The sequence below is a fragment of the Meles meles genome, chromosome 12 (assembly GCF_922984935.1).
Source record: "Meles meles chromosome 12, mMelMel3.1 paternal haplotype, whole genome shotgun sequence".
Taxonomy (NCBI): Eukaryota; Metazoa; Chordata; class Mammalia; order Carnivora; family Mustelidae; genus Meles; species Meles meles.
Genome location: NC_060077.1, coordinates 68,247,015 through 68,533,806, shown reverse-complemented (window position 1 = coordinate 68,533,806; position 286,792 = coordinate 68,247,015). Strand labels below are relative to the sequence as shown.

Sequence of the window (286,792 nt, the reverse complement as noted above, 5' to 3'; positions counted from 1 at the left end):
GATGCCGCCAGTTTTGTTTTTGTTTTTCAACATTTCCTTAACAATTCGGGGTCTCTCCTGATTCCATACAAATTTTAGGATTATTTGCTCCAGCTCTTCGAAAAATACCGGTGGAATTTTGATCGGAATGGCATTAAAAGTATAGATTGCTCTAGGCAGTATAGACATTTTAACAATGTTTATTCTTCCAATCCAAGAGCATGGAACGGTCTTCCATCTTTTTGTGTCTTCTTCAATTTCTTTCATGAGTGTTCTGTAGTTCCTCGAGTACAGGTCCTTTACCTCTTTGGTTAGGTTTATTCCCAGGTATCTTATGGTTCTTGGAGCTATAGTAAATGGAATCGATTCTCTAATTTCCCTTTCTGTATTTTCATTGGTAGTGTATAAGAAAGCCACTGATTTCTGTACATTGACTTTGTATCCTGCCACGTTACTGAATTGCTGTATGAGTTCTAGTAGTTTGGGGGTGGAGTCTTTGGGGTTTTCCATATAAAGAATCATGTCCAGGGGGGTGGGAGGTTGAGAAATCAGGTGGTGGGTAATAGGGAAGGCACATACTGCATGGAGCACTGAGTGTGATGCCAAAACAATGAACACTGTTATGCTGTAAATAAACAAACAAACAAAAAAGAATCATGTCATCTGCGAAGAGAGAGAGTTTGACTTCTTCCTTGCCAATTTGGATACCTTTTATTTCTCTTTGTTGTCTGATTGCCGTTGCTAGGACTTCTAATACTATGTTGACCAAGAGTGGTGAGAGTGGGCATCCTTGTCGTGTTCCTGATCTCAATGGGAAGGCTGCAGGCTTTTTCCCATTGAGGATGATATTTGCTGTGGGTCTTTCATAAATAGATTTTATGAAGTTCAGGAATGTTCCCTCTATCCCTATACTTTGAAGCGTTTTCATCAGGAATGGATGCTGGATTTTGTCAAATGCTTTTTCTGCATCAATTGAGAGGACCATGTGGTTCTTCTCTCTTCTCTTATTGATTTGTTCTATCACATTGATTGATTTGCGAATGTTGAACCAACCTTGCAACCCAGGGATGAATCCCACCTGGTCATGGTGGATAATCTTTTTAATGTGCTGCTGGATCCTGTTTGCTAGGATCTTGTTGAGAATCTTAGCATCCATATTCATCAGTGATATTGGTCTGAAATTCTCCTTTTTGGTAGGGTCTTTGTGAGACAGGAATCCATCAGAATACTAGAGGAGAACATAGGCAGTAACCTCTTCGATATCAGCCACAGCAACTTCTTTCAAGATATGTCTCCAAAGGCCAAGGAAACAAAAGCGAAAATGAACTTTTGGGACTTCATCAAGATCAAAAGCTTCTGCACAGCAAAGGAAACAGTCAACAAAACAAAGAGGCAACCCACGGAATGGGAGAAGATATTTGCAAATGACAGTACAGACAAAAGGTTGATATCCAGGATCTATAAAGAACTCCTCAAATTCAACACACACAAAACAGATAATCATATCAAAAAATGGGCAGAAGATATGAACAGACACTTCTCCAATGAAGACATACAAATGGCTATCAGACACATGAAAAAATGTTCATCATCACTAGCCATCAGGGAGATTCAAATTAAAACTACATTGAGATACCACCTGACACCAGTTAGAATGGCCAAAATCAGCAAGACAGGTAACAACGTGTGTTGGAGAGGATGTGGGGAAAGGGGAACCCTCTTACACTGTTGGTGGGAATGCAAGTTGGTGCAGCCACTTTGGAGAACAGTGTGGAGATTCCTCAAGAAATTAAGAATAGAGCTTCCCTATGACCCTGCAATTGCACTGCTGGGTATTTACCCCAAAGATACAGATGTAGTGAAAAGAAGAGCCATCTGTACTCCAATGTTTATTGCAGCAATGGCCACGGTCGCCAAACTGTGGAAAGAACCAAGATGCCCTTCAACGGATGAATGGATAAGGAAGATGTGGTACATATACACAATGGAGTATTATGCCTCCATCAGAAAGGATGAATACCCAACTTTTGTAGCAACATGGACGGGACTGGAAGAGATTATGCTGAGCGAAATAAGTCAAGCAGAGAGAGAGTCAAGTATCATATGGTCTCACTTATTTGTGGAGCATAACAAATAACATGGAGGACATGGGGAGATGGAGAGGAGAAGGGAGTTGAGGGAAACTGGAAGGGGAGATGAACCATGAGAGACTATGGACTCTGAAAAACAACCAGAGGGTTTTGAAGGGGCAGGGAGGGGGTGGGAGGTTGAGGAACCAGGTGGTGGGTAATAGGGAGGTCACGTACTGCATGGAGCACTGGGTGTGATGCCAAAACAATGAACACTGTTAACGCTGAAAATAAACAAATAAAAAAAATAAAAAGAAGATACTTATGAAATGTTGTTAAGTTAAAAAAGCAAGATTCAAAATTTTATGTACAACAGATGTGTTTTATTTTTTGTTTTTAAAAATATTTTATTTATTTGACAGAGAGAAATCACAACTAGGCAGAGAGGCAGAGAGAGAGGAGGAAGCAGGCTCCCTGCGGAGCAGAGAGCCCGATGCAGGGCTCGATCCCAGGACCCTGAGATCATGACCTGAGCCGAAGTCAGAGGCTTTAACCCACTGAGCCACCCAGGAGCCCCAACAGATGTGTTTTATTGGAAGAGATTATGCCAAAATATTAACAGTGGTTATCTTAAAAGTATTGATCATTTAATGTCATTATTTCAAAATTGCTACAGGAAAGCTGCTATTGCTATTTAACTTTGTTAGTAAAATCTCTTCAGTTGGTTGTAGACCCTTAGATATAGTACACATTTTATTTTTCTTTTTACTCACAACACCTTGCTCAGGAATGAATGCATAGTATTTTCCATCAGCCATGGACAAGCATTTGTAATTTTCAGTTTTGCCACCAGGTGGTGGAAGAGAGTTAAAAGTCAGGGATTTTTGGACCCAAAATTGTGAAAATCAATCATTATATGCATTGTGAACATTTGGAAGGCTTCCAAATATGTATGTATGTATGTATATGTATATATATGTGTGTGTATATATATATAAAGTTAAAACTTAGACAATTAGAATTGTGTCTAAAATATCTGCCCCCCAAATATTAAAACCTTCCAGGAAAAATCTTGGTGCTGTCTTCCTTCAACTTCTTTCAACTTCCAGTTCATTCTATTTTTTTTTAAGATTTTTATTTATTTATTTGAGAGAGAGAATAAGCAGAAGGGAGAAGCACAGTGAGAGGGAGAAAGCAGGCTCCAAGGGACTCAATCCCAGCACCCTAAGATCATGACCTGAGCTGAAGTCAGACACTTAGCTGACTGAACCACCCCGCCCTATATATATATATATTTTTTTTTAAGATTTTATTTATTTATTTTGAGAGAGGTAAGAGAGACATCACGAGAGGGGAAAGGGGTAGAGGGAGAAGCGGACTCTCCGCTGAGTAGGGAGCCCACCACAGCACACGATCGCAGGACCCTGGGATCACAACCTGAGCTGAAGACAAGACCCTCAATTGAAGTATTTCTTACCTCTCCTGCAGTTCATCCTTCCTCCTCGTGCCCACCATAGCCTCTCCTGCCTCCAGATGGTGCTGCCAGGCTTCCCCTCCTCCTAACCTCACTGCTTTCCAAAGGGATGGACACCCAGATGGCTGGGCACATGCCCCTTGCAGTGTCATCCAGGGCTGGAGTCACTTCATCTTCTTAGTTGTGGATGACTCTGTGGGTGGGATTTCATCCTAGGGCGACTGGGTGTGGTATTTTCAGGCAGGATCTTTTAGCTATCCTTCAGATCACCCCAATAATTGCCCTCCACTATGTCTGGGCAGAGGTAGAACCAACCCAAGGGGCAAATGCTTGCCTCTCCAGGCCTGTGGTTGCAGGCGGCCATGAGCACTCAGTCTTGGTACCCTTATATTCGTCTTCCCTTCCTTGAGCAACTGCTCTTTGCCCAGGGTGGATTTGCCCTAGGGGTGACATCTGTCTTTGGCCCTGGCCCTGTTGAGAAGGGCAGAACTCTAATCCAGCTCTTCACCTGGTTAATACCCTGGCATCTTGGGCAAGTCATTCAGCTTCTCTGAGCCACAGTTTTGGCTCAGGGCAGGTAGGTGAGGGCAGTCCTTTGTCCCAGAGCACCACAGTACTTCAAAGCAGGGAAAGGTCTGCCTTGCCCTGGGGTTATGTGTGTCCTAAGGGTGGAAGAGTGCAGGGGGAGGCAGAAGGCTCTGGGCTCCTACTGGAGTGGGATTGGTGGAAAAGGGTCTTGGGTCTTGAGAAATGGGAGGAGGTCGGGAGGAGCTGAGCTCTTGGAGGCCTTGGAAGGACGCTTTAAGGGACCTAGAGTCAAGGGCTAATAGTATCGATGACCTTTCCTTGACTTTTTACACGAAAACCTGGCCAGGGGCTGATCTGTAGCGAAAGCCTCTGGGGTAGTACGCAGGATTGGCTGAAACGTCCGCTGGTATGGTCAGTCTTCAAGTTTTGCAGAGCTGACACCTGGTCCACGCGACCTCTGATCAGGCTGAACCCGGATTTCTCCTCGAGGATTTCGGTCGGGGGAGGGGGGAGCAAGTCGGCGGGAAGGGAGTCAAGTTCGGGAAGTCGGCAGGCCCAGTTCCTCGCAATCCTTGAAGGCTTCCTGAACGAGGGGACAATTCCAGGGTCACAGAGGTCGCGGGGCTTTCCGTGGGCGTGGGCATGGGCGTCGGCGCTGGACTCCAGAGCGGCGGTCCGGGAGGAGCTGTGCGCCCTGGGCGGGCGCTATCGGGCGTGGTTTAGGACCCGGAGCAGCCTCCGGGCGGCCGGGCGACTCCCTAGTCCGGCTGTGGGACAGCTGACAGCCACAGTCCCGTCACCCCGCGCCCGCCAGCAGCTCCGCTCGGCTCGCCCCCAGCGACGCGCACCGGCCATGACGGGCGCACTGTTCAAGGCGAACTTCTGGGTAAGTCGGCGCCGTCCGGGGACCTGTCCGCTGCCGTGTGCCCTCTCTGCCCGGCCCCCAGCCCGCCGCGCGCCCCTGAATCCCCGGGTCGGGTCTCCGGGTCCCCTGCCCCCTGGGCCCCAGCGGCGCGGGGCCCCTATCTCCCGGCCGAGGATCCCGAGACCCAGGCGTGGAGCGGACGGTCCGGGGAGAGCCGCCGATGTCCCCGAGGCTGCGCCAGGTGCGGATCTGGGGGACCTGGGTGAGCCTCGCCCGCTGACAGCGGCAGGCACCCCCCACCCCCGACTCCGGGGACTGCCTTCTCCAGGTCCGCGGACACGAACGGTCTGTCCCAGCCCCGTTCGCGCCCGCTTTTCCCCTGGAGACCCTAGAGGGTTTTCCCTGCGAGAAGCTTCGCCTGTTTCTGGAGTCCGCTCCGCAGGTCTTTGTCCCGGCGCAGAGCTGCTGGCGGCATCCAGCGTCCGCCTGCCCCAGTCCTCTTCCCCTAGTCCTGTCGCTCCCCAGGTGCCCCTCAAGAGTCTGTATCCCCTCATTAGGAGCAACCGCCCTCATCCCTTTAAGGCAGGAGCAGGAAGTCAGCACATCTCAAAGTCTCTTATCCGGGACCCTGCTGCCTTGCATTTGGCTTCACAGCTGCCTGGCACAACCCCCGCCCCAAAGTGCATGAAGCCTGGTGCTGTGGCCTCACTGACCAGGTTCAGAACCTGCCCTGGCAGGCCCCGTTTCCTGAAATTTTTGAAGTTCCCCGGGGGCTCTGCCCACTTTTAGGTCCCACTGCAGGCATTGTCATGGTGGGAAAAATTAGGGCAGAGACCTGCCTTCCCCATGCCTCAAAGTGTGACATCCATTTTCAGATATCAGCCTAAATGTCACCTCTTCAGGGAAGCCTTTCCTGATTGCGCCCAGGGGGCTCTATTGCTTGCTCACGTGCCACAGGTTCTATTCCTTCCTAAATTTGTCAGTTTATGGTTTTGAACTGGGGGACTGCAAGCCCACCACTGCCCCCCATCAAGCTGGGGGAGGACGGATCCTCAGCAAAGAGTTGTTGGTTGAGCAAGTGTGTCTGTAAAGCAGAAGGGCCAGAGACAGGGTGAGACCAGGAGCCTCCCGGCTCAGAGGGCTCCCAGCCACTGACACCAGCTTGCAGGAGTGGGTGGGTGGGGCATGCAGAAAGGAAGTCTGGGTTTGGAGTTAGAGGTGAAGGTCAGGGGGGAGAGAACTTTCTGTTTATACTCCTTTTCCCTGCTGGCCTAATACTTTCAGAAGGTATCTGAGATCCTGAGAGAGATTTTGCAAAGATGTCCTTCATCTCTAATTTCCTGTAACACTTTATATCAAATAATAGCTGACTTTACTGTGCACAGCCTGTGACTAACACCGTTCTTTTTTTTTTTTTTTTTAAGATTTATTTTTAGGGGCGCCTGAGTGGCTTAGTCAGTTAAGCATCTGCCTTCAGCTCAGGTCATGATCCCAGGGTCCTGGGATCGAGTTCCACATCAGGATCCTTGCTCAGTAGGGGGCCTGCTTCTCCCTCTGCCTGCCGCTCCCCCTGCTTGTGCTCTTTCTCTCTCCCTCTGACAAATAAATTACATCTTTTAATAAAAAAGATCTATTTTTTAACATTTATTTGAGGGAGAGAGAGAGAGAGAGGGAAAGAAAGAGAGAGGGTGCTCCGGTGGGGAGAGGAAGAGGGAAAGACCCTCCAGCAGACTCCATGCTGAGCTGGGAGCCGCCTGGGGAGTTCAGTCTCAAGGCCGGGAGGTCATGACCTGAGCCAAAATCAAGAGTCAGATGCTTAACCAACCGACTGAGCCAACTGACTGCCCAGCTAACACCATTTTAAAGGCTTTACACATGCTCCTCATTTAAGCCTCACAACTACCCTAAGAGGTAGCTGGCTTACCATCATCTTACAGATGAGGAAATGGTGTGGCAGGGAGGTTAAGCAACATTGCCATGCTGCGGGGGCTGGTAAACAGTGGAGCAGGACTCTGTGTGGACCAAGGGCTCCGTGAATATCTTGGTGAGGCTGGCGCTCAGCTAGATGGTCCCAGCATTGCGGTCTGAAGGGCTCCTTCGGTATTGCCAGAGATAGGTGGTGGGTCACCTTTTGACCCTTTGTGTGAATATCTCTCTCCTGCAGCTGCAGTCAGGAGCTCCCAGAGGGCAGGCACTGGGCGTCACTGTCAGTGGAGCCCCCCCGGGCTGCCGCAGGGCCTTGCATATGAATGCTCAGGAATCAGGCAGATGGGACAGTTGTCCGGGCTTGGGGACAGAGGGGCAGAAAGGAACATGCTGGAGACCTCAGAAGCATCTGTGAGGCCTCCACCCACTCGGGGTAGGCCAGGCCAGGCTGTGGTTAGCACAGAGTGGAATCACTTGCATGTTTCAAGGGCAAGAAGGTTGTGATTGGATATGGTAGAAAACTTTGGAAACACAAGTGGGTATCAGTTGACTGGATTTATTAAATATTTAAGAAATACCTTTTCTGTGTAAGGATTTCTTTTTTTTTTTTATGATTTTATTCATTTGAGAGAGAGAGCACGAGCAGGGGGAGTGGGAGAGGGAGATGCAGACACCCCAGCCAGCGGGGAGCCCAGATCGGGAACTGGATCCCAGGACCCTGAGATCATGACCTGAGCCGAAGCTAAACGCATAACCGACTGAGCCACCCAAGCGCCCCTATATGAGGATTTCTAACTGAGGCGGCTTTTGCAAACGTAAGGGTTACCACCTTGGTTAGAAGGTGTATTTCCATGAGGAAGCAAGGTAGGGAGGGTAGGCTTTGGCCTCAAGTTTGTGGAAGAGGAAGGGGTAGGGGTAAGGAGTGTCCAGCAGAGGCCAAGGAAACTGGGCTGGGAGTAGGGGTCTGTTCCTGCGTGGAGGCCATAGGGAGAGGAAAGGAGGAGATCAGGGAGAACTAGTCAAGGGCGGAGGAGATCAAAGCCACAGGGCAAGACAACCAGTTGAAGGTGAGCACTAGAGAGGAGAGGAAGGCTCAGAGGAGGCTCCCTGTAATGTGAAGTGGAGAATGAGGTAAGGGCTGCAGAAAGTAGGAAGTCAGGAGGAGGAACTTGTTTGTGGGGACAGAGGGAGGAGGAGGAGGCAGAGGCAGTATTAACAATAGCTAACCACAGGTGTAGCCATGGTGAGGACCAAGGCCAGCAGCATTCTGAAGCCCCAAGCCCAGCCCTTGCCCCAGCCCCATGCCAGGATTGGTGGTCTGGGAAGGTCATGGGAAGGAGAGAATATAGAGAACTGTGTGAAGTATGGAAAGGCGTCAGTTACCAGTGGGGGCTCCGAGGTTCACTGGCCAGTTTTGAATCCCGGTTGTGCTCCTTAGGGTGACTGGGTCTCTGTGACTTTGGGTGGCTGCTTACTTCAACCTCCCTCCTCCCACCCCACCACCAAGCCTCTGTCCTTCTTCCTCATTTCCATAAAAATGGGACATTAGCAGCGTCTACTCCCTCAGAGTTTAGTACGGTGCCAGGCATGGGCATGGCACATCGTGAACACCTGTGTTCTCAGCTACTATTACCTTACCATCAGCACAGAGGTGACAATTAAAGGCAGTGGGTGACAGTCCCTCAAAGAGAAAGAATGAAAAGATATGAGGTCCCCAAGAAAGGCCTCCGGAAAGATACCTTTGTGAACGCAGGAGGAGAGAGGGGACAGACAAATCAAGGCAGTGATAGGGGTACAAGCAGGAAGGGGCCGGCACACGCCCAAGAGAGGAATGTTCCATGGAAGTGGAAAAGCCCTTGGCCAAATTAAGTAGATGCTCCAGAAAAGGTATGAGTCAGCACATTCTTTTTTTTTTTTTAAGATTTTATTTATTTATTTGACAGACAGAGATCACAAGTAGGCAGACAGAGAAAGGGAAGCAGGCTGCCTGTTGAGCAGAGAGCCCGATGCGGGGCTCGATCCCAGGACCCTGAGATCCATGACCTGAGCCGAAGGCAGAGGCTTAGCCTACTGAGCCACCCAGGCACCGAGTCAACACATTCTTTATACATACTCTTACTCAAATGCCCCATGGAAATATTTATTTATGTATATATATATATATATATATATTTTTTTTTTAAAGAGATTTTTATTTATTTATTTGACACAGAGAGAAAGAACAAGGGAAGGAGGAGCAGAGGGAGAAGTGGGCTCCCCACTGAGCAGAGAGCCTGATGCGGGGCTCCACCCCAGGACCTTGGGATCATGACCTGACCCCAAGGCCAGTGCTTAACTCACTGAGCCACCAGGTGCCCCGGAAATACTTATTTAAAGAAAACTTTCTGTTTGAGAGGGGAGAGTCAGCGTTCCTTAGAACCAGGATGGTCCCTGAGTGGGCCTGATGGGAAGCGCGGCTGTGTGGCTTCTTTCCCACCCTTCCCTGTGCATGCCGGGTTTGGGGCCACGTGGTAAGGTGCTGCTGTGTAATTTAGCATGTGAACATCGGTGCTACATTGTCAGGATAGGACAGTGACCATGGTTGTGGTTTCCAACACTCCAGGGAAGCAGCTCGGACACATTAGGACACCTGCCAGTCTCTGGCGTGATCAGACAATGTCTTCCAGATGTGGACACGCACAGGTGATGTAGAGCCTGTTTCTGAAGAGGTAGCTGACCTCCAGCACCCCAGGAGATTCTCATGCTCCTCACTGGGATGTGAGGCCCAGCCTGTCCGTATGCTTTGTCTAGATCCTTATTTTAACAAGGGCTTCCTGATTCTTGAGGATCTTGGTCTAGACCAGCTTCCTAGTCTCTGTCCTGCCCCTCCCCTGCACCGTCCTGTACCCACAGGAGGTGGGGCCTCTCTGTTCTGCCAGTGGAGTGACCAGGGGAAGTCTCCGGGGTGTTCGAACTTGCTCAGTGCCCTGCTCTGCACCCAGGGCTGTCCCTCTGCTCCATGTCTTTGGCTAGTGTGGAATCTTGTCATTCCCGGGCCCTACCAGAATGAAGCAGGTGCCATATTGGGCTTTGCTTGATGACTTTTCTTTGTAGAGTGACCTACAGCTGTATGATAAGCTGCTTTTTTTTCTCTCTTAAATAAACAGAAGAAGGCACGTTATCACATAGACCCTTCATGCTGATGCCATGTGCTAGTTTATACAATGTTTAGGCAGCGCTCAAGTCTTTAATACTCTCTCTTGGAAACTGGTCCCTAGAAGCACATCACAGGGCTATTTTGTATTGTTTTGCCGTGTGGCCAGAGGCAAGGTAAAATTATTGACAGTCACTCTTTTTCAATTTGTTCTTCCTAGAGCAGCGAGTGGGACCCATTTTTAAAAATAATTATCAAAACCCTTTTTCCTTGTTTTATTTTCTTACAAATTTAATGAGAGGCATGGGACCTATGCTTAAGAAAAATTAAAAAATTCCTGCTTTTCTCAACATCATTATACAGAAACTCATACCCTCCTGCTAGTTACCACCACTTTAAAAAAAGAATATGATTATACTGCCTTTTCTTGTAAAATTATCTATTGACCTACTGCTCTATTCGAGGATTTAGCTCTTTCATCTTTTAAACAATTAAAAAAAAAGGTTTTATTTATTTAGGGGCACCTGGGTGGCTCAGTCGGTTAAGCGTCTGCCTTCGGCTCAGGTCATGATGCTAGGATCCTGGGATGGAGCCCCCTGCTCAGCGGGGAGTCTGCTTCTCTCTCTGTCCATCCTCTGTTTGTGCTTACTCTCTCTTTCTCTCAAATAAAAAAATATTTTATTTATTTATTTGAGCAAGAGAGAGAGCGCGCGAGCGAGCACAGGCTAAGGGAAAGGCAGAGAGAGAAGCAGACTTCCTGCCAAGCAGGAAGCCTTCCAGGACCCTGGGATCATTACCTGAGCTGAAGGCAGACACTTAACTGACTGAGCCATCCAAGCGCCCCAATACGGGATATTTTCAATACCAGTGTTCATAAAGCTGCCGTGAACCTTACAACCTCCCAACAGCGGCTTCATCATTTGCCTCAGAGTCACGGGCTGTTTCCCAAACAGTATGTGTGTGAGCAAAGCAGGAAAATCAGACTTCTCAAAGATACCGTAGACTGGTAGCTGTTTGTTTAAACCAGCTTTCTGGGATTAGCTCTACCTTACATTGCATTTTGGGCTGTAGATTAGCCAAGGGTCAGTAAGAGGTTTCAAAATATCTGGTAGAGGTTTTTCTTCATGAGAACAGGAAAATGTTTCCCCAGCGGGCCCTAATACCCCTGTCTTAAACTGTTTGTACTACTTGTATGTGTAAGGAGGCTCAGGACAGCACAGGGCTCTTAAGGCCCAGTGCACAAATCCATAATATTCTTCGTTTTCTATCTTTGGGAACTTTGACCTAGCCTCAAAACTCACTGTTCAAATATGGCTGTTTCATTAGCCTTGACCAGGTCACATGGGATTGTAATGGGATTGTAATAATAGATCAGAAACCAGTTGAAGACTTTTTTTAAACAAATGATCACAGCTAACTATTTTTGAAAGTAAAACAAAAGAGTATTCTTAGATATTTAAATGCTCTAGTTATTCACTATTCTTAAAAAAAGGCTATAAGGATCATAAATTTTTTTTTCACAGATGACTGTTCATTCTTCATACATATTACTATTTATGGAAGTGGATTAAGGTTTCAAGCACTTTTATAAACTCTCAAGGATGATACTAAAATTTCCACCTGCCTCAATGACATCACCATTTTTACAACTATATTTTAGCAGTGAGAGAAAAAAAAAAACATGAAAAGTTGTAATGGCAGCAGAAGGCTGGCCCCTGCCTCACACCCACAAAGTTCACAAAATGAACCACATTCACACAAAACTACTTGTTATACCCCGGGGGCTTGAGGAGGTGGGTGGGGTGATGTGCCCTTGAGCCCACCCCGGGACTTTGTATTGATCTCTGCTTCTGCTTCTAGATCTTGGTTAGGAGACTTTCTGAAAGTCAATTGCAGGTTTCTAGCAGTATACTTATCACTCTGTTTTTTTTTTTAACAGATTTTTTAAAAAGATTTTTTTTTTAAGATTTTATTTATTTATTTGACAGATCACAAGTAGGCAGAGAGGCAGGCAGAGAGAGAGGGGGAAGCAGGCTCCCTGCTGAGCAGAGAGCCCGATGCAGGGCTCGATCCCAGGACCCCGAGATCATGACCCGAGCCGAAGGCAGAAGCTTAACCCATTGAGCCACCCAGGTGCCCCTTTAAAAAAGATGTTATTTATTTATTTGAGAGAGAGAGAATGAAAGAGAGTGAGCATGAGAAGGGGAGGGTCAGAGGGAGAAGCTGACTCCCCGCGGAGCCCTGGGACTCCAGGATCATGACCTGAGCGGAAGGTGACAGTTAACCTACTGTCCACCCAGGAGCCCATAAGTACCTCAGATAAATGGAATCATACAGTATTTGCCTTTTTATGACTGGCTTATTTCACTTAGCCTAACTTAGTCCTCAAGGTTTATCCGTGTTGTAACATATATCAGAATCTCCTAACTTTTGAAGGCAGAATAATATTCTGTTATGTGTATAGAGCATATGTTGCTTATCTTTGCATCTGTAGACCGATACTTGTGTTTCTTCCACATTTTAGTACTTGGGAATAATGCTGGCATGAACACAGGGTTACAAATATTTCTTCAAGACTGGGGAGCCTGAGGGCGCCCGAACGGCTCAGTTGTTAAGTGTCTGCCTTCAGCTCAGGTCATGAGTCCACAGTCCTGGGATGGAGTCCCACATCAGGCTCCCTGCTCTGCAGGAAGACTGCTTCCCTCTCTTACATTCCCCCTGCTTGTGTTCCCTCTCCTCCTGTGTCTCTCTTTGTCAAATAAATAAAAAAATAAAAATCTTAAAAACAAAACAAAACAAATAGACTGGGAAACCTGGGTGACTCAGTTAAGCGATTGACTTTATTTCTACTCAGGTCATGAAGTCATGATCTCAAAGTCATGAAATCAAGCCTAGTGTCCTGCTCCACACCGAGCACAGAGTCTGCTTGAGATTCTCTCCGCCTCTCTCTTGTCCCCTCTCCCCACTGATGCTCACATGTTCTCTCTCTCTCTCTCTCTCAAATAAATAAATAAATAAAATCTTTAAAAAATATGTTTTTTCAAGATCCTGCTTTCAGTTCTTTTGGGAATGTGCTCAGAAGTTTAATTGCTAGATCATATGGTAACTCTATTTTTAATTTTGAGGAGCTGCCATATATTGCTGCTAGTGGCTGCGTTCCTGCAAGCGGTGTAGAAGGGTTCCAGTTTCTCCACATTCTCATCAACACTTTGCTGCTTTCTAGTTTTTTGTTTTTCTTTGTTTGTTTTAGTAATAGCCATCCTAAGGGTACCAGATGGTATTGTAGTTTCTTTTGTATTTCCCTAGTGGTTAGTGAAATCGAACATCTTTTTGTTTGCTTGTTGGCCGTTCATGTGTATTTAGAGAAATGTCTATTCAAGTCCTCTGCTCACTTTTGAATCAGACTGTTTATTTTTTTGCTGTTAAGAGTTATCTCTAGGGAGCGCCTGGGTGGCTCAGTGGGTTAAAGCCTCTGCCTTCAGCTCAGGTCATGATCCCGGCCTCCTGGGATCGAGCCCCGCATCGGGCTCTCTGCTCTGTGGAGAGCCTGCTTCCTCCTCTCTCTCTGCCTGCCTCTCTGCCTACTTGTAATCTCTGTCTGTCAAATAAATAAATAAAATCTTAAAAAAAAAAGAGTTATCTCTATATATTCTGGCTATGAACACTTTATCAGATATATAATTTGCAACTATTTCTCCCATTCTGTGGTTGCTTTTTTCTTTGCTCTTAGTGTCTTTTGACACACACAATTTTTAAGTATTCATGAAGTTCTGTTTGTCTGTGTTCCCTTTTGTTACCTTTGCTTTTGGTGTCATATCCAAGAAGTTATTGCCAAATCTGGTGTTGTGAAGTTTTTGCCCTATGTTTTCTCCTAAGAGTTTCATTGGTTTAGGTCTTACATTTAGGTCCTTGGTCCGTATTGAGTTAATTTTTGTATTTGGTGTTAAGGAAATATCCAACTTCATTCTTTTGCATGTGGATATCCAGTTTTCCCAGCACCATTTGTTGGAAAGACTGTCCTTTTCCCATTGAATGGTCTGGGCACCCTTGTCAAAAGTAATTTGTGTAAGCAACAGTTTATTTCTGGGCTTTCCACTCTATCCCATGGTCCGTCTTTATGCCAGTACTGCACTGTTTTGATTACTGTGGTTCTGTAGTAAGTTTTGAATTCAAGAAGTGTGAGTCCTCTAGTTTTGTTCTTGGTTTTCAAGATGGTGTTAGCTATTCAGGGTCCTTTGAGATTCCATATGAATTTTAGGCTGAGTTTTTTCTGTTTCTGCAAATTACTCACCTTTATCAGAGACTCTTTTTAAAAAATGCTCCAGCATTCTAGGTATTTTTAAAAATCCTCTTCCCGCCCATCCTCCTCTGGAGACCCCCTTTTTGGAGCCCTCTGTCCTCCATTTCAGTCAGGCCTGCTGCACAGCTATCATCTTGGGCTTCCCTTCAATGCCCTCTTGAGTTGGAGCCACTGTTTTCCAGAGCCTAGTCACTTAGAGAGCTCTCGAAAACATATATGAGTTCGCATCCTTCCCCTGCTTGAACACCTCCAGTGGTCTCTCGTGGCACTTGGAGCCTAAAAGTCTGACCATGGCTTACATGGTTCTGCCAGACCCAGCCCAGCCTGCCTCTCTGCTCTGATCACCTGCCTTCCCCTGCTTCCCTACTCTAGTGTGGCACTCGTAGGTCAGTTACCAAATGATGATTACGGTTTCCAACGAGCCAACTCACTCGACACTAACTGACCGTTCCTATGGTGTTCTGCATCCATAAGGCAATTCACAATACTGTACTTAGCTCTTTAGTGTCTAATTCCCATGACTGTAAGCCCCATGAGGTGCGTCTAACTTGTTCATACCTAGGATGGTGCCTGGCTTGTAGCAGACACTCATCAAATATCAGAGTGAGCAAATGAACAAAGGAAATGAGCAGAGAAACATACGTGGCAGGAAATGGAGGGTACTTACCCAAGCCAGTGAAGTGTTCTGTCTTCACATTCCCGTTAGGGGGAAGTGTCCTTCTGGGCTTCTGCAGAGCTTGTTCCACTGTGAGCGGCTGGTCGTCTTGTGCTTGAGAGAGTGAGCTCGTCGTCAAGGATGGGCTCTGGCCCTGCTGGGAGCCGCATGTCCAGGGAGAGGCACAAGACCCACATACAGAGCAGGGTCCACACTCTGGGTGCTGACCACCTGATCAGAGTCCCTGTGATCAGGAGAGAAAATCCAGCACTGGTTAGAGAGAGGAACGTTCTTCCCGAGTCATCATGCTGTCTCAGGCCGCTCAACTCAGGAACTGTTTTCAAAGTCTTCAGTAGCAATACTGTGGCATCTGTGGGTCACAGAGAGACATGAGACATCTTACTTTTTCGAGACTATTCTCTACTCAATGAGATGAGTCTTACATGCTATTTAAAAATAATAGATTTTAATACTAACATAATAAAGTCAAGGAAATTAAAAATATATTGTTAGTAATTTGGTACTTCTCCCAATTTTTTTCTTCCACACGTAATTGTGATCCTAGTGTATGTACTATTTTGTATTCTACTGTTTCTATATAATAAATAAAATATAAATACGATAGTAAAGTATATGTTATCTATTGCTATCTACTCTTCCTCACAATCATTTAAAAATACTATAAGTGATGTAAGCCTCTTGCTGTTTGACATTTATATAATTTCCAAAGTTTTCTATAATAAATAATGTCATGCTGTACATCTTCATTCATTTAGGGCATTTAAAAATTGGCTTCTTTAAATACCTGTTTCTGGAGACTCAAGAAGGAACTTGTCACTGCCCAGCTGTTTTACTATGTTTCTTTGATGAGATCACTCTCTGTCTTTCCATGGTGATGACATCATACCTTTTCCACGCTGCTTAGACCTCCACTTCCTTCCTGTACGTTTACTCTGCTTTGATGATCTTGCTTCCTGTTCCATTATGAAGCCCCACACCAGGGTCGCCTGGGGGGCTCAGATAGTTAAGCATCTGCCTTCGGCCCAGGTCATGATCCCAAGGTTCTGGGATCGAGTCCCACATCGGGCTCACTACTCAGTGTGGAGCCTGCTTCTCCCTCTGCCTGCCGCTCCTCCTGCTTGTGCTCTCTCTCTCTCTAGCTCTCTGACAATAAGTAAAATAAAATCTTAAAAGAAAAAGCCAGACACCAGCTGGTGAAAGCTCATTTATCTTCAGTCTAAAAAAGATTGGACTTGGTCATAAGTAACAGAAAACCCAGAACAACAGTGGCCTCGACAGGGATAGTGTTTATTACTACGTCACATATATGGAGTCCCCAGCCGGTCATTCCAGAGCTGGCATGGTCACTGATGTGTCAGGACCCACACTCCTGCCTGCTTGGTCCAGCAGTACCTGGTTCAGTGCCAGGTACATAATGGCTTTGATGTAGGCAGGCCCGATCCGACAATCCAGAGAGGGTCACTGGCTTTGAGCAGGATAGAAATGAAACACAAGGGGCGCCTGGCTGGCTCTGTCAGAAGGGCAGGCAACTCTTGATCTCAGGGTTGAGGCTTTGAGCCCCATGTGGTGTGCAGAGATTACTAAATAAATAAATAAAAATAAACTTTAGAACAACGAAATAAAAAGAAATCAAACACGAGCCAGGAGGAAGTGAAAGCAGAGTTTATTGAATAGCGTTAAGTGATGCCGTATCACAGATGGAACGTCTGGGAGACTCGGACAGGGAAGGAGAGGGAGTCTCTCTGTTGCTTGGGGTCAGGGGTTTACACTGGCAAGGGGTCCAGGGTGTGTGTTCCTTCAGGAGTCCAGGGAAGGGTCCACTTCAAGGCGATGTCAGGTGAATAAGAGGTGTCATTTCGCAGATCGCTGAAGGTGGGGTATTGGTATCAGCACCGGCCGAGGTTTGTTTGAGTCTAGTGTCCAGCAACATGTTGGGGATTCGGTTCTTTTTAGACGTTGTCAGGGTTTGGAGGCTCCGAGAATGATTCACTCTCCTGCTTCGCTCTTGGAGTGGGGACAGAGCTCCTTGATTCAGATGTAAGGTGAAATACAGAGTGTGAGTGAACGGGACCTCGCAGACAAACAGCGAAGAGGGAACCTTTCTAAAAACGGGGCTCCCCAGTTTCCCTAGCTCAGATTCACAGGCCTGTGTGTTGAGTGACTGAGAAAAGCATTCATTTAAAAACTTTTGGCATATGTATATAGGGATTTCCTAGAAGGCAGACGTAGTCTCAGGGTTCCCAGCACTATCCGAAGGGACCGGTTTCATACATCCGAATGGCGGGTGTGGTTTCTTCGCGGCCCATTAAATAAGCAAAAACAGGTGCCTCATTAAACTTACATTTGTGTTTTTATCACCAGGGAGTGGGAACATTTGTTTATTTTCTTGTTCTGTTTCCTCTTTTACACATGGTTTTGTTTCTTCCCATGTGCTACTTATGAATCCACGTGAGTCTGAAGAAAGGTAAGGATATTTGCCATTTACTACGAATATTTGGATGCACGTTCTCGTGTCTGCATATGGACGTACACATACATGTGTTGTGTATGTAATTCGCAAGTTCTAGCATCCAGTAATTACAGCGTGTGGTAGGGATGGGCAGTCCTCAGGCCCTTGAGCTTCTGTGTTGGGCGTTCCTGGGCTGCACTCCCAGCTCTGCTCCCTTTAAGCTGAGGGATGTGCCCTTGTTCAAATCACTCCACTTAATGTCCTCATCTGTGAAATGATTAATTATACTTAAAATGTGTATGCATCTTGCAGACGCCGTATACAGTCTGGTGTGTTGAGCTAATCTTTGGTGATTCCATCTATTACACACCAAGTTTACACACTTCTCCTGGTGACCTCGAAAGTCAGGAGGAGAATGAGCCCTGCCCTCGGTGGGCTTGTGCTCTCCTTGAGGGGCAAACATACATCTATGACCCTGATTGGAAATAGGCTGGAAATACTCAGGCTTTGCTCAGGCTAATGGGTGTAGGTAGCAGGAGAGGATTATGGGGCCCCCCAGCTGAGTAGTGGGTGCTGTGGGGCACCAGTCCCTAAAAAGTGCTAAGCTAGCATTGGGCATGCGATAAGATGGGGAAATTTGTTTCCAGAACGCCTCAAGGGAGGGTGAGGCTTGGAAGGAGGCTGGAAGGAATACTTGAATAACGTGCTTAGGGGACGGGACTCAGACTCCACATCTACTGCAGGTCCTGTCTTGAGTGAGAAGAGTTAATAGTCTGGTCCCCTTGGAGGGGCTAGAGCCTGGTTTTGGGCTTAGTTGTGTTGGGTGAGGGATACACGCTGAAACACTGGGGTCTTTTCCTCACCACAGTCAAATGAGGTCTTTCCTCTCCGCTCTCGTCCTGCAGTACTGATTTGATTCTACCCCAATGTGAACTGAAGTGACACATTATAAAGGGCTACAGATGTCAGAAAACTCTAGAACTATGATAGTTCTTTACTGCTCCAAGCCTTGGTTTCCCTGCCTCTTGGAATCTGCTCTGAGGATATATTCCTATTTATCAAATACGGACACTAAGCTTTCTCCCTTCTGAGACAGTCAGGTCCTGAACAAGGGCTCTGAAAAGACCTTAGCTCTCTGGAAGAAAAAGTATTTCCTTAGGCCTTTGTTGGCTCTTTTGCTAATGGCCAGATCTGGAGATCTAGACAGTTGACCAGTCCTATGGGTTGTCCCCAGCTCCAGGCTTCTTTGTCCACCTGTCCTATGTTCGTACCTCCTGACCGGTTTCATCAGGATTTCCATGGTGTTCCTGCCAGAAGAGTTGTTGGCTTTGATTCTGACCAGCCATTGCTCAGGGTCACTGTCTTGGCCAGCAGGTTACTCCCTGGCTGACCCCTGCCGGTATGGCCCTTTTCCTGGACAACGTAGGTGGAGAGTGTGTGTACGAGAGTTGATGGTGTTCCTCCCAGGAGCCAAAAGGAGCCAACATGATGCCAGTCAAGGCACCTGCCATTGAGCCACATGGCTCTTTCTGCAGAAACTAACCTGCAAGACCCCAGGGCCCAAGGATTTAGCAAGCTAGAACCTGTCTGCTCTCCAGGGCAAAGAAATGAGTCCTGTGGACAAGGTTTCACATGGGGAACCCGGAAGCCTAGGAAAAGCAGGAGTCCAAGAGAGGCTGAGCGTACAAGACTGCAGCTATTCAGATGGAATTGTGGTTGGCTTGGGTGAGAACAGGAAGTGGGGAGATGCAGGCCACCAGCTAAGGGCAGCCGCAGTCCTCCCACCCATGGCTGTGTATCACTTGCAATCCACACCCCACTTTGCCTCGGTCGAAGTGGGGGACTTGCCCAAAGCCACCCAGCTAACCACTCTGGGCTTGAGCTTCCTGTTTTGCAGGGAGGACAGTACTATCTGGCTGACCTAGAACTGGGACCATGCTGTGTTTCAGATGATAAAATAGAGTAGAGCGGTGTTAAAGAGTTGTAGCTGTCAGTAATAACACTCGTATGCCAGGACTGTGGTGGTTTTTGTGTGGTTCGGTTAATTTTTAAAACTGAGATAATGACTGAAAAAGATGAGTGGAAGTAACTTTAAAAAATAAAAAGAATTGTTAGAATAAGTGAAATGCAGTCCCTAATCCCTAATAATTGGCATTAAAAACAAGCAGCAGGAAAAGTATTTATAATATACTAAATTTAAAAAAAAGTTACTTCCGATTTGTAAAATAAGACCTCCTCATTTTTTTTTGAAAGACTTTATTTGACACAGAGACAGATCTCAAGGAGGCAGAGAGGCAGGCAGATGGGGGCGGGAAGCAGGCTCCCGCCAAGCAGAGATCTGTCTTGGGGGCTCGATCCCAGGACCCTAGGATCATGACCTGAGCCAAAGGCAGGGGCTTTAACCCACTGAGCCACCCAGGCTCCCCCTCCTCATTTGTATTTTATTTCATAAAGATTTTATTTATTTGAGAGCGAGAATGAGAGAGAGAGCGCAAGCCAGCAGAGTGGCAGGCAGAGACGGAGAGAGAAGCAGGCTCCCTGCCTGATGCGGAACTCGATTCTGGGACTCCAGGATCAAGACCTGAGCCAAAGGCGGTGGCTCAACCAACCGCGCCACCCAGACGCCCTCCTCATTTGCATTTAAAAAACAATATGAAGACTTTATCACATGTGTATAGGAAAGTGCCTGGGGGGTGTGTGGCAAAATGTCAGCTGTTCTTTTTTTCTGGGATTTCATATGGTATGAAAAGCATAATTATTTTCTTTTTGCTTATCTGTACTTTCCCATTTTTCTACCATAAAATAAGTGTAACTTTTAAAATAACTGAAAGGGTTTAAAAAAAGTATTTAAAGGAAAACAAGTACAGGTCATCTGGGTGGCTCAGTAAGTTAAAGCCTTTGCCTTCCGCACGAGTCCGTGATCCCAGGGTCCTGGGATCAAGACCTGCAGTGGGCTCTCCACTCATCGGGGAGTCTGCTTCCTCCTCTCTCTCTGCCTGCCTCTCTGCCTACTTGTGATCTCTGTCAAATAAATAAATAAAATCTTAAAAACAAACAAACAAACAAGTACAGCTGTTCAGATCACAGGATCAAAGTGCCAGGGACACCTGGGCAGGTCAGTCAGTTAAGCATCTGACTCTTGATTTTGGCTCAGGTCTTGATCTCGGGGTTGGGAGTTCAAGCCCCATGTTGGGCTCCACGCTGGGCATGGAGTCTACTTACAAAAAAAAAAAAAAAATTTAAAAACTCAGAGATACATGACCAGCTTGTGGGGAGGGAACCTGGCCACCTATTTGTGCCAAAGCTGAGGCTTTTCCCTTAGGGCATGAGGGGCCCCTCCAGCTGGGTGGGAATTAGAGTACCTACTCCCATATATACTGGCGAAAGGACCAGCCTCTTCACAGTGACCTCTCCATCTAGACCTCTCCTTACCACCTGGCCTGTAAGCAGAGAGAACCACTTATGGGTATGATGGGCCATTTATTTTTCATTTTTATTGGTACTTTAAAGAATTAGGAATGTAACACATGCTCATTGCGAGATAGGAAAACCATTACAGGTCTGTGTCTGTTGACCCTTAAACAACAAGTGTTTCCACTCTGCTGGTCCCTTTATACACAGATTTTTCATAGTGCAGTACTGTAAATGTATTTTCTCTTCCTTATGATTTTCTTTTTCTTCCTTATGACTTTCTTTTTTTTTAAGATTTTTATTTATTTATTTGAGAGACAGAGATCACAAGTAGGCAGAGAGGCAGACAGAGAGAGGGAGAAGCAGGCTCCCTGCTGAGCAGAGAGCCCGACTCGGGGCTCTATCCCAGGACCCTGGGATCATGACCTGAGCCGAAGGCAGAGGCTTTAACCCACTGAGCCACCCAGGCACCCCAATCCTTATGACTTTCTTTAATAACATTTTCTTTTCTCCAGCTTACTTTATGGTAAGAATACAGTCCATATAATACATATAGAAAATATGTGTTAATTGACTGTTTATATTGTTGGTGAGACTTCTGGTCAACAGTAGTCTATTAGATGTTAAAATTGGGGGGAATCAAAAGTGATATTTGGATTTTCAACTATATGGGGTGGGGAATGGGGCAGTTAGGAGGTTGGGGGGTGTCATCACTCCTGACACCCTTGTTGTTCAAGGTCAACTGCGTAGTTAAAAAAAAAACAAAACGAGACTATCAAAGTCCCTCCTTCAGCATCTCAGATCCCAACTTCCAGGGGTAAATTGTTGAGTTACTTTCTAGAGGATTTTCCAGTTGTACCTGATCCCATACATGTGTACTCATATAGCTTGTCCACATTCCTGTTGAAGAAGGTTGTTAATGATTATGATCGGGAACAGTGAACATAAATCTGTCCCTCTCCCCAACTCAACATTGAAAGCATATAAATGGAAGTGATCTCTGTTCTTCAAGGTTATCTCTGGTTTGGTTTTCTTTCTTGCTAATATGTTCATTGTAGAATAACCAGATATTCTGTAAATCAAAAAGTTTTAAGTGCCCCTTCCCACGATAGGTAGTGGTTAAGTCATTGGGACCTTAATGTGACCAGTGGAGGTCCTTCATGGAGGGAGGGAGGAAGGCAAGGCCAGCACTTGATTAAGATGCTTGCCTTGGGAATCAAATTTGAAAGAATGCACCCCAAAGGTCCAGAAAACCTTCAGTAATTAAGATAAATAATACTTCAAAGTAGTGTGTGTGTGTGTGTGTGTGTGTGTGTGTGTGTGTACATACACATACATACATATATATTTTAAGACTTTATTTACTGGGGTGCCTTGGTGGCCCAGTCAGTTAAGTGTCCAACTTGTGATTTCAGTCATGATCTCATGGGTTGTAAGATTGAGAGGGCTCAATCTTACATGGGGCTGTGCACTCAGGGAGAAGTCTCCTTAGGATTCCCTGCTTCTCCATCTCCCTCTGCCTCTACCGCCGCAACCCCACTGCATCCTTGCGCTTTCTCTCTCTCTGTCTCTCAACTAAATAAGATCTTCCTCTCTCTCTCTCTCTCTCTCTCTCTCTCTATATATATATATATATATATATATTTAACTAATTCATTTTTTAGAGGGGAGGAGGGACAGAGGGAGAGAGAGAATCCCAAGCAGGCTCCACGCCCAGCTTGGAGCCTGATGTGAGGCCTGGTCTCATGACCCTGAGCTCATGACCTGAGCCTAAATCAAGACATGGACACTTAACCAACTGAGCCACACAGGTGCCCCTTAAGATTTTATTTTTAAATAATTTCCACACCCAACATGGGGCTCAAACCCATAACTCTGAGATCAAGAGTTGCATGCGTCACTGACTGAGCCAGTCAGGTGCTCCCTTTAAAGTAATATTTTACTTTAATAAAAGTATTTTATTAAATACTTTTATTATACCTTCGGGGAGGGTCATCATTCTGCCTATAACATAGGATGATTGGATGGTCACTCCATGTGCTTGGGGCACGGGCAGAGCGATCACTGGGGGCTTCTCTGACAAGAAGACATTTGAGCTGAGATGTGAAGGGTAAGGTCTAGCCAGCCTTCCAGAGGGCTGGGGGAGGAAGAGAGAAAACAGCAAGCCTGGAAAGGGCCTGGCGTCTTTGAGGAACAGAAAGATCAGTGTGGCTTCAGCAGGAAGCAGGCTAGATTGCTGAGAATCAGTTTGACGAAAGCCAGTTTGCTGCGATGATCAAGTCACTAAAATCTTTCTAATAATTACCTAGAAAGCTAAAGCATGCTGTGTTACTGAGGAGAGTTTCAAGAATTTTAAAAATTAATAGGTTTTATTATTTAAGGCAGTTTTAGGTTTACAGAAAAACTGAATGGAAGTACAGGATTCCCATATTATTCCCCCAAGCCCCAGTTTGCCCCATTATTAACATCTTGCATTAGTGTGGTACATACTCTTGCTGCATGACTAGGAATACATTATTATTAACTAAAGCCCGTAGTGTATATTAAGGTTCACTGTGCTCTATGCGTTTGGACTAATGCATAATGTCATAGGTCCACCACTATAGTATCATACAGAATGGTTTCACTGGGCTGAAAAATCCCCTATTCATTCTTCTTTCCTTCCTTCTGAACCACTGACCTCTTTATTGTCTTCTGTTTTGCTTTTTCCAGAATGTCACATAGTTGGAATCATAGCCTTTTCAGATTGGCTTCTTTCACTTAGCAATATAGAGTTAAGATGCTCCCATACGTCATTTCATCCTATTGCTGAATAATATTGTCTAGTATGGATATACCACAGTTTGTTTGTTTCAACCATTTACCTACTGAAGGACATCTTGGTTGCTTCCAGTTTGGGGGCAGTTAAAAATAAAGCTGCTCTAAATATTCGTGTGTAGGTTTGTATAGACACATGTTTCAACGCACTTGAGTTAAAATGTAGCATTGGTGAATCACATTTATTGGTCTAGTTCAGTCAAAGTCATCTTAACACGTTTCACATCTAAAATACCTGAATGTCCTCTGTGCTCAAAATTCATGCAAAAATGCTCCTTGGATCAGGCTGGCCAAGAAATCCGTATGTTAGAGGAGAAAAGTCAATGGACTTAGGAGGACATGTACTGGAAGAAATTTCCTATCTCTTCTAGAGTTCTGACATTTGAGACATAAATAAGTCTGAAATTTGAATATGGAAGACATTCTCATTCCCAAAAGTCGTGGGCCCAACGTACGGGAAATCCAAAATACAGTGAACTTGGGCTGGCCTCGGCGACATGGCAGCGGTGGAGCCAAAAATAAATTAACATTAAAACTTAACTAAACCTCAAAAAAACTTTGAAAAAAAAAAAAAAAAAAGCTCTTCAAAGACAACACAAATTGTCATCAGTTTTACAGAGCCACTAGAAACAAGTGGAAACAAGAGTCAGATATTTCAGGGGTCAGGGAAGGCTGAATCACTGAGACCCAACGGATGAGTAATTTCTGAAGAAAAAATGTATTACTTGGTCTTATTCCTCAGAACCAAAGTTAGTCATCTTGAGGAGCACATTTGGTGAGTGCTGCATGTATTTGACTATTGTTGGTTGAGTAACACTTTTTGCATTATGTATTTCTAGTCATGTTGAGAATATAATGACCAGGGGCACCTGGGTGGCTCAGTGGGTTAAAGCCTCTGCCTTTGGTTCAGGTCATGATCCCAGGTTCCTGGGATCAAGCCCGCATCAGGCTCTCTGCTCAGCAGGGAGCCTGCATCCCTTCCTCTCTCTCTGCCTGCCTCTCTGCCTACTTGTGATCTCTGTCTGTCAAATAAATAAATTAAAAAAATAAAATCTTACAAAAAAAAAAGAAGGAACTTCTAAAAAAAAAAGAGAGAGAATACAATGACCAGTCAAGCTGCAACCTAGGCCTGTGTGCTTTCATTTGTAAAAGGATGGAAAACAGATACATGATTGAGCTCTAAGGTGTTCTCTAGTACAGTAGTGCTCCGAGGCTAGAATACTGTGGAAAAGTCAATAGACTCTTTGATTACCTTGAATGTTTAGGACATGGGATTGTCTGCTCAATTCCAGTTAAAAAAATGTATTTGTTTATTTTAGAGAGAGAGAGAATGAGCAAGTATGAGTTGGGGGAGGGGCAAGGGAGAAGGTGAGAGTGTCCTTAAGCAGATTCCCCGCCTAGCAGAGTTCAATGTGTAACTTAATCCCAGGACCCTGAGATCATGACTTGAGCCAAAATCAAGAATCAAATGCTTAACTGACTGAGTCACCCAGGAGCCCCCAGGTTCACTTTCTGATTAATTGATAATTAACCCTGATTCATTTTTGGTTTGGAATGTGTTAGAAATTATAAACCTGCTTTTGTCTTAGCGAATCCAAATCCAGAGAACATAGGGAAATTTTTTGAGGATTCTTCTGGTTTAGGCACTGGGGTTTCAGAAATTGAGACAGAGATGGAAGATATGGAGGAGGAATGAATGGAAGATATGGAGGAGGAATGAATGTGCTGAGGTCAGGTTCTACCTTAGAAAAATTATTGTCATTACATATGTTCAATTAATTTGAAAATTCTTGGCTTCTGCTAAATTGTCATGAAAAAAATCCGGTTGACCCAATATTGGGGTTATTGGAATATGGGATAAGGTGTGCAGTTGGGGTTTCCCAGTTAGCAGCTGTGGAAGTACCTCCCAGACATTGTTTCTGCAGGGATGGGGCGTTCATGCATCTTCACAGTTACATATTGTCCCAGGACTTGGAGATTTCTTCTCCTTTGAGTATCTGGTTTGCCTAGTGGGTGACCAGAGGGATAATCGATAGAGATTAAAGGCTCCAAAATGGTATTTCAGTGGGGATGTGACATGAAGGGGGTCGGAGGCTGGTGGGAATTTTTATGGATTGGGCTCAAACTTCCCACCCATGTGGAGCAAGAGGAACTACAAGTCAGCCAGGGCAGTGACTTTGGACATTTCCCTGCGCTTAACCTACTTTGGATTCCTGGCCCAGTTTTGCTATTTGCTTTGACAGTTGTGGTAGTCCTTGGGGTGTTTGATCTGGCTGGCGTTCCTGGCTTTGCTGGCTGGACTGCGGGGTTTGGAGAACCACTCTCTTGCTCCCTTGCTCCTCAATCTGGGGACTGACTTCCAGTTTTAGGTGGAACCACTTCCTGGTGCTGGTTCTCTCTAGGCCTGTGCTGTGACTCCGGCACGCCATGCGCCAGGAGGAGGACTTTTGAGTCTGAATTTCAAGACGCTGATTTGTACTTGCTTTGGCAGCACACATGCTAAAATGGACTGATGCTCCACGGATTTTATCCTGTGATATACGCACTCATGCCCTTCTCAAGGGTAAACTATAGAACTTCAACTCATTTTTAGTTACTGGAAAAGTGTGAGCAATAACATTAGCAGGGCCTTGGGGGTGATCTAGTGTTCCTTGTGGCTTAAAACACCCACCTTCAGTTCTTTTTTTTTTTTTTTTTTTTAAGATTTTATTTATTTATTTGTCAGAGAGAGAGAGAGAACACAAGCAGGCAGAGCGGTAGGCAGAGGCAGAGAGAGAAGCAGGCTCCCCCCTGAGCAAGGAACCCGATGTGGGACTCCATCCCAGGACCCTGGGATCATGCCCTGAGTCGAAGGCAGCGGCTTAACCAACTGAGCCACCCAGGCATCCCCCCACCTTCAGTTCTTAAGATTTTTCTTTCCCAGTGGATTTGTAAATCAAATTTCTCTTGTCTCTGAGGGTGTATGTGGGGAGGGGGGAGGGGATAGGGAGAAGGTGGGAGAGAGAGAGAGATTTGGATCACGTTGAAGGTTAGATAGGTAATAATTGAAACTCAGCCAACTTTCTGAACATTAATATCTCCTAAATCTTATGCCTTCTATGTCAAATTTAGAGGGATAACCGTCTTTCACAAAGTCTTGGTCTCACTGCACATAATAGAGAGTAATCTGTAATAAAATGTGAAGTTTTTTTTTATATGTTCAGCTTTGTTATATTGCACTTTATGGACATATCACAGTGTGTTTATCCATTGATCTGTTGATGGATATTTGAGTCGTTTACAGTTTTCAGCTAAAGACTAAAACTAGGGTACCTGGGTGGCTCATTCGTTAAGCATCTGCCTTTGGCTCAGGTCATGATCCCAGCATCCTGGGATCCAGCCCTGCATCGGGTCCCTGCTCAGTGGGAAGCCTGCTTCCCTCTCCAACTCCCCCTACTTGTGTTCCCTCTCTCGCTGTGTCTCTTTCTGTCAAATAAATAAGTGAAATCTTTTTAAAAATTAAAAAAAAAAAAGACTAGAACTAAAGCAGCTATGAACATTCATGTCCAAGTCTTATATGGTGATTTTCAGATTCCATCTATACAATGAAAGAGCTCCCCTTCATTAGTATGCACACGTGGATTCTTATTTTATTCGATGGGTTATAAATATGCTATCACCATGATTTACCTTGATGCTGCAATTTTTCTAGATTTGGATAGCAAGGAGCCTCTCTAAACCAGATCGTGTGTCCTAGATCTTGTGTCCTTTGGATATATTCCCATCATTCTTTGAACACTCTTTGCTTTCTGGGACAAGGATGTTACAGGTTTATTGGCTAATTTCTCTGCCCCAGTCCTGGAATCTGCCATTTCTCCAAAGAGCCCTGGTTCCTTTTAGTAGAGAATAGGACTGAGAAACCAGTCTCTGTGTTCTGGGTGTGCTCATTGCTACCTGTGGAATCGCTTGTTTCTAGGCTCTCTCAACTGAGTGGGGAAACATACATATGCATATGATACCTCCCGTTCCATTCCCCCACTTGCTGTATTTTATCCAGTGGATAAAAATTTTGCTTTGCAGCATTTGCCAATTTCCATGGTGTAAGAACTCCCTCCAAGGGCAGTTTCAAACCACCAATGTGACATTACTGGGCGGGGAGCTGGGACGAGGTATGCAGAACTGGTCCTCACTGGGGTGAACCAGTTCTGTCTACTGTGTTCCTGCTCCCTTACCTAAGGGATATAGGCTCCCGTTATTCATAGTGTATTTACTCATTTACTTAGGACCGAAGACACTAGAAAGTAGTTTCAGAATTGCTAACCAATACCACTGCGGGAAGCAAGCTAGAGTTTAATGTGTCTCCTTCTTTTGGCCTTAGGCTGAGTGTGCATTGTCAGAATAGGATATACAAAAGTTATTTGGGTTGGTTGTACCTCCCTCTCCTTCAGTGTGGTGATTTTATTCATTCAAACAAGGTTAGGTTTGTTTCTTTCTCTTCGTGTTCCCCTCTAGAGGTTTCTCCCTTATTCTCATGTTTCGAGCATTTCTCACTGTATAAAATGTTAACAGCTTTTGAAAGTAAGAACAACTTAAAAAGGGGCGCCCGGAGAAGCATCACCTTCTCCATTCCTTCTGCCCCAATTCCACTCCTCTCTTGTCCACTCTGATCCCTCTGACCCCTTGTAAGTGACTACTTTCATTAATTTCCGGTTTATTTTTTCTGTGTTTCTTTTTGTACAAATGAGCAGATAAAATATATTTTCTCATTCTTTTTTCTTTTCTTTCTTTTTTTTTTTAAAGATTTTATTTATTTATTTGACGGACAGAGATCACAAGTAGGCAGAGAGACAGGCAGAGAGAGAGGAGGAAGCAGGCTTCCTGCTGAGCAGAGAGCCCGATGCGGGGCTCCATCCCAGGACTCTGAGATCATGACCTGAGCCGAAGGCAGAGGCTTTAACCCACTGAGCAACCCAGGCGCCCCTCTCATTTTCTTTTCCTAATGCAAAAGGCAGAATGACCACAGAATCTGGAAATGGGTGTTATTGTTTTATTTTTTATTTTTATTTTTTAGATTTTATTTATTTGACAGAGAGAAAGAGAGAGAGAGAGAGAAACCACAAGCAGGGAGAGTGGCAGGCTGAGAGAGAAACAGACTCCCTGCTGAGCCGGGAGCCCGATTCGGGACTCGATCCCCCCACCCTGGGATCATGACCTGAGCTGAAGGCAGACGTTTAAACAACTGAGCCACTCAGGCACCCCTGTTTTATTTTTTTATAACTGAGCATCCTTGATTACTTCTGGGGCATGTTCATGACAGGTTTATTCCAGAAAATCAGAATGGCGAGTCCCTTGAAACAGTCAGAAACCGTGAGTCCCTTGTGCAAGGGTTGACAGAAATACTGTATTAATAAGCCAGCTACACTCTTGCCCTTTGCTTTCTTCACTATGAAAAGTATACACTGGGAGCCAACCTGTATCAGTTCTTAGTGATATTTCTCATTCTTTTTTTTTTTTTTAAGATTTTATCTATTTCTTTGAGAGAGAGAGAATGAGTGAGAGAAAGAGAGCACGAACGGAGGGAGAGGGCAGAGGGAGAAGGAGAAGCGGACTTCCCACTGAGCAGGGAGCCCAAGGCAGGGCTTGATGTGGGATCCATGTGGGACTCGATTCCAGGACCCCGGGATCATGACCTGAGCTGAAGGCAGAAACTTAATCTACTGAGCCACCCAGGTGCTGCGGTTCTCATTCTTTATTATAGCTGCAAAGAACTGCATTGTGTGAATGTACCAGGGTTTATCAGCCACTCTCCTGTGGGTGAACATTTAGACGGTTTATAGAATTTTGTCATTTCAGACGGCACTTCAGTGAATAACCTGTGCATACGTGCTTTCTTTGTTTTTGTTGGAGGTGTAACTTGCTGGTCAATTCCTACAAGTGGGATAACTGGATTAAAAGGTCAACGCACACATAGTTTGGTTAGATATTGCTGAATTCCCTCTTTTCGAGTTTAAACCGATTTTTGTTCTCACCAGCAATGTGTGAGAGCGGCTCTTCTCACAGTCTTGTCACCTAAATGTGTTTCCTGTTTGTTAATTTTGCCTTTCTTTTTTTTAAGATTTTTTTTTAATTTATTTATTTGACAGGCAGAGATCACAAGTAGGCAGAGAAGCAGGCAGAGAGAGAGGAGGAAGCAGGCTCCCTGCAGAGCAGAGAGCCCGATGCGGGGCTCGATCCCAGGACCCTTTCTTTTTTTAAAAAGATTTTATTTATTCATTTGACCAAGAGAGGGGATACAATAAGAGGAAGTGGGAAAGGGAGAGGCAGTCTCCCTGTTGAGGAGGGGGCTTGATGCGGGGCTCAGTCCCAGGACCCTGGGATCATGACCTGAGCTGAAGGTAGACGCTTAATGACTAAGCCACATAAGCACCCCTGATTTTGCCATTCTGATGGGTGAGGTTGTTTTCATTTGCCTTTCTCTTCTCAATAGCTGAGGTTGTATATTTTTCTAAATATTTAAGGAATGTGTACACACAGAGTAAATCATCCATTCTTTATTTCTTGCCCATTGTCTGGTTCCTTTTCCCTTCATTTTTCCTTCTTTTCTTTTAAAAGTTTTATTTATTTATTTTAGACAGAAAAAGCACACAAGAGGGAGGAGCAGAGGGAGAGGGAGAGAAGACATCAAGCAGACTCCACACCGAGTGTGGAGCCCCATGCAGGGTTCAATCCCACAACCCTGAGATCATGACCTGGGCTGAAGCCAAGAGTCAGACACTTAACTGACTGTACCATCTAGTCATCCTATCCTTTTCCCTCAATTTTAAAGAATTATTTTATGTTAGGTATAATAACCCTTCAGCTGTGATTTCATTATAACTATTTTCCCTTACTTTGTCCTTTTTATGTTGTCTATTATTATTTTTTTGGTATGAAGAAGTTTATTTTTAGGTGGTCAGATGTATGAATTTTTTTCTTTCCGTGCACTTGGATATATTTTTTTAAGGATTTTGTTTATTTATTTGTCAGAGAGAGAGAGAGAGAGAGATTGAGCAAACAAGCAGGGGGAAGAGCAGGCAGAAGGAGAAGCAGGCTCCCTGCTGGGCAAGGAGCCTGATGTGGGACTCAATCTGAGGACCCTGGGATCATGACCTGAGCTGTAGGTGGACACCTAACTGACTGAGCCACCCAGGTGTCCTAGTGTACTTGGATTTTAAGTCACAGTTAGAAAAACTTTTGGAATGTTTACTTCTTTTTTCTTTTTTTAAGATTTTATTTCTTTATTTGACAGAGAGAGAGCACAGGCAGGGGGAGCAGCAGTCAGAGGGAGAAGCACACACCCTACTGATCAGGGAGCCTGATGTGGGGCTAGATCCCAGGATCCTGATACACTTAAGCCAGCTGAGCCAACCAGGTGCCCATAAATGTTTACTTCTAGTATTGCCAGGTCTCTCTCTCTTTCTTTTTCTTTTTTTACCTTGAGACCTCTGATGTGATCTTGAATTTATTGTTGTGTACGGTATGGGGCTTGAATCTGTTTTTACCATTTCCTACATGGCTGACTGTTGTCCCAGCACCACTTATGAAAAAGTCCATTTTTGCCCCAGTGATGTGAGATGCAACCTTTAGCATAAATTTCCATGTGTACTTGCATCTATTTCTGGACTTTATATTCTGTTGCGCTGGTCTGTTTGACTATTTCTGCCCCAGCCTCACAGTGTGTTAATTATGGAGGCTTTATACTATGTGTAAATGTCTGGTAGGACAGGCTTTCCTTCAGAACTTTTCCTGCTCAGTATTTTTCTGGTCATCTCTACAGTTTTATGATTTCCATATGAACTTTGTTTAACCACATAAGAAAAAACTTGTTGGTATTTTCATTGGGATTGCAGTACGATTATAAATTAACTCAGAACTGACATTTTTAGGACAGTGAGTCATCCTATCCAGGAGCAAAAACAGCTTTCCATGTGTATCATATCATCTGCTAGTAGGGATGCATTCGTTCCCAGTTCTGGAGGTCAGAAGTCCAAAATCCGCATCACTGACGTGTAATCCAGGTGTCAGCAGGGCTGTACTCCCTTGGGATGTTGTAGGGAAGAATCTGTTCTTTTTCCTTCCCAGTCTCTGGCAGCTGATGGCATTTCTTGGCCTGTGACACATCACTCCAGTCTTGCTTCTGTGGTCACATGGCTTTTCCTCCCTGGTGTCAAATCTCCCTCTACTCCTTCTCATAAGAACATCTGTGATTGCATTTAGGACCCACCCAAATAATCCAGGATAATGTCCCTATTTCAATAGTTCTAATGTAATCGTACCAACAAAGACTTGTTTTCTGTATAAGATGAAGTTCATGGAGTCCAGGAATTAAGACCTAGGAATCTTTGGAGTCTATTCAGCTACCATAGGCACGTCTGGAGAAAATCCCGATTTTTCTGTTTAGATTTATTACGATGTTTTATTAGGTTAATAAATTTCCTAATATTAAATCACTTTTGCATTCTTGGAATAAATCCCACTTGGTCATGTTACATTCTCTTCTGAATGTGGCATTGGATTATTTTTGCTAATATTTTTTTTATTTTTTATTTTTTTAAAGAATTTATTTATTTATTTGACAGAGAGAGAGATCACAAGTAGGCAGAGAGGCAGGCAGAGAGAGAGGGGGAAGCAGAGAGCCCGACACGGGGCTCGATCCCAGGACCCTGAGATCATGACCTGAGCTGAAGGCAGAGGCTTAAACCACTGAGCCACCCAGGCGCCCCTATTTTTGCTAATATTTTATAAAGACTTATTTATTTATGAGACAGCAAGAGACTGTGGGGGGAAGGGGTGAGGCAGAGGGAGAGAGAATCTCAAGCAGATTCCCTACTGAGCACAGAGCCCAGTGACAGGGGCCTGACCCCACGACCTTGAGACCTTGACCTGAGCCAAAACCAAGAATTGGATTCTCAACCGACTGAGCCACCTAGGCGCCCCGAATCTTGCTAATATTTTATTTAGAACATTTTGATTAACATTTATAAGTTATATTGATTTGTAACTTTTTTTTATGTACTCCATTAAGTTTAAGTACTGTGTTATATTTGCTTTACAAGGTGAATTCAGACATTTTCTTTAATTTCCAATCAATTTTGGACCTTAGGAATACTTTTTTCCCCTGAGGATTTGGTGGAATTCCATTCTCCTGTGAAAACATCCAGTTCTGTTGCTTTTTCTGCTCCTTGATTACTTTCCATTTCTTCTACGGAAATCAGACTGTTTAAACTTTCTATCCCAAGTGTGGTCCACTTTGCTAAACTGTATTTTCAGAATAGGCTAACTTAGCCTTTTTTTTTTTAATGCTCTTAAGTTTGCAGTCTAGAAAAATATCTTACCTCAGTATTTAAAAATATATATATTCTGTATTTCCTTCTTATGTGTGTATGATTTCCATGCCTAGACCTTCACTTAATCAGGTATTTATTTTAGAGTATGATGTTAGGAAGGACTCTATATTTATTTTTTGGCAAAATGGGCAGTCATTGTCGCAATAACATTTATTGAATAAGCCATCATTTGCTTTCTGGTTTCAAATGCTTCTTTATCATATATTAAATCCTCTGTGTGCATAAAACCATTTCTGGACTGTTGTTTGTATTTTATTAACCTGATTATCAATTCTGCAAGTCAGTATCACAATTTTAAAAATCAAATTTTTCTTACTTTATACTATTTTTGTATGGTAGGTAAGTCATTACATATCTCTTTGACATTTTATGGGCTATTTTCATTCACCTACTCTGATAGTGCCTAGGGTCATTTGGCTGTTGCTGTTCTGGACTCCATGTCCTTGCTAGGAGCCTGTTGGCCCGCGGAGTCCTTGCCAATGGTGGCTTTGGCATGAAAGTCAGCATCAGCTGCTCTGCCTGCCCTGAGAGCAGGGCGGGGCACTGGCCAGGTGCCCGTGGCCTTCACACACCCTGCCGATTTTCCATGGTTGCTTCAGGTCCAGCCTTTGCCGATTTGAGCTTGAAGGTTTCTAGGGCTTTGCTGGGAAAGTTTGTGGAACTTCTGTTTTGCATGGGTGGGAATACTGGCTTCTGTCCTCTGTCCATCTAGCTCCATTCGCTTTTTACATAACAGAAATTCCTACAAATCTGCAGCTTCCTCATTGGGCCCTACTTCTCCATTGTGGTTATGGATCATTTGTTATTTTAGTGGGACCAGCAAACACATGAGAGAGAAACAAAAGACCTCAAAAAAAAAAAAAGCCAAAGATTTTATTTTATTATTTAAGAAAAAGAGAGGGGGAAAGGGGAAAGGGAGAGTAGAGAGAGACTCTCAAGCAGACCCCCCACTGAGTGCAGAGCCCACAGTCCTGAGATTATGACCTGGGTCGAAACCAAGAGTCGGATGCTTAACTGACTGAGCCACCCAAGCGCCCCAGAAGAGAATTGCTTTGAACATTTTGGTCCCCATCCTTCTCATCATTTAAAAAAAAAAATTCTGGGGCGCCTGGGTGGCTCAGTGGATTAAGCCACTGCCTTCGGCTCGGGTCATGATTTCAGGGTCCTGGGATCGAGCCCCGCATCGGGTTCTCTGCTCCGCGGGGAGCCTGCTTCCTCCTCTCTCTCTGCCTGCCTCTCTGCCTACTTGTGATCTCTCTCTCTGTCAAATAAATAAATAAAAAAAAATCTTTAAAAAAAATAAAAATAAAAAAAAAATTCTGATGCAGAGGTTTGGTATCGCACGGTTACGTTCAAATGTATTTTCAGTTGAGTGGAGTTGCCTTTTCAATTGAACTGATGACCTGACAGGAGGGACATTTCTGCATGTGAAAATGGATCCAGGCCAGACGGAGCTGGGGATGTGTGACTGAAGGTTGGAGGCGGTGAGGGAGGCATGCTGTGGGCTTGCAGAGCACAGCCGGGGTGGGAACTGGGGTGGGTTCATTCTTGCCTCAGATGGCTTAAGAGAGGGCTTAATGACACAACCATGACAGAATTCTGACTTTGGTTTTAGGAACACATGGCTGAAAACAGCAGTTTCTGTAGCCTCTGACACCTTTCCAGCTGCTTCCTCTGATGATGGCATAGTTATTGTGAAATAGCTCACAGGCTACATTTATTTCACTGTGGTCCACTTTCAAGGAAAAAGTTCACACAGGTTTAAATCCATATACTTTTTATTCACGTGGCCTGGTCTTGAGAAATTTGAATGTGTCTCCCTTCATTCCTTTAGTTTATGAAGCACTTGACAAACTCAAGGCACAGTATCTCGTTTGAGCCTTACAATACTCCCCAATTTTACAGCCTTGTAAATTCACACGAAGGGAGACTGAGCGTCAGTCCAAGGTCACACAGCTGGCGCAGTAGAATTTGGACTCCAACCCAAGTGTGGCGTGAAAGCCTGGGTGTGCCCACGGAGATTTGCTGGGTGGGGGCGGGGTGCCTGGCCGGCTCAGACTCTGGATCTGTTTTAAGTTGGAGCCCCACATTGGGTGTAGAGATTACTTAAAAATAAAATCTTTAGACTTGCTGGGAAGTGGACTGACAGAAAGTTAGCTATGCTCCTTGTCCTCCAGGAAGAGAAGCTGTGTGGTTGAGTGGTTTACGAATATAGACTTCGATCCTCAGTTTCTTGTCCTGTAAATGAAGATAACAATGATACCCATGCCATAGGGCTGTTACAAGGATTACACAGGACATTCCATGCGTAATAGCTGGTAAGCTCTTAGGAATACAACAAGCATGCAATGTATATTGGATTAATTAACAATAATTAATCCACATTTGCTGATAAGGTGAGTTTGAACCATCTGGTTTTACCTCTTTGGGTGTAAGAGATGGGAAAGTAAGTAGGAAAGCAAGGTCCAGGCAGAGAGCCTAGGGAGGTAACAGGAATGCCTTGGTCTGTATCCAATGTCTACTGTTGCTGTATAGCTCTTCAGGAATGACAGAGATTTGGATAATATTTTCGGTTAAGGGTTAAAATTTTTCATTGTCATTGGAGACAGTGATCAGGAGACCATCACTTCCCAGTGCCCTATTTTCTCCAGCTGTAAAACATGGAAATAGCTCTCGTTTCACTGTGTTTATGGAACGTGCAGTGGACCAATAATGCAAAGTGTGGCAAGCGGCTGTGTCACAGGCCCCGGTGGCAGAGAAATGCAGCCTTTGTACTGAACCAAGGTCAGCAGCCCCACCCCCTCCGAGAGGTATCAGCACTGATTCACAGTTTTTACTCAAAGACGTTTCAAAATGAAGCTCAAATCGTGGAGTCTTTCCCTGCCCTCTTCTCCATGCCTGTTTCTGGCCGTGGTTCTCCTGCCTCCCGCGTCTGCCTGCGTCCTGCTTTCCTCCGTGCTCGGCTCCTCTGCACAGGATCCCTGATTTTCTCTCATTTTTCATCATTTTCTGTGGCCGCAGTTCTCCAGCGGCAGAAAGTTGCTTGGAAGGAATGCAAAAAATGGAGATTCCCAAGCTCAGAACCTTGAGGTCTGGGTGGGACCTGGGGGTCTGCTGGGAGGATTCTGGCACAGGGTGGCCTTGGAACCCCCGTGTAGAGAAACTGTGTAGCAGACACCATGAGAGAGAGAGACGCAGCACAGAACCAGATATGGGACACCCTGGCCGCAGTGCCTGTAACCTGGATGGCAGCTTGGGAGGCCACAGGTACTCTTTGCTTCCCTTCTGCCTTTATACCTTCTGCCTGTAGGCCCCACAGTGGGAAAGGAGTCTGGGAAGAAATTCTCAGAGGCCCCTGCAGCTGGGGGCTCAGCTCTGGGCAGGAAGGAGACCTGGATGTGCCGGGACTGAGTGAGCAGAATCAGACCTGAGTGTTAGATCTGGGGCGGAGAGCTGGTGGGCAGTGGAGTTACCTTCCACCTGGCAGCCCACAGACACGTCCTCCTTCCAGAACCCAGAGCCCCACCTGGTCCGGACTGCCTGCTGCCGTGCTCATGAGACTGTTAGTACTATTCTTTGGTTCCCATGTCTGCTGATGTGGCACCCATGAGCTCACTGCTGGATCGGACAAATTTTCTGTCTTAAGGAAATAGAAATGTCTTTGTGGTTCAAGTACTAACCCATTGACTGAAACTTGAATGCTGTTTACCTCTCTGTGATTTGAGTATCATGAAACCTCACGTTCTGGGGCTCGGGGAGGTTTGTTGGGTGCTTGGATCCACTCTCCTTCTTTTTCATCTCCCTGCCTCACCCAGGACTCCAAGGCCAGGTCCACATCTAAGGCTGAGCTGCCTCTACTCGTTCCACTGATTTCCTCCTGCCCATTCTCCCTCTGAATCCTAATGCTTTTTTTTGTTTGTTTTTTTGCCTTTTAATTTTATTGAGGCATAATTTACATAAGATAAATGCATAGGTCAGTGAGTTTCGAAAACTGCCTACACCTATACAGCCCACACTTCTCTATGGAATGCTTGATAGGAATGTGGGTCACTTGGGTGTATGCTTTTCCATCGTTCCAGGGAATTCCCAGAGGGGCCCTTCCCACTCCAGCCTCATTTTCTCCCCTGGCTCAGGCAAACACTGTTATCTCTTTTACCAAGAAATATGTCCTAGTAGTGCCTGTTCTAGAATGTCCTGTGAGTAACATTACACAGTAAATACTTGTGTTGCATCTTTCACTGGCATGATGTTGCGATCCATCCATGTGGTTTCATGGGTCAGTAGTTCTGTCTTTCTATCACTGAGTATTATTCCATTGTATAGACTTAACACACATCATTTGCCATCCATTAGTTGTTAGACATTTGGGTTGTTTCCGGTTTGGGGTTATTGGGTCTAACACTCCTACAACAATTCTTGTGCAAGTCTTTTTGTGGACATATGTTTTCATTTCGCTTGGGTAAATGCAAAATGGGTGGAACTTTGGGTCATGGGGTATGTATATATTTATCTTTTTGAGAATTTACTACTTTTAAAAATGTACCATTTTTACATCCCATCAGCAAGGGGTAAGAGTTCAGCATTCCTGCCTACATTCAATGTTGACTTTTTAATTTTAGCTATTTTAGTGGGCATGGACATGAAGTAGATATTACTGTGACTTTAATTTGAATTTCCAGGTGAAGGTAAATAATTTTTCACGAACATTTTTTATTTGTCCATTTCTGTGTCATTGTGTTCCACTATTTTTATTTTTTATTTTATTTGTGTTCCACTATTTTTATTTCCTTCCTTCTACTTACTATAGATTTCATTCATTCTTTATTCCTACTTCCATTAAGTGAAGGCTTAGGTCATTACTTTTTTTATTTTTTTTTTAAGATTTTATTTATTTATTTGACAGAGATCACAAGTAGGCAGAGAGGCAGGCAGAGAGGGGGTGGGAAGCAGGCTTCCCGCTGAGCAGAGAGCCCGACGCAGGGCTCGATCCCAGGACCCCAAGATCATGACCTGAGCCGAAGGCAGAGGCCTTAACCTACTGAGCCACCCAGGTGCCTCAGATCATTACTTCTAAAAACTTCTTTTCTCTTTAAGCATTTAGAGCTCTAAGTTTCCCTTTAAGCACTATTTTGCTGCATCTCACAAATGTTGATGTATCATTTTCTTCATTATCAGTTGGTTTGAAATATTTTCTGATTTCTTGTGTGAATTCCAGTCATTCTAAAAGACTCAGTTTAAATCTTATATCTTCTCTTTGCTGATGAGCCAAGCCTAATTTTTCTTCTCTACCTCATTCATTATATATTTTCTCTTTATCGTCTTGTATATTGTTTTAGTCTCTAATTTTCCTTGTGCGTGCACGTTTATTTTATGTGTCTTTTACTTACTCTCTAAATGAACAATAGGATCCTTGATGGCAAGAACTCTAATGAGGGCTTTGGATCCTTGTTAGTATCTTGTCTGTAGTTGGCATAGAGTTAACAGGCATTTCTCAAGCACCGTTAATGTGGAAGTTGCTTTGGGAGATAAAAGTTGGGTGTAATCCAGAAATCTTTTAAGGAATTAGCTAGTTTTTAAAAAGATGTTAACTAATGACATAAAATAATATAGAATAAGAGCCAAATAGAGGAATGGGCATTAAACACTCCAGGTGTTCAGAAGAGGAAGAGAGGACTATAGTGGGAATTACTTGAGGAAGACTCCAGAGAGAAAATGGAATTTGAACTGGCTCTGAAGCAGAGGAGAGACTTAAGTGAAGAGGAGGAAATGCCATTCCCACCATGGGGCTGGGGGAGCATGTGTAGAAGTCCTGGGATAGAAACATAAACTGTTCATTTGGAGGTCAGGGGAAGAGACCCAGTATAGGAAAAGCTCAGGGAGAGAAGTCAGGAATACTGTTGAGGGAGCTCAGTTTACCAAGCTGAGGATACTGGATTTATGGGGTTATCACTTCTGATGGCAGACCTGTGATGCCAGTTTCGTGCTCATGCAGTCTTCTAGCCTACTTGGCCCTCCAGATCCTTGGGGATTTCCATTCTTGGTCACCTCTCTAGCCCAGTCACTGCTCTGAAGCTGCAGTTCTGGTTTTTTTTTTTAAAGATTTTATTTATTTATTTGACAGAGAGAAATCACAAGAGAGGCAGGCAGAGAGAGGAAGGGAAGCAAGGCTCTCAGCTGAGCAGAGAGCCCGATGCGGGACTCGATCCCAGGACCCTGAGATCATGACCTGAGCCGAAGGCAGCGGCTTAACCCACTGAGCCCTCCAGGTGCCCCAGTTCTGGTTTTTTTAAGGCTGAGATCCAGGAGGCCTAATGATCTGGTTTGTTTCCACGAAACCCTGGTCTAGCTCCCATCCTTCCTGCCTGGTCCGAGAGTGTCTACACCTTTCATTAAGAAAAAGGGAACTACCTTTTTCAAATGAATATCATAACACGGGGAACCCAAGGGCTTTTCTCTGGGAAAGGCAAAGCACTTCTGTCTACAAACTACCATTGACCATAGATAGCCCCGTGTAACCATTCATTCACTCATTCACTCCAGAGTCCATTTTCATCCTCATCCCCAGATGCACCTGGCTGGAACACAAGAGGCGTTTCTACCCTACAGAATTTTACTGTAGACCTTCGGTGTGCATCATATGAAGCTAGAGGGTTTGGTGGTGTGTATGTGGGATGGGGGGGCAGACTGGGCAGAAGCTGCAGGGAACTTGCCAAAGAGTTGGGATAGCAAGGTTCTCCATGCGGTGGATACTGAGCAGCGAATTCAGAAGCTGGGCGCTCTGAGAGCCCAGGGGAGGGGGCGTCAGGGCTACTCAGAGGGGGCTTCCAGAGAACTTGGGGACTGAGGGACTGGATTTGGATTCAGGAGGGGATAATGTGAACATTGTCTTAGAGTTGCCATGGAACGCTTCATTGTGGGAAATCATAAGACGCCTACCCGGCTGAGAGAGAAGTGTGTACAGAGGGGTGGTGGGAGGACCGAGGCTTTGGAGAGGCTATTTCCTTAGGCTTCTCGAGGCCTAAATCTATGCTGAAACAGCCGGAATTCATAGAATTAAAGGCATTTCTTACTTAGATTTAATTATATGTGTAAAATTGACTATTCTGATAATAACCCATCTTTATTTCACTTATTTATTTATTTTTAAAAAGATTTCATTTATTTACCTGACAGAGAGAGAGAGAGTACAAGTAGGCAGAGAGGCAGGCAGAGGCAGAGGGAGAACCAGGCTCCCCGCTGAGCAGGGAGCCCAGTGCAGGGCTCCAGGCCAAGACCCTGGGATCATGACCTGAGCCAAAGTCAGATGCTTAACGACTGAGCCACCCAGGTGCCCCAATAATTTATCTTTAAAAATGCAGTGTGAGTTATGGCCAGTGAGGTTTCTGAATGCCACATTAAAATCGACCCTCAAGCCTGGGTCCTGCTGGATCTCTCTGGGACGCTGTCTGCGAGGCCGGGCCGTGTAAGTGGCAGCAAACGGAAGAGAGAAATTCTGCTTCTCTGGTGCCTGGGGCTGAGTAGAGGGGTGTCTTCAGGAGTCCCTCAGTCACCACCAATGGCAGAGTGGTACCCCCTTCTGCTGACTGGGCCTGGCAAGGGGTGGTCATTTGGGCTGGGCTAGGGGTGGGTGAGTTCAGAGCTCCTCAAGGCACATCCAGGCCCTCCCCCTAAGGGCCTGGAGCCTGAATCAGGCAGCTTGTTGTATGCATGTGGAGGGAGCAGCCAGGGAACCAGCCTCATTAGGGGATACTTCAGAGGGTATTCTTGAGCCCCTGACTGGCTGGTTAGAGGGGCTGAGGGACTTTGATTTTAAAAAATATACTGCCTCTGGGGCTGCTGCTCTGGGGACTTAGGTAGCTTCCTCCAACCTTCCAGTGCAGAGTAGACTCAAATAGGTATAAATTGCTAATTAAAAAAAAAAAAAATCCGCCCGCCCCCATCATTAGATGGGGCCAGTAGTGACCCTGTGATGGATCGTGCTGGTTCCCTTCATGTTTCCCAGTGGCCAGCGGGCCCCCTCTCTGCTCCTGGGGCCTGACTCCTGGCTCAGAGCTGCTTGCCCTTTGCAGGGATACCCTCAACCCTCGCCGGGCACACCAGGCTTATTGTTTGTGGGAAGGGGCGTCCGTGTCAAGCTCTGTGACAAGTTTAAGGACAAAGGGAAAACTGTGTAGCCCTGGTCCCGGTTCTGGATGGGGGCCCAGAGAGGGACAGAGCCCGGCCAGCCCTCTCGTCCATGTGCTCTCTCTGTCCCGTCACTTTCTGTTCCGTGGCCCTTCCCCTTCCTAACTTTGACAATTCTCCCATAGCTGCAAACATGCTTACGTCTTCTATTTCGTCCTCTTTGGTCACATCTGTCTTGGAGGTCAAGTGCGTCGAAACTACCCACTGCTGGTCTCCCCCCTGCGCTCGGCCCCTGTGCTCTTCAGGCCTGGGGCTGCCGTCCTCACGGACCCCGCTCTGACGCTATGTTGTTTCTCTCCAGAGCACAGACATCCTCAGCACCGCGGGCTACGACTGCCTCATCCAGCACCTCAACAATGGCCGCAAGAACTGCAAAGAGTTTGAAGACTTCCTGAAAGAGAGGTACCTGCTCTTCTTCCTCGAAGACGGAGCGGGAGACAAAACCCTCCCATTCAAAGGAACCATTTACACTTTCTGTTTGTCTTTGGGTCCACAGGCCCTCTGCTGTAGCTTGTGAAATGGTTCCCAAGAAGTAAATGGTTATTTCTGTCCTAGAGCTCTTAGAAATCCGTGACAGAGGAGATTTTGGAACGAAGCAGCGCACAAAATATCATAAAATGTGAAGTGAAGTTAAATGGTAGGGGTGGCACTAAAAACCTCATGGGAGAAGGAGATGGTGAAAGACTGGTCAGTCCAGGGGGGGACAGACAGGACCTTTGAGGGCCCTCTGAGGGCAGCGTGGATTTCATAGGTGGAGGAGTAGCCTCGTGTCTGTGGGAGAAGAGCAAGACTGAGCTGATTCAGAGGCTGGGGTGGGCTGGCGGGGCCACAGAACCGTGAGAAAGATGGTGGCGGGTTGCAGCATCCCGGTGGGCAGGGGGGCTTGGTGTTCAGGGCGGTCCATGCCAGTTTAGAGGACTTTTCCTTTCCTTTTCTTTTTTTAATGGATAGGACTTAAAAAAAAATTCCATACTTAGTGGGGTAAGTTAGTTTTGTGGAAAATCTTATCCCAGCAGAATACTCAGTTTCCCAGTGATTCTGTTTGAAGGAGCACCTAGGAGGGATTTTTGGCCCAAGATTGGGGTCATTGCTGGGACCCAAACTAGTGAACAGATTCTGTTTGTATCACACTGAGTAAGAGGTGATAACTTGGAGATCCAGATGTCAATGTGTTTTTCCATTAAGTGTTTTTATTTTCTTCTCAAGAGAACATTGGGTAATGTCACACTTTTATGGTTGTCTGACCCTTGAATGTCCCCAGGGAACTGGAGCCCTGGCTGGAGGGTTGTGTGGAAAGAGGTCCACCAACCCTCAGGCTTCAGGGAGCTGGTACCCCCTCCTTTGTGGGACCAGCCTCCCTCTCCTACTCAAGCTGGTTGATAATGGTGACACCAACTTACAGTGTTCCTTTCTCCTGATGGGCACAGGAGGTGGGCTTCCTCCTCTCTCCAGCAGAGCTCTGACAAGGTAGCACCAAACAGGCATTTCACAACAATAAGATACACAGATTCCAGAACGTCCCTGGATTTTTGAGCTCCTCCTCCAGGAAGGGTTTTTATCCATTTTCTCGGGAAGGAACCAGCATGAGGAGGCATTGGATACTGACCGAAGCTTCTGTTGTCCAGGCAGGACCACTCAAGAGACCCCTGACACAATGGGGATGGTGATGGAAATCAGGGATGTCCACCTGTTTTTTTTAAAATGAAACCCTCAAGAAATAAAATAAAAAAGAGAAAAAAAGTTTCTTAAAGAAGAAATAATAAAAAAATTTTACACTGCCACCTAGTACACACATGCATAAAAGAAAAGTTTTTCAAATATCACTGCCCTATTATTTTATTCAACTTTATTTAGTTATTTTTTTTTTTAAGAGAGCACGAGAGAATGCACAAGTTGGTGAGGGCAAGAGAAAGAGAGAGAGAATCTTTTTTTTTAAAAGATTTTATTTATTTATTTGAGAGAGAATGTGCATGAGAGAGAGAGAGAGCATGGTGCACAAGCAGGGGGAAGGGGGAGAGGGAGAACAGACACCCTGCTGGGCAAGGAGCCCGATTCAGGGCTCCATCCCAGGACTCTGAGATCATGACCTGAGACGAAACCAAGAGTCAGCGCTTAACCAACTGAACCACCCAGGCACCCCAGAAGAGTAGCTTTCTGAATGAAGTTGGGTAATTAACTTACCATGGGAACTTACAAACTGGCAGCTCCAGAGGCCTCACACACAGAGACCGTGAGCTTATGACTCATCAGCTCTGGGCAGAAGGGCAGGTGACCTTCCGGGAGGCTGTGCTTGTTCCTTGTGCAGAACTGTTCTTTCCCTTCCTTTTCTTTCTGTTTCATACATTCTCACTCAGTACAGCCACTCTCTCTATGCCAGCCAGAGTTGATTAGTATGTTTTGGAGTTCTCTGCCTGTACATATTTACTCCATTATTTTCCACCTGGATGTCCTCCCTTCTCCCTGATGCCTAAGTGAATTCTCCCCATCCTTCAAAGTCCAGGTCAAATTCCCCGCACCTTCTCTTCTTCTCCCCCAACCATCATCCCCCCTTCCTCCTCCCCTCCCTCCTTCTTCCTTTTAGGAAGCATTCTATAGAACATTCCAGTCTGAGGTCTTCCACTGGTTAACAAAGAAATGAACGTATTTTGTCCCTTGTACCTCTCGTCTGTGGACTCTCTCACCCGTAGAACCCCGGATGGGGTCAGCTTATATACCAAGCTCCTGATATGAGCAGGAAACGAAGAATATAAAAATGAGGATCATCACCCTGCAGCCAGTAGCTAGGGGCAATTAAATGAGACTATGTTACTAGCTGCCACTTAGTGAAGGCTTGCCAGATACACATATAAACTACCATATATTTTGCATACATTATCTCATTCATTCTCCTACTAACCCAGTGTGGTGAGTTTTATCATCCTTATTTTACAGCTGAAGAAACTGAGGCTCGGAGGGGTTTTGTAACTTGTCTAAGGTCACACAATGAAGAAAGGATAGATCTGGTTTCAAACCTAGGAAAATCGGGTCCTGGAATCTGGTACAGTGTACCTGCTATGGTCCCTCGGACACCATAATGGATGGGGAATGGGGATATTTGGCACATTAGACAGACCATGCTGCACCAAGTAACAATCAGTTGTTCTTGTGAGACCTGCCAACTGCAGAGCCTGTATTCTGAAATTTCCCTCGCATTGCTGCAGTTTAGCTACGTCTTTGAATTAACTATGAATGAGGAACTCTATAGGATGGTTAAAAGGATACTCTTTGAGAACATGGGAGGAGCGGTGAGCCTCAGGAGCACAGCATTTGGTGGAAATATCTTATTCCACTTAAGTGTATGTATATAAATATAAATAAAAATCAATTTTTGTCAAATAAATCCTTGGGTCATAGTTTTAAAGAATTAGTCTGTAATGCCCTAGCCTGTGCTGGTCAGGCTGTGATGTCCATGCTGGCGACTTAGAGATGAAGGCCTACTGGTCTTCTCACAGTTCTTCCGGTTGGGTAGAGGGAGTTCTGCCTTTTAGAGACTGGTTTGTATCTGAGTTTCTCCCATCACAGGTGCAGTGTTGTCCTCGAGGGGAGGGCCATGTGTTTTAACTAAGAATCAACCCCAAGAAGGACTCAGAGCTCTCTCCTGTTCCCCTCAGGGCATCGATTGAAGAGAAGTATGGCAAAGACCTTCTCAACCTCTCCAGGAAGAAGCCGTGTGGACAGTCGGAGATCAAGTAGGTGCCACGCTTTGTTCTGGGCTCCTGGTTGCCCAGTACTGCTGGGAGCCCCCATCACTTCAGCAGACAGAGCTGGCCCATGGGGTGACGTGTGTTGGGTGAAAACAATTTATAAGTGTTCCCCCCCTTATTTCCAGTTGTGAAAAATACAGAAAAATAGAAAGAAGGCTCAAATGAACTATGAAGCCACGACCCATTAGTAAAACCTTCTAGACTTAATTTGAAGTCTTTTTCTATGTATACTGTTTCATAGGGAGGATTATATTAATTTTATACTAGACGTTTAATAGAGGGGCTTAGGCACCACGCACATGCTGTTTGTGACAACTGTGAGAGATGGTCTTTGTGCCATTTTATAGTTCTCACCACTGATGGGAGGTTTCTGTACGGGGATTTATTTTTCCTCACTCACTGAATACAGATAGGGCTTTAGGACACACTGCCTCTCATCTACAGGGCTGGTGGCTTCATGGGCAGTCATACGGGCTCCTGCATTGATATTTATTGAGCTCTTCAATGTTTAGCAGAATGAGTCTAATCCAAATTGATATATATTTTTAAAAATATTTACATATTTATTTGAGAGAGAGGAAGTGAGAGAACGAGCATTGGGGGAAGAGGCAGAGAGAGAATCTCAGGCAGACTCCCTGCTGAGCAGGGAGCCTGGTGCGGGGCTCAATTCCAGGACCCTGAGATGAGGCCCTGAGCCAAAACCAGGAGTCAGATGCTTAAGGAACTGAGCCACCCAGGCGCCCTGATCCAAAATGATATTTATTATATTCATACACATTTGACCTCTAACTTAGCAGATTCATAGAGAGCCTCTGCATTGTTCTCTCTGTTCTGTGAAAAATGGCAGTCAGTGTTCCTCCTAAGAGTGTAGCTCGGAGAGAAAGATGCAATAGGGAATGATTCCTGGCAATGGTGTCTCTATGGTTGACATGAAAGGTTATTTAGGTGACATCTGTTTCTGGTACCTCAAGGATGATCTTTAGGAAGGGGCCCTGGATAAGAGTGCAGACTCTGTTTCTGTGTGGACTAGTTAGACTTTTCCATCTCCCGGACCACACAGAGAAACTCGGGTCTCTAAGGGGCTGCGTTAGGGTTTAAGGCCAAAGCGCTTATTTAAAGGGTGGTAGGATATTTTCTCTTCCCACAATGAAGAACCCTAGGGAAGAGAGGAGACGGCATTGCTAGGCCACCATTCCCAAGGTTCCGATTCTGTCTCTGGATTGTCATCATGCCCTGAACAAGGGAAATAGGAATTAAGTGATCATATGAGGCAACAATGTTAATGACAAATGAAAGAGCTATTTGGACTGCCCTTTTAGTGGCCCTTCAAGTGGGAGAAAAATTTACACCTGAACGATTTATGGGTAAGGCAGGGTTTCAGCTCCACGACTCCCCATTGAGAAAGACTTCTGGTTGTACCTGCTGCCATATCCCTCTGTGTATCTCACTAATTCCAGTAGTAAGTCTGTGCTTCGTGAAGCTCATTCATACTTCTGGACCACTGGCACATTTGTCCGATGGGATACTTTCTAGTACATTGTGTTCGTATCATTAGATGGGTAAAGTGAACGAAGAATGTGCAGTTATGTTTTTCTGCTCGATGTCTTTGTAATAGTTGGGAATATTTGTGTGAGAAAGGCATGGAGAAAAGGCATTTGTCATGTGCATTTGACTCCCTTAGAGCAACGGTTCTCACACTTGCTTTTGGGATAAATGAACAGAGCAGCAAAAGCGAAAGAGCTAGAAGATGTGGTCAGCTGCAAAAGACAAGGGTTTTTACTTTGCAAAGTAACAAAACTTGCTGCACACATATATACATATAGGAAGTGATCCATGATCTTATGCTGTGGGGGCTGGGGGACAGTGAATTCACAAAGTTCCATTCCTACTTGGGGGGCCTGACTGAGCCCACTGCTTGATATCTGCTTCTATGAAGGCAGCATGAGTATGAACATTCCCGGGGCTAAGTGACCTCAGAGGGTTTATTTAAAAAGTGTAGGATGGGGGAAAACTCAAACAACAGGCAAGGGGGGTCTCCCCAGGTGGAGGGGCCATGGGCTATAAGAGGATGGGGGAGATCAAGAAAAGGTGTGAAAAATGAGTCAGGGTCTTTCCCCACCAAAACCGTGAGGTAATAAATGTCTGTTGTTTTAAGCTGCTAAATTTGTGGTACTTTGTTATTCAGCAATGGAACACTAATGCAATGTGTTTAGTGTCTCCCCCATTAGAGCCTGAGGTCTGGGACCATGTCTGTCTTGTACCATTGAACCTTTGACATCTGCCACAACATATGGCCCATAGTTTATGTTCAAGGAGCACATGGTTGATGAATGAATGAAACAGGGGGCGATAAGGAGCCAGAGTTTGAACGCTTCCTTTACTGGCTTGTATCTATATTTCTAATGATCATACCTTAGAGAAGGACCGGTATTCTTATGAGAAAGGGACCATAACTCCTATCATACCATTGGGGGAAAGGAAGCATAAGGAATTTTGGCATCTTGCTCTACCCAGGTGGACAGTGGAGAAGCTTATGCCTGGGATTGAGAGAGTGAGAAAGAGCAAAGTGAACAGCCAATGTCTTGATCCTTTGTGGTCTTCCCAAGCTCACAGGCAGTGAGTTGGCAGGCCGTGAGATTCAGGCAGAGAGAAGCATGCGGTGGCATTATGAAATTGCACAGCCAGTTTCCAGAACTGAAACTATACATGTGCTTGCTTTTTAGCACCCTGAAGCGGGCCCTGGAGGTCTTCAAGCAGCGTAAGTGATTCTCTAAACTGTGTTTGCTGGCCCTGGCAATGCTGAGTCTGTCTGTCCCAGACGTGGGTTTGAATTTGAACAGCGATCTCATATTGGGTGAAAAAAAAGTTAGAGCAGCTCCCAAGGTGAGAAGGAGGTCTGCAGAGTTGAAACGAGCAGGAGAACCCACCCTCCACACCCCTGCGTTGTCATGTGCATTTGACTCCCTTAGAGAAGCGGTTCTCACACTTGAAATCCAGGGCAAGACCCTGGCACTTTGGCCTTCAAGGGGTCCTGTCCAGTTCTATTTATTTATTTATTTGAGAAAGAGAGAACACAGCAGGGGAGGAGGAGCAGAGGGAGAGGAGGAAGCGGACACCCCGCTGAGCAGGGAGGCCCATCTCAGGACTCTGGGATCAGGACCTGACCTCCAGGACATGACTTCCAGACGCTTAACCTACTGAGCCACCCGGGCGTCCCCACTTCTTTTTTTTCTTTTTCTTCTTCCTTTTCTTTTTTCTTTCTTTCTTTTTTTCTTTTAAAGTAATCTCTACACCCAACATGGGGTTTGAGTTCATGGTCGTGGATCAAGATCAAGAGTTGTACTCTCTACCAACTGACCAGCCAGGCGCCCCCTACTTCAGTTCTAATAGTCCCCAGGCCAATTCCCAGAAAGTGCCTTTAAGGCTTTCTGTTCTTCCCAATACCTGGTGCTTCCAAGCTAGCGATTTTAACATGACACTGTAGATGTGATATGTGCTTAAATGTTTCTGTAGCTAGTTGACTGGTTCTAGATGTTTGTAAATATTAGCTAAATAGATATTCATCCTAACTTTTCCATAGAAGGTGTCTTCTTCCCTCTTTAACCACTAATAATTACATTTCTCCACGTGGAAGTATTTTTTATGTTTCATGTTTCTTAGATACCCACAAGCCTGAACATGTGGGCCAAGGGAGCTTCAGCCTAGACTGGGTCTCCTAAGCCTATAAACTTGTTCATACTTGACTTATTTTCTTTTTCCCCCCAAAATAGTTTTATTTCCTTTTTATTAAAAAAACCACACATTTATATATATTTATCTTAAAAATTCAAACAAACAACTAACTAGTTAGACAACTCTTGAGAAGATAGTGAACATTTGAACTTCACTTCCTAGCGATAAGCAGTTATTGGTGAATGTGACTCCAGATGTTTTTATGCAATTAAAATTATACACAAAGATGTCTATTCATATAAATAAATAGGATGATACTGTTTCAGTGGTACAGAATCTAAGAGGTGAGGACAGATCCTATGTTTTAAAATCAATTCTGAAAGGAAAATATCAATTTTTTTGAAGATTTTATTTATTTGACAGACAGAGATCACAGGTAGGCAGAGAGGCAGGCAGAGAGAGAGGAGGAAGCAGGCTCCCCACTGAGCAGAGAGCCAGATGCAGGGCTTGATTCCAGGACCCTGGGATCATGACCTGAGCTGAAGGCAGAGGCTTAACCCACTGAGTCACTCAGGTGCCCCTGTCTCTTCCATTCTTAAGCTCACCCACTGAGTTTTTTTTTTTTTTTAATCTCCATTAGTGTGTTTTTTTAGTTCTAAAATTTCTGTTCAGTTCTTCTTTTTTTATCTTTTTAAAATTTTATTTATTTATTTGAGAGAGAAAGCAGAAGCAGGAGGAGGGGCAGAGGGAGAGGGACAAGCAGACTCTCTGCTGAGCAGGGAGCCCGATGGACCTCAGCACCCAAGATCATGACCTGAGACAAAGTCAGATGCTTAACTGACTGAGCCACCCAGGTGCCCCTGAAAATTTCAATGTTTTAATCATGCTAGAAGTTTAGTAGGTTATCTCTCTAGACCTTTCTCAATGCATTTATAATTCTCCTTCTCTTTCTTAAATTGCAGACAGACACACACACATAGACATGAGTTTTTGTATGAATGGGATCATACTATACCCAGCTCTCTACAATTTGTTTTTCTGAATATTATCTAAGCATCTTCCCATTTCAATTCATATAGGTCTGCATAGATCTTTCATATTAGAAAGTTCTGAGGGGCACCTGGCTGGCTTGGTCAGTGGAGAATGTGACTCTTGATCTCACAGGATTTTGAGTTGAAGCTCCATACTGAGTACAGAGATTACTTAAAAATGAGATCTTCAAGGGGCGCCTGGGTGGCTCAGTGGGTTAAAGCCTCTGCCTTCGGCTCAGGTCATGATCTCAGGGTTCTGGGATCGAGCCCCGCATCGGGCTCTCCGCTCAGCAGGGAGCCTGCTTCCTCCTCTCTCTCTGCCTGCTTGTGATCTCTCTCTCTCTGTCAAATAAATAAATAAAATCTTAAAAAAAAAATGAGATCTTCAAAAAAAAAAAAAAAGAAAGAAAGAAAATTTTGATCTTACAAAATGCCAGACTTCCTCCAGAAAGGTTGTACTGATTTTTCCCTCCACCAAAGGTGCTGTTTTTTCCCATGCTTGCCAAAATGAAGAATTTTCACACTTCAAAAAATTTCCCCAACTTAAAAGCAAAAAATTATATATTCTGGGGTTTCAAGTTTTACATTTCCTTCAATAGCGTTAAGGCTGAATACATTTTCAAATGTTTATTGGCCATTTAGCCAATCTTTAAGAAAAAATCATGTTCTTTAAGCAGTTTTAAAATTTTTATTTATTTATTTTTTTTAAAAAAGATTTTGTTTATTTATTTGTCAGAGATTACAAGTAGGCAGAGAGGCAGGCAGAGAGAGAGGAAGGAAAGCAGGCTCCCTGCTGAGCAGAGAGCCCGATGAGGGGCTCGATTCCAGGACCCTGGGATCATGACCTGAGCCGAAGGCAGAGGCTTTAACCCACTGAGCCACCCAGGTGCCCCAAGAAGTTTTTTTATAATGGAATGTATATATATATATATATATATATATATATATATATATATGGATATATATGGATATATATACATATATATATATTTCTTTTGAGTCATAAAATTCTTTTATATAGCTATTTACTCTTTTTAATATAAGTTCCTAATATTTTTTTCCAATTTGTCATGTATCTTCAAACCTTGTTCAAGGTTGTTCTGACACACACAAGTTTAAAATTTTTTCTTAGGTCAGATCTGTCAGTCTTTCTAGCTTCAATTAGTTTTCTTAGAACAAGTAAAATAAGAATTTTGTTGTTGTTGTTATAAAGATAGGCCATGCTCATTGCAAAGATCTTAGAAAATAAGGGGAAGAAATCACCAGTCATTTTTCTACCTAGAAGTAACTACTGATAGCCAAAATTTTCGTGTATGACCTTTCTCACAAATGCTCAGGGTCATGTTAGAGATAGAAAGACTATTAGAGTCATCTAATGTGAAATAAGTATTGAATTTGAAATTGTAGTGAGTTTTGTGATATCTTCTAAGCTAAAGGATTTCCTAGCTTTGGTCTTGGTGGCCAAGGCAAAGCTGGGCACATGGAAACACTCAATAAATGCTGACCAATTGAAGTGTGTTCTTTTTACCGCTTGCTCCAGTATTTTGTGTATATGTTTTATGCGGTTTTGTATATTTGAATTCAGACATATGTAGATCTTGTGTATTGTTTTTTGTTTTGTCTTTTTTTTTTTAATTCTTTTTGCAGAAGTAGACAGTGTGGCCCAATGTCACATTCAGCTTGCCCAGACTCTAAGAGAAGAGGCCAGGAAGATGGAAGAATTCAGGGAAAAGCAAAAGCTACAACGGAAAAAGGTTGGATTTGTGTATGTGTGAAGAGGTTGCTTCTCCTGTGACATAAAACTCCAAGCTTGTTTGTTCATCAGGCTCCTTGGCTTTTTCCTGCCTTCATGCAGCCATGCTCTTCTTTTAACCAACCTATGAGATTATTTATTGGGAAACCACATGGAGACCCAATCTAGATGGTTATGTCACCGTGCCCATTTGCATCTGGGTCAGTTCTCTTTGAATTCTTGGAGAATTTAGGGTACTGGCCTGCCTGCCTCTTCTTTTCATATCTGCTGCCACTATTCCGACTGTGGCTGGCAAGGGGGAGCCCTCTGTCTTCAGTAGAATCTAGGGAATTGAACCCAGAGGGTTCCCAGATCATACTCCTCCTCTGGATGAGGCAGTAAGGGAAGGGTAAGACATGGAAAAGACTTACATTCTCCCAGAGACCATGCAATCCAAACGCCTTATTTTATAATAGGGAAACTGAGGCCCTGAGAAATGCAAGTCCTGTTTGTCTTCAAAGCAGGTGTGCATAGGCTCTTCTCCATTGATGGGATTTACTCTGTTGGATTACACGGAAGGACACAGGAGTAAGCAGAGCTAATAAAACTGGCAAACTTTTGAGAAGTTATAAGGATCAGGAAAGAAATCCAGTTTTATAATCATAAAGTGTTCCTTAGACTAGACTAGCCACTATCCTGACTCTCTTCTATTTTGTTCCTAAATGACTTATATATCCATGTTGGCCTGGCTGCCAAGAGGGGACCTTCAACATTTCTTTTTTATATCTGGCCTACAAGGTTGGAACCTCAGCTTCTCATGGGGGGACATGCTCTTTCCTATTCGGCATCCAAAGATTTCTAGCCTGGTCTCCCAGACAGCTCTGCATGGACTTTTTGGAAAGCCATCCTCATCCTGGCTCCTGGCCATCTGAAGGTCATTGTCTGTAGTGTGTGTATATAATGAAACATCCAGCGGTTCAGGCTGACTCTACCGTACATCAACCTCAGCAACGTTGCCTACGGCTCTAGGTCAGATTCTAATTCCAGCTTCTTTGGTGACTACTTGGCATTTGGACTGGGTAACAGCATCTTAGGAGCCTGGCTGCCTTCATCTACGGTCATCCCCGAGCTGCTCTTACAGCTGTGCCTCTTGTGGGGGAAGGAAGTGTGGACACTAACTTGTAGGGAACACCACGTCCTGTGGCTTCATACATACTCCCGCTTCATGTGTCAGGTTTGAGAGGTGCATCTGGCCTCCTCTTTTATTTTTTCTCAGAGCAGAAATAATATGCATATTATACGCACCCATGGGAGAGTCACACTGTTTTTGGCTGACATTGCCAGCCCTCCCACCTACCTAGAGGAATAACCATTTTTCAGAGGCAAAAATGCCTTAGGCAGTCAGAGTCTATGCATGCATGATTTCCAGGAAGAGGAGCAGAGGGCCATTTCCTCATCGTTCCGAGTGCCTTCGGTGGCCTCGGTCACTTCAGGGAGTCTTCTGTTCATTTTGCAAGGCTTCTGAAACTTCCCTTCCTAACAAGTTACAAAGACCAAATTCTTGTAGCTCGAAGAATATGGTCTGAATTCTGTTACGTAATAGAGGAGCCAGTGTTCAAGCCACTGCTGGCATCCCCGTTCCCTCTATCCTGTGTGCTCTCTTGTGCAGAAGAGTGCCTTCGGAGCTTTCTTGGGGAAGTCCAAAGTTTATTAATAAATTTGCAGTTACTTGTGTCACGATGGACTCTGTCTGGGTTGTACCACTTCTGTATTTAGACACATTTGTTTTTTCAAATCAAACTTTGAGAGAAAATATATCAGTGCTAACTTCTCATTTTCACTGGCCCAACCCTGCATGCTTTGGTTTTCCACTTTTTGGAAATTAAGCCATTTCCACTTATCAAGGAAAGCCATCAGTTGGTTTCTTTCTTTTTTTTTTTTTTTTGTAGATTTTATTTATTTATTTGTCAGACAGGGAGAAAGAGTGAGTGAGCACAAGCAGGGAGAGCACCAAGCAGAGGGAGAAGCAGGCTCCCCGCTGAGTTGGGAGCCCTATGCGGGACCCTGACTGACTGAGCCACCCAGCATCCTCATCAGTTGGTTTCTTTTTGAAACTTGGGGGGAAGGGGAAGTGTAGGCCGAAGGGCTGATCAGAAGTTAATGGTGTACTCGCTTAGACAACTAGATTTCTGTGGTGGTGAACAGTACAGACACGGTCAGCCTTCCCTCCGTGAGTGTAGAGCATGGCTAGAGACTGATGTGACATAGTCATCATGATAAAGCACGATGAACCTTAACTAGTAGGGAAGGTGCAGAGGCCACATGAACGTACAGTGGGACACCTGACCTCATCAGTGAGGCTGGGGAGGCTTCCTGGGGGGAGACCTTGAAGCTTGTCTCTTGAAGGGACAGCACATGGTCAGGGGCTCTCCTCTGATGCCCATATTCTGTTCTACGTCTCAGCTAAGACTGGGATGATCATGGTGCCATGTTGTTCTGCCTGTGTAACAAGCCATCTCTGAAGAAAGGAACCGCCTGGGTTGTACAGAGTGACCTGCTTTCTGAATACAGTCTGAATGTAGACAGACAGACACACAGACCACTGAACAGCTCTTTCAATAATTTACCATAGGGTCATTTAGGTCATTTATATATCTCTTCTTTCTTTCCCCTGCCCTCTCGCTTTTCCCTACCTTAGAACAGGAGTGATAGTTCTCGCACTACTTTGTGTTATCAATAACACAGCAATTTGATTTCCACTGGTTTTGGCCTTAGAAGACTTGCCGTGACTAGGTCCCTCTGTAAGTGAATACAGACCTGAGGAGGCTTTAATCAAAGAGCTGGACTCGGTGTCACTGAATGACCTTAAGCAATATCACCTCTTGGGCCCTAGGGTCGCACCTGTCAGGTGAGAGCCAGACTGCCTCTCTAGGGTCCTGTTCAGATACAGATGCCAGGCATCCTCGAAGGCAGAGAAGAAGAGAAACGGAAATGTTCTGGCTAATTAATAAGACTTCGTGGCCATCTTAGTGGTGCCTGAAGCACGTGTTATGTGCAAACTGGACACAAGAAGGCCTGGCTGGGGCCATAAACTATAACATAGTTATATTCAGCTCCCAAACTGAAAGAATGGCAATGTGTATATCTGGTCTGGAAAAGACGGCAGACTAGACCATCATCGCTAACTGATCTGCTCCAGGGAGAATTAGAAACCATTAACAAATAAACCCAGTTCCTCCTCCTGGCAGAGGTACATAGACAGTCATGTGAACCACACAGCTTCCTGTCTGTGATGGCAAGGACCTTCCCATGAGTTTTTGCATGCGGGGCTCATGTCTGTTCTCTGGGCCTTCAGCGTCTTCACTCTTAGTAGATGCATAGCTACTTCTTGGTCCCTTGATTTCTGCTGGGCTAGAAGATGACTCCTCTGTTCTCTGACGATCCCTTGTCCACCCCTGACCCCCCAGCCTGGTGAATTTCATGTATTACATGAAATTTATGTTTGAAATGAGACCATGCCAGACATTCCATTCAGATATCTTGAAATTTGTGTTGGTAACAGACAAAAATTCAACTTTCCAGAAGAAAGAGATATCACATTTGAATATCATTTTCAATATTACTGTTTTGCATGGCTCCATTTTGCACAAGAGCAATGCCATAGCTCATTTGGAATGATTGCATCTCTTAGTCTTTTATATACCCATTTGGCTTTATAGAGCTATCATAAGGGATCGTGGTAGTTAGGGTAATGATTAGGAACAAGGGCACAGGAGTCAGTTTGTGCCCAAGTCCCAACTGCACTACTTGCATGGGTAAGTTAATACACCTCCGTTTACTGTCAAGAAAACGGAGACAAGAGAATTCACAATCGCTGGGATGCATGGAAACTGCTTAGCACATGATACTCCCTGGTAAATGGGAGCTTCGGTTATGTCTGACATACATTTTTATTATTTGCTGCATTGTTTTGAGTAATGAAAGTGTTAACATCACAGCCACAACAAAGAAATTGCTCCCAGTTGAACTCAGCAGAGTACTTTACCTTTCCTGGATTAGATGAGGGTAAAGAAAACACCTTCTTTAGCTGTCCTACAGACTTATCTTCTCTTCATCCTGCCTGGGTTCCTTGCTGGTTAAGGGTGTGCCATTGATGAAGCTGACATAGGTTTACAGACCAAAGACCTCTTTTAAAAAATGAATGATGCCTTAACAAGAGTTTTAAAATCCTTTTTGAAACCTAAGGTCCTTGATTCCGGATTTACTGAGCAGCCCTCTCCAGGGATCAGCGATGTTCTAAGGCAGCTGGTGGCTGCCCACGTTCAAAGGCGGCCGCACCATTACCCAGCCATAAGACCAGGCGCAGGTGCTTCAGCCTCTGCTGCAGTTTCCTCGCTTGGGCAATGGGGGGAATAAATAGCGTGTCGACCTTCCAGTGTGTGTGAGGACTAAATGAGATGGTCCACATTGAACCCTTAGTCCTCAAGTAAACTGGTATTAACAGTAATTTGTTTTTGTATTAATAGTGCTTGTCCTCTTTTCACAGACAGAGATTTTAATGGATGCTGCCCATAAACAAAAAAGCCTACAGTTCAAGAAAACTATGGATGTGAGTCTCACTTTATTTTTTATTTCTGTATTTATTTTTAAAAGATTTTATTTATTTATTTGAAAGAGAGAGAAAATGTGCACAAGTGAGGGGAGGGGCAGAGGGAGAGGGACCAGCAGACTCCCTGCTGAGTACGGAGTGCGAGGATGACCTAGGGCTTGATCCCAGAAACCTGAGATCATGACCTGAGCCAAAACCTGGAGCTGGACGCCAAACGGACTATGCCACCCAGGCAACCCTGAGGCTCGCTTTATTGCCTCCTTTTCAGCATGGTGACATTTCGTGAAATCCTGTCCTGTGTATAAGCATATTCCTGAAAAGAACATTTCAATAATATTAATTAGTACAGTGGTTTGGGAAAACAACCTTTAGAAGTTTGACTTTCCTTCTTTTTCAGGCGTTGGAAAGACTGAGGATGAAACTAGATAGAGGAAGCAAAATAATAGTGCCTTTCTGGTAACCTGGGAAGGTCAATTTAAATATTTCAGGCCAAGACACAAAAGCATCTATACCCCATGATACCATTTATCTTGTTGGATTTGAGCCTTTTCTCTGTGACTGTTTTGAATATGGATTTCTTACCTATTTTACTGAGTGACTCCTTCCTGTTTCAAGATCTGAGAACTGTAAAAGCCTTCCTTAAATAATTTATTTTAAAAAATACTTAACGAGACAGAGCTAAGACAGATTGCTAGCACCCTTCCTCTAGCTTTTGTGAGTCTGTTCAATTGGGACAGTAAACTCTGGTTTTGAAACATCTGTGATGCCTTTGAAACATCATTATATTCTCAGACGGTGACATGCTATCTTGTAACCCAGTTACAAAAGAAAATGTCACCAATGTTGGTGGCATGTGTGGTTTGTTCTGCGTCATTCTTTTTTTTTTTTTTTTAAGATTTTATCTATTTGAGGGCACCTGGGTGGCTCAGTGGGTTAAAGCCTCTGCCTTCGCTCAGGTCATGATCCCAGGGTCCTGGGATTGAGCCCCACATCGGGCTCTCTCTGCTCAGTGGGGAGCCTGCTTCCTCCTCTCTCTGCCTGCCTCTCTGCCTACTTGTGATCTCTGTCTGTTAAATAAATAAATAAATAAAATCTTAAAAAAAAAGATTTCATCTATTTGAGAAAGAGAGAGATCACAAGCAAGGAGAAGGGCAGAAGGAGAGAGTGAGAGAGAAGCAGGCTCCCCACTGAGCAGGGAGCCTGACTTTGGGCTGAATCCCAGGACCCTGGGAGCTGAAGGCAGACGCTTAAGTGACTGAGCCATCTAGGTACCGTGTTCTGCAACAGTCTTACCTGTGATGCACGACACCTCAAAAGCCACTGATGAATAAGAAGTGATGTTAGTGTAATTCCAGAGATGGCGATGGACAATAAATCATCGTTCCCAGCACTTTTATGTTTTGAGTGGTCTGGGGTGAGCTTTCTCACAATTGAAGAGAAAGCCTTAGTGAAATACACGTTTCTCAACTCTGTCTTCTACCTAAACGGAGAGCCATATCAGTGTTAAAACTTTTGCTTCGACTGTCAAAAATGATTTAGAAAACTCAAGAAAAAGGAAGACTATTGTATTTACTCTTTTTTTTTTTTTTGCTGAGTGTGTCCTTTTTTCCTCTTGATGTTCCAAGGTTTCTTCTTTTATAGTTTCCTTTTGCTTAGAGAACTTCTTTTTTAAGTAGGCTCCATGCCCAGTGTGGGACTTGAACTCACGACCCTGAGATCAAGCAGCACATGCTCTGCCAACTGAGCCAGCCAAGCGCCCCCAGAGAACTTCCTTTAGCCATTCTACGGAACAGTCTGCTAGCAACAAATACTCTGAGTTTTTCTTCATCTGAAAATGTCTTTTTTTTTTTTTTAAGATTTTATTTATTTATTTGACAGAGAGAGAGAGAGATCACAAGTAGGCGAAGAGGCAGGCAGAGAGAGGGCGGAAAGCGGGCTCCCCGCTGAGCAGAGAACCTGATGTGGGGCTTGATCCTAGGACCCCGAGATCATGACCTGAGCTGAAGGCAGAGGCTTAACCCACTGAGCCACCCAGGCGCCCCATTGAGAATGTCTTGATTCCCCCTTCAGTGTTAAAGGCTATTTTCACTGGATATATAGGATTGTGTGTTGATGGTTCTTTTCTATCAATATTTGAAAATGGGCCAGTTTCTTGTGGCCTCTGTGGTTTCTGATAAGAAAGCTGCTGTAATTCAAATTGGTTTTCCCTTATAGATAAGGTATCTTTCTTTCTTTCTTTCTTTTTTTTAAGTTTTCAAAAGTTCACCTATGTGTTTTTGACATGGATTTCTTTGGGCTTATTTTGTTTGGGGTTTGATCAACTTCTTGAATCCAAGGGTTTACATCTTCTGCCAAATTTCAGAAGTTTTCAGCTATTTATTTCTCCAAGTGCTTTCACAGCCCCCCTTCCTCTTCTCGGGCTGCAAGGACATGAGCGTTAGATCCTCTGTTATGGTGCCAAAGGTCCATGAGGCTCTATTTTTCTGTTGTTCAGATTAGGTAATTTCTATTGTTCTATCCTCCACTTTACTGACTCCTAGATATTTTATTTTTTATTTGACAGAGAGAGAGATCACAAGTAGGCAGAGGGGCAGATGGGTCGGGGGGAGGGGAAGCAGGCTCCCTGATGAGCAGAGAGCCCGATGCGGGGCTCGATCCAGAACTCTGAGATCATGACCTGAGCCAAAGGCAGAGGCTTAACCCACTGAGCCACCCAGGCGCCCCAGTTTTTTTTTATTTATCTTTTTAAAATTGTATTTATTTATTTGAGAGAGAAAGCAGAAGTAGGAGGAGGGGCAGGGGAAGAGGGACAATCAGACTCTCTGCTGAGCAGGGAGTCCAATGGGCCTCAGAACCCAAGATCATGACCTGAGACAAAGTCAGATGCTTAACTGACTGAGCCACCCAGGCGCCCCACCATTTTGATCTTCTCTGCCTTTGCTGCGCTGTTCTCTTTCTTTGCCAAGACCGTCTATTTTTTTCATTTATTTTAAATGTGTTTGTCATTCTCCCTCTCGTATTAGAAAAGATCAGGCATATTGTCTAAGCTTGGTGTTGGTGAGAGTGAGGAAATTTACTCCATGTGCTGCTGGTGGGAGTTTCAGTTGGTGTGGTCATTTTGGAAGGAAGTTGAAGTTGGTCATATGCATACCCTTTTACCAAACAATGACACTTCTAGGAATTTGACCTGTGTAGATAAATTCATACCACCCAAAATAAAATCAGTGTATTTTTATGTTATAAAAACATGATAAAGAAGATAAATGTCCACCAATAGAGAGATAGTTAAATTATGGCGTGTGTATGTGTGTATGTGTGTGTGTGTGTGTGTGTGTGTGTGTGTGTGTTTACAATCATTTAAGTGTTCAGCTCCAGGGCTTGTGCTTGATAATGGAGAAATGTCTCACATATTGTTACAAAGGAAAATTATTGCATGAATATCTCATGTGCTTGTAATTATGAAAGATTAGGACATTTCTATGTGTGTGTAGCACGTACAGGGAGTTATATGGCTGTTTACTGAAAGGTCATCCCCAACCGAATTGCAGAGGCTGCCAAGAAATGCAAGAAGACACGTGCAATATTTGATGAGCACAAACCATCCCTGCAAAGGAGTCTTCGTTCTTAGTCAAGCAGTTTTCGGGGGTCAACATTTTTATTAATTAGCTGATTTGCAGCTTTTTTTGTTCAAACAAAGTTAAGACTTTGGTTTAGGAGTTGAAACAGAAAATGCTCTGATTCACTAGCTATAGTTTGAGAAATGTTTTTACACTCATGGTAGTAATCATGGCCCACGATAGACCATAGCCTACTTTCAGACTAGCTAAAATAGTTCTTTAAATCAGAAAGGAACATGGCTATGCCTACGTGCCAGAATCGATGGGATTGGTGCCCTCCCCACTGTCACTTGCTAGGGAGGGCACCTTGGGATACTGAGGCATAATTATGATTACCCCAGCCAAGTGATTGCATCTAAGTTCCAAGGCTTGGGTTACATACTTGCTCGATTTCACACCTTATGGTTACATACCTACCTTGATTTTGCATATTTCAAATCCCACCTTTGGTTTCTGTCAGTTTTTGAAGCTCCCACACTTTGTGTTTGCCAAATAGGAGTGATTACTTCGTTGATCAGGTTGCCACCCCATGCAGAATTTAGAAAAGGGCTGGAGAGACCTTCCAAAAAGAGATCAGAAAGAGTGTTTGCCCTCAGAGTGCCCACCATCGAGTGGTGACCTCAGTGCTGATCCGAGACCCTGTGCTTTGCTGGGTCCAGTGGGCTGGTGTGGCTGCTTTGCAGGGTTCCATTCTGCTCACCTGTTTTGGTCCTCTTTTGGCTTCTAACAACAAAGGCAAAGAAGATCTACGAGCAGAAGTGCCGAGACAAAGATGAGGCAGAGCAGGCTGTCCACCGGAGCGCCAACCTGGTAAACCCGAAGCAACAAGAAAAGGTACCTGGGAGAGCCAGCGGCCTGAAAAAGCTGAGATTTATGCATCTGAAACTGAATCCAGTTAATAATCTTCATTAAAAATGGAGCTGCTTCCTAAGTCCCTGACAATATCTTCCTCCGAGCCGCTAGGATCCTCTGACCCAGAAAATCCCTTGTCACAATTTTTGGGTTCGGCAATAGCTAGAGAAGTGTGGCCGGGGGAAAGGAGTGGGGTGATAAGAAGTTGGGGAGGGAGGTTTTGGGTTTGTTTTGTTTTTTTTTTTTCATCTTTCTTCAAAACTCAAGTATTCTTTATAACCCGGCCGCCTCTTGATTCAGTGTATTATCTATTTTTCGTAATCTGAATAGAAGATTTTCAGGAACCAGAGGCCGGGGGTATGTCTTTAGGAAAACAGAGGGCAAGATGCTCTGTGGCTGTTGCCCAATGGTGATAAGATTAGGGGGCAGGTTGACTGATTTGCTGAGAGAAACACAGGTAAGACGTGGGCTACACTGTTCTCTTCGCAGTCATTGTAAGTCTGGTTGGCCTAGGGAAGTCTGGCCCAGCATTTCTCCTCTGTCCTTTGTCCTCACAGCTTTTTGTGAAACTGGCAACTTCGAAGACTGCAGTAGAAGACTCGGGTGAGGGGCTGCTCCCGGGGATGGGGGAGGGTTTTTGTGGGGCTGATTCCACGGACTCTGTCTGGAAAGGTAGTGTTATAGACCGCACAATCATTTATAGACAGACAGTGGGATTACCGAGCTATCTGGAGGGAAGGAGAGGAAGAGGGAGAGAGGGCGTATCAGAACCTGGGAAAGTGAGAGGAAGCAACTGCGACAGCAGTTTCTGTCCCAACACCCCAACTTAGGTCTTGGGCCTGACTTGTAACTGAATGGTGGAGAAGGTGGTGTTGGGCACAGGGCGGGAGTAGGGGGGAGTGTGATGGGGCAGCTTCTTTGAAATCAGGTGCTCACTCATTGGGGGAACATCTCTCTTAAAAGCAATTTCGGCCTTACTAACTTTTGCTATGAAGGGAATAGGGAAGTTGGGAGGCCTTGTCATGGCTGAAACCTGAGATCCAAACCAGGTGTTTGCAAAGCTCTCTAATCCCAGAGTACCCTGCAGGAGACAAGACACTCATGACTGTGGCCACTTAGGAAGCATCTAAATCCGAAACCAAAGTAACTCAACAGTTCTCTCCCCCGCACCTCTCCCTGGATCATGAAAATGATCATTTTTCATTTTCTGAAAATGGGAAGGAAGCTATTGAGGCTGAATTAGCCAAAGAGAACCCTGACTGAGGTTCCTGCCAGGCTTCTCTCTCCTCTCTTAAACCCTTTCTTGCTACTTGCTTGGTTTAATGTCTAAAAAGAAAGTACTTGGTTCACAAAGATATTACGAGAGTGAGAGATGGACGTGGCGTTCCAGGGTTCAGAGCTCCGGGGTCCTTGAGAGCTCAGTGCTACTCCACTGGGGCAGGTGGGGCAGTGGGTCTGCGCGGCCCAGTCCCATCCATTTTCTGAAGCCAGGCCCCTCCCCTGCATTGCAGACAAGACATACATGATGCACGTCAGCACCCTGGACAAGATCCGCGAAGACTGGCAGAGCGAGCACATCAAGGCCTGCGAGGTACCAAACTGACAGCTGCTTGGGAGGGGGTGGGTTTTCCTCCCAGATCCTGGGGAGTCCGCCCTGGCAGAAACGCACCCTCCGTTTATTGGAGGACCCCAAGTCTCATAGAATTGCTTGAGGGCAAATTAGAAATTAGGAAATTTCAGTGGAGGAGGGAAGGAACCGGAGGGTTTTCCCCCAGACCTCATCTTTCTCCCGCATCCCAGCCCTGACTGTTGTGTCCGATGCTGCCCCAGGACCTCCTCCCGTGTTCGGTTAGCCCAGACGCGCCATAGCTGAATCAGGGGAGAGGTGATGAAGTTGTTTTCTTTCCAGAGCCTCACCTGAACCTGCTGTCGGATAAAGAGAACGCAGGCAGGAGGGGAGCAGGCTTTAGAAGTTTCTACTCTCCTTACACCTTTGATTTCATCATTACCCCTGCTTTGTTTTTAGCACATGACCCACAATTTCCTGGAGAAAATAAAGACATAATCTTTTTCTTACCAGTAGTTCTCGAAGTGAAGTCCCAGGACCCGTAGCATCAGCATCCCCTGGGAATCTGTTAGAGATGCAGATTCTCAGACCTACTGACCAGAAATGGTTGGAGTGGGTTCAGCTTTGTGTTACTGAGTCCTCAGGTGATTCTTATGCAAATTCGAGCTTGAGAGCTACTGAGCTCCACCCTCCTCCCTTCCTTTTCTCCCGTTAGTTGAAAAGGGGCTACCTCCGCCCTATCAAGAGCCTGTCCTGCCAGCTGGGCTCAAGATGCCATCACCCCGCTGTCCTTCCCTCGTGCCTGTGCACAGCCTTTCGTGTGAACTTCTGCTCTTGTCATCTGAATAACTCCGCTCATTCTTGGTTTTAGGACCTGCTCGCTGTAGTGTCCCATCTGCTACCTTCTCCTCTCTTCATAGCCAGGCTTCTTGAAGGAGTTGTCTTCACATCCTCATTGCCCTTTGCCTTTCCCAGCCTGCTGTGTCTGGGGATGCCCCCTGCCCACCCCTACCCGCTCAGGGTTGCTCGCTTGAGGAACTGGAGGTCTCCATGGTGTGAGGTCCAGCAGGCCTTTGCACTTCCTGATCTTATTTGATTTATATCTACTCTCTAGTACTGTGGGTCACTATCCCCCTTCCAAAACACTCTTTTCCGTTTTACGTCCTTGATTCTGCACTCTCATGGAAAAGCCTAGACTAAGGCCCCCTTTTTAAGGTTTAAAAAAATGCAAAGCAATATCGTATACATTTTATGGACACAAACATATTTTAAAAAGCCTGCATGGGAATGATAACATTTAGGAGAATGGTTATCTGTGGGGAAGGAGAAGGTGATGGAGATTGGGGAAAGCACACAAGGGCCTTCAACAGAATTGGAGGCAAATATGGCCAAAATTGTTGACCAAGCTAGGTGGTTGATATGTGGGTATTCATTACAGGGCTCCCTATGATTCTTTCTAAGCGCAATATTCTAAAATAAAAATAATAAGAAATTTTCGTATTTATATACTACATAAATACAAAATATACTAAGTATACTAAATAAATACTAAATAATAAATAAAACCTAAAATATACACTACATATAAATCCTAAAAGGTTTGCAGGTGAAATAATGTATTTGCTTCAAAATACTCTGAGGAGTGATTGAGTTGGTAGGCATATAATAAAACAGAATTGGGTGTGAGTTGATAAATGTTTAAGCTGGTGATGGGTACATGGGCATTCATTAGACCATTCTCTCTTGTGGATGTATGAAGCTTTACATTATAAAAACTTTCAAAATGTAAAAGTGTTGCATTCAACATTAAAAAATACATTAATATAGAATAGTCCCTGATGAATCGAATAGCATCCGCTTTCTAGAATAATAGCTTTTTCCAAAAGTTGGTATTTGTTTATATCCAAAAAACCCCACTATTGTTCAGAGAGGGAATTTTCGAAAAAACTTTTTTGTTAAAGAAATTTTCAAAAATACGGGGAGATAGAAGGCAAGTGCAGGTTCTTTCATGTTCTCATGAACCGGCTTCAACAACTGTGACCGTCTTGCCATGTGAATTCCATCATAGGGGCAGGGCAAAGGTTTGAATTGGAGGCTCTGGCAAGCTGCCAGGTGGAGATACCCATTAGGCAGTTGGAAATGTGAGCTGGAATTCAGGTTAGAACCTTGCTCTCTGGGTTCCTCATTAGCTCTTACCTTCAGAACTATATCCGATCCTGCTTGTGTGAATACCATATGAGAATACCATTTGCGTTGTTTGCCTGCGATAAGAGTTGATGAGTTTCCTCGGTGGTGAGGGTAATATCCTAAATGGGGCAATAATCTCACAGATAATGAGGGTTGATACTGTTTCTTAAGTCATAGCCAGTCTAGACAAATGTCCTCTCTCTCTGCCTATGTATGGACATGTAGTTATGTTTCTGTAGATGTTTGAAGTTCAAGAATGTGAACGAATAAACTTCTTTCGGAACGCGTTGTGGTTACACATGAATCAGCTGTCGCAACAGTGTGTCACAAGCGATGACGTAAGTCAAAGGTGTCCACAGAGGAGTCATTAGAGTGGAAGGGACCATAGATATTTATTAGTCTACCCTCTCATTTGAGAGAGGTACAGTGACTTGCCCAAGGCCACACAGTGAGCTGATAGGCCCAAATAAACACCAAACTGTCTGACCCCTTTGCTTTGCTACCATGACTTTCTCTTGAAGGAATTCAGAGTTAGGGCAGGGAGCAGAGAAGGGAGAACCAAATGCAGTTTTTTTGTTTTTTTTTTTTAAGATTTTTATTTATTTATTTGAGAGAAAGAGAGGCAGACAGAGTGTGCACAAGCCGGAAGAGGGGTAGAGAGCTGGGGAGAAGTGGCTCCCTGCCAGGACCCTGAGGTCATGACATGAGCCAAAGGCACTTAACCAACTGAACCACCCAGGCGCCCCCCAAATGTGGTTTAATTTATGGATGACAGAGAAGTCACAGCATGACTGTGAGTCCCAGAGTGTCACTCCAGGACAGGTCCAAGTGCTAGCAGACTGACCCTTGCCCAGGCTAAGGATCACACCAGGGCTCAAGATTTACTTCAACAGTATTCCCAGGGTCAATGCCCAGGTTTACCTTGGGCACGGCAATCCTTATGGGATTCTCAGACCTCGGAGGGATTAGAATTCAAATTATCACGACCTTCTTTGCTAAGAAACAGCCACCCTCACTTAGATGGGACAGTCACTTTAGAAGAACAGCTAAACACCTAGAAGACCTATAGAATTGACTAGAACTTCTTCCAGCTTAATGCATTGTCTTTGCATTTGTGTGTGGCATTAGTTTTGGTATCTATTTCCTTTGGCCATTGGTATTTTTTTTTTAAAAACCCTCTTCCTGGCAGGGTCTTTACGCTGCCACAGAGATACATTTCTCACCATCTTTAAAACAATTTTAACACTGGATATGCATCAGAGAAATCCCTATATATGAGTGATATAAAAAGAGACTTGGGGATGTCTCTTTTTCTTTTTTAAAACAAAATTTGGGAGATTCAGCCATTAATCAAACCTGTTTTAATAAACTGTGTCATAATTATCACTGACCTACCTCCAGATTGATTTATCTTTTTTTTTTAAAAGATTTTGTTTAATTATTTGTCAGAGAAAGAGAGAGTGCACAGCAGGGAGAAGGGGTAGATGGAGAGGGAGCAGACTCCCCACTGAGCAGGGAGCCCGATGTGGGACTCCATCCCAGAACTTTGGGATCATGACCCCACAGACAGACACTTAACTGCAGATACTTAACTGATTGAGCCACCCAGGTGTCCTGATTTATCTTCTTTTTGTTAGATGTATGAAGAAGTCCGTAAGAGCTTGGAAGCATGCAGCATTGAGAAGGACATTGCATTTTTTGTGAACCACCGAAAAACTGGACAGACCCCACCAGGTGACTGAAGCGGTCGGGCTGTGGGGTTATTTCAGCATTTCTATGCGTCTTCTGCATCACGTGTTGAGAATGGAAGACACCAGCATCTTAACATTTTGTTTCTTGGTTCCCCTAGCACCCATCATGTATGAGAATTTCTACTGGCCCCAGAAGAATACAGCCTCACAGGGAAAGGCCTTGGGGCCTAACTTAGCAAGGTAATAAGCAGCTACCTTTCACACAAAGAAAAATACTTTTAATAAATGTTGTTATTGTCAGTTTCTAAGAGGTATTAGAACTGGGACACATCTACCACTGCATTTGCTTAGTGAGGTTGCTAGATTTGGGCAGGTAGCATTTTTAGGACAAATGCTCAGTGGATTTTACCAGTCATAGTTTAAGGGGGGCTATATTACACTTGAGTGTGATTATTGTTACTCATATACAAATCCTATCTTTTTTATAGCTAGTGGAAGGCAAGAGTCAGCAGGCTCTGGCCCCCTGTGAGTCAGCTTTGACTAACCTCTATTGGTAGGGCCCAAGAATAAAGAGTAGTTTTTACATTTTTAAATGGCTGAAAAAGGAGAAAAGGATACTGTTTTGTGACATGTGAAAATTACATGAAGTATGGATGTCAGTGCTCATATAAAGTTTTATTGAAACCCAACCATGCACATTTGTTTACATTTGGTCCACAACTGGTTTTGCATTTGAGTTGACAGAGTTCTAACAAGGTTGTCCTCGTGGCCAACAAAGCCTAAATCATTTACTGTCTGGCTCTTTGCAAAACGAGTCTGCTGCCCCAGCTATAAAGGATCCTGACAGAAGAGAAACTTCTGTTTCACACAGTCAGTTTCACGTCGAAGCTGCTAATTTTCCATTTCAGTTTTTAAAAAGCGAAGGGAATATTTGAGGGAGCATTGCCAGGCACTCATCAATACTTACGCATGCCAGGCTCTGTTCAGAACAGTTCATGGGAATTAGCTCATTTCATCCTCACGGTGAGTGGGGAGCTGCTTGTATTTTCCATCTTACATGTGCACATGCTACGGTACCCAGAGGTCAGGAAACCACACGCTCACAGCAGAGATTTTCCTCCTGTTGGTCCGGGGTGTGGGGGCAGGGCCCTGCACATCCTGCCCGTAGCATAATAGAATGTTGGCCGCCTAGATTCCAGTGAGTCAGCGGTGGTGTAGGCCTTTTCCTTCATCTGAACTCTCCTTGACTCTCCAGAACAGAAACCAGATCTGACTAGAGGGCTGTGTGCTTGTGGTGTGAAGTCAAGAATTAAAAAAATAATAAGAACTCAGCTGAAAGACTTTGGTTTTCATTTCCTACAGGAGAGGACCGCTCCCAGTTCCTAGAAGTACACCAGGTATGACACCAAGAAAGATCTTTTGAAATGCTTATGTCATGTATTTTTTTTCTCTCTCTCTCTTTTTTTTCCCTAAAGATTTTATTTATTTATTTGAGAGAGAGCATGCATGAGCAGGGGGGAGGGGCAAAGGGAGAAGCAGACTCTCCGCTGAGTATAGAGTTCCATATAGGGCTTGATTCCAGGATCCTGAGATCATGACTTGAGCTGAAGTCAGTTGCTTAACCGACTGAGCCACCCAGGTGCCCCATCATGTTCTCTCTAACGTTGAGTAGTTAGAATGCTGAAATAAAGGGAAAGATGGGAATAAATAGAATAAAATTCTCAAGAGAATGAACCTATATCAGGATCTTAATATAATACTATTTGTCACAGAGTGGACTTCGGTAATTGGTGGTCTACTTTACAGCTTATTGAAGAGAAGTCCACTCTTGGGAGTATCAAAAAAAAAAAAAAAGTAAGGCAGTCATATGTAAGAGATTATTTCAACTTGAACCATAAAAACAGCAAAGTGAGATATAGTTTCCTTTGGATTACCCAGAAACATACTTGATAGAAGGCATAGATGTCTAGAAACATATAACCTGATATTATATATTTGGGTACTGACTGTAACTGGGTCTTTCACTGATCACTCTGGTCTCTTTTTCATTCAGAACTTCTATGATAATTCTGGGACAACCACACATGATAAGCATTTTTTTGGGTTAGTTTTATTCCTTGGATAATTATAAGACCCTTGAGGGTGGCACTTGATTTTTCTCCTGTATCGCTCATAGCACCTAACCGTGCTATGGGCACATAGTAGGTGCTCAACAAATATCTATTATTTTTTTTTTCTAATTTTTATTTTTATTTTTTTTCAGTATTTAAATTTATTTATTTTTTCAGCGTAAGAGTATTCATTGTTTTTGCACAACACCCAGTGCTCCATGCAATACGTGCCCTCCCTATTACCCACCACCTGTTCCCCCAACCTCCCACCCCCGACCCTTCAAAACCCTCTGGTTGTTTTTCAGAGTCCATAGTCTCTTATGGTTCACCTCCCCTTCCAATTTTTTTTTTATAAACATATAATGTATTTTTATCCCCAGGGGTACAGGTCTGTGAATCACCAGGTTTACACACTTCACAGCACTCACAATAGCACATACCCTCCCCAATGTCCATAACTCCCTCCCCCTCTCCCAACCCCACCTCCCCCCAGCAACCCCCAGTTTGTTTTGTGAGATTAAGAGTCATTTATGGTTTGTCTCCCTCCAAATCCCATCTTGTTTCATTTATTCTTCTCCTGTCCCCCTAACCCCCGATGTTGCATCTCCATGTCCTCATATCAGGGAGATCATATGATAGTTGTCTTTCTCCGATTGACTTATTTCACTAAGCATGATACCCTCTAGTTCCATCCACGTCGTCGCAAATGGCAAGATTTCATTTCTTTTGATGGCTGCATAGTATTCCCAAATATCTATTATTTGAGTAAAAGAAAGATATACCTACCTGTGTTCAAGGGACTGAGGGGAGAGACAACTCCTGCTGTATATGGGAGCCTAGTAGAACTTCAGCGACTGAAAAGAAAACCAGAGCTGAAATGATATCTTTGAAAGATGTAAGGGTTTAGGTTATTTTTGAAAAACAATTACCACTGGATAACATGGCACTTATTTATGCCTATGTTTGAAGATGACTTCACTCTAGGTGCTACTCTCTGCACATGGATGCAAAAGGGCAATGAAATCATAGCCGTGATTTCCAGAATGTGAATGAATCCTTTGGTTTATAGTCACGCCTGCCATTTGTACGATTTGTCACCAGATGTTTTCTTTTTATAAAAGGAGAGTCACTAGGATATTTAACTGGAATGTTTTGATTCCAGAAGGGTTAAGATCTTACAGTGAAACAAGATGAACTTAATGTTGCTCTGTTCTGCCTTCTGCAGATGATCAAGATTATTCTTTGATTAATGACTACAGTCTGATCTACCAGTAACATCAATGGTAAGAACCTTTAATGTTTACATAATCAAGTTGCATTTAGACTGGTAAGTGTGTTTGTGTGTCTTGGAAGCTCCTTTACAACACCACAGCAAGTAGCAAGGCCTTGCCTCAGGCTGGCCCTCTGGTGCATGGGGTTCTGCAGGATGGCCAGTCTGGATTCCATACAGCAAGGGGACTGGAGCCCACGCCATACATATTTGAACGAAGAGATTCTCCCTTCCCTAATTATTCTGTAGCTCATTTTCTGCTCCCGTTAAGCTCTTTGTGGCTATAACACACTTACGCTCAAGGCAAGGATCGCAAACAAAACACATGTGATCTTCACTGTTTAAGTAATAGTGTACGCCCCCATTTCTGAAAGGGGAGAAAGTCAAGTAAAAAGAAGTCAGAGAAAATGAGGCAAACACTGTCACACTCACCATTATATAAGGGCATTAAGAGGGTCATCTTGTCTGAGATTATTACTGCTCCAAACTAGCAAACTACAGATATTCCTAGAGCTGAACTACAGAGTCAGCCGTTGCTGCAAAGATGGCGCACTGTCTTTGTTTCTCAGACACTTGCAACATGTCCCGAGTCAATCTCAGTCTTCACAAATGTGAAGGAATGCCTCTGAAGCCAAAAGAGTACTATATGAAACTCTATAACGTATAACTGTTTTAGCCCAAATGGGCATATCTTGGGGTATGACAACTATGTACGTATGAGCAAAGAAAAGTCTCAAAAAGATATATTCCCAAACTAGTACTAGTTTTTCTTTGTCTTTACTTATGTTTTCCAATTTGTCTGCAATGAAACTTTATTACTTCTTTAATAAAAAACTGTTTTTGAAGAGTTGACCTTCTGGCACATTCCTAATTTAGTGTGTTCCCGGGAGTGCCAGGAGTAGGGGTGGGCTGCAGGAACTGGACCAGCCTCTCTCCCATTCTCCCCGGTTTGGGGCTACTGTCGCTTAGGAAATGGAACAGGTTTCAATAGTGCTCTGTGGTGGCTTTCCTTCAGTGGTTTATAGCACTGAAAAGTTCTTTTAAAATTTTTTTAAAATTTAAATTCAATTAACGTGTAACATAGTATTAGTTTCAGAGGTAGAGGTCAGTGATGCATTAGTCTTCTATAATACCCAGTGTTCATTATATCACATGCCCTCCTTAATGCCCATCACCCAGTCACCCCTCCATCCCCCTCCCTTCCAGCAACCCTCAGCTTGTTTCCCATGATTAAGAGTCTCTTTTGGTTCATCTCCCTCTCTGATTTTGTCTTGCTCTATTTTTTCCTCTCTTCCTCCATGATCCTCTGTTTTGTTTCTTAAATTCCACATGTGAGTGAGATCATATGATAATTGTCTTTCTCTGATTGACTTATTTCACTTAGCATAATACCCTCTAGCTCCATCCACGTTGTTACAAATGGCAAGAGTTCATTTTTTGATGGCTGAGTAATATTCCATTGTATATATATACCACATCGTCTTTATCTATTTATCTGTTGATGGACAGCTGGGCTTTTTCCATAGTTTAGCTATTGTGGCCATTGCTGCTATAAACATTGGGGTGCAGGTGCCCCTTCAGATCCCTACGTTTATATATTTAGGGTAAATACTTAGTAGTCCAATTGCTGGGTCATAGGGTAGCTCTATTTTCAACTTTTTGAGGAACCTCCATGCTGTTTTCCAGAGTGGCTGCACCAGCTTGCATTCCCACCAACAGTGTAGCACTGAAAAATTCGTGAAGCGAGCACGTCAAACATTGCTTGTTGTTAGTTCTCTGAAAACACCTGCTTCGTGACTTACAGCCCATTATCTAGATAGGACAGAAGCCATGTTGTTTTGGTTACATAGAAATAATTAGCTAGTATGTATTTATATTTAAACATGATTCCTTAAATTGCTTAATAAATGTCTTTGATATCTAAGCAACTTTTCTGTGAAAGATGATGGAAATCGAAGACCTAAAATATCCAGGCCTCTGACTATGCATAACTTTCTGACTTACAAACGACTGGAGTCTACACCTGGTCATCATTTCTTCATTTTTTAAGGTTCCTTTTTCTCATAGAAAGAGGCATGGCCCATACTAGAGGTAGAGAGGGACATAGGGAATCAGTGACTTGGGATTCCTGCCTTCTGGAACACCATGTTGATGATGGCTGCCCGTGGTCATTGGCAGCTCCAAGAGTTTGTTTTTGTTGTTGTTTTTTCTTTTTAAAAAATTAATTATTTTTATTAACATATAGTGTATTATTTGCCCTAGATGTACAAGTCTGTGAATCACCAGGCTTACACACTTAGAGTGTTTTTGTTTTCTTAACCTCTTCCTTTCCTACCCTCACCTACTTGCATAAAGCATGTATTCTAGTTGCTTAATGGTAACCTTTGACCCGGGAACTCTAGTTCCTCAGAGCTGAAGAATCTGCTGTTTGGATGCAAGATACTAAGGCCGACACATGTGAGCTCTGTCACTTCCTCGGGTTCATTGGTGTGCGCCAGCTCAACGCGCGGGCGCTCAGCGTAGGTGTGTACGACTGACAGAGTCGAAGAGAATTTTACAGAAGGAAGTCTGTCTTAGTGAATAACTTAGCCGAGCAACTTACCACAACACTTAAAAGGGCTCGAGCCTTTGGAAATGAAATAGAAGGTGTAGGAATTCGTGGTTTGTGTGTTGTCACTGATGCTAGCTACTGTGCCTGTTTTTCGTTGTAACATGTTTAGGTAAAGACCGATTATAACTTTTGTGTATCAAAAAACATAGATACGTGTATTATTCACCAGAAAGCAATGCTGGTGTTGTCACAACCCATTTTTCATTGCTTTCTAAAAAAATTATTTCTTTGAGGGGTGCCTGGGTGGCTTGGTCGGTTAAGCGTTTGCCTTTGGCTCAGGTCATGATCCTGGGGTCCTGGGATCGAGCCCTGCATTGGGGAGACTGCTTCTCCCTCTGCTGCTCCCTCCCCCTGCTTATGCTCTCTCTCAAATAAATAAAAGTTTTTAAAAAAGATTTTATTTATTTATTTGACAGAGAGAGAGATGAGAGGTGGGGAGGAGCAGTGGGAGAGGGAGGGCACCTCCAGCAGACTCCTGTTGAGTGGGGAGCCCAACACCAGGCTCAATCCCAGGACCCTGAGATCATGACCTGAGCCAAAATCAAGAGTTGGCTGCTTAACTGATTGAACCACCCAGTCACCCCAAGTTTTTCATCTCTTTTAATACTGATTCCTCACCATTTGCTTTCTTTGGCTAACCAGACGTGTTCTCAGTAGATAAATATCAAGGTGGGAGTGAGGAGCTGAAGTGAATGGTTCATTCAAATGAAATGTCTCTGTTATTTTCTTTCAGAAAACAACTCCTTTTCCGGCTGGTGTTTCTAGGACGTGGGAGGAAGCACTCAGAGCAGTAGCATCTGTAGCCAAGCTGTGTCAGTCATGAAACTTTGAAGTGAGACCTTGCTGTCATGTTTTGGTATTTTATATTGATTGCAGACATTTAGATCAACTGAGGTTAGGAAAGTTCTGGAATTTTTAAAAGAAGTTTACAGATTGCCCCAGACTGAAGAATTGCCTTTTTCCTGTCAGTTATCATCGTTGTGAATGAATTATGTTATCTCCTGGATCCAGGACACTCTCTGGATTTGGAGCCTTGACTCTTCTTGTTGGGGGAGAGGTGGCTGCAGAGGGGTCCGAGCCATCAGCCTGTAGGAGCATCTTGGCTTTGGGGGCAGCGTGTCTGTGGAACATTCCACAGCCACACACGTCCTGAGTGGCACGGAATTTTAAATCCCTTCCTTTTTGGCTGGGGGACTGAGAGGCCGTCTGATTCTACTTTCTCATTTTACAGATGAGGAAATGAGGCCCAGCAGTGTGAAATCAACTTCCTTACTGATTAGGGACAGAACCCAAACTGGAGTGTAAGCTTTTCCCACGTCATCATTCGAACTAATCCTTCCTGAGGCTATGGTGCTCGTGTTGAAATTTCAGATACCAAATGTTTTTGCCAGTGTCTTTTCCATTGGGAAAATTACCAGGGTTTAAATGTCAGATTTATTTTTGTATGACTCACTGTGTGTGCTGAAGTACAGAGAGCCATACTGAATTAATCTAAGAAGCTGTTGATTGTAAAGCATGCCATTGTTTTATGTACCACTGAGAAAGTTAGGTGGAGGAGTTGACCATTAATTTGTGACAGTTAATGGCCACGCCCATTTGAATTTGATTTGCGAAAGCATTGGGAAAAAAGCACATCCTAGAATCTGTGCAACAGGATATTTTGGCTCCATTCCTAAAAGGAAGTTTAGCGCTCCAATGCCTGTCCTCCATCCTGGGTCTTCTTCACAGAGAATCTTTCCCTTGCTAGATTCTAGAATTTTTAAAAGTGTTGATCTTACCCTTCCACAGGTGTTTGAGTCTTCCTTTTGTTACCCACAAACAGTGGGGAGACTACATCCCTTTTGTGTAATAGCCACGCACCATGAGAAAACAGTACGTTGTAGTCAGTAACAAATTAAACTAGCACTGCTACTTACTCGGTATGTTGTAAAATTCTGTTGTCACCAAGAGCACATATTTTCTTCTCCTGCCCATGCAATAGATTTCTCAGAACTATGCATAAATTGATTGAAACAAGATTGATTATTTCCCCCCATTTAATGTAAGGTGTTACTGAAAGGGGCAGCTTCTTCTCATGACAGGAAACTTGCATCAGTTGGATATCCTTTTGAGAAACTGAAGTTTGCAAAGGGCCATTGACTTCCCCAAATTGAGCAGGCTCAGGAAATTTTCCTTTGAACTCAGAACATTCTGTTTTTAAGTATTTTATTTATTGTTGGCAGTTCCTCAGGGATTTCACTTTTCTCTCTATTGGTCAGTGTCATGGATGTAAACGTTTAATGAATTGAAAATATTTTTATTTTATGGCTTTTTCAGTTGGATATGAAGTAAAATAAATGTTCTTAGTGATTTGGGATTTATTTTGCATTTTTGCGATCCTTCAGGCAAAGTCACTTCCTTGGGGAGGCACCGTCCACCGTCTAGTCTAATCCAGTCTAGAATGGATCCCACTGCCGTGTCCTTTTCCTCTCCCATATTTTCCTTGATATGACAGGATTCATGCTTGAAATTAATTGTTCCAAGTCTGGCTTCTCTCCTGGACAGTAACCTTCATGACAGCATGTCCCTCTCTGTCAGTTTTTTCCTGCTGTGTCCCAGCACCTGACACACTGTAGTGAGTATGAAAGAGAGTGGATCTGGAGAAACAACCAGCTGAGAGAGAACCCAGAGTGTAAAGGCAGTGAAGCCAGTCAAATAAGCATACACGTTAAGTTTAGTAAATATGAGCTACCCTGAAGACCATGGGTGTCTTAATTTGAGTTCCGCCAGAAGCCCACCCTGAGATAAGAATTTGAGTGCAGGTCCTTTTTCTGGGGGGTGATCCCAGAAAGCACCAGTATGGGAGTGGGGAGGTAAAGGAGATGGAAGGAAGGAGGGAAGGGCAGGAAAGCAAAAGGCTGCATTATCCAGCCAGTCAGCAATGCAGGCACTGAGGTTTCAATCTGGGGACTCCTGGGGAAACCATGTGGGACACGCACCTCAGGGATGGCTCACCGGTGGTGGGGGGGAACGGTCATATTCATTCTCCAGCTCCCTTCACTCACTGGTTGAGGACCACCCCTGGGAGGCATGAATTCCCTGGCATTTCTGAGCTGCCCAAAATGCGGAAATGGCCGCAGAGTGGGGTTCAGATGGCCAAGAGAGTCCTTGGGAGGGGCAGTTCCTGGTGGTTGGAATCTGGGCTGCTGTGGGAGGAAATGCTAAGTACTGAGGGGATGTGGATGGTACCCTGACAGTGGCTGACCCCTGCGTGGCTCAGATCCACTGTGCCCACATGAACTGGACTCCACCCTGCCACCACTTCTTCAAGTTCCGGTTTACACACGCACACACACCAACACACACACACACACCCAGGAGATTTAGTAGGACAAGCTATAGTCCCTTGCTATAGATGGTCCTGACTCTAAAACTGCTATTCATCCTCTCCTTCCTCTACCAGCCGGTTATGGAATGACCTGTATTCTGGCCACTGCCCTCAACCCCCAAATTTATGTGTTGAAGTCCCAAACCTCTGTACCTCAGAACATGACTGTGTTTGGAGACAGGGCCTTGAAAGAGGCGATGAAGTTGAAATGAGATCCCTGGGGTGGGGCACTAATCTAGTCTGATCGGTGTCCTTCTAAGAAGTGTAAGAGACACACCACGGCTGAGTGTGTATGAAAGGACGACCTTGTGAAAAATAACCAGAAGACAGCCATTGGCAAGCCGGGGGCAGAGGCCTCAGAGGAAACCAACCAGCACCTTAATTTTGGATTGCCAACTTCCAGAACTGCAAGAAAATGAATTTCTATTGTTTATACCAACAAGTTTGTGGTATTTTGATACGGCAGCCCTAGCAAATTAATACCACACATTCTGGATGCCCTTCCCCCTTGGCAAGTCTACTGTTGTCTAGGTTGTGTGAGTGGTGCGGGTGACCCAAACCCTCATCCCTAAGGGGTCTTAGCCCTTGGTTATCAGGCTCTTGTCAGAAGGAGAGGGAAAAGCAGACACTCCACTGGCAGGGAGCTTGACATGGGACTCGATCTCAAGACCCTGGGATCATGACCTGGCATCTGCTTAACCAATTGAGCAACCCAGACCCCCCCCCACAGTGGAACCTTTTCTGTGTCGCCTGGTTGATGCATCTCCCAGCAACCACATAGAGCCAGATGCTCTAGTCCAGCAGAGCCTGAAGTTGAAGAGATGGGAAGCACCAGTTTCCTGAGTGGGTCAGTGTGATCTCTGGTGGCAGAGGCCACTCTCATCCCTTTGCTCCCAGACCTGTGTTTCTATCTACTGGGGTCAACACATAGTACCATATTATGGCTGTATAAGCACCATATAAGACTTCATCTTTAAGACCAGCACCCCAATCCTGCAACATATTCTCAAGCTGCCACCAACATCCTATCAGGAGAGCAGCTTCTAGGTGACATGGCGTGTAGCAAAGTGGAGCCCATGGACCTTTCCCCATTGTGGCACCAACTTCTATAAAGTGAAGCTCTTGGTGTCAGGTATGCATTCTCAGTGGGGGCAGTATTGCCCATGGAGGGGTGAAAACTGGTTCTTGCTGGGAAAACTAATCTTTTTTTAAAAAAATATTTTATTTATTTATTTGACAGAGATCACAAGTAGGCAGAGAGGCAGGCAGAGAGAGAGGAGGAAGCAGGCTCCCCTCGAAGCAGAGAGCCCGATGTGGGGCTCGATCCCAGGACCCTGAGATCATGACCTGAGCTGAAGGCAGAGGCTTAACCCACTGAGCCACCCAGGTGCCCCGGGAAAACCAATCTTACTCTTCTTATGTTTAAAGCACAGACACACAGTGGTGAGTATACAGACATCCAGTGTATCTGCGGTATTAACATATCATGGGAGCAGCAATTAGAAAAAAATGTCTAAAAAGGCTCCATAGGATAATGAAAAGCAATTTGGCAAATACTGGTCTAAGGTGATGTTGTGTGGGACTTCATAATGATACATGAGACACTCTTTCAGCCTTTGGATAGCATTGTTGGCCAAGACAAGACCAGCAGAAAAGGAGACTCTGTTCTTGGAATCAGTCCCAGCAGAGGTGAATCTGCTCCTTCTAGAGTGGAAGGAGTTCAATGGAATCACGTTTCCACCAAGTGGCTGGTTGGTCTCCTTGGGGGGATGACAACATATTTAGGGGTGGCCTTCAGCTTCAGGGACTAATTGTGCAGACATTTAGCAGCAGTCATGAAGGCAGGCCTGGGGAGCGGGGGCCCTTTTAAGAGTCTTCATCCCTGCCACTCAGCTCTCTGTCCATGAGTCCATGGAGGGGCATGGCCAAGGTCAGAGGCTCGCTGGACGTCCCTGGATGAGTCATCCTACCCACCTGGTTGCTCTGGCCCTCCTTTGATGAGTAGCTTCTTGCGGGTGCTGGTAAGACACACACATTTCACATTTGTTGCCCATTCTTTTGTTTTCAGTCTTCTGATCCCATTCCCTGATCCATCAATCAAGTCATGCACCATTGCCTAGCTGTCCGTGTCTGTGCTTACCTGGGGCTCCTCCTCCTTTCACACCAGGCTGATGACCGACTGTGTTACTTGATGCGCTGCCCACGGGGAGCAGTTCTCTTCATCCCGGGGGGCTGTCATGGAGCAGCAGTAGAGATGAACAACAGTTAACATGCAGACCTGATTTACTCTTAGTCCGGGTGTGAGTGTTTTTGCTCTTCTCACCCACCGGGTTGAAGGAAATGTCCTCTGAGGCCACAGATATGAGCTGGAAGGAGAAACATGGGTGCAACAGAGGAAGTTGGTGGAGGTGTCTGCATTGCCTGTTTGTGTGACGTCCTGGCCTTCTGAATTTGCCCCTGGCCTGTTCCAGAATGTACCAGAATGCCCCCTGGACCCGACTTGGGGAGGGTCTAAATGAAGATAAGCTAGTTTGGAGTAACATTATTTCACGTTCCTGTTCCTGTTTCCTTTGTAACTTTTTGGGTAACTTTTATAAAATGCATTTCTGTCCATGTTACCACAGATGCTTTCTGGCTTTCTTGTTAGTCCTAGTGACCCAAGCTTGTAATTCTCCTTGGTACACCAATGGCAGTCGACAACCAACCCACTCTATTGGTCCTTATAATTACATTTCACCCTGTTTCTCTCAAATGTCAGGAATGTTGTATAAGACCATCCCCTGAATCCTGTCCTGAGTCCCTACAGATGAGGTCTCCAATGATTGTGATGCTTCAACGTGGTGGTCATCGCCACTCCACTTCCACAAGCAGTGAGATCCTTGTGACCGTCTGGCTGGGAAGGGGTCTGATTCCAGAATGCCATCCTGACATCTGAGCACCACTTCTGATACTAACTATCTTAGTCTGGGTTCCTCAAGGAGGCCTGGAGACCAGGAGTTCAAGAGTTTGAGAGTTCGAGAGTTTGAGATCAAGTAGTTTACTTCAGAGGTGAACCCAGAGAACACTAGTAGTGAAATGGGAACTGAAAAAGGGAAGAGAAGGAAGTGAATAAAGACTATGTTATCAAGGATGTCGCCACTGTGGTCAGTTGGCGCTGAATCCCACAGGGGACTCTGGGAAATAGCACAGAACACAGATCACAGTGGTAGTCCCTGACAGGTGTGAGGGAGCGGGGTATATTGCTTTGCTAAAGCTGTTATAATAAGGTACCATACTGACAGGCGTAAACAACAGAAATGTGTTATCTCACAGTTGTGGATTTAGAAGTCCAAAGTCACGTGGTCAGCAGAATTGGTTTCTTCTAAGGGCTGTGTGGAAAGGAGCTGTTCTAGATCCCTCTCCTAGCCTGGTAGATCATTATCTTACTTCTCTGCATGTTCCTGTGTCCCAATTCCACCTTTGTACAAGGACACAGGTCATGGTTAGGGCCCACCTTTATGACCTCCTTTTAACCAGATTCTCTCTCTAATGATCCTATCGTCAAATAAGGTCACATTCTCAAGTATTGGGAGTTAGGACTTCAATATACAAATTTTGAGGGATACAATTCAACCCATCATGGTATTTATATGTCGACCCCCATCTGTCACTGGTTAAGGGCTGATTTCAGTTTAGGGGGATGCAGTATTCCCGTGACACCTTCAGCCTGGTGAACGTGTGCCCAAAGGGGACTCTGAGGCAAAGATGTGACAGTTGGAGTTTGGATCTCATACTCAGAAATCATAAATGCCAAGGAGATATGAGTGGGACACCAGAAGGTATCTGATGTTTGGGATGCAAATAACTCACCATTTCTATGACTCATTTACTTTTTTTTCTTTTTTTTTTTAAGAGGGGAAGATTATGAGACGGGAAGTAATATAAAAAAATGAAAGTTTTATATGTTTGGTTTCCTGTAGAAACAAGTCTGTTAATAAAAGAAACCTCATCTATATAAGAATCTTCAAAAGAGACGTAGTCAGGATATTTTTGGTACTTGCACTTCCAGCTAATTGTCTCAAGAAACTGCAAAAAACTTAGAGGCGCCTGAGCAGCTCATTTGTTAAGCGTCTTCTGCTCAGGTCATGATCCCAGGGTCCTGGGATGGAGCCCCACATCGGGCTCTCTGCTCAGCAGGGAGCCTGCTTCCTCCTCTCTCTCTCTGCCTGCCCCTCTGCCTACTTGTGCTGTCTGTCAAATAAATAAATAAAATCTTTAAAAATAAATAAATAAATAAAATCTTAAAAAAGAAAGAAACTGAAAGAAATTTAGAAGTAAAGTGATTTCCTCATAATTTTTAAAAAATATGTTTAGTAATCATGAATGATGAAATAATTAATGCCTTGTACAGATTGAGGAAGTAATTAACTGTAGAATGAGGGACTTCTCGGAATACTTGAGAGGCGGCCTCCTCAGGGGGAATTGCCGCCAGATGGCAACAGAGCCTGTGGAATCGAATTTTGTAGGGGAGTTTAAGAAAGGTTTACCCAGGGCTCATTGCTGAGTTCAGCAACTTTCACTGAACCTTTGTTAAGGCAAATGCTGTTCCAGACACTGGCTGCCCTAGAAATCAGGCTCATATTAAATTTTGGAATACTGTAATATAGTATGTAAATTCTACTCCTTTTATGAATGCCTGGTAATGATTTTAAATTGGGATTTTTCTCATGAGATTGAAAATATTTTATTTAAAATTTAAAAAAAATTTTTATTTATTTATTTGGCAGAGAGGGGGAGAGAGAGAGAGAGAGAGAGAACAAGCAGGGAGAGTGGCAGGCAGAGGGAAAGGGAAAAGCAGGTTCCCTGCTGAGCAGAGAGCCAGATGTGGGGCTCTATCTCAGGACACTGGGATCATGACCTGAGCTGAAGGCAGAGGCTTAACTGACTGAGCCATCCATGTGCCCTGAAAATTATTTTAAATTCTGAAAGCTGCAGTGAAAATAAATATAACCCATTGGAAGAAAATTTGGTAAATACTTATTAGAATTAAAAATGAGAATGTGTCTTTGATCAGCAATTTTGCAACTAGGCATCTATCTTACAGAAAAACACATGCACAAAAAATATACAAGTATGGTCATTTGTAAGCATTGTTTTTTTTTTTCAAGATTTTTTTTTTAAGTAATCTCTATACCCAATATGGGGCTCAAACTTGTAACCCCAAGATCAAGAATTGCATCCTCTACCCACTGAGCCAGCCCTTAAGCATTGTTTTTAATAGTGAAAAATTAGAAACAATTTAATGACCATCAGAAGTGTGTTTAAATAAAGTTAGGGAATATTTAATTAATTAAGGGAAAAATGAAATAGAGCCTTTTTCCTTACAAGGAAATATCTTCAGAATTTATGAATTAAAAGATTACAGACAATATGTACATAGACATTGAGTATTTAAGAACGTGATATTTGTACATGGGTAGAATGTTTGAAAGGATGCATACTGAACTGTTAATAATGGTTAACTCTAGGGAGAGTAGGGTTAAATTTCTATTACATGTTTTTCTATGTTATACTTCTATGTTGTTTGCAGATACATTTAAGAATATTATAATTTAACACTATTATAGGATTTTTTTGAAGGAAAGAAAAAATATATAAAACCAATACCCAATAGTCAATGCTGTGACTATTCTGAATAACCCAGTATCTTTTTTTTTTTTTTAAAGATTTTATTTATTTATTTGACAGAGAGAAATCACAAGAGAGGCAGGCAGAGAGAGAGGAAGGGAAGCAGGCTCTCCACTGAGCGGAGAGCCCGATGTGGGACTTGATCCCAGGACCCCGAGATCATGACCTGAGCCGAAGGCAGCGGCTTAACCCACTGAGCCACCCAGGCGCCCTAACCCAGTATCTTTTAAATGAAATAATTCTGATACTCATCTTGGCTCCAATGTGTAAGTACAGAGTACTGCAAATACGGAGAGAGTAAGCCTAGATATCTATCTTATAAGTCTATTTGGGGGCCCTGGGTGGCTCAGTCAGTTAAGTGTCTGCCTTCAGTTCAGGTCATGATCCCAGGGTCCTGGGATCAAGCCTGGTATTGGGCTCCATGCTCAGCGGGGAGTCTGCTTCTCCCTCTGCCTGTCGCTCTCCCTGCTTGGGTTCTCTTTCTCTCTCTGTCAAATAAATAAGTAGAATCTTTTCTAAAAAAGTGTATTTATACTGTACAACTTCATTGGTTCAAATCCCAGCTCTCCCATTTACTAGCTCAGGCTAGCTCGCTAGAATGACCATAGGCAAATCATTTAACATCTCTGAGTCTTAGTCCCTTTCTATAAAATGAGAACAATAAAACAACTGACTTTGCAGAATTGTTGTAAGAATCAAATGAATTATGTGAAAAGTAGTCAGAACAGTTCCTGACTGGTAGTAAGAGCTCAGGAAATGGTGATTATTACTGCCCAAGGATCTTAGTAGCAAACCCTCCACTGTTAAATTAGGCCAGTGATTAACCACGCTTGCTGCCCACGTAAATTTTTTAGGGTTTCTGCCGATAGCATTTATGTATAGAATATGCATTTATCATTATTTTCTTTTTTGAAATTAATGTTTTAAATTATTTCAAAATTAATGTTCAATTTATTAGTCATATACATTGTAAAATTCAGTTTTTTCCTTTTTTAATTTAGTTTTTCTTAAGTCTTTATCTTTACAAATCTCAACATTCTATTTATAAATCTAATCAATTTTAATAATCACTTTCGGGGGGCTTAAACATTTGGTCATTCAAATTCAGTAGGCCAAATTTTGTTTAACAATCAGTTCCATTTATGACTTAAATTCCCTCAAGCGTTTTAAACTACAGTATTAAATTTTTTAAAAAAGATTTTATTTATTTATTTGACAGAGAGAGAGAGATCACAAGTAGGCAGAGCAGCAGGCAGAGAGAGAGGGGGAAGCAGGCTCCCTGCCAAGCAGAGAGCCTGATGCGGGGCTCGATCCCAGGACCTTTGAGCAGAAGGCAGAGGCTTAACCCACTGAGCCACCCAAGTGCCCCTAACTACAGTATTAAATTTATATAGATTAATTTATTCTATTGCCTGAACTGACCAGCAAAACTAACTACTTACAGTACTAAGTTCTAACAAATTCAGTTCATATATATATATTTTTTAACACTTTTTTTAAAACAAAATTCAATTTGTACATGTAAAGTATGCCACTTTCCCCCTTATGCTGTGATACATTTATCACAACTTATCTATGCATTGTGTTCACTTTCCAACTAAATTGTAAACCATAGGAAGTGAAGGTAGGGTCACTAACACATACAGAACTTTGAAGGCCAAGAAGGATTTGAATTGGTCTAAACCAGAAAGGGTATTCCAGACCTGAAGAAACACCAGCAAAAGTAATGGGTAGTAAAGGTGGTAAAAAGATTTTGTTCGTATTTGCCAAGTCTTGCCCATTATAAATAAATACACACAGACACACACAGACACACACACACACACACACACACACAGAGGTATACAAAGTGCATGTGTGTTCTGAGTGGCTTGATAATATTTTTGTTGTTGAGGATTTCAAAATACGTGAAACTTTCTTTGTATAACCAAATAGCTCATAAACAAGTCACTATGCAGTGTATATCTCTGAAATGGTTCCCATTTCTCATATATTCCCGGATTTTTCATTCTAGGATATGCTACCAGCGTGTGGATAGTCTTATTTTCCTCCCACATAAGCCATCTCATCTATCTTACCCCGCCACCAGACAAAACAACTCACATTCATTTGTTCCATCTATCAAATATTTATTGAGCATCTACTCTACACTGGCTCGTGTTGTAAAGGCCATGGGGAAGCAAGAGGGAACAAAACAAAGAACACTTGCCCTTTAAAAGCTTACATTCTGGAGCAGCTGACAGACACAAACATTAAAGCAAATTATGTAGCATTTTAAGAGGCACTAAGTGCTTTGGAAAGAAGAAATCGAACTGCTGGGGAAGGGAGATGGCGCCAGGTTTTTAACATCTGGAATTTAAAAATGAAGCAAGGTATGGACGATCTATACTAAGAACACTTTAATGTGTCTTATTCTCTGTCCTTCTCGGGACGGGGGTCTATTTTCCGCCTGGCACTTTGTTCAGTAATGATAACTTCCATTTATTGATATGCCTGTCACTCCACAAGTACCTTTCACGATTAGGCCATTTAATCTTTCATCAAATATCATCGTTCCCATTTACAAAAGAGGGAACCAACATGCAAATCTCAAGGGTACATCCCGAGCGCAAAGCAGAGATTGAGGCTAACTGACTGGATCTACTTAACTACAGGTCAAAACGAGACTGAGAGACGTCCGTCCCCGGACTCCTTTAAGCCGGCGAGCGTGAGGTGTGCGCTAGCGTACCCGGCATGCACAATGAGCGCGGGCCGGAGAGACAGATGAGACTCTCCGCCGGGAAAGTCCGCATTGGGGTTCGACACAACCGAACGAACCTGCGTACGGGGCACAAGGAGCACTGGGCCAGGGGTGGGGCCTGGAGAGAAGGGGCGGGGCCGCCATCCTTCAGTGAAAAATACGCCTCCCGGAGTGGTTTGTCCTACGTTGCGGCCCGTAGCGTCCCTGGCTGCCGTCCCTTCTCCGGGAGTGGTGGAGGCCCGATCACGTGATAAGTCCGGAGGCCGGAACAGGGCTGGTTGTGGCAAGCGCAGGGTTTTTACAAAAACAAACAGCGACGGCGCTGCCGCAGGGTCTATGGCCGAGGCGGTGAGGCCTCCGCGCCGGGCCAAGGCCAAGGCCAGCCGGACTAAAACCAAGGTGAGGATCTCCCTGCCAACCTCCCGAGACCGTGGCGGATGCGCCCTGTCTCCTTTTACCTCTCTTGGGCCTCTCCAGCCAGGGCTACCCATCTCCCGAGCCCTCCGCAGTCTCTGCCCGCACCTTCCAGTATCTGGTCCCACCACCCACCGACACCAGCCCTGTTCGTCTCTTCCATCTCCACGTTCCCTTACCATATTTTGTTAGGAGCCCATATTTTCCTTTTCCTTCTCTGACCTCAGGGGGCTCCTTCTTTTCTGCTTTCTTCTTGACTTTTCCACACCTGGGTCTGGATTCCTGCCGTGGAGCACCTTTTCACTTCCCAGCTTCATCTTTGACTCTCGTTTGTCCTTTAAACCTGGGAACATTTTCAGCCCTCTCGTGCACAGAGGGAAGGAACCGCTCCTCCACGCGTAGCATGTGCCTTCTGGCAGAGCTTTATGGATAGCGATAGAAAGTAGATTGTAGCGATGTACCTTTTTACTTTTGAAATTCAAGGTGATAGTGGTGCTGCTTCTGTTTATTTCTCATAATCCTGGTCGTTTATGATGGGGGATGAACGCCCAGAAATTAAACCAGGGCAGGACTCACACAATAGAGATGGATTTGAATTTTCTGGGTTACTTTTGTTGGTTTGGTTTGTTTTCAGGTGCAGCTTGGGTTTTAATTTTCCTCATATGTTTTCTGAAATGACATTTATTTTACAGTGAACAAATTAAATGCTGCCCCTGCATGGCTGGACCTAGATTATTCTGGCTTACCTGGAACTGAGTTTACATTAAGGAAATAATGAGGGTAGTATTACAATTACTGGAAATTTCCTTTCTAACAAGTGGGTGATGTTGCAAAGCAAGTGTAGCTTAAAAGTGGTACCCAAGTCTCATAGGAACAAAGTTTTGAGAGGAGACATGTGTTCAAAGATACTGTATTTAATTAGCCATAAAAGATATGTGTGATTCCGTTTCATTGTGCATTTTTAAAAGGCTGTAATAGAGTTACGCACACCAGTGTACCCAGGCCTGTGAGGAGTTAATCTTTTTGCCATTTTGCTATCTAATTTAAGAGTCATATTTAAGAGAAATAATTTTTCATTGTATTGGGCTGGTAAAGAACTAGCTAGATGGAGGAGGGAAAAAAAAGGCCCTTGGCAAACCCTGCATAAGGTCCCTGAACCTAGCATATGGTAGTGCATAACATGTAAACATCAGTCATGTAGAGGGCAGAACATTAAATCTTAATATGTAGGGCTTCCCCCCTCCCCCCAAAACGAATGATGAAACTGAAGGCCAGAGAGGTTAAATGGTAGGCCCAAAGTCAGTTTGACAACTCAGGTTAAAGCTGAAAATCTCAATCCAGTAGCTTAGTTCATTAATTCATATATCTATATGTCTGTCTATAGATACTTAAAAATAGTTAAGAAGATTCTCTGTCACGTTATTTTGTTTGCAACAGGACTTTTAAAGTAAAAACCTTAAGCTTTTAATCTGTCTTGGAAAACCAGTTGCTCATTTTATTGACACATTTCAGGCAACTTTCCTACACAGACATATGTTAATTTATTTGAAGAGGCCTTCATTCCAGCGGTATTTGGTCAAACCAGAAATCCTGGATGCATGCTTTTTTCTCTCTCCAAATCTAATCAGTCACTAAGTCTTGCCAGTTGTATTTCCTAAATACTCTCTTAATTTTGCTCATTTTTCTCCTTCCTACCACCACCATCCTCCAAGGAAGACTTCTTGGATTTCTGCTAAACTGGCTTTTCCAAATTCATTTTAGCTGCCCACTCTCTAAACTAAAGCCGGTTGGTGGTTTTAAAAACAAAACCCAAAGGGGCGCCTGGGTGGCTCAGTGGATTAAAGCCTCTGCCTTTGGCTCAGGTCATGATCCCAAGGTCCTGGGATCGATCCCCTACATCGGGCTCTCTGCTCAGCAGGGAGCCTGCTCCCCGCCCCCCCGCCTGCCTCTCTGCCTACTTGTGATCTCTCTCTGTCAAATAAATAAATAAAATCTTTTAAAAAATAAAATAAAAACAAAACCCAAAACTGATAACTCTCCTTAAAACCTTGCAAAGGTTCCTCATTACCCCGAGGCTGGAGTCCAGAGTCCTCAGCATTGACTCGGGGCCCTAAATGATCTGACTTCTGTCTTTCTCTTCAGCCTCAGGTTTACTACTACCATCTCTTTGGTTCTCATCTATCTATCTATCTATATATAAATTAATATATAATATATATTGTATATTAAATATTAATATATATATTAATTACATAGTTACATATATCTTCTGCTTCAGGGCCTTTGCACATGCTATTTCTTCTGCCCTCATTCCTCTTCCTACCCCTCTTCACTTACTGCTCAGTCGTGAGGTCTCTACTAAAACAGTACTTCTTGGAAGAGCTTTCCCTCATCACCCTCATGTTACTCCCTCCTGCAGTAATACCCTGCACCTTCTTTGTCCCTTGTCTCATTTGTAGTTATTTTGACAACAACTCTATTCCGGTAGACTGTGTCGTCAGTGAGGCAAGGACTCGTTTGTTTCCAGTACCCTTCACAGCTCTTTAGGCACTTGGTCATGTTTGTTAGATAAAGGAATAGATGTCAGTATTGAAGAATACTTCCAAGCTTTGTCACTTAGAAGAATTTAGTAAATTTCCTCTGAGTAGAATGAAAAAAACAAGTGGAAAAAGTTCACAACACCAGCAAGGCCCTCATACTTGTCATTGTAAAAATTGTTCTTTTAGAGTCAGTAGATTCGTTTTAGTATTGGCATAATTATAAAGTTCTACATTAATGAAATCTTTATTATCTGGTTTCTAATTTAGCAGCTGTTTACGGAGCCATAAAGCAGTTCCAAGACTCAGTTCAGGAAGTGAGTAGTGTCATGTGTTGTTCCCTTCAGATAGTTTGAGTGGCTTGTGGATTTTTTTTACCCAGCAGCTGACCTGCATTCCTCAGTGTTAATCATCTGGTAGATGACTTCATATTGTTAGGCTGTAGTTAATCTCCTCATTCCTAAGAGGTTGTCCTAATAACATTTTCATTCTTTTAGTACATCTTCTACTAGAATATCCCCCACCTCAGAGGACCCTGACTTGGGTGATCTTGGTAGATTTTGAGTTAAGAACGGTAGATTTTTAGATTTGGACTTATTCTACAGATGCAGTGTGTATTTTACAGTCATGGAATATGCACAAACATTAGTTAAATTCTGAATGCCAGCGACTCATTAATTGTAACAGCATATGGTAATTGCTAAGGATAGACTGAGATGTGGCCCAGAAAGCTGATGGAAAGACCCTTATGTTTTTTAATTTTTAAAAGATTTTATTTATTTATTTGAGAGAGAGAGAGAGAGAACATGTAGTGGGGAAGGGCAGAGAGAGAGAGAAGCAGACTCCCTACTGAGCAGGGAGCCTGACTGGGGCTCGATCCCAGGACCCAGAGATCATGACCTGAGCCAGAGGTAGATGCTTAACCGACTGAGCCATCCAGGACCTCTGGAATGACCTTTAAATCCCCATCCCCTATTGCTTCTTAGCCTGGATGATTTCTACCACTTAGCTGCTCCCCCTCATGAATAAGAGTGATGGTAGGGGATGTTATATGTTATTTAGGTCCTTTTGTACTTCCTAAGGTCCATTCATTTGTTGAGCACTCATTGGTCACCAGGAACTGTTATAGGCACCTGGGAAGTAATAAGAAAATGAAAGAACCTGGCCTTAATATACATCACATTCTCGAGGGAGAGGACAAATGAACAACCCCACCTAAGAAAATAAATATATGATATATTAGGAGATGATAAGTGTAAGGAAAAGGGAAAAAGAACAGGACACAGAGTTGGGAAGGAGTGGTGAGAGATAAGGATGGGTTGCAGTTTTCCAAGGTGATGTTTAAGAAAAGACATGAAAGAGATGAGGGAGTTAACCATGTAGATATTGGGGGAGAAACGTTCCAAGGCCCTAAGGGAGTGGCCTGCCTGGCCTGCCCCAAGAACTGCCAGGAGGCAGTCTGGGTAGGGGAGGAGTGAGGGACAGGGGAGTAGTGGTGTGAAGTCAGAAACCCAGCACACAGGCCAGGTCATGCAGGGCTGTGGGGGCCATTGTAGCAACTCCTGCTTTGAAATATGTAAGCACCTCAGAGTTTTGAGCAGAGGAGGGGTGTGATCTGAGTTATGCCTTAAAGGGTCACTGTGCTTGCTGTGATGAGAATCAGCTGTAAAGGAGCAAGAGTAGAGGCAGAGACCTTTTAAGAGTCTGTTGGAATAATCCAGGCAGAGGTGACAGTGGCTCAGACCAGACTTGTACAGCAGAGGTGGTGAGAAGTGTTTGGAGTCTGGAAGTTTCTGCAGGTAGAGCCAAGAGGATTTTCCAATGGCTTGGATCTGGCATGTGAGAGAGAGAAGAGTCACGGATGACTCTGAGACGAGGAGGTGGTAGGTGGAACGGGTTTGGGGGCTGATTAGGAGTTTAGCTTTGATTATGGTAATTTTGAAACAGGTGTCTACTAGATATCCAAATGGAGATATAAAGTAGGGTTGAGTATATGAATCTAGAGCTTGGGAGAGCCAGGTAAGGATTAAGATCTGGGAGTCTTTGGGGTGGCTCAGTCGATTGAATGTCCAACTCCTGGTTTTGGCTCAGGTCACGATCTCCGGGTCATGGCATCGAGCCCTGCATTGGGCTCCATGCTCTCAGCATGGAGTCTGCTTGAGATCCTCTCCCCACACCCCCAATAAATCAATCTTAACAAAAAAAAATCTGAAAGTCTTTGGCATGTAGTCATTAGCATATAGGTAGTTATTTAAAGCCAGAGACTGAATTAGGTTACTTTGGGAATGAGTGTCGTATAGAAAGGTGATAAGAAAAGAACCCAGGGGCACCCCAACTTTAAGAGTTTGGGGAGAAGAGGGAGAAGAAGAAAAGGAAGTGTGAGGAGTGATCAGCGAGGTCGTGAGGGAGTATGTATCCCCAGCGCTCTTAACTGAGAGTATGGGGTCCCAGAAGCTGAGTGAGGGAAGTGTATGATGGAGGAGGAACAGGTCAAGCTTGTCAAGCCTAATACGTGAAGGAAGATTGATAAGAGCAACAGGAAAGAGGTGGCAGCTAAGAGCAGATGATGTATTCAGAGCAAAAGGTAGAGGCCTTACCTTTCCCCCAAGCCTTTTCACTCGTACAGCATCCCTGTATACCCCAAGGAGGGCTGGAACAGTTGCCCAAAGAGCTCTTGACTTAAACAGACTCAGATATCCAAGCCCTTTTTATGTCTTCTGTGCCAGACATTGTTCTAAGTGCTGCGGATACAGAAATTATTGATAAAAAGACCCTGTCTTTAGAATAATCTCATGGAAATGTTCTATGAAATGTGTAAAACTTGAACCTTCATTGTTTGTGAAGAAGCAGCTCATTGTTATTTTTACAGAAGCAAAGGAGTTGTAACTTTTTTTACTTACTCCAGCTCAGAGAGAAAGAATTGTGAGTGAGGAAACTTCCAGTTTGTTTCCCAGAACCTACACTCTTTATTTTTCTTCTAATTATGAAAGTGCTCATTGCTTCAAGAAGTATGTGCATCTGAGCGGGACACACACACACACACACACACTCACACTCACACTCACAGAAATGTACAGCAGAAGTGAAATGCCCTGAATTCTGTCTCCTGGGAAAAACTGTTGGTAGTGGTTTGTGTGAGTTCTTTAGTTTTTGCCCACATGTACACAACACTCCAGAGCATGTTTACTGTGAAGCGTAGTTAAGTTTGTTTTTCCTTGTTTATTGACAAAGAAAATTCTTCCATTTTTCCATTTCTGTATAAGATGCTTGCTTATTTTTCCTTCTGTGGAATTATTTTAATATTTATTCTCTACCTATATATAACTTAGGTGGAGGTTAAAAGTAAAGAAATACATATTACTAACCTGGCCATCTTTAGTTGTGAGAACTGTGTGTTTTGCTTAAAATAAAATTATGTAAGTATGAATTTTTTGCACACCTGACTTGATACACATGGAGTTGTGTTTGAATTTTGTGATCTATAATGATTATTATATATATAATATGTTCTCCTGTATCTTTATCTCTAGTTAACTCAAGTGAGCAAAATAATTGGAAGCTGGCTTTTTAATTTTTAAGTGACATTTTATATTTTTAGTGTAAGAATAGATTCTGATTTTGGCATAAAAGTCAAGTTTCTTCTGACTTATTGGGTACTCCCTTTGCTTTCTGAGAGGTATATAAAAGTAAATTTCTGAATGGGCCAGAGCACATGGTAAGTATAAATATTTGTTGGATAAATGAATAATTTCTTTTTATTTCTTTATTCTAGTACCTAGGACAGGGCCCAGTGTACAGTTGTACTCAGTAAACCCTTGTATTTTACAGATCATCACCATTGTCTCAGGAAACATTTACTGAACATTGTCAAAAATCGGAGGCAGATCAGATCCAAAGACATATAGTGCCTGGCCCTAAGATACTTGTTGTTTATGTCAGGGGAGAGAGAACTTAAAGATAAATTAACCTGTAATCAGGGCTGAATGACAAGTACATACAGCAGGAATTCAGAGTAAACCATGTGTGGAAGGGTTGGTGTGGTCATTAAAGGAAGAATTTGTCTGGAGGCATGGTCATAACTGAGTCATGAAAGGCACTGAGTTAAGAATCAGTCTTTCATTAAGTGGAGAGCTGTGACTGTTTGTGGTGTTCAGAGCAGTGTTTTAGGGGAGCCAAAGTTACAATGGTGTTTGGAACGAATTGGTGGTGGGGCAGAAGCTGCTGGCTTGGAGACCATTCAGGACCTGCTCCCCTGTTCGGTGCTTTGGGAAGGTGAAGTAAGCCACAGGGCGCTCACCACTGCCTTTGAGGCTCTGGCACCAGTGGTGATCTCAGCAAGTCCCCTCTCTCTCTGCATTCATACCTAGAGGTCCTGTCCCCGTCCTGGGATCCTCGAGGGAGCAGCGTCAGGCCTTTGCCATCAGCTCAGATGGTTGTCCATCCTTCCCTCCAGGTTGCTTTCTCTGGTCTGGATAGTCCATTTGAATTGAAGCACCAGCTTCTCCATCCTTCCGTCACTCCGTCCTTGCGCCAGCTCCAGGCTAATTTCTCTTTGGACCCATCTACCCTAACAGGACAGGTAGAGAGTTTTCTTTGGTTCCACTCTGGAAACCCAGAGAAGCTCTGAGTTTTACCCCAGGGGAAATAAAAGCCTAAACAAAGTCTTGTGTGTTCTTTCCAGAGAGGTTAAGAAGTTTTTAAAAAAATTCATTTGGTTCTCTGGCCTTATTATCTGTTCCTACAGCTACTGGGAGTGGGCAGGCAAGTTTGGCAGCTGCACACTTCATTTTGTTTGGTGGAGGGAAAGAATTTGAAATTTCAAGGCAATTCTGGAGTGGGGGGAGAGGGCAGAGTGAGGTGGGGTTGGAGTGGAATGAAATGGGACACAAGGGGGTTAAAAACTGCCCGAGGGTAGGTTGGATAGGAAGGCTGGAGGCGGCGTAGTTGCTTTCTGTGCCCTTGATCCTGTGGCCTGTCTTGTGGCTGCTTCCAGCTCCCGTGTCTTCTCTTCCAGTTAGCATTTAACACCCCTAGAGGGTCTCTTCCAGCTTCAGAAGAGAGAAATAAAAATCTCTGTTCCACATTTCAGTCTCTGCTTCCTTAATCTCACTCATTTTGTCAACTCGCTAAGTTTTAAAAATCTCTCTTAGCTTTTTGAGATGTAATTCACATGCTACACAGTTTACCTATTTATAATGTATAATTTGGTGGTTTTTAGTGTGACCGGAAGGTTGTGTACCTATCACCACGGTTAGGAGCTGCTGAGCTGTTTTCCATAGTGGCTGCATCACGTTACAATCCCACCAGCAGTGTATGAGGTTCGAATTTCTTCACATCCTTACTGTCACTTACTCTCTGACTTTAAATAGTTTTCCTACTGGACATGACATGGTGTCTCATGATTTTGATTGGCTTTTCTGTAATGGCTACTGATGTTAGCATCTTTCTATGGGCCATTTGTATATCCCCCTTGGAGAAATGTCTGTTCACATCCTTTGCCCATTTTTACATTGGGTTATTCATCTTTTTATTATTGGGTTAGAAGAGTTCCTTTTTTTTTTGCTGAGTATAAGTCCCTTATAAGATAATTGATTTGCAACTATTTCCTCCCATACCGTGGGTTAACTTTTCACTTCAAGGTGTCATTTTCAGCACAAGTATTTTTAATTCTTATGAAGTTCAATTTATTTTTTTCTTTTGCTATTTGTACTTTTGATGTCATGTGTAACCCAGAGTCATTAAGATTTACATCTTTGGGGGCGTCTGGGTGGCTCAGCTGTTAAGCATCTGCCTTCCGCTCAGGTCATGATCCCAGGGTCCTGGGATCTAGCAGCACATCAGGCTCCCTGCTCAGCGGGAAGCCTGCTTGTTGCTCTCCCACTCCCCCTGCTTGTGTTCCCTCTCTCGGTCAAATAAATAAAATCTTAAAAAAAAAAAAAAAGATTTATGCCTATTTTTTCTTCTAAGAGTTGTAAAGTTTTAGCTCTTACATTAGGTGTATGATCCTTTTTGAATTAATTTTTGTGTATGATGGAAGGTAAGGGTCCAGTTCACCCTTTGGATATCCTGTTGTTAAGCAGCATCTGGTGAAGACTGCTCATTGTTCATTATATTGTCTTGGCACCATTGTTGAAAATCAGTTGACTGTAAATACAAGGTTTTATTCTGGATTCTCAGTTCTCTTCCATTGATCTACTTGTCTGTATGCTGCAACCACACTGTCTTTATTACTCTAGTTTGTAGTAGGTTTTGAAGTTGCAAAGTATGAGATCTCCTTTGTTCTTCTCTTTTAAGATTGTTTTATCTGCTCTGGGTCCCTTGCATTTTCTTATGAGTTTAAGGATCGAGCTTGTCATTTTCTGCAAAAAAGACAGCTGAACTTTTGATTGAGATTATGTTGAATTTGTGTATCAGTTTGAGGAGGATTGCCGTCTTAACAATATTGTGATCTGATCCATGAACATTGGATGTGTTTCCATTTATTAAGTCTTCAGTTTCTTTTAATGATGTTTGGCAGTTTTCAGAGTACAATTTTTACAATTCTTTTGTTAAAGTTATCTCTATTTTACTCTTTGCCCATTATAAATGAGATTATTTTCTTAATTTTATGTTTTGATTATTCAACTCACTAAAATTTGGCCTTTCTCCCAACAAGTACACCAGCATTTCTCTTGCTGTAGTAACCATAGTACTCCGTCTCCTGGTTTTCTCTTTCTGACCTCCCAGTCTGACAAACCTACTTATTATAGAAGTGTGCTAAACATCACTGCAGTGTAATTAGACCCACTTCATTTTCTTATGAATACTCGTGTAATGCTTTTTGTTCATGATTTTAGGCAGTTAGACAGACTCATTTGTGTGCATTGTGTGGCTCATATCTGAATCTGATGTTCACAGTATAGATTAAAGTAATTTTGGAGGGGCACATGCTTCTTTAGTCGTCACCATTGTAAATGTTTGGTAGCCATTACCAGTGAGTGACCTCAAATTCCATTTCAAAAACATTTATCTTTTCTTCCTATGATTAGGTACATATAAGTGGCTTACGTTTTTGGTTCTTGTCAACTTCTTTTTTTGCTTGACATTTGCTGGACAGCACAATCCAAAATCACTGATAACTTGTGAAACTGTCTGGTTTGTCTTCTTAAAATTTCATAGTGAAAGGGGAATGTTTGAGTGATGCATTGTGTTTTTTTTTTTCAGTTTGTTTGAGTGTAACAATTTTATTTAAAGAATCTTCTATAATTTTTTTCTTCTTTATTAGCATGTTTTCCTGTGTATCTACTTTGTGTGTTAATGCCTGAGCTGTTTGTTTGTTTTTTTAAACCGTAACTCATTTTATTGGACTTTCTTTTAACAGTTAACTTTTCTTTGTCTTTGTGTTTTTGGACATCATTTCAGACTTTGTGAAATGTTGTAAATATAGTACAATGAGAGTTCCATAGACCCTTCATGCAGCATCCTCTGATGTCACCCTCTCACATAATCATAAATTCTGTAGTGTAGAACATTTATCATAACCAAGAAGTTAATGTTGGCAAAATACTATTAACTCAGATATAGAACTTACTTGGATTTCAAGTTTTCCTACTTGTCCTTTCTCTATTCCAGAATCCAATCCAGGGTCCTACAGAGCATTTAGTTGTCCTGTCTTTGTTGTTTCCTCCAGTCTCTTGATAGTTTCTCAGTCTTTTCTTTGATGACCATAACATTCCTGTTATTCTTTTTTTTTTTTTAAGATTTATTTATTTGAGGGAGAGACAGAGAGCGAGCATGTGGAGGGAAAGAGGGAGAGAGATATTTTAGCAGACTCTGCACTGAGTGCGGTGCCTGACGTGGGGCTCTATCTCACGATCCTGAGATCATGATCTGAATTGGAACCAAGAGTCAGGCATTTAACTGTACCACCCAGGGGCTCCATGTTTCTGTTATTTGGTGGACTGTTCCCTAATTTGAGTTTTTCTCTGGTATTTTTTTATACTTAGATTGAGGTTATATGTTATTGGAAAGGACACTTGAAGAGGTGATAGGCCTTTTCAGAACCTCACATGGGGTTATGCTACTGGTCATATTAATCTTTTGCTCATTTATTTATTTATGTCAGTATGGACTTGTGATATTTATTTTATTCTGTAGGTTATAGTCTTAATACTATAGTCATTTTTATTATTCAGGTTATTTGATTCTTTCTGCTTGAGTTTTAAGTGAATATGTTTGTCAAGACGAAGATAAATTGATTGAGGCCTATGCCCCTTGGACACTGTTCTGTTGACCTCTAGGAGAATGGAGAATGACCTAATTAAAACTTTCTTCCTCTGTTCTTGCATCATAATTTGCTGCTGCTTTTTTTTTTTAAAGATTTTATTTATTTATTTGACAGAGAGAGATCACAAGTAGATAGAGAGGCAGGCAGAGAAAGAGAGAGAGGGAAGCAGGCTCCCTGCTGAGCAGAGAGCCCGATGCGGGACTCGATCCCAGGACCCCGAGATCATGACCTGAGCCGAAGGCAGCGGCTTAACCCACTGAGCCACCCAGGCGCCCTGCTGCTGCTTTTGATGTCTTTCTCTGTTGCAATTAGACTAGTGAATCTCCCGCACTTAACATAGTCAAAATTAAGCAATAATGGGAAATACGAAACACATTACTTATGAAATTTATTTAGATTCCATTTGCTAATTATAAAAATTTAGATTTTTATATACAATTTAAGAATTCCTTATGTTGAAAGCATCAGTTATTACTTCAATGTTTTATAAATCGCATTTTTAGGAAAAGAAGAAATCTGAAACCCTTCAGAGGGAAGAATCTGATGAAGTCTCCCTTCCAGAACCCTCCAGAGAGCTGGCAATCCCTCCTCCAGCTTGTGAATTCAGAGGAGACTGTCTGAAGGTGTTAACTGATTCCCAGCTCCAGAATGCTGCCTGTGGACAAAACGAGAGTGAAATGTTTGATGTACCACTCACCTCCTTAACTATAAGCAACGAAGAGCCCCTGACATGGAACACAGAGACCCTAAAGGAAGGGGAGGAGGTCAGAGCCCGCGTTGGGGACGATGCAGTGAATCTAAAGGTCAGCCCTGGAGATAGTGTCGGAACCAAAGTAGAAACCCCCAAGAACTGCACAGAAGGAGAGGAAAATCAGTTGGTACTCTGTGGACCTTCTGAAGGTAGCTTGCAATCTAATTTTTCTTACACTCAGCCAGGAGTGGAAAATTTACAGGCCAGAGAAACTCAGAAAAAGAAAGATGACAAGCAAGCCTTGGGTCTTTCTTCAGAGGTGCTACAAAATGTTGGCTTGCAGAGTTCTTGTGAAGCCAAAGACATTTTTCAGCCACCTAGAGTGAAAAAACTGTATCCTCAGTTGCCAGCCGAAATTACTGGAGAAGTACCAGCGTCGATAGCAGCGAAACCCTTGTTTCGTAACGAGCGACTCTACCCAGAGCTCCCATCTCAACCAGAACTAGTACCATTTACTAAGGAACAGCTGAAGATCTTTGAGCCTGGTTCATGGCTGGAAAATGTTGAGTCGTATTTAGAAGAATTCGACAGCATGGCTCATCAGGATAGGCATGAGTTTTACGAGCTGCTTTTGAACTACTCGCGATGTAGGAAGCAGCTGCTGCTGGCCGAGGCTGAGCTCCTTGCTCTGACGTCTGATTGCCAAAACGCGAAAAGCCGACTGTGGCACTTTAAGGATGAACAGCTGTCCGTGCAGGTATTTTGGTGTTCTGTAAAGCGTTTTGGCACCTGGGGCATTTGCAGTGGAGCTGCTGCTCTTGTGATGCCATCTAGGTCTGGAGGATGCTTGTACTCACCTTGACCCTGTCCTAGCCCAGAGTAGTGTGGTGTAGGAGTCACAAAGTCAGATGCTCGCAGGGGCCCTGCAGGTGACCTGAAGGAGTGAAATGGGCTTAGTGGGATGATGGTCCATGGATAAGCTCCTTCCTGGCCCAGTGGGGGCAGCTCCTCTTGAGTTCTAGCTGATCGTTGCCGTGAGCTTGTGATGGTCCAACATTGCCACATCTTTTCACTTCCTAAGAAGAGCTGGAAGTCAGGATTTCTGTGTGAAGGATCCTGATTTGTGACTGTTGGCAACAAAATAGAGAGTAGAGGCCAAGCAAGTCATGTTTTCAGGTCGGATTCTGTCTGGGGACCATTTAGTTTGTAACCTTGGGCATAATGCCCGGAACATCCAGATGGGTAGAGAGGGTCAAGGAGAGGCTGATCCATGGAGTAAATTTGAGAGCTGAGGAAACAGGAAGGCAATTAGATGTGGCCCTGCGGAGGCCAAGGTGACCCTGTGGAGGCCAAGGGAAGCCACTTCCCAGTGGCCTGGGAAGGTTGGCAAAGAAGAGAAGGCCGCGACTCTTGACAAGTCTGGCAGTGAAGAGAGGCCGGAGGAGTTATCGAGGAGAAACATGTGGTTTCCCCATCCCTGATCCTCATTCACTGGGAGACCTTTGTATCTCTCTGTGTAGACAGAAAAGAGTCTGTGGTCAGGGGAACATTTGAAAACACTGAAAAGAGGATAGATTTAGGAACACAGCTGGGGGTGTTAGTATTGGAAAGGAGAGGGGTTTCTTTTGAGCAGAATCAGAGTGATGAGCGTAGGTACAGAGATATTTTGAAGTCCCTTGAAGTTGTGGGGATATCAGCTTGACTTCCATGTTTGTAAAGTTGAAGGTAAGATTATCAACTGTGAGACACCTAGAGATAAGTTCTATTATTTTCTCCTTAGGTTTCTTTTGTCTTCTTTGACCTTGTGATGCCTTGTGATTGACTTTATCCCTCTTGGCCCCTGATTATAGATTTGACTTATTGTTCCTTGTGTGGTAGTATTGCCCCCTCACTATGATTTATAAGCTCTTTGAAGGTGGTACTGAAGCCAGTAATATATTGTATGCCTGATTATGTCACGTGTAAAGAGTTAACTGGTTTCCTGTTTTACCCTTTTGTCCACTGCTAGGGTATCTGTGCAGATCAAGTGAAAGTTTCAGGCTATCATCGCTACCAAAGAGTAGAGATGAATGAAAACGCACTGGGAGAGCTAAAGAAGCTATTTGATGCCAAATCTGAGCACCTCCACCAGACCCTCGCTCTGCATTCGTACACCTCAGTGCTCTCCAAGTTGCAAGTGGAGTCTTACATTTATGCCTTACTCAATAGTTCGGCTCTTCTGAGATCTTTAGCAATTCAAGGCCGAGGTATGTGAATCGTGAAAAGTCTCTTTTTTGAGATCTTTGATGAAGAAAGAATGGAGGAGTTGGTTGAATGGATTGTGTACTCATTGGTATTATAAGGGAACATTTGTGCTAGCTGTTTTACCTTGCCTTCCCTAAAGCAGGATGGAGATCTGCCTTCATAACATCTGTTGGGAGCAGAGCTAGGCTTCCCTTCCCTAGGGCTGTCAGTCTCTGCTACTCTGGGAAGCCAGAAAGCTTGCTTTTTATCATTGATGTCCCTTAGTCCCAATTTATGTGCTTGTTACCAAGTAGAGTTCAAATAAATTTTGATTGTAAAACCCATACTCAGCCTTCTTTTTATCCTATATCTTTTGTACTTTATTTTTGCTTGTCTAGTTTGTTGGGCTGTTTTATATAACTTTCATCAGAGGATCTATAATGTTCTGCATTTTTCACCATATTTGGGTTTAAAAAATTAGCTTTAATTGTATAATGTGTTAAATTTATGAATTAGCTAACTGAATTATGCAGTTTTTATTTCTTGGGGAGATATTAGGAATATTTAAAGTAAAAAATAATCCTGGGTGCCTGGGAGACTCAGTTGGTTAAGCGTCTGAGTCCTGATTTCAGCGAAGCTCATGATTTCAGGGTTGTGAGATCGAGCCCCACGTTGAACTCTGCATTGGGTGTAGAGCCTGCTTAAGATTCTCTCTCTTCCTCTTTCCCACTCTCTTAAAAAAAAAAAACAAAAACCCTTCCCCCTCATTGTTTTCATAACTAACCAAAGAGCTGGGATTATTAGGTCAGAGATCTGCTGATTTTTAAATTAAAAATGGATTTTGATGAAGTTAATTTTCCCTTACTTTGTAATACTTCACAGAGTTAAATATTTTTTTGGATTACATATTTAGTAGACATTCAGATTTTTGAGAAAAGTTTTATTTATTTAATCTCTACACCTAACATTGGGCTCAAACTCAAAAATCCCAAGATGAAGAGTCATATGCTCTTCCAACTGAGCCGGCCAGGAGCCCCAGGATTCAGATATTTTTGATGCAACTTTTCTTCTTGGATTTTTTTTTTTAAAGATTTTATTTATTTATTTATTTGACAGAGAGATCACAAGTAGGCAGAGAGAGAGAAGGGGGAAGCAGGCTCCCCGCTGAGCAGAGAGCCCAATGCGGGGCTTGATCCCAGGACCCTGAGATCATGACCTGAGCTGAAGGCAGAGGCTTTAACCCACTGAGCCACCCAGGCGCCCCTCTTCTTAGATTTTTATCTGAACTAAATATTTTGAAAAGATTTTATTAATTAATTAATTTATAGATAGAGACACTAAAAATTCTCTCCAAACTCTGTTTATGTGGGGCTCATTTAGTCCTCTTTTTAATTATATTTATATTTAATCCTCCTTTTAATTATAGCTTGTAAACAGACAGAAAGCTTTCCCTCTGACCTCTGTCAACTTAAGGATTGTATCAGTGTCTTATTCATGTTCACCAGAAGGGTTAATGAAGATACGCAGTTCCATGATGATATTCTTCTCTGGCTGCAGAAATTGGTAAGGGAACAAATATTTGAAGAATTATGCCTTCTGGAGTTTTCTTCAACAGCTTCTTCAGCTAATTCATTTAATGTATTAATTAGTGACGTTTTCTTTATTCATGACACATGGTAAGTTATACTTATCTAGTATGTCATTAAGCAAAAGTAGAAGTATTTTTCTTTCTTTTTTTTTTTTTTTAAGATTTTTATTTATTTATTTGACAGACAGAGATCACAAGTAGGCAGAGAGAGGCAGGCAGAGAGAGAGGAGGAAGCAGGCTCCCTGCTGAGCAGAGAGCCCGATGTGGGGCTCGATCCCAGGACCCTGGGATCATGACCTGAGCTGAAGGCAGAGGCTTTAACCCACTGAGCCACCCAGGCACCCAGTATTTTTCTTTCTGATACATTTTAAATAATCTCAGGCCTTCAGCTTCGGAAGAAATGGAAATGTGGGAAGCATGCTAAATTAAAGACGGGATACGTATTTAGAATACAGGTAGCTGATCTAAAACCATCCATATCATTTATTTGTATCATCTTACATTTAGTGTTGTGTTCAGTCATACTTAAAGAACTTAAGAGAGAAAGTCAGAATTTGGGAGATTTAAGAAAGATGTTAAGTGTATTAGAGAAGGAAGCTTGTTTATTTAGTTGTGTTTTCAGTGGGGCCGCCTTGGGTGCTTCTTTTAGGTTAATATTAGAGTTCTTGCATATGTGGTAAAGTCCCAAGCATACTTACTCGGATTTGAGAATCTGTTACAAACTGAGACTAAATTAAACTACTTGGCTTGCATCAATTCCCATGTGGCCAGGAACGTGAGTAAGTTGTATTTTGCCAGATAATGAAAACTGGGTTTGTAGGAAACTACTTATGATGTTTTTATCGTAGTACTCATAGGTTCTTAGGTTTCCATGTGCATCTGTGGTAGAAATTCAACCTGTTAATAGTATATCTTTGGTTATATACTGTATATATACTATGTATATATGTGTGTGTGTGTGTGTGTGTGTGTGTACAGTAGATCTCTGGTTACTCTTCTGAAAGATTCCTGTATTTAAACATTGGCTAAGTGATTTACTAGGCCCATAGGCACATTTTTCTTTTTACTAGATAGTGAAACTGTATGTCCTTCCCTGTGCAGGTGTCAGTGTTACAAAGAGTTGGCTGTCCTGGAGATCACTTCTTCCTTTTAAACCATATTCTCCGATGTCCAGCTGGTGTTAGTAAATGGGCTGTTCCTTTCATCCAGGTATGATGATGGTCTTCTGATTTTGAATGGGATGAGAGAGATTTTGTTAAACATTTTTCCTGAAGAAATTATTTTTTTTCCCTTTAAAAAACTACTTAAAAATATTGATTTTAAAACAAAATTCTTAAACTATTTTAGTGTATATGTATATGTATTCATAGGGGTTTTTATGCTGAAACTTCTTGGGCCACCCATCATTGATGAAATTAAGATAGAACTGCAGAAGTTCCCCTGTCATCTGGCTCGGTAGATTCAGGAGTATGTAGTTCTGTAGAATCTGTGCAAGAAGACGCACTGGGACATTTTTTCCTGGTGATTTTCAACACAGCTTCCTAAATTAGTCCACCGCACAGCACAGTTGATATATTCAAAACAGAAACCACGAGCATCTCAAAGTTCTTTAACGCTAGCAGAGATCAGGCCTTTGTGCTTGGCGTTCATATAATCACCTTCAGTGTTGATTATACGGCTCACAGTTTCTCCTCTCTCCTGCTTGTGTTTGGGTTATTTTGTTACTCACAGCCACCACTCAGATGGGTGGAAGCCAAGTGCATGCCAGGGGCAGCTCTCCATGTGACCTTTTCTTTAGTAGTTCTCATCATGAGAAGTCTGCATCTCTTTAGGTAGGAGGATTTTTGGTTTTGTCCAGTATTGTGGTTCATCCTGTATGGTTACAGTAGTTGAAGTCAGCTGCTCTGCTCGCTGTGCTCTGTGAGTCCAGCTCAATCAGGACTGCCAGGGAACCCATGTGCTCTCACTCTTGGGGATTATGTGCCAGTGCCATCTTTGTTTTCGTAACCACTCCCTCTGTCAGAATGCTGGTGAACTGAGATCATGGATACTTGGGTTGTTGGCTTTCTACAGTATGCCTTTTCCTTTTCTGATTTCAGATCAAAGTGTTGAATAACCCATCAGGGGTCTTTCATTTTATGCAGTCCCTTGCCCTGCTAATGTCTCCTGTCAAGTAAGTGCGGAAGAGCTTTATGAAGTAGAAATTGAAATGCTTCTTTCTACCAAAGGATTGGCTTCCTAAATTGTCCAGATGCAAAGAACCACTAAGGGAAGTGTCAGCATTCCAGAATTTAATATTGTGGATTTTCTTTGGGTCGGATACCCTTTTTCTCCCCACGTGACCCTATTAACTTCTTATGTATAAACAATTAAGCTTTTTTTGGGTCCCCTTTTTAGTGGATTTGCCTCTCGTGTCATATATGTCATTGTGAAAGAAGCTGTGGAGAGACAAGAAAGATATCTTTCCCTTAGAAGAAGAGCTGTAGTAGAGAGGGGAAGAGGGCAGAGATCTAAGTGCCCACTTGGGAAGCTGCGATCGGCACACTAGCCCTGGGGAGCCTGCAGGGGGGAGGTGGAGCAGTGAGAGAAGATTCCAGGTGTATGTATGACTGGGTTGCAAGAATGGGGGCAGATCTCATTAAGAGAGAAGAGCAGGCAGAGCACTGTCGGCGGAGAGAAGAGGCTGTGGCCCAGGGTACAGGTAAGGTGGCGGTGCGGAGGATATGTAGGAGATCAGCTTGGCTGGAGCAGAGACTGCATGGGAGATGGTCATACAGTGGAAGAGCTACAGCGACTTGGATGATAGAAGGTTTTGACGTTAAAACAGAAGAATCTAGATTTGATATAGTCTGGCCCTGTAGCAGATCAGGGCTTTTGAATAATTGTAAAAATCATCCAGGAAGGCTAGGATGGACTGAAGGCAGAAGAAGATGTGTTTCTGCTTAATTGAAGTACAGTTAGAGACTTCTGGCTCTCCTGGCTCTGGATCCCAACCCCTCATCAAGAGGACATTTAGGAGGAGAAGGCACTGTCTTGTCTAGGTGACCTTGAACAGTGGTATTACCACAGGCTCTCAGTCCTGGAAAACCTGTCTGCCTCCGAGCCTGAGTTGGGGTAATGGTGGTGAGAAAGAGAAGGAGGGGAACCTAAAGGCTATCTTCCCAGAAAAGGATTAAGTAGCTGATGAAATAAGGAACTGGTGGGATAGGAGTGGTTCCGAGAGAACTCTGTAGACCTCTGAGCCTGAGTGATTGTGAGGGCATTCATGCCCTAACAGACCAATAGGGACAGAAAGGAGAGCCGATATATAAGGAAGAAAGTCTGAGGTCATTGAGGCATACAAGTGGACACACAGGATTGGAACTCCTTGGGTTGAAAGGGCAGCGGTGTGCTGGAAGTCATGGGAGAAAGTTCCTGTAACAGGAAGGAATGGGTGAATTTTTCAGGGGCAGGCTGAAGGGGAAGGAACAAGGGCCTGAAAACCATGTTGTAGTCTAAGAGAAGAAATTTCTCTGGTTATACCTGCTCATCAGGTTTAGCCAACACCTTGTGAAATCTGGCTGTCAGGAATTCTCTCTAATTCTCTCTGCCTGGATGCAAGGGGATTCTCCAACACATGGTAGATAGGATTTTGATTTCAAAATGGTTTTGCATTTAGAGGTACTCTTTTGCCCTAAACAAACTTCTGAATTACTTGCAGATTATCTTTTTATATTCAGTAAAGCTGATGAGAATAGATACTACATGTTCCTCAAGTCGTGCACCAGTTTGTAAGCCTGGCTGGAGGCGAGGTCCCTCAGCAGTCCCTGTGTATTGAGGTCCTGGCATGTGGGAGCTGGGCCAGCATTATGGCTTCTCTGCAATTACTTGTCACTACTAATCCAGGATCCTCGAGGTCTGCACACCAAAATTAGGTTTTAGCCGCCTTGAGTTCTTGCCAGTTCTTATTTGTTCAGTAGTTTAAACCATGTGATGATTGGGTGGCTGGCTGACTCTTCTGCGGGGTTGCGTAGATGATCCAGAGTGCATGCGTGCCAGCTTTCTGTGTTCATATGATTGGCGTGATCTCCCTTGTCCTTCAGAAATCGAGCGGAATTCCTGTGCCATATGAAGCCCAGTGAGCAGAAGCCATCCTCTTCCGGGCCTGCATCCGGGACGTGGACGCTAGTAGATGAGGGAGGAGAAGAGGTAACTTGTCGTGTCTGCGTCATTTTCATTAATCATTGTCGAGCTCCTCTTATGTGCCACGCATTGTTCTAAGCACTTGTCACATAGTCTCTCCTTGTCTTCTGCCACAGCCCCGTGAGGGCAGGTACTGGTGTGAGAAAACCGAGGTGTAGGGGGTGAAGGAGTTTTCCCAGGGGGTAACGTGAGTCTGTATAGTAAAGAGCTGGAGCTTACCAAGCTCTTCCTTTAACTCTTATGAATACTTCTTATCCAGATCGTCTCATTTGTAAGGTAGAAGATGGTTCTTTATTCTTGGTGAGAACTAAGTGATCCAAATCCAGTTTCTCAAGATAGTGCTTGTTGATTTTCCTTTCTGCTGTACATAGGGTTAGTGTATCCGTCAGGAATTTCCCCTCCAAATAGTTACCTGCCCACGTGCTTTTTTATGGTCCCCATCCTGATTTGATGTGCTGTCAAGGTGGCCAGGGACCAGATTTACTAAGACTTCTTTTTATTTTTTTTAAAAGAATGTCTTTTTTTTTTTTTTTAAAGATTTTATTCATTTGACAGAGAGAGAGATAGGAGAGAGGGAGCACAAGCAGGGGGAGTGGGAGAAGAGAAGCAGGCTTCCTGCCGAGTGGAGAGCCCGATGGAGGGCTCAATCCCTGGACCTAGGGATTGTGACCTGAGCCGAAGGCAGACGCCCAATGACTGAGCCACCCAGGCGTCCCAAGACTCCTTCTTTTTATTTTTATTTTTTTATTTTTTATTTATTTTTTTAAAGATTTTATTTATTTATTTGACAGAGATCACAAGTAGGCAAAGAGACAGGCAGAGAGAGAGAGAAGGAAGCAGGCTCCCCGCTGAGCAGAGAGCCCGATGTAGGGCTCGATCCCAGGACCCTGGGATCATACCTGAGCCGAAGGCAGAGGCTTTAACCCACTGAGCCACCCAGGCGCTCCAAGACTCCTTCTTTTTAAAAGAAGTTGACAGTTTGCAGCAGACAGTTCTCACAATGACAGCCGTGGCAGCCATGGGGATCATGTCTGTATGTTTACCCAAGTGCTCATTCAGGACTGGGGGGCTGCTTTGCACTCATTTTCCTCTTCAGACATCTCTGCTAGAGACTCAGCAGTCACCTTGAAGAGAGTTTCTCAGAAGCTGGTGCTTTAAATTGTATTTAAAGATTGTGGTGAAATGTCCCCCCTCTCCCCGCCAAGAGTGTTATCCCCTGAGAGAGAAGTCTTTTCTCTGGAAGGTTTCCTGCATTTACTCTCAGAGACAGGTGATGGTTGGGGACCCTGCAGTGGTGCCTGGCCCCTGGCTAGTCCTCACTGACTGTTGAGTGAATTCAAGAACCTGGGGAGTAGGTGAAGAATGTTGAGAGTGCTGTTGACTTAGAAGGCTGCAGGAAAAAAAGTGTTCTCAGTTTTTCACATTAGTGGTACCTTGGTACTGGTTCTATATTAGAACCAACTGGGCAGGGCGCCTGGGTGGCTTAATCATTGCGCATCTGCCTTCGGCTCAGGTCATGATTCCGGGTTCCTGGGATCGAGCCCCGCATCGGACTCCCTGTTCAGCGGGAAGCCTGCTTTTCCCTCTCCCACTCCCCCTGCTTGTGTTCCCTCTCTTGCTGTCTCTCTCCCTCTCTGTCAAATAAATAAATAAAAATCTTAAAAAAAAAAAAAAAGGAACCAACAGGGGGCAACTTAGAAATCTTGCCCAGGCCCACACCCAGACATCCAGATGTGTAAAAGCCTCCCAGGTGATTCTGATGTAGAACCAGAGTTGAGAGCTACTGCTCTAAGTAGAGTTTCTGAGGCTTGTTTGTAAGCCATTAAGGACCTAAAATGGGGCGGGGGTAGAAGAGGGGGAAAGAGTGGCTTGGGAGGTTATCAGTGAATTGCATTGGTCCCTTGTTGAAATTGAGGTGGTATATTCTTCAGGATGTATTCTTCAGGATGTCTGGATCTTTTATAGCATTCCCTTTTGAATGTAGCATATTTTAGGACACAAATCAACTTGTTCTCTCTCTTTTTTTTTTTTTAGAGAGACAGAGAGAGAGAGAGATCACAAGTAGGCAGAGAAGCAGGCAGAGGCAGAGGGAGAAGCAGGCTCCCTGCCAAGCAAGGAGCCCGATATGGGACTCGATCCCAAGATGCTGGGATCATGACCTGAGCTGAAGGCAGCTGCTTAACCAACTGAGTCACCCAGGCGTCCCTCCACTTGTTTTCTAAGATGACTTCAGTGCTCGGTATTAAACAAAAAACCCTAAAGGTTTCCCCTATATAATCTCAGGCCATACATAGTTTTTCTTTCCTGCTTTAGCAGCACTCACTGGCAACAGAGCTTCAGTAGCTAGAGCAAATGCAGATTACTTTGCCATAAGGCAGTGTATACTACAGTAGGCCTTGATTTGGGGGCAAGAGACTTGTAGCTAAAGTAACTTGGCCTGAATATGTGGTTCTTAAATTCATGTTGTCAAAGCACTGAGCTTTTATAATAAGATTTTCCACTCTTGAGGAATTTTTAATTTAATCTTCTTTGGAATGGACATTTAATGAGGGCAGTTTCAGCCATGGAAGAATGGGTATGACCCAGATGCACGTAAAATTGTGCTTGCAATTTTGGGGGGTTTACAGTCCATCTGTGGAGGAGAAGTCCATGAAGACACATGGACCGCGATGTAGGACTTGTGTCTGTGATAATTTAGCTCTTGTAACTCTAGACCCTGGTGTGTTCTGATCCAATCAGCTGACATGATTTTGCATCTTTCCTCTTAGGATGAAGATCCTGAGACCAGTTGGCTTCTCCTTAATGAGGATGACTTGGTTATCCTTTTATCCCAGTTTCCGTTCCATGAACTCTTTCAGCATCTTCTTGGGTTTAAAGCAAAAGGTAAACTGATTTCTTTTGTCGTGTGTTAAATGGGATTGTGGCAAGCTCATCCCAGGAGCTCAGCATCCAGCCTTCCAACTTGGGCAGTTTCCTGATCCAGGTTCCTGGGTGCCTGGCCATCCCGTGCAGACATGGTTGCATCATATCTCAGTGCGATTTCCTTCCTTTCTCTTGAGTTTGTAATTTCGCACCTAGTGCTGAGATGCAGAAAGGTCAGCTAGCTTGCACATTGCCCGGCTTTTCTTTTAAGATTGTATTTATTTATTTGAGAGAGAGAGAGAGAGAGAGAGAGAGGGCATGAGCAGGAAGGAGGGAGGGGCAGAGGGAGAAGCAGACTCTCCACTGAGCAGGGAGCCCAATGTGGGGCTCAATCCCAGGACCCAGAGACCATGACCCAAACAGAAGGCAGATGCTTAACTGAGTGAGCCACCCAGATGGCCCCTACGTTGCCAGCTTTAATATATTGTTTTCATTTTGACTTTGTCGCAGGTTCCCCATGTCATGTTGACAGAGAAGCCAGAGCAATGGGATTGTTGAGTTTTCTTACCTTTGGCTTTGTTTCCTCACTGAGGTGTTTACACCTGTGTCCTTCAGTGTTTTTTGATAGTAATTATAATTCCTCCCTTTTCTCCGATTATCTTCTAGGTGATTATTCACCTGAAACAACAAGACCTCAAGAGATGATGAAAGTTTTTGCCTTTGCTAACTCACTAGTGGAGCTTCTGGCTGTGGGGTTAGAAACCTTTAACAGGGCACGCTACAGGCAGTTTGTGAAGCGAATTGGTTACATGATCAGGTAATACTGCTGTCGCTACATCTGTTTCTGTTCATCTTCACCTGGGTCAGGCACACATACTGTGTGAAATTGAGATGATGGACATCTCAGTGTACGATTCGGGTCTGATTTATCATGAAAGTAAGAATTTTTTTTCACCATCTAGCAGATGGGAAATCTGTAAATGCTTCCACTCAGAATATTTGGCTAATTATCTCAAATTTAACTGGTTTGCTAGGTAATTGTTCTTGGAATCAAGGTTCTCAAAGTGGTTGCTGGGTTGAACTTGGCCAGAGAAACTGAACTCGGTCATGGAAAATGAAGCCTCTTTGAAGCCTCTCTCCTTTCCCTTTGCTCCCTGTGTTCTTCACTTCCTCACTTTTACCTGGGAATTGTCACTTAGCTGCGGAGGATTGGCAGTAGCTCTCTCATGTCATTGCTTTCCTTTTACCTCTCTTATTTATTCTTATTCTGATTTTCTGTTAAAGGCCATTTAAAGAAAGTTGCAAAGACTTCTGTCAGTGGCCCCTGTTTTGAACTGAGGAAAGCATTATCATTTATTTGATTGAAAAATGGGTTTATGCTTTTATGATCAAGTATGAATAAATTTTGAGAACATGTACTGCTTTTTATTGAATTGATTTTTGTATCCTCTTTTCTGCATTATTAATTTTTCTGTCTTTACTGTCGTTCCCTATAGCACATTAGTATGCTGTTGTTTATTCCAACTTCCCTTCCCTCCAAAAAAGCCTCTAAAACCTCTCCCCTTCGTCAGTGATGTTTCCCAAACAAAATTGATTATAATTAATTAATTAAAGATTTATTTATTTGACAGACAGAGATCACAAGTAGGCAGAGAGGCAGGCAGAGAGGGGTGGGGGGGAAGCAGACTCCCCGCTGAGCAGAGAGCCGGATGTGGGGCTTGATCCCAGGACCCTGGGATCTTGACCTGAGCTGAAGGCAGAGGTTTTAACCCACTGAGCCACCCAGGTGCCCCATATAATTAATTTATTTTTGATGTGCTTCCATGTGCCTTGTAAAGCCAGGTAAATGGTTGTAGGATGCCCTGCAAAGCTGTGACTTTTTTAAGGTCTTTAAAAGCCTTTAGTAGAGGGTATTGAAAACAAGAGATGGTGGAAGGAAGGCTGGTTGGTGACTTGGAGAGTAATTTCTTTAAATCTAAAAGCCCATGTACTCATTATTAGAAGTCCAGACGTTCATTTTCTGATTGAGCTTGGTGAATAAGGTAAAGCCTGTCCTTGGGTTCGTTTATGTGATGTAGGATTGAGTGCCCACTACATGCCAGCGATACACCTTCTCGTTTTATTCTCCCAATAACTCTGTAGGAAAGACATTGTTATTCCTGCTTTAAGGTCGGTATTCATTCTATAATATTTCTGTGTAAATACTTACAGTTGATTATTATAGTGTATTATGACCTTTCTTTGTCTTCCATCTGCTTATTTTTCTTTGTATCTATCGCAGATTCTTCTCACACCTTCCGGTTGTAGAACTGTTTTTTCTACAAGGTCCCTTTCTTGAGGTCATCTGTTGGTTCCAGGTTTTTCCCTCCATTCTTGCTTGAATTCTCACAGTCAGGCTCTCCCCACACCCCACCCCTGGACTCCCTAGACAGCTCTTAAGAATGAAGGGCACTAATGAACTTTGTTCTACTGAGCCAGTGGCCAGTTCTGAGTCTTCTCCCTTACATCTCTCCCATAGTTGACATAGCTTTCTCAGAGTTGCTCACTTTCTCCTTTAAACATTTTCTTTGGGGCGCCTGGCTGCTCAGTGGGTAAAGCCTCTGCCTTCGGCTCAGGTCATGATCTCAGGGTCCTGGGATCGAGCCCTGCATCAGGCTCTTTGCTCAGCAGGGAGCCTGCTTCCTTTTCTCTCTCTCTGCCTGCCTCTCTGCCTACTTGTGATCTCTCTCCGTCAAATAAATAAATAAAATCTTTAAAAAGAAAACAAACATTTTCTTTGCTTGGTTTCCAGGATCCCATATTCTCCTGGTTTCTCCTCCATTTCCCTAGCTTCTCATTTTCTGCCTCCTTGGTTGTTTCACCCTCACTCTTAAACTTCTTGATGTCGGACTGCCCCAGGACTCTGTTCCCGGACCTCTTCTCTCCATCGAAACTTGCTCTTCGGACCTCATCCATTCTCATGTCTTTAAATGTCATCGAAATACTACGATGGTTCCCAGAGTTCTATTTCTAGCTCATGCCTCTCTCTTAAGCCTGTAAGCCCAGCTGCCAACTCAGCATCTCCCCTTGGATGACTCACAGACATTGTAGTTTAATACACCCAACAACCTCCCCCATCACACCTCCCAAGACGCTCCTCCTTGGCCTTTCTATCTTCAGTAAGTGGCAACTTTATGCTTCTGGTTGCCCAGGCGAGAATACTTGGTGTCATCCCTGTCTTTTTACACCCCACATCCAGTGTAACAGCCGATTCTGTCGTCTCTACCTTCAAAACACTGTCATCAAATCTAAGATGCCACCAGTTCTGAAGACGCATTTTGTGTGCCTCTAAGAAAAAATGCTATAGAAGTATGGCGTTATCAGTTTAGCACACATCCCAGTTTGCGGGGATTATAGTGTGAAAGATGCGCATCCTTTTAAACTAATGAAACCTGCGGTTTCCAGAATCCAGTTGCTTCTCCCCACCTTCACTGCTACTACCCTCGTTCATTCTCAGATATTTCTCCCGAATTATAATTATCATTGTTAATAGCCTCCTGACTCGTCTTCCTGCTTTTGCCCTTGCTCTCCCCTCGGCTTATTCACGCAACACCCCGTGTTCCCTGTAAGTGGTGAGTCAGGAGCTCATGTCACTCGTCTGCTCCCAGTCTCAGTCAGAATAAAAGCCAAAGGGTTCACAGTGGCCTGGTCTCCTGTCACTTTTCTGATTTCGTCTCTAGCCAGTCTCCCGCCCACTTTCCTTGCTTTCACACACTGGCTGGCTGCCTTGCTGTTCCTCCAACATCCTGAATATGCCTTGGAGCCTTCTCACTGATTGTTCCTTCTACCCAGATGCTCTTCCCTTAGATACCCATGTCTTTACTCACACGTCCCTCTTCAGTGAGGCCTTTCCTGCTCCCAGCCAACCCCTTTACTCTGGCCAACTCCAGAGAAACTTTAGTCCCCTCTCCTACTTATTTTTGTCGTCACTTATGACCATTGGACAGATTATACTTTTCCCTTTACTTTGTTGTCTATTTGCCTCCGCTGAGTGTAAGCTGCGTGAGGGTGGGGTTTGCCCTCTCACTGACTGTCTTTAGAGCCTTGAAGATAGCAGGTGTTCCATGAATATGTACTGCGTAAATTAGTGCTTCCAATGTAATATAAAGGTGCCAGGATTGAGTACATGAATGAAAAGTGCTCTTTTACCTTTCCTCCTGCTCAGGATGACCCTTGGTTATGTGAGCGACCATTGGGCACAGTTTGTGAGCCACAGCCGAGACTTGGGTTTGGCCCAGCAGCCCTACTCTGTGGAGAAACTACAGGTTGAATTTGATGAACTGTTCTTGAGAGCTGTCCTGCATGTGCTGAAAGCCAAAAGGTAAGACGTATGATGATTGTTGAGAAATGGCTCCCTGACTCGTGAGGAAGATTGGTGTGAAAGTCATCGACTACAGTTAGATCTCTTATAATAATGTCTAAGTGCATTTCATCTGTTTCCTATCTTGGGCAGATTCATTGTCTTTAAGTTTCCTTACCTGTTGTGGTGGGCTGAAATGCTCTTTTTAAGTTTTTTTTTTTTTTCAATCTTAAAATAACCCGATTCTGCTACCTCAGTGGTGTTATCCCTCAACTTTCGGGAAGCCTTGAACAAGGTGTGAATTCTCTTTCCCACCCATCTCAGTGCCTAAGTGAGGCAGGGCAGGTGCTCAGTGCCCAGAACAAATGATTTGCCCATTTTATTGTTCAAGTTTGTCTTACCGTGAGGATGCTTGCGGGTCCTGGGCCCCTGTGCTTGGCTGTGTAAATGCTGTCTTCTGCTCATGTTGTCTTTGTTGCTGCTTTTAGCCTGGGATACACTTGAGGGAGGGGCTCTCTGCTGGGAGATGTTTGCTGGCCTCCAGTCCACTCATGAGCTGCCCGCTCTTCCCCAGCTTTGCCTTCTTCTGAGTTGTCTGTGCTCCCTCTTGCCATGATCTCTAACTTCAGCTCGTACTCATTGTGTGTTGTGTAGTGGCTTTGAGTCTTGCCTGCTCTTTACTGGCACCTTGGGCAAGTCACCTAGACTTTGTCTTCTCACTTTCCTCATTTATAAGATGGAGATGATGGTAATGATTCTGCTTGTTCCATCAACCTCATAGATATGCGCCCAGGATGAAATGCAGTAGTATATGGAAATACTTTTTAAATCATGAAGACCTTTTGGATGTAGGTGGTGGTGGTTCTTTGTGGCTTCAGATGAAGAATAGAGTAACTGCTCACTTAGAGAAATATCAGAACTCCTTGACTAAGTCTTAAGCACTTTTAGGCACCCAGAAGGCATGGATCTAAGATATATAGAACTTGGGCTTAGATATTTATCTTTACTCGTTACGCATTCTGTATTGTCCATAAATTTGGTGCTCTCGTCGGGTTTACCAGATCCTTGCAGAATCCTGCTGTGTCTGATCTGTCACTTGTCCTTGTGGCCACTTAGCTGAGATGGAAAGCTCTCACCATAGTTACCAATTCCTAGAGTTGGAGCTGTGAACTCTTCTCCTGTAGCATTATACGTGTAATTCACAAAGGCGGTCCTGTCATTTTAAACTTTAAAATATTGAGAACTGTTGTTCTTCAGTATAATTTATTTTAGGAAAGAGATTACACAAGAATCAGATATTTAAAGCCATGATGACATTTAAATGTATTTGGCTTTCCAGTAGAAATTTCTGACAGTGGTTATCCCCCAACCCAAAGCAAAACAAAACCAAAAGACAGCCAAAACCTAAGCCAGACTTACTGCATAGCTGCCATGTGGGAGATTTCATGGCCTGAAATACAGTCTCATGACATTACTTTTAAGGCCTCTGCAAATTCCTCTTACTGTTTTGGGATAAGTTATACAAGAGAGGTCCTATGTGAGGTGTTAGGATAATTATTTAATAAGACAGAAGCTTGGCCCAACTGAACTTAACAGTTTCTTCAACCTTTGCTCAGGAGTCTAGATACTGCTTTTCAGAATCTAGGTCAGTGGTGGTTTGGGCCACTAGTAGTGTTGTGATGGTGCATAGGTGTGGTTCTGGCTTATACTATTTAATTTCTTATTCTTTTTCCTTAATAAGCTTTGTTTGTTTGTAATTGGTCAATTTGTAGGTTTGTCGAAAATACAGCAACGGTTTTGAGAGCTTCCCTGTTTTTAAAAAGATTTTTTCGAGATAAAATTCATATAACCCAATTTTAATGAGCATTTACTGAGTGCTGATTGTTTGCAAGATACTGGTTTAGGTGGGGATAATTTGAATATAAGGCTCTAGGTTACATTTAAGTTTATTCAAAGATGAACAAAACCTGGTTTCTACTCTCAAATTGTTGTGGTTTGTATGTGTATGTAAATTACAGCAACTTGAGGCATTTCTCACTGTGTTGTTTGAGGAACACTTGAGTCTGAGTCACCCGGGATGACTAGAACCTGAAAATTCTTGGGTCAGAGCTGTTACCTACAAAATCAGGATCTGTGTAGGCAGGCCTTGGAATCTGCATTTTCTACAAAGTCTCCTGGTTTTTTTTTGTTGTTGTTGTTGTGTGTGTGTGTGTGTAAAGCAATTGAAGTTTATTAAGTGAACATACAGAAAAAGCTCTCAAGAGTGAGAGGGGTCCCTATAGGATTGCCACTGAGGGCCTTTATAGTTGGTCTTTTCTAGAAAGCTAACCAGGAAACTTATATTCTTTTTAACATCTCTATTGATACCAACATTGAGCAAGGACTAGTGATAACACCTTCAATGGCTTACTGCCTTTTTAGGGTCTGATTATTCTTTGTTGGTCATAGGTGATTATCATAAAAAAGACACCCACCCCACAGGCCTAGGGCAGGTGGTCCAGTTTGTTCCATTATGCCTGGTTTTCCCACGCCTGCACATTTTTGGGATTTCTGTGAGCCCGATCACGTAGCCCCCTATATATCTCTCCCTGCCTAGCCCTGCCTGTCCTTTACTCATTTCTCCCCACTAGAATAGTCTCCCCGTGATTTTTCTGCCCTCTCTGGTGTAAGAACCACCCATAAAGGGTATGATATTGCCAAAGTCAGGTATGGATGGAGTACTGTAATAGTGCCGAGGAGGAAATCAGAGGAGGGCTTCACAGTTGGAGGGATGGCAGCGTGGAGGTACGAGATTCTTGCCGGGCTCATCCAAGAATGGTCTCATACTCTGCACGCAGCGAGGCCTCTGGTTAGAAACATGGATCTGAGCTGTATAGCGGAAGCCTTTGAACGTGGGGCTGAGGAGTGTGAATTTCATTCAGTGATGAGTGGAGAGGCCCTGCAGGAGTTTTGATTCTCCTCCCTCTCATTGCACATGTGTCTGTGTGCACACTCGTACCTGTATGTAGGCTCAGACACATACATCCATATCTAAGCGCCTGTCACCCAGGCCTTAAAAAGATCTTTAGTTCACAACACAGCTCTGCCTCCTATTACCCTTCCTGTGCCTTAGGAGCCTTACGTGTAAAATGGGGAGAGTATCAATAGTAATACTTGCCTTGCTTTTTGTGAGGACAGAGTGAGATGATCTGTATGGCGGGGTGATTAGAACAGGGCCTGACACAGACGAAGTTCCTGTGCAAGTCTTGCTGTTACTGTTACCCGTCCTTGAGGTGTCGGTGGCTGAAGCATGTTAGAAAAATTTTTGCGTTGTGATTTAAGAATTTTTTTCTACCAGAGCAGGTCTGCCTGCTTTCTCAGTGTGGTGAAGTTGACTGATAATGAAACTATTCCTACTCTTTAAAACACGCAGACTTGGCATTTGGCTGTTTATGTCAGAAATGCCCTTTGGGACGCTGTCGGTCCAGATGCTTTGGAAGCTCTTCTACCTCATGCACCAGGTGGAGAGTGGGAATCTGGAGAAGCTCTGCGGCGCTCTCCTGCCTGCTGAGTGCAAGAAGCAGCTCCAAGGTACAGTCTGGCCAGAGTGTGCCACGCAGCTCTTTTCACCCTGTGTGCCTTCATGGCTTTATTTATTTTATTTTTAGAAGCACTAAGAGAACATCTTACTCTGTATGCTCGTATGTAATAATTTTGAAATTCGAAAGACTGCTTTATTGCTTTGACATAATAGAATGATAATTCCAGTTTTCATTATTCTTGAAATGCTCTGGGTAGTAACTTGGTATGATCCCAGCTCGGGGATGAGAAATGAAAATTGGGTTGTAAATGCCCCCATGGAGTTATTTTGAAAATACAGGACATTTGATGGACTACCTTTGATTTCTGAAATGTGTAAACACATGGAAAGAAGTGTAGGCTTATTGCCTTCTTATTGTGCAAATTCCATCAGGGGGATGCATTTTTTTTTTTTTTTTAAGATTTTTTTTATTTATTTGACAGATAGAGATCACAGGTAGGCAGAGAGGCAGGCAGAGAGAGAGGGGGAAGCAGGCTCCCCGCGGGGCAGAGAGCCCGACGTGGGGCTCGATCCCAGGACTCCGGGATCATGACCCGAGCCGAAGGCAGAGGCTTTAACCACTGAGCAACCCAGGCGCCCCCAGGGGAATGTATTTTTTAAACAGACTTTTTTTCAATCTTTCCCCTGTGTCTTTGCCTTTGTAGCATTTAGTTTTCTGTCACGGATCCCAAAACTCTAGTGCCCCCTAGTGACAAAATATAGTATTGCATACACTGCCTCCTGGGAGAAGTTGGTAGAATGAACACACTGTGTACTGTTTATCACATTTAGCAGTATTGCATTCATGGTTGTAACTAATTTTTTGCCCCAGATTTTCATTTATAAGAAAATCTCTTTTGTTTGGAATGAATGCTGTGTTTGCACTGAGTGCCTTGCTAGTCCTAGCAGTTCTCATTAGTAAGGTTGTCATCATTCATTTGGCTGACAGTTAACTAGGTTGTTTCATTCAGATGTGTCTTTGAAGGTGTCTCATCTGGTGACAAAACCCGTCACTAGTCGCTAGTGTCATTTAATCTTCAACAACCTTTTAAGGCAGATGGAGAAACTGAGACTTGGGGATGTTAAGTGTTATCTCTGAGGCTACATTATATGTAGAGTTGGAATTTCGTCTGGTCCCTGCCTTTTCCCCTGAAGCCTGTAGAAATCCATTCTGGAACAAAGAATCTTTTTCTAAATATTATAAATATATTAAAAGATATTTCTAAATGTCTTCTAATTTTATACCTCCTTTCTCTCTGGGAGAGTGATTAAAAGTGATACCTCTTCATTCTTTCCCTGTTCTAATTTTCTTGCTCTGAACTTGCAGACCCAGAACACTTTGTGAACTTTGAGAAGTGTCTTTCTTCCATGAATAGCTCGGAAGAGATTTGCCTTCTGACTACATTTGCTCAGATGGCTCAGGCCAGAAGAACCAATGTGGATGAAGACTTCATAAAAATTATTGTTTTGGAGATATATGAGGTTAGAATATTAAGTTTTAGAAGTCAGCTAAAAAATGTTTTCTTTGGGATTGTCCATGTGTTGATTCTTTTGGGATTGCTTTACAAAAAAAATTGTGACTAACTTGTACTGAGTATGGAAGGAGGTAGAAAATCAAACGAATATCATTTTGCTATAAGGAGTATTGAAAATACGAATCCTGCTCATTCCACTTCCCCTTACTCTCTTGACATTTGATGGCTGAGTTTCAATGAGGAATAGACCATCTGGCACAGCCTCACACTTGCGGTTTTAACACTGTCTGCTGCTGCTCTGCCCCACAACACTGCCAGTAACATGGTGGCCTGGCTTCTGAGCCAGTTTATTTATTTGTAAAAAGATTTTATTTATTTATTTAGAGTGTGCAAGTGGGGGGAGGGGGGGGATAGGGGAATGAGAATATCAGGAGACACCCCAGTGAGCTCGGAGCCCGACACAGGGCTCGATCCCACAATCCTGAGATCATGACCTGAGCTGAAATCAAGAGTCAGGTGCATAACTAGCTGAGCCACCCAGGCGCCCCTGCCGAGGCAGTTTATATGAGATGGTGGAAAGAATACTGACACTCACGTAGAAGACCTGGGCTTGTTTTAACTCTGCTAGCAGCTGCCGATCTCACAGCTAAAAAAGTGCCTGCCCACTCTGGGCTCAGCTTACTCAGCTATAAAATGACGAGCTGGGATGAGATCCTTGCCTTCTTCCACTAAGCCATCACTAAGGGAGGAAGAGGGTAGACTCTGGACCCTGAGTGTCTAGAGGCATAACCCATATATTTAAAAAGATGCGTGTTTTCCATTTAGGGTGTCATTTATTTGTTTATTTTCATTAAAAAGTATTTCTTCCAAACTATTCAAGTAAACTTGAAGTAAAATTATGTTCGAAGAAGATTATCTGAGTTTATTACTTTCTCCCCAGTTCTCTGGTTTGAGAATGATACAACTGGATGATCTAAAGTTCTTTTCCAGGATCAAATATTAGGCTATTCAAACACTAGGCTATTGTACTTCATACTTACGCCTGAAGTTAAGGCCTAAATCAGTCTGGCATGCCAGACTGTCTTCATGATTCGAGAATATTGCAGGGGGTTGGAGAAAGACTGTTTTCATATACAGTAAGTGGCGTTCTCAAGGTCTCTTGTGAAAGTAACATTTGTGTTCTTGAATGTTTCAAGGATGTTGGCCAGTACTTAGAGTAAAAATTACATTGTGTATTACATTCTGATTCTGCTTGTGTGTCTGTGTGTGTGTGTGTACATGTGTGAAATTGAGGCAGTACTTAATCTTACTGAGATGCGCTCTCACCTTTTTCTGTTATTTTTTTGTTCTATTCCTTTGTATTTTTATAAAAAAAATCTGCTTGCCATTGACATCAATGGATTGCAGCCTGTACTTTGGAATATGTTGTTCAAGAGGCGTTGGTGAACACTGCTATTTTAGAAGCTCTTGTCAGTGAGGATCTTATTTTGTAGGAGAAAATAGGTATTTCTATGAAATGCATTCTGATTTTTATCATTTTAGCAGTTTTAAGGAAGTTTTTACAGCAAAGGGTCTATTTTATAGCTACAGACAGACTTTGGGATGTATTTACTACGTGGGGCAGTTGGAGTTGTTGTTTTTTATTTATTTATTTATTTTTTAAAGATTTTATTTTATTTATTTGACAGAGAGAGAGATCACAAGTAGGCAGAGAGGCAGGCAGAGAGAGAGGGGGAAGCAGGCTCCTTCTGAGCAGAGAGCCTGATGCGGGGCTCGATCCCAGGACTCTGGGATCATGACCTGAGCCGAAGGCAGAGGGTTTAACCCACTGAGCTACCCAGGTGCCCCCTGAATTTATTTATTTATTTATTTATTTTTTAAAGATGGAGTTGTTGTTTTATAGTAGCTTCCCTGCCCCTTCTGACTCCCAGCCTCGGGATAGACAGTTTGCCCTCTGAAGGTCTGACATCTTCTTGAACATAGTGTGACCTGAGGCTCAGTGTGAGACTCTTTCTCATTTGCTTGAAGACATCCTAAATGAAGTATGGAACTGTATTTTGACTGACAATTGACTGAAAGTACTATTTCCACCTCCTCCCACCTTTAGGTATCTTATGTCACCCTGTCCACCAGGGAGACTTTTTCAAAGGTTGGTCGAGAGCTCTTAGGGTCCATCACAGCGGTTCACCCTGAGATAATATCTATCCTTTTGGATCGAGTTCAGGACACCATTGACCAGGTGGGAATGGTAAGAGCAATGATTTTGTTTGTTTTGCTTTTTTTGTTCTGTTAAAGCCTACACTCATGGAGCAATGAGAAAAATAGGTTGTTGGGAATGTCTGAGTCACAGGCGAGGCAGGGTGAAGAGAGCATGTACTGTGTCCCAGGCTCTGCCACTCACCAGGCCTGCTTGGGGTTAGTGGCTTTGTACAAAAAGCTGTGATTGTTTCTCTTTAATATCCTCCAAGTGACTGTCCCACCTCCCTCACTAAAAGTTTTTCTTCTAATTGTAGTCTATAGTTAATAACAGTTTGCATTTCAAAGTTTATTTGGCTGTCATAATTTTTATGTTTTATACTTGGAAGAAAACAACCCTGATTAAGAAGAAAGGCCCTATTTACATCAGCCAAAAGCAAAATTAAAAGTGGTGATTTAGGTTGAACACGACACATAGAGTTTATTTCTGTCATTTGTCACAACCACTTTGTAATCTTTGTCCATGTTAAAAACAGCTGTGTTGTGATAGAATTCGTATGCCATACAATTAATCTGCTTAAAGCTTGTAAGCCAGTGGCTTTTAGTATACTCACAAGAGTTGTGCAGATCACCACTCTCAATTTTAGAACATTTTTATCACCTCAGAAAGAAACCACAAAGTCTTTAACTCTTACACTCTGTCTCTCCCTTCCCTGCAGCCCTAAGCCATCACTAATGTGCCTTTTGTCTCTATAGATTTGACTCTTCTGGACATTTTATTTTAATTTTTTAAAAAGATTATTTATTTATTTATTCGACAGAGAGATAGAGAGAGAGGGAACACAAGCAGGGGGAGTGGAGGAGGGAGACGCAGGCTTCCCGCTGAGCAGAGAGCCCAAAGTGGGGCTTGATCCCAGGATTCTGGGATCATGACCTGGGCCAAAGGCAGATGCTTAATGACTTAGCCACCCTGGCGCCCCTCTTCTGGACATGTTATATAAACAGAGTTATATGATATGTGGTCTGTGACTGGCTGCTTTTACTTAGCGGAATGTTTTTCAGGTTCATCCATGTTGTAGCGTGAGTCAGCGCTTTCTGCCTTTTGATGGCCAAATAATGTTCCATTGTAGGCATGTGCCATTTTTAAAAACATGCATTTAACGAAGATCTTCATCATCACCTGTAAGAAGGCTGTAGTGTGTGAGTTTTTCTAATGGCAGGGAGTCATGTATTATAACTTGAAGAGGAACATTTAGAGCACTTTTCTGTATGGTATTTGCAAAGGGCCCTTCTGTCTTGTAGTCACTGCGTTATTCCTGTATGATAGATGACTGATAACTGTCATTGCTTTATCACATTCAAAAGTGGGCAAATTCCCAGTGAAAGATTGGTTCACGAGACACATTTTTTTCTAAATGAAGGATACATGACATACCATGCTTTCCTTGGAAGAGTACATGGTACTTTTTTTTACATTAAAAAATTTAATGGTGGTAAATTATATGCAACATAAAATATACCATTTTAGCCCTTTTAAAGTTCTGTGACATTAAGTACATTCACATTGTTTTGCTGCCTACTGGCACCATCATCCATCTGTAGAACTCTTCATCTTGCAAAACTGGAACTCAGTACCAGTGAAACAGGAAGTCTCCTTTCCCTCCATCCTCCTCCCTCCAGCCCTGGCAGCCGACATTCTACTTTCTCTATGAGTTTGACTGGTCTGGGTACCTCATATAAGTGAAACTATCCAGTATTTCTCCTTTTGTGATTGGCTTAGTTCATTTAACATATTGTGGTCAATGTTTATGCATGTCATAGCATAAATGGTGAACAGGTATGTGTCAGAATTTCCTTCCTTTTTAAGTCAGAATAATATTCTGTTGTAAGTATGGACAACATTTTGTTTGTCTATTCATCTCTTGATGGGCACTCAGATTGCTTCTTCCTTTTGGCTGCTGTGAATAATGCTGCTATGAATAGGAGAATACAGCTTTCTCTTTGAGATCATGCTTTCCATTCTTTTGGGACTATGCCCAGAAGTAGAATTGCTGGCACATAGGGTAATTCTATTTTTCATTTTTTGAGGCACCACCGTACTGTTTTCCATGCGGCAGTAGTACTTTTTAAGGAAAGCATTGTAGCCCACTGTGATATGCTTATGTTGAGATGAAAGGCTTTTTATATGCAACATGGAGGAGCATGTTTTTGGTTGTTCAGTTTCAAGTGATTATCTAATGGTATGAGTCCCAAAGAAATATACATGGGGGGAGGTGTCACAAGATTCTTCCCATTTGATTGAGCTCATCACTATTTTCTCTTAAGTGTTGTTCTGGTTTTGAGTACACCTACATTTTAAATTTAGTCATAATACTTCAAGTAGTAAACTGTGCCCAGAAGTTTATTTAACTGTAAAAATTGGGACCGTAAGGTTTTTAGAGCACATCTTGTTAAAGATGCCTCTACTCTCTGTTTATACCTGTAGTTCCTTTGCGCTCTGTGAACTTGCTGACAGTTTTGGAGGAACTTGTTCAAACCTTCTATACCTTTAGGTGAATAGGATAGCTCTGAAGATTTTTGTTGTCACCTGGGGATAATCAGGAATCAGATCTAGCCTCAGAAACTGGGAATGATCTCTGGGCTCTAAACTGTTCTAGTTTGCAAATGTTGAACCATTATTGTTCCCTGGAATAAAAGCCACTGAATCATGGTGTATTTTTTTTTGACATATGTTGATAGATTCAGTTTGATAATATTTTTTGTTGAGGATTTTTACATGTATATTTATGAGGGTATTGATCTCTAGTTTTATTGTTATGTCTTCGTTAGGTTTTGATTTTAGGATTATGTTGGCCTCATCATGTGAGTTGGGAAGCATTTCTTCTTCTCTGTTTCTTGTAAGAGTTTTTTAAGATTGCTATTAATTCTAACTCGACTGTTTGATGGAGTTAACAGTGAAATCATCTAGCCCTACAGTTTTCTTTGTAGAAAACCCTTTGATAACAATTTACATTTTTTAAACACACAGAGCTGTTCAGATTTTTATTTTTCCTTAGTTAGTTTTGGTAGGTTATGTTTTTAAAGGCATTTTCCAATTTCATCTAACTAGTTGAATTTATTGGCATAGAGTTTTTGGTAATATTCCCTTGTTAACCTTTTAATGTCCCTAGGTCTTTCATGATAGTCACACTTTGATTCCTAATGGACAGATACATGCTAAACCATAATTTTATCTAGCTGGGATAGATGTTTTTCTGGGCAGATTTCATTGCTGTATTAACTGTTCTAGAACCATTATTTTGCCTTTTCTTTCAGATTCTCGGGGTAAAGAGGAATTTTTCCATCTTTAAAATTATTATTTTACCATTTTATTGAGAATATTCAAGACCTTTATTAACAAGTCCTCATGAAAATTTAACTATGTGAGTGCACACATACACACAAAGGAAAGATTTCTTTAAAATTGATTCTTTCTACTGTTCTTTCACATTTTGTTTTGCCTCTCATTGGGAGCAGTGCAGAAACCTGAAAAATACTAGTATGTATGTATGGTCTAGATCATGTGTTGTCCAATACAGTAGCCATTAGGTACGTATAACTAGAGTCCTTAAAACATGGCTAGTCCAAATTGAGGTATATCGTAAGTGTAAACTACTCACTAGGTTTCAAAGACTTCATATGAACAAAAGTATGTAACCTGTCTCAATAGTTTTGTGTAATGATTATATGTTGATAACATACTGGGTGTATGGGATTAAATGAAATATATTATTAAAATTAATTTTACTTGGTTAACTCTTAAAAATGTGGCTGTCAGAAAAATTAAAATTACATATTGACTTGCATTATGTTTCCATTGGCTAGCACTGTTCTAGACATTATAAAATGAATTGTTCTTCTGATCAGTCCCCCTTAAAGCAAACTATTGAGTGAACCTAGGTTTATCTTAATTTGCACACATGGATATGTTGTCCACAAAGTTGATGCTATAGACTTTTTGTAAACAGGGTTTAAAAACTTTTTATTACAGAATCTTTCAAATCTCTGTGAAAGAGAGAATAGGGTAATGGATCCCTTTGTACCCATCATCCAGCTTCAACAGATACCAACTCTTGGTTGATCTTATTTCCTCTTCACCTCCATCGCGTCCTTTTCCTTCTCCCCAGACTGCTTGGAAGCTAACGGAAATACCTTTTTAAATGTCACAGAAGAAATAATCATGTTTTCATAGTTGACATGCAGTATTGTATTCATTTCAGGTGTGCAACATAGTGATTCGACAGTCGCACACACTCTGAGGTGCCCGCCGCGACACTAAATGTAGTCACCCTCTGTCATTATACAGAGTGGTCATAATCTCATTGAGCGGAATCCCTATCTGTACTTCTCATCCGTGTGACTTATTTTATAACTGGAAGTTTGTACCTTTTGGCCCATCCCCTTACTCTCCTCCCCTCTGGCAACTACCAGTTTGTTCTCTGTATCCGAGTCTAGTTCTGTTTTTTGTTCATTTAAATAATTATTTAACATGCTAAATCTTCTTGTAAAATAAATGACTATCTCCTCATTTATCATAGCTTTAAATTTGGGTCTTGGTACTCTTAAATGGTTTTCTGATACGGAAGTAAACCAATTTATATATAATAAAAGATTAATGACCTTTACAAAGGGTAACAAAATGTGCTTTTGGTGTATTATTGGTTTTAATACTTACTTCATTTGGTTGTGCATGATGTCCATTTCATTTGCCTAAAAATCAAACAAAACCTCACTCCTTTTTGGAAAAAAATTTTTCAAGCAGTTTAATAATATAATATTAAAGTAATACAGGACGGTTCTTAATTTCTATCTTAATTATGATCATTTTCTTTCAAATAAGGTTTCTTTATACTTGTTTAAAGAACTGCCTTTGTATCTCTGGCGACCATCTGCCTCTGAGATAGCGGTGATTCGGGATTGGTTATTGAATTATAACCTGACAATGGTGAAGAATAAATTGGCCTGTGTTATTCTGGAAGGACTGAATTGGGGATTTGGTGAACAGGTATGTGTGAAAACCATCCTCTAGAGACTGGAGGTTCTATACACATCAGTTTTAAGGAAACATTTTCTCAAAATCTAAACATTTTCAATGATCATTTGCAAGGTCTGCAAATTCTGTTAGCTGTGTCAGAGTTTAGGGTCTTTAATTCAGTTTTGCAGAGTGACCATCCTTTAAATGAAGATAAATTGTTCCATGGTGAAAATTCTTCACTTTTTACTTAGACCATTTATATCTGTTGTGTTCTCTCTAGCTGTTTACTGAAGTTCCTCCTACTTGCCTCTCCTGCATTTTGTCTCACTTGTCACTGCCACATTTGTTCCCTGAAACACTGTGCATTGGTTAAGAACCTGCACTCACAGCCAGCCTGCATGCCTGGGTTCCGTTCCCAGCTCTGCCACCTCCTGGCTACATGACCCTGAATGCATCCTGAACTCTCAGGGCTTCAGCTGGTCATCCGTCAGCATTGATAAGAGCATGCTTACCTTGTAGGGTGGTTGTAAGCATTCAGCAAGTTAGGACAGGCAGAACATTTAGGACAATTCTTGGTGCACATTAGGTACTCAGCAGTGGTAGTTTTTATTAATAATAGTTTATTAATAGCTTTACTAATAGCTTATTATTATTCAGAGTTTGCTACCTATCCTATGTATCATATGTCTCCAAAGATGCCATGTCAATGTCAATGATTTTAATTGTTAAAACTTGCCTTCCTCTTTACCCTAGACCTTATTAGTTAGCTCCTAGATCAGAATGTTTCAATATGATACAGGGAAAATGGAAGAGAACTCAGCCCTCTCTGCCTGCCAGCTTTTGTTCTGAGCAAATCATTTAGTCCTCATAGCCATCTTGTGAGGTTTGCATGAACTTGACCCTTGTTGTATAGATGAGAAAACAGGAGTCAGGCAGCTTGTCTCCCTGGGTGTCCCTAGCTACCTGGGTCTGCCCCTGGGTCGTTTGGAGCTTCTCCCACTCCAGTGCTGGTGGGTGAGCGCTATAGGGAGTTGTCTTCCATCTTCACGTTCTCTGATTTGTGAGTAGAAACTCCCTCCCCCCAGGCCTTCCTCTCCCATCAAGCTGTGTGAAGACTTCCCTGTGAGAGTCTCTACGATCCTTTGTTAGCTAGGAAAGTCATCTTCCATTAAAGGATTAAGAAATGTATTTCTTGGGACGCCTGGGTGGCTCAGTGGGTTAAGCCGCTGCCTTCAGCTCAGGTCATGATCTCAGGGTCCTGGGATCGAGTCCCGCATCTGGCTCTCTGCTCAGCGGGGAGCCTGCTTCCCTTCCTCTCTCTCTGCCTGCCTCTCTTGTGATTTCTCTCTGTCAAATAAATAAATAAAATCTTTAAAAAAAAAAAAAGAAATGTATTTCTTCAGGTTGCAAGGAAGATTGGATGGGAAATTCGATAGGCAGCTTCAGGCTTCTGAAGGAATATTTCATCTGTGTTGTTGAGTATCTTTCTTTTTTAAAGATTTATTTATTATTTATTTATTTAGAGAACGCACCCGTGTGTGTGTGTGATGGCGGGGGACTGCGGGGTGCAGATGGGGCAGAGGGAGAGGGAGAGAGAATCTCAAGCAGAGACCCTGAGATCATGACTTGAGCTGAAATCAAGACGCTTAAATGACTGAGCCCACCCAGGTGCCCTGTGTTGTTGAGCATCTTACATATTTTCCACTGATGATAGAGTAATGAAAAGAAATGTAGACTTAATTTATTAAATATTTTCCTATTTAATAATAATTGAACAATTTCCTGGTTTGTGGGAATGCCTTTAAACTTGTAACCTAAAGACTTTATAGAGCTTCTAGAGTGGGGATAGGGGAGTTACATTCAAAGATACCTTTGATATGTGGGGTCCGAGATGAGTCAGTTTCAAACCTATCTAAGTACAGTATGATGGTTCTTTAAGATTTCAGTGTCTTTTCTTATCGTCATTTTATAACTTAATTGTTAGGGGTTATAATTTTTGGAAAGTTCAAGTTCTATATCCAAGATCGTTCTTTACTACTTTTCTACTACTAGTAGAAAACTACTAGTCATTTTGTTCAAGGGTATGTTAAAAAAAAAATCAAGATGGCATGTTTGTGATTATTTTTCTCCTTCAAAGGGTACCCTTCATCTGGATCGAGCAGTCCATGCTGAAGTGGCTTTAATGATTCTTGAAGCGTACCAGAAATACCTTGCACAGAAGCCCTATGCTGGGCTTCTTTCTGAAAGTATGAAGCAGGTATTTCCTTTTCTTATATATGGAGAACATCTTTATTTGTAAGTGGCCTGGGTGGATACAGTTACAGTGTTTACCCTTAGATTGCCTAAGAACATCTGGCAATTTAAGAGATTAAAATTGGATTCCGTGGTTGGATAAAGATTTTTCTTTGAGAAGTAGCCTACATATGACCATTTTAGTATTGTGGAAATCCACGTGAGCTAGAGCTGGCAGGTACTGGCTCAGGGGAATGGACTGTTCAATTAGGAACTTTGCAAACCAGGTTGTTAACCTATTGGTAGCTTGAAACTGACCATGGTGGGAGTTTTTACAGGACCAAAATTGGCAAACCCTGTAAAGGATCTCCCAGGCTCCAGCTGGTTGTTAAAACTTACTTATCATCACAGCATTTGTTGTGTACCAACTTTCGTATTATTACTCCTTTGCTTGCACTGACTCAGATCATGTTCACAAAGTGACTAGCAAGTGAGTGGAAGTAGTCAGTTGTGAGAAATTGCTTTAATTGAGTGCTGCAAATACTGAGTACTGGTAAGTAGTATGTCCTCTCTTTTGAGAACGTTGTTGATCACAGAAGGAAATCGGTGGGTGAGCTTACTGATTTAATTTGTATGTGACTAATGTGGTTTAAAATAAATAATTGTTTTAGGTTTCATATTTGGCCAGTATTGTTCGATATGGAGAGACACCTGAGACCTCATTTAACCAGTGGGCCTGGAACTTGATCTTGAGGTTAAAACTGCACAGAAATGACTGTGGAATACAGCAGAATTGTCCAACTGTTCCCTTCTCCAGCACTGTGCCTGACATGACAGAGTCACCCACGTTTCATCCTCTCTTGAAGGCTGTTAAGGCGGGCATGCCCATCGGCTGTTATCTGGCCTTAGCTATGACCGCTGTGGGCCACAGGTACAGTGTGGGCTGAACCCCTAGGGTTGCTGAACCTTAGTGATTCTAGATCTCATTTTGCACATCCCAAGGTCTGAGACCTCCATCAAACGTATCCAAGGGTGATCAGGATCAAATTATAAGCCTTATTAATGGCTTCTCCAGGGAAAATGCTGCCCAAATTCATATAAGACATACTTGTACGAGAGAGTCACCTCAGAGTATGGAGAGGGTATGCCTCTCCACAAGAGTGGAATGTTCATGTCAGCAGTAGGTGTTTTCTCTTCCTTGGACTAGAGAGCACGTAAAAATAATTGGCCATCCATACTGCATTTTGTTTAAAGTGATGGCAGCCCAGCTTCTCTGCTATAGGGCTAACCCTGCCCAGGGGAAGGAAATTCCTGATCAGGTCACATGCCTCTCTGGCCCGAGTCCAGAGTTGTCTCTGTTTCTTCCACTGGAGCATTTGCCACACCACGTTGTAGTCTGTTCAGTCTTCCTGGGATCGTCCATTAGGTCCTAACCTCAGGAACCATGTTCGTCTTGTGTTACCATTTCATCCCTACTACTGACGATGGCTGTAGCTGGTGCCATAAGTAGCTGGTGCAGAGAGTAAGTGAATGAGTTCTTAATTGGTTAAAAATCCTTTTATTTTTTTTTTAAAGATCATTTTCCTACGGTATATTGATTTTTTCTAGCCTACCTGTTTTTCTAAAATCTCTTTCACCTCCACACTCTCTGGTTCACACATTTTAGACTCACTGTGATATCTTGTTAGCATCCCAATTTCAACATCTTGTTTCACATTACATATATTTTTAGTGAGTTGCCGGCTGTCCTACCAGTTCCTTGTGCTCTGAAGTGGGAGAGATTCGGAATTGATAGCTACTGCCTTCAGACTGCTGGCAGTTCAGTGGAGCTGGTGGACAGAAAGCAGTTGGCACTGAAGATGTGACCATGGGCCGGCTGAGGTTGGTGGAGCGAAGCTTCGCCATCCTGGCTGCTCTTTACAGTGCTGTCTGGAATGATTCTAAAGCTGCCTGAATGGGGAAGAGGGTGAGAATCCAAATCTCATTGGCCTGGGAGCCAAATTATTCTAAGGTATGGCCTGGATTGGGAAGGAATTTCAAGGAAGGAGAGATCATGAGGGCAGGATACCTACATGGAGGAGCTAAGCTTTGGAGAGGAGTCTTAAGTAGAGAAGGCATCCGAGGCTGGGGGCAGAGTGGTGACGCTCACCCGCTCCAGGTGATCAGTGCCTGGAAGACTCAGTCATGGGCCTTCCTCGACCCCCCAACTCCCCGCAGCACCTGTGCACTCCGAGCCCCACCCTTACTGTACCGCAGTGAGATAGTGTCTCTCACTCCCCTGCACTCCATGCTCCTTGAGGGCGGGGCATTGTCTTGTCATCTGCGGATCTCCAGAGCTTAGAGCAGGAGGTGCTTGGCTGCATGAACATGGGAGGGAGCAGCGGGTGTCTGAGTGAGGAGGGGGAAGGTGCGGGGTGACGAAGCACCCCTGCCTGAAGCCCATGCTTCACATTAGGGAGCGGAGGTGAGCGGGTGGGTGAGGACGGCCCAGCTGTGATGGACAGATGTGAAAGTCCGGTGAAGGAGGGTAGAACTGATCCGTTGGGATGAGGAGAGATGTTATACAGGTGCTTTGGAAGGTACTCTGTGTTCCAGTAACTGTAGCGTCATTTGCTAGGTCCAGTTTCCTGTACCTCAGGTTCCTCATCTCTAAAACAGGAGTCATGACAGTACTAGACTTGATGAGCCTTGAGTGAGTGGTAATACTTTTAACAGGTCCAGCACATGGCTGGCATGTGGATTCTGAGTGTAGCGCGCTGAACTTAATCTTTCATGATTTCTCTTGTGTCTTGTATTCCTTCTGGGACCGCATCTCCTTGTTCGCTGATGCTGCTGTGGGTCTATTTGCTTGGTGCTGATTACTGAATCCCTAATGGGAGTGAAGATGAGAATAAAGTGTTTCTCTTTGGGCTGAACTCCACCCACTATGGAGGTCAGGGATGTATATATACTAGAACTAACTTAAAACAATCTCACGAATGTGCTTGGGGTTGGAGACAGAGTGTGCAGGGATGTGAGTTGTGCATGAATATAGTATCACGTAGTACAGAGAACAATAGAGAAATCACCCAGAATCTTTCTCACCCTGACGAAACATTGGTTTGTTTTTTTTCTGTTGGTTTTTATCCAGTATTTCTTCCTTTGATCTTTTTTAGAGTTATAATGTATGCATAATTTTGTATATCCTTTGTTTCTCATTCTGATATTATAGACATTTTCCTGTGGCATAATCTTTGCGCTGTTACTTTTATTTTATTTTTTTTGAAAGGACTTTTTACCCTAGAATTAGGGCAGTATAATCAAACTATGGAAGTAGGAAGATGGGAGAAAGAGCCACTTACTTCTGCTTCTCCAGCACAATGACCATTTTGGTGTGACATCATCCCTGTGTTTTTTTCTTTCTATATGATTCTTTATTAGTTGTTATTCACCCCCTGCCCCAGCATCAATGTAGTAGAATTTTTCCATGTTGCCCTTGGATATCATATGCATTCTTTTTGAAGATTTTATTTATTTATTTTATTTTTTAGATAGAGAGAGAGGGAGAGTGCCAGTGCGGGGGAGGAACAAAGGAGCGGGGTGGAAAGAATCTTAAACTGCGCTGAGCATGGAATCCCATTTTGGGGCTCGATCTCACTCTGAGATCATGACCTGAGCTGAAACCAAGAGTCGGATGCTTAACTGACTAAGCCACCCAGGTGCCTCTCATATGCATTATTTTTATGTGATGTAATAATATTTGCATTGAATGGATTTTTCCAAAATTTACATAATCATTTCTGCCTCTTGAGTTTGTTTTTAAATTTTGAAAAGTGCATCTTCACGTGACTCATCTCATTTTTCTCCACCTTTGAGATTATTTCTTAAAGATAGGTTTTCTGAAGTGAGTCAAAGAATAGATAATTTTTATGCAAATTGGTTTCAGAAGAATTTTGCCAGCTTATACTAACAGAGTAAACTCACTTTTGAATCTTCCCTTTGCTCTCATACCTTGTGGAAATATGCAGACAATGAGAGCCCCATGGCTCTTAGAAGAAACACCATTTGGGAAGCAAAATTGGGTAGTGGCCAGTGCTCTGGACGGGAAATTTGCAAACCTGGGTTCTCATTTTGGCCTTGCACTAGGAAATTATGTGAATTTGGGCATGAATACCTCACTATTCTCATCTGTAAAGTGAAAATACAGATGAATTGTTAAATTCCTTTGTACTTCCCGAGTCCCAGTGCTGGTATTTCTGTATGAAGTTTGGCTATGCACAACATGTGTTGGAGACCTGAGATCATCTGGGTGGCAAATGGGTTGATGGCCCATTGGAAGAAAATCATTTCCTGAACTGCTAACCTTGACTGCTCATTGCCTTTGTCTCTTTCCATAGCATCGAGAAGTTCTGTGCAGAAGGCATCTCACTGTTGGGAATTCTGGTCCAGTCGAGGCATTTGAGAACAGTGGTTCATGTCCTGGATAAGATTCTGCCTTTGTTCTACCCTTGCCAGTATTACCTTCTGAAGAACGAGCAGTGAGTATAATACAGCCCAGGGAGGAACGACGACTATGTTTTCAAGTAAAATAGGGAATGGTGTGATTCGGTAGTGTATTTTTTAGGAGGCAGAAAACTTCCTGCCCAGTTTAGAAGACAGGTTGATGAACAGTGACTCTTAATAATGATTCCAGTTTATTTTCATGAGAGATATTTCCCTTTATTTAATTTTAGATTGCTTGTAGCTTATTAGTATTTGAAAGAGCAATTGTTTCCATGAAACCTGCTGACATTGAGCAGCACATGGCTTTGCCATTGTAACAGTAGTGGAACACATTGCTTTTCATTGTCTGCAGTATTATAAACAGATGAGACACATAGGAAGGTTCTCATCACACGAAACATTGATAATCTTGTGGAGAAAACAAGACTTTTGAGGTCATTACAAAGTCGGGAAGCAAGACCAAGCTGTGGTGTATAGGTTGCATTTGCATATGGGTAAAAGTATATGGGATCTGTAGTAAAAGAAATAGCTGGTTGGGGAGGGAGGGAATTAAGGATAGGGTATTCATCAAGATTCTTAATTGTGAACGTGATAAAAATCCAGTGCATACTGGTTTCACCAAGAAGGGCGTATATTGGTTCATGTAATTGGGAAAAAGGCTCATAATAACATCAGGTGATTCTGTTCTAAAGTGGTAGTTCTCAGCCAGGGGTGATTTTGACTTTCAGAGGACATTTGGTAATGTCTAGAGATGATTTTGGTTGTCACATCCTGGTGGGGGGTGGAGTGGGAGGCAGTAGTTGGTTGAGCAAGGGGATATGGTTGATGGGAAGGGAATGGGGAGGCTTAGTGGGTTAGGTGTATTTTAGATGGCAGGGAGGGGTCAGGAAGCATCCTGTGGGGAAAGGACATCGTAGATGAGATACGGGGAATGAGTAGGAGTCTGCCGTGTTAGGTGTTGGGGAGTGTTTCAGGGAGAAAAACAGAAGCAACAAAAGAGAGAGGAGGGACTAAGTACATCCAGGGAACTGAGGGCACTTCCTGACTACTTGTGGTGGGACCCTCCCCGACCAGTGCCCCTTACACCAACCACCTTGTATGAAGTTGACACCCAGTACCAGATTGTGTTGATTTTCTAAACATCTCAGCTTTTGTGAGAGTCGGGAGTGGGGAGGGGATAAAGGGGCCCTTCGGATGTTGTTCCTCTGATGCTCTTTAATTTGTGCGTGTTTTTCTGTCTTGGATCTATCTGTTCACTGTACTTCTGCAGGTAGATAGAATTCCTTTTAACTCACCTTAAATTTGAAAACTTCATTCTTCTGAAATTTTTGAAGATTTATTGAAATCCCTGAGTAGAACTTAGGTCTGTAAATGGGACCAGTTTTAATATTTTTCTGTTTCTTCATAAGTAATTAGCTATTGGAAACTTTACTGACTTCTGATTAGAAGGTCAAATGTGTTGTCCTTCATTCCTGGCAGGTTCCTGTCACACCTTCTCCTGTTCCTGCACTTGGACAGTGGTGTCCCTCAGGGTGTCACACAGCAGGTCACCCACAAGGTGGCACAGCACCTGACAGGAGCCAGCCATGGGGACAACGTGAAGCTTCTCAACAGCATGATCCAGGTCAGGCCCTAGGAAGCCCCTGCATCCACACTGGCCCATCTTCCCCCTCAGGCATGCTGTTGTTAGCACAGCTGAGTGTTGGTCATTTCAAAGCACTTGGCACAGTGCTTTTGGCCAAGAACATCAGCAGACTTGGGCTTTGCAGTAGAAGCAGTTATTTTGTTGGTCTCTTAAAAATGGGAGACTGACTCTTACCTCCATATCACCTAAACCCTTTCTCCGTAGGCCCACATATCCGTAAGCACTCAGCCCAATGAAGTGGGCCCTATTGCCGTATTGGAGTTCTGGGTCCAGGCTCTAATAAGCCAGCATCTTTGGTACCGAGAGCAAGCCATCCTCTTCCTCATGGACCACTTGTGTAAAACAGCTTTTGAGCTGATGCAGGAAGACTGTGTGCAGAAATTGCTCTACCAGCAACATAAGGTAAACCTGTTAGAGAATTTGTCTTTCAATCCTTGACTAGATGGTGGCTTTCCCAGAACATTCCCCAAATGCATATTTCCCAGTACTACTCTGGGGCCAGTGCCTTTTTAAAGCTTGTTCTTGATGGTGCCTTATCTTAGGAACCATAGTCCCTGCTGGTATAGACTCCAGGGAAGCCAAAGGAAAAGACCCCCCAGGAGGAGCCTTGCTCCTTGCATTTGGCTGTAACACGCTGCCTGCGACTCTCATTGCTGAGGGACTAATTAGTGAAATCCACGTCTTACCAGAACCTACCATCGTAGGAGGCTAATTGCTGATATTCTCGATAAGGTTTTTAAAAAAAACTTTCTCTTTGCTGCATATCCTGTCCTGTGTGTAGAATGCTTTGGGTTACCACTGTGATCGGAGTCTGCTCTCTTCTTTGGTGAGCTGGATCGTAGCTGGCAACATCACACCTTCTTTTGTGGAGGGCTTGGCCACACCCACTCAGGTAGGAAAGCCCCTGTGGCCCATTGGTGATCTTTGCAAACTTTTAATGTTGTTACTATCTTTGCTGATATAGGGCTACTAACTTTAAGTAGTGCTCCTTTAGCACTTACTACGTTGCAGAACCCTCCCAGTGGCCTCTGCTGAGGTGGTACAGTTGCTCTTCTGTTTCACGGAGGAGTTAACCGAGGTTTGGTGGGGCCAGGTGGCTGGCTCAGGATCAGACAGCTCGTGATCAGGCCTGGTCTGCCCGACTGCAGAGCCTGCCCAGCAGTGTGGTTAAGAGCGGACACTGGGGGCGCCTGGGTGGCTCAGTCGGTTAAGCATCTGCCTTCAGCTCAGGCCGTGATCTCAGGGTCCTGGGATTGAGCCCCACATCGGGCTTCCAGCTCTGCAGGAGGTCTGCTTCTGCCTCTCCTCCTGCCTGTGCTGTCTCTCTCTGTCTCCAGTGAATTAAAAAAACAAAACCCACACAAAACGGACACTGGAGCCAGACAGCCTGGGGCTCAGTCTGCTCTTTGTCTGTCCTGTGCCTCGGCAGCTTGCTTACCTCTCTGTCCTCAGTTTCCTCCTCTGGGGAATGGGAATAATGATTGCATCTGCATGTAATGCACTCAGACCCGTGCTTAGTCCAGCCCCACTGCACGGACTTGGTGTTGGCTGCTGTTACCATTGTGAGCAGCGGCAGCAGCTTTTTCTTCATTATTACCCCTGTCTGACTCTGCGTGTCTGATTATGTCCCCGATTCATCACTTCCACCACTAGTGACATCCTTCAGCCTCCTGTCGGTCTGGCCTCCTGCTCTTCCTCGTACCTCTTGTGATCAGCTGCAACATACTCCTTGCTGTTGTCCACCCATGTCCCTGGTGTTTCCGCCTCTCTGCCTCTGCCTCACCCGGTCTTCTTGCCAGGCGTCCCTTCACCTCTGTTCTCCGTGCAGAGCCCTCTTTGGTGTGTCCGCCTCTGTGATCCCGCGCTCCTTCCCGTAGCCAGCTTCCTGTAGCCGCTGACACCTGATTCCATGCTCACCACCTCTCACTTCGCATTGTAGTTACTTAGGCATTAGTTTCGTCTTCTCAAAGAGGTGGGAAACTTCAGGAGGGCGGAGCTTAGATCTGGCTCTCTTTCCTGTCCCTCATAAAATAAATAATTATTGTGTGAACAAACATCTTCTTTTACTGAAGGGGTGTTTCTGAAGGAATTTAGCGTTTTTCAATGTTTTGTTTTATCTAAGTTTGTATCTGCGACAAGAACAGTGATAGGTGTAAGAACTCTTAATTTGGGGAACCATAAATATTTGTTGATTGAGATACCTGGTAGAAGAGATGTGCATTTGTAGAATATCGGGATGATTTGGTCTGAGCAGGCTGCTCATTCCGCTCACCCTTACCTGCTGTCCTTGTAGGTTTGGTTCGCCTGGACAGTACTGAACGTGGAATCCATCTTTGAAGAAGACTCCCAGCTCCGAAGAGTTGTCGAAGGGGAATTGGTCATAAACTCTGCTTTTACCCCTGACCAAGCTCTGAAGGTGCAAAAGGCCATTGTGCATTTGAGTGGGAGAAGGTGGTTTGTTGATGGATTCATCTAATAGCTTTTGAACTTGGGCGTTTCCTTTTGTTGTAAATGTTTGGCAAGCACAACATCCAAACCAGTTCTTAAAACTGTATAAATAAAGCGTATACTTCCTTTCCAAGCTTTATTTAGCATAAAGAGTCACAACCTAATGATTGAAGTCTGTGTTCATGCATGAGCGCAGGGGCTTACCCTCGTTTTAAAACAGTTTCCTGTGTGTGTCCTATGCATCAGTCCCCTGAAGAGCTTGTTAAAAATCAGATTCCCGGACCCCAGCTTTTGAAATTCTGAGTTTTGAAGTTTGGAGCGGGACCAGGAATTTGTTTTAAAAACTCCCTAGCTGATCCTTGGGCTCACGGAAGGGAGAAAAAGACTGGGATGAGGCTTTAGAATGAAAGACCTATTTTAGGGTCTCTCCCAATAGAGACTTGGCTTTGGGTTTCAGATCCTGTCAAGGAGTTTATAATTCTTGAAAGTTCTTTTCAAATTAAGTTTTCAAGAGCTTGATAATGTTTGACAGTAAAATTGACTTGATTTCCCTATCATTCTGCTTCCTTGCACTGTGGTGTTTTGTGCACAAAGGCCTGGAAAGGCATGGAAATGAGGTAAAATGTGTAAGACATATTCCAGTCTGGGGGCGGTCTGTGAAATGTTTTGACCAAAAAAACTGCCCCACATGTTTTGCTACCAAGGAGGTTAAAGTATCATCTAGTGAGTTGGAAATAGGATTTTTTTTTTCCCCTCACTGAATTGAAAACAAAATGTTCAGGGTTTTATTTGGATCATTTAGAAAGCGCAGACTATCTGAAACTGTGATCATGTTACGGCTGCTCAAAGCCCCTCTTCTTTTGTAGAAGGCCCAGGCCCAGCTGAAGCTTCCCATCGTCCCGTCCCTCCAGAGGCTGCTGATTTATCGTTGGGCCCACCAGGCCCTTGTCACGCCTTCCGATCACCCTCTTCTGCCTCTCATTTGGCAGAAGTTCTTCCTCCTGTATCTTCATCGCCCAGGACCGCAATATGGGTATGTTAGCCAGTGTTGTTGTGTCTGTGAACCTGTTCTTGACTTTGCACTCTGCTCTCATGCTCTGTGTCCTCACATTGTGGCCTGGGAGTTAGAACCATCCTCCAACCTCTGCTAGGAGTCTGCCTCTCTTCCTGGTTCACATTTATTAGACTAAACAGTTTTTGAGTTTAGGGTATCTTGTGGCAGCTCCCCGGGTGAAGGCAGCACCTGGAGCTGGGCACGGTGTAGCACAGAGCTCCCGGAGCTCAAGGGGAGAGAAACTGCCCCAAAAAGGCTGCTCGTGTGATTGTTGCGGGGGCCATCCAGGCAGACCTGTGAAGGGCAGAGCAGGTGTGGACAAAGGCCAGGCAGTGCCTGGCAGCTCTTGGTTCTGTGCCTGGGGGTGTCTAACATTTCCCCTGAGTATGAAGGGACTCTGGTCAGCTGGACTTGTCCACTGTTTCTGACTATGTTCTCTGGCTGCAACTCAGTTCCTAGCTCACCCTTAGTCCCTTACCTCAGTCCTTCAGAATGGACAGATACTGGTTCTTGGGCTCTTCTGTTTTCTACCAGCTTGCAAGTTCTTCTAGAGTACTGTCTTTATTCTCTACCGCTACGTGGTCATAGTATCTTAAATTTGGGTAGCATTTCATTCTTTTTAAAACTGCTTTCATATGCACCATGCTTGTGGGATCCTCATAGGAACCACTGAGGTAGAAATAACAAGTGTTGATTTAATGTGGTATATTGCTAGCCACTGAATTGTCAATTGGTGGCTATTGTGTGCCACATGGAAAGATCATCTTGGGTTGATTTTGTGATGTGTGCTTGTATTTTTTAAGGTTACCCATTGATGGTTGTATTGGAAGAAGGTTTTTTCAAAGTCCTGCTCATATCAATTTATTGAAAGAAATGAAGAGGCGTCTGACCGAGGTGGCCGACTTCCACCATGCTGCGAGCAAGGCCCTCCGCGTCCCAGCAGAGGGCAGTGAAGGGCCGTCTGCCAGCCAGGCGGGGACCCCGGGCTACCTGACTTCGCCAGAGCTGCACACAGAGCTCGTGAGGTGGGCCATGGTTATTGAGCCATCTCTGCCAGCACTGGGGACACTGCTGGAGCAGCTGTTTGTGCGACAGCCTGCCAGATGCCATTCTGTCAACCCTGTTGGATTTTATAAAGAGGGTGGTTTGCGCTGGGTTTGCATCGGGTAATGCTTCTTTTCTGTGTTCCTCACGAGAAGGGACTCGGCACTTTGGATACAGCTCTGTCAAGCGCCTGGAGTCTGAATGGAAGGTCTTAAACCAGAGGGCTGATGTCCTCTTCTGTCTCTCTATGTAATAACAGAAACCAAAACAGTCAGTCCTAGGAAGTAAACATGTAGTAAAGCCTGCCAGGACAGTTCTCAAAAGGAAATTTCATGAGCAAGGCAGGGTTCTTTAAGCGAAGTTCATACACCTCTTGGAGTCTGCCTGGGGTAGGGTAGCAATCACCCAAAACTGCTTCTAAAATCAGGCACAGTGTAGGTATCCCCCAAAGATTAAGAACTCTGAAGTAAGTGTGGTCCCTTTGACATAGGTCCTTTACTTTTCATTTATGCTTGCCGTAAACCAGGTATTAGTCTTCTAAATAAGACTTAATAAAATGGCTTCTAATCATTAGCCCCGAATGCTGAATGTCTTGGTGAGGAAACCGGGAGTTTTGATCCAGTGCTAAGGCTTCAGGCTTGCCTGACCTGAAAACCCTCCAGGCTCTCTTTCCGCCTCCTGGATGATTTCCTCCCTTATCTTGCTTGCTTAAAGGAAAACCTACTTTTAGCCAGGTTTAAGCAGTGGGGAGGCTTAATCTTTGAACATTTAGATAAGCCAAGAAAGTTTGATGTGTGGTTCTGCCTCTCGTAAACCCCCCTTCCTTTGGCATGTTGGTAAAGTAGCCATCTAAGTGAGTCAGAAGCTGGAAGAGAACGCAGCGCTGGCCGCCTCCTTGTGAGAGCCTCAGGGTCCTGTCCCGGAGCCTCAGGGTCCCTGTCCGTCTTTCTACACGGGCAGCCCTGGAAGTAAGGGAGGTGGTTTGCCACGTTACTGAGCAGAGCCAAGCCATGCGCCTCCCAGACCCCGCCTTGCAGCTTGTGTGCCAGACTCCTCTAGCCTCGCCTTGCTGCAAACAGCTGCTTAAAATACCGGTGATCTTAGCTAAATGGACTGTGTTCCTTGCAGAAACAAAGCAAATAAAGGAAACATCATTAAATTTTTAAAAAAGTTTTTCCTGGAAAATGGAGGGTTTTTTTCTCTTTTTTTAGCCAGGCTTTGTTTTATTCCTTGTTAATGGGAACAAGGTGTACACATGCTTTTGAGCTCTCTTTGTGATTTCTTGCAGCAGGAGGGCATCATTGAGCCTAAAGCTGGCAGGTTCTTCCATTGCAAAAGTTTAAGATGACTTTTAATGTTTTCTCTGAAAGAGAGACAGTGTGTTTTTTGAAATGTTATTTAAACTTTTCCAACCACTGAGGCTCACTGTGACTGGATTGCCAGGATGGAAAAACTCCAAATTCAGATCCTAGATCTGTGTTAAAATACCTCCTCTGGTTATTTTTCTCTCTCTGTTATATTTATGTGGACTTTAATAAAAGAGTTCACAGAGCTCTTTCCTCACAGCCTTGTTGTAGCAATTTCTGCATCATATCATAAGGATTTGTGGCCTTCCTCCCCTGCTGGCCCATGCCTGCGATGGTGGTTGGAAACATTTTCGGTATTACGTGCTTGTTACTTTTATGTAGTGTGACAGTGTTCCTAGAGATGTAAGAAACTTTATTTGTCTGCATGCCATTTTGTATTTTATATACTTCTGTCTTTTTTCTTTCAGGCTCTTCAATGTGTATATTTTGTGGCTGGAAGATGAGAATTTTCAAAAAGGAGATACCTATATCCCTTCTCTACCAAAGCATTACGATATTCACAGGCTAGCCAAAGTGATGCAGAATCAGCAGGTGATACTACGGCAATGTCTCTTTCAGTATACCTGATCGTGATCGAATAGGTCACAGTCATAATCTAATGTTAAAACCACTTACTGATATGGAAGTGGGGCCACAGGCATGTTCAAGAGGTGTAGCTGGGGTATCAACCCTGAGGAGGGCAGAGGGTGCCAGACAGGTGAACGGTGGTCAGATTTCTAAGGGCCATATATATGCCTTTCTAAAGAATTTGGATTTAGTTCTGAAGTGTTTGTTCAAAGAGGCCACGAAATGACACGAGTGATTGGATAAATGGATGAATTTAAAGTACATTGAAGAAGAATCGGTAGGATCAAGGGGATTGTCAGATAAGATACACAAGTGGGATTGATAATAGTAGTAGGATTGATTAGATGCACGAGGACACCCAGATTTCTAGCTTGGGCAGCTAGAGATGCTGTTAACAGAGATCCAGAATACTGGAAGAGGAGGTGCTAGAGGGAGTTCAAGGAGAATGCTCTGTCCAGGATTTGGTAGAGAGGGGATGTGTAGATCTGGAATTCAGAAGTGGGGCAGTGTGGGGATTGTGGCTGTGATGGTAGTATAGCATTTAGATTGAGAAGAGGACTGAACGAAGCCCGAGAGCCCTGAGAAGTAACGGCATTTAGGGCATAGAGAAATAAGGCTGTGAATACAGGGCCAGAGAAACAGGAAAAATAAATAGGCAGTCACGGTACCCTGAAATTCTATGAGTCAGTTCCGTCTTTATCTCTTCTTCATCCTTCACATGCCAAGGCCTTAACCTAAGAATTAGTGTGTAGTTCTGGTCAGTGGTTTTAAAAGTTAATCATAGCTCCTTGGCTCTCTGGAATTTATCTTGGTCCCCCTTTATCGAGAGAATTTATAGCTTTCTTTCTTTCTTTCTTTCTTTCTTTTTTTTTAAGTCTTTGCCATTTGATTTTTTAGCTCCACTTTTTGATCTGTAGTTCACTTGTAGAGTTGTTCTGTGTTATTGTGGTTTCTGAGACATCTCTGCTTGCCTGCCGCTAATTCTTAGTATTCTTAGTCATTAGCCCCTGTCGGCAGTTATTTAGCATAGAGGCAGACAAGGTGACACTAGCGACCCCACTTGAAGAAGGCGCGTATACCCAGTAAGGGGACTGGTACAGCACCCCCCAACAGTTGTTTGGGGCTTCTAGGATTCAGGCTTGTGATCAGTATGACTTGGGAGTTTCTCCTCTGAGTTTGGAATGCCTTGTGTTACGGTGTGGACATGGTTTAGGACTTCATGGCAGTGCGCTCATTGAGAAACCAGAGACATTCGTAGGGTTAGAGGAATCCTCTAAACAGTTAAAATCAGAAAAAAAAATTGTTTACAAAACCATAGTCTGTGTCTGATCACCCATTACTACTATTTGCTATAGTTTTTAATGTTCATGGAGAGCTGGCATTTCTTCTAATTAGAGACCATCTCCCTTTCTGATACGTACTGATCACCAGAGTGAAATGGACATAGTGCGAAATACGCAAGACAGTTCATTGGAGTGTGGGAAGAGAATACTGAAACTTCCGTTTTCTCTCATTTTACCTGTTATTTATTTTACCTTTTATAATAAGAAAAATTTGATCATACAGAAAAATGGAACAGTGCAGCACACATGCCCTTGTCCTCCCTCTGTCTGCCGTGGACCAGGTGTCGGATTTTATCTATGGCCTGGCCACTCCCTTCACCCATGTTATCTCGGAACTAATCCTAGAAAGCATTTGATACATAAAAATTTCAAAGAGGAGGGTTAAAAAAGGAATATAACCCAATAACATTTATGTCTGGAAAATAGTAACAGCAGTTTCTTAATAACAAATACCTAAGTAGTGTTCCAGTTTCTGGTTGCCTCATATAGGTCATAGAAGTTTTATTTTCATTTTTACAGTTTGAGTCAGGATCCTCATTTTGTGGTTGGTTGATAGCTCTTAAAGTTCTGTTTAATCTACTGGTCCTCCCCTTATTCCTCCCCCCCCTCCATTTGTTTGTGGAAGAAACTGGATAGTTTGTTCGTAGAGTTTCCCCACAGTCTGGACTTCACAGATTTTATCTTTGCTAGTGTGATTTAATATGTTTCTCTGTCCTTTGTATATCCTGTAAAGTGGTATTGGGACCAAGGGCTTGATCTAATCCAGATTCAACGATTTTCAATATATTTGTTATTTATCTATTTAAATTTTCTGTTTGTTTTTTTTTTTACCAGTGTTTTATAACTTATTAGCTCAGTTCTATGTGTATGTAATTTATAAATGTACAGTTGATAGGGCTGTTGAAATTATTTTTTCTGATATTGGTGTATAATCAAACACCTGCTCTCTCTCTCTGTGTGTGTGTGTGTGTGTGTGTATATATATATATATATATATATATATATATATATATATGAAATACATATATATATAATTTTAAAGATTTGTATATTTGAGAGAGGGAACATGCATGCACAGGAGTGGAGGGAGGGTCAGAGGGAGAGAATCTTCAAGCAGACTCCCTGCTGAGCACGGACCCTGGTGCAGAGTGAGATCTCATGACCCATGAGATCATCACCAGAGCTGAAACCAAGAGTTGGGCGCTTAACTGACTGAGCCACCCAGGCGCCCCTGTTAGTGTCCATTTTAAATGTGATTCATGCTAATACTGGAGAACTTGATATGCACTGCCCTGTGCTAAACCTTACTGGTGTACTTTTCAATTAAATATATAGTTTTATATGTCAGTATGTGATTTTGTCTGTGAAAGTTAATGTCCTGTGGTTCAATTCTAGGATCTGTGGATGGAATATTTGAACATGGAGCGCATACATTATGAGTTCCAGGAAACCATTGGTCTGTGGATGCAGGCCACTCTGGAATCCCATTCTCCACCCTGCAGCTTGTCAGTGCAGCTGGACGTCACTGATCCTTTGTTGGGTGAGCTGAATGAGCATCAGCCCCCTCGAGTGAATGAATGAATGAGGGAATGAATGAATGAGGGAATGAATGATTGAATCTGAGCCATTGAGGATTAAGGTTTACACAGTGTATCCCTCCAATGAGAATTCTTTTTAGGAGTTCATTGTTAACTTGTCTACAACTTAGGGTTAGGTTCAGCTATGAATGAAAGAAAACTCCAGAACAGTAATGGCTCAAATAGGATACTTGATTTTACTATAAAAGAAGTTGGAGATAGAGAGTTCGGGTAGTAGCTTTAGTTCTGGCCTAAAATGTTGCTTGAGAGAAACTTGAAGGAAGCTAGGAGTCTTTTCCAGTGATGAATATCCAACTTTGTTATGTTCTGTGCAAAGAGTAGTTGTTCCAATGGAAAAACCCCCGGTCTACAGGACAATCCCTCACTTGACCTGTTTGGAATGTTAAATTCCATCTGTTTGGGGTGCAAACAATACAGGTCTTTTTGTGCCAAGTAAAATCCTGGCTATTAAATTGTCTTAAATTTTCTTAAGAATAGAAAATGGAATGCTACATCTGGAATGAAGTTGGAAATTCATAGTAATCCCTTAAGTATTTGTTGACCTGACTTCTGACTTGAGAATTCCTTGACCTCTCGTATCCCCTGTTATCTTAACTTTTGAAAAGAGTCAGGTCTGTGGCAGCATTTTTCTTCGTGTTCCTCAGTCCCCACCTGCTGTATGGTATGTGTTCAGTGCAGTACCGACAGAGGGTGGGAAGGTCGGAATTATTTGATACCTGTGTGTGGTCAGCTCTGTACCAGGTGTAGAAATAGAAACACTGCAGTTGGATTCACCAGCATGGGACCACATGCCGTCAGGTACAAAGTTGGATGGACAGATTAGCTATTCTTACACAGCACCTGATTTCTTATTTAGACTCTATTTATTGAGTGAATGAGTAAGTGAATGAATGAATGCATGACAGTATAACCCAGTATAACACAGTATAACTCTGTGGGAGTTTATGCCCATGTCTTTGTTCATTTTAACTCTGCTAGTCTTACCCCTCCCATTCAAACTTCGGCCCAGTTTAAGATTTTTTCACTCTGCTATATTCCTTAACCTCCATTTTTTTTTTCTCCTCTTGCCATGAGATTTATCTGGGTGATTGCATTAAACTCTTAATGGGACTACCTGCCCCTTCCCCAGTCCATTGTCTAGTGATAGCTACCCTCTTTCTCAGGCTTGTTGAGAGCTGTTCACTAAATCTCCTTCATACTAGTATCAAGTCCAGGCACTTTAGCATGTCACACAAGGCTGTCTAGGGTAATAATTTAAGATCATGAGCTTTAGCTCTTTAACTCTCATTAAGGCTTTTCAGATAGGAATTCTGTTTAATTATACCACATGCTTGTGTGCTCCTAGCTCCTGGTAGAATATTAATAGCTGTGTGAGGGCTCCCTCAAAATTTGTAACAGAAGATAATGATTTTATTCAGGCCTCTGATGGTTTATATAACTATTCTGTAAATCTTCAGCATTCTTCTCGAAGTAATAGGCCAAGGCTTTGCACCCACTTAGTATGTTATTACCTTGTAGTAGCCATTACTCAGTAAGTAGGACTTAATTTTCTTTCAGCTAAAGAAAGGGTTTTAAGTAACTTGCGGAAGCATGAGGCTCCCCAGCCTCCCCTTGATCTGCACCCAATGAGGCCTCCTGTGCCAGTCATTTCCTCAGCCGCGCTCCTGAGTCAGAAGGATGCCACCCAGCTGGTGCGCACGGACCTGAATCTGTTGCAGCAGCAGGCCAGGTAAGACGGTGAGACTCCCAGGGCTGTGCCTCTGTGCTTGCTGCTGTGACAGCTTGGATGAGGGAGTGCCTAGAAGGGCTTCCTCATCAGCCGCCTCTCCATGAGGATCATTTGACCAGACTGGCCCCGTCAGTTACCTCAGATAGCCAAGGTGTGACAAGTCTCTGAATTTGACATTGAGATGATGTGGTGCTTACGTGGATGGTAAATTTTACATTTCCTGTGGTGGCATTTCTGAGTGTCAGCAGTGCCAGCCACGTGTTTCTTAAGCTTCTCCTGAAGAGACTTTCTGATACTGGAAAGAGGTGTTGAAAGGGTATCCAGTGAGATTGGCTTTCTGTTGTCACTGCTGTGCTCCCTAAGTCTTCATATTCTTTAACAAATTGCCACAGTCACTTGATCTGAGTGTGGGCAAGTCATTTAGTGCTCTTGAGTTAAAGTAGATACAGAATGACCAATTCTTGAAGGTTTTGATTCTAGCTTGCTGTCTTGTGAGGAGTGTGTGGAGTGAGTCTGTTTTATAGAGTGAGAGAGTCTTATCTTTGCAAACACCATGGGAATCTGTCTCTTATTGGCATTGTTTCCTTGGCTGTTTTTGGTCCAGGCATTTATTGTGTCTGTGTGTGCAGCCCTGGGCCCACCAGCACATGTGTGCACACACACACCACACACAAATACACACACACGTGCCCGCACAGTAATAGAACAGTATCAACACTCATGTACACCCATGTAAAAAGTTAGCTTCCTCCATCTGACAGTTCAGTTTGAGTTGCTAATACCCAAGAAACAAGTGGTGCTTACAAGTAAGGTTCCCCTTTAAAAATGTTTTAGGGGTGCCTGGGTGGCTCAGTGGGTTAAAACCTCTGCCTTCGGCTCAGGTCATGATCCCAGGGTCCTGGGATCGAGCCCCGCATCGGGCTCTCTGCTCAGCAGGGAGCCTGCTTCCTCTCTTCTCTCTCCCTGCCTGCCTCTCTGCCTACTTGTGATCTGTCTGTCAAATAAGTAAATTAAATCTTTAAAAAAAAAAATGTTTTAATCAGGGGGCATCTGGGTGGCTCAGTCATTAAGTGTCTGCCTTCAGCTCAGGTCATGATCCAGGGTCCTGGGCTCGAGCCCCGCATCAGGCTCCCTGCTTGGCAGGAAGCCTGCTTCTCCCTTTTCCACTGCGCCTGCTTGTGTTCTCTCTCTTGCTGTGTCCCTGTCAAATGAATAAATAAAGTCTTTTTTTTTTTTTTAAAGACTGCTTTAATCAGGATGGGAGTCTCATTTGTTCTTGTGTATTTAAGGGTCTGTGTTAAAAACGTTGTTAATGTAATACAGATTCTAAATGAAGCTTCATTCCTGGCTAAAAAGTCATCCCACTTTCCCTCTATCTCTTAACTTTCTTACTAAGGAAAAGAGAGGGTTTACACACACCTTTGGCCTTTTGTTTCTATGGACTACTAGGTCTTGTTGCTCTCTAGTGTAGGCCGGGGTAAACAGAAGCCTTTATCACTTACCATGAAACCTTTCGTAAGCCTTTCTTCTACCTCCTGATGATGTTTTCCAGAACTGCAGCTCTTCGAGAATCTCAGCAGGTTGCCCTGGATAGTGAGCTGTTGGACACAATGCCGAAACAGTACATTAATAGAGAAGAACAGACCACGCTGCATTTGGAGTGTAGAGGCAGTGGCGGTAAGAAGTGCCAAGGAGCAGCAGTTGTCACCGTTCAGGTGAGATTGCTGAAGCTTCTTCGTGGTTCACAGAAGTTTCCATTTGAGTCCCTAATATTAGTATGTTGTTGATAGAGACAGCAAGAAGTTCATAGCACATGATTCATGTCCCAAAACATTTTAATAGTTTTGGGGGAGTGATTAGCTCCCGCAGGAGCTAACGTGTATTTCCATAAGTGCTGATGTGTCCTGCAAGGCAGAAATTCATAGAAAAGCAGAACTACTGAGAAGATCTTTGAAAGAGGGGGCTCATGCTGACCCCTAGAAGACTGCGATGCTGACGATTTGGAGTCATTGGGAAGGAATGTGGGAAGGGAGCCCTCTGGACTCATTTAGGGGGAGCTGGCTAGGTCAGTCTACTTTAGGTGGTTTCTGGCTGAGGTGGTGGGAATTCACACTGGAAAGGCTGAGATTCACATTGGAAAAGAGGATCACTTGGGAGCTCCTGCTGTGTGCTCAGTGGGGAGCCACTGAAGACAAATGAGAAGGGCCTTGTGGAAAGCAGGTCAGTTGGGTGGAGCTTGCCAGCAGGCAGAGGAAGAGATGCGCAGCTTTAAGATTAGGGTTCGACTGCCTCTTAGAGTCAGCTTCTTGAGTTGGAAAAACCGGCTCAAGTTCCGTCTTTGGGTATTCCTGTTATCTTCAGGAAATAAAGGCACAGAGTAGTTAAGTTACACACCCGAAGTGACAATAGCCACTAAGTGGCAGAAGCAGGAAGGCTGGGGCATTGTGGGTGCAGAGCGCGAGCTCCTGACTCACTGCACCCAGTTCCTTCTCTAAGGGACTTTAGGGTCCCCAGAGCCGGGAAAGGAACGCTCGGAGATAGGCTGCCTGTTGCCTGACTACATTTGCACAAACATAGCTCTTCTTCTTTTGTTAACTTTTAGAAATTTGGGACAATTTATTTTACTGTCTCTTGATTATCTTCCAGGAATGTCTTTTGTGCTAATCCACAAAATGTATTCCTCGTCAGTGTCCTTGGGAGCCTGTTTTCTCTAAAATGTCTTCTCTGAAGTCACTTTTATACTTGTATTTTTCATTACCTTCAAAATTTGTTTCTGATAAAATAACATCTTCATACGCATCTAAAGTTCAGAGATCTGATTTGAGATGAGAGACTTCTAAACCCTGAGTCATGTCTTTGGCCAGCTGGTTTATAAAGTTAATTTTTTTTTTCCGTGTAATTTTTCCCAGTTACTAATACTTTAGTAAGACTAGGTAGGAGCATTTAGGAAGATCACTTGCTGAGTGATAGTGCTGGAAGACAAGTCTGTCAATTTCGGATGGAGTTTGAGTTGGTGTGAGAAAAGCTGAAATGCATCCAATTCTGATTAAAAAGGGTGTCTTCCAATCTGTGCCTTCACAAATATGGTATTTCTCCACATTTTGGAATTATATCTCTTGGCCAGGCAGTTAATTCTATGTAGAGAGGGGAAATCTAGGATGCATTTTTGTAAGTGACTGGGTGAAGTGAGTACAAAAATGTTTCCCCAGCTCTGTGAAGAGTTGTGAATATTTGCTGCTCCAGCCAAAGAACAGATCCCTTTGCCTGACCCTCTCAGGGTCTTGCGGTGGAAAATACCACCAGGCCAACTGGGGAGCTCTAACTCCCAGCCTGCCAGTGACTTGGGGCTTTTCCTTTTCAGAAATAGTCTTGATTTATCTGAGTCCTTGAATTGAAGTTTCTTTACAAACTTTTGCTTTGTTGATTCTGAAATAGAAAGGTGTACCTTTGCTAAAACTCCTTCAGAGTGATTTTGATTAGAGCGAAATTGGGAAGTAGATGCTTTATGAGAAAAAGAATTAAAATGAATATGGCTTAGATTTTATTTTATAGACAACTAAAAATACTTCTGCTTTTATTTTTTTCTTCAAAAGAAAAATTGGTAGATGCTAAGATTGCATGAAGAAAGGAAGGGAAAAAAAGGATAGGGAAGGGAGAAAAGGAGATTTATAGAACTCTAAAGAATTTGAAAATATAGGTGTGTTTTGTGTTCATAATCTCATTAGAAATACGCAAGTTTTCTTAAAGCACGCTCCGATTTTCTGCTGGCCTTACTAGTTTGCCCAGTGCAATGCCTTTTGGTTCCATTTGGGAAGACCTAGAAACTTGGGAACCCCCATGGATGGCTCCTAGAAGTATCAGTATTGACACAGTACAGTATCTGCTTCAGCCATTATTTTGCTGGTAATGCAGATCTGCCTGGGTGGCTCAGTCTTTAAGTGTTTGCCTTCACTGAGGTCATGATCCCAGGGTCCTGGGATTGAGCCCCACACCCGGCTCCCTGCTCAGTGGAAAGCCTGCTTCTCCCTCTCCGACTCCCCCTGCTTGTGTTCCCTCTCTCGCTGTGTCTCTCTCTGTCAAATAAATAATCTTAAATATCTTAAAAAATCTTAAAAAATTAAAAAATAATCTTAAAAAATCTTTAAAAAATATGAGGATAGTGAGCAGCTTTTGTAGTCTTATTCAAGTAAGATTTCTTTAGAAAATTCTATGGCAATTTCTATATTTCTGGTATAGCCTAGGTTGGTTGATACTTCCCGGAATTGAAGATAGTAAATTTTTTTGGCTACTCATTGATAGCTAAGAGCAAGGTAGAAGAAAGGTGAAGCTCCAGCTGTCCTGAAGTAAGGGCGTTACTGAATCACTGCAAGTCAGTCGGATTTACTCTGAGTTTTGGTCAGAGATTGTGCTTGAGTCTATAGCTGTCTCTTGCACAAATGCATGACTTTGGTTTGGATGTTGGGGTAGGGAAGGTGAGTTCTGACTGTTTCGGACTCATCACAGAACTGCCCCTAGGAGAGCACATGCTGTTCAGAAGGTAGGTTGTTATTGTTATACGTAGAATTGTACATCCTCTGTATTCATGGCTATATCCAGTAGTTTTGATCCTGTTGAACATTATTCTGGGATCTGGCGATGCTGAACATCATGAAGTATCTTCTGGTCACTCCAAATCACTAGCCATTTTGCAGTTTCTCTCCGGGATTTCCTCTTTATCAGCTCAACCCTTAGTTTGCTGGTTGTGTGTAGCGCTTCCCCGATCCCCTTTGTCATTGTGACATTAGATGCTTTTGCCTCCTGTTTGTATTGGAGTTCCTAATCTAGGATGGGTGTGTGAATGGTCTCTAGTGGGTCAGTGAAGCCCCTGAAAGTATATGGAAATTTTTTTTTTTCTAGAGAGTTCATAACTTCAGTAGATCCTCAGTAATCCATGATCCCCAAAGGGTTAAGCCAAATACTGATGACTGCCGTTCTGCTTTTCTAGTCAGAATTCTCTAAGTACCAGACCTAGATTTCCACTTGCTTACATAACATTCTGTGAATGTCCATAGATACCTTCAACTCACCAGGTCCCAAACTAATCCCACCTTTACCCTCCAAACCCATTTTCCCTATAATAGGAAATGGGGACCTAGGCTTCAGTATCATCGCCCCATCCTCATACTTCCATCTAGCTACTTTCCAAGTCCTACTGGTTCTGCTTCTGAAATGATTTTACATTTGTTTCTTTCTCTTTGTTCCTGTTACCCCAAGGTAGCCCCACATCACTTCTCCCCTGAATCATTATGTAAGCCTTCCTGTCCATAGACTCTTCTGTTTTCCATTCTGCCACTGTTCATCCTTTTAAACACAATCTTATCATATTTGCAGGCTACCAACCAACATTGGCTCTCCAATATCTAAGAATAGGACTCTTAGCACCCCCCCCCCCAAGTAATCTGTTCTTGATCAGTTTCTAGTCGCATCATTTACCCTTTCCTGATCCCTAAACATTTTCTACCCACTCAGGTTTTTTCCATTCTCCAAACATGACATCAATGTTCCTACCTTCTCTCTTAGGCATGTGCTGTTACTTGTTGTAACAGTAATCATCCTTCCATTCTTGGTTCAGTAAGTACCTCTTGAGGCCTGGCCCCTCCTTGAGGCCTAGCCCCTCTAGTCAAATTGAGGTATTGCGCCCTCTCATAGCAGCTCTTGCATTAATGCTGTTGTCACCTGTTGTCTTTCCTCCCAGTCTCTAAACTCCTCAGGAGCAAAGTCCCCGTCCTTAGTCATCTATGTTCCTGTACCATCTAGCATGGCTCCTGGCACATAATAGGTGCCCTTTCATGGCCCTGCATTTGTCCATGAGAACTACCAGCAGATCATTCATTAGGTTGAGTTACAAGTTGTTTGCATTATGATTACCTCTGTCACTGTGACTAGATTCTGAGTTCTGTGAGGACCAGGACCTTGTCTTACTTGTGTCTCTGTTGTCAGTGGCTCACACAGACATGCCATAGAACTGTGGTGTCTGAAGGAACAAACAACTACAGATTTATACACTTCACAAGTGAGCTCCCTGATTTTAACTACCCTCAAGAATTTTGTAGATATTATTTGGCTGGTAGTTGGAACTTGTTCGTACTAGAAATTAGCAGTCACTCTTTGATTGTGTTTACCTTAGGCCAATTTATTGCTCAGTTGGCCAACTTAATGCTTTCCATAAAAAATCTCAACTTAACCACCACATTCTTTCACTTTTCTCTTGTACTCTAATACAAAGTCTCCTGGCCGTTCGATCTTGGAAAGTGATAAGGATGGTCATACTTCAGTACACTACATTATCTCCTGGCTTTGTTCAGAGTACTTCTTACCACTTGCCGGGATCCTCTCATATCACTTGCTGGGGCACTCTCATGTTCCAGGTAACATGCTGATGACTGCTTACATTATCTCATTTAATCTTCACAAAATGGGGGTGAGGAAACAGGTTCAGAGAGTCTCAAAGACTTGCTGAAGTCACACAGCTAGTAAGTGGCTCAGTTGAAATTTAAGCCCACATCTATTTAAATTCAAGACCCATGCTTTCCCACTCAGTATTGGAAGATGAAGCCATTTGCTTTTAGCTGTTTCTGCTCCAATTTTAGGACTAGCTGTATCATTCTGAGTAAGCTTATCATCATCAAATCTCATTTAAATTAACAGGTGTACCATTTTCTCTCTCTGAGTTGGTGTGATAGGATCACCTTCTCTTTCAGTGATTAGAGAATTCATGGATTGGATCCATTTTAAAAATAAACTTCAGGGGAACGACTTTTTATTTTAAATATAAATTTTAGATTAAAATGCATAAGGATATTTTAAATGGCTCATTTATAAAGGTTTCAAATTTTATCATAAAAATATTTTATTGCTTCATAGAATTTTTCTGTGAGAGGAAAGCCCTGGAAATTTCCAGCCATCTGCAAATGTTTGAACTATGTATAGCTTGTTTGGGATATACAAAAGCCAAATATATTTTATGGGAAGTGAGACGTGCTTCTTCTGCAGTCGTCTCACCCAATAGTAGCCTGATAGTCCCTGAGGAAATGGGGTGATTTATAATATTATAATAGGGTTCCTTTTGTTGTACTGTGGTATTGTGGGGCATGTTTGCCAGACCCAGGATTGATTTATTATCATGTGAAAAATTTGGTCAGTTCTAGAAATGAAAGATGGAAAAGACCCACTGAAGGCTTCACAGTATTGTACCAACTTGCTTGGTTTGTCCAGCTTTTACATCGCTTTGTCTCCTCACAGTGACTCAGGCGGAGGGGCTCCCAGCACACAGCTTTGTTGTGTTGTCTACAACTTCCAGTGATTGTGAGCTGCTAGGCCCTCAGCCCCTCTTCCGTTCTAGTGAGCAAAGAAAACTCTCCGTAGAGTTGGAACAATGAAGTTGGGAACAAAACAAGTAGACTGGGAAATAATGATCATTTTGAGGTGTTTTTGGTGAGAATGTTGCTTTTCCTTTTTCTTGGGCACTAGTAGTTTCCACAGCCTGGGGTGGCAGTTCTGAAGCTCTAGTTACTTGGTCTCGTGTCTGCGTTTCCCAGTCTGGGAACCTCTGTCCTTCTCTCTTATCCATTGTCTTTCCACTTCCTTCATCCTCACTGTCTTCCTTCCTCCCCTTTGATTCTTTCCTTTCCGCCCTGTTTGGCTGCCTTCTGTCCCGGCCAGCCAGCCGTGTTGCTCACTTACATGACTGGGGAAGCCCATGTGAGGAGAATGCAGGGTGTAACATTCCTGCCTTCTGAATGTTCTCATCTCTTCAACCTTCTCTGTTGTGTCTGCAGGATAAGTCCAGATTCCGTAGCCTGCTTCAGAGGACTCCCCCAGGACAGGACCCGGCTCCCTGGACAGACTGCTATGTGCTGTCCATCTCTGCCCCCCCTCCCAGGCTGGGCTTCTCTTTGCTTCTCTTTGTCTCTTTGTCCTCCTGTCCTCCACAGTTGCCACCTTAGTTCTATCTTTGTGTTGCAGCCGGGTGTAGGGTACGCCGTGCATCTATTCATGTCCAGGAGAGGACATTAGAATGTAAAGCAGTTATCACATAGGTCACCATCAGTTAATTAGAGTAAAGGGATAGATATTAGCAATCCCCTCAAATAGGAAAGATGTAATCTTAAATAAAGACTAATCTTTTAAATTGAAATAGATTTAGGTGGGGTTCTTTTGGTTTATTTTTTTTATTTTTATTTTTTTTTTAAGCTCAGTAAATTCTCCTTTGTCACATCTTTACTGAGAACAAGTAAAAATTTTATTAGAGATGATCTTTCAGGGACCACTGAATCAAACAACTACCCTTTCGTAGGCACCCAGCTGATGTGTGCACTTCCTGTATTTTATCTTATTTTGTTGTTTGTTTTATAATTGTCTATCCTGTGATGCCTGGGTGGCTCGGTCAGTTAAGCAGCTGCCTTCGGCTCAGGTCATGATCCCCGAACTCTGGGATCAAGCCCCAGGTCAGGCTCTCTGCTCAGTGGGGAGCCTACTTCTCCCTCTTGTTCTGCCTGCTTTTGCTGTCTCTCTCTCTCTGTCAAAGGCATAAAATCTTAAAAAATAAGTAAATATAATTGTATGTCCTTTCTTCCTTTCAAAATAGCAAGTATTTTTATTAACAGCATCTGTGTCATGGTCTGCACATGAGATGTTCAGCCTTAGTGTTTTGAGTTGAACTGTGTGTGATGTTGGGTGGGGAGAATGGAGAGGGGTCAGGGCTCTGGGGAAGGTGCTCGACAGAGGAGGGGTATTGTGCGCTTCAAGGGAAACCTCAGCGGTAGAAGACATAGGTCTGTTTTTGATGAGAGCTGGGGAGTCCAAACATAAGTGACAGAGAACATATCCTACAAAAGACTGAACCAGTGAAAAACTGACTCAGGCTTGATTCTTCATGAAAAACTGAGGTTCTTAAACAGTTTTTTTTTTTAAATTTTATTTATTTATTTGACAGACAGAGATCACAAGTAGGCGGGGGTGGGGGGTGGGGGGGAAGCAGGCTCCCTGCAGAGCAGAGAGCCTGATGCGGAACTCGATCCCAGGACCCTGGGATTGTGACCTGAGCCGAAGGCAGCGGCTTTAACCCACTGAGCCACCCAGGCGCCCCTTAAATAGTTTTTTGAAATGTTTTTTTTTCCTCACCCCTGTCCCATTCATCTGAGAATTTTGAGTTATATTAGTTGTAGAATTCTTCAGCAAATACTCAGTATATTTGTAGTATTTGTTCTAGAAACATAATAGGAACCAAGAAGTATGTTGACCGTTTAAATTTTTCTTAGTTTGAAGGTATGCATAAGAATGAAGCAGTAAGCCAGCAGCTTCATGTTTTGCGAAAAGAAGTGAAGCAGTTGCAAGCCGAAGCTGCTAAACCACCGTCACTTCATGTTGTGGAAGCTGCGGTCCATGCAGAAAACTTGATTACGTAAGTTTTGAGGGCATTATAATTTAAAATTGTTTTGTTGTTACTGATAGTAATCCCACCTTCTACCACACCCCCAGGCACCCACTAATTAAATTAGTACAGGGATCAGCAAACAATGGCTGTTGGACCAAATCTGGCCTGCCACCTCTTTTTATAAATAAAGTTTTATTGGAACATAGCCATGCCCATTTATTTACTTCATGTGTGTGGCTTTATGCTGTGATGGCAGAATTGAATAATTGTGACAATTTACGGCCCATAAAACATAAAAATATTTACAGTCTGGTCCTCCGTGGAATAAGTTTACTGACCCCTGAATTATGAGATGAGAGAGCATATTGAAATTCAGACATGGAGTTAAGTTTTAGATTAAAGTTATATTTACTCAAGGTCATCGTTGTCAAATCCAATTACTGAGCAGAGTTTGAAGTGGAATTGCTCAGGGGCAATAGGGCTCTCAGCTGTAGTGTTATCTTGAATTTAGCCATTGTGGTTTTTCTCTTGGAGCTTCTAGCTTACACTCAATGTCCTCTTTCTTCTTAAAGACACCAGGGCATGACTTGGGAGAGGGGTTGACTCTGCCTTTGATTTTAAGGTAACTTCACATTCTAGAACCAGCAACTAATCCCCCAGTAGACTGAGGTGGTGGTACAGAGGAGAGCATTGAGTCCCTTTTGTAGGTTGGATTGGGGGACCTGAGAAGAAGGAGATGAGGCGAACAAGGAGTTTCTTTTACTAGCAAAGGAACTGAAAGAGTATGAGACTTAGAAGAGGTATTCTTATTCTAGGGTCTTAACTCTGTACAGAAATCTTTTTCAGTGTTTTGGATTTTAAAATTTAGAGAAATCAGGATTCTTGTTTTTAAAATTATGTGTTATGTAAGGAATACACAAAGTGAAAGAATAAATTATGAATTACATATAAAATATGAAAGGATAATTTTGATAAGGGTAAGAATGTTAATACAGCTGATCCCCACTCCTCCAGGAGGACATAAATCATTTCTGTGTATTAAAAATAAGTGTTGATTGGGTTATGGACATTGGGGAGGGTATGTGCTATGGTGAGTGCTATGAAGTGTGTAAACCTGGTGATTCACAGACCTGTACCCCTGGGGCTAATTTTGGCTAAGATCAAGTGTATATGTTAATAAAAAATAAAAAATTAAAAAAAATAAGTGTTGGGCCAAGTTGAAAGATACTTACCGCATGGAATATTTTAAATATTTATTTATTTGAGAGAGAGAGAGTGTGTGCTCATGAGTGGAGGAAGGGCCAGAAGGAGAAGGAGGCTCCTTGCTGAGCGGGGTCCATCCCAGGACCCCCAGATCATGACCTGAGCCAAAGATAGACTCTTAACTGACTGAGCCACCCAGCTGCCCCAACCCTATGGAATATTTTTTTTTATTTTTAGATTTTATTTATTTATTTATCAGAGAAAGAGCACAAGCAGGGGGGAAACAGCAGGCAGAGGGAGAAACAGACTCCCTGCTTATCAGGGAACCCGATGTGGGACTCGATCCCGGGACCCTGAGATCATGACCTGAACTGAAGGCAGACACTTAACTGACTGAGTCACCCAGGCATCCCCGCCATGGAATATTTTTAAAGTGACATTTGTATGGAGCTCTGAAGGGCTCTTAAGAATATTGCCTGAGAAATGTAGAGTACCAGAGAAACACTTGCGAGTCTGGATTGTCCTACTGTAGACCAGTAGTCTCATCTACATTTTCCCGCAGGGCCTTGGTGAATGCCTACAAGTTGCAGCCTACCCCTGGGGCTCAGAAGGTTGGCATTAGCCTCTTCTTTACGATTGTGGATTATGTCAGTGATGAAACTCAGCGTCATCCTCCCACAAGGCAGTTCTTTACATCATGCATTGAGATCTTGGGCCAGGTAAGGTCACTGTGTGTTTTTAGCCATATTCACGTACATTGTGTTCCTGTAGCGTCCTCATTGGTTACGGTCAGTGTTGACTTCAGGCTTACCTCACAGAGTCAGACTGTTTCATAAGTCAGAAGCCCTTTGAACTGTTAACTTCTCAAGATGTGATTAAAATTGTTGGTATAGAATTTTGCTTCTCAAACAGGAGATACAGAGTTACTCATATTTGAAAATCTCTGGGGAGACATTAAACTCTTTCATATGCTTTTGGTGTTGTTAACCATAACATGATGAGGCTCTATTGTTTATAAAACGCTCTCCAGTCCGTCCTCACAGTGACTATGTGATCGATGCCGTTCTCATTTTAGAGATGAGAAAACTGGTCTCCAGTAGATGAAATGACTTGCCTAAATACAGCGGGTCGGTGCTGGGGCTGAGCCTGGATCCCATGTCTTCTGCCACAGCAATCTGTGTTCGCTCCGCCTCCCCCCTGCTGCCTCCCGCTTGCTGTTCTCGGTCCCCGTTTATTTGTTTACTTATTCGACTTACTGTTAAATATATGGATATTTAAAAAGGCGAGAGCAATGTATCCATGCATATTTATGAAATACGTCCTTGAGGAAAGGAAAGCCACTTGATGGAAAATGTGTAAACAGTAACCAGGTACTCCGAATGAGTACTGAGTTATTGGATACTTACAAGGAGGTGATGCAGAGTAGATATTTAGATTTTTCTAAAAGTTTTCTTCCTGACTTTAAAATTGATGTGTGCTTATCATAAGCAATGCAGACAGTATAAAAAGTATAAATAAGCTGCATGTTAGTGTATGTGGTGTACCTGTGTAGAAATGGTACCGCATTCCTGCATATAACTAAATAGAGGGAGATAGACATATATACCCAGAAATGGGCAAGTGCTGTTTTGTAACCTGTGTTTCATTCAAGCACAACTTTTAGATACTATTGTGTGTTAATAAATACAGACTGATCTCATGGTATTTAATACATGGTGTTCCCTGGTACCCATATGTTGTGATGTATTGAGCCCGAGCTCTCTGGCTGGCTATTCAGGTAGTCTGTTTTGCTGCAGTGAGCCTGAGATAAATATTCGTACATATCTCTGTGAACTGTTGGGACTGTTTTTTCCAGGATGATTTCCTAGAAGTACGGTTGCTATGTCAAAGGGACTAGTGTTTGATGCAGATTGTGACAGTGCCCTCCTGGGAAGTTTTTACCTGTCGCCACTTTCATAGCAGGGTTTGAATTTAGTGTTCTCCAGAACGTAACCAGTGTGAGGAAGGATTATTCTTTTTAAGTCTTTCTAAGCTAATAGGGGAAGTGAACTTTGTTATTATTTTAAGTTACATTTCTTTAAGCACTTGTTCACTTGCATGATTTTCCGTATGTGTATTGGCCATTTAATTATTTTTTGTGATTTGCTGGTTATTGTCCTTTGCATGTTTTCTGTTGTAGAATTTCTGTTTTTGATTGCTTTAAAAGAGCTCCTCCGACTATCACCCTAGTATCTGCAATGTGTTCTCAACTGGTTTTTCTACTTTGTCATTTTCCTTTAATTTTATCATCCTTTTCGCCTTATGGAGGTTAAAAATTTTATATATTCAGATCTCTCAGTCTTGCTTTTTATTATTTCTGCCTATGATCCAGCTTATCAAAGCCTTTTTTTAACATTTTTATTTTTTTCATGTTCCAAGATTCATTGTTTATGCACCACACCCAGTGCTCCATGCAATATACTTGACCCTGAAATTATTTAAAAACTTATATCCAGTACTTAAAATAGTAGAACCAAGTTAAAACAAGGTGAAGTTGTCTTGATTATATATTAATTATTAAAGTTAGCTTTTTGAAAGTACTAAAAGCACATCTCAGTAAACCTATAATGTAGAGGTTTTATTTTCTTGACAAAATGCAGAGTCACTTAGGATGCTTCGTAATCATGGTAGGTACCTTGCAAATTTCTGGATTTGAATTATCCTATTATTTTAATCTTTTAAAAATTCTCTATGCCTTGTCCAAATCAAATTCACAGATAATCCAGAATTTTTAATATCACCATCACTGGAAGTGTTAGGTTTATCTGTGTTGAGTTTAGATTTTTTTTATTGTTTCCCATTTTCATTTAGAAAAAGTTCTGTTTGCCTTCTATATTAGCCCTTAAAGCTTGGTTGCTTAAATAAGAATTTGGAGGGGGGCAGCAGTGCAGAATCTGATGACATTTTCCCTTTCTAATTCTTTCAAGGTGTTTATCAGTGGCACTAGGTCAGAATGCAGGAAAGTACTGGAGACCATTCTGAAGAACAGAAGGCTTTGCTCTCTGCTGTCTCCTTTCTTCACTCCCAACGCTGCGCCCACAGAGTTCATTCAGCTCTATGAGAAAGTGGTGAAGTTTCTAAGTGAGGACAACAGTGATATGATTTTCATGCTGCTGACCAAGGTGAGTTGTGATTCCGTTCTGATGCTACCATGGAAATGTAGGCTGTAGTGTTATTTCCCACTCCATAGAAATGAAGGGCCCCCCTGGAGTTCCTTTTCTTGGTAGACCCTTTCCACATTTTGTATCATCTTCAAGCAGCCTCATCCCCATCTTGTGGGGGCAGTGGCTGTGTTGTGTAGGGCAGTCTCACCCCACATGGTGGAAAAAGGACTTCGCTCCCAAGCCCTCTTTAGAAACAGTACAGCCTTGAAATATTCATAATAGTAATTTAGTGCATCCTTCTTTTGAGTATATCCTGAATTTATGCTGGAAATGTATTTGATAAATGAGATGTCATATATCAAAGTCTCTCATATTTGGAATAAGCCAGATAGAAGCAAATTGCCTTTGTCCTCATTCCAAGTAAAATATTAACTCGGGCCCAGGCGATGAATTTACTTAACCACTTGAGAATTGCAGAGCCTTAGTGATTGTGCCTTCAATTGTATTTCTCTGACATCTATAAATCATAAAACCTCGGCGTTTTTTAGGGCCCAGAGACTGCTCTCAATCGGTAATGGGGAGAAGATGTTATTTTATAGTTGGAAATTCTGGGAGGTGATTGTAACACCCTGAAGTTTTATTAACTGAGATGGGTTACTGCCGCAGACTCAGAAATGTGATTGTATCAGATGGAGATAGACCCGTAAAGTGGCTGCTTGTTTCTGCCACTGTGACCGGTGGGGCAGGACTACAGAGTTGATTCTTGCCTTGCAGGGAAGATGTAACCAAACATTCTTACATTGCAAAAAAGCATGCGGAGCTGAGAATACTCTGCCCATGAAATCCCAGAGGGTGACGTGGAGGTGGCAGCTTACTGACACCTGTAATTATTGACCTGCGTAGACTCCTTTAAGTACTTGTATATACCTTTTAGTTTCAGTCTTTTTTTTTTTTTAAGATTTAATTTATTTATTTGACAGACAGATCACAAGTAGGCAGAGAGGCAGGCAGAGAGAGGGGGGGAAGCAGGCTCCCTGCTGAGCAGAGAGCCTGATGAGGGGCTTGATCCCAGGACCCTGAGATCATGACCTGAGCCCAAGGCAGAGGCTTAACCCACTGAGCCACCCAGGCGCCCCTAGTTTCAGTCTTTATACAAAGCTAATGTTAGGTGATGTTTGACTTTTAAACTAAATTTGCACATAGTTTTCTCTACTTCGGTTAATTTTTCGGTGTCAATAAAACTGCTTCTTGTTTCTTTTTCTTTTTAGTTCGATCTTAAGCAATGGTTAAACGCCACTAAACCTCCTCTGTCTGATCGTACCAGGCTTCTGGAGTCCATTCATTTGGCACTTACTGCCTGGGGCCTTGAACCAGATGAAGATATTCTGATGCCATTTAATCTTTTCTGTAAGCACTGGACTTACCTTCTTCTCTACCAGTTCCCTGACCAGTACAGTGACATTCTCAGGCTGCTGATGCAAAGTAAGTGTCTTTTCATTGTACTGATTAGATTGCAATGAATATTTAATATGACATTTACCATTCTACAGGTATCATCCAAAAATGTAAAAATAAGACAAGTACGTGGAAATTTAGAATCACTCATTTTTACCTAAAGTGCTTGATGAACAGTGCCCAAAAGGGTGCTGCTGTCTGTAGAAGAGGTCAGTTATTGTCCTAAATGTTCAAATGGTCTCTGGTTCAGTCCACAGTCATGCACCCACCTTTTTCCCTTGACTTTGCATCTGTCCTGAGCTGGGCTGGGGTAGGAGTCGGCCTGCTTACTCTGCCAACCACAGATTTGGTAAGAGAAGGAAATTGCTCCTTTGCAGTATGTTTGCTGTGCCAGCTGGTTTCTCTGTAAATCCAAATAGTGGATAAATTTTATTTTTTTCCTCTCCCTTAATTTTTTGACTCCTTTTTTTTTTTTTTGCAAGTATATTTTATCTATATGTAATAGTAGCCTGTATTTATTTTTGCCAAGGGAAAGAGCAGTGTTCAATTTTCTATATTCCCACTATTTATTTTTCCCCCCTGCCCTGCAATTTTCCACTGGAGTACTGGAGATTAGAAGAGGAGTGAAAGGTTGTTAGCTTTTTTGTTTTGGGAATTTCTCTAGGCGGGAATTTTATTGAAATTTGAAGAATGCCATTAGCATTTACTTTTTTTATGTGAACTTGGTACAGTTTATAGATGTAATGGCAAACTAAGTTTTGCTTTATGCCATGTTTTTGTGTTTCTCAATAGAAACCATTTAGTGAATAAGTTAATGATTTTATATATTGAACTACCTGAAGAATACTGAAATGTGTGCTTTGGTTTTCAGAGCATTTCAAGCTTTCATTGTTTCTGTGGAGGCAAGTTGCAGGGTGGGTGGAGAGTGGTGGTAGGGAGATGTATTTGTACAATTTTGATGCATGCTGACATAACAGATTTTTGCTCTTAAATTTTCAGAACTTGATCAAGTATATATCATGATTTTTTTCCCCTGAAGCCTTTTTAGGAGATTGTAAGCAGTGTGTATAGGCAGCCACTGACTTGCGTTTAACAGCAAATTTATACTTACCAGGAAAGTAATTCAGTTAAAGGCTTAAGAATAACAGTACCATCACTGGCCGATTCCATGACCTCCAGCCTCCTGGTTTCCCTTCCCTCCCTGGCCGCCATGTTGGTGTTCTTGGAGCTCTGTCCTTTGCTTGTCCCTTCTCTTCATTCTTCATGGACGAACCCCTTGTTTTCCGGCTTCCCTTCTGTGTTCTAGGTATGCGTGACTCCCGACCTGTAACGTGATTCCAGGGCTGTGTCCTCTAGAGCCGGACTGCAGTAGCCCTTCTGCACAGACTCTTCGCTGTTCTTAGACTTCTCCCACTCGGCAGATTGCAGCTGCCTCGTCCAGTCTCTCCTTAGATCTAGTCCTTCCAGCCTCTGTTATCCTGTGTGATCATGCAAGCTCTGGGTGGAAAGGGCTGGAGGAGGTATTAGTGGAGGCCTCTGGGATGTGTGATTGACCTGGAGCAGAGGGCTGGCAGTAGTGTCTGCTTAGCACGCTGGCTCTGTGTTGCTTTAGGTTTTGCCCCTTGTGTGAGTAGAGTTTCAGGGGCAAGCATGAGAAGAGAGCCTAGACTCTGCACTCGAATTCTGCAGTGCAGTCTCCCTTGTCCTATTACTGTCGTTTCTCTCACAGCTTCAGCCAGAAAAGTGGTATCTTGACTGGACCCCAGTCAGGGGCTGGTAGGTGGGATTCCCACTCATCCCCCCGGATACCAGCCCAGACGGCTCTGGCTGTGCTCACTCCTAGCACGGTTACTAGGAACCAGGAAGGTCAAGTGTCCCGGTGGACAGTCCTTTTCATAGGTTCTCTTGACTGTAGTCTCTTCACCCTAGGTCTTTGTGAATTTGTTTTGGGTTTTAATTTAATTTTCATTCCTTTGTAAAGTACACATGTTATTTGATTCAAGTTGAAAAAATCAGTTTGTGAAAGATGCTAACCGGCTGCTTCTGTCCCTGCCCCATAAGGCTCTGCGGAGCAGCTGCTGAGCCCCGAGTGTTGGAAAGCCACTCTGAGAGCCCTGGGCTGCTGTGCCCCAAACTGCCAGCAGGGGGCAGCCTCTGCAAAGAGCTCGGTGCTTCAAAGCTCTCCGGATGTTCTCTTGTCTGACAAGCAGGTGTGTAGCTTTTGGTGTCTGAAGTTTATCTCTGCATTCCTTTTCTGTTTCCTTTGCTCTCTGTTTTTTAAACAGTTGGAACACATTCGCAATTTTTATCTAAAAAGCTGCAGTTCCATACATTATCTTTAAGAGCCTTGTGTTTTTGTCAGTCGCTTGCTTCCTCCCATGCACCCCTTGCCTTTCTCTCACCCCTCAGAGTCTGTCTTGCTCATCCGTTCAAGAGCAGCCCAGCCCCACCCTCAGGGTATACCTGTCCTCCCCAGCTTACCCACCTGATACTTAGCCCCATGCCCCTGACTCCTTCGGTCAGGTTTTCATGCAGCATCCCACAGAGCCCTCGGTTTCATCCACATTATGTGGTTTGGGTCCGCATGACAGTGTATTGGGAAGAATGGTTCCTCTGCTCTAGAAAGAGTTTGAAATCTGCTGATTTACTTTTCCTATGCAAACACCTTTGCAGCTCTGTTACAAAGTCCGAGCCCTCCGTCACGGTCGACCCTAGTGCTCTGCTGAAAGTAGACCTTCAGTAAGGACTCTTTGACCTGCCATTCTCTTCCAGGTAACGGAGACTATACAGTGGCTTTCAATTTTTTTTTATAAGCTTCGGTTATCTACATTGGACTTTAAAAGCTTTGGTTTGTTCTCAAAATGGAGTCCTTACATGGCTGATATGAAGACGCTGTTGGGCTATCTTGTAAAACGGCTTCTTGACTCTGAGATGGCCTGCCTGGCTCAGGACCCATCTGCCAGCAGCAAAACAGGTAATATGTCTTTATGACCCACGGAGCGAGGTGCTCTGACCTTTCATTATAAGAGACTTGATTAGACACATAAAGAGATTTAAATCTTAGCAATAAAACTAGATATTTGAGTGTCATGAAGAAGAAATAGGAAATACATAGAAGAAATAGGAAATGAATCCATCTAAGTGTCCTACCTGTGTTCACTCGCACACTGTGTGCTTGCTTCAGCTTGTCTCTGCCCCTCCTTCATAGGGCATGGCACACGGAGATAGGTTTCAATCTCTAGCTCTTTCTTCCTATTGTTGTTCTCATTTGGAAAAGGGTTCTGAATATTTAAACATTTATCTTTAAAAAAAAACATACGGTGTAAAATTATCCATGACACCGTGTTGTAATAAAAATTCTTCGAGGGGCACCTGGGTGGTTCAGTCGGTTAGGCATCTGCCTTCTGCTCAGGTCATGATTCCAGGGTCCTGGGATCAAGTTCCGCAGCAGGCACCCTGCTCAGCGAGGAGCTTGCTTCTCCCTCTCCTGCTTCCCCTGCTTTTGCTCCCTCTCTAGTTGTCTCTCTCTCTCTGTCAAGTAAATAAATAAATAAATAATCTTTAAAAAAAAAATTTCTTCAAGAAATTCCATTGCAGCAAATGAAAGCACAAGCTTACTTAGTTACATGAAATGTGTTGTTTATTTATCAATATAGGTTTGTGAGTATACAGATAATAAGTAGATGTTTTTTAGCATTATTAATGATATTGATAAAGGATGAACTTGTTTCTTGTCTCTAAAAATTTTGCTTTCTTTTCAGTGCTGCAATCCCTACATTCAGTTATCATCCAGCTTTTTAAGCCATGGATCTTGGTTTTAGAGGATAGTGAAAGGTAAATAATTTTTCAGATATTCATATTCCTTTGAAATTTACAGAGTTAAAGTTCTGATGGTATTTTGGCAAAAGGGATGCGTTCATGGATTTCATTTTTTATGTAGGGCCATATTAAATTTAGAAAATGCTTCCTTAGAAAGGAAACTTAAGACATTTTCTGCTTCTGGAATTGTTAGTCTGGTTGATCAGATCTATTTCCTTGGAAGCAAAATAGATACTCACTTCCAGTTTTCTACAAAAAGATGTTGAATAAATTTTGGTACTTAATTTCAGAAAAACAGATGTTACTCTCCTGAATTAGATTTTGATAATATACTACTGTAAAATATGAGACTAACTGGATTTTACCCAGTACCTCAGTTATTTATTTTTTGGGACTAAATTGGCTTTTGAATTAGTGGGAAGAATGAACCCCTTTTACACGAGCTTAGTGATTAAATGAAAACATGATGTTACGAGCATTTAAAACAGAGGTGTAGAACTGTTTGCATGCAGGGAGTTACCTACTATGTCTTTTTTCCCCTAAAAGCATGCAAAGAAAGCTAGGTGAACTTGTCAGGAGTTTGTTAAAATTACAGCAGTGCTAGATATCACAGTATTTAAGGTGTTCTCACAAATATCAATCTGTTGCTGAGACTCAGAAAACATGAGTGGCTTGTTCTTAGTTCCACCAGTGGTGAGGGCCAGAACCGGGAACAGAGCTCAGGGCATCTGACGTCTCTGTCAAGATCTTTGTATTAACCCATGCTGCTCCAAGAGCTCGTTGAGGAAAATAGAGAAGTTTCTGGATCTTTGCTTTTGCTAGTGGACTATCCTTAATCTACAAGCTTCAGAATTCCACACTGACTCTCAGACTGCTGGCAGTAAGGCAGAATGTGCTGTTTATTTTCAGGAAGAATTAATAGGATTTCTTTTGGTATTGAGCTTTCTGGACCCAATTCAGGAACTAAAATGATCATATTAAGAGTTTTTTTCTTTGGTTATCTCCTGTTCATTTGTGGCCACCTTTCTGTTACACGGAGTTTTTTTTTTCTTTTTTCCATGTTTTAGGTAGACAGAATTGTTGAAGCCACTTAGTGGCACATGTCTGAGGCATTTGAGATGTAACCGAGATACACAAGTGTGTAAATTGGATATAGAAGGGTGTTAATCTATGTAGACAGCACCCTTCTGGAACTTAATTGCTTTGGCATAAAGGTTTAGAAGGAAAGTAAATAAAATTGTGTAGTTGATATTATGAGCTACAGTTCACAGCAGTTCAAGTGGTCTGAGTGTGTCTTGGGGCTCCATAATATACAGTGTTCTGTAGGACTGATGCAGTTCCTAGACCCTGGGATCTAGAGTGATTTAATCATGGGGCTTTCCTTTCTAAGCTTATGCTTCTTTTATTTAAAGCAGCCAACGACATTACCCCTGGCTGGAGAGTGACACTGTGGTGGCCTTGAGTGTCGTGAGCTTGTTCACTGACTGTATCACCTCCTTGCACGAGAGCTTTAAAGGTAAGAAGATGTTATGTTAGGTCTCTGGTTAGTTATCACTTTTTCCCTAAATCATTTGGTTTCTCTTTTGCCTCTACTTCTCCTACTTTGTTTAATTTTATTTTAGTTGGGAGGCAGTTGTCTTTGACCAGAGAAGGTCAGTGTGATGTTTGTAACCTCTTACTGTTTGTAAGGTAGCTCTGAGCTGCATCAGCCTTGGACCACAGGCAGCCGTTCTCTTCACATACCCTTTGTCCCTCATGCTGAACCTCATTCTGCCTTCTGTAACTCTAACTTCTTTTTCGTTTTCTCTTTCTGTGCCTTATTTTGGGTGAATTCTTGAGGACTCTTCTGCAGTTTACTCAATCCCTCCATTGGTGTCTAACCTGCTTTAAAAACAAATCCAAAAGCAAAAACAAAAGCAAACAACTGAATTTTTTATTTTGATCTCTAGAAGTCATGTTTGTTTGTTTTTCTTTTTTTTTTTTAATTTTCTTTCCTTTTTTTAATTTCTTTGACAGAGAGAGGGAGAGATCACAAGTAGGCAGAGAGGCAGGCAGAGAGAGAGGGGGAAGCAGGCTCACCGCTGAGCAGAGAGCCCGATGCGGGGCCCGATCCCAGGACCCTGGGATCATGACCTGAGCCAAAGGCAGAGACTTAACCCACTGAGCCACCCAGGGGCCCCTCCTGCTCTTTGATACTTTGATAGCATCTTATTTCTTTTGTTTACAATTCTAATTTTTATTTCTTTGAAATCTTTAAACGTACTTTCCTTTATGATCTGTATGCAGTAATAATGATCTCAAGCTCCTGTTGGGGATGGCTTACGCTGCAGGTAGGTGTTCCTTCAGACTCATACTGGGAGGCTTGTTTCTTCATGGATTTAAAGTTTTGTACTGTGGGACACCTGGGTGGCTCAGTTGGTTAAGCGGCTGCCTTCGGCTCAGGTCATGATCCCAGCGTCCTGGGATTGAGCCCCACATCGGGCTCCTTGCTCGGCGGGGAGCCTGCTTTGCCCTCTGACTCTGCCTGCTACTCTGCCTGTGCTCTCTCTCTCTCTCTCTGACTAATAAATAAAATCTTAAAAAAAATTTGGAGAAAAAAAAATAAAGTTTTGTACTGTGAGCCCACATTTAGAGAGATTCTCTCTGTGGGCATTCTGTTGAGACCGGGCTGAGGGTGTGTCCTGCAGAGGGGATCTGCATTTGTGGCCTTTCCCTTGTGGTTTCTCACGGTCATGTTGTAAACAGTCCCCAGACTCACTTGCAGTCAGCCTCAGTGATGACAGTCAACTTGTCCCCCTCCTCGACTCTGAGTCAAGGGGTGAAGGCAGAGAAGGTCCCTTTCTTTCCCTGATCTGCTCTTTCACGGAGGGCAGTGTCCCTGGGAGATTCTTCGTGCTGTTAGAACCCCACAGAAGCACGGTCCATGGGAAGCCGAGGCTTCAATGTCTGTTCAGTACCTGGGTTTCCTGGTCTTTCTTTGCTTCTGGCCCTGCTTTCTTCCGCTGAGCATACCCAACTGTGTGATCTCAGAGGTGTTTTATTTTACCTAGAATATCTACATGTTTTGTATTGGGAGCTTCATAAAGACATTTGTTCCACACCCTCCTCCAAGATTCTTGCAACTGCCCCATTCTTTCTATCTCCAGTTTCTGTTCCTGACTGTTGACTAGATTAATTGTCGTGAAATAGTGTTTATATCCTTTATATTCCTATTTCCAAACTTTTTTTTTAAGATTTTATTTATTTATTTGACAGAGAGAGAGAGATCACAAGTAGGCAGAGCAGCAGGCAGAGAGAGAGGGAGAAGCAGGCTCCCTGCTGAGCAGAGAGCCCGACGGGGGGCTCGATCCCAGGACCCTGAGATCATGACCTGAGCTGAAGACAGAGACTGAACCCACTGAGCCACCCAGGGGCCACTGTTTCCAAACTTTTAAGTGTCATGTTTCAGGCCAGCATTCCGATATGTCTGGCCCAGTGTACTTCAGCATTCTGTGATGGTTTCTTCATGGAAGCCTTCCACTCCAGCCATCCTGCTTGATGCACTGTTCCACGAATGTCCTTGGCCCTCCCCTCGCTGCCCTTCCTCATCCTGATTCCACTACCACATGAAGTCATAGGTCCTTTATGTTCTTCTGAACGTATGTTTACTTGCATGTGTTCTCTCCTGCCTCTGAATCTTCATAGCACAGCTCTGCAGTTTGAGTCCTTGTGGAGTAGACACCGTGATGGAACCACAGTGCCAGAGACCTGTTTGGGGCGGTGTCTGTGCAGATCAGAGGGAGGGGGTGGGAGTGGGCAAGGAGCGCCCTCCGACCCCCATCCAGGTGTGACTCCTGTGAGAAGCAAGTGGGAAGGAAGGGCAGCAGGTGCGGCTCCGTCCAAGGGGCAAACAGCAGCCGCGAGTGCCAGGCAGAGATGCTGCACCAACCGTTCCCACGCTTGGCAGAAGTGGCCAGCTCTGTGCCCAGCTGTGGGTTCCCCGTGGGTGCTGCAGTGCGTTCTGAAGGACCACTGGCCTGCTGGGCACCTCCTGACTAGTGCGCCTCTGTGGCTGCCCTATGTCTGCGCGGCATGTAGTCACCGACTTAACAACGTGGCATTCGGTCCTGAAAAACAACTAACGTGCGTGTATAGAACAGATTTAGGTTTACAGCAGAATTGAGCAGAAAGTACATGGAATGCCCATATTACCCACCCCCTACCAAACACACATAACCCCCGCCTTCTGTCAGTGTCCCCCACCAGAGCAGTGTGCTTGCTGCAGCCGATGGGCCTACACGGCCACCTCATGTCACCCAAAGCTCATAGTCTGTTACTGTTCACTCCTGGTGTTGTACGTTCTGTGGACTTTGACAGCTGTGTAATGCACCTATCCGCCATTACGGTATCCTGCGGGGTAGTTTCATGCCCCCAACGATCCTCTCTGTTCTGCCTACTCGCCCCTCTCTCCCCACTAATTCTAGGTGACCACTGATTTTTTTTTTCTTTCTCCATAGTTTCAGATTTTCTAGAATGCCAAATACTTGGAATCATGTATTTTGTAGCTTTTTCTTATTGGCTTCTTTCACTCAGTAATATGCATTTAAGTTCCTCCAAGTCTTTTTATGGTTTGATAGCTCATTCCTTTTAGCGCTGAACAATGGTCCATTGTCTAGATGTACCTCATCTAGTATTTTTTTGAGAGAGAGAGAAAGCACATGGGAGAGTGGGAGGAGGGAACCAGGAGGGTTCATGGCTAACATCAGGAATTGGTAGCTGAGTTCAAGGTGAGGAAACCACTATGCAAAGCGGGAAGAAGTAGTGTAGCCTTTTACTGAGATCTTCTGATTCAGCTTTCTCCTTTTATTCATGAGAAAATGAAGAACCGAAAAGAAAAATGAATTTATCTGATCTCACAGAACTTATGTGTGTCTAGGCTAAGTCTTGTCCTAAGAGACATCTGCCTTTTAGACACCTACCTACATATCCATATTTGGATTTAAACAAAACCATCTTTTATTCATATTTAAATAAATGCTATCCTTACCTTGTCTTAAAAGGTTAAAAACATGCTGTTTCATGCTGTAGAATAAAGTAATTAAGGACTGTGAATCAAGGGCACAGGGATGTTGGAAATTGTAAATGAATTGGTACCATGGGTTGATGATACTTGGTCATTTCTCAAAAGCCACTACTAAGAACCACCATCAGGTTTCTGTTGTTGTGGGAGGCCAGCTCTCTCTTCTTTGACTACATTCATTTCCATGTGTAGAACCAGAACAGCTGAAAAGTTTTGTTTTAGATTACGTTGGCGTTTACTCTTGGGGGCACTGAGATAATTAATACTTATGGCGATAATCCCGAGTGATCCATGTCGTAGAGGAGTATCACTGTAGAATAACTTAGCTGATTGACAGTTAATCGTCTAGTTGTACTGCACTATGGGTCATATTTTAGTCATGTGCAACATTTCGTTTTGAGCGATACTGGAATCCTCCAAGGGGCCGGACGAATAAGCCTCCATGCTGGGGAGTGAGTATTTGCTGAGGGCAACAGCCTGGAGGGACGCCTGTGGTGGGTGGGGTTGTACAAGTGTATTGGAGTTAAAAAGCCATATAGCTAGAAGGTTTAAAGAAAAGCCGATCGCCCCTGCTGTCTCACATCTACCAGCTACTCATTCCGGTTCCCCAAGTAAGTAATTACAATACTGGTCTTTGCTATTAAATTATCTTCAGTGGTTTTTTTTTTTCCTGCCACATGAAAATCTTTGAAATTTGGTCATTATTGAGAACCTTGGGTTTTAGATTTTTAGTTCACATTTTTGTTTTGTGTTTGTTTTTAAAGATAACCTGAAAGGTCTTCAGCCGTTTTTTCCGTTTGCATTATAGATAAGCTCCTGCCAGGCGATGACGGAGCCCTTCGGTTACACCTGATGCATTACTGCGAAGCGTGTACAGCGCCCAGAATGCCGGAGTTCATTCTGTACGCCTTCCACAGTGCTTACCGGAGACTGCCGTGGAAGGACCTGCACCCTGACCAGATGCTCATGGAGGCCTTCTTCAAAGTGAGCCCTCACTCCCCGTGTCGCAGCCTGGCTCCCCCGGAGCAGCCCGCTCGCTGTGGCTGTCAGGCACGGCTGCCGTGGGCGCACAGTGGGCCGTGTCCGTGTCCTGGGTGGTCCAGGGTGCTTGTGGGAAGCAGCCTTCATGGAAATCATTTCACTGCAGGAGGAGGTGACTGGAAGACATTTGTAGGACCGATTATAAAGCCAGGGAGAGATTTTGACTGTTGCATGGCTGTCACCCCTGGACTTCTGTAACATTGTTGTATGAGTACATAATTTAATGACTGTCATGCTCAGTCTTGGTGTCTGTGGGTTCGCATTTTTTTCTAGGACGGTATCATCAGGCTTCCATGTCGTTAAATGTTCTATTAAAGCAAAGCGTAATTGGTACTCAGGCCATTAGTTTCTTTAAGCGGGTGCATAAGGGAATCATGCTGTAGGAGTTGGAAGTGCATCCAAACAACCAGTGATGCATCATAGTCGTGTGAAGACCTGACATGACTCAGGAAAATTGCCGATGTGTGTGTGAGTCTTAGCAGTATAAGCAGTAGTTACAAAAACAGCCCCAGCAGCGTCACTTACATAGCGCCCGGTATTTTTGTTGTTTTGTGGTTCTTAAATTTCCATTTTTAAAAACCCATTATCATCTTGTCTTAGCTCTTCATAGTTCAGTTGATTTATTCAGAGTCACAGTTCTTTTACATTTCCTCTTCACTTGACGTCCCTGAGACTCGAGAGGTACTTTCATTCCTGTAGGTCCCCGGTGGCGTAGGACAGGACAGTCCACGGATGGTGCGGTGTCCTGTTAGCACAGTCTGCGGAGAGCGCTCCGGGCTGCGCTCTTTGGCGCCACTTCCACAGCCAAGCTCCGGGGAAGGCCCAGCACAGCTGTCTCAGAAAGCGAAGCTTAGCGATTTTGTGGCCAGCTTTAGTATATGAGATAGGTCCTGAGTAGACATTCATCACCGTTATGAACATTTGTTTAAAGGGCTGTAGGGTAGCTTTAAGTCAGCGCCCGACCTCAGCTGTGTGACAGATGAAATGGGAGCACGGCCCCTGAGGGCTGCTGTAGACTGGTGGCGTCTAGGAATTTTTGTCTAGTGAGAGAAGATGCTGACCCGGCTGGAAACGAGAAGCCTTTCAGCTCTGTGTGTCTTGCTGGATTAGGAAGGGATGTGTTTTGAGGGGTTTGGAGTGAGGAGAGAGAACAGGTGATAAAGGAGGATGAGGAGTCATTTTCTAGAAGGGGAGAGAAGCAGCAGGTAGCGTGCTATAATGATGGCCGTCGTGGAAGGGCATGAATCATCACCAGATTGCACTGACTTTGTGATTTTATAAATGGAGTAGAGCTTTTTAATCTTCATTTTAAATAGAAAAATTTATAGCTAGCCATGTTTTATTTTAAACATGCTGAAGTAGGCTAATAAACGATAACTCTGACGTTGGTTATATACTGTAAAATACATTTACCATTCCTCACCCATCCCTAATATATTTTAAATATATTTAAAATAGGATTTAATTAAACATTATGCAGTCATCAAAAATCACAAAGCCTAGTGATGTGGAGACATTTTTATAACATAACATTACACCAAAAAGGCAGTATAAAAATTATATACAGTACTAGAGTGGGTCTCAAAGTATGGTCCTAGGACCAGCAGCGTCCACAGCACCTGGGAGCTCCTTAGAAATCCAAATTCCTGCTCTCACTCTGGATGGAGGAAATGCAAGATTTTGGGGGTGGGGTCCCATTAATCTGTGTTTCAGTGAGTATTCCAGGTGGTTCTGATGCACGATTGGCTTAGGAACTACTGACTGTAGATCTCAACCTTTGTTCTCTCCTAGCACATCTGAGGACCGTGATGGAGTCCTCTGAGCATTGGTGACATTTGCCACCCTGCTTAAAGCTATGGAAGGTCATTCCTCTCCTATTGAGAATTAGTGGAATAAATAATGAACTCTAAATAAGCTGATAAACGTGCACATTCACTGAGCATGGAAGAAAAAATATTACAAATGTTCAGTCCAAATCTTTGGGGGGAGGGATTCATAGATGATTTTTATAGTTGGAAAAAAGTTATTTTTAAAAATTTAATTTAGTAGGCATTGATTTATATACATTTTCAGTAACACAGACAGTTTAAAGGAAAGCATTGATTTTGATTCATTTCCCTTTAAGGTGGAACGAGGAAGTCCTAAGAGCTGCTTCTTATTTTTGGGGTCTGTCCTGTGTGAAGTCAACTGGGTCAGTGTGCTGTCTGATGCCTGGAGCCCCAGCCCCCGCCCAGAGACCCGGAGCATGATCGTCTGCCTCCTTTTCATGATGATTTTATTGGCAAAGGAAGATGAGCTGGTAGACCAAGCAGTAAGTTTGGAGGGCCTGTGATGAAGGCTTGGCAAGGCTTCCTAGGGCCGTGCTCCCTGCGAGGTTGTAGCTTTTCACTTGTTTCCCTAACACCTGTCACTGTGAGTATCTGCTTGGCATACGGGGTGTGCCTTCAATAGGGTCCTGATTCTCTGGGATCGTTCATAGTCCAATTCTGGGTTATGAAGGGAAACACACTGAGTTAGAGAACGCATGTTAGGTTGACTTTACATCTCCTTAATTGCTAGTTCTGCCGCTAGATCCGAGACTTCCTTTGAAAATTGGGTTCTGAATACTTAAAAGTTAATCTGTTTTTGCCAAGACCTTGGCTGTTACTTTCACGAGTATTTCTAGCTTCAGTAGATAACTTACTTGACATCTTAACTGTGCTTATCATAGACCATCTTAGTGATCACCATTGACCAGAGACACATATTTCTGGGAAAGTGAGAACTCCAAAACTAAAGGAGTATGTATTGTATTCTTAGGATTCACCTCTCCTGAACCTCCTTGGACAAACCAGCTCACTCTCATGGCATCTCGTGGATACCGTGTCCTACCAGAGCGTGCTCGGTTATTTCAGCAGCCATTACCAGCCAGCCATCATCCTGGCAAAGGAATCTTCTGCAGAACTAATCATGAAGCTCTTGAGAGTGTCTGCGGGCCTTTCCATCCCTACTGACAGCCAGAAACATCTTGTAGGTTGAGCAGGTGCTTTAAAAAGCAGAGCGTTCTTCAGGACGTGGTAGTGGGGGTGCTGCTGAGGACGGTCTCAAACCCCGTGACGGCTCGGCTGAGATGTTAGAGGATGTGTGCCATGGTGTACTCCTCTTCTGGCCTTTCAGGTCTTGTAGTTTTAACTACCTCTCTTGATAAACCTTCACTTACTAGCAGTACCACATGCTAACAAGAGGTCAAAAGGACCGAGGGCGGCCGCCGTTGGTTTAGAGATGGGGTTGTCGTTGGCAGCAGAATGGCAATGAAGGTATGAATGTGCATTTGAGGCCTGACAAACTCCGGCCCCCAGCTCACTGCCGTTCTGATGTCGGTTTTCTCATCTGAATTGGAAATAATAATTTGCCTCAAAGTGTTGTGAGAATTAAATCAGATAGTGAACATAGAGGTTTTGGAAAAGTTTCTGGCAAGTAATCAGTGTGTAGTTAAGTTGCTATTGATGTAGTGAAAAAGAAGAGTGTTCTGGAATGTGGGAGAACGTGGGTGCTGGAGTAAGTGTTACCACAGATTTGCATATCCCTAGACATAGGGCCCTTAGACACATACCTGTCTTCATGTGGCCTCCTGCTCTGTCCCTGCCTCTCCCTCCGGAAGCTTTCAGAGCAGTGACACGCCCCCAGGGAATACTCAGTTAACACGGCTCGGGTGGATTCTATGAATGCTCCTTTTGTTTGTCAGGATGCAGTTCCAAAGTGCCGAGCCTTCACTCATCAGATGGTTCAGTTCCTCAGCTCTCTGGAACAAAATGGAAAAATCACCTTAGCCGTCCTAGAAAAGGAGATGTCTAAGCTCTTGGATGATATTATCGTCTTTAACCCACCTGGTGAGTGGCCACGGGCAGTCATGTCTTCGTTCCATGGGTGAATCCCTGCTGTGTGAGGCCTTGTGAGATCAGGGGGTGCTGGGCAGGACACTTACCGTCTTGTTCCCACAGAAGTGGTGCTGGGGAAAAGGACAGGCTCCCAGGGACATTGTCATCTCAGCACCAGGGGAGGCACAAAAGAACTTGAGGAGGGGTTGACACCGTCAGATGTGGTGAGGTTAATGGGACTGAGGACTAAGCTAGACAGCTGAATTTAATAAGTAGGAGAGAACCAGAGAAGGCACGTGTGCGGCATTCCAAGATGCTTTCACTCCTCACTGGAAGAGCCCTTCAGAGTTGCCTGTAGACGTGTAAAGAAACTGTGTGTGGAGAACTTGTGCTCCTGGCAGTTGGTGGACTGGGTATCCTGATTGCTTCTGCTGAAAAGAACTAAGAATGCTGGACAAAATGTTTTTAAGAAACCAACAATGAAACTTGTCATGAGGTGGTGGAAAATCTTAGAAGTCAGAAGCTAAGTGGGAGGAGGAACCTGTCAAGGGAGATGGAGTGCTGAAGCTGGCTCCTCCCTGAAGACTTTCACGGAACTGTCTTAAACTGGGGTGGGGTGGAGTTGGGGGGCGCTAAAGCCCAGGGCCTGCTGGAGATGGGGCCCTGAAAGGAGCTCGTGTGCATCGCCCACACAGTGGCATCCTCAGTGTAAGGATGAGCCAGAGATACACTTGCTCCTAGGAGAGGAGAGCAAAGCCAGTGATCTGTTTGACCTGGGTGTTGGGTCAGATGTCTTTGTGGTGGGGAAAGAGCTACCTCTTTTGAAAAAATAGTAGGCATAAATTGACCCTCATATGGGTCTGAGGCACAAATTCCTACTACCTAGATTGTCCAGAGAAAAATCCCTCAACCTGGGAACTGAGTGTAAGTTGTTTTGGGTTGGCAATGCCATTAGATGCCTGGTGGAGCACACCCACAGAGCTGCGTTGGAGAAACCCATCTTCAGCTCTGGCCTCAGAGTTTCAAGGAATATGAACTCAGAGTTAAAAAAAAAAAAAAGTCATAAAACACAAGGAAACAAAGCACCACAAGCAAGTCAATAGAGAATGACTTAAGATATTGGAATAATTAGCACAATAAACAAAAAGTACTTTTATCTCTTTGTTGAAATAAGAGAGATTTGAAAATGTCCACAAGGAGCAAGAAATTACAAAAATAGCTTTGAGAGAAAAATCCAATATTCTAGAAATGTAAAATACAGCACTTTTATAAAAACTTAATGGGTTAGTTTAACACCAGGTTCAACTCATCTGAAGAGAAAATTAGCAAACCGGAGAATAAGTATGAAGATGGTATCCAGAATGTAGGGCAGATGGAGGAAGAACGTGGAAGGGAGGTTAGAGGGCCCAGGGGATAGGCCAGGATGGAACGTACATGCAGTCATCTAGTCAGAATTCTCGGAGAGGACAGACAGAAAGGGGCGTAGGTGAGGGCAGTAATAGCCAGAGAGACAGCAGGGCTGAGAATTTTCCAGGGCTGATGAACACAACACTCCTTAGGTTCAGTGAATCCAGCAAATCCCAAGCAGGTCAGAGAAATTCACACCTCTGCATACTTCACACTGTGGTGATGCTACAGGAGCACCAGGGACAAAGGAAACAACTTTCACATTCAGGAAGGAGGGACAAATGGACAGACAGATGGACACCTACAAAGGAACAACATTTACACTGAACACTGACTTCTCAGTAGCAACAAAGGAAGTTGAGACCGTGGAACAGCTTCAGTGTGCTGTGAAGCGATGACCTGTAACCTGGAGCTGTAAGCTAAGAGAGACCATCTGTCAAGGGTGAGAGTGATCTAAAGATGCTTTCATTGAAAGCTGAGAGTGTTTGTTCTCATGACATCACTGAAGGAAATCCCAAAGCATGTTTTTTAGGTAGAAGTGGAGTGATCGCAAGTAAAAAGGCTTGGATTATAAACAGGAAAAGTAGGCAGAGAAAGTGGTAAAATGTTAGGCACATACAGAAAACTATAGTAATCATGCATTTAGTGGTTTAAAAAGCAAAAGCTAAAATTAAACTGCATGACCACAAGTACATGTGAGTCAGGAAGGAGGTTGAGTTAAAAGCATTCCAAAGCTTTAGTATTGTTTGAGAGGTCCTTGAATTGATTAAATTTACATCTTGCTAAAATGTGAATGCTGAAATTGCTAAAATGTGAATGTTGAAATTGCTAAGAAATTCACTGGAAGAATAGAAATAAAATGTATAATTTCCAAGTTAGTGGAGAGAGATAAAAAGGAATGGCCAAAATGCATTTAGTTCAAAGAAGACAAGAAAAGAAGCTTGGAGAAGGTGAGAAAAATACCCAAAACAAGAGTAAAATTTAAGTACATCAGCTGACTGACACTGAGCTTAAAAGACAGTTTGTCAGACTGGACTAATAATGAACCGCATCCAGCTTTAAGCTGTTTCTAAAAAGTACATACAGAATGAAGGCTCTAGAAAGCTTTCGATAAGGCAGTCATATCAGGTGATTACTAAAACAGAAAACTGGTATAGTAGATTAATTTTGGACGGATAGGACTATGAGGCAGAAAGTGTTCAGAGCCAGATGATCTCTTGGGTGTTTTCCTGCTTTGAAATTGCATGATAAAAAAATAAATAAATAAAAGTGTTAGTTGAGCTAAAGAGAGTCTTTGAAAATTGAAAAAAGGTTTAATTCACCAGGAGGATATAGTGATGATAAGTGTATTTGTACCTAATTACACGGTAGCAGCCGCAAATACCTGAAGTGAAAACTGACAAAATTAGGAAGAGAAAAGTCAAATCCACTCACAGTAAGAAATTTTGCCTTACATCTCACTGTAATTGAAGAAGTTGAAGGAGAATCAGTAAGGCTGTAGGAAGTCTGAAGGGCCCTGCTGGGTCTAGTGTGCACGTAGACAAGGATGTGTGTGCCCTGTACGTGCAGAATTCATGTGGTGTGAGTCCCCACAGAATGACTAAGGAGCCTCACCCTGGATCAGCTTGGAGGCAGTCTCCACCAATCCCAAAGGACCGGTGTGCAACATTCTAATCACAGTGCAGTGAATTTAGGAATCAGTAACAAAATATAACTCTACCCTGGAAATTAAGAAGCAGAACTGATGAGTAAAGAAACAATCATTATAGAAATTTGGAAGATTTAGAACTGGATAAAAAACCAGAATGCGTCCAAACTTGTGGGGTGTGGCTAAAGTGGGACTTAGTTTCTTGGCCTTTAATGCGTATATTAAAATTGCAAAAAGATGAAGGTTACTAAGATAAGAATCCAGCTTAAGAAGTTATAAAAAGAACAGCAAAATACAACCAAAGACTGTGGAAGGAAAGAGATAATAATCCAGAGAATATGTGTAGGAAGAGAGTGAGTGTGTTAGTGAATTTGTGATCAGTGAAGATCACAAATAAGTGTGTAGGTGAATGTACATGAAACGTGACTGCCTAAAACAGTAGTAATAGTAATGCCTGCCAGGGTTAAGACACCAGCAGGGAGAGCTGGTGGGAGTTAGAGTGTTACAGAGCACTGGCACCGTCTCAGAGCCGGTTAACATTCAGACTTCGGAAAGTCAAGAGTGCACGTGCAGTTGGTCAGGAAACCACTCTAAGAATGTTGGAATGTGTTCAGCTTCCAGACCAAAAGAGAAAAAATAGAGTAAGAAATAATGAACTAAAGAGGGAAAAAGGGATGTAGAATTGGAGGAATAAATGGAAAGTATATTGTAAGGTTGTAGATTTAGACCCCGTTATGTCAGGAATTACATTAAATATGAGTGACTAAAATGATCACACTGGATGAAAAAAGGAAGAAGAAGACAACCCAGTAGAACAAGCGAACAAGTCCCTTGAATTGACATTTTACGAAAGAGATTATCTATGTGACCGGTATATTTCCGGAAAGGTGCCTACCATGTTAATCACCAGGGAAATGCAGATTCAGACCTCAGTGAGCGGTGATGACACATCCACCAGCGTGAGTACAGTTAAGGTTTCGATACCAGGTTGGTGACTACATGGGTCAGTGTAACTCATGTACTGCTGGCCACGGAGGACCTGGTACAACCATTTTTAAAACTTGGCTTCCATCATCTACTAGTTTCTGCATCCTGTGACTCAGAATTCTGCCCTTTGGAATATTCCGAAAGAAATGCTTCTGTGCCCTGGGAGATGTGAACAGTTTCTGTAGCTATGCATCTGAGCGGGTCCAAAACCAGAAACAACCCATGTGTTCAGTAGATGAATTGTTGTAGTATATTCGTATGATAGAATACAGCAGTGAAAATCTGCCACCGCGTGGATGGGTCTCACAAACATTTTAATGTTTACTTAAATACCATTTGAAAATAGGCAACTATAGTACCTAGGGAAGGATAGCAATTGAAAGCTGGGGTCACTGTCTGAGTTGGTTGGAATTAGTAACTAATTGGTTGAAATTTCTTAAACTTTTCTGCAGTATAGATATGGTATATAATATGGTATTAAAAAGCAGAGTCTGGAACCTGACTGCCTGGGGTTTCCACCTGCTGACTGTATGATTGTACAAGTTGTACAACTTCATCTCCAAAATGGGGGTAATAGTTGTACCTGTTTCATACGGGTATTGTAAGCATTGGATGAGACAGTGTGCCCGACCTTTTAGCATCAGCCCCTCTAGCCGGTAACACCAAGTCAATGTTAAAAAAAGAAAGACAAATTAGCAGACGATACCAGAGAAACGGCTTTAGAATTGATTAAATGTGTTTAGGCTGTGAAGGTCAGATAATAACTGGCCAAGTACAGGAGAGGAGGGCGTTCTAGAAAGATCTTCCTCAGAATAGTTAGGAGAGCAGATCTAGTTTTTAAGAAAACATTTGTTGGGTGTTGATGCATAGGGAGAGGAGAAGGTAGAATCTACTAGGAGGCTTACTGTGTAACTTTTTTGTTCCTAGGAGTCATCTTAAAAGGCACATTAAAATTACAATTGCTTTTGAGTTGAAACTCAGAGATAAGGAGATTAGGCCTTAGAGAAGAATGCCGGTGCCGATGGGGAATACGGAATATGTGACAAAATACACACTTAAACACATACTTTGTTGAACTTACATCTAGAACTTTGGTTTCTGAAGTCCTTGCTTGATCATAAGTAGGTCTTATAGTAACATTACGTTAGGGTTTATTTAGCACTTGCAGGTGGGTGAGTTTGATTTGATAGGTCTGGTGAGTAAGGCCCAGAGTCCCCCTGCTCTCACTGACATGAATCCAGAAGCCTTGTGGTGACAAAGCCCTACTTCTTTCCATTAAAAAATTTTACCTAGCTCAAGAAGAGTTAGAAATAGTTGGCAAAAACTACAGCCCTTTGGATAGTTTTCTCCACAAACACCTGGTGAACAAGGTTTTTGTTTTGGGACGTAAGGAAGGACTCCACCTCCGTAACCTGCTCATTTGCGGTGTCTTGTACAGTGAACTTGCTTTTTCTTACACGCTGTGCTCTTTTCATCTCAGTTGTTTTGAAAGACCCACTTAAAATTTCAGTCTGTCCACTTATTTAAAAAACAAAGAAATAAGAGCTGATTAAGTTAGGAGCTCTTTTAAGAAGGTTTAAAAGGTGTTTCTTTTCCTTACTTTAATATTTTGTTTTTAGTAATAACCTCTCTTCCTTGTAAATCACTCCAGAGTATCAACAGCTTTGGTGGTGGTGAGGGTAGAGGTATTTTTTCTAGTTAGTTTATCACGTGACTTCTGAGATCTCTGTATTTGGTTTTCCAGATGAGCAAAGTTTGGAAGCTAAAATCTGAGTAAGCATGTTCTGATAAATAATTTGGTCTTTCATGCCGACTGGATAACATCTCTTTATTAAAGTCTTCTCGGCCACTTGCTGTACCCAGGGGTCTCTCAGTGGTTCCTGCTCTGCCCATACAAAGTACTCATGTGCTGCAACCATAACAGCGAAGCACCTTGCAGAGTATCTGCTCTGGTTCTCGGGTTCAGCTCGCGGAATTGTAAAAGGTGCCCAGTGTGCAGCCGAGGCTGCTCACAGTCATGCCGGCGTTTCGGCGGCCTCTCACGGTGTGTCTGTGTTCCCCTGCAGACATGGACAGCCAGACCCGCCACATGGCCCTCAGCAGCCTCTTCATGGAAGTCCTAATGATGATGAACAATGCGACTATTCCAACAGCAGAGTTCCTCCGGGGCAGTGTCCGGACCTGGATTGGGCAGAAAGTGCACGGGCTGGTGGTCCTGCCCCTCCTGACAGCAGCCTGTCAGAGCCTGGCTTCCGTCCGCCACATGGCTGAGACCACGGAGGCCTGCATCACTGCCTACTTCAAAGAAGGTACGAAGCTCTCTTTCGGTGGGTCCAGGGGAGAGTGAAGCATTGTCAGAAGGAGGTACCTTTCCTGACCCCCCACCCAAGTGGGTAGTAGTGCCACACAGATTTCCTTGTTAAAGTAGCTAATACTTGAGTATGTATTTTGTTTTGTTTGCAAAGATCTGCAGTTAGCTTGAGAACCTGTGGCCCATGTCTGTCGGTACAACCATGGTTCCGTGGAGGGAACCCCTAGTTCACTTTACGGTGGTTTGGGACGTCAGACCAGCCCATTTATGGTGGGCACATTGTGTAAGCCATAGGCCTGGCCATGCTCTTCAAATGCTATAAACTAGAATCTTTTTATTCAGACCCATTGTGTTCTTTTTCTCTATTTTTGTCACTTTTTAAAATGAGTTTTCATGTAAGTCTTTTATTGCTTTTTGTCACATCTTTTAAACTATTACAAAGAGCTCAATCCCCACCCCACCCCTGCCTTTTAAAAATCTTTCTTATTCCCTAACCTCCCTCTAAACTCTGATTCGGAAAACACAATGTGGTCTAGTTAAGAAGAATGGCTCGGATTAGCACAACTCAACTCATACGCTAACACATGATTGTGCACACAGTGGGAGAGAAAGAAGGGTGTTAGAGCAGGGATGCCGAGGTGCCCATTACCTACCCCTGCCCTTTCTTGGCAAACCCATGCCCTGTTCCCGTGTCCCCCCATGGAAGGTGCTGTGCATGTCACCATCTCCCCACTGTCATTCCCCTCAAAGACTTGAGAATCATTAGGATAACACTCTTGCTTCAAATTCATTCATGTTACTAAAATCAAAAAAAATCTTTTTCAATTGATTTCCATTGAGGGATAAGTCCAACAAAGCTTTGAAAAGGGGAAATACTTCAGTAGGATAGAATAATAATTTTCCTTGGAAAAAATAGTAAATTTTCATAACATACTTAAAAGGTATTAGATGAGGTTAAGAATCTTAGATGACTGGACAGGCAGTGTCTACCTGCAATTTTAATGACCATAAAAATACAAGAAGGGTGACTCTGAGAACATGGAGTTCTGATTTTGGCCCTCCACAGTGGCTGGCGGGTATATCGGCCCTCAGCACGAGAGCTCTCCAGTGTAAGCCGCTGCCGCGCTTCCCTTGGGTGGCCTCCAGGGCCCTCCGTGGGTTTGACATGAAGCCTAAAGCGAAAAGACTCATGACAGCAGTTAAATAATTTGATTCCTGTTTTAATCTTGCTGTCTCTTGGTGTTCTTTTCTTAGGTTCCCTCAATCAGAATTTAGGATGGGGCCCCATTCTGGTGTCCCTTCAAGTTCCTGAGCTCACCATAGAAGAATTTCTGCAGGAGTGCCTGTCCCTCGGCAGTTACCTGACTCTGTATGTCTACTTGCTTCAGTGTTTAAACAGCGAGCAGACGCTCAGGAACGAAATGAAAGTGCTGCTCATCTTCAGCAAGTGGTTGGAACAGGTGTATCCGAGGTTTGTAGGCCTGTAGCTTTGTATCACACTCACTGTATTATCACCTGTTAGCCCAGCCTTTTAAAGTACTGAATGTGCCCTATACTTAAAATTCAAATGTGGACTTTCAGTTAAATAGAAAGACTGCACTTCTAATTTTGTTTTCCTCCGGGCCCTCCTCCTGCCCCCCAGCTCTGCGCAGGAAGAGGCCAAGCTGTTTTTGTGGTGGCACCAAGTCCTGCAGCTCTCCCTGATGCAGACGGAGCAGTGTGATTCGGTCTTGACAGAATCGGTCGTTCGAGTTCTGCTCATGCTTCAGAGCAGACTCAGCCTGCTGGCCGAGGAGAGGCTCGGCTCTGGGATTCTGGGGGCAATCGGGCTGGGCCGGAAGTCACCCCTGTCTAACAGGTAAGGAGGCACCTGCCACTGCTCTTCGAAATGGGCCTTGGGATCTGGTCCTGCTCAGGGCTTGTGATGCGTCAGTAGGTTTTTGACTTTTAAGAGCTAGGGTTCCCCCATAGATTAAGGGGGGAAAATCAGCATCTGATTACATTTTTAGATTTTTTTAAAACATGTTTATTTTTTTCTCATTTTAAAACAACTTTGTTTTCACATCTAAAAAATGTTTTCTTAATCGTATCTCTTGTCGTGTTTTGACTTTGTAACCTGACCACACTGCGATTTCTGCCTGATTTTGAGCCAGTGACGGTGTGGAAGGTTAAGTTAAAATACCCCTGTTAGCTCCTCACTGCATACTTTATCAGGTCCCCCAGGTCCTACAAGGCACTCAGTCTCCTAGAACTGTAAGTCAGGATGAGTTGAAGTTAACTGATAAGGGTAAATAATGAGAAACAAGTCTAAGTTTTTGTTGCTAAGAAATTCCAGAGCATGAAAGAATTTGCCACTCACCTCCCTTTTATCTCACTTATTTGCATAATGGTTTTCTTTCCAAGCCCTTATCAGTGTTGAAAAGAATTCTCCTAAGATTCTCTTGTCAGCATTCTTACGGAATAGCCCATCCTTTTGTTGCAACTTTGGGAATCACTCAGTCCAAACAGGTTGACACCATGTCTCTTTGTTTGTGATAGAATTTAGCAGCAGTATGTGATTTTGATTTATTTAAACGATGGTAGACTACAGGTAACATAAAATTTATGATGGCAACTCTTTTAAAATGTGCAATTCAGTAGCATTTAGTACATACATGGTGTTGCAGCCGTCACCACTGTCTCTTTCCAGAATGTTTCTGTCACCCCAACAGGAAATCTTACACCCTTGAAATTGTTACTCTCTAGACCCCTGTCCCCTGCATCTCTGATAGCCACTAGTTGACTTGCCGACTTTATTGAATCTACTCTGGACATTTCATATAAATGGAATCATATAGTATGTGACCTCGTGTCTGGCTTCTGTGACTTAGCATGAAGTTTCAAGACTCATCTATGTTTTATCATGTAACTGTACCCACTCCTTTTCATGGCTGAGTAATATTCCGTTGTATGATGTCCCACATTTTGTTAGTCCATTCATCAGTTGATAGGCATTTGGGCCATTTACACTTTTTGGCTGTTGTAAATAGTGTCACTGAAATTCGTTTACAAATGTTTGTTAGAACACCTGTTTTCTGTTCTTTTGGGCATATGCCCAGGGGTAGAATTGCTGGGTCATATGGTCACTCTGTTACTGAGCAACTGCCTAAACCTGTTTTCCTACCCCATCTCTCACATTCACACCAGCAACGCCTGAGAGTTCCAGTTATTTCTACATGCTTGCAGCACTTTTCTTCTTGAGTCTGAATGTTGCTTACCTTGTTGGGCACTGATAATGGAAGGAAAATTAATGTTCCTTCTTGATCTTTTTTAAGATTTGCCTGCAAAGGCTAACAACAGCATTAGGTCTGAAATGTGTTTATCTTGTTTTTAAAGAGAAAATGTATTTATTTGTAAAATATTTCCTTTAATAGTCATTTACCTCTGACTTCTCCCTGACACCTAAGGTTCCGAGTGGTTGCTCGAGGCATGGCCGCCTTCCTTTCGGTTCAGGTTCCTTCCGAGGATCAGATCCGTTTGAAGCCTGGCACGGAATTACATCTGACCCCAAAAGCTCAGCAGGTCAGTAAAAACAGCTTTCAGCTCCAGGGTAGGAGTCCTTCAGCCGGCCTGCCCAGGAGGCGGGGAGGGGGCAGTGCTGGTCTTTACACATGATGTGATTTTCCAGAGTAGCTCTTTGGTGTGCTTTGCATGCTGGGAAATGGTTACTGCATGTGCTCAGATTTTAAACCGCCTTTGTAAGTGCTTGCCGCGAGCACCGTCTCTGCCGCCCTAGCAGAAGCAAGGCCATGGGCAGGCAAGCGGGTCCGGGATCCGATTGGGTTCTGATGAACATGGCTCTGGTCCCTGGCTTCTGGGGGCTGGGCACTGGCACGAAGCTGGGGCTGCAGAGGAGGCTGGTGAGGTTAGCTGAGCTCTCACTGGGAACCAAGGAAGCAGGTCCTGTTTTGTGAGTCTGGAGGCTGACCACGGCTAACTGCTGTTGGAGTGACCAAACAGGGACAGAACGGCAGCTGTGATGATAATTTATTCTAAAACCACCAAAGGCCCCAAGGCAGTGGTCCCATTCCCGTAACTGTTTTGACCTGAAACGGGCTGGCAGAATGCATACAGAGGTGTCTCAGATAAAACGATGGCTTGCATTCAAGAGTGCCTCACTGCATGGCAGGCCCTGGTGTAAGTGTTCGCTCACTGCTAGAACCTTGTAATCTGGTAACCTTGTAACCAGCCGGACAATAGGGACGGTTTCTCTCCTGGTTGTGTGATAGGGAAGGGGAGCGGAGAGGGGCGGGCTCGCTAACTTGTGAGTGCTGGGCCAGGGCTCACTCAGTGGCTCTGTCTCACCCCCTTGGCGCTCTGCAGGCCTCTGGGGGCACAGTAAGTGCCTGGACCCCCAGCTTCTCATCTGCGGCCTTGCAGTGTCCGAGCTAGCCAGGTGCCAGGTGATGTCTTAACTCCTGAGAGCAGGCGTCCAGCCGACCAGTCAGCCGGGGCTTCACAGGCTTCTCGGTCTATATGATAATAGGTCTATACACTACCTGGACTGACCCACTGCTATCTGAGTCCCTAAAGCTGTCGGTGAGCCAGGCTGAACCGCCACAGGTGGGCAGGTGATCTCCTGAGGGCCGGTTATGAAGTCAGCATGACGCGTTTCCAGGGTATTTGAGCTGCTGATGCTCTCCTGTGGCTAGCGGGGCCCCGAGCCTTGCCTGTCTGCGGGCATGCCATTAGAGCGACGACCACCGCCTGTCCCCATTGATCCCTGTTCTTAGGTTGAACTCTCTTCACACAGCAGTTCGGCTGGTACCTAAATCTCTCCAGTTTATTTTCCACTCTGTGACTTCTGTGTTCAACCCCCTGGCCATTTATTTCTAAGCTGCCGTTCATTTACTATCCTCAAAATCTCCCTCCTTGTTTACTGAGCCAAGCAAATTCCACCATTTAATCTCTGTTCTCTGGCACAGCAGTCCCCATAGCTGAGGGAGGGCATGGGGCATCTTTATGGCCACAGTCGGCATCCTGGGTATAGAGGAACTTGTATATTGTTCCGATTTTGTTTTCTCCAAATACAGGGTTTTTCTCTTCTCCCACTTTGAAGGAAAGAAATTTTAAAATTATGGAATTAAAGAATGTAAAGAGGGGCATGGGGGCACCTGCATTGTTTGGCAGGCAGAGCCAGAGGAACTTCATCTGTGCTTTATTGACCGATAGAACCACCTTATTGTTTATCCAGCAGCACTTAGACGCTCGTTTCTTTTGAATTTCATACAGTTCGTTTAATATGACATGATTTTACAACCTAAGAGCAAACCCAACGGCAAATCAAACATCGCACAAGCCATTGGCCCCTGGGATTTCTGGTTCGGACTCTGGGAAGGAGGAGAGGCAGCAGGTGGTCTGGTGGGGAGGGCTTTGCTTGCAACGGCGTGAAGGAGGACAAGGCAGTAGCCAGCCTGCTTGCCGCATGCAGGGGCTCTCTGTGGGGAAGGGTTGGGAAACACCCCAGGCCAGGAGGAGGGAGGGCTGGATGTGGTGGAAGGCTGCCGAAGCCAGACGTACTTGAATTGCTGGCTTCCTTCCACCGTGGTTAGTCGGTGCCTGCCTCTGGGACTTCTGCTCCTAGTTCTGTAGGCCTTCTGGGGGCTCACAGTTGTACCAGGTAATGGCACGTGTGCTGCCCCTGTGGGAGTCGCGTTAACATGCATCTGTGTGGTTAACCCTCTTGTGTCTTTTAGGCTCTGACTGCGCTTGAGTCCTTGCCATCAAGCAAGCAGTATGTTGACTACCAGGATCAGATCTCACAGGCTGTGCAGTTTATAAAGCATCCTGGCCATTGCCTCCAAGATGGGAAAAGCTTCCTGTCTCTTCTCGTTAACGGTCTCTATCCGGAAGTGCATTACTTGGACAACATACGATAGTAACACCGAGTATCTCAAGAAACGCTGTTGCTGTTTATGTTTACATTTAACTTGGCTGTTGCACAAGTAACTTCGCTCAGTCTCACTGCAGAGCTCAGTTTGGCCAATGAGTTAGTTGACTGAGATGCAAGTCGGGAGGCACTAGATAACTTCTGTTGTGCATGCGCACGTGTGTGTGTGTGTGTGTGTGTGTGTTCTTCATTCTTGAAACCTCCTGGGGCCCTTTTAGTGTTGATGTTCACCCAACAGGAGAAACCTCCTGAGTCCCACTTGGGCACAGAACCACTCTCGGCGGCTGGATCCCCAGTCACCTCCCAGGAGCCCGCACGGGGCTCTTGTGTCTCCATTTCTATCTTCCCTGTTTTATTTAAATCTCAAGACTGCTGTGCCAGATCTCCCCACTTTGGGAATCATGTAGAACCCTCACTTTTGAATCCCATTTTTGCTCCTTCGGGGTAAAAGAAGCTTTGAAAATTTCTGCATTTCTCCCATGGGGGGATATACACCAGCTTACAAGTAGGACTTCCCTCAGAATGGAGAGAACACTGAATGAAAGTGAGTCATTATCTGAAATGGGGCCACTTGATCCTGATTGTAGTGGACAGTAGAGATGGTGGCAAGTCTGTTTCCATCCAGCCATGGTCCTCATGGGGAAGGAGACGTCCCCGCCAACTGAGGTGGCACGCTGGCTGCATGTTTTGTGTGACTCCATGAGGGAGAGAGTGTGCTCACTGTAGACGTAATCCCTGTGGAGCCTACCCCAGCCCATTCCCTCTTTCATGTCACTTCTCTGTCCCTGTAGACATCAGAGTTCGCAACTCTTGTTAGACACCGGGCTTGAAATCGGAAGGCCTTGCTCTCTAGAGAGAGGGACGGAGTCAGAACTTGACGCTCTGGTCCCTGCGTGTTTCTTCATCCACATTTAAACTCAGATGAAGTTCACACACCTGCGAAGCACTTGTCTGTGGAAACTTGGCTTTTCCCGTAGCCTGTGCCTTCTGTTGTTGGTACCAGTTCACTCATTACCAGCGCCTGTCTGTAGCGTGGCCTTACTCTGTCGCCAGCTTCTTGCGTTCGTCATTTCCCCCCTGGAATGAACAGTTTGACTTTTGTCTTCCTAATTCTCTTGGCTCAGAATTGATTTTGTTTGTTCAGCTTGCATAATAGATCTTCTGTTCATGGGTTACTTATAACCCAAGGTCATTTACCTAAAAATACCTAAACTAAGAGCTCTGAGCAGGGGGTAGGGATCTAGGCTGACGGAGTGATAATCTCTTTTCAGATGTCCTTAGCGTGTTTCCCCCAGCATGTGGGAGTGCGCAGGAGCTGTTCCTCATTTCAGACTTCTCCAGTCCGACAGAGCACTTCTGCCTCACAGATAGAGACAGTCCCCATGTGTGTAGGTCACAGGCTGGCTGTCTCAGAGGGGCATGTATCAGAGCTAGCCGGACTTTTGCGTGTCTCCATTTCCAACATCAGGCAACTTCCCCGTGCTGTGTCAGAAAGTGTTAGAGGCTCAGAGCAGTTCCGTGGCCGATTTGGCAACAGAGATTTTGACAGGAGGGGCTTTTTGTGCTCTTTTCTCTGAGGAAGCTGTAATGATTGATACCCTAGAATGTGAAAATTTTGAGTGACAGTATGTACATTTTAAAGAAAATTATGATTAACCTATTAATTTTTGAAGGTTTGTAATATTTATAATGTGGTTGGGCTGTAAAAATTACAAAAAATAAAATCAATCTCTGGTTGTAGCTGGCAAGAATATGAATTTTAGGGACCTCACACTGTCTTGCCAAGTACTTCAGTTACAGTTGATGCACTTTTATGCCTGATGTCCTGTTTCATCTGACGCTGGAACTTGATCATCAGAGATGGTCTGGGAAAGTGCCTCCTCCCTGACTTGTACAGGCTTAGCAGCAGTGGGAGCTCGGCTCGCCAAGGAGCCTCCTTGGAGCGGCTCTGGCCGAGAAAGTGCTTTGAAGACAGATAGGTCAGAAGGTGGCAACGCTGCCGTGGCCTCCTGGGGCAGAATAGATCAGCCTCGCGCTTGGCTTTCGGGGCTAACGCACCTTTGCTGCCCAAAGTAGTCAGCCTCCCGAGTGGGCAGGGCCAGTTTCGGAGATGGTTCCCCGTGCTGTGCGTGGCTGTTGGGATCCTGCCGGACCCAGGCCACCAGCACCTGCCCCGGCGCCACCTGCTTCAGACAGGGACGTCTGGCAGCTTCCTGGCTGATGACAGGCACCTGCCCTGCTGCTGCCCCCTGTCTCCCCGCGCTCTGCAGCACGCGGAGGATGGTCAGAGAGGTACCTTCGGTCTCCCCACTCCTGGCTCCCGCGCCTAGCCGTGATAAGGGAGCACGGCGGGAAGCCGGGAGGTGCAGACGCTGACAGGAGGTTGTGCTGCTGTGTCTGCTCAGCCTGACGGAGGAGCTGGGACCTGCCCAGCATGTTCCCCAGCTCCTGGGCACGCAGAGAACATCATCTATTTGGGGCTCAGTCACATCTGCTTCCTGGGGTTGCCGGAGTCACTCAGCTCTGAGGCAAACCCCCGGAGTAGCCTAACCTCACCTGAACCAGGTGCCAACCCCATTCTTCCCGGTCGGTTCCTGAAGTCAGCGTGTCCACACTGTCCGAAGCAGTGTGGTCATGCCCTTTCTTCCTTTTGAGTGAAGGTGATACACAGGTTTCTACTGGAATTCTCATACTAAGGTTAATGATTTCTCTGGGAGCAGGAAGCAAATGCTGTAGAATCGTGACTTTTAAAGTCACATTAGGACAAAGGGACATTAAAGCTCATCTGGTCCCACTTCTCATTCAGCAGGGATCCCCAGCACTTCTCCAGCCTCCCCGCCTGACCCCCCTCCTGCCTCTCCTCTGCCCTCTCTCTCCTGCACCCCGGCCAGTAGTCCCGCCCCTCGTAGGCAAGCCCAGGTGGCCAGTGGGCAGCTATCTCTAGTTCTGCTTGATGTTGTGCCAAAACTGGCCTGATAACACTGGTAACGGTTGGGCTGAAGCAAGCCAGGCCGGGGCTGCTTCCCTATTCTTCAGACAAATCTTCCAGCATTTCCAGACCTCATCACACCTCTGACCCCACCCGTCCACCTCTTAGTCTTCAGGCTACTCAGTGCCTTCCGTTGGCCCTCTAACCCCCAACGTCTAACGGGGCTACTCTTTGGAAACAGTGCCCAAGTTAGCCCATGGTACTCCAAAAGGGCCGTGTCCGTGAGTAGCAGGGCCAGGACTCGAGACACAGGAGGCTCCAAGGGCACAAACCGGAGGCAGTGTGCACCTGCAGGGTCTGGGGAGTGTGCTTGCTTCCGTTCGTGCCCTCTGCCCGGCCCCTGCCCTGGGGGTCAGTTACAGCAGCGAGGACCCAGCAGCCCAGTCCGCTCCCCAGGGGCCGTGGATGGCATCACTTCTCAGCAGCCCCATGGTTGGCACATTCAGTTCGTGGCGAATTCACACGCCAGACTGGTTTAACATCATTTCCTTCCAAAGACTGGTCTCGCCTGTCTGCATGATAGGCTTCTACCAAGGCTTTGCACACATCCTTCAAAACTGCTCTTTATTTTGGACCAAGTTTATGGCTTATTTTGAGGTAGTAGCTGAATTTTTTTCTGCCCAGTGAACTTCGTCTTATTAAACAAAATGCAGAGTATGATGTTGGAAACAAACATGTTGCTTTTTTTCTTGTTTTTTAAAGTATCCTCAGACTGATCTTACCTTTGAATCTGGGTTGAGCTGGATAAAATTCTTGGCTTACAGCCAGGTGCTCATAACTGACTTGTTCTAGTCCGTGGTGATCCTTGCAGAGTCACCAAATGTCCTGTAGAAGCTGTGGTCGAAGCTTCCTGCAGTCCGGACAGGTTCCTGATTTCTGATGAGAGTAACTTGAAAAATAAAATTAAACTACTGACCCTGTTTTGGGGTAATGAGATCACTTAAGGAATGAATGTTGTTTATTGTAACTTTTATTTTTTAATGTACAGATGTAATGTGTCTGAGCACTGAAGGTTACCATTTATTTTTCTTTCAATGGCTTAAAATCACTTATGGGGCAACAAGTACTTCCTAATTGTATTTTACCCTTTCTTTCCCACATGTCTAGTGTGGCCTTTAAAAACCCCTCCTTCCTGGTCATTAAATGTGCAATATTCACTTCTTACTCATTGTTCAGCATTTTCCATGCTTGTACAAAGGATAAGTTTTTATATAATGATGAGAGACAGAGAAATGAGAATTGGTTTAAGTAAAATTCTGCAAATAAACCAGATTCAAATTTAATTTACATGTGGTGGACATGTATCGTTTTTCCGCAAGTTGGTTGGCAGGTCTTTTCATCCAGAAATCACACTAAGGAAAAGGTAACTTAGAAAGCTGGTAATGGGTAGAATGATAGATTGTGACAAGTTGCCACACCGCATACATGGCCTCTAGTTTCAAAGAGAATCTAACGTTGGGGGTTTAAGGACTAGCATCACAGGAGGCCCCCTGGTGATCCCAGAGGGTTCAGGAGAGCCCTGAGAGTCTGTGATGTGGTTGTGACCTGAGGAGGAGGGACCAGAAGCTGCCGGAAGGCTCCACGCCAGAGTTGCGGGTTCAGGGCACCTCGGAAGGCTGAGCTGGGCTGAGCTGCCAGGGAAGGGCCGCGGAACCTGAGCTCTTTCTTATTGTTCGTTTTCATGAACATTTGTAAGACAAGTCTCAAATGGGCCAAAGTGTGGTGGGAGGGTTTGTGCTTTGGGGATTAACAGCAATTTGGGATTTCCCTAAACGGCCCCTTCGACCCTTGTCTGGGTTTGGTTTCCTTTTCTAGACAGAATCACAGGATTAAGAGATTGGAAGGGATCAGAGGCCCGCTGTGCCATCTCCTTGTAGCACAGGAGTCGGGTTACCTGTCTCTAGGTGACTGGGCTTTCTTGCTGGGACATGCCCACAGAAGCGCCATCGGAGGTGGCCCCTGGCACCACGGGGCAGCTCAGAGTTAAAGGTTTTCGTCTAAGGATGAAGGAGCCAAGATCTTCCTCTGAAAACTCCTCTTCTGAAGATAGCCCTCTTCCCTCTTGGTCTTCCTTTGTTAGCCAAACCCTTTCAGGAAACGGCCCTGCATTCCCTGGTCTGGGTCAGAGGGACCAACATGGCCTCTCACCTGGACACGGTGTGTTAATATCGCCTAAACGTGGCTTAGACCAGATTTACCCTGGACTCTCTCAGCCTTCCCAGGCTGACCTCCTCCCTGCCTTGTCCTTCTCAATCAACCTTTCTTAAGTCCCCTCTGCCTGCCTTCCCTCTCCCTTCCCCCTCCTTCCCACTCTTATCCTCCCCCCAAAGCCCTCCTCCTCCTCTTCCTCCTCTTCCACCTCTGGTGGAGGTACAAAGGTGAGTGGGCGGTCTTCAGCTCTGGGGACCCTTTGAGGTCACTTGCACACAGGACTTGGGGATGACTATGGAAGACAGGTCTGGGGGCCCAAATCTAGGGAAACCCAGAGAGTTCCAATCCCAAGGAATTCTATATCCTTATATTGATGGATCATGTTTTTCTCCCTTAAGTTCATAAAACAGGACACAGAGGAAGGGGCTCAGGAGAGGAGGAAGTCCTGGGAAAGAGGAGGCAGACATGGACGTGGAAGGAGCTGGGACCCGGCCACTTCCCTCCTAGAGATTTCCCCTTCATTGTACATGAGGATAATTGCAGCCTTTCTTGTTCCCTGGGTTTAGAGTGAGAACTCCCTGAGGTCGCAGAGGTGGAGGCACTCAGGACATGCGAGGGGCGGTTGTTGGGGTACTGGTGTCACTGACCCAAGTGGCCAGGGCTGGAGGTGGGACAAAGCCTGGCATCCCTGACTCTGAGTCTCTTAAGGTCGCTCTGGCCTGAAGGCCCTGTGAGCGCTGAGCCCAGCTTTCCAGTCGAGGCCAGCAAGGGGGCTGGCTGTATGTGAAAACGCAGCCCTGCCGTGTGTCACTTCTGTCCCCTCCAGTGCGATTCTCTCACAGACACGGGGTTCTCACGGAGACGCATCTCGATGTAAAAGTTAGGTTAGCTCCTCAAGGGCAGGGAAAGCGTGTTGGGCGGTTGGTGGACCTGGGTCGCCCAGGCCACGGGCATCTCTTCCTCCCGCTGACCATCTCTGGGGGCATTTGGTGAGAGGCAGTGGAGGGCAGTCTTCCGGCTGTCGGAGGCCCTCCTGGGACAGATGGACGCCCATTCCCAGAGCACTGTACGGAGGAGCGGAAGGCTCCGGCTGTGTGCCCTGGGCCTCACTGGGGACTTGAAAATGCCAGGTCTCCTGGGGCTCCTCTCTGTGACTTCTGGGCTGGGGACCATGTGCTGACTGCGCCCGTTGCATGTGGCTCTGGTCCTTGCTTGCCACTCGTGGAGTCCCTGTGCTCATAGATGGTCTGGTTGGGGAGGACGGATGGTGGCTCTTCTCCAGGGAGACCTCCCAGTGGCAGCTCCAGGCTCCCAGCGCTCTGGTGATGGCCAAGTGCAGCCCCCTCACCAACCTCCCCTTCTGGCTCCAGAGCAGCTGCTTTCTCTGGAGCCCAAGCAGGAGGCCGCCTGTGCCCGGTGAGCAAATTGGTAGAGGGAGTGCCAGAGGGAGTCCCACGGCCTGTCACCGTGTGTGAAAGCCCTCCATCAGAGGAATGCTGCTTCTGCGGTTTCTGGAAGCCCTCCTTCACACTGCACACGGCACAGGAAGGAACAGTGGCCAGTTAGCTCCCTCCCTTGTCAGCCAGGCGGGCCCTGCCAGAGGGAGTCTCAGACTCTAGCTTGCTGAGAATCCCTCGGAGTCCACTGGACCCTGACAACAAGCTAAAAGAGACATTTTGAGAACTGGATAAATACGAATGTGGCCTGTAAGGCAGTATTTAGTTATTGTGAATTTTCTCCAGTGTAATAATGGCATTGGAGTTACGGAGGAGCGCGTTCCCGTTCTCCGGAGATGCCGCTGACGTGGTTGAAGTACTGTGGTGTGTCGAATGGTTTACTCTTGAACGGTTCAGCCTAACACGTGCACATGCACACACACGCGTGTGCACATTAGCTAATATGGCAAAATGATGGAACTGTTGGATGTAGGTGGTGGGTATCTGGACAATCATCTTTTCAGCTGTGTGTGTGCTCACACGTGCAAGTTCGAAAATGATTGTAATACAAAGGTGGGGCCAAATCATGCGGGCATTTGTTTAAAATTCGAGCGCCCACCCACAGAGCCCACTTTTAGGAGGCCCAGGGGGGACTTAGAACAGGGACGTGAGCAAGCTCCCCAGGTGCTCATGAACCCCCAGAAACCATGGCAGAAACACTGCTCGGGAAGCCCAGGGTATCAAGGTGGAAACCCCAGTCCAAGAGTGTGGTACATCTGGGGCGGGTGCAGGCATCCCGCTGGGCCATGCAGGGAGTCAGCACCGCGCTGGGCCGCGTGGGCGCCCCAGCTGCCATCTGCTTCTCGGCCCTGTCGGGGGCAGCGCTGGCCACCCTGTGGGAGGCTCCCCTTGCTGCAGCCCTAGCTCCTGCTGCCTGGCCTCTGCTCTCGTGTTCCAGCAACTTTCAGCTGCATCAATACCATGCCATGTCCGACCACCTGGCCTTTGCTCAGACTGTCCTTTCTGCTTGGAATCATCTTTGTTCTTACCTTCCAATTTACATCCTCCCCCTTGTAGTACCATCTCCATGTCCTCTCCTCCAGGAAACCTTCCCAGGACTGGGTCAGTCATCCTTCTGCATGCTCCCATAGCGCCTTCAGCATACTGTTGCCCTTACATGATTTTCCACCTGCTGGTCTGTCCCTCGCTACCGTGAGAAATCCTGGGGAGTCTTACTGTGGAGCCCTCAGGACTGTTCCCCCTGTTTCTGTTTCCTGATTCCTGGTACAGTGTCGGGTCTCACTGCCCAGCCCCTTGAGGGTGAGTGGGGCACGTGGCTAGTTCTGGCCAATGAGTCCTGCTCTCAAGTGGGAGACCGTCTAGTGCTTTCTTTTTATCTCCAACCCAACAAGCCACAACAAGAGACGGTGGATCCTGGGGGACCTGGGGCCCGGAGTAAGCGCAAGGAGCTGTGCATAGTCATGAAGGGCCTCACTTCGCTGACAGTAAACCCCGACTGTTCTCAGCCACGGTGACTGGGGGTTTGCTGGTGAGCACCGCACAACCGAGCCCAGATGGACTGAGACACACGCCTTATTCATTCCTGTCCAAATGCCTGGCCTGCTTCCTAGCACCAAACAGATCCCTAACAAATAACTCTGCCATGGTCTTCTTGGCTGCAAAATAGGTCTTGAAGTCTACGCAGATATTTCAAGACGCACCACCCCGTGTCCCTCGCTGCTTCTCTGGTGACATGGGACCCTCCATGGAGATGCCTACAGTATCCTTGTATGAGGAGGTGCAAATGCCAGACAGACTCCCAGATGGGTCCCGTGTTAACTCGGAGCTAGTGACACCTGGTGGCCCTGGCCATGGCTCTGGTGAGCAACGGTGCCCCATCACCTACCGCCCTGCTTGTTACCTTGTCAAGATCCCTGAACTTCAGGCCACCTCCCCAGAGAGCATCGGCCGGGGCCCTTCCCTGCTCTGGGTTTCCAGCCTAGCTTTGGGAAAAGCTTCGAGGGAAAGAAAGTTTGTCCCCATCGCCTCTTCAGTCCCCTAACCCCATGGCCCTTTGGTCTTGCCAGCTTGCCCAGGTTTCAAGCACACCTTCTCTCCCATCCCCAGACCCCAAGGACCTCGGGAGCTAAAATGCAGAGCACCCCGCAAAGTCAGTCTGAGAGGCCTTGGGCAGATGCAGGGAAATCGCTGGTGCTTTTGGACCTCACCCATGCGGGGGGCTATGGCTCACAGGGAGAGGTCACCATGGCAGCTGCCGCAGCTGTGGGGTCATCCAGCCCAGACCAGCCCCTCCAGCCTCTCAGTATTTCGTCCTCAAGGACGGTGGATCCCAGATACAGGGAGAGGATGGGTGTTTCACTTCCTTTCCGCAGGGGTCCCAGCTCAGGGCAGTGCAGAGCGGCCGATGGGGTAAGAGGTGGGCAGTGTGGGGGGCAGTCACAGAGGAGACCCTGGGAGGCAGGGGTACGAGGCTTCTCCTTACGGCTGAGTGGACGTTCCCGGGACCACAGGTTTACACAGCCCCAGCCTCAGAAGCCCCGGCTCCAGCTTGGCTCTCTGGAATCCTCATTCTCAGCCAGGCTGGTGTGGGGCCCCACTTGTCCAAGAACTCTCCGCACGTCCCGAGGGTGCCTGCAAGGAGGAGCCCGTGACCCCCTCCCATCCGTACATGGCTCTGTACTTCCCAAAGTACCTTCCCTCTGTTATATCCTCTGATTTTGACAGGCTGAGCAGCCAGGAGGGAAGGATACTATTGTCCATGCTCACGAATAGTTGAACTGAGACCCCCAGAGGTGGAAAAAGTACCCTGGTCCACACAGCGAGTCCAAGCCTGGGAGACCCTCTGACCAGTGTCTGGCCTGTCTTACTAGGATGTTCTATATAGAAAAAGGTGAGAGTTTGTGAGTTTCATGCTGGAGCTCACACACACACTCAAAATGCTGGTCCCACTGTCATAAATATCACAGGGGCTCTGGGACAGACATCCTTGTAAGAGACCACTGAGCCTCTGTGAGCAGGGTCTTGACACCCTTTGTGGGAGGTCACCCAGTCGTGGGCTTCCCACGTGGCTGGGAGCCAGGAAGGCCCGTTGCAGCCAAACCCAGCTTTGGCCTCTGCTCCTCAAGGGGTATGAGTGGATGCCAGCGGCCAAGGGGCTCCTCATGGTACACACATGGCTGCTGGCAGGTTCCGAGGTCTCATCTGGCTCAAATTCTCATAGTTGGACTCCTGAGCCTGGGGCCTGTGGACGGAAAAAGTGGGTTGACCCCCAGTGCACAAGTGGAGATACTCCAACTACCCAAACCATGTCCCAGCAATGGGCAGGAAGGAGAGTTGAAATGGGAGCCCGGCCTAGACCCAACAGAGCGTGGGGACTGACTAAGGTTGGAGAGAGGGCAGCGGCGGCATCTGCGGAGCAGCGGGGAGGCCTCCATGTGGAGGACGGCCTCCTGGAGCCCAGAGGCACTGTCTTCTGGAGGGGAATCTCATCGGTGGCATCAACAGCCGTCTTTGCACCTGGTGCCCTCCACACTCATCTCGCCAGGCGTGGCCTCCTGAGTTCCAGCTGCTCCCCGACTCCTCCCCCGGGAGGTCTTAGCACCCGTCTCAGACGGACCTGTGAGGGCTTGCGTCCCCTCCTCCCTGTTGTCGTCATCTCAGTCAGCGGCACCAAACCAGGGCTCCCTGGCTACCTCCCTCTTTCGTGCTGCCCACCCTGGCCCCTGCTCAGCCCTGCCTTCCGTCTGCCCCCAGCCTCTCGCCTTGGTCAGCAGCCTCCTGGAAACTCTCCGGGCCCCCACTCTTTTTCTGATGGGGTCCCCCAGGTGCTTCCCATCACCATTCAGTGACTTCCCATCGGCCCCTTCCCAGGTCGCCCCTGAGCCTGTGACCCACCCAGCATCGGCCTCCCTCCCTGGGGCTCTGCTGTGTGGCCCTGTCCATTTTCTTCACAGCTTGTACTTTAGAATCGACAAGGACCTTGTTTATGTGTTTACTAAATTCTCCACATTAAAATGTGAGCTTCCTGAAGTTGGGGGGTTTCGCTGTACCGTTAGCACCCAACTCAGTGTCTGGTACACGGCAGGTTCTCCGTAAATGCTTGAGCCCTCAGCTCTCTGATTTAGGTGTCTCAATGAGCTCGTGAGTTAGCAACGCAGAGGGACATCGCACGGGTTCTCAAGAACGCGGGGGACGGCTGAACAGGCAGCTAGAGAGAGGGGCCTGGGCCAGTAGTGTGACTGGTCAAGCCTTCAGGGCATGGACAGGGACAATTATGGGAAAGCCTGGGCTTGTCCAATAAGCCCTGTTCTGCCTCCCCACGTCCCTGTCCCCCAGGCACCCTGCCCGGGGTCAGTGAACTGGAGTCTTTCTTCCACGCAGACCTTCACTTGAAAGGACACGGAGAGAGAAGGGGAGCCTGGACAGCAGGGCCAGCACGTCCTAGCTTAAACCCTCTGAATGTCTAACGGCATTTTGTTTGCGAAGACTTTGGCTCTGGGGAGAATGAGTACCCCAAACAGGCTTTTTTGTGAGTCTGCCTGTTCTAGAACACTGGGAAACAAGAGGAAACACAGCCTCGAGGAAGCACATCTAGGTGCGGACGTAAGATGGAAAAATGACCCTTCAGCACCTTACACGCCAGTGTGAGGCCCAGACTGTAAATGCTGGGGGAGGGGTGGGTGGGAAGAGCAGGTCCCCGTGGCCTGGTCTGGCCCAAAAGGACTTGGGAGACCGAAGAGCAGGGCTTCAGGAGGCTGCGGGGAGGTCAGAACCCTGATGGAGCCCCAGACCCCAGCACCGACCCTCTGCCTGGTCTTTCTCCTCATGCCACGAGCCCCAAGAACCCTGCATGCCTGGGCCAGTGGGGCCTTAGCCCGGGGTGGGTGAAGGCAGGGTACTCACCGTGGGGTGTCCGGGGCGACTGGGTGCTCTGTGTGAGGGACAGAGAGAGAGAGAAGAGGCATGAATCTCCATGGTAGCCGCAGGCCACAGGCCCTGCTGTCCGCTACACCCCACCACGGAAAGTGGTCCAAAGGGACAAGCGACAAACACTAGGTAGCCGGGTACAAAGTGTCCTTAGAGACGACCAGGAGTTAACGATGAGAATCCCTGAGGGAGGAGCAGCCCAGCAGAAAAACCCGCCTTTCTGAGGACCGCGGTGCCCAGAACGCTTGGTGGGTCTGAAAAACTGGCAAGAAAAGACAAGACGGCGAAGCCACAGCAAAGGCCACAGCCGGGGCAGCTGTGACTAATTTTGGATTTCGTCCCAGGAGAGTGTGAGGCGGGTGCTGCTGACCTGGAAGGTCTGAGAGGCTCTGGGAAGCCCCTGCGGAGAGCATGAGCCCGTTTCCCATCCAGCTCTGCGAGAGCCACGTGAGGTGAGCGGCGGGTCCCGAGGACACCCTGCTGTCACACACGCACACTCCCGCACCTGCCGAACCCTGGGCTACCAACACCATCAGCTCCCTGCCCCCGTTCCTGATCCAGCCGCCCCGTACTTGTAAGGCCTTCCCTCCTGGCCTAGCGGGATGTCCCACCAGAGTGAGGCGTGCCGTGCCCTGGGCCTCTGTGGCACTTGGGCTCCAGGACAGCCCTGCTCCCCGCAGACTGCAATTGCTCTCTTACTCCCCAGCATCCCATTCAAGGGCCGGGCTTATTCATCTCTGCCTTCTGAGCACCTACACAGCACACAGTAGGTCCTCAGGGTGCTTACTGTAACAGAAGGGAATGCTGCTATTTGGGAAGGTCTATGTGGAAGGACCAGGGAGGAGTCATTTAGGGGGGTGCGGGGAAGAGCGGCAGCTGAGGTTTTTGGGTCTCTATCTCTGCGTCTCTAGGCTAGAGGCAAGTTCCTTCACTCCTCTGACCTCAGCTTCCTTAGTGTAAAATGGGCTCCTGCTCGTTTCCCCCTCCTGAGCTCTATGTTGGGAGAGATGAGGCACGGGGCGTGGGGGGGGAAGTTGGGGGGGGGGGGCACAAAGTGTGTTGGGGCTGAGTCCTGCCGGGTGGTCGCCAGGCGGTCTTACCTGGGCGGAGAGCACCTGCCCACCCCTCGCCCCCACCCCGCCCCGGGTGCGCTCACCTAGGCGGCGGCGGGCTGCAGCGCGAGCGGCCAGAACGCCGAGCAGCAGCAGCGCCTTGAGGCCTAGCGCGCAGAGCGGAAGGGCGAGGGCCGGGGCCGCGGAAGCGCCGTGGAATCGGAACAGGTAGACGCTGGCCTCTGCGCGGCCCAGGCTGTTGGAGGCCGTACACGTGTAGCGGCCGTCGTGGGCCAGCGCGGACAGCTCGGCGGTCACCTGGTGGCCGTGACCCTGGCCTGGGCCCGGCACGGCGGCGGAGCCATTGCCCAGGGCCGGGCCGGACCAGTCCAGGGCCGGCAGCGGCTCCCCTTCCGCGGTGCAGAGAGCGCGGAAGGCGTGCGTCGGGCCAGGCAGCACCGACAGGTTGACGATCCGCGGGGCGGCTTCGGGCGGCGACGGGGTGGAGGGGGGGGCGGGGGAGAAAGAGAACTGTGGTCAGAGAAGCGGCGGGGAAGGGCAAGGGCAAAGGGGGACCCCTCTCAGTTCCTTTCGGTCACCAAGAGATTTGGGGCGGGTGGCGCAGAGAGGAGGGAGTAGGCGCTCTAGCGCCACGGTGCCAAGGTCCCCATAGAGATGTGGCCTTCGGCAAGTTATTAGGAAGCTCCATGCCTCAGTTTCTTCATGCGTAAAATGGGGATCACTTACCTTATGGAGTCGAGAAGATTTGGCAACTTAATACATGTGAGGTGCTTGGATTCGGGCCTGGCTCATAGCAAATGCTCACTCAGTGGTCGTTACTGTGGCTGTAGCTCAGGGCTGGGGACTGTCTGCTGGTAGGCTTTCAGGGGCACTTCCCGCTCCCAGACAACCTCACCAAGATCTAGAGTTGAATGTTTCGGTCTATGGCAGGGCAGCGCAGGCCCTGGGAAGAAACTGACATGCACTTGGAGAGGAGGCCCAGCCAGCCCAAGGGCGCATGGAAAGTTCTCGGCAGAGTGGAACCCATAACGGGATCCTCACCACAGGAAAGGCTGGGATTTTAAAAAGTTCCCCAGTTCATTCCAGTGTGCAGCCAGAGTGGAGAACCACTGCTCTAGGGACCAGGGACCCTGGTTCCCACTTTTTTTAGGGTCTAGCAAAGTACTGTGCACTTGGCGGCTCCCTGGGCATCTCTCTGGCGGGCTGTGAGTGCCCTTCAGTGCACAGAGCACACATCCCACGGTGGCCCTTGCCATTACTGTTCAACTCGTGTCCCTACCCCTAGACTGAGAGCTACTGGGGCCGTTCACTCCCTACGAACTTCATCTGGATGCCCATTCCCCCGGCACCGCTCAGTTCTTCTCGGGGCCAACATTCTGCACTTCTAACAAGTTCCTGGGCGGCCCGCATCCATCTCCAGGTGTGCGGCCCCCTGCCCTGCAGAAAGGTGCTGTGCGTCGCCCCTCTCTCCATGCCGTGGCAGAAGCTGTGCGGGCGCCCTGAAGCCCCGGGGACACGGCGGGAAGGCGGGCCAGAGGCGGGTGGGAAGGGCGCAGCGCTCACCGGTCACGCGGAGCCGGATGCCGTGGCGGCTCTCGTAGCGGTCGTGGACGTCGCCGGCGAACTCCACGCGGCAGAAGTAGCGGCCATCGTCCGCCAGGGCGAGGTGCTCGACACGCAGCGACAGGTCGTTGCGGCGCGGGTTGCCCAGCAGCCGGAAGCGGCCGTGCAGGCTCAGCGCCGTCTGGCAGAGCTCGCTGCCCCGCGCCGCCTCGCACCGGAACACCTGCGGGCCCGCGTAGGCCTCGCCCGCGCGCCAGATAGCCGTGAGCGGCCCGTCGTAGTGGCGGTGCGGGTGCGTGAAGGTGCAGGGCAGCACGGCCGCCTCGCCCGCCGCCGCGCTCACCTCGGCCGGCACCTGCATGGACCAGCGCTGCGCCGGCACACCTGCGGGCGGCCAGGAGTGTCAGGGGACTCTGGGGGAAGTCCTCGCTGGGGAGCCTGGAACCCGCAGGACTCAGGGAGCACCCCGGGGGGGGGGCTGGAAACCCCAGGATTTCAGGAAGCATCTCCCCTCTGGAGGCCCAGAAACCCACCGTGTGACTCAAGAGGCACCCCCCAGGATCTTGACTCCCATGACTCTCGAGGTGCCTGGCCCCTCTCCGCCCTTCTCTGTGAGTATTTGCTTCATTCCGGGAGGTCCCACCTACAGGCCCATTGACCCCATACTCTTTCCCAACCCCTGCCCTGCGGCAGACAAGCCCCAGGATCCGTGGTTACCACACAGCCCCAAGCACCCCCTCCTCCGCCATGGTGAAAATAAAAACACTTACTATGCACCTCTGTGTTGAGCAAGTTTCCTGTAGTATCTCTTTTGGTTCTCACAAACGCTCCTAGATGGAAGCACAGTTATCCTTGAGTTACATGTAAGAGACTGAGGCACAGAGAAGTTGAGTAAGTACGTAAGGTCACACAGCCAAGAGGAGGCACAGCCAGCTTTCCAACCAGACTGCCTGACTCCACAGCCAGCAGTCTAGGGCACTAAAGACAGGGAAGCTTGGGCCTCATCCAAGGAGCCCAGCGCTCCCCGTTAACAGAAGAGAAAGAGGCCTCAGCGAGGGATGGTAGGCTCCGAACTTAATGTGTTTAGCTGGTGGATGAGGTCCCTTTAGAATCCAGGTCAACCCAGAGGGCTTCCCAAAGCCCGACAGGGAGCTGAGAGCCCACGAGCGGTAGATCTTCGTGCTGTGCTCTTGCTCCGGGCTTAGTTTCCTCACCCCCCGTGCTGTGAGCCTCTGAAGTACGGTGGAGCTCAGTTCTGGAAGCTGTGCTCTGCCTCCAGCTCCAAGATGGCTGGAGAGCCCCTGTCCCTGTCATAGCATGCATGTGCTGCTTTGGGGAGGGGGTGAGCGGGTGGGTGAGGGGGGATGTTGGGGCTGGGCCTCGGAGGACCAGGCTAGGTGGGAATGGTGTTTCCCTGAGGAGGGAGGACAGGCTGGTAGGTCTAGCCCAGCTCGAACCCCGAATGCAGTTCTCAAAAGGGATCTTGAGAGGGAATAATACAGCTGCTTTTATATTTCCCGAGAGCTTTGTAATCCACACGGTTCTTTTATATACTTCCTGTCACAGGACCCCCAAGTCACCCTGGGGGAGAAAGGCAGGGGGATATTGTTATAGATCAGAAAACGGAGGCCCAGAGTCACACAGAAGATGGGAGAAACCCAGCTTTTCTGACTCCACGTCCAGTGCTCCTTACTTATTGGGTGTACGTCGTGCCTTGGGTAGGAATCTCCTCAGCCCGCAGCCAGTGACCACCCATCCTCCAAGAAGCCTAGTCCGTCGATGAGTTATCTACAGGTGATCACAATCCTCCCATATAGAATCAACATCTATCACTACTCACATGACCACGTTGTTCTTGGGAGAACGCACATTCCCGCGCGGTGAGGGCCCTTCTGGGACCCGTCTTGGCTAACATGGACCCATTAAGCCTTCCCTTCTCTGGTGGAAGTCCCAGGCCCTCCCCTGCCTCTCCCCTTTCTCCCTTCCTGCTTCGTGCTCTCTCTGCAGCATAGCTGCCTGAGCTGGGGCCTCCAGGTGTGTGCGCAGGTGTGTGCCGCAGGTGTGTGCCACGGGTGTGTGCTGCGGGTGTGTGCTGCGGATGTGTGCCGCAGGTGTGTGCTGCACTAGCAGCGTGGGGGTACGAATTGGGTTGTGTGAGCTCTGCCTCATATAAAACCGCACTTTGGGCTTAGGCCAAGCTTGCCATCAGATAAAAACCACAAGTTCTATTTTCACACAATGTGCTTGTAAGCCAGCTCTGGTTTCTGCAGGACAAGTGAATTATGCTTTTGACCCGAAGTGGAGGACGTGACATTTATCTCCAGTTAAGAGCTTGTTTGTTCTGTTGTTAATAATCAAAGGGCCTGGTTTCAAATTTGAGAAACACTTTCTGAAGCTTTTCCTGGTTTACTCAGCACTCCCAGGTGCAGAAAGTGTTTCCCCCATCTTGAGGCTCAGCCTGTGCCTCGGTTTCCCTACACTTCCCACCCTCTGTAACCTCAGGCTCCTCTGATCTCCTGCATCTTGCAGGCGTCCTGGAGCCAGGTGCCGATCCCCCCAGGTAGGTTTTGCTATTGTGCACTCATCGATGAGCAAACACATATCAGACACGGTCCCACTCTAAGCCAGGCACTTGGATAGAAGCCAGGGTTACAAAGATCAATCGGATGGCTTATCAGCCTGCCGGAGCTCACCACTCAGAAAGGGAGACAGATCTGTGAACATAATTACACTGCAGCCTGCCAGGTCCACTAATGAGGGACACCGACAATGTTTCCTTTGTCTGAACAAGATTCCTGGCCTATTTCACTCACCACCTTCCTCCCAGCCAACCCCGGGCCTCTGCTGAGTCGTCCTCCAGAGGGAGGCGTTCCCCCAACCCCCAGCCTGGGTCTGGCATCCTTCCCCTGTGCCCCAGGGCTGACAGACGTACTTTCTCCATGTGGGCATGGACTAGTCAACTGTGTGTCCTGCCCAGGCACCCAGAAGCTCTGGAGGGCGGATCTGTGGTCGTATTTGTGTTGTTACTGTCTCACCAGGCACTTGCCACATAGTAATCGCTGTTGAATTGCTGTCATAGGGCAGAAGGGAGGGTGACCAGGCTGGCAGGGGAGGGTGGTGGGGGCTGGGGGAAGAGGTGTGCAAATATCAGGCAGGGAATGCTTGGAGGGAGAGAGGAGGCATTCTTTCGGCGGAGCCTCGAGAAAGAAGTGGGATTTGCCAAACCTTGGCGTAGACTGAAGGCGCTCTAAGCGAAGGCGGCAGGTGGGCAAGACCACAGAGGCAAGGATGTCAGCATCGGGGGGACAGGGCATGCCCAGATAATGGGGCCAGAGTACACAGTGCTTTGGGTGCTCACTGGGAGACAGTCCTCATATCATTTCATGTGCACGACAGCCCATGAGGGACTGGCAGTAGCTCCTTTTGGAGAAGGGAGGACAGAAGCTCAGAGAGGCAACGTGACTGTTGCAAGTTCGTCTGACCAACCAGAAGCAGAGCCAAGGCTTCCCTGTTTGTGGTTCCTGTTCCTACTTTGTCCCTGTGCTGTATTGCCCTGGCGTGACAGCCCAGTTTGGAAACATCCTGAAGTGTGATACAAATGGTAGCCCTTGCCCCCAACCCCTCCCTCTCCCTGGAGGCTTCTGCTGTAGGAGCTGAGCGGGCACACAGAGGCCCTTTGAGCCGGTCGTAAGATCTTGGCTCCTGTCAGGGGATGGGGGGGGGGGGATTTGTGTTTCCTGTTTACCTGCTGGATGGTGTTTCAAGAGGCCAGCGCCTGGACTCCCCCTTACATGGAGACTTTGAGCATAGGGTGAGGGTGGGCGGTCCCAGCAGGGATAGCCCAGGGGAGCAAATGCAAGTGCTTTGCAGGAACCCAAGCTCCCAGCACCTTGTGACATGTGTCCCTCCCTCCAGCAGCTCTTGCCCATATTTAGCACAACGGTGGGGATACTCTTGGACTGAAACCTTGGCCACTGGTTGTAGAGTCTCTGATCTCCCTGCCTCGGGACCGTTAAACCTCCAGGGTCAACAGGAGACCCAGACTCTTCTCGCTATCCAGTACACCGCCACTCCATGGTGGCCCTGCCTTCCAGCTTTGGCACAGCTGGACCTGGGGGACAATCTCACGTGTGCTCATTCTTTCCCTGACTTTTATGAGCACCCGGTCTGAGCCTGGCACTGTTCTAGGCTCCTTCGCTTACTTACTGGGGGATCTTTGGGTAGGTTACTTAATATCCCAGGGGTTGGGCTCCTCCGCTGCCAAATGGGGCACCTAACACCTTCCTCACGGACTTGAGGGTTGAGTGAAGCCACATGTAGCTTGCCCAGCAAATGCTCGATGACTTTAGCCCCCTGCTCCCGCCAGCCCTGCAGAGGGAGTGTGGCTGCAAGGGAGCGGGGTGGGGGCACCGAGCAGTGATAAGGAGGTGCTCTGGGCATGCATCTCGAGGTGATGCAGCAGGGCTGAAGACGTGGTACCTTGACATCCCACCTTTTGTAGCTCATGTTGGCATCTTAGATCACAGGGGCAGTCACAGCTGACTGTGGTCTAGGGCGTGTCGACCACGGGGCGCTCTCTCCAAAGTGCCCACTTAGCTGGTCTCTGTCCGTGCTCCCCTCAGCCTTCTCAGGGCCCTGCTCCCCGCCCATCCTCCTCTGCCCCAGCTAGGACTTCTCAGCCCCTGCTGCTGGCCGCAGGAGCCATCAGGAGCAGAAGCAGCATCCTGGCTCATGAAACTCCCCCATTCATTTCCTTCGGGACCCATGACAGCAGGCCATCTTCTCCCCAGCCTTTCCCTGAACACCCCACCCCAGCGCTTCCCTGCACCCCCATGAGCTAGGGCAACTGCTGTGATTTGTCTTGCCTTTTGGTTTGTTTTTCGGCAGTGGTTCCAAGCTAGTAAATTCCTCTGAGCCGGGCTGTGCTCCGGGCTCACCACCACGGCACTCAGGTGGTAGAAAAGGTAGGCCTTGCCCCCCGGAGACTCCAGCAGTTCAGTCCAGGCTGTGACACCCCAGAAAACTCACCTGACTCCCATGGGCCTCATTAAAGTAGGGACAAGGGTCCTCGCTTGTAGAGCTGTGGTGGAGAGTGAACGAGCTGCTTGTCAAGGCTGACACAAGTCCTTGAGGATGACCGCTACTCTGACCCCTCTACCTGCTTCTCGGAGGGCTGTGGACCAGCTCAGCCTTGTCCAAGGTCACCCAAGCGGTCAGAGCTCCCAGACCATTGTTCTTCCCACCTGCCTGTTCCCTGGCATCTCCAGCTTTCCAGGGGCAGACGTGTGGGGAGCCAGAGAGGGAAGACAAGGGAGAGTGTGCATGAGCCCCTGGGAGATTTGGGGCTGCCCCAGGGCACTGGGTGCTGGGGGGTGGGTGGCGTCGGTATGAAGGAGAAAGGCACAGGAGGTAGAAGGGGGGTTCCTGGACGAATTCCTCCCACTTCACTTTTGCCAAGGTCCTGCCCTGGTCCTCTGCTCAGAGATGTGTTTGGGGAGGAGACTGGGACTTCGGGAACCAGCTCAGGAAGCCCCAGGGTTCCCGCATTGCAGCCAATGCCAGGCTGGTCCTCCGGCTTCCTGTCTAGGCCTGCTGTCCCATGGAGCAGCTCACAGGCGAACGTCTCCAGGAGGGGTTTCAGAAAGCGGGATCCCCTCAGCTAGATCCTGGACCTTTCGGGGTAGCCGTGAGTATGAGAAAAAGTAATCTCCTCCCTCAGAAGCCTCAGCCTCCCTGGGTAAATCTGACCCACAGTGGGAGCGCTTGTGTGGTTTGGGTTTTGTTCTTGGACACGTGACCGCTCAGGCTTCCTCTAAGTCTTTTCGTCTTTAACTGATTCATAGCAGCTGACCCTCAACTGGAGGAAGGAAATCAACCCAAACCACCTCCCACCCCCACCTCGCCTCTCTCCAGGGTATGTGACTTCAGCAAGATTTCCCTGTCATTTATGGCACAATCACTCAGCCCCAGGACCGGGCTGGCAGGCTTTTATCCACGATCTAATCGTCCTTCACAACACCCGACCAGGCGCCAGCGTCCCCACTTTACTGATGCTTCGAGGAGTTAGACCACCTGCCCAGGGCCACACAGCTAGTAAACAGCAAAGCCGGATTCAAAGGTGTATGTGACATTGACACTCACGTCTGAACCGCTCTCTTACCAGCCCCGGGTCCGGGCGGGGTCCCCTCCTCCAGCCCCCATTGTCTGAGTGGGACCCAAACCTCAATCATCCCAGAAAGTCGGCGAAGTTATGTCACTCTGGGAAAAGAGAGCCTCCCCCTTCGTCGCCCCCACCACTGGGTGTGTGGTGGGACAGGCGGCAACCAGGGGTGGGGGCCCGTGGGGGCCTGGTCTGGAGCCGCACATCCACCCACACCCCCCGTGGGATGTCTCTGCGCCTCTGTTGTCTCATCCGGGAAAAGGAAATAGAGTAGTTCCTTTCTCAGTCGGTTCCGAGGCTTACGCGCCGTTCTAATTAGTGCCCAGCACGTCTAAGAGCCGTCTGTAGGCGGTGGCTGCAATGATCCAGACCAGACCTGACCTGGACGCTGCCTGTGTTGAATGCTCCAGAGGAGGGAGAAGGAGCTAAAGGGTGGGAGTTGATCATCCAGTCGTGGAGACAGGACCCCAGACGAGGAACATGGACTAACTCAGAGCACCATGATGCCAGTGAAGTCACTGCGCCGCACGTGACGGCCCGTGGCCTCGCTGGTGGGGGCACTGATGCCGAGTCCAGGGGCCCAGTCACGGGAGGGGCTGGAGCTCAGAGGATGGTCTCTGTCATTTATCCTGGTTGCCCCCAACTACCTCATGCCTCAGAATGACCCGAGAGACGGGGACTCGGTGGCACAGTTGGTTATGTGTCCCACTTTGGCTTTTGGCTCAGATCTGATCTCAGGGTTGTGAGACTGAGTGCGCTCGGCGCAGAGTCTGCTGGAGTTTCTCTGTCCCCCTCCTCCCAAAATAAATAAATAAATACATCTTTTTAAAAAAAAGTGACCGGAGAAGACGGTTGAACATGCAGACTCCCGTGCCCTGCCGCCTGATACTCTCCTTCTGCAGGTCTGGCGAAGAGCCAAAGGAACTGCACTTAGGTGAATGGCCCTCTTGCCACGCAAATTCTCAGGCAGTTGGTCCCCAACCAAAACACTGTTCCCGGGGACATCAAGTCACTGAGCTGAGTGACCAATGACATTGTCACTTAAGCCCGCTACGGAATCCCATTCAGCTCTTGGGGTTCCCACTGGGTGCTCAGGGTGCCCTCTCTCACTTGCCCCGTGCCCTGTGGGAAATCACCCCCACCCTTACCCCAAACCATTGCGTGCCTCCTCCCCCCCACTCTGGGCTGTGCCCATCGAGACATACAGCACTTGGAGGACCACAACCCCCGAAGTCCCTCAGAGCCTGGACTGTCCTCTCCCGAGCCTGCCCGTCATCTCCCTGGATCCTCACCTACAGGTGGGGCCACAAAAGCCCCGAGAAATCAGAGGATTGCCCCAGGTCACTGGAAAGCGAAGGCAAAACCCGGGCTTGAACTTCTGACTTCCATAGCCTCCGCTTCCTGGAGTGTGCAGCTCTCCCCCTCCGCAGGCCTGGAGGCTCTGGGTGAACCCAGCTGCCCCAGGTGCGAGGAGAGAAGACCGTTCCTGCGGTTTTGTGAGCATCTATTTTGTTCTGAGCGTGAGCCAGAGAGAATAGTGGCAGACTCACCCATTGGGAGGATGCCCACCAGGCAGACCAGGAGTCCGATGGACCGGTCCATGTTGTAAGCATCTGAAGACCCCAGGCCAGCCCCACGCTCAGCTCAGCCACCAGGGAGAGGCCTCTCTGGTGAGGCTGTGGGAGAAGGCAGGGGAGGGATGGGCGGTGTGCCCAGGTCTGCACCCCTACCGGGCTCCGGGCATGGGAGGAACTAGGGAGACGTGGTCAGGCAGCCTGGTTATGATTCAATGAGGCCCGTGGGGTTTAGTCATGTGGAAAACTAACAGGGGAACCACTCGGATGATTTTCCAGGACAGGAAACAGAGAAGTACACGAGGAAGATGAAGGGTCCTTTCCATGGCCTCTGGTCCCTTTGGAAAAACTGCTGTTCTTACGGGGCCGGCCTTTCCTTCCTCCTTCCCTCCCTCTCCCCTCCCTTCTTTTCTTCTCCTCCCTCCTTCCTCCCGCTCCCTCCCTTCTCTTTCCTTCCTTCCTTCCTTCCCTCTTTACCTTCCTGCATTTTAAAAAAAAATATTTTATTTATTTGACAGAGAGAAATCACAACTAGGCAGAGAGGCAGGCAAAGAGAGAGGAGGAAGCAGGCTCCCTGCAGAGCAGAGAGCCCAATGTGGGGCTCGATCCCAGGACCCCGGGATCATGACCTGAGCTGAAGGCAGAGGCTTTAACCCACTGAGCCACCCAGGCGCCCCACCTTACTGCATTTTTAATGTGCCAGTATAGGTTTTCTTTTTCATTTCTTTTTTTTTTCTTTTCAGAGAAAGAGAGAGAGGGAGACAGTGTGCTCCGGAGAAGGGGGTCAGAAGTGGGCCTCACAGTGGGACTCAAGCTCACCACCCTGAGATCATGACCTGAGCCAAAATCAAGAGTCTGAGGCTTAACCAGCTGTACCGCCCAGGCGCTCCCAGCGTGGGTTTTCATCTTGATGGAGCTGTCTTACTGTGGCCATACAGATTTTGAAGTCGTGATTATTCACAGAAGAATAATCATCTCCCAAACGTAGTCATCACTGACAATGGTTACATGACCAAGATGCATAAAAGGGAAATAGTAAAATTATTAAGCAAATCAATCCAGACAAAGATGTCAACATGCTCAGAACATCAAAATGTCAGATAGAAATATCCTACTCCAGGGGCAGAAACTTTGTAGCTGTTGCAAGGTTGCCAGAAAGCTGGACAGAAGAGCAACCAGGTAAGGGGCTGGCAAAGGTGAGCCAGTCCGTGGCTAGAGGGAAATGTTTTAGTGAGAATAAAGGCTAATCTATTGTAAGGGGGGAGGCTCTCAAATACAATAGATTGAAAAAAACAGAAGGTGATTTCTCTCCCATGTGACAGTCCCGAAGTGAGCTGTTTATGTTGGCAGGTGACTTGTCTCTCCTGGTCATTCTGGCATCCAGGTTCCTCCATACCCTTACAGCCTCACCCCCTTCCCCTGCGACATTGCGAATGCCTCTTAAGGCCGAAGGTGGGAATCAGGCTTGTTTACCGGGAAAGACAGAAACTCTAAGTCAGTTGGCCTGTGCTTTGGGTTATCCGTGATCCAAAAGTTGTATACGTCACATCCACTCCCATCCACTGGCCCCGCTGCAAGGGAGCCCTGGAAGTGAAGGCACTAGCAACGCGATGCTGTGGCCACGTTACAATTTATTACTATAGACGCAGGGAACAGATGTTGCCGGGTACTTAGTTACCTGCCTCTGCTATGAATGTTTGCTAGAACTGTAGAAAACTAAACTTTGGAAAAGAATCGATTCCATAAGCTCTAAGATGTCATTGAAGGTTGCAGCCTTATTTTATGTATTTTATATAGCACTAAGAGAGAGAGAGAGAGAGAGGGAGAGAGAGAAAACCTTTCTACCTTTTTATAATTGTAAGATGCCATTGACTATAACATGTACCCAGAATTCAGAAATGTGAAAAACTGGACATCTTAAAATGGATGAGATATAGTTCCTTTTTAGCTTTTTGGTTACATATTGTCAGTAAGAAAAGACTTTTCAGAGAGGTCACCTGTCCTCCCGATGCTAGAAGGAGCAGAGGGAAGAGATGCGAGTCTGTGGTTAGGTCAGGGTTTTACAGATACTCTTCCTCAGGTTAAAGAGGCTTTTCCTTCTACTCCTGGTTTGCTGAGAGTTGTTAGCATGACTTCGTGTTGAATTTTCTCCAAAATGTTTTCTGCTTTGATTGAGATAATTCTAAGATTTTTCCTCTTTAATGAATTACATTGATTGATCTTTCTAATTGAACCAGCCTTGTGTTCCTGAGATAAGCCACACTCGATGGCGTATTATCCCTTTTCCATATTTCTGGGTTCAATTTGCTAACGTTCTGTTGAGGATTGTTTGCGACCCTGAGGGATATTGATCTGCGGTTTTTGTACCTTGCAGTGTCTGTGCCTGGTTTGGGCATTAGAGGAACTCTGGCCTCGTAGAAGGAGTCAGGACATGTGTCCTCCTCTTCTCTTTTCCGAAAGAGGTTATGAATTGGTATTATGTCTTCATGAAATATTTGGTAGGATGCCTCACTTGAACCAAATCGTCTGTGCCTGGAGTTTTCTTTCTGTTGGAAGGTTTAAAACTATGAATTTAACTTATTTGACAGAGTCCTACTCAGATGATCAATTGCTTCGAGAATAAGTTTTGGTAGGCCATGGGTTTCAAGGAAATGGTCCATTTTATCCGAGTTGTTGAAATTATGGGCACAGAAGTGTCCCTAATATTCCCTTATTGTTTCTTTCATGTCTGTGAGGTCTGTCAATCTTTCATTCCTGAATAAACAGGACTTGGTTTTCTTTTTTATAGATTATTAAAAATTTTTTTAATTTAAATTCAATTAACACGTAGTGTATTATCAGTTTCAGACGTAGAGGTCAGTGATTCCTCAGTCTTCTGTAACATCCAGAGCTCATTACATCACGTGCCCTCCTTAATTCCTGTCACCTAGTTACCCCGTCTCCCCACCCCTCCCCTACAGCTCCCCTCGGCTTGTTTCCTACAATTAAGAGTCTCTTCCAGTTTGTCTCCCTCTCTGATTTCATCTTATTTTTCCTTCCCTTCCCCTATGCTCCTCTGTTCTGAATGAACAGTACTTTAAAAAGTCCAAGTTCAAAAAATTTTGAACCCGTATCATATCCCCAGTGCAATGCTGGACACTCTCAGACATATGGAAAAGCAGCTTCCAGTAGTGGTTTCCAGTGTAACCAAGTGTGCTGGGAGCAGTGACTCGGCTCTCAGCCCCAAACTTCCATTGCTGACACTCTGCAAACCACATTCTTCAGACACGCTTGCTGGCCAGTGGAAGGCACCAGAATGAGATGGGGAACTGGGCTCCCAGCTCCCGTCAGCATGGCTCCAGCACCTGATGAGAGTTCTGGGTCCAGCCTCCATGTTCTTTTGGCAGTGGAAGCCTGCTGCGTCCCCTCGGGGGTACAGCACCAGCCAGTCATGTCTGTCCCCCTCCCACATTATCGTCTGAGCATTAGTGGCCAGCATGAGCTGGCCAGCAGCTGTGCGGGGGCCCCTTCCTCTGAGCTCTGAGACCTCGGTAACCTTACCTCCCCCTACCCCCCAGCCCTGGGAGGGGTAGCAGCGTCCTCTAGTTACTAATATTTGGCCGCTCAGAATCTCCTAGTTTCTCATTTATCATTCAATTATTTGTGTATATAATTGTGTATATAATTTACTGTGTTTGATACATGACCTTGGCAAATCTCAGTTCAAGAGTTCAATTCTCCCCAAGTTCATCTCTAAATTCAAAAATCTCAATCAAAATATCAATAGGCTTTTTTTTTTTTTTTAAACAAGCAGATTCTTAAATTTATATGGAAAGACAGCGGAACTGGAAAAGCCAGAATTGGTTTTTGGAAAAGAAGAATGCATTGGGAGGACTGTGGCTCTGTGATTTTGAGAACCATGATAAAGGTTCCGAAAATAAGATAATGTGGTATTAGTGGGATGATGGCCACAAAGACCAGTGAGCCAGAACTGAGAGTCCAGAAATACCAACGCAGCCAGCTGATTTTTGATAGAAGTCCAAAGGCAGGGGCGCCTGGGTGGCTTAGTCGTTGGGCATCTGCCTTCAGTTCGGTTCATGATCCCAGCATCCTGGGGTTGAGCCTGGCATTGAGCTCTCTGCTCGGTGGGAAGCCTGCTTCTCCCTCTCCCACTCCCCCTGTTTGTGTTCCCTCTCTCACTGTCTCTGTCAAATAAATAAATAAAATCTTAAAAAAAGAAAAAAAGAAGTCCAAAGGCAATTTGATGGAGAGAGCACAATCTTTTCAACAAATGGTTTTTGAACAATTAGATGTCCCTATACCCAATAGATAAATAAATATTTAAAAAAAGGACCTTGACCCATAAATCACACCTTATACAAAAATTAACCAAAAATATAGTATAGACCAAAATGTAAAATGTAAAACTATAAAATTTCTAGGGGAAAATAAGGAAAAAAAACCTTTGTAAGCTTAGGTTAAGCAAAGAGTACTAATTAAAAAGATGATGAACTGGATTTTGTTAAAATCAAAAACATTGACTCTCCAAAAGACACTGTTAACAGAGTGGAAAGACAGGCCCCAGACTGGGAGCAAATACCTGCAAATCTCATCTCTGACAGAGGATCCGTATCCAGAATATACAAAGAACTCTAAAAAACCAACAATAAGAAAAGAATAATTAAAAAAAATTCAGATTCGAACAGACACTTCACCAACGAAGTTATATGATGGATGGCCAATAAGCTGATGAACACACACTCAACACCCTTAGTCATTAAGGAAACGCAAATTAGATTTACAACGAGATACTGCTCCACACCCTGTAGAATGGCGACGAAAATAAAGGATACTGATAATATGGGTGCTGAAGAGTCACAGGACCTCCGACCTGGCATGTATTGCTGGTGGGAATGCAAACTGGTACTGTGAACTTTGGCAAGTTAGAAAAGTTAAGAAGTTCTTACCATGCAGCCCTGCAATCCACTCCTAGGTTCTAACCTGGTGAAATAAAAATTTATGTTTTCAAGAAGTCTGTATGAAAATGTTTATAGCATGTGTCTTCATACTCACCCTAAACTGGAAACAGCCAGATGCCCCTCATGGTGAGTGACAAGCTGTCCTACAGGCACACAGCAGAGTGTTAGGCCCAGACAGCCAGGAAGAAACCACTGCTTTACACAATAGCATGGATGAACTAAATGCATTTTGCTTGGTGAAAGAAGACAGGCCCAAAAGGGTGCATCTGGTATGATTTCGTTCATGGAACAGGCAAAAACCACAGGGAGGGAAAAGAGATCAGTGTTAATTACCCAGGTAGGGGATAACGTAGGAACTGACAGCAATGGAGCAGCAGGAGGGAATTTGGGGGGGATGGAACTATGCCTGGGGCAGTAAACACGTGCTTCTATTTGTCAAATTGCAAATGCAAATGCAAAGAATTATACACTACAAAGGATGAGTTTTACATACGTAATTTAAAGAAATTAACCAGGATATGAGGAGAACCTCAAACAGAATACAAAAGATAACAAAACAACTGAGTGTATTACAAAAGAATAACTTACTCTTGGGGCGCCTGGGTGGCTCAGTGGGTTAGGCCTCTGCCTTTGGCTCAGGTGATGATCTCAGGGTCCTGGGATGGAGCCTTGCATCGGGCTTTCTGCACAGCAGGGAGCCTGCTTCCCCCTCTCTCTCTGCCTACTTGTGATCTCTATCTCTCTGTCAAATAAATAAAAATCTTAAAAAAAAAAAGAATAACTTAGCCCACAGGAAAGAATACAGGATAGCCTTAAGTTTCTCTGGAAAACAGTGTTTTGACAGAATGCCCGGGTTAAGACAAAACACTGTACACGACCACTGCACTGTAGTTAGCAAATTTATTTCTCACAAGGATAGAGCTAGAGATTCTGAAACTATGTATGTGTACAGGAGCAGATAAGCAGATAAGATGTAGACAATGAGTCAGACATCTCTCTGCTGGAAAAAAAAAAGCTACAGTTAAAGAAAGGGGAAAGGCTAGAAGGACCCTTGTTACACTGGATTGGAATTGGGGGTGTCAGAATAAAATCTTGGTTTTAAAGTGTATATACAGGCACCTGGGAAGCTCAGTCAGTTAAGCGTCTGCCTTCAGCTCAGGTCACGATCCCGGAGTTCCAGGATGGAGCCCTGCATCAGGCTCCCTGCTCAGCGAGGAGTCTGCTTCTCCCTCTGCTCCTCCCCCATTCATGCGTGCTCTTTCTCTGATAAATAAGTATATGTACAGATAGATGCAGAGCCATAGAGCTCTTAGAGCAGGGGCTGGCAGGTTGCAGAGTGTCTAACATTCAGTAGATAGTGGCTACATATGTGTGGGGATACACACATGTTATGCATATGCACTCGCATATAAAAACATATACATACATGCTGATAACACAGGCATATTGACATATGTGTATATACACATAGTGGCTGCTCGATTAAATCATTCTTTCTGTTTGGGTTATTGGTCAATAAGCTGACGACGCCTTTTCCCCGCATCTCTGGGCTGGCTCATTTGTAGCTTTTCACTAGGCTGACTCTAATTTACTATCCAAACTGGGACACATTTGTCTGGGACAAGTGCTGAACTGTTGGGACCACCAGTACAATGGTCATAAACTGTGACTGTCCTGGGCCAACCAGACATGTGGTCACTCTTCTAGAAATAGCCAGCACTATGAATTTCTTGGCAGAATCTCTCAAAGGCTTTATGGATCTACGTATGAATACTGGGGCAGGGGTAGAGTAGAGGGCGGGAGAAGGCATTCATCTTCTCAGTTATCAAAGGCAGAATATTGCTCTTTCCTTTTGAGTTCCTTTGCCTCAGTTTTCCTGGGAGTCACCATCTGAGAGGATTCGGATGTATGTGTACAAGCCTCTGAGGGTGAGCTGTATTCACGCCAGTGTCTGTGTAATTGAGGAAACATGGAGAGTACAAATCAGGGACCATGTGATTATATGCCCAGGAATGTTGTGCAATATACAAACTGCACAACTGTATGTGGTCACCCTGTATCAATATGTTGGAACATGAAACCAGGATTGTTTCTGAGGTACTTTGGGCCTCTCTCTGTCACCTGACACTCTTAATCGGGTTTAATCTGGTGAAAGTGAACCCCCTACCCCAGCTGGCCTAGGTCAGTCGAACTAGGGTGTAAACCTCAGGAGTGGCAGTGGTTAGAAATGCAGCCACAAGGAGCAATGGCAGGAGGAACTTGCAGGAATTTCCAGTTGGAGGCCACAGGGTTACAGGCTGATAAGGTTTTCTCTTTGCACCTGCTGATTCCATGCCCTGGTAAAATAATGCCCACAGTTCACGGACAGGGCTGGTTGCAAGGCTTGGGTAGCCAGGAAGCCCAGGAGGTCAAATCAGATCTCCACTGAGAGGCTTCTGGAGAGAAGGGCATTCCCCCTGAGACATGCACGAGGAGTCTGAGGCTGAGGGCAGGCCAATGGGACAGCAGTTCACACCACTTCGTCTGGGGAAAGACAGCTCAGGGTTTCCTAAGTTATTCTCTTCTGGCGTAAACGAGGCCATGCCCTCTTGCTAGTTCTAAAAGAAGAGTGGCTGGTTCCTCCTTTCCTCGTCTTCTTCCCATTTTCTCTTCTCTGGGAACCCCAGTTTTAAAATCTCTCTGTGTCACTTGCCTCTCTACACTACAGATCGCATGCGGAAGGCCGTGTCATCCCCCCTGGCAAGGCCACCCTTCTGCGTCAGATGGCGCTATGCTGACGTCCAGCCTTGCCACTCACTACATGTGACTTTGGGCAAGAATTACTTTCTCCGTTCAGAATGGGTAATGGTGACCTCCTCGTGCTGCCACAGAAAGGACGCCGGGGTGAGCTTTATCAGAGACCACACCTGGTGCCTGCACCTAATAAGAACACCGCTAATCTTCAGAAAAGGGCAGGATTATCTTGTTATTTTGGGGGTCCCCTTGTTTGGAATATGCACAGATTCAGATTCTGATAAAAACTAGTAAGAATTCAAGAGTCAGATGGGAGAGAGTTGCAGAAAATAGATAGCTATCAGAGGTCACAGTGATTGCAAGAACTCAAGAGCTGTTTGGCTAGCTCATTAGCAAACTCATCTCTTGTTCATGAAGGCAGGTTTTCTGAGGACCTGGACAAGTGCTCATGTGCTTTGGGAAGCAGGGCAATTGCTTTTAAAAACACCATTATGGGGGTGCCTGAGTGGCTCAGTGGGTTAAATCCTCTGCCTTTGGCTCGGGTCATGATCCCAGGGTCCTGGGATGGAGCCCCGCATCGGGCTCTCTGCTCAGCATGGAGCCTGCTTCCTCCTCTCTCTCTGCCTGCCTCTCTGCCTACTTGTGATCTCTGTCTGTCAAATGAATAAATAAAATCTTAAAAAAAATAAAAACACCATTATGTAATTTATGTGATTTTGACATTGATCGCATTACTGTGCTCCCCAAATCCTCACCCTTCTCCCACTCTCCCTCCCAACCCGCTCAGACAGCACCCCTTGCCCCCACACCCCCCCCCACCACCAGCTGTGCTTCTTCCCTGGCTATGAGCTCCGAAGATCCAGACCTTTCCCTCTCGATGCTTCAAAGCTGCCCTTCCTCAGAGAGGAGCTGCCGGTCGATGAAACAAAGTGGAGTTCATGAACAGTCTGCAAAACAGAGGGAGCATAGCACATCTGAGAAGAAGGCATTTCAAATCAGTGGAGAGAAATGGATTCTTTAATAACTGATGCTGGGAAAAACTGTCATTTGGATAAAAAAATAAAGCTAGATATTGTCCTTGGTTTTTAATCTGTATTCTAGATGGTACAATTACTTGAAAGTAAATGTTAAAACTATAAAAGTGCTAGTAGAGGGCATGAATGACTTTTAAAGATTTTTATTTTATTTGAGAGAGAGAGGGCACAAGCAGGGAGAGTGGCAGGCAGAGGGAGAGGGAGAAACAAGCAGAGGGAGAGGGAGAAGCAGAGGGATAGGGAGAAGCAGGCCCTCCAAGGAGCAGGGAGCCCAATGCAGGGCTCGATCCCAGGACCCTGGAATCAGGACCTGAGCCAAAGGCAGACTCTTAATTGACTGAGTGCCCAAAGGGCATGAATGAATTTTAAAATGAACCATGAAGTGGAGATCTTTCTAACTTTGGGGAGAGAAAAACCGCCAGAAATCATAAAATGAAATGTTGATACATTTGACCTTGTAAGAAATTCACTTTAAACTTAACTAGTTCAAAACTTAAACAGTTTGTATGGGGGGGGAAGGCACAAGGCAAATGGCAAAGTGAGTGAAACATTCGCAGCCTATACGCTAGATGAAGATGCGTTTCCTGTGTTTCACCGATTAATAAGGTATAGGATAGTTCACAGAAAAGAAATAAAAATGACTGATAAACTTAATGCTGATTTTAAAACAACAAATCGACTTCACACTGAAATACCTTGCCGGACCTCTCAGGTGGGCAACGTTTATTTATTTATTTATTTATTTATTTATTTATTTATTTAAATTTTATAAAGATTTTATTTATTTATTTGACAGAGCTATCACAAGTAGGCAGGGGCGGGGGAAGCAGGCTCTCTGCTGAGCAGGGAGCCCGATGCATGGCTCAATCCAAGGACGCTGGGATCATGACCTGAGCGGAAGGCAGAGGCTTAGACCACTGAGCCACCCAGGTGCCCCTCAGGAGGGCAACATTTAAAAGCTACATTAAAACCTCACATTGCTGAGCATAGGGAGATGGGCTCTCAGCAGCACAGATGAATGTATCAAACAGTCATGTTTCTGGAAGACAAACTGACATAATCAGGTTCACAAATGTGTATATCCTCTCTTCCGGCAAGTCTACTCCAAGAACTTCATTTTCTAGAACTTTATTTTTTGTTTAAGCTGGCAAAATATACATACTAGAATCTTCCTTGCAGCATTATTTTGTTGCAGTAAACAGCCAATAGGACCATCAGCAGGGGCTGATTAAGTACTGTGGACACTGTAGACATCCCATCGTCCGGATGTTTTGAATCTATTTAACCGATGAGATAGATCTCCATGTGCTGATTTAGGAGGGTTCTCAAGATACACTATCGGGGGCACCTGGGTGGCTCAGTGGGTTAAGCCTCTGCCTTCAGCTCGGGTCATGATCTCAGGGTCCTGGGATCGAGCCCCACATCGGGCTCTCTGCTTGGTGGGGAGCCTGTTTCCCCCCCTCTCTCTGCCTGCCTCTCTGCCTACTTGTGATTTCTGTCTATCAAATAAATAAATAAAATACTTAAAAAAAAGATACACTATCAGAAGGAAAGAGCAAAGTATAGAATGATAAATATAGATAGTGAGGTATTAGAGTGAGGTCTTAGCTATGTTAAGGAGAAAGGGCTGTCAGTGTTCGCAGGTGTAGATAATTTCTGGAAAGACTCAGTCAAAAATTGAAGGCAATTGCATCTGGGGAGTTGAGATGATTTTAATATATGTCCAGAAGTATAGTCCTCCACTTAAAGGGCGAAGCCCAATTCCTCTGTGTCTGGGCTTAGTGACTTGTATCTAAAGAGAAGAATGTGGCCAAAGTGACATCATGACTTCTGAAACTGAATCGTTAAAGTCATCATGGCTTCCTTCTCACTCTGTCTTTTAGATCATGCACTCCGGGGGAAACCAGCTGGCGCTTAAAAATTATTTGAACATTTTTTAGAATTCCATTTTAATTGCCATGTTGGTAGTTTTGCTATATATCCTTGTATTCCATCACCCCTGGGGCTCTCTAACAATCACAACACACAGTGTCTTAACTTTTCCAGTCCAATTCAATATCGTCCTTCACATAAATAGAACCCTTGCAACCATATTGGTCCATGATCACACCCCCCCCCCCCCGGTGGAATATAGACCTGACATAGACTATTTCCTTTATCTGACATCTGACATGTACCTATGCTATAAATACAAGACAGTGTTATAATTTTTGTTTGGAATAGTCTTATATGTTTGAAAGAAATTAAGATGGAAAAACCAGTCTTTTATATTTACCATATAAATGGATGCTCTTCATTCCTTCCTGAAGATTCTTATCTCCATTTGGTCTCATTTCTCTTCAGCCTGAAGAATTTCCTTTAGCATTTCTGTAGTGCAGGTCTGCTGGTGACAAATTCTTTTAGTTTTCCTTTACCTGAAAAATCTTTACTTTGCCTTCACACTTCATAAATATTTTTTTCCTGGATGTAGAATTTTGGGCTAGATTTTTTTTCTTTCTTTCTTTTGGCCCTCCAAGAAGTTGACCCATTGTCTTCTGGTCTCCATTATCTCTGAAACTAGTTATCTGAATTACTGTTGCCTTCTTTGTAACACGTTGCCTTTCCCTGCACCCTTTCAGGCTAATCTCTCTACTATTGATTTTCAGAAGTTTGACTCTAAGGTGCCCAGGCATGGTTTTCTTTTATTTAACCTGCTTGAGGCTTGCTGAGCCTCTCAAGTGTGTAAATACATTTCTTTCCCTAAGTTTGGGAAGTTTTTGGTCATTATGTCTTCAATTTTTTTTTTCTATCCCATTCATCTCTCTTTTCCTTCTAGGACTCCGATTGTGTGTCTGTTAGATCTTCCGATGTTATCCTATGGGCTCTATTGTTTTTCTCTGTATTCTTCAGGTTGTATGTTTTATGTCGCATTCTCTTTAGATCCACTGACTCTTTCTGCTGTTTTCTCCATTCTGTTAGGCCCATCCAATTAATTTTTAAAAATTTTAGATAGTGCATTTTTCAGTTATAGAATTTCCATTTCATTCTTTTTTCTGGTAGCTTTTATCTGCTAGCAGTACCTTTTCATCATTATCTCATCATGTTCCTTTCCATCATTTAGCACAAAATTGCTGCTCTAAAATCATTTTCTGCCCATTTCAACATCTGCATTGTCTTGAGCTTGGTTTTCGTTTTATGTCTTTCATCTTTGGCATGGGTCACATTTTCTTCATGTCAAGAGATTTTGGGATTTTATTCCAGATTGTGCGATTGTTTCATCGTAGAGACTAGATCTGCTGTATTCCTTCAAAAAGGTTTGAATTTATGCTTTAGCAAATAATTAATTGGGCTCACACAGCAAACTGTTTTTAGGATGACACGTCAAATCTTAGTTCAGCTGTCTTATCCTTAGCTGGGCTGAATATAGTCTGGCCTACATACAGGTCACTAGGGGTCAGGCAGAAATTTGAGCAAAGTCTACACGTGAAAGTTGAGACTTTTTCTCTCTGTCCCTCTCCTTCCCCAGATTCCACTTTACTTTCCAGAAGCTATGGTTACGCCCTCCCAATTCTGGTAACCCCTCGTTCTGGTTCTTCAGACCAAAAAGGATATGGGGTGTCTCTCTATCAGTCTTAGTTACTCCTCAGGACACTGACTGCAACTTGCCCCCGGGCTGAGAGTCATAAAAACAGGGTACTCACCTCACACTGTCTTATTCTTCCAAGTATCAGCTTTCTTCTAGACTCTGTAGCTCCTGCACACTGTCCATGACTATCAGCCTTCAGGGCGGTGTTTTTGGTTTTTTTGGTCTGGAGCTGATCGTTGTTATCTTCAGGAAGGTTTGTAGACTACAAGCTTCCTCATCCATACCAGAGGTGGAACTCAGTCCAGAAACTGGACTCTTCACCACTGAGATATACAATACAATGCCGATCTAGCTTCATCAGATATTCTAGAAAGGGTCCTTGCCCTGAGAAGTGTCTGAAACAGTGGGGGTTTAGATACTGTGTAAGACTGGTGATCTTTTTTGAAGGATAACTTTTGTCAGTGCTTGTCCTTTTTTTTTTCCCCCTGAAGAGAAAGTAATGACCATGTAGGCAAACAGGAGATACTGACTCATCTTGGGGTGAGCCAGGCTTTGAGGGTGACTCACTGTGACTTCAGACACAGGGGGAAATGGCCAAGTGGGTGGGTCTTCTGCTAATGGTTGCCTCTGACTTGACTAGATTTAGAACAAATGGATTCTGATTTGGGAAAGGTATGAACTTGATTTTCCAGGTCATTAGGAGGCATCTTCTGTGCCTTTTTATTTACCGTCAAGAAGGCAAGAGATCCTAGGATGTGATTAGAAATTAGCAAATAAATGCAGTTTGTATGAAGTCATTCGGTCACGCCAGAGCTGGGGGTGGAAGGTGAGGGAGGTGCTAGGGCCATGGGGGCAAGCCAGAGGCTGTCGGCACAACTGGGCCCTGTTTAGTCACCCCTTCCTCCTTTCTGTGAGCACTGAGGGGAGGGGGTTGGATGTTTGGGGATAGTTAGGAAGGACTTGCATCTCACAGACTGGTACCAGCATTTGTCATAGCTTTGGTCTTCTGTGGCTTAGGAACTTTGGGGCTGTTGGAAGGGATCCATCAAGTAACTTCTCTTTTCTCCTCTATAAAATGATGGCCACAGATCAGGTGTGCTTAAAGGACTATTTGGGGGGCGCCTGGGTGGCTCAGTGGGTTAAGTCTCTGCCTTCAGCCCAGGTCATTATCCAGGGTCCTGGGATCGAGCCCCACATCAGGCTCTTTGCTCAGCAGGGAGCCTGTTTCTCCCTCTCCCTCTGCCTGCCTCTCTGCCTACTTGTGATCTCTCTCTCTGTGTCAAATAAATAAATAAAATCTTAAAAAAAAATAAATAAAGGACTGTTTGGTTGCCATGAATCTCCAGGGAGGGGCCTCTCTAGCTTATCAGCCCTCACCAGAGGGGAGATTATGGGAATGGGAGCCAAGACAGGAGTGGTTGGGGCAGAAGAGAATGGACACTGGAGGGTGACATGCCAGAGCCCAAAGGCATCCTCACCCACCCGATTGACCTTTCCTCCAGGTCCACCCCAGAGCTGAGGGTGGGAGTGGGCAGCGCCCAGAGGACCTCACGGTGTGGTGAGAAAATGCAGCTCTGTCTGCAGTGGGCACTGCCCTCACCTCCCAGGAGAGCTTAGAAGGACAATGGGGGCCATATTCTCCTCTGGGGTCAGACATCAAAAACCACCTCTCACTGGGCTGAGGAAGGAAACATGCAGCTCTTCTCGCTGGCTTGTCCCTCCTGGGGGTGGGGACTCTAGGTGGCTTAAAACAGTGGGGGAAGGGGAGGAGGAGGGGTTGAAGGAGGGGAAAATGGAAGGGGATGGTTGAGGGCGTGGAGGTTCAATGTCACCAGTTCTGTGTTGCTGATCCTACTCACCTCAGTGACCCCTTGTCCCTGTCCCTCCTCCCCCATTTGGAAAGGTCCTCTGCTTGGATCTCTAGTTCATTAACTATCAAGTTTGTGCTCACCAACATCCTCCATCAAACTTAAAAAAATAAGAGGATGATGCTTTGGAATCTATTTAGGCTCTCTACAAATTTTTCTGATTTCCCCACAACCAATTTCCCCTCCTTCCCAAGAGCTGTCAGCACTGGCCCTTCCCAGAGACTTTCCCTGGTCAGAGCAGGTCCCTACTCAGGTGTGGGTCTGAAGGTGTTTGATTTCAGCTTGCAACCCACCTGTCCTCAGCCCCAGAGCTCCCTGCTCTGGGATATCAGAGGTCCCAGTTCCTGAGCCACCGGGAAGTAGGGACTCGTCTTTCTCCCACTCACCTGCCCATGGAAAGTGCAGCAGAGGAGGGGGAAGCTCAATCAGAGGGGGACCCGCTTGCACGTTTGTCAAGTGATGGGACCTCCAATGACCACCGTGCATCTGTTGCTCCACAAACGATCTCACCAGCTTTTGTTTTTACTTTTACTTTTTAGCTATTCGTCCCCATCCATCATGGTGCTGGGTGCCCCTTGTAGACATTTTGAATAATACAGAAAATGATGAAGGGGTTGTAGGAAGTCACCCAGAGTCTTACTACCCGTTGGTGACATTGGCTTATTTCCTTCCAGTCCCCCTCCTTTTGCATCCGATCTTTATATATGAGATCAAAGAGCATATCCTCCATTCTCCACTCCTTTTAGAACTTAACCCTATACCAGTAGGGTTGTCCTATGTCATGAAATTTCTGTAAGCATCATTTTAAATGTCTGCATGACTTCCCGTCAAAAGCATATGCCTATTTTACTTAGCAGTGGGCCTATTTTTTCGGACATGCAAGGTGTTTCCACTTTTAGGTTATTATAAATGAATCTGAAAAGAATATGTTGGTGCACAAGCCTTTAGGACAGATTCCAGGAGTGGGACGACCGGAAGGACTGGTTTCCCTTAATCCTAGGCAGGCTGAGTCTTTCCCAGCCACCAGTCCTTCGGCCCCATTATGAGCTTCAGGCCCATCCTTAAGTTGGTTACTCTATTCCCTCTCCTGACTTTGTCAAAGCCTGTATCCGTTCACGTTCCTGCCAGCCTCGGATGGGCATCCAGGTTATTTGGAAAGGACACTTGCAAGCTAGAAAAATCTTTGTGTTGTTTCGGTCACAAGGAGTTATGCACCCTGATCCCCATGATGGCCAGTCCCCTGAGCCTGTCCCCCAAATAATGACAATACTAACTGTCCCTCGAGAATCAACAATTCCTTGGTGAAGGCCAGCTTTGTTCTGAGTGTTCTGTATATGTAGTCTAATCCTCACAGCAACCCTGAGAGATAGTGACATTCCCGTTTTATAGATGCAAAAACAGAGGCTCAGAGAAGAGAAGGAATCCTTCCAGGGGCACACAAGTGAGAGACAGAGAGAGGGGTAGACCCAGATCGTCTGGCCCCTGATAACCTGCTGGAGCTGCCCACCACAGGGGGTCAAGGAGGGGGTGCAGAGCACGTGACCCTTCCGAAGGGCTTGGGAGTCAAGGGTGAGTGTGAGTGGGGGTTGCTCTGAGTTTGGATTTAGTTGTGGTTTGGGCCTCACCGTCTGGGTCATCTGCCGTTGAGACTGAGGCTGACCGGTGCCTGAGGGCTGTCCGCTCAGGGCTGTGTCCCTGGAAGGACTGATCTTATAATTCATTTTTATTTTCCAGCTTTGAGATCTAATTGATATATTGACATATCGTCTAAGTTTAAGGTGTATAAGGTTGTGATCTGATAGATTTATTATTTGCAAAATGATGATCACAATAAGGTTAAGTTTCTTAATCTTTTTTTTAAAAAAGATTTTGTTTATTTATTTGAGAGAGAGCAAGAGAACAAGCAGTAGGGAGGGGCAGAGGAACCGAGAGGGAGAAGCAGACTCCCTGTTGAGCAGAAAACCCGACATGGGACTTGGTCTCAGGACCAGGAGATCATGACCTGAGCTGAAGGCAGACACCTAACCTCTGAGCCACCCAGGAATCCCACAGTAAGGTTAGTTGACACCTTCATCACTGTACATAGTAACTTTTTTTTCTTTCTTTCTTTCTTTTTTTTTTTTTTGGTGCTGAGAAATTTTCAAATCTATTCTCCTAGCATCTTTCAACTACACAGTATAGTATTTTGTTAACTGTAGTCACTATGCTGTACATTATATCCTTAGAATTTACTCATCTTCTAACTGCAAGCTTGGGCCATTTGAGCACCTTCACCCCATTGACACCCCTACCACGGGCAACCACTGATCGTCTTAATGTTTCTGAATTTGTTTTTTTTCAAGCTCCACATATAAGTGAGATTTCATGGTATTTATCATTCTTTGTCCGATTCATTTCACTTAGCATAATGCCCTTGAGTTTTACCCATATTGTCGAAAAGGGCAGGATTTCCTTTTTTATGGCTGAATAATATTCCATTATAGCCATCTCTATGTATTACATTTTCCATTATATCTAAACTACATTTTCTTTATCCATTCCTCCATTGATGGACACTTAGGTTATTGCCATATGTTGGGCTATTGGGAATAGATTTAATTAATTAATTTATTTATTTGAGAAACAGATTGGGCATGGGGGAGGAAGAGGGGAGATTATGGGAATGGGAGCCAAGACAGGAGTGGTTGGACTAGAAGAGAGTGGACACTGGAGGGTGACATGCCAGAGCCTAAAGGCATCCTCACTCACCCGATTGACCTTTCCTCCAGGTCCACCCCAGAGCTGAGGGTGGGAGTGGGCAAACAGACTCCGTGCTGAGCATAGAACATGACACAGGGCTCATTCTCACAACCTTGAGATCATGACCTGAGCCAAAATCAAGAGCCGAATGCTTGACAGACTGAGCCACCCAGGAGCTCCCAGGCTATTGGGAATAATGCTACAATGAACCTGAGGGTAGTTATCTCTTCGAGATAGAAATTTTCTTTCCTTCGGATATATACTCAGAAGTGGAATTGCTGGATCATATGATAGTTCTAGTTTTATTTTTTTGAGAAAACTCCTTCCAGTTTTTTTTTTTTTGGAAAGGTTTTATTTATTTATTTTTTGACAGAGACACAGCGAGAGAGGGAACACAAGCAGGGGGTGGGAGAGGGAGAAGCAGGCTTCCTGGTGAGCAGGGAGCCCAATGCAAGGCTCGATCCCAGGACCCTGGGATCATGACCTGAGCCGAAGGCAGACACTTAATGACAGTCACCCAGGCGCCCCTCCAACCGGTTTTTTAAAGGACCTACATTCTATAAAATTCTACACTCCCACGAACAGTGCACAGGGATTCCCTTTTGTCTGCATCCTTGCCAAGTCTGGATATCTCTTGTCTTTTGGACAATAGCCATTCTAATAGGTGTGAAGTGGTAGCTCATAGCGGTTTTTGTTCTGCCACATCTTGTCATAATTTTAATGCAGGTGGATGGAGACTTTCCAAACCACTGCTTCTGTCCAGTTCCAAGGTCCAGGCTGCAGGAGACCAGGGACTGCACTTCCCTGAGGAGAGGCGGTATAGCTGCTCTACTGCCTCGGAAAAAAAAAACAACTCACTCTTAATTTAATATCCTTGGACATGTAACCTCCTGCAAACACAAATTTAATAGCTGAAAAAATATTATTTATATCCTTATCCATGAGCAATTTTTTCTTTTTTGGTTTATCTTCCTTCTCCCTTCCCTCCATTTCTCCTTCTATGGCATGTCCTGCCCCAGTCGTGTAAGCCAAGGTTCACAACCACTGTCCCTCCTGCCATCGTTCTTCATGTTATCAAATGCCCACCATGCGTGCATGTACAGGTAGGTGTGCATACCCTATATGGACATGTGAACACAACTATTTACAAGGACAGCAATATTTGGTGATACATTTGTTAAAATGAATCAAGTTAAGACCTCCTAACTTTTTTTACTTACTTTTTTTTATCCTACCATGCTTTCCTGAGACCCCTTTAACCCATCTGTTACATGTTTAATTTATTCTGTTAAATAGCAGCACAATATTCATGATGTGCTTCTACCCAAATTTATTTAGCTATTCCCTTATTAATGGTAATGCCATGTTTCCATTTTTCACCTCACTGTAAGTCCTGCTGTCACAAATGCTCTCACACATGTGTCCTAGTGATTTTATTTCTATAGGATGGATTTCCAGCAGGTGAATTGCAAGGTCAAAAGTTATAGGCATTTGGAATTTTAGTGATAGCATTAGATGGCTGTCTAAAATGATTGTGTTATATATATATATATTTTAAAAGATTTTATTTATTTATTTGACAGACAGCAATCACAAGTAGGCAGAGAGGCAGGCAGTGAGAGAGGGGGAAGCAGGCTCCCTGCTGAGCAAAGAGCCTGATGTGGGGCTCGATCCCAGGACCCTGGGATAATTATCTGAGCCGAAGGCAGAGGCTGTAACCCACTGAGCCACCCAGGCGCCCCTAAAATGATTGTGTTATATTTTTAAAAGATTTTATTTATTTGTCAGATATAAAGAGAGATCACAAGCAGGGGGAGCAGCAGGCAGAGGGAGAAGCAGGGAGCCTGATTTGGACTTGATCCCAGAACCCTGGGATCATGACCTGAGCCGCCCAGGTGTCCCAACAACACAGGACGCTTTCTTTCCATCCACACCAGCAACAGGAGTTACAGCTTTTCTTTCTTTCTTTCTTTTCTTTTCTTTTTTCTTTTTTTTTTGCCCTTCAGAAGGGCATAAAATAATATTTTGTTGCTATGTAACATTTATTTCCATGCTTGCTAGTGAATTTGAGCATCTTATGTTTGAGCATCTTATGTTTGCTGGCTATCTGAACTTGCAACTCTGGATTTTTTTCTAGTTTCATTAGTCCATGTTTCTTTGCAATTATTGTCTTTTTCTTACCACACTTGCACGTGCTGTTTGAGTGTTTTAAGTATTAACTTTGTGTCATCTGCATTACAAATATCTTTCCTATGGGGATTGCTTTACTGTTGTTTGTTTAGGGGATATTTTACAGCTCAAAGGACTTTTGTTTTCTTTGTAATTCTTCGTGACCAAATATACCTATCTTTTCTTTTATAGATTTTAGGTTCTTAAACCCGATTAAGAGGGTGTTTTCTGATCTTATCTCATATATACTGTGCTTTAGCTTGCTGGAGCTCCCATAACAGAGTATAAGTCCAAGGTCAAGGAGCTGGAAAATTTGGTTTCTGGGTAGGACTGTCTTCCTGGCTTGTAGACTTTATCATCTGAATAATTTTTAATTACCCAATTAAAATATAACAGTATTCAAAATGGAATTGCATGAATTTTATATATTGACTGACACAGAATTGGTATTTTTATAAAATCAACTCTTAATTTGTTTTAAGTTTCCCTCCATAGGTCTTGTGCCTTTCTTGTTAAATTTACTTTTCAAAAACCTGCTCGTCAGAAGATCCTCTGAAATATTACTTCGATTTCTTGTCTTCAAAAATGACTGCCAGCCCTACCTGCACTATTCAGCTACTCTCTCTAGAAAGAGATGGGATCGATTCCTCTTTCCCTTGACTCTGGGCAGGTCTTATGACTTTGCCTTTACCCACACAGTATGGTGGAATTGACACACTGTGGCTTCTAACCGGAGATCTTAAGACATCTTTCAGCTTCTGCTTTTGCACTCTTGGAAGCCAGCTGCCATTTAAAGGGGGTTGGGCCAGAACGCCTGGGTGGCTCGGTTGGCTGAGTGCCTGACTCTTGGTTTTGGCTCAGGTCGTGATCTCATGGGTTGTGAGATCTAGCCCTGCATCAGACTCTGTGCTCAGTGGGGGAGTCTGCTTGAGTTTCTCTCCTTCTCTCCCTTCTTCTTTTCCCCTTGTCTGTGCTCAACCTCTCTCCCTCTCTCAAATAAATAAATCTTAAAAAAAATAAAGGGGCTTGGGTTGGACCATAGTATGTACAGAAGCCATGTAGACATAAGTGTCCTCATCAGCACCAAGCCTTTCTGGCCATTCCAGCTGAGGGGCCAGACATGTAAATAAGGCTGTGGTAGGTGTCCCAGCCCCCGGCATGTTTCCAGCTGAGTGAAGTCCCATGAGCAACTCCCGCCACCACCACAATGAGAAGAAACCCCTGGCTGAGCCCAGCTGGAAGCATAATCATAAGAAACAATAAGTCTTTGTTTTAAGCCACTAATTTTGGGATAGCTTGTTACGAAGCACAAAATAACCAAAGCACATACAAAAGACGACAAAAGTATATGAGGGTTACACACACACACACACACACACACGGAAGTTCAGGAACAAAAAATAACTAGTTAACTCTGCAGCTCCCTGGTCACAGCCTCGTCCCTCCCTGCCAGAGATAACTACTGCCCTGAGTTTCCTATTAATCATTCCCTCACTTTATAAAAAAATATATATTTATTGAGTGGGGGAGGGACAGAGGGAGAGGGAGAGAGAGGATCTCAAGCAGGTTCCCCACTAAGTGTGGAGTCTAATGCAGGGCTGGACAAGGGGCTCAGATCTCACAACCCTGAGATCATGACCTGAGCCGAAATCAAGTCAGACCGAGCCACGCAGGTGCTCCCATTCCCTCACTTCTATGTAGGTATGTGTACGTACATCTTTGCACATATCCTAAAACAGTTAGTTTTGACTTTTGCATAAAAGGCATCGTGCAGTAGGGATGACCTGTCACTGTTTTTGCTTAAGATATTTTTTTTTACGATTTATCCACCTCGATGAATTAGCAGTAATGCTTCATTTTCCATGCTATACCACACTCTAGTCTCGATAACGTTCGGGTTGTTCCTGTAGTTTGCTCCCATGCTGTGAATATTTATTTCAAATTATATTTCAAAAGTGTTTTTTATTTGGCTGAAATTTTTATCAAGGTAAAAAAAATGGATGAATTTGACCCATTTTAAAACACGTACATCATTTTCAAGGATAACTAGGCTTTTTACAAGAGCACAGCATCCCTTTCCTGGCCAGCCCACCCCATCTATTTTCCTACTCCTCTGAGCTAACCACTTGCAACTTTTAAATTATTTTGTTCTTCCTGTCCACATCTCCACATAACACGCTTACGATGCTATTTGATTCTTGGGGGGAGTTAGTTTTTTTTTTTCCTATGAAACTTGTCCCCTCACTGCATGTGCCATCCTCCCATTCCCTCATCCTGCCATGTTGTTATGTTGTAATCATTTCTAGATGCATATTATGACGCTTGTTGTTTGCGACTCGAGACGTCACCAGTAGGATAACTATTCCTTCTTCTTGAGGGAAGACTGAGGAGGGGGCTGGGCAAAGGGGCAAGAAGGTGCTCTCTCTTCTAAGTCATTGTATGATTTGAATTTTTGTAAATGAAATGCAAGACTTTACACTTAATTTTTTCCCGTTTGTTTGGGCCATCATTCCTTCCATGAAATAACTTTGAACACTAGATTGTCTTTCATCTTTATGCCCCCCAAGCCTAGCACAGTCCTTGACACGCACTGGTACTAGCAAATGACTTGTTCGATGGTGGGAATTGATTGCCCAGTGCCCACTCTACTAACCTGTCTTCCTTCCACAAGGTTCCGGAGAGATCTGCACTCACAAGGAACTCTTGCAAATGACGATCAGTGTACTTCAGCACTATCTGGCCCGTGTCCAACACCAATGATGCTTTCTCCCCGACTGTAGCATTCTAGTAAATAGCTCTTGGATCATGGATCTCAAGCAACACACCATTCTATAATTTTATAGGCAATCAAATGAAACTAAAAGGTCTGTCATGTCTGGAATTATTCTGTTAGCCAGAATCAGGGCTGCCCCCCAGGCAAGGCCTTTTTCAATTCTTTGATTGTAATGAATGGAAGTTTGGAGAACACAGGAGTTTGAGGTGGGCCAAGGAGTTTTATTTCCCTTTACTCCCTGTAAGTTATAATGCCTGAGGTTGCTGCCCGGTCCTTTCCCACCTCTGTGGGGGCTGGAGGACAGCAATCTGAATGCTCTCAGGTGTAAAAAGAGCCACACTCCACAGTGAGGTAAAGGGCAATGGCTTGTCCATGGTCTGACCGGAGGCTAGCATTGTCCCTTGACTAAGTATTCCTGGGGGCAGAGGTAAGAACGTTTTGAATTCTTTTATTATGTCCCTTGGGGCGGAAATTAAGAGCCCAAGACGACATCCAAACACAACCTTCTTTTACTTCTATTTGGAACCCTGAGAGACAAGTTTCCTATCAATGTATTTGTACCAATTAAGCCGGCATGGTTTCTAAACAAAAGGCACATTGAGCGGTAGGTGTGCAGGTGCCTCGCGCTCTCCTCCCTCACTGGACACACAAAGGATTTCTTGGAAGGGGCCCAATGGCCCTGGTGGACCTTACCTAAGAACAATAGACAATGACAACCATTAATCCAACTTTGCTTTCCTGCGAAGGAGAAGAGCAGCTCAGGGGGACTCAGGCTCTGTGTTGGGGACTTTCCTGTGGGTCTTTCAAAACACTACTTGCCTCCCTTAAGAAAACATATGACACCTTTTAGAATGTGTGCCATTTTCTAGAATTCATCAAGGATTGTTCTTGGTGAATCTAACAATACTTTGAACATTTATTTTATTTTTTTAAAGATTTTTTTTTTTAATTTGACAGACAGAGATCACAAGTAGGCAGAGAGGCAGGCAGAGAGAGAGGAGGAAGCAGGCTCCCCACTGAGCAGAGAGACAGACACAGGGCTCGATCCCAGGACCCTGAGATCATGACCTGAGCCGAAGGCAGAGGCTTTAACCCACTGAGCCACCCAGGTGCCCCTGAGCATTTATTTTAAAATAATAGGGTGCAAAATATTTGAGCCTGGACAGAATCTCAGGTGGAGTAGGTGGGAGCTTTCTGGGTTTTTTTCTCTTAATGAGTGTGGCTGTAGGCTGTTTGTCTGTCCTGGGGATAACGGTCCCCTACCTGGCCACAGGCCTGGGCTCATGACTTGGGCCTGGCTGACTATGGAACCCGCAGTCTTGGTGACAGTGGTTGGTTTCAGCTGTGAGGCCTGAAGGATGGCTGGAGCCTGGGACTGGTCTACAGAGACCAGAAGAGAGGAATCCTTTCCTGAGGCCGCTGGGTTCGCTGGGTTCGGGGAGGGGAGGTCTGACTGATAGCTATCTCCCCTGCCACCTGCAGACTGTCCCTGAGGAGTGACGCTAAGGAGACAAGCAGAGATGACAGAGATCACGAGGGAGGGGAAGGGAGGGAGAGGACAAAAGCAGTGAGAGAAGTAGTGAGACCCACAAGTCCTCCGCTACCCCGAGGCCTCCTTCCAGCCTTCTAGGTGGGAGACCTTTGTGCCATAGTTCTTCCCATGTGGGGATGACACCAGCCCTCACCCGGAGTGGCACCAGCCACCCTCTTCTCCAAAATCCCCTCCCTCCTCTTGATCGGCTCAGATGAATTCAGTCACCTGCATTCGAGAACCTTCATTAACAGAACATGTTAGACTTGCATTCTTCTCTGTGTCTACTTGGCCTTTTCCAACTTGATGATAACTTTCTCTGGTGGAGAAGATGCGAGGGGGGGTGTCGATGAGTCCTGCTTTCTTTGTGTTCTTGCTTTACATTACAGCCCCTCCTCCAGGCACCAACTTGCTCTTTCCTTGCTTTTCTGAATTCTCTGCGTACAACTTTACTCAACCATTTGGAATCCTTAGCTGTTTTCCTAAATGCTGTTCATTCCAGACTTTGGGTATTTTTATAGTCCTCATAGAATTTCAGTCTACACTTTTAAAGCTCCTCCTTCCATTTTTTGGATATATTATCATTAACTTTGAAACATATATAGGTACAGGTCTTGTGTATGTTCATATATAGAATTATAAAAGTAAGGTGTGTTTATGATAAAGAACGTGAAAATCCAGGAATGGCCAAAGGAGAAAAATGACAAAATGATGTAAAATAATAAAATAGTGTCATCCCTGCCTCCAGAGAAAAATATTAATATTTTTGGATGTGCTCTTACTGTGTTTTCCACACCTATTTATGCATCCATACTATTTAAAAATCCAGCTTCGGGGCGCCTGGGTGGCTCAGTGGGTTAAAGCCTCTGCCTTCAGCTCAGGTCATGATCCCGGGGTCCTGGGATTGAGCCCCGCATCAGGCTCTCTGCTCAGCGGGAAGCCTGCTTCCTCCTCTCTCTCTGTGCCTGCCTCTCTGCCAACTTGGGATCTCTGTCTGTCAAATACATAAATAAAATATTAAAAAAAAAATCCAGCTTCAACAGGAGAAGAGAAGAGAGATCACCGTCTCTCCCAAGGATTTTTGTCCCTTTCATGGCTTTGCGTGGTTCTTTCTTTTTGTTCCGATGTAAGCCCTGAGAAGCCGCACCACTTTCTCGTGTCGCCGCTTCTCTTTTCTAGCTTTAAATTGTCCGAGAGGCCAGTGTTGGGCTCCCATCAGGGGCTCTGATCGAGGCAGAGAAGGCTCCGGGGCAGGCCCTGCTCCCCTGCTCGGGTCCTCTGCATCTGGGTTCACGGTACGTGCAGGGGAGGAAATTCCAGGCCTTCCCCGAAATATGCCAGCTTTCTGCACGGGAGCTCGTGTCCACGTGTGTGCGTCCTTCTCCGCTCTTCGCTGCCACTCCCTGTCCTCGCGCCCACCAGCGTTATGACCAGGGCCCTTGTGGATGGGTGTGGGGGGGGGAGGGATTTTCACACGGTTTTTGGCACTGACTCAGTCATGTGGCCCCCGAACAAGCTACCCGGTGAGCCCTCTGCCCCTGATAGCTCCCCTCTGAGGAAGGGGATAAGTTGATCTGGAAGAGGCAGAGCTGGGCTTCGCGGAAGGACAGGATAAGCCCCGTTATCTCGGGAATCCCAGGGAGGAGTGCCCCGCCCCCAGCAGAAGCACCGCGCAAAATTCCACCGGCTGCGCCCTAGAGCTGGGAATGAATTTTGTGGAGGTCAAACCTTTTCTCTTTTTCTTCTAGTACCAGAGATAGGATGAGATTTGGAGCTAGAGTAGAGTGAAGGGTCGGTGACTGATAGCAAATATTGTCAAAGTATTTTGATACGGAGTAAAGGAGAGAGGGAGGGAGAGAGAGAGAGAGTGAGCCAGAAAAAAGAGGGGGCTGGGCGGGGACCGAAAAGAGGGCAGCAGGGTGGAGGCAGCCGCAGACAGTGTCCTGGCCTTGGCCGTTCTGACGGTTGTTTAATCCTTTGCTGTCTCTTGGACACGTTGTTGGCTGAGAACCAGATACCTTGCGGCTGGGGCTGGCCCTGCCTTTGTGTGTTGTCCCGGGCAGCTCCCCCAGCTAGCTGCTCTTTGCGTGAATAAAATGGATGGCCTTGAGGCTTGGGAAGCCCTGAGATTTCAAGGAGATGTCTCCCATCGGGATATGCATAGAAAGATGGGTAGTGGATCTGGGCGCCCAGGGCACCTATCAATCACTTGAGAGAGTCTTCCAGAAGAGGATGGGACTCCCTGGGGCCTGAGGGTCCATCCTGAGGACATGCTGGTCCCTGGTGAACTTACAGGTGGGACAGCTGGGAGGTCGGAGAACGGACACCCAGTTTTCCGGATCCCGCAGCTGCCTGCCCCCTGTGGGTAAGGCCTGGCACCTTCTCCAGCTCCCCAGACCCGGCTGGATGCCACCAGATAGCAGTTTGGGTGAGTGTTGAGAGAAGGCTGGATGTAAGAGCGTAGTAAGTTAAGGAGGATGAATAAGTGAGGAACCTACTGGAAACATTTAGGATGAGGAAAAAGGTGAGGCAGGAGAGAGCAGGAAAAAAGGTATCAACCAAGCGGACTTTTAAATTTTTTAAAAAAGTTTTATTTATTTAAGAGAGAGAGAGAAAGTGAGAGAGAACACGAGAGGGGAGAAGGTCAGAGGGAGAAGCAGACTCTCCGTGGAGCTGGGAGCCCGATGCGGGACTCGATTCCGGGACTCCGGGATCCTGACCTGAGCCAAAGGTGGTTGCTTAACCAAATGAGCCACCCAGGTGCCCCCCAAGCTGACTTTTTTCTTTATTCTGAGCAGAGGACTTTTCTACCAAAGAGCCAGGGTAGAATTCAAGGATGGCCAGCATTCACTCAGTTATCCAACAACTACTCATCTGGCAGCTACTGATGTGTGCTGGGGATGCAGAGAAGAAGGCGGTCTCTGTTTTCAAGTCACTTGTGGCCCATTCTGCCTCTGTGCGTGGGCTTACACCATCCCCCTGCCCGGCCCTCTCTCCCCCTCTCTCCATCTATACCAGGCATTCTCAGCTTCAGCACGGTTGGCATTTGGGGATGGCCATGTCTTGGTTGTGGGGACTGTTCTGTACATTGTAGAACTTTAAGCAGCATCCTTAACCCCTACCCGCTAGCCATCACCATCCCTCCCGAATTGTGACATCCAAAAATGTGTCAAGACATTGCCCGATATCCGATGGGGGCCAATGGAACCACCGATCCATTTTTACTTTATCTGTATTTCATAACCTTACTCAGGTCCTCCCCCACGAAGCTTGCTTTAGCTGCCTCTGCTCATTCGGGTTCCCCTTTCCTTGGGCTCCCGTGCCAGATCTTGCGGCTGCAAGTCCCTGTAACCTCCCTGTCCTCCCCCACTCCTTCTGATCCCTGCGGGAAGAAAGTCCTGATGACGGTCCCGGAGCTGTAGATGTCATTCAGCCACTGTGACAAGCCTGTCGCCTCTCCGAGAACAAGCTGCTTCCACTCGGCCACGGAGACCGAGCTTCCTCACCTCTCAAATCCAATGCAGAGCTGGTCAGAAATGTTCCACCATCCATCATAAAAGATTGGGTAGGTTTCTAGGTACTCATTCTCTTTAAAAGAAGCAGATTGTATGGTTTTTTTTTTTAAAGTTTTTATTTATTCATTTATTTGAGAGAGAGCACAAGCAGGCAGAGAGGCAGGCAGAGAGAGAGAGGAGGAAGCAGGCTCCCTGCTGAGCAGAGAGCCCAAGGTGGAGCTCGATCCCAGGACCCTGAGATCATGACATGAGCCGAAGGCAGAGGCTTCAACCCACTGAGCTACCCAGGCGCCCCTGATTGTATGTTTTATATGATGAGTTTCTGTCTGGTGTTTTTTTGGGAGAATACCACGGAGGGAAAGAAAATGTCCAAAACTATTAGATTATCTTACAGACTTTTCTAACATCCGATAATGAGATATCATGTGTATTAATTATATTTTCAGGTATGAGGGCCTTCAAGGCCTGCTACCTTGGGGATTTCCATAGAGCCAGCTAGCTCAGTGTTGGGCTCACAGAAGTTTCGATAAACGTACTGCTTGAGCACGTTTTCTCTCCAGTGCCAGAGGGGATTTTACTCTGATGTGGACCCGGGCATTTGAAATCTGCCTATCACTGTTAAGAGGGTTTCATTTGCAAAGGATAGAAAACCTCACGACAACAGCTTGAACAAATAGTGGTTTCCTTCTCTCACATAAGAAAGCAATGTCAGGGCAGGCTTATTGAAGGTTTTCTGGGCCTTTCCCTCAGGGAGGGCTCAGTACCTACAGCCGGGGAAGGCAGGCAGCCAGAGGCCCATGCATCGGGCCCCGCCCCTGGACTGGTCTTGTGCCTGGGCCTGTGAAGCCTCCAATCCCTGAGCTCGCCCACTGCCTGGTGGCCCTTGGAGAGCAGGGACAATGGTTCACTGCTTCTGGAGTGGGGCGAATCTGTCTGTGGCTTAGGCTTCCCTTTCCTCCAGGCAGAACTGGCAGTTGGAATTGACAGCTCCCCAACAAGGAAGCAATTAAGTAAGTTAGACAATGCTGCCTGTTTTTGAAATCCCATGGGTTTAAGTAGGCTTAGAAGGACCAATATGAGAATTAACCCAATAAATTCTTTCATTCTTTATGTTGGCTGGAGCGAGGGAAGGAAACCAGTAAAAGGAATTCTTTTTCTTCTGTTCTCCCCCTTCTAGTGACCCCTGCAATTGCTCCCTCAAACAATCCCATACTCCACTTCCTGATTCATTTCTCTACTCACGTCCCTCCACTGCTTGAAAGTTCGGACCTTCCTGTCTCTGCAGACCCCATATCAGACTTTTGCTTCTAGAAGAGCCAGTCCAACTACTCTGGGTCAACCTTCCTTCTGAAAGCAACGGAAACAATCTGAAAAAGTATTTTTTTTTAAATTTCCATAAACCATCAAAAAACAAATAGGATAGTGAGAGATTAGCAAGCCAAAAATCTAGAAGACAGAAATCCAGAGGGGTGAGCTTGGCATTTAGGGCTATGTTTCCCCGGGAGGCATTGACTAGCCAATCTTCATGCAATTTTTGCACCTGCTACGATGCTGTCCCCCCTAGCTACCCTGCCATCCCTGACTTCTTTGTCCTCCAGACTCCTAGTGCGGTAATAGACCGACACACTCAAGACTGGCTTTGTTATTATACACTCTCTGTACTGTGGCTTATTTGGAGGATAAGTTTAATTTTTCCTAGACTCTAGGTTTCTGAAGGACAAGGATCATGTCTTCAATCGTGTCTATCATAGTGCCTCACACGGGGGAGACACGAAATAAATTATTTTTACAGAAATAAGTAACCATGAAAAACCATTTAATATCTGTGACTCATTTTCTCAGCTGTCAAAAGGATTAAAACAATATCTGGTCTAACCTAATTCACCAGACTGCTGACTCAAATGGGCTCATAGAGATGAAAGAGCTTGGATCGTGTAATACGCTGTAGAGAGTTACTAACAGTGATGAGCATTGACGATCAAGCAGCTGTTGGGTATTTCTAACAGGAAGATGGAACTATCAATGGTTAATGAGAATCAAAAGTCATTGTCTGAACCCTCGGGTCACTGGTTTCGGGTCGTTGGCACCAGGATTCAAGTCTTGCCTTCACTCTTTTCCGCAGTGGTGTTTACCCAGGACGTCTGCAGGGACTGCCATTGTGTTAGGCTCTGAATGTGCAGAAATAAAACCGTTTCTGCCCACACTTCGCTCAGCCTGGTGAGGGGCCAGGTAAAGGTAACAGAGATCTTTATAAAAGGCCAAAAGAGCACCGAGGAGAGACACCAGACATGAGAAGAGACGTACAAGGAGGCCTTCCTGGAAGAGGTGGTCGCCAACACAAATTCGGAAGGACCAATAGGAAACAGTCAATGGAAGAAAAGGTCTATTTCAGGAAGAGGGGATGGTCCGTGTAAAGGACTGTTTTTAAAGTCCCATGGGTTTAAGTACGATTCGAAGAGCAAGTCTTCTTAAGGCAAGTTGTAGTGAGGCCTGTTGACTTAGGAGCCTGAGTGTCACACGAGGACCACACCGGTGAGGGCTTCATGACCTCATGCCCTGCTCTGAGTAGGCACTCTCTTCTCTCCAAGACACGGGCCAGATCATGTCCTCCCTCAGTTCTGAAACTCCAGCATGAATCAGAATCTCCTGGAGAGCTCATTCACAGACAGAGGCTGGGCTCATCCCTGAGCTTCCTATTTAGTAGGTGGGGTGTGGGGGGGGGGAGAATTTGCATTTCTGACAAGTTCCCTGTATTGCTGCGCTGGGGACCACTGAGAGAACCACTGCTCTAACCCCAACTTTTTTTTCTTGCAGGTTAACAAGCTGAGACCCGGAGGGGAAGTGTGTTCGCCCAGGTCACACAGCTAGTCCGACAGCAGGAACTCTTCCCCCTCCCAGCTGAGTCCCTCGCTTCTTGAATCCTCTACAGCCTTTCCTCCCTTCAACCTCTCCTCCTCCCTCCGGGCCTCCCTCCCCCGCAGGACCCTCCCCTCCCAGCGCCTGCTCCCTTTCAGCCACCTGTAAGGCAGAGGTCACATGTTCCAATTTACACTACAACCCACTTTTCAAGACCACAACGGTTTTTTCTTTGTTTTTTATTTTTTTATTTATTTGACAGAGAAATCCCAACTAGGCAGAGAGGCAGGCAGAGAGAGAGGAGGAAGCAGGCTCCCTGTGGAGCAGAGAGCCTGATGCGGGGCTCGATCCCAAGACCCTGGGATCATGACCTGAGCTGAAGGCAGAGGCTTTAACCCACTGAGCCACCCAGGTGCCCCAGACCACAATGTTTTCACCGCAGGTTTAATTGCGGATTTTCGGGCAGCACCGCCGCGGCTCCCGATACCACAGTGAGAAAGGCCCATCTCGATCCAGAGAGCTTGCTCTGCGGATAGTGGTTCCCTGGGGGACAGGGGAGAAGCACGGCCACCTGCGACAGTCCGGTCCCCCAGGCCGATGGTTCCCGCAGCGACGTGCCCCGCCCCCAGCACGGCTCCCTCGGGTCCAGACCCGGGAGTGACATTCCGAGGGCCTGGGGTGATGATGGGCACCTGCAGCGGGCAGTAGGGCAGTCCTGCCCCCTCAGGGTTCTCAAGCTCGGGATCCTCCACTCCCCCCACCCCAACTTCAGCCTGCTTCCCAAGAGGGGTCCCTCTGGCTTGCTGAGTTCTCAGAGTCTCGCAGGAGCCTGGAAGCGGGCTCCGTGCCGGGCTCTCTGCCCCCCACGCGGGCTTCCTAAGGGCAGCCGGCAGTGCCGGTGCAGCACTGACAAAGGACGCAGCCCCCCGGCGCCCGTTCTCTCCTCTCTCTTTAGAAAGCATTTCTCGTGGGTCTGCCATTCACATTGTCCTCTGCTGGAGCTCGAGGGGCATGCGAACACGGGAGGCGCAGGCTTTGTGCCCTCCAGGAACTCATATGTCGCACTGGGGAGATGAGCCCCAGGCTGCTCTCCTCCCCCGGTTTGCAGGTGCCTCCAGAGCTGAGACTAACTGGACGTAAGATGCCATCTGCAGCGTGGGTGTCAAGAAGGGTCACTTGCGTGGTCCACGGAGGCTTCAGGGAGGGGCTGCAAGTGGCCTTTTGTGGGGTAGACGGAAGGAGAGGGTCTTTCCAGGTTGGAAGTAGCCTGGGGAGGGGGAGCAGTGAGATGAGGAATGGCCTGGCCAAGGGGAGGGGAGGCTCGGGTAGGTGGAGGTGTGTGCGGGTACATGGGACTTGCTCTCCTCCAGCCGTGGGGTCTTTGCACAAACCTTCATATTTCAGGTGACCAGCCACCTGGTAAGGTCGCAGGATGAGCTGCCACCCACTTAGGACAAAGGCAGAGTAACACAGTTCTGTGGACTCTGGCTTTTCTGCTTCTCTCAGAGCCATTGAGAAAATGGGCACCTGCCCGGGGCTGGGGCACGAGCTCCAAACCTGGAAACAGGAAGCTGTCTGGAATTTTCTGGGCAGCTGCAGAATAGGACAGGGACATTTATCTTCCAGGGTGATCTTTTTTTATGTGTTGTTTTGTTTTTATTAGGAGGGATTGTTTAGATATGGTTAATATCTTATTCAAACCAGTTGGGCAGGGCAGGAGGCAATCCCAGTTTCAATGGATTCTTGGTTAATAATCAGAGCTGGAAAGGAAGGATGGGACGAGGTGAGCAGGACAGAAGGGAGGATTCCCAGTGGAGGACTGACGTTCAGGAGAGGCTCTGAAAAAAACTTACATATGTTAATGTCTTATGGGTCCTAACACACATTTTCTCCCTGAAAAAAGAATGCAATCTGTAATACCATAGCATAGTGCTGAAGAAAAAGCGTCAAGCCATTTTTAGATTTAACAGGTACCAAGTATTAGGGTGCTGGGGTGGCCCAGTCAGTTAAGTGACTCTTGATTTCAGCTCAGGTCATGATCTCGAGGTGGTAGGATCGAGCCCCAAGACAGGTTCCGTGCGCAGTGGGAAGTCTGCCTGAGGATTCTCTCTCCCTCTCCTTCTGTCCCTCCCCCGGCTCGAGAGCATGCACATGTGTGTGCATTCTCTCTCTCTCAAAAAATTAAAAAAAAAAAAAGTAGCAAGTATTCATGAGACCCTGCTGCTGGAAGGTGGGGCGGGTGGTATCTTCCCGCATCTGGTGTGAAGTTGATGGTCTTTGTCTGATTCGCGGAGAAGGCTATGGGTGGGAGGTGGAGAAGAAATACCAGGGGGCCTGCTGAATGCTCAGGTTCCCTCCCCCAAGCCTCCTCCAGAGATGCTGTTCCAGTTGGTCTCTTTCTAGTTTTCACCTTGGGGTCACCGAGTCCTTCTTTAAAATGAGAACACGTCGGAACACAGGTGAGTGGGAAGGATGGTGGGAGGGCTGGGAAGCATTCTGAGCTTTGGTGCATCTGTGGGGTGGGAGGACGTTGGGGGGGTCTTCAGGAACACTTGGGTGTGGCGGACGACCTGGAGAAGCACTGGATGTTGGGACAGGACTCTGATGGGGCGCTGGGAGGGCATTCAACACAAACTTTGCCTGATATGCCGTGATAAGACTACCAAAAAAGGTGAAAGGCCATCTCTGAAGCGGAGGCTCTTTGAGACCTCATGAGGGTGTCCCAGCTTCCCGTTGGGGCCCACCAAACTACTCCAAAACTTAGTGGCCTAAGTCAACAACCATTTTATTGTATCTAATGATTTTTGTGGGTCAGAAATGAGGCAGGGGCTTTGCTAGGTGATTCTTCTGTTCTGAATAGAGTCTCTGAAGGTCCCTTGATGGTACTCTGCTAAGATTTTAACAGAAGGAAGAAAAAGAAAAAGCCAATAAATATTTGTTGAGCACCTGCTTCTCATGGTGGTTGAGAGCACAGACTCTGGCCTAAGGATGGCCCTGTCACTTCCTACCTACCTGGTCTTCTGAGAATCCCTTAGTCTCTCAGTGTCAGTCGTCACATCTGTAGAATGGGAAGACTTCCTCATGGGGCTGTTATGGGGTTCAGATGAGATCAGAGATGTGAGTCTTCATCAAATCTATGCTGGTGTGGCTGTTGGTATTTTGCTTCCCTGGGAACAGTATCTTGCTCCGTTTGTGGGCACTAAGATGTAGCGGATTATAGCTTAGTGAGACAAGCCCCCTCACCACAGATGGGTAATGCAACCGTGCCCCTTCGCTGTGAACGTGCTGGCTTAATTCAGGAGCTTAGCCAAGGGGAAACGCGGCAGCCCTGGAGGACTTCCTGGAAGGTGAGTGTGCTCCAGTAACAAGGAGGAGAGGGCCATTCCAGGCTGGAGGGGAACCAAGGCAGATGGGGGGAGCACTGAGGGGAGTGCAGGGGGCATCAAGCGAGGTTCTTGTGAGGGCTGGGATTAGGTGAGCCTGGAAGCTGAGCGGGACGGGCCGGAAATTCTGAAATTCCATACTAAGCCTTTCATCCTGTTTGCTGGTTGTTTTTCATAGTTTTCTTCTGAAATATTCTAAACAGGAGTTGGTTGGAGTCCAAACTGGCAACTGTAAGCAAGACATTTCGTGAGAATCTCATGTTTCATCTTAGAAATTCATGTGATTCTTGAGTTCTGCATAACTATGTCTCTATATTTTTAATATAAAAATCATCTTTTCAATTACTTACCATCGAGTAAAAGGGAAGGACCTGGTATGTTCTCTGCCAGCCTCCCATCCCCCAGACACATCGTCTCGCAGTGCTGCAGGGCTGTGGGTGCTGGTGTGGGATGGGGACACATGGGGCTCGAGAGGGTGCAGGAAAGGACCCGGAAGTCTGTGACAAGATCTCCCTGGAAGTGGTGAGCATGGGCACCTTAACATCTACAGATGCCAAGTTCAAATCCAGATGCTATCACACTGGCTATGTGGCCTGTGAATGTGTAGCTGTTCTTAACCTCAGGCCCATGGTATGAGGGGGTGGCAGTGAGCGTATAGAGGGAAGGAAGTGTCTCCTCTTCCAAACTCTACCACCGATTCCGCAGGCCTTCCAACACTCATGTGGTCTAAGGTCCAGTTTTCACATCTGTGGAATGGGAAAATTTCCTCCTGGCGTTGTTATATGGTTCAAATGAGATCACATATGCATATGCAATAACATTGAAGTCATCTAATTGGTCCCAATGTCTCCCACATTTAAAATAACCCCCCTCCCATCTCCCATCCAGCTCTGGCTGCTGTCCTCTTTTTTTAAAAACTCTGTATAGATTACCAAAGTTTTCCCAACCCTCTGTCTCTACATCCTACCTGCTGTTCTCTCCTGAACCCAAGATTCCCCAGCTTTTGCTCCCACCATGCCAAGCTCTGCCTCCCAAGGTCATCAGAAACCTCCTAAATGTGGGATCTCAAGGGCCATCTCTCAGAAGAGCAGCCACCACTAACCCTCCCTTCTTTTGTAAAATCTGTCCTTTCTCTGGATTCTGTGGAATGTCCTCCCCCTCCCCGCCACTCCCGCCCAAGATGGCCATCCTTGACTATGCCCTTTATCTTAATCCCGGCTAAGTCCTGATTCTATCTCCCAAAGTGCTTTAACGAGTCTCTTCCTTTTCTCCTTTCCAATGCCATTCTGTCCATCATCTCTTACCTGGATTAGTCCAGAAAGTATTGTAAAGGGCCATGGTTTAAGAACGTTCAACTCAGATGTTCAGAATTGGTTGATTTTTGGGGACTTGAAGGCGAAAGAAATAATTGTACTTTCTATACTAGCTTAAGCAGAAAGGGTGAGCAAAACCCAGAGAATCCAAAGGTGAGGAAGACACACAGCAATCAGAATTTATGGTCTCTTCAGGGACCAGACCCAAACACTCTGGCCTTCCAGAACACACACACACACACACACACACACACACACACACACACACACACCAATACACACACACCACACTCTCCCTCTTTCTCCCTCCCTGTTGCCTCATTCTCTCCTACTTCGGATGGTATCTCTCCACACAGGGGGAACATGGCCACTGACAGCCTAGTACTCACATCCTAGCCTTGCACTCAGTTTCCTGTGTTACCAAGAAAGAAAGGAGTTCTCTCCCACCAGCCCCAGCCAGAAGAATTAAAATTGGCAGCTATTGTCAGACGACCTTCCTGAATCCATCAATCACTGTGGCAAAGTGCAGTGATTGTTCTAACCTGGCTCAGGGGCCTCCCTTTGTGGTCAGGGGTTCAAGGCCTGCGGGCGGAAATGTCAGGGGTGGGAAGTGGGTGCAGACCCAACCAAGACGATGGTAACTTTGCAGCCCAGTTCACACGCTCTCTTCTTGCCACATACACAATTTAAAAAATGTTCCTGCTTAAGTTAATACCCCATCGCTCATACCTCCTTCCCGCTGGGGAGACAACCAGAAGTCTGTTGAGTACCCTTTCCCCTCAGAACGGGATTTGCTCCGCACAACCTGGCTAAAAGATCGGTGTGCAGCCCACAACACACGCAGTATATAAGCTTCTCCGGGGTGGGACAGAATAACAATAAAGGCTTCCATTTAAAGAAGGGAAAAGGGAATAGGAGATGACGGCCACTGACCCAGAGAAAGCACGTCCGCCTGGTCAGGAACAGGGACGAAGCAAGCAGACGGGTCTGCTGAGTCACTACCGCAGGTGAGCCGACGGGTAAGTCCCTGGTTGGCCACGGGGGCTTCCCTGGGGTCTGCTTCCTGGAGCCTCCATCCGGGGCTCACCTAGGCCACACCTGAGGGACGCCAGACAAGCCTTGGCTGCTGGGGCTGGGTCCAGGCATGGGCTTTGGGGCCTGGGGTTGATACGATCATAAGCTCCCGCGTGTCCATCCTAGAGTGTCTCTGTCAATAAAGCTGAACACAACTCACTGATTGCATCTGGGGGAGCTTTGTTGACGGTTAAGTCATGAGCCCTGCATCTGGACCCCAGCCTTGCAGTTCTGTCTCCTATCAGCTACTATTAACCCCACGGAGCGAGGACGATCAGATTCCCAGCCTGGGATAGGGCAGTGCAGGGGAAGGAGAAGGGGAGGGGGGATGGCCCTCCCTTAGCACCCCCCCTCCCCCTCTTCGACTCAGCCTATTGGACCTTCTGTGTTTCTCGAACATTCCGTATCAGTTTGGGCTGTTGGTTAGAACAACAGAAACAAAGTCTAACTCATTTAAGTACCAGTTTATTGGAAAGGCATGGGGATAGCTCATTACATGAAAGTAACAGGAACCTGGCCTTGGAGGTGGGCCGGGGAAAGAAGTCGAGATGGCTTTGGGTGTTAATATGGCCTTTCTCCACACCACTGTCGTCAGACGCAGCTCCAACTTCCTTCTACCCTGGAAAGTCTGCTCAGATTGCAAATTTCTGCAGGGGAGAATCTGATTGGCTCCGTTTGGGTCAGGAGGCTATGCCTTGGGACAGTGCCTATGACCCGGGGATTGCAGTACTCTGATTGGCCAGATCTGAGGGGCTTCACCCAACGATGCCTGGGAGTAGGGAGGCCGTGAGGTTGGCATCCCCAAGAGATCCCCATGAGTGGGAAGGAGCAGATCTCTTAAGGGAAGGGAGGTGCTGTTACCAGAAAAAGGTAGGAAGGATGTGGGGAAGATAAAAAACAACAAATGGCCATTAGGACGGGCAAGCTGGGATTTCGGGATTCTGGGAAGAGGAAGTAACCGTATTCTGACAGCATGGGGGAGGGAAACCCACATCCTGCCCTGCGGATGCAGACATGCATCTGAAGGGTCCCTACCTGTTGGCTTCTCTCTTCACTGCGATGTCCTCAGCAGGGAATGGATTTTAATCATCGTTGTCCTTGGCTTCCTCTTGTATGTCCCTCCTCCCCCGCCCCCCTCCCACTGCCTCTTTCCCTTCCTTTGCACAACGGCTCCCCGAGTTCTAGATGATCGCCTTCCTTGGAGTCACCCATCAGAACTCATCTTTCTAGAATCCCTTTCCTATGCAATTTGTTCTTACCGGCTATTATGCAGGAAGAAGCCAGAGAAAGGATTTCCACCAGCTTTTTACTATCTGAGATCTCAATGAGTTGCAGCTGTCATAATATAACGCTCTTTCATTGGGAAGTCAAGGGAGATATTTTAGATTGCCTGGGCAGCGGCTGGCGAAGGCATTTCGGGCCCCCCACCGCTCAGATCACGCAGGTGTTTGTCCTATCGGGTCCAGGTGTGACTGCTCAGATTCTGACGCCAAGGGAACGCACCCCTGTCATGTACCTAACGCTGAGTCCTGGGGCCGTAGATCCCACCTCATAGCCTGGAAGGAAATAATGCTTTACATTAAATTACAGCCAGCATTAAGCACACAAAGTCTGCACTGGTCTTGTGGCCAAATACACACCAGTGTGGCACTGGGAAACTTTAACCAGCCTGGCAAAGGTACTGACCTATCAGATCCAGGATGCTGAAGAAGGGGCTCCTGGTGTCTGTGTCTGGGAGCCCTTGAGGATGCTGTGACAGGCACTCAGGGGCAGAGCTGCAGGTGACAGGATACTTTCCATGAGGAATGTGAAGGTCAGAGACAGGCAAGGGGGGGTAGGTGTGGACATTGATTGTGGGATGCCCCCAGAAGAAAGAGAAACACAAGCCTGCCTCACACAATGAGCGGAGGGGTGTAATTATGGTGGGGAGGGCAGGGCCTGGGGAGGAACAATGTTACCCTTCTTCTTTGGGCCTTCTTGTGTCCATGTAAACCCCAGTTAGCTATTTTTAGGCCATCCTTATAGGGAGGTGGAAAGGAGCAACCACATAGCAGCCCATGAAGCTGGGTAAGACCAGCTCTGTACCATCACCTTGCCTGTGGGACAGGTGGCCCGAGATGGGAGACAGTGGCTATTGTGGGCTGACTCAGCATAGGTAAGCTTTGGGCATTTGAAGAGAATAGATTTTCTGCCACAGGCCCTTCCTTCTGCCCCTGACCACCTCCTGAATACCCTGTCCACGAGGTTAACCTCAGGGCCCACCAAACCATGGCTCCTTAATGAGAGTATCATTTCTTTGGACCCTAGCAGTGGTTCTGGAAAGGGTGGTGGTCAGGGGACACAGGAAGAACCCAAACAAACTTCCAGAGCCGAGTCCCAATGAGCCAGGGAGAAGATGTGTCAGAACAAGGGCAGAGTCACGTCTCCTCCAGGAAGCCATCCAGCTTCTGCTGGCCTCTGAGTTTTGTGAACTTGCAGTCACATTTATGTAGGCGAATCATCAGTAGAGCTTTTAAAGATTCAGGAGGCCCAGGATGGGGTGGGATAGCTGTGGTTTTTCAAAGGTTCTTACGTGTTACCCTGATGGATGCACTTGGTTGAGAAACATTGTGGAGCATTTCTAAGAGGTGCCTGGGCATGGAACTTGCAAAATGGAGCCCTTGGAAGAAATCCAGCCACCAAACTGGTTTGTTTGGCTAGCATAGTGTTTGAAAATATCTGAAATGTGAATGTTTTGGTGGGTGTGGGGGCAATCTTCAATTTGCCATGGTCCCCGCTCTTCCCTATTGCCTCATAACCAGGTGCTTCACTGTTTTCATCGCTTGTGACTGCTGAGCACTGGCACCCCTGGGAGCCTGCATTCTGCATGTGGGCACAGTGGGGGGCAGCCTGCTAATCCCAGTGGTAGTTCCGAGCATTTCTGAGACTCCTTTCCAGGTATTGCCTTCAGGATAACTTTATACCACACAGAAGAAACTCAGTCTCCTCACTCTAGAGGCATGTTATGATTATTTTTTAAAAATGACATCCTCAAGGTATTTAGTGGGTACTCCTGAAAAGGCATAAAATTTTACCTGAAATTGACACTGCTGAACTAGCTAACTCTTGTCTCCACAGTGTAGTAGAGGAAAGGCTTCTTACCCATTCATTCACTCAGGGAATAATGAATTCTCTAGAAGTTTGAGTTCCACAGCTGGGCACCATCCGAGTTGCCATGGAGACTTTGCAGACATTTAAGAGCCCCAGGATTAGGCATTGTCTAACCAAGCACTGTGCCACAGACATAGAATATGACCACGAATGCAAGTCATATATGTGGTTTAAAATTTTCTCGTGACCACATTAAAAAATTTTTTAAAAATATTTATTTATTTATTTATGAGAGAGAGAGAATGAACAAGTAGTGAGCAGGGGCAGAGGCAGAGGGAGAAGCAGACTCCCCACTGACCAGGGAGGCCAATGCTGGGCTGGATCTCAGGATGCTGGGATCATGACCTGAGCTGAAGGCAGACACTTAACTGACTGAGCCACCTAGGTGTCCCCACATAACAAATTCTTTAAAGGTGAAATTAATTTAATAATATGTCTTATTTAACCCAGTGGATACAAATTATACATCTCAATATTTAACCAATATACAAATTATTGAGATATTTTATTTATATATTTTTTTGGTCTTCTATGTTTGAAATCCAGTGTGTACTTTTGAACATACTCGTGCTCATACTTTTTTTTTTTTTAAAGATTTTTATTTATTTATTTGACAGAGTGAAATCACAACTAGGCAGAGAGGCAGGCAGAGAGAGAGGAGGAAGCAGGCTCCCTGCTGAGCAGAGAGCCCGATGCAGGGCTTGATCCCAGGACCCTGGGATCATGACCTGAGCTGAAGGCAGAGGCTTTAACCCACTGAGCCACCCAGGCGCCCCTCGTGCTCATAAGTTTGAACACCTTAGCTGGGGCTGGCTTTATTTCAAGTGCTGTGTGTGGCTACTTGCTACCACAAATCTCCCTCTTGTTGAGAGGCCAACATGGGGTCTCAGAAGGTAGAAAGGTCTCCTTGTTGGATTTGACACTCCTATGACCTACCTGTATGTGCTCTCATTGCCCCAAGATGTGCTTGCTTTTGGGTCACTGACTCATGTCCAACTGCCATTGTGTCCTGTGGTCTGAGGGATTTAAGTTGAGCCAGATTTCCTGACACCGTGCCAACTTTCCTCTGTGCTTCATTTCTTCCCCTTCAAGTTCTTGCATGTCACTGTGATATAATTCAAAGCTTCTAAGGGCTAGGATCCAATGGACCCAACCCAAACAGGAAATGGGCTTTCTCATTGTTTATTAGGAACCATGAGGCAGAAACTATCAGCCACTTGTTTTCAGTGCTTCATTGAGCTGGAATTGAATTGAAACTCAACTATTCCCAGTGGAGGCTTCTGACCTCGAATGATTTAGAGGCTTCGACTCTTTAGATGGAGAGGACTAATTAAGGCATGAATTGACCCTAAACTTAAACCTTGCTCTGATCATTATCGCTGGTTGCCTCACTTTCTGCTTAGAATCTTGTTAGTCAGAGGCTACAAAATCTTGGATGAAGCTGGGGTATCCTAAAGTACTCTGGGAATATTCCAGCAATTGCTCCTCAAAGTCTTTCTGTGTGTAAAAGGTCTCGATTTAGTTCTCTGTCCCAAACCCCTTTGTGAACCTCACAATAAGCAGTCTTGTCGGCCACCACATAGCTCTCTCCACTGTGGTCTGGGCACAAAGGGACTATATACTATGTACCCCACAGTGACACCCATGTTTGTCCGCTTGTCCAGTAGCCATTCCTCCCGCTTTCCTTGCAATATGGTGGAGCTCATCTGCTACAATAGAGGCCAACAATGCCATATCCATGATTTTCCAGACTCCTTTGCAGTCAGGAATGGCCATATGACCCAGTTCTGCCAGAAAGAGACAAGTGATGGCATTTGGGGAAATCTTCTGGGGAAGATTTTTCTCCCTTCTAAAAAGAGAGAGAGATGAAAGAATGACTCACTTGCAACTCTGGTTACCTCTTTCCAGATGTGGTTGTGATGTTTGTAACAAGGCATCTGTTTGGGGACCATGAAGCAACAAGGGTGAAAAGGAAGTCTTCTGAAGATGCTGAGAATGCTGAAGAGGATAGAAGGACGGTGCATCCTTGATGACATTGTTGAGCAGTTGCACTAAACTTGGAACAGAACTTCCTGCTTTAAGAATGAAACTACTGTTGTTCTATTACTTGCTACCCAAAGCCTGCTGACTGGTATGGATGTCTGGTACTTAATGGTATGTTCTTATCTTCTGTTTCTTAGAAGGGACAAATCACAGAAATCACTCTGTCTTCAACCTTGTTGTCCAGCTACCTCTTACTCATCCTCATTACCATGCTACTCCCTTTACTCATTTACTTGTCGGTTCACCTCACAAAGTTCTCGTGAGGGCAGTGGCCATGACTGTCTGGCCCACTATGGCAGTCCCAGTTCCCATTATGTAATAAATAGTCATTCAATAAATATTTGCCAATTACTGAACCAATGGGGGCTAACAGGGAAGTAAAATCCCTAGAATTTGGCTATAGCCTAGAGGTGAGAGAATGAATTTAAAATGGCACACTGTTTCTGGCTTGGGTAGTAGGCTGGAGAGTGTTACATTTCCCCATAACCCAGCACAGAGAAGAGAGCAGAATAGTTGAAGAATATGAGTTTGGCCCTGCATGTGTTGAAATTGATACTTTTGGAACAGTCCCCATAGACCATTGAAGAACAGGTCTGGATTAAAATTGTGGAAAGATGGGATTGGACAGGAAGATGTATAGCACGAGAGAAGTAGTGACTCTTCAGTGCTCCCATCTCTGTGTGGCACCATCATCCACCTTGTGACTCAAGTGAGAATTCAGGGAGTCCTCCTTGACATCTCCCTTTCCCTCACTTGCCACATGAATCCATTATCAAGTACTGAGGATTCCACGTCTTGTCTCTCACACCCATCAACTTCTCTCCATCTCCCTGCCCTCACTGGAGTCTGAGCTGACTACCTCTCTCCTGTGTTACTGAAATGGTCTACTTGGTTTCCCAAATCCATGCAATCCTGTCCACTCGCCGTGGTCCAGCCATGTCAGTCTTCTCTCACTTCTTGAAAACATAAATCTCCTTATCTCTAGGCCTTTATGCATGAGCTTCCATCTGCCAAGAACACTGCTCCCTCCATCCCCCACCTTCCTCCACCAGCCCATCTCTGGCTTACTCTTTAGGTATTGACCTAAAACTTACATCCTCAGGAAGGCCTTCCATGACTACCTTCCACCCCACCCACCGTAGCCTCAGAAACTTGACTTCGTTGGAACACCATGGGCTGGTTTGGGTTTTGGTGACACGTAGAGGCAAAAAACCCCCAAAACAAAACCCTTTACAAAAACCTATTCTCAGAATGGAATTATTAATTAAAACGAGAAATGTAACTATTGCGGGTCAGAAATTCAGAAGTATGGACAAGTGCATTGTTTCCCTTAGAATGCAAATCTACATAGGAAGTGAAACAGCTTGGGAGTACAGGCTCAGACAAGGGGCATTAGCTTCTTGATCTAAGTGATTACATTTGCTAAACTGTGATCCCCCCAGTGTGTCCATTTCCACCATGGGGTATCCCTTGACACCTATTCCTGGGCCATGACCCCCATAGCTGAAGACCCCCTGCCTTTTTCTGCCTCCAGCTCCTAAGCTTCTGTGGTTGACCTGCTCTCCCATAGATGTAAGCTTGCTCTGGCTGTGTTCATACTTCCCTGGTTAAGGTGAGGGTCAGACCCAGGAACAGTCTTTCCTTTTAGATGATTTCACATATGTCTGCTTTGATCTGCTACATGTATTTGTAGTTCAGTTATAAGAGCTGGTGAAAGCAGACTATTATAGGACTTAAATCCATGTCTTTCAAAGTCCATTATTTACTCTATTTGTTTAAATTTCTTCAGGATCTGGTGATTGTTAGCAAATGGATTCTCTAGCCTTGAAGCTACAAGCCTTCTAATGATCAGGGATGGGGGGGTGTGTTGGTGTAGGCTCAAGAAGCAGATTTCACTCTAAAGACGAAAGCCTTTTAGAAGGAAGTTGTTGGACTAAAGGGAAGGCTGAAAACTTTCTTAAGCCTAAAACGTTGTGCTCTACTTAACCACCCCAAAAATATTGCTGCAGGGTTGTCTGTAAGAAGCCACCTTCTGATCTCCTGTCGAACTTAACCTTCTACCTCAACATATTCCATGCTTATTAGGTACCATGGGTCACTTTATAGAGCATTTGAGTCTTTAGCTGAAGAACCTTAAAACCTTCTCTGTTTTCTACCTCAGACCAAAAGGGGCATTTAATGACCCGATCACTCTTGCAAATGTATTGTCTTGAAACAATAGGTAGGAGAGGGTATTTTCTGTTTTGTTTGTTTGTTTGTTTGTTTTTGAGAGAGAGAGAGCACACATGTGTGTGAGCTGGGGTGAGGGTTGGTGGGGAAGGGGGAAAGAGAGAGAATCTCAAGCAGGTCGCACACCTTGGAGTAGCCCAAGGCGGGACTCCAGCTCATAACCCTGAGATCGTGACTTGAGCCCAAATTAAGAGTTCATTGCACAACTGACTGAGCCACCCAGGCGCCCCTTGGAGAGGTTTTGTTTTGACAGAGGACACTCCAATGGGGCTAATCCATTGTGGCCTTCTTATTTCTTTTCTTTTTTTTTTTTTTTAAAGATTTTATTTATTTATTTGAGAGAGAGATCACAGGTAGATAGAGAGGCAGGCAGAGAGAGAGAGAGGGAAGCAGGCTCCCCGCCGAGCAGAGAGCCCGATATGGGACTCGATCCCAGGACCTGAGATCATGACCTGAGCCGAAGGCAGCGGCTTAACCCACTGAGCCACCCAGGCGCCCCGTGGCCTTCTTATTTCTTAACCCAATCTTTTTTGGGCTGCTTTTGAAACTTGGAGGGACTTTCCATTCTTACCATGTTTTCTTTTAAGCCCACTAACCACGATGAAGGGAGTGGGGAGGGAAGTGCTTCAGGTAGCAGAGGGGAGCGTGGCTTCGCCTTCAGGGGTAACGATCTGAGAAGTAGCTCCTCCCAGGACGCTGACTGCTTAGGTGTGCCCAGCCTTGGTCCTGGGGCCAGGGGGTGCCCAGGACCTGTAGGACACACACGGAAGCTGCCTGCATATTCATCTCAAAGTGTTGAGAATGTGTGCTGAACATTGGTGACTGCCCTAAGGAATCCGTTCTCATTCCTGAGCGAGAAGAACAATGCGGAGTTGAGAGAAGGCCCACAGGGATGTGTCCATACCTCTGAGTTGAACAGGGTTTTCCCAGCAACACATCTGGTCCTGTACCATGTATAAGAAAGGAATAAAGATATAGCAAATCAAAATATAAGCAATTCTAAGCAATACACACATATGCATGAGATTGTAAATGTTCACGATAGCTATAAAAGGCGTATAGGACTTTTAAAATTTACACAAAACTGAGCTGTGAGTATAATTTTATTCATATTCTTAATCGGAAATTGGTTATACGGACAACAGGAAAGAACACAAGTGATCCCTAAGAAAACTAACAAAATACTCACTTTATTTCAGGATAATACTTAGTAACAAAAATAGCTTGAGAAAATTAATACCATTTAAATTAGACAACGTACAAGGCTTTAGAATGTTCCCATTTACACGCCTGTGTGAGCACACCAGGAGAAGGCACAGAGAACATTCCAGATCTCCTCGTGGAGATGGGCCTGCAGACACGTTAGAGGCTCTGGGTCGCCCAACCATGGCCCAGGTTCTTCACTCGTGGTTATCTTTGGTTCTGCTTGCTTTTTTGTGTCCTTCCCTCCCCCCTAATCTTATTTCACAAATTCCCTAACAAGGGAGATGTCCATCTGAACAATAAAAATTTATTTTTTCCACAGGCATGCACATGACTCTGTGAGAGCTGCAAATTCAGGGCTTCAAAGGGCTTTGGTTACAGGGTTGTTAAAGTGGAGCAATGTTTCCCCGAGAAAAGGAACATGTGGGCTTCTTCCGAAGATATTTGTAGGTTTCCTTCCCTTCTGTTTTTTCACACATCAAACTGTGTGTTTTGCATTGAGCCTGGCAAACTCCAAGGAGGAAAACCCTTTAGGCTTCTACGGTTTCTTGTTTTGAATCCCCCAAAATACTGAATTGATACAGACTGAACTAGAAGGTTGTGAGCAAACTTTCCACAGCATCCTCAACGTGTTCAGGTACAGAATGTTTATAGAACTGATAACTTTATAATTAAAGCAAAGAAAACCAGGAGAACCCTTTACTGGTATGTCTTGTCAGGTTTCTGAGTGAGAATATTGTGAGCGTGCAGAAAATAATGTATTTGTTTTTTAAAGTAGGAAACTCAACAACTTCCGAGCACCCAGAAACAACCTGACCTTCATTTTCAGTCTTTATAAGGTAGAAGACATCCTCAAATGACTTCCAAATGTGGTTTTAAAGGGCCCTGGAGGTTGATGACTTGGTTCTAGGCATTCCTGGCATTTACAGAATCAACTTGGGGATTAAAGTAAAAAGAGCTATGCGGAGTATTTTATAAAAAATGTAACTTTTCTTTAATAACCAGAGGCTGGTGAAACCAGGAACTGCTCCTATTTTACCCCATTGAAAAAACAAATCCATTCTCCTAAGAAAAAGATCATATACTTTATCTAAAACGTCTTTTGCAATGTCTAAGAAAAATAACACTACAGAGTCATTCTGACTGATAAAATCCCTTTCTCCCTCCCACACAATGTGTCAGCCTGGAAAGAATCAACCTCATACACATAGGGCCGCATCCAGGCCCTTCTGCCCAGGAGCTGGAGAACCAGCTGTGGGCGCCACAGCTGTCCCACGGAACTTGTATTGATTTTAAACAAGTCAAACTGCTTATCGGAGAATTCTGGGTTGACTTTGATTTGTGACCACCAATTCCATTCTTTGAAGGCTTCGTTGGTTTGTAGAGCTTAATTTTTAATACTGTCAGCATCATGCAGCCAACCAAACACCAAGAATATCAAGAAATAGTGAGCACTGGTCTCACATCTTCTTTCTGTTGGAGCATTTGACTTTATAAGTAGAGTGTGTGTCTAGCACCCACGCCCCAACCAGGGCGGACCATCTGGACGTGTCTCTCACACGTTTGGGGATGTTCCTGGAGTCTAAAAGAAAGCCACAAAAATGAGCCTAAGAGCAGATTGCCAATGGGTTAGTGTGAATGTTGTTGCTAGTGAAAAACAGCAGTTTGCCGAGACCCTGGGAGTCACGTGGGGCAGTCAGCCAGCCAGTCCTCCTTTGGGACCTTGGCCGTGGGTGGGGATTGAGCTCACAAAGGGCTTTCAACCATCCTTTTCTTCTTGGCCTGGAGGTAGAAGATGCGGTTTTCTTCAGGATAAGTGACTTTGCTGAGGGGCATCCTGTAGATGTTGGCGTTTTTTGTGGTCAGCAAGAGGAAGAGGAGCGTGGCCAAACAGAAGGGCCAGGTGCAAGCCGGCAGCCCCACCTGAGGAGGAAGAGACAAGCCACAGGCTCCTGTGAGATCCTGTCCCAGAGCACCACCCTTCCTCCTATTCTCATTCAGCCCAGGGGGATGTGTCCATGGGCCCCTGTTCCGGACACTCCTTTTGCCCACTGAGACTGAGTCTGAGATCCTAGTCAGACTGCATTTAACAGGGGAAACGTGGCCGTCCATTCCTCAGGGGGTCGGTTGCATGTCCACCGTGCACATCTTTCCCTCCCTCTCATCCAGTCAGGCTTCCTGCACCACATGTGGGAAGAAGACCCCTCATCACCCTCCCAGGGCCCCCTTTGATTAGTTCGGGCCATGGTGACCTCTCTCCTCCTGCTTTCCACCCAGACCAGTCTTGGAGAAAGTGGCAGGAGGCACTGAACGGGCAATGATTCTGCCTATGAAATAATTCAGCTAGGACATGGGTCTGAGTAGGTCTTACTGACGACTGATGGGGGGGTTTAAAAAAAGACAAGGGGTATGAAAAATGAATGGCTCAATTAAAACCAAAACCCAAACCATGTGGGTCTGTAGCCAATGATCCTTTTCCTCCTTTTCTTGATTTCTCAACCACTACATGGCTCTGGCTTTCTGTTCAAGCAGAAGATATTTTAAAGTCAGTTCCCTAACACTCAGAATTATGGCGTGAACTTGAGAAACACGTTATACAGGCTAACTTTCACTTCTTTAAATTATGCACTCTGATATTTTTTAGCAAGCCCAGTGATTGTAGCTTAGACTAAAATTTATTATGATGTTAGAAGGCGTGTGGTACAGGCAGGCCCAGGAGATGCGAAAGTCATGGTGATCACAGCCCTAACTCCTTCCTGCTTGGGACACCACTCAGCGAGACCTCAGGAAGGTTTCCACGTCACTATAAACAGATCAATCACGCTGATGATAAAGCCAGATTAAAGCCAACTCACCACAGCCATCATGTGGGACAGGCTGACTCCGAGGTAGGCAGTGAACAGAGCTACAAAAAAGGGGAAACAACAAGACTTAGTAGGTGCACTTTTCATTGTAGGGAAGACTGAGTTCTGGTATAAATCTGGAAATCCATGTTTCACCAGCTAGCTCAGCACCCTGATTGTAAGTGCGAGCTCACAGACGCTCTGGGTTCAAATCCAGACCTTATCACTTAGGAGCTTGGTGCCTCCATTCTAAGCCTCCACGTCCTCACCTGCACACTAGAGGTGATAGAATTTCTCAGGGGGTTGGTGTCATCATGAAAGGAGACACTACTTGGGTTTGGCACACAGTAAGACGTACACAGAAAAGGGAGCTTTTCTGTGGTTACTATTCTGTTGCTATTATCGTCGATCCCTAAGGAAAAGCCCTTCTATGGCAAATAAACTTCCTGTTATTTTTTCTGAGCATAATGGAATTAAAATGATGGGGGCCCCGGGGTGGCTCAGCTCATTAAGTGCCTGACACCAGATTTTGGCTCAGGTCATGACCGCAGGCTTGTGAGATGAAGCCCCACTTCGGGCTCCAGACCCAGTATGGAGTCAGCTTGAGCTTTCTCTGCCTCTCCCTTTGCCCCTCCCCCACTCGTGCTCATGCGCGCTCTCTCTCTAAAATAAATCTTTAAATGAAATACATGAATGCTTCTTGAGATAGCATGGTTTCTGTTCAATCACAATATATGCATCTAGGAGTCTCACATTAATAGTTAGGATTCACAGTTACAAAAAAATCATGGTATTAAAAAAATAAAAAGATGGCAGAAACTGACCACAAACTCGGAATTTCTGCCCATAATAACATTGTCCCAAATACCCTTAAGATTGGCATACAGGCTAATGAATTTATATGCTGTGTTTTTATTTACTCTGAGCAAAATCTTAAAGCAGGTAATTTGAGTCTACAGGTGACCTTCAATACAAAACACACACAAAAAAGATCTCAAGTGGCTAATCACCCATTGAAGAGGGGGCTCAGGGAGGCCCAGGTTTCACAATGGCAGGCTGCAAGATGACCTCCCTGGGTTGGGCACACTGCCCCCTGGGCCACAGCTGGCTCCCTTAGATATACCCACCACCCAGACCTCCAGGGCAGGGAGAAGTGAGCCCCATGGGGGGCGGGGCTGGAAGTGGGGGGAGGGACTCTGATCCTACTTACTTGACCGTAGACTTCCATCCTTTCATCAATCTTTGGTCTTTTTTTCCTGGTTTTTTGTTCAACAGTATACCTAATTCTTCTACATCTGAATCACCTCAGGCTAGTGGGAAAGGCTTGTCTTGGAAGCAGCAGGGGCTTCAAACCCCAGCTCTGCCATTTTATTGTACAGCAAATCACTGAACTTTGGAATCTAGTGTTGCCCTCTGTAAAGGGCAACCTGAAGATGCGCTTTGCGGGGAGATGAATCTCAAATGCAGTCCGTTTCCACAAACGGCAGCTGCCTACCCATCCCCGTCCCGGGAGCAGGCGGACCGGGATGCTGCCCTGAGCAGAAGTGGGCAGCGGCTTGGGCTGGAAGAGCTTTGTTTGTTTGTTTGTTTCCATTTCCTTTCTTCCTCCCTCCCTCCCTCATCTTCCTCCCTCCCTCCCTCCCTCCCTCCCTTCCTTCCTTCCCTCGCTCATTCAACACATATTCACCGGCTCTCAGGTAAGCACCAGAACACTTGCCCTGCTCTCTTGGGTTCCGGCTCTTCTCTGAGACCTCCCCCGAGCTCATGAGACCTTGTTGCCTTTCCTCTCCTTTTCACACGGGTTGCACTTGGAAGGCAGAGCTCCCGCCCTGCTCTCTTCCTGCTTCCTTCCAAGTGGTCTCCAATTACAAGTTGCTTTTCTCTTCCACAGTAAGAGCGTCAGACTAACAGTGGCTGCCCATCAGTTAAGGCTTGCTGAGTGGGACCGGGAAAGCCTCCCATTAGAGGGGCAAGTCCACACACCGCAAGGTGCAGGTGATGACTGTGAGGGCGCTCTGGGCAACCGAGGGGCGGAAAGGCCCTGAGGGCTGAGCAGACAGTGTCCACCCCAGCAGACCACCGTGGGCCAGTCCTATGAGGACAAACCAAGCATTTAAAAAGGGACAAAACAGGGGTGCCTGGGTGGGTCAGTGGGTTGGGGCCTCTGCCTTCAGCTCAGGTCATGATCCCAGGGTTCTGGGATCGAGCCCCACATCGGACTCTCTGCTTGGTGGGGAGCCTGCTTCCTCCTCGCTCTCTGCCTGCCTCTCTGCCTACTTGTGATCTCTGTCTGTCAAATAAATAAAATCTTTAAAAAGGGACAAAACATTGGGGTGCCTGGGTGACTCCGTCAGTTAACCCCCTTTGGATTTCCACACCTGTCATGATGTTAGGGTCGTGAGATGGAGGCCCACCGTGGGCTGGTGCTATGCATGGAGACTGCTTAAGATTCTCTCTCTCCTGCCCGCCCCCAACTCTAAATTAAAAAAAAAAAAAAAAGAACAAAAAGAAACAAAATGTTTCTCCCGTTTGCCCTGATGAAATAACAAAGTTGAGGACTTCCCGGGTGGGCGGTTTCCGGTTTGGAGGCAGAGCAATCCGCGCTGCCGGGCCCTATCAGAGGCCTGATAAGGCCATGGGAACCAGCGGAGCAGCAACTCTGTAATAAATGGCTGTTATTTATTTACCCTGGCTGGCAGAGTTGGTCTCTCATTTGGCAGGGTCAGGGGGCTGTGGGCAAGCTGGAACTTGCTGTGACATTTTCCATGGGAGGCTTGCTGTACCAGAGGGGCTGGAAGTCTGCCTCAACGCTTTCTGTGCAAAGACGGAGGAGACGGGCAGTACCCGGTGTGGATGAAAAAGCCCCTCTCACACACTGTCTGCGGCTGGGGGAATCCTATGGCCTTCGTGGGGGTGAATGCGACATCGATGGAAATTCAACGGTCCCAGGGTCTGGGCTCTCCACGAATTCCGTATACTGCCCTAACCCTTATACTATGGCCAGTGAAGAAAGTCTGACCTGTCCAAAGGAAGGTCAGCATGATAAGCAGAATAACGGCCCCCAAAGATGTTCCCATTCGAATCCCCAGAACCTGTGAACATGTTAGTTTACAGGGCAGAAGGGGCTTAGCAGCTGGGATTACGTTGATGATTTTGAGATGGGGAGACTGGCTGAATTATCTAAGCGGACCCAATGCAACCACATGGTCCTCGTAAGGAGGCGGCAAAACGTTGCATTGCATGGAATGTTTTTACTTTCTGCCTTACATTCTTCTGTATTGATTGAATTTTTGTGTTTTATCTTGTGCAATAAGCCTGTACTACTCTTATAGTGAAGAAAATAATAAAGATACTCCTGCTTTGAGGAAACCAACCCATCTGTGAACAGCTTTGGCTTCCCTGTTTCCAAACCCTGCCAAGATCTCATCAACAACTCTTGCGTCCAAAACAGTGACCGCTTGATCTTGGAGGGGGGGCTCAGGCTGTCCGCACGCTGTCCCAGACCTCCCCTTCCACCAACCAGACTTTCTCCTCCAGGGTTTTAGGACGTACAGAAAAGCCACCTTCTCTAGGAGGTGCTTCTTGATGATTCTGAACTGTTCTGCTCCCCCCAGAGATGCTGGTACTGCAGATGTGTCCTCGTTCTGCTACTAATATTCATACGGTCTCCAGTGGGCTTCTCCCATCTACCCGGCTTCAGCCCTGGGCCGGAACACTGCGCACAGCAGCTTCCGGGATCTAACCCTGCTAAGCCTCTAGCTCTTCCTAGAACTGTCTGGGCTGCTTCATGAGTGTTTGATACGTGTTTGCTGCTCCTGCCAACACAGACACGTTAAGGTATGCACCTCAAATAGAGATTTGAAACCTCAAACCATCTCACAATAAAGTTTCTAACCTGGCCTAGCTCGGGTGGCACGTAATCTATCTTCTTCTTCGCCCTAAGCTTGTGAACAACGGTGAGAAAGTGAGCCAAGAGTTCTTACAGGCTTAGTCACTGGAACAGCTGTGTACTACAAAGAAATGGGCAAAATGACACGTACGTGGTCCTGCCACAGCAACCTGAGGTGTGTTCACCTAGCTACAGCCTCGGACAATCACATCTCAGTGAGGCCTTCGAGATCCTTGGTCCTGCCTCCTGCCCAGTGCAGGAATCCATTCTGAGTCCTGCCTCACATGGGGTCTACTCTTCTATTTTTGTATTTAAATTGAGGTATAATTGACATACAATATTATGTTAGTTTCAGGTGTACACCACAGTGACTCTGCCCTTGTGTATGCTGTGAAATGCTTTGCTCCTTAAAGTCTCGTCACCATCTGCCCCCACACAAAATTAAGACAATGTTACTGACTCTGTTCCTTATGCAGTATGTATGACACCCCCTTGGCTTATTTATTTTATGACTGGAAATTTATACTTCCCTTTACCCCTTCGGACCCCTGTCCCTCCTCCCCTCTGGCAACTACTGATCTGTTCCCCGCGTTTATGAGTCTGGGTTTTGCTTTGTTCTTTTTTTTTTTTCCGATATCCCACATGTAAGTGAAATCATGTGGTATTTGTCTTTCTCTGTTTGACTTGTCTCACTTACATAATACCCTAAAGGTCCACCCATGTTGGTGTAAGTTGCAAGATTTCATTCTTTTTTTATGGCTGAGTAGTATTCCATTGTGGATGTCTAGATGTGATCCACCATGTTAGTAGCGGCTTAGATAACTTGGATCGATTCATCTGGTGATAAACTGACTCTAGACAAACATTTCTATTAGGTTAGGAATAATTTCTGCACAGTCCGTCCTCCCCCCCCCCCCCTGCATATTCCCCAGGGACAGTCATTCCCTACACTCTAACTGATTATCTTAAATACTTTTACTTTGTATTGGATTAGGGATGCCCGAGCCTCTGGGTGAATAAGCCTCCCCTTTACAAGGGCCTGAGAAATCCATCAGCTTTTCAAATCTCAGTCCCCTGAGCTCTGTTTTCACCTCAAGGCCTGAATGCTGCCACTGGGAAGCAGAGTAGTGTATGTGTGTAGGGGGTGCAATTCCAGAGGTTGTTAGCAAGCGTGGGTTCTGGGCTGGCATTTACCCTAATTGACTGGATGCCCTTCAGCACACCACTTCAATTCTCTGGCCTCGGAACCCCAATAGTAAAATGAGGGGGGTAGATGGGGAGATCTCCAGACTCTCTCCGAGCTCTGACCAGCTGAGTCGCTGGAGTACCAGGGTCAGAAGGGATGAACACAGTGGTTCGGACGATCTGATCATCCCCAAATCAACAGCAGCAGCGCTGTCTGGCCCTGGTTAGGAATGTCAACTCCTCCTGGTAGGAGGAATCAGGGACTGGGGATTGGGTGGGCAACCATCCATGTTTTCACAAGCCTTCCAGGTGATTCCGAGGCTCCCTGAAGCATAAGAACCGCTAGATGGCCACATGTAGTCCTACCTGGCTCAGCAGGAGGAATGGCTCTGTATCTAGCCCGAGTCATTCCATTCTAGTTTCTTGGGTCAGATCATGACTGTGATGAAATAGAATGAGTCGAGTTTCTAACCCCCCTACATATGCAGATGGCAAATGGTGATCACGACTCAACAGGCTCTCCTGCCCTCACGACAGTCAATGAGGAGGGCACAGCAGAGCTTAACCCTCCCAGGGAGGGGACACCACCTATCCTGCTCCCACAGGCAGATAGCCAGGAGCCCACACTGGAACCGCAGCCCCAGCATCTCACATGGTCCCTTTGTACTGTGGGGACTGATCCCAGAGTTAGGAGCAACCCTCCCTCTCATGCAGGGTACACTCACCACAGGCAAGAGCTAGGATGTGGGTTTGCCAGGTGAGAGCCAAGAACATTCCTCCAATTGCAATGCAGGCCAGAGAACTGTTGAAACCCCAGAGTCCAAGGTAGATGTTCTCAAACGGCTCTGAAACACTGAGTCCTAGCAGAGAAGACAGGTGGGCTCAGGACTGGGGACCAAAGGCAGGGCGCTCTGGAAGGAGGCCGGGTGGGGGGGGGGGGAAGCTACACCCATCAGTCTCTTGGAGGCGGAGCCCTCAAGGAAGTCTGGAGTATGGAAGATGCCCAGGGCAGGGGGTGGGGGGGGTACGCGGTGCCATATTTGCTCACCTGCCGCTATCCCCAGCAGCGATCCGATGGCTGCGTGCAGACACATGAGTGGGGAGGAGAGCAGAAGGGCGAACAGGAAAATGCCGCCCGTCCACGGGTTATCACAGCCATAGATCTGGCCCACACCCACGGGCAGCGATTTCAATAACTGCAAAACGGTTTGGAAAAGGAGCTCATTAACACCACTGAGCAGAAAGCCGCAGGACACCCACAGGCACAGACAATGTAACGGTAGACTTAGCGTATCTTGTCTTCTGAGGCCAGTGGTACTAATTTCTAAAAGTCTCTTTCTCTTGACAGCGAAATCTTGTTCTTCAGCTTTATCCCGAGAAATAGACCAGCCCTTTGCTGGCGAATGCTGAGCCTGCCTTCTTTGCATTCCCCTTTACTCAGGGTCTCCAAGGCCTGCACACCCACTTGGCTTAGGTTGCTGGGAGGCTCCTGGCTGGTCTGATGGCCAGGACCTGCCACACCTCCCAGCAAGGACGGCAGGGACCAGAGCTGACATTTCCGCCACTCTTAACTGTCCGGCATTCTCAGGCTAACACAGGAGTGCACACCAGGGTCAAGAGAAGTATTATTACTCCTGTGCAATCAGGTTGTTAAGGCCAGAGATCCAGAGCCGGGTTATCTTATCCACAATTCAGAAGCAATCATTGGCAAGTTCATGAATGAGGACCCTATTTATACTTAATGAGAACATGTGTTAATTTAAACTAGAATATCCTTGGCTTCTTCCAGTTATCAACAAATTCCTGTTAGTCCTCAAAACATATAACTACATGTGAATGTCACAATTCTGCGTTCTGGCTGAGGCCCGACTTCAGCTAAGTGCTGACAGAATATGGCCGTTTGGGGAAGGTATAGGGTTCAGTTTAAGCCAACAAATAGTAATTCTTTATAATGGTACTTCTGCTCAGGCCAGGAGAGGCATTGTGACCAAGTCCAGTTACTCACCCTGGTCACATGTATACTTCTTGAGCGACCTTGCGGAGGTCGTGATTGCTACAGGGGATCTTGCTTTGGCAGGAGGAACTGCCCCCTCCCAGACATTAGGCGGGATCTAACACTAGCTTCCAAACACAGAGCCCAGGACGGTACTGAGAGTGTGATTCTATCCTAGGATGGACCCTGAATTTTCCAGCTCACAGTGGATCATCATGTCTACACAAGATCATTTCCTGTTTGTCTAGACCGGGGACCTCGACACAGGCAAAGACTGCATAGGCTTTCCCTCAGAACTGATGGAAGTTTCCCTCAGAACTATCCTTCAGGGCGCCAGGAGGTGGGGAGTCAGGCGGGATGGGAAGGAAGGGTGCTGACGTTGGGATGGTAGCTCAGAGTGAGGAGAAGAAGACCAGCACCATCCGACAGGACTTCTGTGGTGCTAGAATATTCCATAGGCAGCTACTGAGCAACTGAGGTGTGGCTAGTCAGGCCAAGAAACTGCATTTTAAATTTTATTTCATTGTAATGAATTCCACTTTTAAATCTACGTAAGTTGTCAGTTCTTTTGATCAGGGGAGGCTGTCACGGAGGCCTTAACTCCAGGCTGGAGGCCCTTTGTCAAGGGCTGGCCCCCATCCCATCCACCCAAAGAAGGGGCAAGTTTGAAACAGAGTCATTGATGTCCAATGGCACTATACTCTGCACTGGCTTTTAGGAAAAGAGGTGGAAACTTAGCTTTGAGCAATCATTTAAAAAACCCTTTAGAACAAAGAAAAAAAGAGATAAAAAAACCAGACCCTTAACTACAGAGAACACACTGGTGGCTACCAGAGGGAGACGAGTGGGGGGATGGGTGAAGGGGATGAAGAGGGCATGTATTTTGAGGAGCGCTGAGTAACGTATAGAATTGTCGAATCGCTCTACTGTACACCTGGAACTAATACAACACTGTATGTTAACTATACTTCAATAAATAATAATGACAAACAAACCCTTAGAGCCCAAAGCTTTGGAGTAAAATAAAAAGTTTTATGGGTCAAGAGTCTCTGTCAGGCTCTGATGCCCAAGAACACTCAAGCAGGAGGACACTGGGTGTCTTCCAGAGTCAGGGTGGAATGTGAGAAGATAGTGTATCTTACCTGCAGGGCATTGAGCTCAGGCCAGGTGACATTGGGAACCGCAGTTACAGGTTTGAACAATTTGCCTGGGAAGAATGGATTGTAATGTCCTGTGGCCGATAGGTACATCGACAATGCCATGTTGAAGGGCAGAGTGAAGACCGGGAGATCCCATTTGCAGAACAAGGAGTTCAACGCGCTTGAGAAAATTGGACTAATAACAACAACAACCACAGAACAGAAGGGAAGTTCATGCTCGTGACAACTCAGTTGACAAACCGAATCTCTACACTGTGGAAAGGCTTGTTTCAGGGGCAAAATGCTAACGTGGTGTTTTAGCAAACTTTTCACAAGGGGAAAAGAAACAAAACAAAACAAAACAAAACAAAAACTCCAGACTGGAACAGAAAACCAAACACACGCGGAATAAATCCTGTCAGAGAATAATTCTTACATAAAGTCAATAATCAACTCTTAGTTTATTTGGCTTTTGAAAAATTATACTCTGGGGTTGCTCACAGTGACTTATGAAATCTAGGCTGTAGAAATATTTTTGGAAGTATTTTAGGTATGAGGTAAAATACTATCCCCCCAGTTAGAGCCCCCTGTGTAACCACGATCATGGTGCATGATCATGAGCCACTGCCTCCCCACCAGAGGCAACCACCATCTTGAATTTCTGTGTTATCATCATGAGTCTTTAGTATATCTATTTTTGAAAAAAAGAAACAATTACCCAAGGGAGGGTGAAAGGTGGTGTGGGCTGGAGGAAAAAGATCTTAAACTCGGGGGGGGGGGGGGAGGGCAGGAGGAAGGAGGAGCAGCTCTAAGTCTGAAGCAGTTGGTGAACTGTGTGACCTTTGTCAAGGAACTACTCATCCATTTCCTTGTCTGTAGCCTGGGGGACTGGGTCAGATTAGATAGTCTCAGGGCCCTTTTTGGGCTCTCACTTATTGGCCCATCAACTAAGGTCAGAACTCCAGATCATGGGAGCAGGGGTTGGAGGTGGGGGGGGTGTGGGGGGGTGTGGTGAGTCCCTGAGGTGACCCACCTCCTGTCCTTGAGCCTGTTCTTGGGAAATTATTTCCTGTTCAGATTGGCTCTGCCAGCAGACTCTTTCCAACATGTCTGTGGGTGCAGCCAAGTGCAGGGTGGGGGGAGGGTGCCCTGCAGACACTGTCCAGAGTGGGCTGTACTACTCACCCGTGTGGATATTCATATTTTATATTCTAAATGTGCCATAGTAGGAAGGAAATGTATGTTTCCAAAACACAAACAAAAAAGGACTTAAGAAACAAATCGGAAGGACTTAGGGTTAAAAGGGATTGAATTCAGTAAAGCAGTTCTTTGAAGGCAACAGGGGCAGGTGGGTAAGGAGAGTTCATGTAGACACACAGTGGTTCTCCAAGTGTAGTCCCTGGATCAGCCACACCACCTGGGAACTAGTTAGAAAAGCGGATTCTTAGGCTTCACCCCAGATGGACTGAATCCAAAGTTCTGGGGGAGGGGGGCAGCAGGCTGTGTTTCCACAAACCCTGCTGTCATTCTGTAGTGTGCACGATGGACGACTGATGTAGGGTGTGGTTCTCAAATTTGGTTGTGTTAGAAACCCCTGGGAGCCTTTAAAACTCCCAATGGCTGGGGTGCCTGGGTGGCTCAGTGGGTTAAGCCTCTGCCTTTGGCTCAGCTCGTGATCTCAGGGTCCAGGGATCGAGTCCCGAATTGGGTTCTCTGCTTGGCGGGAATCCTGCTTCCCCCTCTCTTTCTGCCTGCCTCTCTCCCTACTTGTGATCTCTCTCTCTCTCTCTGTGTCAAATAAATAAATAAAATATTTTTTTAAAAAAGAAAAAAAAAAACCCCTCTCAATGGCCAGGCAACAACCCAGACCAATTACATCAAAATCTTGGGGGGTGAGGGGATGAGGTGTGTGGGGAGGGTCACACGCACACATCGGTGTGTATGATGCTTCCTGTTTCCAATAGACATAACCTGACTCTGAATCTTAAAAAATCATTTTTCTAAAAGTTGTTAGACATATGCACCATATAACTGACCATTTTAACCATATGAAGGTCTCTAGTTGACTAGCATTCAGTTCATTCACACTGTTGTATAACCATCCCTGCTGTCCATTCCTAGAACATTTTTCATTTTGCAAAACTGAAACTTTGTATCCATTCGACAGTAACTCTCCAATCCCTCCTCCACCCATACTTTTTTTTTTTTTTAAGGCTTTTTTTGAAAACCAGGGACTGCTTACCAAGTCATGGACATAGCCGACACCGGGAGTAAGAGCCACCAGAAATAGTTGCCCTTGTCTGAAAAGACAGCCATGAGGATTCCCAGCAGCGTGGCATTGTAGCCTTGGAGTCCTGTGGCTATTGCCGACCTGTGGGCGAGAGGCACAACATGGACACATCCTGTGTGGATGCTGGTGGGACTCGCCCATAAATGACACTTGTAACTTACAGATCATATTCACATTAGAAAATGAGATTATATTTAGAAATTGATTTCAAAGTCTGTAAAAACCAAACACTATTAAAATTGTGGGAAAAAATGAAATTTACGTAGATGAGGATAAAATGCAAATGTGTATTATAGAACAACCCCCTACAGAAGTGTCTTAGCCAGACAGTACTCCAGCATCCATGTGCAGAAAGGGAAATGAGCGAGGTGGCTTGTTTTGCTTCCTTTAGCCTTTCCTTCAGAAAGTTGCTATTTCTTTTGCGTCATTAAGAGCCTTTGATCTGAACAGAGCTCGTCCGTGAAACTGCTAAGTCTGACATTCTTGGTGAAAGGTGTAAGATTGTCCAACTGTAAATTCATTTTCATGTGTTTGTGACCTTAAAAACATCAGTCTTCCAACTTAGCGTACATTTTTCATCTTCCTGTGTTTCCATTTTGTGGTCTCCAAACACACATTTCCAAGTTATTGCAAAGAAAAACAATTACTTTCACTGGGCAGAGTATTGTATTTATACGCATACTCAGCACTGAATTCATTCTCGGGTTCTTTTTTGTTGCTGGGCATTTAACCTCACTTCTGAAGGTTGAACTATTGTCTTCCTTAACTAATCTTTTGGGACATGTAGGGAAGTGATGGGATTTTTGCCAGTTTAGCCCTAAAAGTGATCTTTTCTTCTAGAATTTGGGAATATACTTGAGGACAGTGGACAGCTAGGCAAAGACTTGCTTTCTCAACAAGGGACTTGCAGACTGAATTCTTGGACTGACATTGCTTTAATGGCAATGTCAGCAAGTTGTGGAACGCCATAGTTAGAACAACAGAAGATGTGCATTCACCAAGACTTTTCAAGAACTCATATGCATGGGGTGCTTGAATGGCTCAGTCCATTAAGCTTATGCCTTTAGCTCAGGTCATGATCTTGGGATCCTGAGATTAAACCCTACTTTGGGCTCCATGCTCAGTGGGGAGTCTACCTCTCCCTCTCCCTCTAGTCCTCCCTCTGTTTGTACTCTCTCAAATAAATAAATAAAATCTAAAAAAAAAAAAAAAAGAACTCATATAGGTTCTTGCTCAAACAAGATGCTCATGACAAATGATTGATTAATCATTGAAGAAGAATGATTTAGTGAATGATTAAAGAGAAATAATACAATATATAAATAATCCCCTGATCTCTGACTCAAGACAAATACAGGTTCTGTAAAATAAAGGTGGGTATTTCTGGGAAGGGTGTGGCCTTATCACTGATGCCCAGAGTCAGGGATTGGCTCCTGCATTCTCAGAAGCAAGAAGGGTAGGCTTGGGTGGAGGGACCTACCGGTCCTGAGCAAGCAATAGGGCCGTCAGGGTGGAGACCACTGTTCCCACACAGCCGTTAAGAGCCCACCAGGGATTCTGGACCAGGAGTCCCACCAGAATCAAGATTCCACTGATGGGGTTGCTGACGAACACCACTTGGGATATGCCCCGAAGGACCCAGTCAACGAACTGGAGCACCTGTGGTTTGTCTGGAAGAGATGAGATGGGTAGAGCTGAGGAAGTGACAAGTCAAGGGGTTCCCTTCCACACCCAGTGCCTGCCCTGAGTAAAATCATCAAAATGCCCTCTGATAAAGGTGAAACTAATTTTTGATATTCCTGGAAGCTTTTCCCTCTGAGCCATTTCCTCTTTAGTGGTACCCAGATCCCCCCAAACCTCCAGTTTCTTTACAGTCAACCCACACTGCCCTTCTGAGAATCTCCACCACCAAAAGCACTGAATGCCCTTTTTTGCCATGCTCAGAGGTACAGACTCTAAGCTCAAGAAATGAATTACCAATAATTAAACTTCAGTTTTTAAGTGCTGAAGTTATGGGATGGAGCCAGGTGTTTTCCTCTAATATGAGTAGAACTCTGGCCCTAAGCACTATCTCCACAAAAAAATATCTGAAGAGGCTTCTTGCAGGTTAGAAGATAAAAAGTTAGGGGCACCAGGCTGACTCAGGTCGGTAAAATGTGCTACTCTTGATTTGCGGATTATAAGTTTGAGCCTCATGTTCGGTATGGAGATTACTTAAGAATAAAATCTTGGGCAACCTGGGTAACCTAGTCAGTTAAGCATCCAACTCTTGATTGTAGCTCAGGTCCTGATCTCAGAGTTGTGGGATCAAGCCCCGAGTCAGCCTTCAGGCTCAGCGGGGAGCCTGCTCTCTCCTTCTCTCTCTGCTCCTCCCTCTGCTCATGCTCTCTCTCTCTCAAATAAACAAATAAATCTTTAAAAAAATAAAAATCTTAAAAAAAAAGTTAAAAACTGGAGAGGAGAGAGGTCAATAGAAGGCAGGGGACTATAATGAAAGATAAGAGTAGAAGAACCAGCAAGCTATTTCCCCTGAAGCTACTTCCCCATCTCCCCAACGGAGGGAAACATAAATACCTTTAAGCCAGCTGGCAAATTCTTTCATATCACCAGTGATGTAGCCAAGTGCCTTGGGGAGATACCTTCTTCTTGGGCTTGGTAAAACCTGATTTTCACCCTGGTCCATTTTAACCATAGTGGGGCTGTCCTCCATGGTTACCTCCTCCTCTGGCTCCTTGAGGAAAGGACAGAGCTCATGAACACCCTACTGCAGAGCACTGCAGACTGGCCAGCCCAGCACCTGGTCGCGGTAGCCACAGAGGATGAGTTTAAAAGCAATTCATTTGTATCATGACATCCCAGAGGACTAAGAAAGCACCAGTTTCCTCTTGAAACATTGTCATGGAGATTATCACCCCCAAACCCAAATCCCATTCTACTTTTGTCCTGACTGTCTTTAATGCTACCATGAGAAGGTTCTGGCCTGGAGTGTCATGAGGTCCAGTTTCTAGTTCAACAAATACCCACCGAGCACCTACAGCATGCACTCAGAGAGCCCAGTCTAGTGAAAAAGACTGAAAAATATTCCATTTCAACATACTGCCTGAAATAATAATGCAGGAAGAGCTAAGACCAAGTACTTAAGCTTCATGCTGTTGGTTAAAGGAGCGGATGTTAGGTTACACAATGGCGCTCACTAATGCAGACCAAACATCTACTTCCCAAGACTAGTAGTCTTTTTTTTTTTTAAATTAAGTTTTTAAATGTAATTCCAATATAATTAGCATATAGTGTTATGTTAGTTTTAGGTATACAATATAGTGATTCAACAAATCTATCCCTTACTCGCTGCTCATCATGATAAGTGAACCCTTAATCCCATTCACCTGTGTCACCCATCCCCCACCCACCTCCCCTCTGGCAACCATCACTTTGTTCTCTACAGTTAAGAGTCTGCTTTTGGTTTGTGTCTTTTTCTTTTCTTTGTTTGTTTGTTTTGTTTCTTAAATTCCACATGTGAGTGAAATCATACAGTATTTGCTTTTCTCTGACTGACTTATTTCACTCAGTGTTATATTCTCTAGCTCTGTGTTGTTGCAAATAGCAAGATTTCATTCCTTCTTATGGCGGAACAATATTCCATTGTATGTGCCCCACATCTTCTTTATCCATTCATTCATGGACACTTGGGCTCCTTCCATAATTTGGTTATTGTAAATAATGCTGCAATAAACCTGGGGGGGGGCATATGTTCTTTTAAATTAGTGTTTTTGTATTCTCTGGGTAAATACTAAGTAGTATAATTACTGGATCGTAGAGAAGTTCTATTTTTAATTTGTTGAGGAACCTGCATACTGTTTTCCACAGTGGTTGCCTCAGTTTGCCTTCCCACCAACAGTGCATGAGGGTTCCTTTTCCTCCACATCCTTACCAACACTTGCTGTTTTTTCTGTTTTTGATTGTAGCCATTCTGAAAGGTGTGAGGTGTTATCTCATTGTGGTTTTGATTTGCATTTCCCTGATGATGATGATGTGAATCCTCTTTTCATGTGTCTGTGGACCATCTGGATGTCTTCTCTGGAGAAATGTCTGTTCATATCTTCTGCCCATACTTTTTAATTGGATTATTTGGGGATGGGTGTTGAATCATAGAAGTTCTTTATACATTTTGGATACTAATCTTTACCCATTGTATCATTTGCAAATATCTTCTACTCAGTAGGTTGTCTTTTAGTTTTGCTGATTCCTTCGCTGGATAGTAAATTTTGGGGGGATGTAGTCCCAATAGCTTATTTTTGCTCTTATTTCCCTTACCTCAGGAAAGAGATCTAGAAATGCCAATGTCAGAGAAATTCCTGCCTCTTCTAGGATATTTATGGTTTCAAGTCTCACATTCAGGTCTTTAATCCATTTCGAGTTTATTTTTGTTACAGTGTAAGCAAGTGGTTCAGTTTCATTCTTTTGCATATAGCTGACCAGTTTCCCCAATACCATTTGTTGAAGAGACTGTCTTTTCCCCCATGGCATGTTCTTGCCTTTTTTGTTGAAGATTAACTGACCGTATAATTGTGGGTTTGTTTCTAGGCTTTCTAGCCTGTTCCATTGATTAATGTGTCTGTTTTTGTGCCAGTACCATACTATTTTGATTACTACAGCTTTGTAGTATAATTTGAAATCTGAAATTGTGACACCTCCAGTTTTGTTTTTCTTTTTCAAGATTGTTCTGGCTATTCTGGGTCTTCAGTGGTTCCATACAAATTTTAATATTATTTGTTCTATTTCTGTAAAGAATGCTCTTGGTATTTTGTTATTGATTGCTTTAAATCTGTAGATTACTTTGGGCAGTATGGACATTTTAACAATATTTGTTCTTCCAATCCATGAGCATGGAATATCTTTCCATTTGTTTGTATCATCTTTCATTTCTTTCATCAATATTTTATAGTTTTCAGAGTATAGGTTTTCCACCTTCTTGGTTAAGCTTATTTCTAGGTATTTTATTTTGATGTAATTGTAAATGGTATTACTTTCTTAATTTCTATTTCTCTTGCTTCATTATTGGTGTATAGAAATGCAACAGATTTCCGTACATTGATTTTGTATCCTGGGATCTTACTAAATTCATTGATCAGTTTTAGCAGTTTTTTGGTGGGATCTTCCAGGTTTTCTCTATATAGCATCATATCATCTGCATATAGTGAAAGTTTTACTTCTTCCTTACAAATTTGAATGGTTTTTATTTATTTTTGTTGACTGATTGTTGTGGCTAGGACTTCCACTACTATGTTGAATGAAAGTGATGAGGGTGGACATCCATGTCTTGTTTTTGATCTTAGGGGGAAAGCTCTCAATTTTTCACCATTGAGTATGATGTTAGCTGTGGGTTTTTCATATGTGGACTTTATTATATTAAGGTATGTTCTCTCTAAACGTACTTTGTTGAGAGTTTTTATCATGAATGGATGTTGCCCTTTGTCAATTTTTTTTTCTGTATCTATTGAAATGATCATATATTTTTTTAACCTTTCTCTTATTTTTTTTTTTTTTGCTTTCCGCATTTTATTTAACCTTTCTCTTATTGATGTGATGTATCATGTTGATTTATTTTTGACTATTGAACCACACTTGCATCCCAGGAATAAATCCCACTTGATTGTGGTAAATGATTTTTTTAACATGTTTTGGATTTGTTTTGCTAATATTTTGTTGAGGAATTTGCATCTATGTTCATCAGAGATATTGGCCTATAGTTCTCTTTTTTGCCGTGTATTTATCTAGTTTTGGTATCAGGGTAATATGGGCCTCCTAGAATGAATCTGGAAGTTTTCCTTCCTCTTCTATTTTTTGGAAGAGTTTGGGAAGAATCAATATTAACTCTTCTTTAAATGTTTGGCAGAATTCACCTGTGAAGCCATCTGGTCCTGAACTTTTGTTTGTTGGGAGTTTTTCATCATTGATTCAATTTCCAATAATCAGCTTGTTCATATTTTCTGTTTCTTCCTGATTCAGTTTTTTGGAGGTTATATGTTTCTAGGAATTTATCTGTTTCTTGTAGTTTGTCCATTTTGTTGGCCTCTAGTTTTTCACAATATTCTTTTACAATTTTTTATATTTCTGTGGTGTCGGTTGTTGTTTCTCCTCTTTTATGATTTTGTTTATTTGAATCCTCTCTTTTTTCTTGATGAGTCTGGCTAAAGGTTTATCAATTTTGTTGATCTTTTCAAAGAATCAGCTCCTGGTTTCATCAATCTGTTCTATTGCTTTTAAAATCTCTACATCATTTATTTTTACTCTGATCTTTATTATTCCTTCCTTCTATTGATTAGGACTTTGTTTGTTCTTTTTCTAGCTCCTTTAGGTGTAACGTTAGGTTGCTCATTTGAGATTTTTCTTGCTTCTTGAGTTGACCTGTGTTGCTATGAACTTCCTTCTTAGAAATGCTTTTGCATCCCAAAGATTTTGGACCCTTGTGTTTTCATTTTCCTTTGCCTCTGTGTATTTTTGAATTTACTCTTTGATTTCTTGGTTGATCCATTCATTGCTTAATAGCATGTTATTTAACCTCCATGTATTTGTGCTCTTTCCAGTTTTTTTTTCTTGTGATTGATTTCTAGTTTCGTAGTGTTGTGGTCAGAACAAAAATGCATGGTATGATTTCAGTCTTTTTGAATTTGTTGAGACTTGTTTTGTGGCGTAATATGTAATCTATACTGGAGAATGTTCCATGTGCACTTTAAAAGAATGTGTATTCTGCTGTTTTAGGATGGAATGCTCTGAGTCTATCTGTTAAAATCCATCTGATCCAATGTGACATTCAAAGCCACTGTTTCCTGTTTCCTTATTGATTTTCTCTTTGGATGATCTCTCCATTGATGTTAAGTGGGGTGTTAACGTGCCCTACTCTTATTGTATTACAATCAATTATTTCCTTTATGTTTGTTACTAACTGTTTTAAGCATTTGGGTGCTCCAATTTGGATGCATAAATATTTACAATTGTTACACCTTCTTGCTGGATTCTTCCCTTTATTATTATATAGTGTTCTTTTTTTGTCTCTTGTTATCATCTTTGTTTTAAAGTTTATTTTGTCTGATATAAGTATTGCTACTCCAGCTTTCTTTTCACATCCATTTGCATGATAAATGCTTCTCCATCCCTTCACTTTCAATCTGTAAATATGATTAGTTCTGAGGTGAATCCCTTGTAGGCAGCATATAGATGTGTCTTCCCCTCCCCTTCCCCCCCTCCCCCACCTCCTCCTCCTTCTCTTCCTCCTCCTCCTCCCCTTCTTCTTCTTCTTTTTCTCCATTCTGCCACCCTATGTCTTTTGATTGGAGCATTTAGTCCATTTACATTCAAAGTAATTATTGATAGGTAAGTATTTATTGCCATTTTGTTCCTAGTTTTATGGTTGTTTTTGTAGTTCTTCTCCGTTATTTTCTTCTCTTATTCTCTTCTCTCATGATTAGTTGGTTTTCTTTAGTGATATATTTGGAATCCGTTCTCTTTAATTTTTGCAAGTCTATTACTGGGTTTTGATTTGTGGTGACCATTCAGTTTGTATGTAACATCTGTATATAGCAGTCTGTATTGATTTGATGGTCACTTAAGTTTGAACCCTTGTTTACTCTACTTGCCCCCATATTTTAAGTATATGATGTTATATGTTATATCCTTTCATTTTGTGAGTCCTTTGGCTGATTTTTACAGACATTCTTATTTTTACTGCTTTTGTGCTTCCTACATTCCTTTCTCTTGCTTATGGTCCTTCTTTTTCACTTGAAGAGTCTCCTTTAATATTTCTTGTAGGGCTAGTTTAGTGGAGATGAACTTCTTATCTTTTGTTTGTCTCAGAAGGTCTTTATCTCTTCTTTTCTGCATGATAGCCTTGCTGGATAGAGTATTCTTGCCTGCAGATTTTTTTTCCTTTCAGAACTTTTAAAAAAATTAACATATAATGTATTATTTGTTTCGGGGCCCTTTCAGCACTTTGAATACATCATGCCACTCTCTTCTGGCCTGTAAAGTTTCTGTTGAAAAATCAGCTGATAGGGGTGCCTGGCTGGCTCAGTGGGTGAAGCCGCTGCCCTTGGCTCAGGTCATGATCTCAGGGTCCTGGGATCGAGTCCCGCATTGGGCTCTCTGCTCAGTGGCGAGCCTGCTTCCCTCTCTCTCTCTCTGCCTACTTGTGATCTCTATCTGTCTGTCAAATAAATAAATAAAAATCTTAAAAAAAGAAAACTCAGCTGATAGCCTTACGAAGTTTCCCTTGTATGTAAGCGGTTTCTTTTGCCCTGCTGCTTTTAAAATTCTCTCTTTATCACTGCTTTTGGCCATTTTAATTACTATGTGCCATGGTGGGAACTTCCTTGGTTTGATTTTGTTGGGGCTCTCTGTCCTTCTGGATCTGGATTTCTGTTTGTTTCTCTAGATTTGGGAAAGTTTCAGCTTTATTTCTTCAAATAAAATTTCTGCCCCTCTTTTCTTTCTCTTCTTCTTCTAGATCCCTATAATGTGAATGTTACTATGCTTGCTGGTGTTGCTGAGTTCTCTAAGTCTGTTCTCATTTTGCATGTTGTTTTCCCCTTTTACCTGCTTAGCTTGATTGCTTTTCTTTATTCTGTCCTCTAGGTCACTGATTCATTGCTTCCTCTAGTTTGCTATTTACTCCATCTAGTGTATTTTAAATTTCATTTGTTATGTTCTCATCTCTGATTGTTTTTTTTTTTTTTTGTCTCATCATTAAGGGTTTCATTGATGTCCTCCAGTCTTTCCTCAGTGAGTATCTTTCTGATCATTTCTTTTAAATTCTCTATCAGACACATTATTTATCTCTATTTCACTTATATCTCTTGCTGTGATCTATCCTGTTCTTTCATTCGGGACATATTCCTCTTTCTTCTCATTTTATCTAAGTCTCTGCATCTGTTTCTCTGTGTCAGGAAAGTCAGCTCTGTCTCCTGCACTGGAAAGTAATAGCCTTATGAAGAAGAGGTTCTGCAGAGCCCTGCAGTGCTCCCCAGAACCGGGTGCTCCAGGGCTGTCCTCTATGTGTGTTGTGCACACTCAGCTGTGGGGACCGAGCTGCCTTTTCCTTCAGTCCAGTTGTCTGCGGTGACTTTCTTTGCTCGTGGTGGGCAGGGTTTGCTCTTGGTATTAACAGTGGGCCAGTCTTTGATGCCTTGGGTTTGAGCTGAGTCAGGCCGAGCATTTCGCAGAGATGCAGTAGCACAGAACCGCAGGCTGCTCTCCCTGTGTTGTCTTCTGAGAAGCTTTCATTGGTGGGCAGGGCCTGCAGTCAGGCCCGAGATCTCTTCCCTCTTCCCCCGGCCCACTGCTGGGGCTGCAGTCTGACTGCTGTGTGTGGTTGTCTCCCGGGGCGAGGGGCAGGAGTCACTTTGTTGTGGTGCTCCTCCCCACTGGGGCTGCTTGAACCCTGCCAAGCCCGTGGCCCTGCCCTGAATGGGCTCTGACCAAAAGGGATCCTTCGGTGCTGGGACCGAGGCAGGTTGGTCTGGAGGGTGTGGAGCAGTGGCAAAGCAGAATTAGCAAGTTCCTTAGAGAGTGTCTGAATGGGCTGGTTCCTGCAGGTGGCTGTGTGTTTATGCTTGAGGGTGGGGGCATGGGAGGGAAATGGTGCCTGCCAGCTCCTTTCTTCCTGAAGGAGGCCCCCAGTGATCTTTGTCCCTCCAGGACAGGCTCTGAGATAGTAAATAACTCTCCCTCCGGTATGCCCCAGGCATTTTTCAAACTGCTGCTTTTATGCTGGGTCTCCATGGGGCTGTCTGTTGTGCTGTCTCTTTAAGAGTGTCCTCTCTCCCGCTCTGCTCTCCTAGAACCAAGCCCATTGATTTTTTAAATTTCAGGTGTTAAGCCCTCCTGGTTGTGAGAACTCATGAAATTCAGCCCCTCTGGTTTTTCAAAGCCAAGTAGTATGGGGATTCATCCTCCTAGTGTGGGTTCCCTGGTGTGGGGGTCTGTTTCCCTTCCGTCTCTATGCGAACGGCTCCCTCCTGATGTGGACCAACCTGTGGGTCTGCTGGTTCCTGACCGCATCTCTGCCCTTTCTACCCTCTTCGGTGTGGCCTCTTCTCTACATTTAGTTGTGGGGTTTGTTCTACTGGCCTCCGGATCCTTTTCTGGGTTATTTACACGGATGCGAGTGTTATCTAGTCGCATCCATGGCACGAGGTGAGCTTAGGGCCCTCCTACTACTCTGCGTCTTCCCCAGAAGCCTCTAGCAGCCTTTTAAAATTAAGTTTCTATCTTACAAAAAAGGTTTTGTTTTTAAGGGTTTGACAAGGCACAATTACTTACAAAACAGTCTCTGTGTGTTGACACAGCCTAAGTAAAGCCCCTCATAGACACCTTCCAAGTCAAAGATTGCTTGACTATGTCCCCACATCGGGCAACTGCCTCAGACGTTCTTTATTTTTGGAATTTGTTATTTAAATGTTTTAAAACAGTCAAGTATAATATTCCACAAGGTATAGAAACTGGAAAAGGTAAAAGTGAACCAAGCTGTTGAAAAACAAAAAAAAATTGCAATCCAAGAATTGTACAAGATAAGAATATACAAGGCATGATTATAGCAGCTCGCCTCAGGAGAATACTGATACAACCGTGACTTGCATTCACTACAAGACCCTTTACTTCTCGTGATAGGAAAGCACCAACATCACCAGAATGGGACCCTCTAGACAACAAGGACGTTTTCACAGTGCCAGTGGTAGACACCAAAGAAGAACATCAATGATGTAATCCCAGAGGGAGGCAAAGGGAGAAAGACGTTGGCAAACCACCTTGAGCGTGCAAGAAAGCCTGAGAGCACAGCCAGGTAAGTGCGAAGTAGGGAAACATCAGAACTCTCAGACTCCAGAAGGCACCAGTGGACAGTTGAAGCCACAGGCATGCATAGAAGACACGACCAAGGTACTACCCCAAATCTATCCAGATAAACCAGCTCATCTTCTCCCTGTGGCCAGGCTGTGAGTAAGGGGTTCTCGTGGCTAGTTTTGGCCCCATCCTTGTTGCATTTATCATAGCCAACAAGCACCTATTAAAAGATAATAAAGTTATGCTTTTTCAAAATTTTTAGTTTTTGCAATCCTGACTCTAGTTTGGGTTTCTGTTAATCCCAGTACAAAAATCAATGTGGGTAACTGATTTTTTTTTTTTTTATTGAGTAGCCACACACTCACACACACTTGCATTATTTCACTACCCGACTAAGTGTCCTGCTTTTAAACAATGGCCAACCACTAATCAATACACAAAGCAGAAGCTATTTATGCAATGAATTCTAGACCAAGCTCCTTTTGTCTTGGCAAAGTAGTGTTAGACTCTAGCACTTGTGAGATTGCCCATGAACCTTGGCAAAAAGAAATTCTTTTTTTTTCTTTTTTTAAGATTTCATTTTTAGATTATTATTTGGCAGGGGGAGAGAGAGGGAGCACGAGTGTGAACTTGAGCTGGGGGAGGGTCAGAGGGACCAGCAGATTCTTGGCTGAGCTGGGAGCCCGATGCAGGGCTCAATCCCAGGACTCTAGGATCATAACCTGAACCAAAGGCAGACGTTTAACTAGCTGAGCTACCCAGGTGTCCCGGCATTAAGAAATTCTTCAATTGAAAACTGCTGAAGGTCAAAACTTAGTCTATGGGGAACTCAGCTGGCCCCACAGTGAAACATGGCAAATGATCTGAATTTTAATAATTATGAAAAACTACCTTTTATTTCATAATCTAAGCGATGGCTATCATTTATTTTCATATATCTTCCTCTTAAATCTCATAACTGACAGCATTGCTCAGGAAGCTCCTTCCTCAGCTCTAGTGACTCATTGGCAATGCAGGACCCACTCCTGAGAGGCATCTGGTTTCTCCCCAGGCAAGAAGCTCAGACACAATTGCTTTGGGTTTTTCTACAACTGAGTGGATCCCTGCCTACAGAGGCAGCATCGAACTAAAACACTCCCATTTTTCCATCAACCACAGAAACAATAATGTGTATAGGTTATTTCAGGGTGAACAAACTCATGTTCTTGAAATTTCCGGAATATATTTATTGATTTTAGAGGGTTTTAAATACACCATCAGCTCAGAGATTTTGGAGATACAGATGCCAAACCTGATACTGTAACTGGTCAGACGTGATTCCGAGCCTACATGGCTTGAGCTCCTCGGGGACCCTCCCAAAGTGAAAGAAAGACTGAGTTATTTTTGTCTGAGTCCACAGTCCAGCATATAGAAGGCTTATTGTGATTTGTCTCTCTAGCACCCACATGTTGGGATGGTTTGTTGGGGTATCATGGCCCAGATCTGGGCTCCTCTCCCAGGTTAAGCAGACCCTTTGTGCTGAGGCAGACCCCGCCCATCAACCATTTATTCTGAATTATGGAAGCTTCCGGAGCCCTTCAGATCCTGAAGACTTGCTCTAGAACTCAGGCATGCGAAGTGTTTACAAGAAACCAGTTACTTCAAGGTTGTAGTTCACTCTAGAATTTTATCACGCATGACTATTTGTAGTTCTTTGGAGAACTTTAAGAATTCTGATCAAAGGGCGCCTGGGTGGCTCAGTGGGTTAAAGCCTCTGCCTTTGGCTCAGGTCATGATCCCAGGGTTCTGGGATCGAGCCCCACATTGGGCTCTCTGCTCTGCGGTGAGCCTGCTTCCCCCTCTCTCTCTGCCTGCCTCTCTGCCTACTTGTGATCTCTGTCAAATAAATAAATAAAATCTTAAAAAAAAAAAAAAGAATTCTGATCAAGGGGTGCCTGGATGGCTCAGCCATTAAGCGTGTGCCTTTGGCTCAGATCATGATCCCACAGTTCTGGGATCGAACCCTGCATGGGGCTCCCTGCTCAGCAGGAAGCCTGCTTCTCCCTCTACCCATGGCCCTTGCTTCTGTTCCCTCTCTTGCTATCTCACTCACTCTCTCTCTGTCAAATAAATAAATAAAATCTTTAAAAAAAAAAAAAGGATTCTGATCAGGAGGGCAATGCAGCCGGGGACTTCTACTGACGCTCTGATTTCTCAAATCTAGGTACGCCATTAAATTTAACTAAAAAGACAAGAAAATAAGGGGAAGAAGCTCTAAATAAGTAGCAGCAGGGTAAGATGAAAACCCCAGACTCCCTTTTCCTAGCCTTTCCACTGTTACCAAAACTCAGTAGGCCAATGGTCCCCAGTCTAACCCCAGTTGAGTGCCGCCTGATTTTCGGGACCAAGACTCCCGTGCGTGCTGCTCAGCCCAAGCCGCACCCCTCAGCAGACCATGAGGACCCCACTTCCCGGGCTCCGTTCCAAAAAGCCACACCAGAGCTTGGAGCGCAGGCGCCCACCTTCCCGGAGACAGAGACTGCACGGAGGGAGCCTACCTGATCCGGGGGCCCGGGTGCCCGGACCACGCCGAGCCGGGCGAAGCCTCGGAGCCCGGCCTCACCAGCCTCATCTCCACAAGGGTCCTTCCAAAGAGGACCACGAGGGGCGTCACCAGCGGCGCCAAACAAAGACTGTCCATTCATCCTTCCTTTCTCTCCATACTTGACAAAGGGCAAAAAGACGTGAATTAGCAGGATGAGCCTGGGAAATGCAGGATGGGGAAGGCAGGAGTGCCCCTAGGGGGTCCTTGGCCCCAGATGGAGATGGCCAAGGGACAAGGCAGCCTTCTCCAGCAGCAAGGAGGGACAGTGAGCTCACTACAGACAAGGGACATGCATTTTACTTTGCTTAAATTAAAAAAAAAAAAAAAAAGATAGTAAACCTCCTGCACAGAAACCACGCACAGATTTCGTTCTGCTGTGTTTCTCTACCAGGGAGGCTAGCAGAGCTGAAGCCTGGCTTCAGGGAGGGGTGGGTTTCAGGCTCTGACCTGCTTCGGGCCGACTGTTAAGGGACCAATACCAATGCAACAATTTCCCGCAGACTTGTTCTTTACAAATAGAAGAAGGCGTGGGGTGGGCTCTATTTTCTGTAAGAAGATACAAGCCACTGTCTTCATGCACAGCAGGAGCCCAGTCTGAGAGCCTGCTAAATGCCATTTTTTCTTGTATCAGAACAAGAATTGTTAAATACTGGATATCCCCATGTTAATAATAAACAATTCTTAGTTGAAGTCAACAAGTGTGGCAACTTTTTATAAGTTTTATTAAAAAAAAAGCAAAAACCAAAAATCCTTCCTTGCATTCAAAGATATAATTCTTCCTTCAGAAGTTCCAGAAAAGTTGTGTGTGCGTGGTGTTTTTTTCCTTTTTTGTCCCTCCTTTATTTAATTTTTACTTTCTTTTACTGGTTTGCCTGGAAAAATCCACAATTGTGGAAAATATTATTGACACGTCTTAGGAAAAAAAAATGGTGCGTGTATGTGTTTATCCATGGTTAAACTAGCTGGCTAGTTAAGTACCAACAGAAATGTCTGTGGGTTGCATTATGTATTTTTGTCTGTTTGTTTGATAAAGAAGAGCGTTAAGAAAAACCAGTGGTTTGGGGCGCCTGGGTGGCTCAGTGGGTTAAAGCCTCTGCCTTTGGCTCAGGTCATGAGTTCTGGGATCGAGCCCCGCATTGGGCTCTCTGCTCTGCGGACAGCCTGCTTCCTCCTCTCTCTCTCTGCCTGCCTCTCTGCCTACTTGTGATCTCTGTCTGTCAAATAAGTAAATAAAATCTTAAAAAGAAAAAAAGAAAAAAAAAGAAAAACCAGTGGTTTTTCTTACATGCAGTTAAAAAAAACTCATCTTACATGCCGTTTAAAAAAAAAAAAGGAAAAAAGAAAGAAAGAGACAAGCAGGGACTGTCATGTTCCCTCCGTGTAGGTGTTTACCCCCTTTGGCCTCTGCAAACTCCCATTTCCCTCCATCACCAAAATCACACACACCTAGGAGGACAATATCCTTGAGCTCAGCATCATATTTTCTCAGAGCCCCGAGAGAAACATTTGGAATCCAGGTGAGGTAGTTAAGAGCACATAGCTCAAGCCTTCACTTTATAGAAGAGAAAGCTGAGGTTCAGAGTGGAGACCATCCAAGTCTCCTGGGCAGAGTCAGCTTTATGCAACAGGGAATCTTTGTCTTCTTGGCGCCAGGCACGTTACTGCCTCCCGAGATTCTGTTCAAGTAAACAGTGAAGGAGCGGCTCCCGAGCGACGGGGTCTGCAGTGCCTGTCAGGGCTTTGTGACATAACGTACACAGGCTTGTCTTCATGACTGCCTTGAAATAACTCTGGGGTGGGGGCGAACAACAGCCAAGGGCCCCGCCACCCCTACTTTCACCCTATGCCCTTGCTGGAAGCAGGAACTCTTCTGACAAACAGACATGTACCTCAAAGTGAGCCTCATTCTTTTGTGCCACGGACACATCCACAACAAGCCCATAGGTGCTAAAGTGAACATCTCAGGAATAATCTGGAAGCAGCACCTGGTGAGCTTTCCAGCAGGAGTCACAAATCACCTTTCATAACCCAACTCATTAGTGAAATGAATGAGTGCTTATTCTAATGCGAGTAGATATCAGGATTTCAATTCAACCAACATTCCCTATTTGCTTACATGCAATGAAACTCAGCGTACATTAGAAATCTGTGCAACTGGAGAGACCTGAAAGTCTTCAATTTTCTGTGGCTCAAGCATCACTTTAAAAAAATCAAAGTTTTGGATATAGACATAGAAGAAAACATTTAAACGTTCCCGCTCTCTCATAAAGAGAATTTCAGTATTGACATTTATTTGGTACTTACAATCGTCTTTATTGTAGGTAGTTTTGGGTTCGAAGTGGTGGGAGGTGCTCAGTTTTCTTTACAGCTGTAAGCAGAAACAAAGACAATGCTGTCAGGTACTCCTGTCTCCTGTTCAAAAACACTTCTGTCCTCAGAAGTCACCACTCCCAGAAGCCTCGGGGTCTGAATTCCACACCAGAAAATGCAGCTGCAAAGAAGCTGCCAGGGCCGGACCCCAGGTTGTCCCGGTGGGTAGCAAGCACACTCCCTTCAGCAAGACGGCACACACTGGGAGGGGCGCAGAGCCATATTTGGAAAGGGCCATTCCCCGTACCCCACTTTTTTGGAGTCATATTGATACGTCTCCAACTTCACTCAACTATTTCACGAACACGGTTTGAAACTCCTGTCCCGCATGGGTGAGCCCAGAGTCATTTGGCACGTAAAGTGGACCCCTTGCTCAAACCCCTCTTGCACACGGAGCTCAGGTGGGGCTTGCATCCTGTTTCAGAAATCATGAGCGTAGGGCATGGCTTGCAGGCTTTAGCAAGAAGCCCATGGTTTTGTTAAATTGCTTTCCAGCCTTCCAGGATTCTGACTTTGCTGCTTCCAGTCAATTGCAACCGTCTGTGGCATACTTCTCCATTAAAAAAAGAAAAGGGTGCAGGAGCAACAGTTAGGAGTAAGCAGACAAGCTGGTATCAGAGGACAGCTGGAAATGAAGAGAGATGAGGAGAGTACTCACGCGCCAGTTGGCTTCCCGGGGGCAGAAGGCTCTGGCTGATAAAGTGCGGCTGAGCTCTATTAAGAGGGATTGTGCTCGGGAGCAGATAGTGCTGGGAGGAGGCACCTGACAGTTTCATACTCAGAACCCTGCTCGGCATATCCGCACCCTCTGCTTTCTCCTCCCACTTCAGGAGCCCCGGCCAAAGCATTGCCAAGGGCCAGTCCCCTGTCCTGCACCTGATGTCTGTGGGTCTGTCTCTTTCTCTTCCTTGCTCAGTCTCTCTCTCTCTGTTTCTCTCTCTGCTGATGTTTCTCTCCTCTCCTTCTCCCTCTTCCCCCCGCCCCACTCTGTTCTTGATTTGGTGCCAGCCACTTTGCCATTTTCCTGTGGCATTCCAAGATCTGTACCCGGGGACAATCCTGCAAGTTCGTCTTTTTCTTTCCCTCCTGTTCTAGCTCCTACCCTCACCCTGAAATATTTTGGTGAATATTTCTAACTGAAAAAGACCAACATGGTACCACTTAAAAATAAAAACTGAGGGTAAAGTTGCTACACTGTAGACTCAGAGAGCAAAGGGACTGCTTCCCGGGTGGAATTTTCTCATTTTCTCTTAGACTCCACACAGCTTCTGCACCAGCGTTAAGAATCCAGCAAAGCCCTGAGGGGTGTGGTGTGAGGGTGGGAAGGGCAAGGGGTATGCAATTCATTTTCTGGAAACCGATCTGCCCTTTTTCCCAGTGAGGAGGAAACAAACATATAAATGTTTCCCTGAAATGTCCTTCTTTCCAGGTGAGGATCCGAGGACAAAGGCTGCTGCCTTTTACTGGACGGGAGGCAAACATTCCATAGCAGAGGAATCTAAAATTCAAGCGAAAAGTCATTTCTTCTCTCCTTCTTCTTAAAATTCAGTATTTGTGGCTTGCTCTGTGATGGCGGGAATCTAACTCAGGTGCACTTCCTGGAGCGCACAATTAAAACAAAAACAAAAACTAAAGCAAAAACCAAACAACCCACAGAGAGCTGTGCTGATGTCCTGGTCTTTCACCTGGACCTTCCCCCTCCTGGAATTGCTGATGGCTCTTGTCAGCGGTCCCCAAGGCAGCCACGACTCGCTGGCTCCCCCTACTGGTCACCCATCAAGCCACAGGGCTCCCAGGTCTAGGGAGCCCCTGCTCCAGCTCCCTGCCGCTCAGGCTGTGTCAGGGGCCTAGGAGGGAGACCAGAGGTCGGGGTTCATGATTACAGTTCTGAGCTTCAGGGAAATCTTCCTCCAACATGTTGTCCTGATAAAATAAGCCTAAAGTAAGCTCCTAGTTTACCCTGAAAGAGAAAAATGAATCCCAGGAGGACATAGGGCCTGGTATGGGAACGAAAGAAAGCACACCAGCTTCCAGCAATTCCTTATGCAAATGGGTCAGCATCCGTCATAGCAATAGGAATGATCATGACAAAAATGGCATGAGCGGTTGAGGGTTCACTGTATGTGCCAAGCACTGTGCAAACCAAGTTATTTCCCGTTGGTCATTCAACCATTGCAAAAGTCCTATGAGGGTAAATGCCATTATCCCCATTTTGCGGATAAGGAAACTGAGGCTCACAGAGTTTAAATAACTTGTCCAAAGTCTAACACCAAAGTCTCTACTTTGATGTCCTTCAGCACTGTTCCATATTTCCCACGTCTGATCCTTGTTTGCCTTTCTTCAGGTCACTGATTAATTTAATCAACTCGGCCATCCACACGTTGCTAGAGTGCCCCCCAGCGCCCTGTACCCCTGTCCCTGCTGGCTCTTTGAACTTCGTCAGCCCTCCATCTGGCTCCATCACAACAGAACGTGTGCAGAATTTTCCCTCCTCTGCGTTTCTCCATAGAATCTCGGCCCTGGGAAAGTTCTCTCTCCCCCTCTCTACCTACTCTGGCCACACGCTCACACTGGCTTTTGTTCCTTCACTTTCCCAGCAGACTGCTGTCCAGGCCGCACTCTGGGGAACTGACAGCAACTTAGGTCTCTGTTCCTCCCTAGACAGGCGGCCATCCACCCCGGCTCTCCCACAGCTTGGTAGTGGCTTTTATTAAAAACGTATTTTATGCCACACCATCCCACGTGGGCTGGGAGATACTAGATAATAAGGTCAGGATCTAACGGCTGTCTTTATTCACAACAGATCTCTTTCCGGAAAGGCTGGAGATACGAGTTAGTTGAAGGTCATGGTGAAGAAGAGAACGAAGTGATGGGTCATGTCAGAATTTCAGTATTTTTTTTTCTCACGGCTGCATTCGTAGGTGTTTCTAAGTATGTGTCATTTGACTCAGAAATTCTCCCAGGACGGCTGCTTGCTCTCAGCTTATCTACGGGCAGCTTAGCTTTGCACACAGCGTGCACCCAGGCGAATGGAGCGCCCACGCTCAGCAGGTGTCAGTAAGTGTGCAGGCGAGGACGGCCCCGAGTGTCTCCTGCACCCCGAGCTGAGGGTTTCTAAGTGGAAGAGAGCACGGCGAAGAAACTTGTTCTCATTCTTTCCTTCCTCTCCTCCCGAACCCCCACAAAGAGAGAAACAAAGATGGCAAGTCCAGGACACAACGTCCCTCGGCGCTGTGCCCTGAGCCCACAGCGTTTTTGTTCGGTAAACAGTCAGACAAAAGGCACCCATGAGAGCGCAAACTCCCAGTGACCCCAGAGCCTTTTGGGGGCACCCTTTGCGGTAGACAGTCCCTGGATGTAGAGCCGAGAAGCTGGCTGGCGCCCAGTGAAGTGCCTCTGTCCTTGCCAGGGGAGCCGGGGCTGGATGGTGGCCGGAGCCTGTGAGGCGCCTACATTTCTAGCTCTCCAGGGCACTCGTGCAATTATTCAGCTCCATTTACTAGCTGGTTGTTCCTCCTGCACACAGCAGAAGAATGAGAGAGTCTCCATCCCTACCTATGACTTCTATCAGATTCTCCTTTCCATGCATCACCTTGCTCCCAACTTTTTTTTTTCAAAGATTTATTTGTTTATTTAATAGAGCTTCCCTATGACCCAGCAATTGCACTACTGGACATTTATCCCAAAGATACAGATGTAAGGAAAAGAAGGGGCACATGCACCCTAATGTTCATAGCAGCAATGTCCACAATAGCCAAACTGTGGAAGGAGCCGAGATGCCCTTCAACAGATGAATGGATGAAGATGTGGTCCGTATACACAATGGAAAATTATGCAGCTGTCAGAAAGGATGAATACCCAACTTTTGCATCAACATGCATGGGACTGGAGGAGATCATGCTGAGTGAAATAAGTCAAGCAGAGAAAGTCGATTATCGTATGATTTCCCTTATTTGTGGAACATAATAGCATGGAGGACATTAGGAGAAGGAAGGGAAAAATGAAGGAGGGAATCAGAGTGCGAGATGAACCATGAGAGACTTGGACTCTGGGAAACAAACTGAGGGTTTCAGAGGGGAGAGGCATGGGGAGACCGATGAGGTCTGTGATGGGTATTAAGGAGGGCATGTATTGCATGGAGCACTGGGTGTTACAGACAAACAATGAATCATGGAACACTACATCAAAAATTAATAATGTACTGTATGGTGACTAACATTACATGATAAATTATTTTTTAAAAAAGATTTATTTCTTTATTTTAGAGCAAGAGTGCACGCACAAGCAGAGCGAAGAGCAGAGGGAGATGAAAAAAGAATCTGAAGCAGATTTGGCACTCAGGACAGAGCCTGAGTATGTGTGTGTTGGGGGGAGAGTGCTCAGTCTCTTGAACCTGAGATCACGACCTGAGCTGAAACCGAGTAGGTTGCTTGACAGACTGTGCCACCCAGGTGCCCCCCTTCTTTCCATTTTTTTAAGTTAAACTCAGGCCAGGTTAAGGTCCATCATGTAGGTCTCTGGTCTCCACAGCCAGTGCCTAAGGATGTGTGGGTTGTGCACTGCACAAATGCACTATGTCTAAAGTGATACCATTAGCATCCTAGACATTTATGTGTTTATGGCAACAAAACTCTTGCAGATGGCACTAAAATATCTTGAGGAAAGGGGCCATACTGGCTAACAATGGTCCTGCTGATGTTTTGTTTCTTCAGGATTAAAACATGGGAAAAGGTAGAGCATAGACAGGGAAGGTTAGATTTCTGTTGCCTTATCCACTTTGTCTACCTACAGTCCTTCCCTATCTCAGCCAGATTATTTATTTTCTCCCAAAACCTGGGTCAAGGGACATCTTTGACTAGAGGACTAGTATTTGATTATATTATGCAGCTTTTGCTGGCTGGGATGTACGGATATGAGTGAAGTCATTGAGTTGACTCCTGAATAGGTTGGTTTGCTGTCTAGCTCCCAAATGCATGACCGACTGGACCCTGGCCAGCTGTACCCGGAGTCAGCCAAGGTCACAAAGTGGACCGGAAGAGCGTAGATGGTTGCAGAAAAGTCCTTCCTGCTTGCAGGGGAACACCTAAGACATGGCTCAGGCAATGTTATCTGTGAAGATGAGGGCCTGCGGGTTCATCGTTAAACCCACACAAGATACCGATGATGAATGAAATCAACACTGTTGAGTAAGAGAAAAAAATCCAGTAAGAAATTTCAGCTAACACCCTGACCCGTGTTGAGCAGAACAACATCCCCCTGGGGACTCGTACTGTCCCACACCACCCAGAGTTTCGGCTCCTCCCGACTCATGTTTTTGCAGGATCTGGGGCCGAGGACCCAGAGCTATGCTTGGTTGAGAATCTGAGATTTCTTTTTGCAGGGCTGGTGGGCAGCCTGAGTCTTTGATCTTGATTGGGGCAAGACAGGATGCACTGTGTGTCTAGAAGAAGTTCAAGCTTTTTCTTTGCTTCAAACAGATTGTTCCGTCTATTTTTCCATTTGGGGTATTCTATCCTATTATAAAAAATAACCCCAGGGCATCTGGGTGGCTCAGTTGGTTAAGTATCTGCCTTTGGCTCAGGTCACGATCTCAGAGTCCTGGGATCGAGCCCCCATATTGGGCTCCCTGCTTAGCTGGGAGCCTGCTTCTCGCTCTCCCTCTGTGTTCTCCCTCTCTCTTTCTCTCAAATCAATCAATCAATAAAACCTTAAAAAAAATAATCCCAATTCTAAAAACAAAGTCCCAAAACATGGTTTCCTAATGGTCCACTCTCTTAAGAGCTGGTAGTTTAAGACTCCTTTTTCCTATCATGGTCTCTACTCTCAACCCCAGTATGAGTCCCATTTTTCTGCTCAACTTGCCTTCCAGATTTCCTTGTCCAGGGGACCCACCCCACCTTCCTTGATCCGTCCACTCACTCATCTATCCATCATCTAACATACGCTGGGCTGACTCAGAGTTGAATAAGATGTTCTCATTTTAAGGACTTCAGTGTCGTAAGTTTTTCTCTTTCCAAATCTTCCCCTCAGCTCCTAAATGTGTGGTGCCTCTAGCATTGCCTGATATTTTCTGCTCTTTTTTTTAAACATATTTTTCCCTGGCAAACACCTCCCTCCCACGCCCTGTCCCATCCTGCTTCACCTGACTACACCGATTTTTGTTTAGCTGAGTTCTTGGATGGAGTCCTGGAGAAGGAACTGAGAGGTACTCATTGCGATGAGATTAGCCACGTTAGACTTCATCCATCAGCTACTCAATTGCCCCAGTTTATTAGGAGGGGAGCTGGCCTGACTCTAGGACTCCTATTCTTGACTGCATGTTGGAATTACCAGGGTCAGGAGTGGGCGGTTTACAAAATACTGATAGTGAGAGTCTGAGGTAATTGGCTTGGGGTGTGGGAGCTTTAAAACTCCTCTTGCTGGGCACTCAGTTGTTTAAGCAACTGCCTTCAGCTCAGGTCATGATCCTAGAGTCCTGGGATTGAGTCCCACTTCGGGCTCCCTGCTCGGCAGGGAATCCTCTTCTCCCCCTGACCCTCTCCTTTTCATACTGTTTTTCTCTCATTCTCTCTCTCAAATAAATAAATAAAATCGTTAAAAGAAAATAAAACTCCTCTTGCTGATTCTAACATGCCAGCGAGGTTGAAAACGGCTAGGCTAAATCTAATTCTACTTCCTTACCCTCCAAAACAAGGACGTGTGTCGTAGTGAGACCAGCTGGATTTTGGAGTTTGACAGACAAGGATTCGAAGTCCTGCAGCGATCGCCGCCTGGAGAGATGCCTTTCCAAATCCTGGGTCCATTAGGAAGTGAATGGAGATCAATAACACCTCCCTTGCCAAATCCAAAGATCAGACATCGCAGCCCGTGACAGGGTTTTTGGCAAAGGTGATCTTTGTCATTAGTCCCATCCAACATCCAGCTTCCTTCTTTCTGCCAATCTTCGCCTCTGTTCTGAGACTCAGCTGACGCTTGCCCAGTGGGGAATGGGTTGCAGAGTTGACCCTCCACACTTAGGAAGGATAGGGGAGGCTTTCATTCCATTCACTCTTGTTTATGCTCTCAGGTCTTTAAGGTGTCCGCAAACCAACGGCCTTGACATCCGTGGGAGCTTTTTTGGGAAATGAAGCCTGCTCGGACTTCGGGAATCCAAATCTGCATTTTAACCCGACCCCCGGGGGACTTGCCTGCATAGTAGAGTTTTGGCAGCACCCTCCCTAGCATCCCTGTGCTGGGTAAGAAGGGATGGATTCCAAGCCCCGAGCAGCAACAGTCTACAAATTCCAATGTGTTGGTTGGAGACTCCATGGAGAGCCCAAGTGAGTCACTGCGGCGTTCCAGCTGGCGGCCAGGGGCATGCTGTCACATGCTGGACCAGCCGGAAGAAGGAAGCCTCATCATCCCATTAGACTCCGGCAGGCCACTCCTGCCGGTCCCACCCTGTGCCTGGAGCTGATGGCATCACATAGGCTTGCCGAGCGCCCTCCAGCCCTCAGTCACCAGGACAGAGGATCCTCGGTCACGAGACGGGAGTGTTTGCACACACAGGGGCGGGAACCCCATGGCGGCACCTGTGGTCCCACCAGAGGCCTCTGCATTCCACCAGCCCACAGGACAAACAGCCCCACAGTGCAGGTGTACCCCCTACCCCCTGGGGCTCGGGATCTTCCCTGAGCCTCTTCCTTGGGAGGTCCCCGCACTTGGTTCTCCCTCTGGGGTTCCTTGGCCTTTTTATCCGTGAGGTCCCTGCAGTAAACCCCTCACCCCACCTTGCCATACAAGTCCTTTGGCTAAAAGGCAAAACCACCTATTGTTGAACTGTGCTTTGTAGAATGCAGTAGACAGATGACTGCACGTTACAAGCT

At 45.1% G+C, this 286,792-nt stretch overlaps 4 protein-coding genes and 1 long non-coding RNA gene across 9 annotated transcripts; 2 read left to right on the top strand and 3 right to left on the bottom strand.

Annotated features, from left to right (window-relative positions):
- The first annotated feature begins 4,594 nt into the window (after window positions 1-4,594).
- On the top strand, window positions 4,595-69,271 carry PSTPIP2 (proline-serine-threonine phosphatase interacting protein 2). The gene is made up of 14 exons (XM_046025555.1): window positions 4,595-4,936; window positions 41,478-41,578; window positions 44,827-44,904; window positions 47,643-47,677; window positions 51,270-51,376; window positions 55,901-55,963; window positions 60,316-60,414; window positions 60,990-61,035; window positions 61,944-62,023; window positions 64,426-64,524; window positions 65,824-65,920; window positions 66,036-66,117; window positions 67,240-67,274; window positions 69,214-69,271. The coding sequence occupies exons 1-14, from the start codon at window positions 4,904-4,906 to the stop codon at window positions 69,261-69,263; spliced, it is 1,005 nt and encodes a 334-aa protein (XP_045881511.1). The 5' UTR covers window positions 4,595-4,903; the 3' UTR covers window positions 69,264-69,271.
- LOC123954416 lies at window positions 67,444-77,813 on the bottom strand. The gene is made up of 3 exons (XR_006821076.1): window positions 77,377-77,813; window positions 68,775-68,842; window positions 67,444-67,557 (listed from the first exon to the last, which is right to left on the bottom strand). It is a non-coding gene; the product is annotated as an uncharacterized LOC123954416 (long non-coding RNA).
- A 5,853-nt stretch (window positions 77,814-83,666) lies between these two features.
- On the top strand, window positions 83,667-188,044 carry EPG5 (ectopic P-granules autophagy protein 5 homolog). Its single transcript, XM_046024639.1, is given in 45 exon segments — window positions 83,667-83,794; window positions 83,796-84,042; window positions 95,364-96,308; window positions 97,560-97,797; window positions 99,201-99,337; window positions 100,464-100,571; window positions 101,462-101,535; window positions 103,445-103,550; window positions 106,313-106,427; window positions 107,073-107,223; window positions 110,611-110,766; window positions 114,158-114,315; window positions 115,632-115,786; window positions 117,887-118,027; window positions 122,855-123,019; window positions 125,127-125,246; window positions 125,893-126,152; window positions 129,598-129,738; window positions 131,183-131,327; window positions 131,553-131,750; window positions 132,130-132,240; window positions 133,642-133,764; window positions 134,663-134,829; window positions 135,654-135,875; window positions 137,669-137,792; window positions 140,567-140,711; window positions 142,327-142,498; window positions 144,051-144,213; window positions 151,798-151,940; window positions 153,679-153,835; window positions 156,083-156,277; window positions 157,528-157,741; window positions 159,776-159,924; window positions 160,487-160,688; window positions 161,476-161,548; window positions 162,946-163,049; window positions 167,401-167,576; window positions 169,759-169,944; window positions 170,433-170,642; window positions 171,358-171,502; window positions 177,599-177,841; window positions 179,098-179,314; window positions 179,486-179,701; window positions 181,290-181,404; window positions 183,579-188,044. Coding segments are annotated over 45 exon segments (8,043 nt in total). The 3' UTR covers window positions 183,762-188,044.
- A 2,605-nt stretch (window positions 188,045-190,649) lies between these two features.
- SIGLEC15 (sialic acid binding Ig like lectin 15) lies at window positions 190,650-205,693 on the bottom strand. Its single transcript, XM_046024362.1, has 6 exons — window positions 205,642-205,693; window positions 198,702-198,761; window positions 197,932-198,315; window positions 196,452-196,832; window positions 195,272-195,299; window positions 190,650-193,610 (listed from the first exon to the last, which is right to left on the bottom strand). Exons 1-6 carry the CDS (start codon window positions 205,691-205,693, stop codon window positions 193,529-193,531), a joined length of 987 nt encoding a protein of 328 aa, XP_045880318.1. The 3' UTR covers window positions 190,650-193,528.
- Window positions 205,694-249,683: 43,990 nt separating this feature from the next.
- Window positions 249,684-286,039, bottom strand: LOC123954522 (urea transporter 1). Of its 5 annotated transcripts, none has more exons than XM_046025784.1 (11): window positions 285,609-286,039; window positions 278,862-278,925; window positions 276,511-276,675; window positions 265,715-265,871; window positions 264,621-264,810; window positions 263,093-263,221; window positions 260,854-261,046; window positions 258,767-258,914; window positions 258,444-258,578; window positions 252,657-252,706; window positions 249,684-251,724 (listed from the first exon to the last, which is right to left on the bottom strand). In XM_046025784.1, the coding sequence occupies exons 3-11, from the start codon at window positions 276,655-276,657 to the stop codon at window positions 251,548-251,550; spliced, it is 1,326 nt and encodes a 441-aa protein (XP_045881740.1). In that variant the 5' UTR covers window positions 276,658-276,675; window positions 278,862-278,925; window positions 285,609-286,039; the 3' UTR covers window positions 249,684-251,547. The 5 variants fall into 5 exon arrangements, with proteins under 5 accessions (XP_045881740.1, XP_045881739.1, XP_045881742.1 ...); XM_046025783.1 differs by lacking the exon at window positions 285,609-286,039 and adding an exon at window positions 279,586-279,821; XM_046025786.1 differs by lacking the exon at window positions 276,511-276,675 and having other exon boundaries at window positions 285,609-286,036.
- Window positions 286,040-286,792: the final 753 nt, after the last annotated feature.

Excerpts from the sequence above, each read along its gene's own strand:
- PSTPIP2 (XM_046025555.1), top strand. The coding sequence starts at position 4,904 with ATGACGGGCGCACTGTTCAAGGCGAACTTCTGG. Across the intron at positions 51,377-55,900 it reads AAAAGCTACAACGGAAAAAG|ACAGAGATTTTAATGGATGC; the intron begins GTTGGATTTGTG and ends CTCTTTTCACAG. Across the intron at positions 66,118-67,239 it reads TTGGGGCCTAACTTAGCAAG|GAGAGGACCGCTCCCAGTTC; the intron begins GTAATAAGCAGC and ends CATTTCCTACAG.
- SIGLEC15 (XM_046024362.1), bottom strand. The coding sequence starts at position 205,693 with ATGGACCGGTCCATCGGACTCCTGGTCTGCCTGGTGGGCATCCTCCCA. Across the intron at positions 196,833-197,931 it reads CATCCGGCTCCGCGTGACCG|CCGCCCCGCGGATCGTCAAC; the intron begins GTGAGCGCTGCG and ends CGCCGCCCGAAG. Across the intron at positions 193,611-195,271 it reads GTCGCCCCGGACACCCCACG|GCCCCAGGCTCAGGAGTCCA; the intron begins GTGAGTACCCTG and ends TTCCGTCCACAG.
- LOC123954522 (XM_046025784.1), bottom strand. The coding sequence starts at position 276,657 with ATGAATGGACAGTCTTTGTTTGGCGCCGCTGGTGACGCCCCTCGTGGT. Across the intron at positions 264,811-265,714 it reads ATTTGCCAGCTGGCTTAAAG|ACAAACCACAGGTGCTCCAG; the intron begins GTATTTATGTTT and ends CATCTCTTCCAG. Across the intron at positions 258,915-260,853 it reads CTGAGCTCAATGCCCTGCAG|TTATTGAAATCGCTGCCCGT; the intron begins GTAAGATACACT and ends ACCGTTTTGCAG.